This window comes from Ursus americanus, chromosome 16 (assembly GCF_024610735.1).
Source record: "Ursus americanus isolate L20-20 chromosome 16, mUrsAme1.1.p, whole genome shotgun sequence".
Lineage (NCBI taxonomy): Eukaryota > Metazoa > Chordata > Mammalia > Carnivora > Ursidae > Ursus > Ursus americanus.
In genome coordinates this window covers 53,843,366-54,131,723 of record NC_142142.1, presented here as the reverse complement: position 1 = coordinate 54,131,723, position 288,358 = coordinate 53,843,366, and the positions used below count along the sequence as shown (strand labels likewise).

The window sequence follows — 288,358 nt, the reverse complement described above, 5'->3', positions numbered from 1 at the left end:
GGTGGGTATGGAGCCTACTAAAAAAAAAAAAAAAAGAAGAAGAAAGAGAAAGAAAAAGAAAAGGGAAAAAAAGAAATATAGAGAAAACGCTAGAAAAGTTAAAAGGAGTCAAAGTGATTGCCTTGTCTGAGTACAGAAGCTGTTGATGGAAAGGACTAGGGAATTTCATAAACATATATTTTAAAATATAAGCCCCATAGAGTGTTAGCCATTTATGTTTATATATTTCTATGTATTCCCATGTGTTCCCGTAAAAAAAACACAAATGAAAGGGAAAAAGCAACACCATAAGTAGCTCCACTGAGCATCTCATAGACACCAACAAATGGATAAAACAACTGAATGAATGCCCAAGAATGGGGGCGCCTGGGTGGCTTTGTCGGTTGACCATCCAGCTCTTGATTTTGGCTTAGGTCATGACTTGGGGTCGTGGGGGTCAAGCCCGCATTCAGCTCTGCACTCAGCAGGGAGTCTGCTTGAGCTTCTCCCTCTCTCTGTGCCCCTCCTCCTGCTTGTGCTCACGCTGTCTCTCTCTCTCTCTCTCTCTCTCAAATAAATAAATAAATCTTTAAAAAAAAGAATCTTCAGGGCGCCTGGGTGGCTCAGTCGTTAGGCATCTGCCTTCGGCTCAGGGTGTGATCCCGGTGTTCTGGGATCAAGCCCCACATCAGGCTCCTCTGCTGGGAGCCTGCTTCTTCCTCTCCCACTCCCCCTGCTTGTCTCTCTCTCACTGGCTGTCTCTCTCACTGGCTGTCTCTGTGTCAAATAAATAAATAAAATCTTCAAAAAAAAAAAGAATCTTCAAGAATGTTCAAGTATTTGTAGCTTGGGATAGCTTTTGCAGTGACATTAGGACACATGGATACAAAAATTGTAGTATCTCAGCTTTCAGAAGGAGATAAAGATGATGTGCTCTGGAAAATTTGGATAAATGACTCAGAACATTATCTCTAATGATGGAGAAGAAAACCGTAATCTTGAAAATGCATGCGAAGGGTTTGAACGAAATGATTTCATAAAATAATGAGGGTGGAGGAAACTGCATTTCTAAATTAAGATTTTATATAATATGTGAGTTTAAACATGCATATGCAAGTGAACTAATTGATAAATTAAGTTTGAAAAATCCTAAATAAAAATATGCAGGAATATGAAGAAAAGCCTGGGCAAGAGCACAGCAGGCAAATATATCTCTGAATGGAAAGCAGGGCGAAGGTATTAAAACAAACCAATTTCTCTTACAGAAAGCGTACAAATTCATCATGAAGTTCTAACAGTCCCAGCTATCTGTGCGCTGATAATATAAAGTCAAAATTCATAAAATAAACACTAAAACTATGAAGGAGAAATGGAAATGCATCTGTATAATAATACTCCCTATCTGCAAGGGTGTGGGGGCAACAAGCCCTCGGATACAGTGCTGACGGAGACCACGTTCTATGAAGGGCCATTTGCAAAATGTATCAAATCACCAGGACACAGACATAACTTTGGCTCAGAAATTCTATTCCTATGAATTTACCCTATAGATAAAACTGCACACTGTGAGAGGCACCTACAAGAATAGCTACTGTAGCCTTACGGATAATGACAACATACTGAAAAATCATCTGAATCCTGTCTACTCAAAGGGTGGTCAACGGACCGGAAGCAGCAGCATTCCCCGGGGCGTTGTCAAAAACACAGTCTCAGGTCCCAGCCTGGAACTGCTGAGTCAGGATCTGCACAAGATCGCCAGACGGTTCATATGTACTTTAAAGTTTGAGAAACACTTGTCTGAATATCCATCAATAGGAAGCTGATGGAATAAATTATAGTGCATCCATAAAATGAAATTTTATATACAATCATTAGACAATAAGGAACATTTCTTACATGCTGATAAAGACCAGTCTACAAGATACACTGTTGAAATGGGGTGGGGGGTAGCATGGGGCAGAACCGCAGTGTAATATGAGACCACCTGTATGGGGAAAATTATTTTTAAAATGTATTATGCAGCTACAACCTAATTCATGACCTAATTGGTCACCAGGACTCTCCTCTTGCCCCAGTTCAGTTAGTATTCTTCCTCCTTCTCACTCCCTGGTGAGCATGGTCAGCAGTGACCATTCATTTTCGTCCTACTCAGCTCCTGGAGGAGACAGTTAAAGAAGGAACCGGAGGGGAGTATCTCCATCATCCCAAGACCCCACAGAAAAAAAAACAACACAACAAATTTAACAAAGAAACAGGGGCCCAAAGCAGAGCCCTGATCTCATTCATATTTCATACACTTGTCTGATACCCACGCAGGACTTAGAGGTGGGTTAGCCCCACAAGCCAGAGCCTTCCCCAAACTCATCCCCAACTCATTCTCTCTGTCTCTCTCCCTTTCTCCCTCTCTCTCACTTCTCCTTTCCTCTCTCTCTCCCTCTCTCCCTTCTTCTCTCCCTCCCTCTCTCCCCCTACACCCCCTGCCCACGCACTTTTGGGCATCCCCCCAACCAGTCCCAGACCGTTGTGCGCCAGCCCCTCCCTACACCCAGACACACCACAACCACACAGGAGGCCCAGTCAGAGCCCCTACCAGGGCCCCAGAGAGAGCTGCATGTCACAGTGGGTATTTGTCACTTGCAATTATCTGTTCCTGTGATCAATAGTCATTTTGTAAGTGACGCACTAACAGCCCCTAAGAACTGGCTCCGAGGCAGATATTGATTTGGCCTCAGGGTGCGGGGTCCTCCCAACGTGGCTCACGGCTGAGCTCTGAAACCTGCGAGCGGCCCCCTGCAGACGGAAGGAGGCTGGAAGGAGGGTAACGGGTGATTAATGGCACCATTCGCTTCCCCTTTTAGCCAAGTGATCGGGAGGCAGGAAAGGTAAAGTGGCCCGGCCCTCACATCCGGGCCTGGTAATCGATGCCCTGGACAAGCCAGTGCCTGCTCCCCAGCAGCCCACATCCTGCCTGACGACGGGTGACAAGAACTTGATCTTGGGGGACTGAGAAAGTGGGTTCCCATAAACTTTTGGTCTGGCACAATGTCCCAGTGATCTGTAGCTGCATAAAAAACCACTCCAAACTCAGCGGCATAAGACAAAAACTACTTCATTACGCTCACAGGTTCTGCGGGCGAGGAGCTTGGAGGGGGAACAGCAGGAATGGCTTATCTGTGCTCTATGATGTCTGGGGCCTTATCTGAGAAACTCAACCAGCTAGGGTTGGCATGAACAACCCTAGGGTGGGGACAGAACATTGGAGGCCTGTTCACTCTCGTGTCCGGTACCTGGGCTGGGGTGACTGGAAGGCTGCGCTCAGCTAGGGCTACCAGCCAGGTGCCTGCATGGGGCTTCTGCATGTGGCACAGGCTGCCCCCAGCAGGCTAGCTGGAATCCAGGAGGGAGCACCTCCAGAGGGAGTATCCAGAGACGGAATGTTCCAAAAGAACCAGGCAGAAGCTGTGTGCCCTCTTGTGACACAGTCTCAGAAGTCCCAGAGGACCTCTTCCTCTGTGTTCTATGGGCCAAAGCAGGCACAATCCCACACAGATTCAAGGGGAGGGGACAGAGGCACCATCATCGAGGGGAAGGTACAGAGACATCCCATGTACACTCTGCCCCTCACGTGCACAGTCTCCCCACTCTCAGCAGCCCCCACCAGAATGGTGCATCATGACCAAGGATGAAACTACACTAACATACCATAATCACCCAACGTCCACAGTTTCCCTTAGGGCTCACTCTTGGTCTTGCACATTCTATGGGTTTGGACAAGGGTGTCATGACACGTATCCACCATTATAGCCTCATACAGTGTTTTTCCTCTGTTCCACCTATTCATTCCAGCCCTGCCCCTATCCCCTGGCAACCACTGCTCTTTTCACTGCCTTTTCACAGCTGTCATACAGTTGCAATCACACAGTATCTGGCCTTCTCAGATTGGCTTCTTTTGTTTAGTAATATGCAGTTAGGGTTCCTTCGTATCCTTTCAATGGCTGGCTAGCTCATTTGTTTTTAGCATGGAATAATAAATATTTCATTGTCTGGATGGACCATGGTTTATTTATCCATTCACCTAACGAAGGTCATCACGGTTGCTTCCAAGTTTGGGCAATTATGAATAAAGCTGCTATAAATGTCCATATGCAGGTTTTTGCGTGGTTTTTTTCTTTTTTAACCACCTCACATGGGGTCTTCTAAAAGGGGCCCTTCTAGAACAGCTACATAAATTAGCTGATACTCTAAAAAATACAAGGCAGGGAACTAAAATATAAACTGAAGAGTTTAAAATGGTTGAGTTAGACTGAACCTTTCCTTGAAGCATTCAGATCTGGATGTAAGTTTCTTCATGGCTTCCAAGTCCACGGACTCAAGAAGACTCAGTTTACCCATCTGTAAAAGGGAAAATAGAATTTTCTCTTCCTACCTAGAAGTTGTTAAAATCACTGGGGGGAAATGCATTTGAAAGCATATTAACTAGAGAACACTGCCAGATGGGTGACAATTACTGTATGTTTCTTTTCATCAATCTCAGCAAAGGACTTGGTGTCAACAACATTTTAGCCAAGGGACTTCAAGAGGGTATTTGGTCTGGGTGGGCATGTGGGTCAGGGCCAAGGGCAGGCCAAGCCAGGAGGCAATGCATTGGACAGGCCTGTCATTAGGGCTCCTGGACTTTAATATCTGGAAGGCAAGAGCAACCCTTTTCTCTCTGAATTTCAGAATCTCAGAGGTCGATATGTTAGCTTCTGGTTTCCTGGTCCCAAGGGAAGAATCGGTCTTGGACCGTATTCCCTTATAAGAGGGTCAAGGCAAAGCAGGGATGAGGACAGAAATGGACCATTGGAGAACTTAGAGAGGAGGAGGAGATCAAATGGAGAGAGAGGATTCAAACTTTCAGGAAAACATTATTAGGATTTTGGAGCACCGAGGGGGCTAACTCTGGTTTTTGAGAGAGGAAACCAGCAAAGATTATCTCCAGAACCATCCTTTGTGTACTTGGGAGGCTCACAAGTTGCCACCAGGCTTTCTACTCCTTATCATCCTAGGTCCCTCTGCATACAGGTTTCCCATGTCCAACCCGCCTAGTGACCGTGCCCTCAGCTGGAGCTTGGGGTGGCAGAGCGGCCAGGACACATGAAGACTGAACCTTGACCTGGGTGAGTCACCTTGGCTCTTGGGACTGGGTTTCCTCATAATCAAGATCCTTTCAAGCTCTAAGGTTTGATGAAACCAAACAAGAGAAGACCTTCCCTCCACTTGACGAACTGTTATTGATCATATTCAGTGTGGACTGGGTGCTGGGGCTCGATAGCAAACCAGAGATGGTTCAGTTAGGGAGAAACATACCTCACCTCTCCCCACACTCCTGCCAGCTTATAAAGGAAAAGCTTACTCACACGTATACTGGTGTTGGTGTTCAATTACATAAGCGAGGCAGCCATTCAAGTGACGTGGCTTGAATGCCTTAGTGACTTACAGAAGCAAACCCAAGCCTAAGCCTAGGATGCCTCTGGGGTCAGGGGTGGAAATGTAAGGACCACCAATCATAAACAGCCAGCTGGGCCTTCCCAAATAATGCAACCGCTTACGCTCCGGCTGGTCAGTGTCCTTGCTTGGCTTCCCCGTCATCTTTATAAAAGTCTTGCCCCGCCCAGGTCAGCGGAGCACTCCTAACCACTTCCCATTTGGTGCCACCCAATTCCAATCAATTTTTGTTCATATCAACTCTTAAAATTTTTAATATGCCTCGGTTTCTCTTTTAACCCTGGGCGGAAGCAGTTGCTTCCTTTGCACTGGTTTGCAGAAGAAGCTGTGACTATCTATTGAGATTGGGCCAAGGGCCAAGTGCATATGTGACCACGTGTCCATCCTTATGGAGCTGCCTGCTGCAATTCAGGCACACGCTTCCTTCCTCCACTTGGTGAGGTCTCTATGGCCAGGGCCCTGCCCCTGAGGCCAGCAGTTGTCCTATTCTGCTTCAGCGACTGGGAGAAGGAAAGTGGAGAGGGCTCGTTTTGCCTTTGGGCCAAATCACTCTCTGCAATCCAGTTTTATTAGCAATCATGAAAAGCCTAATAATAATAAAGAGCCCATCTGACTCTTGTGCTTATTTTCCAACTCAAAACTCACAGCTAGAGGGCAGGAATCTTTGGCATCCCATTTCCCTTTCTCCCCCTCCCCCCTCCCTTGCCCAACGCCTTCATTCTCCTGGAATGCAGGCTGGGGGGAAAGCCAGACCAGCCAAGGGCGGCTGGAATCCAGCATAGCCAATGGGATATTAGGGACTGACCCGCACTGCTTGGGAATCCTCAAAAGGCTCTCCAAGCCCAGTCCTGCAGGCTGGAAAAGGCTTCCTGGAGGAAAAGATGCCCAAGAAACTGGAGGGGGAGTGGGGAGTTCAGCCGGTGACAAGGAGGTGCAGGGGACACAGGAAGGCTGTGTGGTGCCCGCTCACCGTAGGAAGGGTACCTGGAAAGAGCGGTGTGTGCTGCCTCTGGTTATAGGATGGAGCATGGATTTGATGAGGGCAATCTGGAGGCAGGGAGGCCAGTTAGGAGGCTGCCACCACCACCCAGGGGAGGCCAATGGCAGTGTGTACCTGGTTAGTGGCTGCAGGGACGGGAGGCCTGGGGAAGGATGTGAGGCACACTCGGGAGGATGTGACCCAGAGACTGATTTGGAGCGAATGGAGGTGGGACAACTGGTGGGTTTCCAACCCTGGGACATCTTCCAGGTGTGGCCAGAGCTTGGAAAATGAAGAGGACGGGCAGAGGTGAAGGAAGAGGGAGGCGGAGCAGCGCCCTGATGCTGCTAGCGCGTTCTTATCGCTTCGCCAATGCTCCCCTAATTAATACATGAGCCTGTGTCTGCCACTTCACCAGTGCACTCTGCTGATTTGCCCCTTGAGACAAAAGGAAATTGGAATTAAGAGGAGACAATGGAATTGCTGCAGGATTATTAGCTTCAATGAAATTAATGAAAGGAGTTGGGGAGGAGGGAGGAAATGAGGGGCCTCAGGGGGATGGTGACTCAGGCTGGCGCTGTGGCAGGACTGGCTGGGGAGGGCCATGGCTGGTAAAACTCTGTTCATCTGGGCTCTGGGGTCCTGGGGGTGCACCGAGGTCAGAGCTTCTGTGGGTGGCAGGATCCCATGGCAAGGGGACAGGAGTTGGGGTTGGGGGGAGGCTTGTCCCTGAGGAAAAGGAGCACAGCAGAGTGACAGAGGGGGTGCAAGCGTGGGTATGGGAGGGGTGCTTCCCCCCTGAGCCCAGGCAGAGGCGGTCCAGGCATTGAGCAGCCCCAAGCACCCTCAAGGCAGAGGCAAGATCCAGCTGTCTGTCCCTGTAGGGGTAGATATAGGGTTGTGTTTCTCCAAAGGGGACACAACTAAAACTACAACTGACCTAGCTCAGTGGTCTACCCCAGGTGCCTATCCACAGGGGTCAGATCCGGGGATTCAGCTCAGGTCCTTAAGGTCAGAGGCTATAACATGAATGGAGAAAGTGAAAATAATTATAGCCCAAGCCCACAGAAGAGAACAGGCATCCAGGTCAGGGCATGGTCTGCACAAATGCACACATGCACACTATAAGCCCATGAGGTCACCAACCCAGTGTGACATAGACCCAAACTGGAATGCACAGGTGCACCCATGTGCACTCACACTTGGACTCTCACCTGACCGCGGGAAGATCTAACGCTAATTTGGTAATAACTATGTCCTTTGCAAACCCATTCACGTGTCAGTTCCTCTTCCCAATGGCCTGGGACTGGGTTTGCATCCCCAAACATGGCTGAGGTCCATCCTTCCCTGCCTTCTGTATCACTGGGCCACCTGTATGGTCACTCCAGCAATGTTGCTAGGATGACCGGGCTCTGCTCTGAAGAGTGAAGCCCCGGTCTGCCCTCCTGCTGAAATAAGGAGACGAGGTGCTCACAGGACAAAAGCAGTTTCGTTTCCAGGGTGGGGTGTTTTTTTTTTTTCTTATATGCAGCTCATGAGTCACTAGATTAGCACCTTTCCAATTACTGGGAGGCAAAAAACCTATTATCATAGAAAACCTCCTGCAGAATGACGGCTCTATTCTTTTCGACGGCAGCAGCCAGTCCCACAGAGAGCTGCAGAGCTCAGCAAGCTGGGAGCCCAAGTTCCAGGCAACTTTTTGTCCTTGTTTCAAAAGTGAACTTTCAAGAACTCACATCACAGCCTCAGCAGCACCTCGCAGTCTGAGTGGAACATGCTGGGACAGCCCCACCACGGGCACTGAGGAAGTGTAAGCCAGTACGCCCCCAGAAGCTGCACCTGGGGCCCAGGGAGGCCTTGGATGCCTGTAGGGTCTGCAGCACGAAGGTTCTGCCAGAGCTCAGGAAGACTGCATGCCTCAGAGTTTGAGGTTCTGGAATATGCTCGGAAGAATTGCTGGAGATCCTTTCTCTGGAGACCTTTGGGACCAAGGCAGCCAGCATCACAGGGAGGTGGCCTGTCCAGATTGGGTCAGGTGAGCACCTGGAGACGTCAGACCTCAGTCAGGTTCAAGGGCCGCCGTACCATCTTAACGAGCCACACCAGTGTGGGCTGCGGGCTGAGCCGGAACCTGGATCTGAAATCATCATTTACTTGCTATGTGTCCTTACTAAGGGACCCGTTGGAGCCTTCATTTTCTCGACTGTAGAGTGAGGATACCAATAAATTCCCTTCCAGCTCTAATGTTCTTTTGTCTCAGTGAAGGTTGTATTCGGATCCATTAGGACTGCTAGCTCCATCTAGATGGCAGCTTCAGGTAGGGACACCCTCTTAACAGTTCAGGAGCCTGCTCCTTCCCCATTATCTTAATAAGCCACGTCCCCACCGTCCTTCTCCCCATGGTCCTCCCTGGACCCCCAGGATCCCTATGCAAGGTCCTGTGCAGATAGATTGAATGAGCAATAGCCGTGATCCGCTCCATGTGATGAACGCTTCTTCTGAGCTAGGCCCTGCATGTAGATTATCCTGTTTTCTCCTCCCATCACCCTGGAAGGAAAGGCTGGCTCTGTCTCAGACCCGAAGAAACTGAGCCTTAGGGAATTTAAGTCATTTGACCAGCAGGATTCAACCTCAGGTAGGGTTTGTATCAAACCTGTGCTCTTATCCAGAAGCTAGATCACCAATATACTCATTGCAGGTCACAGCCTCCAAAGATCCCAGACTGGTGGGCTGCCAATGACTGCAGCCTGCCATAGGCTTTCTTCTGCCCCTCTAGACGTACAGGTCATAGGGGTTTACTGGAGGTCAACTCCAGATCACGGCCCCCCTCCCGGGGATAAAGCGACTTCCTACATGGCAGGCTCCTGGAGCCCAGGGACACTCAGCCTCACCCACATGCGTCCTCTGTGGAGAGAGGAAGGCGGCACCTGACCAGGTGTCCACTCCCTTCCTTCTACCCACCTCTCAAAGCTTAAAAGATTTGCAAAGTCAGCTCAGAACATTAAAAAGATAACAAAAGGACAGCCTGAAGCAGAAGCACAACCAGGAGCCAGGAGAACTGGGAGGGTTAGGGGCTGGTGGGACAGGTGAGCCTCAGACCCTTAGGGGTTTCAGTGTACCCCACTTTCCCTAATTTACATGTTACAACCTTGGTACATGTTACTGTCCTTTCACTTTGGGCATCGTTGTATGCCCTTATTCTGTATACTTTAGATGGTAGGTTGCAGCTGGTTGTGTCTTCCTTTTTTTCCCTATTAATCCATAACCAAATTCTATGCTGGAATCAGGGACCCCTACTTGGTTCCACTGTCACCAGTGACTTTTATGCTCTGAGTTTCTTACAAATTCCAGACTAGTGCTCCTGTGTCCCTCTGCAGTTTGCTCCTCCCCAGCCCTGAGCCACCATCACTCTCAACACCAACATCAGAGCCATACGAGGGAACACTAAGCCATTCAACAAAGAGACCAACTATTAAAGTCTTATGCGGTGTCTTAGCAATGAAATTCCTCTTTCCAGAGACACAAACAAAACCTCCAGGATATACAATTGCAATAGCTTTCAGCACTTTCCAGAGCTAGCTTTCACTCAGACAAGGTCATTTACTATTATTGATATTCACTTACTTTTTACAAACGGTCCAGCTCTGTGAAGGAAATCAGAAACAGCATCAGCACCTAACCACATTAATTGTTGCGTTGTGGGTTTTGCTTTTTTTTTTCTTTCTGCAAGCTACATCTTCTGTAGCTCCGTGGATGTCAACTGCATAATTAGAATTGGCTGCATTAATTAATCAATTAGAACATTTAATATTCCTCCACCTGTTCCTTTGAAGTCATTTGAGCTTAAATGTAACTCTATTGAAGAATAAAAGATCTCCATAAATATTGCAGTAAAAAATATAATTACACTTCAACTGCTCTGTGAATTTATTTGCATTAGTTAGGAAGCTCTATGCTCGGCTTCTCAGCTCTTTCTTCAACCATTAATAAGCCAAATAACCTTCTGGCTACTTGACAGACCTCAAATTCTAGTTTCTTGGAAACCTTCAATGTCCAGGGAGACCGGCCAGGTCCGGAGAAGGAGCATTACCAGCCTGACCTGGTTGAATTGTACTATCTCCTCCTTCCACCATACCTGGTGTGAATGAACAGTAATCATAATATAAAATAACCATGTAATGAGGATTCACAACTTACCAGGAACTGTGCTGAGTGCTTTATATACATGAGCTAATCTATTTCTCGCATCAATTCTGGAAGGAATGTGTTATTATCCCAATTTTACTGGTGAGGAATCTGAGCACAGCAAGATTATATAAATTGCCCAAAGATACATCATGAGTAAATGGCAGAGGTGGGATTCCAACCCAGACTTGTCTCTCTCTAAAGTTTATTTATTCCACTTTGCCTTCCACTCTGTACCACTACATAGGCCTATAATGGACAACATAATGGACTGCACCATGGTCCTTCCTGAATGGTTTCAGGTCTCTGATGACCACCCCAATGGTTATTCTCTGGGGAAGGTGCTCTTGTGAAAGGTATTCTCTAAGTCAAATGCATGGAGGCTGCTTGTGGCCCCACCTGCCCCTCAACAGCCATGCTGATCTCTTCTGGTCCATGGACCACACAGCCTGGGAGTGTGAGAGCTGGGGGGGCCTTACACATTATGCAGTTAACATCCTCAGCTTGCACAGAAGGAAACGGAGGCTCAGAGAGATTTAGGCTATTTGTCCAAGATCACACAGCTAGTTAAGGCCAGAGCAGGATGGGGTACCTGGATCTGACCATTTTGTTGAATAAATGGGGCCCTTCCCCTGCCACTCCAATCAGACCTTTTTCCCTTCGACTGTATCACACTCCCGAACAATTCATATGACCTCTTATTAAGTCCAGAAGGTCTATCCAGGCCTGAGATTGTGGGGCTTTGACTGTTTTCCATCTGCACGAAAGCACAGTGACGAGTTTCACTTGTTTTGAGCCTGAGTGTAAAATAGCATTTTTTTCTGCTGTCCCTTCATTAAGTTTCAGAGGGGCGCCTTCCAGGCCCATGATCAATCTCTACCGTCTCAGACTCTGTTCAGACACAAGACCCTCCTCATCTCTGAATATCTTAGAGGCCTTCCTCCACCTCTTTTCTATCTCTGTGATGTCATTTTAGGATGTGGTGGCCTGAATTCCAAGCAGTCTCTCTGGGAGAGCTGGCCATTAATCTCACACATTCTCTCTGCCCTCAGGAGCCCTGAGCCCTAGAGCTAGTCCCTCCGTGGGTCAGCTCGGCAGACACGCTGAGAAACCGCAGGGATCCGCAGAGGCCGCTCCTACGGGGATCTTCAGGCACCACACTCCTCCGGAGGCCCCTCTGTCAGCAGCCAGGAGCCCATTGTCCAAAGTGGGGCCTGGCCCTCTCTGCACAGGCCCTCTGAGCCCCAAATGTCCTCATCTACACAGTGAAGACATGATTTCTAAGGTCCCTTCCACCAGCTGTGGCTTTGGACAAGTGACGCTCCCAGTCCAGTTTCTTCATCTGTATAATGGGTGTAACATAACTCAATAATATGTAACTCTAGGGTCTAACACATTGTCAGCTTCAGTAAATGTTAGCCATTGTGTTATAATTTTGTGATCTGGGAGCAAGTTTTGTTTGGAAAAGAGAAAACTGGGCACGAGGTTAGAGATAGGGCCTATGGGCAACACTGGGCCAGGTGCTCCCAGCCCAAGAACAATGCCTGCGGGACAGAGGGCCCACACTCACCAGCCCAACTTCACATTCCCTGAGTCCAGGGCCACAGTCTGGAGGCTGTGATCTCACTGAGGGCAGCAGGAGGTCCGGTGTAGGAACCCAGACCCCATCCACCCTACTGGGACTTTGTGCCTGTTATAGCCTAGTTGGTGTCCCTCCAAAATTCATATGTTGAAGCCCCGACCTCTGGTGCCTCAGAATGTGACTATATTTGGTGATAGGGCCTTTAAAGTGGTAAATAAGGTAAAATGGGGTCATTCACATCATTAGGCAGACCTTCATCCAACATGGATGGTGTCTTTATAAGAAGAGATTAGGACACAGAGAGTGACGTGGGACATGGGCCTGCACCAGGAGATGACCACGTGAGAAGGCGGCCACCCGCAGGCCCAGGAGGTAGGCCTCAGGAGAAACCAACACTGCCGACCACTTGATCTAGGACTTCCAGCCTCCAGAACTGTGAGAAGATAAACTTCTGTTGTTTAAGCCCCCAGCCTGGGGTCCTTTGTGATGGCAGCCCCAGTAGACAAGAACAGTGCCCTTCTGAGGAGAAGGACTTGCTGAAGGCTTGGTATGGTTGAGACACTAGCCAGGACCTCCACATACCCCTTGTGGCTGGGAATCCCCCTCCCCCTTTATTTATCTTGCCTTGCCCGTTAGGCGGAAAGCTGCAGGGCTCCTGGGGAAGTTGTGTGGGGGTGGAGAGAGGTCTGTGGAAAAAAGGACACAGAAGATCAGCATCCCACATGTAAGGGAGGTGCCGGGTCCGCTCCTAGGAGCTGAAGTGGTATTTGCAGCACACCGGTTGTCCATCCTGAGGCAGCAGACATTGACCAGGCCGATCAGGGAAGGGTGGCCTCCAGCCTGTCTTATCTTGCTCAGACCAGCTAAGTAGGCTCTGGGAGGAGAGGCCTCATTACTGCCTGCTCCCTCCTCTCCCAGGTCCCCATGCACCACAGAAGTGGAGAGACCAGAGCAGAAAGCTCCAACCTGGGAGACAGCTGATCTAAACGCTCATCTGGTCTCTTCTATCCGATACTGACCCAGTCCCTTGATCCTCTGTCTTTATCTACTAAATAAGGCGCTCACCCATGACTTCTTAGCTTGGTGTGCGGGTAAGCATGATCTTACCTCTGCAACTGCATTCAGAGAGCTTGCTCGAAAGGTCTCCTTGTCACTGAAGATTATTTACACCTGTGCTATCACTCTCGGCAGTAACATATGGTTGGAAAACCAGAAGAGCGCTAGCAAAACCAAGCAGCAGGCAGAGAAAGGACTCACGGACTTGTGGCCGAGAGAGACTTGGCAGGCATTAAATGAAGTTGAAGTTGGTTGTCAGGGCCCAGGGACTGACTCTGGGTGGGCAGAGGGGTGTGTAGAGCCAAGAGATTTTAAAGCCATCTGCTCCATCCAGCTCCCATTCCCAGAGAGCCCAGGGTTTCTGGAGAAGCTAGAGGTTTTATCTGGACTAGTCTCTGATGAAAATAACCACGATTCTGTTTTTAGGGAAAATGATCCTGAAGATGCTATGTTCTCGGTGATAGCCACCTTGGATGGGAGGCAGGTGATGGAGCAAAGTCAGGCTGGTCTACGGGCAGACTGGAGGAGTGGGTGATGGATGATTTATCGTCCCAAAGCCTGCATTCAAGACCAGCTGGGGATGCAGGCACCATGCAATTCTGTTCTCCATCCAAAGATCTACCACGGCCATCAGCCAAAAGCTTTGGAAGAGAGAAGGTACAAAGAGAACAGTAAATTAGGAAGAAGCTCACTTCTCTGCAGTCAGCCAAGGGGAAAACTTCAGGAAGAAACAGTGAAATTCAACAAAGACAGAGCTTTCCTCAAGCCCTTTCACCCCAAAGAAAAGTTATGTGCCTACCTCTCAGAAGCTTTTCTCCGGAAGGGGAGTGAGGGAGGGGAAAAGAGAGTCTAAGAGGACAACCGTCCCAGGCTAATCTTTCTTTTTAACAGCTTCATTGAGGTCCAATGGAAGCTCACACCCTGTACATACTTCAAGAGCGCAACTGGATACATTTTGACATATGTGTGCACCAGGTGAAACCATCACCGTACTCAAGACAGCAAACATTTCCGTCTCACCCAAAGGTTTCCCTGTGCCCCTATGCAATCCATCCTTCTCTCCACCGCCATCTTCAGGCAACCACTCACGTGCTTTCTGTCACTAGAGATTAGTTTGCTCTTCCTAAAATTTGGTACAAATGGAATTACACAGCCTATATCCCGCATCAGTCCTTTGTTCCTGTAATTGCTGAGTAGCATTCCATTGTATGGATAAACACTACAATGTGCTTATCCATTCCCCTATTCTTGTCCATGTGGGTTGTTGGGGGGCACCTGTGAAAATTGACATATAAAAGACACATAAAGCTGCTATGAACATCCACCAGATGTGCAAAAGCAAGCCAGTCTTTCACTGCTGTTTGGCCACGGAAGAGATGGTCTCTTTACCCATGACAACTCTGCTTTCTAAGGCTTCAAATTCCTTAAGGTCTTTCACTGGCATGACGTCATTAGATATTCAAAACAACTCCCTTGTGTGTTCGATAAATCTGTATCTACTCGATAAGATTCCATGCCACACCATGCTGGATGCATGTTTAAAAACCAGAAGCAAGGCCAGAGAAAAGGCCCTCCAGCACCCCACTTAGGCTCTCCGGCTTTCCACCTTCCCCTAGCTCTGCCCTTTCCGGTGTTTTCAAGATAATCCCTTAGGAAGAGGCCCTCCTGAAACTCTTGCCTGCTCAGAAGCTCGCAGGCAGTAACACGCCAATATGCCAAAGGGAAGTAGATTAATTCTATTTAACAGGAGAACTCCTTAGGCAAACCACAGGAAAGGCGTTGGCCACAGATCTTTGGAGACTTATCTAGGCTTGGGCAGAGGAAAGAGGCCTCCTTTTCAGGGTTTAAAAACAGCCTGGGGCATTACTTCTGCTGCTCCTTCGGCAGCACCACTTGGCCGGAGCTGTCTGGAAGGTTCCCGCCCACACCAGGCACCCCGCAACTGCAGTGGGACCCTCGTGTGCAGGGGGCAGAGGCGCTGGAGGGCACCGCATTTCCAGTCTCTGCTGTCATCAGAGCCAACTGAATCGCCACGGATGCCAAAACTGACTCCTGATTGAATTCAGAACTTTTATTTAATTATCATTATCTGAAAACTACCACTTTCCTCAGTCTCAGTGGTTAACTGTTTCCTCCCTTCTGAGACTCTTGGCTTCCCCAAGCCCTGAAACTAGGACAAAAGAGCAAGTCTCCTTCCAGGGAGACCCCTAGCTCAAGTTTCAAAGAGGACAAGGCAAAATGTCAAGGAGTCAAGAAAGTGAAAACGCAGTCCCACATGGGAGAAAATCTTTGCAAATGTGATAAGGGTCTAGTGTCCTGAATATATAAAGAACTCTTACAAGTCAACAATAAAAAAAAGTTAAAAATGAACAAAGAATGTGAACAGACATTAGTACCTGTTTTCTTTAAACAGTGTTTTTAAATTACTTTTATCTTTATAACAAGACTATCATCCTCTATCTAATCTTCTGAGATTTAAGTTTTTCACTTATATTGAGAAAGATTCATTCATATTAATGTATTGTTGGTAGTTAACATTATAATTCAATCCATAGGCATTGCTGTCCTAAAAATTGCTGGCAAATTTTTAACAGCCAGCTCTCCAGAAAACAAAATATGTGCATTAAGTAAGTTCTGTTCATTAATTCAGACACAAGGGGCACCCCCTCCACACACACACCTGGCAATTTCTCTGACCCCAGTGGGGCTCCCTACCATTCAACTCAATTCTGACATTATCTACCCAGAGATGGCATCAGTCCCCATACTTTAAGAGCTCAGTCCCACAAGTCTGCCCTCTGCGTCAGGTGATCAGCAAGCTATGGATCGGAGGTTCCAACAACCTCTTCTTTTGTTTACAGGTTAAGGGCTCAGTCCTACAAGACTGCCCCCCTGCCCCCACCACCACTACAGACACCACCTGCAAGTGTGGGCTGTCACCTGTGCTACTGGCCAACCGACTATTATCAGAGGTTCCCACGACTCCCTCCTAGGATTTGATTAATTTGCTAGAGTGGCTCACAGAACTCAGAGAAACACTTTACCTACTAGATTACCAGTTTATTATAAAAGGATAGAACTCACGAACAGCCAGGCAGAGGAGATGCCTAGGGCAAGGCATGGGGGAAGGGTGTGGAACTTCTATATCCTCTCTGAGCTCACCCCTGTCCCCAGATCTCCATGCGTTCACTACCCTGGAAGCTCTCTGAACCCCGTCCTTTTGAGTTTTATGGAGGCTCCAATACACAGGCATGGTTCATTAAATCGTTGGCCATTGGCAACTGAGTGAACCTCCAGTGGGTCTCCCCTTCCTGGAGGTCAGGGGATGGGGTTAAAAATTCCATTCCTCTAATCACATGGTTGGTTCTCCAGGCAACCAGCCGCCCCCCCACCCCACTCCACCACCCACTCCCCACACCCCTTGCCCTGCTTTAGATACCTTCCAAAAGTCACCTCATTAACATAACAAAGAGAACCGTGGGCTGTTAGACAGACTGAAGAGATATTTTTTTTTCTCTGTTTTTTGTCCTAACTTTGCTCACGGTGCCTTGGACATACTGAACTGTTGAATCTTCATGTATTTAAGTGGGCAACTTCTCTTCATGTTCGTTTTTGGTTTTGTATCTTTCATAGAAGAGCCCTTCCCTTTGCCAACATTTGATTTCTCCTATAGACTTTCTGCCTCTGGCTGGCTTCATGCAAGTCAGAGACAGTGAGAAGGCCTGCCGAGTAAAGCACTTAGCACCATGCCTGCATCTGGTCAGCCATCGACATTTTAGATATTACTCTTTGTTATTAAAATAATTGTAGAGGGTTTTTAAAAAATTCTTGTCTGTTTAATTGCTTGGGAATGATTTCTACATATGGCATTAGATAAAGGGTTGTGATAGTTTCTTTAGGCTACCTAACAAGTACCACAAACTGGGTGGCTTAAAAGAACAAAGATTTTATTCTCTTGCAGTTCTGGAGCCTAGAAGTCCAAAATCAAGGTGTCAGCAGAGCTGCGCTCCCTCTGAGACCCTGGGTAGAATCCTAACTTGCCTCTTCCAGCTTCTGGTGGTAGCCGGCCACCTGGGGTGTTGTTGGCCTGCAGCTGCCTCTCTCCAGCCTCTGCCTCTAACCATCTCAGGGTCTCGTCCCTGTATGTCTCTGTCTTTACAGGCTTCACAGGGAAACAGGCAGTTTTCCTCTTCTTATAAGGACACCAGGCATATAGGATTAGGGCCCACCTTAATGACTTCATCTTAACTTGGTTACATCTGCAAATACCCTATTTCCAAATATGATCACTGTATCCGTCAAGATTCTCCAGGGAAATAGAACCAGATAGATCCATGTACAACACTATATTTTATATAATGAAATAGAGAAATAGAGAGAGATTGATTGATTGATTTTTAAAAATTGGCTCAAGCAATTGTGGGGGCTGGCAAGTCCCAAAATCTGTAGGGCAGCAGTAGGCTGGCAGGTTGGAAATTCAGGTAAGACTTGATGTCACAGTCTCGAGTCCCAGATCCATAGGACAGGCCAGCTAGAAACTCAGGCAGGATCTCTATGTCCCCGTCTTGAGGCAGAAAGGGGGAGAGCAAGCCCAGGCTGTGTGTGCCTCTCATGGTCCAGCTCCCTTCTTAACCCAACTGAAGCAGCTCACACTGAGGCCTGGGTCTTGGTCTCCTCCCCCATCACAATTCAAGCCAAGTTTCTGATACTCCCAGGGGAAAAAGAACTCAGAGCCCAAATCCACCAGCCATCTGAGAAGCATCATTGTAAAAGAAAGATAAACTCTACAACCGATACAGGATAAAGTAGAACTATTGGAACAAACAGATTAATAATGTAAAATAAGTATCATAAACAAAGATGAGAAGGCGATGGTAAGATGAAGCAAGACAAAGCAGTTACCAAAAATAATCAAATAGAAACACTGGATTTGAAAAGTTTAATCATTGAAACAAAGCATTCAATAGATGACACAAATAATAGAAAATGGATTCCACTGAACATAGACAAGTGAGAGAGGTGATCAGATTGATGGATTCTCCAGGATGACACTGGGAAGGAAGAAAGATATAACAGAATTAGAAGCTAACAAACAGAAAAATAAGCTAATAAAAATACAGGTGTCATCATCTGTATAATAGGAAGTCTTAAAGAAAAGAAAGAAAGAAATCTTAAAAAGGGTTGTGTTGAATAAAAAAATAACCAAGGGTCTTCCAGGGTTAAAAAAAGGTGAAAAACATCAGACTGTACATGGGCTCATGGGGTGTCTAATGAGAAAGACATGAAAAAACTCATGCCTAGACACACTAGAAGAACATTTAAAAACACGAAGACAGAAGCAAAACTCCAAAGGCTGCCAAAGAAAAAGAGGTGATCCTTTTTGAAGGAATGAGAATCCGATAGACATCCTGTTTCAGTTCAACAGTTACAACAGAGGCCAAAAGACAGACACGTAATATTTTCAAAGTGTTAATGAACTTCAAACAAGGATCTACATTCAACAAAAACAGATTTAAATATGCCATAAAAATAATCTCAGGCATAAAAGGCCCAAAGTAGTTAACACGTGAAACTCTCTTTGAAACAAAATTCTCTCTTACAGAAAGTACTCCAGTTGGAAGAGATAAATCTATGAGACCACTGTGAGATAAAAATGAGAGTCGATAAATAACTTAGAAAAGTTAATTCTAGCATTAAAAAGGAGAGGAAGAAAGAGAGATAGAGACATTGAGAGAGAAAGAGAGAGAAAATATCAAAAATATTCATAATCACTTGGAAATAAACACTGGGCACACCAACATGACCAGCGAGCAGTGGATGAAAAATCGTTGTCGTAAAGGGAGTCCAGTGCAAAGTGAGAGCATACCTATTTGTTCTAGAGAAACATATAAATACTGACAGAGAACTGATAAGAAAAAATAAACATAAATATGATTTTAATACGTTTAATAAACCACCAAAAAGCATAAAAATAGAAGTCAAGATTTTCAAACCAGCAGAAGAAAATTGTATCCAATGAAAGACAAGGAAAGAAAAAAAGCAAAGAGAGAAAAGTAAAATATAGTAAGTATAAATTAGAAATAAGGAGTGAAATAAATACTAATATAAAATTAATTACATAATTTGTATTATGGATTGAATTGTGTCCCTCCCTCCCAAAAAGAGACACATTGAAGTTTTAAACACCAGTACCTCGGAATGTATCCTTATTTGGAAATCAGGTTGTTTCAGATGTAATCAGCTAAATGAAGATGAGGTCATACTGAGGTCGATGAAGATGAAGATTAGGGTGGGACCCTAATTCAATATAACTGGTGTCCTTATAAGAAGACAGCCATGAGAAGAAAGAGACGCAGGGAGAAGGCCATATGACAACAAAGGCAGAGACTGGAATCACCCACTCGCAAGCCAAAATGCCACAGATTGTTGGCAAACTACTAGAAGCTAGGAAGAGACAAGGAAGGATTCTCCCATAGTTTTCAGAGGCAGTGTGGGCCTGCTGACTCTGGGTACCAGAACCACAAGACAACACATCTCTGTTGTTTTAAGCACCAGTTTGTGGTGTTTTAACGGCAGCCCTAGGAAATTAATACAATTTGTAATGGATTAAACTCACCAATAGGAGGACAGAGACTCACAGACTGGGGTTTTTATATTGGATAAATAATATTCAGCAATATTTTCTAAAAATTCATAAATATTCATATAACCAAATATTCATAAAACAAACAGACCAAAATATTCATAAAACGAAAGGAGACAGGAAAGCTACAAATAAAAGGATAGAAAGGGAAATCAGGCAGTTTTGAACCAAATAAAACTGGGGAGTGAATTTAATATCAAACAACTGAATTCGAAGCAAAAAAAAGTCATAAAGAGGGATGTCTTTTAAAGAAAACAAAATCAGAAAGCTATAACAATTTTGAACATACATGTCCTTAAAGACACAGCTTCAAGATACAAAATGCAACCACATAAAGATATAAAATACAACCACATAACTATGGAAACACACAAAAATTATAATTAGAAACTTTTGTGCAATCATCTAAGAAACTGAGAGAATGATCAGACAGATAATAAGCAATGACAGAGGATATTCAAATGACTTGATTCACGCATTTGAAATAATAATTATATGGGAAGGGAGAAGAACTTCACAAAACTGACGAACAACTGGGAAAAACACATTTTTTGAAAGCATACACCGAACATTTAAACAATTCACCATTTACCAGATCAGAAAGAGAGCCTCAACACAGCTACCAAAAATCAACATTATACACAATATTATCTTAACACAGTGGATTAATGATGAATTATCAACGAAATAAATTTAAAGCCTCGTATACCTGGAAAGTAAATGGCATAATACTCAATAACCCCTGGACTAATAAGAAAGTATAGAGGAAATTGTAAAAATACTTGGAAATGAATGATAATAAAAAAAGTGCATGACAGAATTTGAGGCAGCTAAAATAGCCTTAAGAATAAAATGTATAGCTCTGAACACATTTATCAGAAAAAAACAACAATTAAAAACAAATGAGCTAAGGTTTTAACTCAAGAGTTTAGAGAATGAACAATAGAACAAATACAAAAAAGATAAGAAGAAAGGATAAAAAAAGATCAGGGCAGAATTAAATAAATAAGTAGACCAAAGCAGCAGCAAGTACAAAATAAAGAAGAACCAAGCCAGTAGTTGGACCTTCGAAAAGATTGCTAAGATAGACTAACTTCCACCAAAAGCTGGTAAAGGTGAAAAGAAACGCAGATCTACAAAATTCAGAATAAAAAAAGGAAAATACTTATAGACACCAAAGAGTTTAAAATAATCATTAAGGGCGCCTGGGTGGCGCAGTCGTTAAGGCGTCTGCCTTCAGCTCAGGGCGTGATCCCGGCATTCCCGGATCAAGTCCCACATCGGGCTCCTCCGCTGGGAGCCTGCTTCTTCCTCTCTCACTCGCCTGCTGTGTTCCCTCTCTAGCTGGCTGTCTCTCTCTCACATAAATAAATGAAATCTTTAAAAATAAAATAATCATCAAAGAGTGCTACAGATAGCTATTCAATAGTAAAATAAAAGTAAAGATAAAATATATTAAAAACATTAAAATGTTTAAAATTTTAGAAAAATAAAAAACTGGCCCAAGAAAAACTAGGAGCCTTGAACAAATCAGCAGCAAATAAAGAAACCGAAATGATTAACAACAACAGAAAAATCTACCCCTATCGCTGAGAGGAAGAAGGCCTTAGGCCAGTTGGTTTTACAGACAATAGTTTACAAAACAAGGTACAATTTGCTCCAGAAAGTAGAGAAAGAGTAAAAGCTACCCAACTTATTCTATTAGATTAGTATTAGATTAATTCCAAACACTGATAAAAATAGAAGAAATAACAGAACGGCTCTTTTGCAGTTAAGATCCCAAAATCTTAAATAAAATATAAGGCAACCAAATTCAACAAAATATAAAAAATAGATCAAAATTAAATAAGGTTTATCCCAGTAACGTAAAGATCATTTGACACCAGAAATCACTGGCTATCATCCACACACTAGACTGAAGGAGAAAAATCAAATGACTTCTCAATTAAAAAATTTGATTAGAATTCCACATATATTTATGATAGAAACTCTCAGAAAAAAATAAAAGGGAACTCCTGTAACTTAATAAAGGCTCTATACCCAAAATATACAGCAAATATCCTACTTAATGGAGAAGATTAGATTGGGCATGGTGTTCATTATCACAATTTCTGGGTATCCTGGCTAATGCTGCATAAGGCTTGTCATAATAATAATAACAGCACAACAATGACAAGTTGTAAGAATTGAATGGGAAGTGATAAAACTTCTATTATTTGCAAGTTATACGCTCATCTATGAGGAATGCCAAACTGTAAGATCTAATAAGAGTTCAACAAGGAGGCTGGATACAAAATCGATCTATGAAAATTAGTAGCATTTCTGCAGACCTATAATAACTATCTAGAAACAGGAAAAAAAAAGACATGATTCACAGCAGTAATGAAGTCTATAATGTAGCTAGGAAATAAGCTAATAAAGAATGCACATTCTTCTAAGGCATAAGTTTAAAATGCTATTAAATTTTTTTTAAAGCTCGTTTAAAAGCTATGAAGAAGATGACTCAATGGAGAGCTCTATTTTTTCCCAAATTAATCTATAAAATCAATGCAAGCCAATTAAAATGCACGCTTAATTTTTGGAGGAACTTAACAAATAATTCTACACTTTATTTGGGAAAATAAGGGTGACAGCTAGCAAAAATCAACTTAAAAATACAGTACTCCAAATCACTGGTCATTAGGGAAGAGCAAACAAAACCACAAAGAGATACCATGTGTCAGCCATTAGGATGGCTATCATTAAAAACACCAGAAAACACTAGTGTTGGCCGGGCTGTGGAGATCTTGGAGCCCTGATGCATTTCTGGTGGAAATGTAAAATGGTGTAGCTGCTGTGAAAAACATTTTGGAGTTCTTCAAAAAGTGAAATAGAGAATTACCATAAGATCCAACCATTCCACTTCTAGGTACATACCCAAAAGAACTGAAAGCCCAGATATTCATACACCCATGTTTACCGCAACATTATTTACAATGGTCAAAAGGTGGAAACAACCTAAATAAAATGTGATACACGCATACAGTGGAATATTACTCAGCCATAAAATGGAAGGAAATTCTCACACATGCTACAAGGTGGATGAACCTTGAAGACATCTTGCTAAGTGAAATAAGTCCATCAAAAAATGACAAATACTGTATGATTCCACTTAGAGGAGGTTCCTAAAATAGGCAAATTCCTAGAGACAGAAAGTAGACTAGAAGTTACCAGGGCCAGGGGAGAAGAGGGAATGGCGAGTTATTGTTTAATGGGTGCAGAGTTTCTGTTCGGGATGATGAAAAAGTTCTGAAAATAGACAGTGGTGATATAATTACAGAACACATATGGACTTCATGCCACTAAATCATACACTTAAAAATTGTTAAAATGGTAAATTTTATGTTATGCATATTTTACTACAATGAAAAATACAGTGAAAAAATAACCAATACACAACAGTAAAAGAAAATACAAAATCCCTAGGATTAAACAAATGAAAACTCAGCTGATGTACATGATGATAAGTGTAAAATATGCCTGGAAGATAGTAAAGACCTGAATGTTTTGAGAGATACACAGCAACATACCATTTTCCTAAAGTGGGAGCTCAATATTGCCAAGATGTCCATTTTTGCCAAGTAAATCTATAAATTCACTGAAATTCAGATTAAATCGTGCTGTTGCTGGAAACACGCTCACATATACCTGTACTTACACATTATGCGTACCTTTGTATCTAGGTGTGTACAGAAACTCTAGAGAACAAAAGGAAAAAGATTCCCCTTCTCAGTCTATCATCTTAATCCAATCTGTCAAAATCCTTTTCTAGTTCGGGGGAAGGGAATCAAAACAGAAACCAAAACCTGCCCAAGGCTGACTAGTTGAGCAGAATCCATTTCATCATGCATCTCTTTTCTGGAAAAAGAAGCCTCCTTCTATTGCCCAAAAGCAATGAACTCAAGATACCAAAGTGGGCAGATCCGTCTTTGGTTCCAAGGATACCCCGTGAGTCTGTGAACGGACAGACCTCTGCTCCTTCATCGTAGGATGCTGTAAGAACAGAGTGAAGTGGGGTGCCTGGGTGGCTCCCTTGGTTAAATGCCTGCCTTCACCTCAGGTCATAATCTCGGGGTCCTGGGATCGAGTCCTGGGTTGGGCTCCCTGCTCACCAGGGAGCCTGCTTCTCCCTCTCCCTCCCGCTCCCCCTTTTTGTTCTCTCTCTGTCAAATAAATAAATAAAATCTTTAAAAAAAAAAAGAAGAAGGAGGAGGAGGAGGAGGAGGACAACAGAGCGGAACAGAGACCCTGCTGAACTTAGTAGAAAGGCAGGAGGGACCTCTTTCCAAATGTCTTTGTGGTAGAGGGTCTATTCTCACACCTGGAGGGAGGGACCTAGACTCCCCTGCAGTCCTGGTAAACAGAATTTCAGGACAAGAGAAGCCCTGTACTGAGAGGAACCGCTCTGTGTTGAGTGACTGCTCCAGCCGGAGCAAAATCAGAAAGGGGAGGAAACTCAACTGCGCTCTATCTCCCACACGCCTTCTCCTTGCTCTTCTCCGTCCTTCCATGCTGTGTCCTTCCCTCACTCATCTGCCCACTCAGCAAATATTTATGGATCTCTTCCTGGGTGCCAGGCACTATGTTAAGCATCAGGGCTCTGAGGAAAGCAAGGATTTAGGCACCGACCCAAAGCACTGGACATGTAAACTGCGTCTTCTGCCAACTTCTTTCATGAGGATTTGTGTTTTAAGAGCCCTCAGAGAGAAGGCAATACTTGACCCAAAAGTTATCATTTCTCTAATACAGGATTTTAAGATATTGCTATCTACTGGGAAAGAGAAAATAGTTTGGCCAACAAAAACTTTTCCATTATTCCTCAAATCAACAGTAGCTAGCATTGCAACTCCAAACAATGTGTCCCAAGCACATGTCCTCATTCCACTCTGCAGTAGAATGCCCTAGGTAGCAGTGATTTCCACCATGGGGTGTGCCAGGAGATCTGTGAAGTACAAGAAAAGAATATGAAAACTTCTAACTCTTTAGAACTATCACAACCTATAAATTTCCTATCTTCTGTAAAAGTTCTGTAACATATATGTTAGTACAAATGTACATGTATAGAATTTATGAATGAGTACATAAGCAAAAACTGGAGTGTGTACTCAAAGATGTATTGCTGATCAGAAAGCATGATCAAAAATTGTGGATCCCTGATGTTATAAGCAGTCTGGTCTGTTATACCTAAAAACAGTCTTGGTAGGCACAGTCTTGGCAGGTGCCTGGGATGTTGAAGTGTGTGTCCCCAGACTAAGGTGCAGCTCAGTTAACTCTGGGTCATTTCATCCTAGTCCCACAGACAGAGGGAAATTTTGGTAGAACAATAAGGGAAATGAGGGAGTCAGAAACATAGACTGGAGGGAGAATTGGCTCTTCCAGGTCACTGGCTTGTTCATAGGCAACATCCCAGGATCTAAAAATAGAAGAATCATCTGCAGTTTGCCTCCTGGAGCTGGGACTTGGACGAGCCCCAGAATAGTCCCTCACAGACTGGTGGCCGCGATGACAGCACTGGCCTCTCAGGTGACCTCAGCAGATAATGGCCAGGAGCCAAAGCAAAGATGCTTCCAAAGCCAGGACCCTCACAGTAAAACTAGAGAACCAGGAGGAAGCAGGAACATTAGCTCTGTAACCAGAAAGCTGGCTCTTGGTCTGGATACTAGTAGCAGTGTAGGGAAGGGAAAGGAGAAACCTAGAGGAGAAGTTCAGAAGTCAGACGGAGTTTCCATTCTAAGGCTACGTACCATATGATTCCAACCATAAGACATTCTGGAAAGGACAAAAGTATGGAGATGGTAAAAATAAATAAATAAATAAATAAATAAATAAATAAATAAATAAATAAATAAATCAGTGGTTGCCAGTATTTGGGGTGGGTAGGGATGACTAGGCCAAGCACAGAGGACTCTTTAGGGCAGTGAAAATGTTCTACATGATACTATAATGATGGATGGATGTCATTATTGTACATTTGTCCAAACCCACAAAATGTACAACACCAATTGTGACATGTCAGTGTAGGTTTATCAAATTTCACAAAGGTACTCCCCGGTGAGGGATGTTGATAATGGAGGATGCTCTGCACAAGTGAGGGTACCTTCCCCTCAATTCTGCCGTGAACCTAAAACTGATCCAAAAAATAAAGTCTTAAAAAAAAATGAAGGCCCTTGTAGTCCTGAATTTGAATTGGAAGTATGAGTATTAACTAACGCTATGGGTTTTTAAAACAATATTTTCTAGCTTTGGCCACTGAAAAGACCTAAAAACAATAGCTAAGCCTATAGCAATGAGCACTCCTGGAACTAGATTATAATCTTTAAAGTCATTTCCCACTCAAATGAACAAGGGCTCTAAGGAGAAATGGTTGATTCTAGGTCTTAGAAAATTTACAAGATGAGCGTAGAATATCTAATCATACCAGAAATCTGTCAAAGACAACTGGGGCCATATCTAGAACACTTAGGAGCCAACCTGAAGAGGCTCTAGTGGGCCAAAGACAGAACAATGTGAGCATCAGTAAGAGTAACTATAATTATTAAAACACATTACATATATTTAAAGCCATGAGTTCATAATGCTACATTTAAAAAAACTCACTGGTTGGTTATCTTTGGAGAATGCTAAGAAACCCACCCATTATCTGAAAACCGGCAAATAACCAAAAAAAAGAAAAAAATCAAGAGCCATCTTGCCTTTTTTAATGAACTATTCTCAAGAAAAGCAAATAATTGATGAGGATAAGTTTCTTTTTTGGGTATATGTAGCTAATAAGTGAAGAAGTCATGCTAGAATTAGAATATCGTGAATTTGCACCCTTCAGGAAGAGAAGGATCCAGCCCATGGTAGCTCCGTCCAGTATGGGAGCCAGTAGCTATCTGTGGCCATTGAGCACTTGAAATGTGGCAAGTTTCAATTGAGATGTGCTTTAAGCATAAAATCCACACTGAATGTCAAGACCTTATATAAAAAAAGAATGTAAAATAATTCATTAGTAATGTTTATATTGATTTCATGTTGAAATGATAATATTTGAAATATATTGAATTAAATAAAATACATTATTAAGATTAATTTTACTTGTTCCTTTTTACTTTTTTAAATATAGCTACTAGAAAATTTAAAATTACTTATGTGGCTTGAATTATATTTTATATATTATATAAATATATATATATATAGAGAGAGAGAGAGAGAGAGAGAGACATATATTATATTGGTAAGACAGATTGAAGCAATACCCAGCAATACAATAAGCACAAGGAATACAAAATAGCAGCTAACCAGATGTTATATGCCTTCTGATAAAAGCATACAACATCACCTAGGATGTATCCTTACTTAAAAATATTGACCCTGGGGGTGCCTGACTGGCTTGGTCAGTAGGGCATAAGACTCTTGATCTCAGGGGTGTGGAGCCTACTTCAAAAAAAAAAAAAAAAAAGGTTGACTCTGAATCTGACGAAGACTTTATATTTAGCTACTAAATTCAGTAGATATAGGTGGCAGAAAGACAAGGTAAATGACACCATGAACATGCCATTAACAAAATCCTGAAAATAGGAAACTAACTCTACAAACAAATTGCCCTGTTTGGACAACAGATAAATTGCAAAGGAAGGGAAAAGAAGAAGAGGAAACCTAGCAATGAAAAGAGATTTAAAAATATATCAACTAATTGCAAGGTGTGGACCCTATTTGGATCTTGATTTGAAAGAATTGTAAAAATAAATAAATAAGGATACAATAGGACTGATTTGAACACTAACTGGATATCTGGTTATATGAAGGAATTATTCGTAATTTAGGTGATGGTATTAGTTATTTTTACAGATTGCTCATCGTTTCAAGATACAAACAGAATATTTATGAATAAAATGGTAGGATCTCTAGGATTTGCTTGAAACAATGTAGGGATGGAGCAATAGGAGTGGTGATGTCATGAAACAAGATTGGCTGTAAGTTCATTACTGGTAAAGCAGGATGATGGGTCCGTGGCTGTTTGCGATATTATTCTACTTTTGTATACGTTTGAAATTTCCCATAATAAAAAGATTTTTTTAATGCTAAATGTGATAGTACTCATTATTAAAAGTAGAAAATCAGAGGAAAAAAAATCACCAATGTTACCATTACCATAATCTAATATGAACAGGGTTAACGATTTATCATACTTCCTTCTAGTGTTTTTCCTACATAGTTTACATGTATGCCTTTTTTCATTCAGTTTGCTTAATATTTTATTCATTCATCAAATAGATGTATCTGGCAGTAAATATTTATTGAGTAAATGAATGAATAATATTTTTATGCTGCTACGTGGTCTGCGCATCTGTCTTTAACAGCTGCGTGATGCTTCATGAAACAGATTATCTCATTTACACAAGTTGACGATAGCAGTTCAGAACTCAGTCTGTGAAGCCTGACCTGGGTTCAGATCTCAACATGTAACTTAATAGCTATGTGACCTGGTGCAAGAAACTTCAACTCATTAAACTTAATTTTTCCACTTTCTAAAATCAGCATAACAATAGTATTTAACTCAAGAGCTTGCTGTAAGGAGGAAATTAACTAATAGATATAAAACACTTGGCCTGGAGCCTAATAGGTAGTAAGCACTCAGTCAATGCTGTTATTAATAAAAAATATTTCCTTTTTTCTCTCTTATTAATAACACCAAGATAAATATCTATATGAATATAATTTCCCCTAAGTTCTGGATTATTTCCTTAGGCTGGAATCCTGGAAAAGAAATGACTAGATCAAACAAAATAAATAAGAACTTGTATGGCACTTGTCACACTTGCCAAATCACCTTCCCAAAGGAGTGTCCCAATTTTCAATGCCATGTGTCTCATCATCCTTTGCTAACACTAGGTATCACTATTTTAATGCTAATTTAGTAGAAGTCATCTATATTTTAGGACTTTTTGAACACTTGTGCAATTCATAAGAACAGTTAATTTGCATACAGTCAATGTCACTGTATTTTGCAGGTTTTTGCTTCGATTTCCTTTTGGCATGGGTGATTGGGTGACCCAGCTGTGAGAACCAGAAGGAGGAATAGGTTTAGGAGGAAGCTTGTAATTTTAGATTTAGACAAGTTGAGTTTGGGGCACCTGTGAGATTTCTGGATGGAAATGTCCAGGAGAGACTTGGAATTACAATTCTAGAGCTCAAGAGAGAAATCTGGGCTCCAAATATAAATTCTGAAGGTATCACTGGTGGCAGTGGAAATTGCATGTCTACATGAGATTGCTTAGAAAGTACAGTTAGATTGAAGAGAAGCAAACGATAGAACAAATCTTTACATTTGTAACAAACACTTTTAAGCATTTGCAGAATTTCAGACTGCAAATAGTTATCTTAAAAATTGAAGAGGGAGAGAGAAAGAGAGAGGGGTCAAACTCATAACCGTGTTGCTTTAGGGGGACAGGGAACTGGAATGGAAAGAAGAGAGCCTTTTCAGTAATGTTCTTGCGTGTGTGTGTGTGTGTGTGTGTGTGTGTGTGTGTAAGGAAAATATATCTTTGTATGACTTTCAAAATAAAAAATGAATTTTTTAAGATTGGACAAGTGGATTATAAAACCCACAGGGTTTTATAGCATGTGGGTCTTACAAAGCAATAAGCTTATTTCATGTGGTCCCAGAAAGGGGGCCCCAGTGACTGTGCCCGGAGACATAGCAGTCAGTAAATACAGTGCATGAAAGATTAATGTGACTCCCAGGCTGAAAGAGACAAAGCCCAAAGGTTCTGGATGCTTCAGTCAAAATCTGTCCCAGAACTCAAAACAGAATGCTGGGTTCTGGTGATGGACAAAGTTGACTCAGTTGCCTTAGTCTGGAAGGACCAGGCAACACCCTGCTTAGGCACGTGATGGGTTTTATTTTTTTAATCTAGGGCCAGGATCAGAAATTCTTCTGCATGCCAGCCATGTGATAGCTTCACTGCTAGCAAACGTGAGGGGAAAGTAATAACCCCCTCTTGTTCGCTGCCAGCTCTTCTTCAGAGATTCAACCAAGACTTCCATTTAAATCTCACATCACTGGGTGTGGGTATTGTTCATGGCTCTTCATTGAGGAGCAATCAGAGACTTGGAGCATTCAATTACTCAAGTTCACAAAGCCAACAAATGACAGTGCCGGGATTCATACCCAAGTCTTGCTAACTCCAGACACTTATTTGTATACGTTAGGTTATGTTGTATCTCTGTTAGCATGCACACAAGTACTAACATTGAACATGACTCAAAATTGTATCAAGAGGGGCGCCCGGGTGGCTCAGTTGGTTAAGTGTCTGACTCTTGATTTCAGCTCAGGTCATGATCTCAGGGTCGTGGGGTCGAGCCCCACATCAGGCCCCATGCTGGGTGTGGAGCCTGCTTAAGATTCTCTCTCCCTCTGCCCCTCCCCACTTTCATGCACACATGCATCACATTTCTCAACTGGTAAATTAAAGTTCTGCATTACAATAGAGATGAAAATCATATCTAAAGTTAGAGAATTGCCAATGTAATACAAGTAATTATTTGCAAGGGTTGGGGGGAGGGTAGTAATATATTCAGTATTTAGACACTTTCAGAAACAGACAAAGATTCTTTTTTTCACAAATGCTGACTATATATTTGTCATTAGGATTAATGGCCCTATTTTATATACTTAACTGGGTACAATTGTGCTAAGTTAGAAATCTTATCTCAAGTGGAATATAAAGCAAAAAGCAACCATTTCTTGAAATAGCAAAGACTGCATATAAAAGGTACTTTTGCGACTTGGATATTGAAAATTACAAAAATCATAATTACATAGAAAGAAATTTATTTCCAAGAGAGGAAGCTAAATATATATTAGAAGTTGTTTGTGTTATATGAAATTAGATCAAGTGCTTCTGTCCAAATTCACTCTGATTTTTATCAGCACTGACATTATGTTGAAGGCAAACGTTAATGTTTCAGTAAGAGTCAAAATATTAAGTGGTTGTCAAAATTGTTTAGCTGTTTGCTTGTACAATAATTTCTAAGCAAAACAGGTTTGTTATCATTTGCTATTTTGTAATGCACCTGCAGGCTCAGTGGAGCCCCCTTCAGGAGGGCCCTCACTGAGCAGTTTGGGCTTGACACGGTTTTTAGGGCCAGGAATGACAGAAGACAAAAGTATTTTTGGAGGATAAATCTTTCATTGAGTGCAGGGTAAATGTATTGGAAAAGATTCTGTCCTTTCTTCCTAAGTAGGTAAAAACCCAGTCTTCCCTTCTGTGTGTCTCCTTCCCACCCACACAACTACCACACTCACAATTCTTCTGACACCAGATATGTGGGGTGGGGGTGGCAGCAGGGGGGTGGTGGTTCCCAACAGGCAATTCTCTGTACACCAGCTGAGTATCCTACAACTTCACTCAGTTCTGACACTATCTACCTGGAGACAGCTTCAGATCCCACAGGTTCAGGGCTCAGTCCTACAAGACTGCCCCTCGCCCTACTTCAGATGCCAATCACAAGTTTAGGCTGTCGTCTGTGCTTCCAATGGATCAGCTATAAATCAAAGGTTCCCAGATCCCCCTCCTCAGATTTGATTAAGTTGCTAGAGCAGCTCACAGAACTGAAAGAAACACTTCCTTATGCTTTAGCACTTTATTAAAAGATATGACAAAGGATTCAGATGAACAGCCAAATGAAGAGATACATAGGGGACCTGAGAGTAGGAGCTTCTGTCCCTGTGGAGTTGGGGCGCCTCACCCTCCCAGCACGTCGATGTGTTCACCAACTGGGAAGCTCCCTGAACCCCATATTATTGGGATTTTTACGGAGACTTCCTCATGTAGGCACGATCAACTGTTACCTCCATTTCTAGCCCCTCTCCCCTCCCTAGAGAAAGGGGGGGGCAGGGCTGAAAGTTCCAAGCTTCTATTCATGGCTTGGCCTTTCTGGTGACTAGCCCCCATCCAGGAGCCGTCCAGGAGCCCACCCAGAGTCACCTCATTAGAACGAAAGATGCTCCTACTGCTCTTATCACTTAGGAATTTAGAAGGGTTTCGGGGCTCTGTGTCAGGAACCAGGGGCAGAGATCAACATGTATATTTTCTATTATCTCACAGCAGATGGCATGAAGAAGAAACTGGAGGTATCACTAAGGCCAGTTTCAGAGATAAGCAAGGATTCAGAGAGCCTAAGGACTAGAACAATAGCAGTAGAATTGGAGTAAGGCAGAGGAAAGAAATACATTGGGGAAAAAACAGACAGGAAGTAATAGCTGGATAGAAGTAAAGAAGGACACAAAATATTAAAGTCTTAAACCTGGGTGCCAGGGAGAAAGACAAGCCTGACAGGGACGTTGGAAGGGGTTGTGGAATAGGAAGGAAGGTGGTGATGAGATGCTTTGTTCATAAAGGCTGGGACAGCAGGGAGGTCATTTTTGGTCAGAAACTATGTTCCCACTGGTGGAGAAGTGGGAACATGAGTGATGTGTCCATAAAACAAATGCCTAGGCCAGCCTGAGAGAGGCTTCCGGGAGACACCTGGAAAGTACTCGGGAAAGAGCCCAGCACCTGGCATCAGGCAGCTCCGCCTCTGAATCCTGGCTCAGCCCTTGTGAGCTGTGTGCACTTAGGCGATTTACTTAACCTTTCTGAACTTCAGCTTCCCCCTACCTAAAATGAGATAAACAGTAGGTCACCAAACAGAAGCTAGTCTTTTTTCTTGACCTATAAGACCACTTCCCAAACTCATTTCAGATAGAGGCATTCTATCTGAAATCATTTCTTAATCCCCTGTCCTTTGGCCCATCTGTAAAACAAGAATAAAAGTGTTTACACCTGTGGTTCTTGAATGTTATGTATGCATCAAAATCATCTATGGAATATTTTTAAAATACAGATTCCTGAACGTGCATCTAAGAACTGCTGACTCAGCACTTCTGGGAGAGGCTCCATCAGTATCTTTCTAGTCAAGAACCACTAATCCATGTTAAAAGCTACAGTGACGATTGAACAAAACAATGGTTAGCAACCCTGTACACAGCACAGTTCCTGGCATCCAGTGTTTGCTTATGACATGGCTCTGGTTGCAATGGTGAGATGGTGTCGTGGGCGGGAGTGGGATGGGCTGGGGTGGTGGTGGGTGATGGTGAAGGAGGGTGTGCCATGCCAGTGGAAGTGTGGAGTGTTGGTAGTGACTGGTGGGTGGGGGAAGCCAGGTCCTTGGAGGTCCCTGATTCAGCAAGAAGATTCAGACTACCTCTGGTAGAGCATGAGGAATGCTACCATTGTTCCATTGGGAACAAGCATTCCTTCTGGCCTCCATCAGGGATTTCTTCCTGGACTGAATCAAAGAAGCAGCAGCTCTTTGGAAATCACATTCTCCTCTCTTGAGAGGTAAGAAATAAAACTGAAACCACGAACTGTAAAATGTACTATGACTCGCAAAATAGATCAATTGTATAAAACCATGTCTTACAACATAAACCAAGATCAAAATATTTTAACACCAGCTCCTACAGACCCGTGGGCTCTATAAGATCATGAAAATGATTTAACAGTAATTCCATATGTACTCAAGTTCCAGAGACAAGACCACGGACAATTCACTTACTTGCAAATTCTGACCAATCCTTGCCCAGACCTCACTTACAAACTTCTCCCCTACAACCACCCTATCACAAGAGCCCTCTAACATCCCCCTTTTCAGTCATTACTGAGACTCTGTCAACATGATGCTCCCCCTCTCTCAGTGTGTTGAATAAACCCCATGTTGCAAAATCACTGTAATTCCCGCGGGGCTTTATAAGGGGGCTTCGACAAGGAAGGTAGAGACCATGGCCCTTTGCTCTTAGAATGTAAGCTCATTTCATTGAAACAGCCTGTCCAGCATCTGGACTCACTGAATATGGAAAATGGCTTATTGGGGAACAAACACTTTGAAGAATTCAGTGAGTTACTCACTTCCTGTCTGAATCAAACTTCCCGGATGTTGAAATAAATCCTTAAAGTTAAATGTATTTGAATCTTTTTATACTCAGTTTGAAAAGGGGTCAGAACCTGGAGGAACCATCAATAGGACACTTACCTCCCCACACTGGGAGCCCTCTGAGCACTTCTTGAAGAGAAAAAGGCCAGTGGAAAAGCAGGGGCAACTTGGTTATACCTGCAGAGGCCATTTTTCCAACTAAGGTCCAATTTACACGTTCCAGGGATTAGGGCACAGATATATTTTGGGGGCCATCATTCAACCCCCTATACCTTCTGACATACATACATTACAAAAGTAAGAGATGCCTGTCATCTGTATAAACCTAGGTCTAAATATATCCCTTGGAGCCCAGCTTAAGAAGTCGTTTTGTTCTTCCTGGCAATGTTCCTTAATTTTACCTACTTAAGGAAACTTTCCAAGTTACCACCAGCAAAAAGGTGTCCTTATCTTTTCTAGAAAAACCCAGAACTTCAGAAGCCCCGACGTTGATGGGAAGCAACCCATTTCCTCATCCTGAAAGCCCTGTTCCCTTCCGCCTGCCTGACCGATCTCCACCAAACCCTATGCTACAGTTTGAGGCTTCCTCGAAATCACCCCTCATCCACCCCATCGGCAACCCTGCAGAGATTCAATCAGCTTTCTGTTGCCTTCACTATGTACCTGTGTGACTTCCTGCTGCTCACTTCAACTCTGCCTCCCAGCCCCGTGTCCTCCTCAGTATGGAGGAGGGGAAAGGCAGACAGTTTGACCTTGAAGGTCCCTAAATTCTAGCCACAGAGTTGAACTTGTTGAGCCAGGAAACCACCGTCTCTCTTGCAAGATCCCCACTCGGCTTCACTTTCTTGTTCAGAGAAATCTCATCTTCCTACTCCCACCCGCTGAGTTCTCCCTTCCCCTCTGAAGAACTTAGAGCAGAATTCTTAACTCCTTTACCCAGCTCCTCTTTCCTCACCAATAATTAACTTTATGATTATGTAATGAAGACACACAGAGGACTCCAGAATTCTTAGCAAAGCACCACAAAAGCCTGATTCCAAATGTTATTATTTACCCATCACATTACCAGCCAGAAAGTGAGTATGATGAGAAAGAACTTTCTATGGGTCTTTGTGCCTTCCCTATTAGAGGTGGCAGATGGGTCTCAACCAAAAGTAAATACTTGGTCACACTTGATTAAAATGTGTGTGTGTGTGTGTGTGTGTATACACACACGCACAACGCGCACACCAAACCAAAAAGACAAGAGATGGAAGGCAAGTCAACGAGCATTACTACTACAGCTTATATTTTTGCATTCAAAGACACTGGTTCTTGTGCATTCAAATCACATCATGCCATAATAAAATCCATACCGAATTTGGAAAAAGAAAAGACAAACCTGTGTGCGGTATTTTTTTCCACCAGACATCAAGCTCAAACACTAGACTGTTCAGTTCAAAACCAAGCACACGGGAATCCTGCTGCCTGCAGGGGCCTGGGGCCAAAACCTAGCCGGTGTGATAGCCTCAAGAGCCTCAAGTCCAGGGGCAAGGCCAGCACTGCGGATTCCAGCGATCAGTTGCTTCAAATAAACTGTCATCCGACGACTACCTTTCCTACCTCCCTCATGGGCTGGCTTTGACATTTCTGTAGTGGCTGATCACCTTAGTCTTCACCAGAATAGCAACCGAGTTTTCTTTTCCAATCGTGCCCACTCCCCCCACTCCTGCAGGCCCGTGAGCTGCAGAGCCAGCCCCCAGTCGTCTGCCCTGCTCAAAGCCCCGCCGGCAGCCAACACTAGGGAGGCCACAGGGCCACTCTCCCCTAAGAGCTGGCAGCAGAATTCTATAGGTTTCATCGACTGTAGGAAGTAGAAAAATATCAAATGGGGGAAAAATAATCCAGTGAGTTGTTCTGTGATAAGCCTGCCCTGAGGAGTCTCTGGGAGCCACAATTAGAAAGCCTAGATGCAACGCCTTCCCCACGGCTGCCTTGCTCTCACAAATACTGAGAGGCCAAACAAAATTACTCAATTTGAGAGCTTCCAGGAACCCCTGAGGAGGCTAGGGTTCCCTCCAGCAGTACAATGGTTCTGTGTAGGAGGAGAGATCAGAGGCCAATGGCAGAGGCAAGGGACATGAACCCTAAGAACCATGCTATGGGAAGTACAGGTGTTAGTAGTCAGCACTGCTGGGCTCTCTCAAAAACCCAGATAGCTCCGGACTGGACAGGTTTTCTTTCATCCATCCATTCATTCATTCATTCATTCAGCACCTAATTTGTGTCAGGGGCTACAGCAGTCCTTGTCCTAGTAGAACTCTTTCACAGGAAGATAAAAATACTATTTGTGATCATCAAACGTCTGATCTATTTTCTCGGAGACACGCAAGTTGAGGTGTTGAGGTGCACAGAGAAGGAGAAAGGTCTAATGCCCGAGGCAGGAGGGGGTCCTAGAGGAAGTCATGTCTAACATGAGAACTGCAGGTAGAGAAGGACCTTAGGAGGAGGAGGGAGAGGCAGTGCATGGTGGACAGTGACAGTGACCATGGTCACATTCTGTGACACTGACAGAAGGCCTGTGGCTGGAGCAGAAAGAAAGGGGGGAGGCACAAGTGGGAGATGTGACTGGGTGGTGGATTATAGGTGCTTTAAGGAGTCTGGACATTCTCCCAAGAGTATCTGGATAATCTTAAGTGAGTGCGGAGGAGAGGAACAAAATGGAGATGGGGAGCAAATGATATAATTAGATCTGCACTTTAGAATCATTTCTCTTATAAGCAGCACCTTGACCTTGGGCTCTTCGTTATCTTTGACATGCTCAGCACCGGTGTCACGGCAATTGGTAAAAAAAAATAAAAGTTAAAAAAATAAAAAGCAGAAGACAGAACACAGAAGATGGGAGGAGTCATTATGGGAGCCAGCATGAGGCCTGCAAGGTCCAAGGCTCTCTAGAATCCACCTTTGAAGGGAATGCCCTCATTCCCCCAATGCCGGGAAGGAAAGGCCACCCGGCCTTCCTACACACAGATGGGCTCCCTCTTAAGCCTGCCCACAGGCTGGGGCTTGGTTAAGCATTCCATTGTTTTCCAGCCAACTGAACCCCATTGCAGTAGGTTGAGTCTGTGTTGATAAAAGATGCCCAGAGACCCTCTCCACACTGCTCCCCTACCATCAGTGTGATCCCAAGAGACCAGCCCCTCTCTCCTGCCCACAGTTAGCACACTTCCAGGGTGTGGCTGCTGGCGGTGCTCCAGGACATCCCTGGGTGCATGTGGCCTGAACACTGAGCTGCCATCAGCGCTGTTGACGCCTTTCCTGAGGGGCCTGCCTGCTGCCTGCTCTGCTGACAGGGACACTGTGAGTGGACACTGTGAGGAGGCCACTCCAGGCCAGGCCCCACTTCCGGCCTTCTGGGCAACCTTCCGCAGGTCTCAGTTCCAGCAGGGTTTCCCACTCCCATGGCAAGAACCTGGAATTGAGGGTTGGGGTCTTTAGCCTAAAGGAGAGATGGAAAAGTTTGGAGGTGCATACAGCAGTGAGAGAAAAGTAAGGAACGGATTAAAACTGTTCAAACAAAGGGAAATGGGCAACTCACTTAGAAACAACCTATTGTCAGGTGCCAACCAAAATCCAGAAACAACCGGAGATATGTGACCCCAACAGGGCAACAGTGTTTTCCTGTGCAAATAAGAGCTTCTAGAGGTTGGGCAGCTTTAAGAAATGCCTTATTTTAGGTGAAAATGGATGCTCAATAAGGCTCCAGAGACACAGGCGATGATAACTCACATTCGTATAGAGCTTTAGAGTTCGCAAAATTTTATCATCATCATATTGGGTCTTTTTCACAAATCAGATGAAGTAGAAAAGGAAGGTATTACCACTTGACAGATGAGGAGCTGGGAGGAGGTTAAACAAAACAGGAGTGGCACAAAGGATGTGAGATTTGGGTCTGAAAAATCAGCATTCGGGCCCTGCCTCTCCATCAACCAAATCTGTAATAATAATTGTGTTTGTATATTAATTCTTACAAAAATGGCTTTATTTCTCTTATTTCCAAGTTCCTGGGGAGGGGATGGGCTCCTCACTGCTGCCCTCAGGCATGGCCAACACAGGTCACCTTCTCTCCATGGCTCCCAACAGACTGTTGCTCTTTCAGTTAAGGAACGCAGAGTGTTCTGAGTAGAGCCTGGCCTGCAGCAAGCAGTACATGAATGTTAGCTGCTATTGCTCATCTCTCTGTCCCCAACACCCAGCACAGTGTCTGGCACACACTGAGCACTCAATAATCCTGAGGGCATGACCAGAGGGCCTTCACCATCCAGTGCAGGAGACAGACATATATACATATAACGGCAATGCACTGAGGTGAGTGCCCTGGAAGGTATGATAAGTGTGTGGTGGCAGGGAATGTGAGGGGAAGCTGCTGGTTGTGGGAGGAAGGGTGAGGGAAGGTGCCCTGAGGAGGTGACCCATGAGGTGGGGCTTAAAGAAAGAGGGAGAGGGCGTGCACTAGAGAGAGCAGAGCACGGACATCTTCGTGGGGAGGTAAGTATGCAGAAAAGTCCCTAGTTACGATACAGCAACATGTGCTCAGAGAAGAGCAAATAATTCAGTCTGACTGGAAGGTAGAGGGTGAGCGGAATCATGGTGGAAGAGGTTGGAGCCAGTGGCCGGGGTTGGACGTGAACAGCTTTGAATGTCAGGCTAAGGAATTTGGATCTTATTCTCTAGCAGTAATAGACAGCCAGTGAAGGCTTCTCTTTGAAGCCAATAAGTGAATAACTGTATTGTAGAAAAGCTGTTCGAGGGAGGGCAGAATGGATTTAAAAGGAGTGAGACCAGAAGCCGAGGGACCCGTCAAGAAACCACTTTCATAGTCCAGGTAAATATACAAGAAAAGTTTCAACTAAGGTTGGGTCCTAATATAGGATTAAATCCCTTGGATGTGTCAGGGGAAAACAAGAAGGAGGCAAAGATGGTGCTATGGTTTCAGATTTGAGTGACTGGGTAACTAGAGGTACCACTAACTGAATTAGAAAACATTGGGCTGAGAGCACACGAGGGTTTCCCGTCTAGACGCCCTGTGCTGGAGGGGCTAGCCTGGTGCGCACAGCGAGCTATGCAGCTGGTGGTCAAAACAGAAGAGTCTGTGAGGAGCCTTCGGGAGAGCCCACCCTGGAGCCGTAGGTTTGGGGTCGTCAAGGGACGGGCAATGGCTCGAGCCAGGTAAAAGGATGCAGTCAGGGAGAGAAGGTGATCTGGATTGGCCATGCATGGGAGCCATGGCCAGGTGCTCATTCTGCTCAAGGACTTAGAGATGAGGGAAATGCAGACAGTCTTCTAAGAATTAAATAGTAACAGATAGCAGGTGTGAGGACCTAAGTCTGGGAGTTAACCAAGATGTCTGTAGTCAAGCACCCCAAGAACTGAAAAGGCCTCAAACACTGATCAGAACAACCTGGTGTCACCTCCTTCCCTTGGACCTTGTCTATAGCTGTGAGGCCTGGGCCTGCTGCAGGATACCAGCCTAAAGACAAGTCAGTGTGCCAACAGCATCTCAGAGAAGCTGAGCAAGGGCAGCACGTTCCACCCCTAGCCTTTTTCAGTCACCTGATCAAATAAACCTCTTTTACTGCTTTAGGTTTATTTGAATTGGGTTTCCTGATACTTCAGTCAAAAGTATCCTAAACCGGTATCCTTGGTGAGCTTGGAAGCATGGCAAGAGCAGGTAACGAATGGGTGCCAAGAGGGACACAGCTGTCTGGGGACCAGGTGACTCAAGTCTAAGGGACAGACCGTGCTTCCCAGGCTCATTGCTTACATGGGGTCTAGATCTTTGACTTCCCATTTTCAGAATTCTGGACTCAGCAGGCATATAATTTCTGTGGCTCTTTCTTGAGAGTGAAGAAGCATCTTTCCAAGAAGACCCCAGTAAACTTGCCCCTGGGTCTCACCACACCAAGTGGATCACAGCCTTTCCTGAACAAATCCTGAGGCCAGGACTGATTCACATTGGCCTGGATTCCTAAAGCCGAGAGAATATAGTTCTTCTTAGGGCCAATAGGCCCAACTTTGGAGATGAGGGTAGGGGCAGCCTCCCTTCCAGCACATGGGGGTGGACAAGGGTTGGGGACCTGAACAAAACTGGGATAATTACCAAATGAAAGGAAAGTGGATGTCAGGGAGGCAACTAAGACTTCCACTAGATGAACCAAATTTATCAACTTTGAATACAAGCTGGTTTCCTAGTTAGACCTCCCTGAGGAGAAAATAAAAACACTGCCCATACAAATATCAGGGACTAAGTTTTATTTCTATTAGTAAGGTTGCTTTCGTTTTCAAGCAGCAGCTATAACAAATAAGCCCAGAAATCTCAATGGTTTAATACAGTCAAAGTTTTTCTTGCTCAAACTCTATAAACAGCAGCCAGAATGACAGGAGAGTTCTGCTCTAGAGATGGCAGGGTCCCTGCCTTCTTCAAAGTGACTCTGAAGGTCATCATCCTGAACGTCAGCATTCAGCCAGAAGATGGTGGAAGACAAAGTGGAGGATCGAGAGGGAAGTTCTACGGGCCACACCTCTGTCCACGGTTATGCCTGACACGACTGCAGGGAAGTCTGGGGAAGGTTCTCCAACAATGTGCCCCAGAGGGAGGGGAAATGGGTGTGTAAGCAGCGGCCAGTCTGTGCCCCAGAGGCTTCTTAGCATTCCCTGGCTACTTTCCCTGCTACCACCCAACCTTACCTCACCTGGTCCCTCCACCCCACTTCAATTGCCAAAGAGAGAAAAATGAACAGGAGGGAGGACAGAACACGAGAAAAATAACATGTAATCTGTGAGCCAAGTAGAAAAAGAAGCAATGAAGAAGATGGAGAAGGGAAAACCAAGAACTGAAGACAAAAACCAGGAATGTGGACACATAGAGTTTAAAGAAAGGAATCCCAAAAGGGAAACAAGAACACTTAAACTGTCTTCTGGCCGCGTCAGATGGTTCAGAGGATTGAATGAGCTGGGAAAGTGGAATTGTTTTCAAAGTGGCAAAATGCTGTAGTCGTGAATACATGACTTCTGATACCCTATGGGTTTCTTGTCACCGTCAAAAGCCCAGCCTGCTGGCAACATTCCCAGCCCCTGGAATTGCCATTCTCACCCTGCTTCCTCACTTTCAGCACTCCCAGCAGATCTCCAGCCAGAAAGTCCCTACGACCTGAAAAAAGTCCCCCATGATTCCACAACCTCAGGTAGAGCTTCCACCTAAACCCCCAAGAGTTTGTGGGGGCACGCCTTCCCAAGTTACAATATCCCTGGGGCCCTTGTTCACATTGGACTGGACTGGACTGCACTTGTATCGGAAGAGGAGAAAGAGACAGAGAATAAATAAAAGACATCTCTTGTACAGGCGGTGGGATGGGAGGGTAGGAGGAGTGTTTCAAAAGCTTTTCTAAATTTAATTATATGTCATTTTCTAATTGTACTTCATAATTGTGTAATTATCCCCAACTATTTTTCTTTAAGTAATAGAACTCATAATTACATGCTAATTGAAATGTGTAATCTCGTCATTAGGATATGTAAATACATAATAGTGTGAAGATAGGTAATTAAAATTCCAGGAATGACTCTGCCATAAAAACCTATAACATGTTCCCGCTTCTGTCCCAGGATTCTCTGCTCCGACAGGCTTTGAAATTCCACCTGGTTGGGAGAGATAAGCTCCAGGACCCAGGAAACATAGAATGAGACAGTGCATTTATCAACAAACACAGGCCATCAGGCAGTGAGATTGCCTGCCTCCCTCTGCACAATCCTAAATGCCCCAAATTCCTCTCTGGGATTTCACACTTTCACACTCTTCCCCAGTAGGAACCTTAGACTTTCAGAACAGCTAAATATGGGCTCTGTGATAACTCTACCCTACCTGAATGTAGAGCTCAGGCAGGGCTAGATTGGCCATGACACCAGACCCAAGTGATACACAAAAGGAAGAATATATATTCCCCCTCTATTAGTCAGGGTTCTCCAGAGAAATGGAACCAGAAGGATCTACATAGATATATTTGAGAGATTTATTCTAGGAAGTGGCTAATGTGGTTATGGAGGCCAAGAAGTCCCATGATCTGCTGTGTGCAACCTGGAGAAGTAGGAAACCCAGTGGCGTAACTCAGTGCAAATCTGAAGGCCTGTGCAGTGGGAGACAAAAGTAAAAGTCCTGGTTTGAGTCTGAACACCTGAGAACCAGGAGGGCTGATGTCCAAGGGCAGGTGAAGATGCATGTCTCAGTTCAAGTAGAGAGTGAATCTACCCTTCCTCCACCTTTCTGTTCTATTCAAGCCCTCAACAGATGGGATGATGCCCACCCATGTTGGTGAGGGTAATTTTCCTTACTCAGTCTACCAATTCAAATGCTAATCCCTTCTGTAGGCACCCTCACAGACACACCCAGAAAAAATGTTTTACCAGCTGTCTGGGCACCCCTGAGGCCAGTCCAGTTGACACATAAAATTAATCATCACACATCCCCTATCCTCTAACCTTCTAACTCCTGTGATACCCCAAACCAATCACAGATCAATATCTGAGATTTTCTCAATGGGTAGAAGCTGCCCCTTTAGGGCAGCCCACTAATCAGGATCACCCTGTCAGAGGTTTCAGCCAGCTGGACAGCCCCAAGAGGAAATCAGAGAACCAGGGACACAGACCATGAACAACCTGGTCAATGTGAAATGACACTCATGGCTTCCCCTATAGGGTGACAGGTGTCCTCATGGAGTAAATTCAAGAGCTAAGGAAGCACAGATAAGGAGAGGCATTTACTCAGACATGGACAATAGGGAGGATGTGAGGATAGGCTTCCTGGAGAAAATGATATCTCAACTCAAGCCTGAAGGGTGAGTGGAAGATGAACCTGGTAGAGGAGTCAAAGTAAAGAGGGTGTGAGGTAGGGATGACAACATGCACCACAGCTGGAAGGTGAGAATGTGGCCAGTTCAACTGGGATAGAGCATGAAGCAGAGGGTCAGGAGAGAAAGGCCAGAGAGGAGACGGGGCTGGGTTGAAGAGCCTTGTAAACTTCATAAAGTTTGGACTCTCCAAAGATAATGTTATTGACTAATTTGGAAAAAGTATAAGGCTGGAAGGATGGAAAGATGAACAGATTGATGGACGGATGGAGTGATAGCAGATGGGAAGGTCTTGGATATCACAGCCAGGCCTGAAGCAGAGCTACAAGCTGGCCTCCACGGAGGCTGTGGTGTTTGGTTCTCCTTCTGATAGCTTAGTCCCACGAGGCCAGCGGCAAAGAGGAGCCTAAACCCCTAGACCCAGTGCTCTCTCCAGTCTGTGAGCTCATCCTGAGGACATGGAGAGGTTCCCTTTGTCCATCCAACACCTCTTACCAGCTCTAGTCACTTCATAGGACACACACACTCCAAGTGCCCCCCACAAAACAGCACTAAAGGCCCTTGACTTCCAAGTCCCAGAGGAAAGACCTCTCCAAGCTAACATACTTAAAAAGAGAATGTCCTAACACCAAATACACAGATTGATATTTTTTCCCATCATCATATTAAAAGATGAGGATTTGGGGCACCTGGGTAGCTCAGTCTGTTAAGCGTCTGCCTTTAGCTCAGATCATGATCCCAAGGTCCTGGGATTTAATCCCACATTGGGCTCCCTGCATTGTGGGAAGTCAGCTTCTCCTGCCCCTCTCCCCTGCTTGTGCTCTCTCTCCCAGGTGCTCTCTCTCTCTCTCAAATAAATAAATAGGGGCGCCTGGGTGGCACAGCGGTTGGGCGTCTGCCCTCAGCTCAGGGCATGATCCCGGCGTTATGGGATCGAGCCCCACATCAGGCTCTTCCGCTATGGGCCTGCTTCTTCCTCTCCCACTCCCCCTGCTTGTGTTCCCTCTCTCGCTGGCTGTCTCTATCTCTGTCGAATAAATAAATAAAATCTAAAATAAATAAATAAATAAATAAATAAATAAAATATTTTTTTAAAAATGAGGATCTCAAACAAGCTACTGTGAGATTCAGTGTGTGACCCTCAGAAATCTCAGAGTACATGGGTCCACAGCCCAGAGGTGACAGGGCAGACACTTTCCTGGAAAGTGGGTCACACACTTGTCTCCTGAATGCAGGGCCTGTTGAAGTGTGGCTTGAGTGACAAAGAGGAGGAGGGAGGGTGGCTCTCTGCAGGGAACCCAGTGGAACCCCTTGGTGACAGCTTTGGTGTAGGAAGGAAGAGGAGGGGAGATTAATGTCAGAAATTGGAAAAAAGGTAAGTGGAGACCATACCTGTGTGTATTTTAAGCATTTTCTCTGTATACCAGTCAGATGAGGGTTGAATTGTGACTTGACTCAGTGTCCCCAGATGCCAGCAACCTGTTACAAGACCCCCTCTAATCCTTACACTGAGGAATACTTATAACAAGTCCTTTTTTCTTTCTTCTGAGATGTCGTTTGATTAACATGAAGAATTCAGCCCATGTGCACACAGAAATCCCCATGCCGATGTTGGCGGCCTTGTTCCACCATGATGTGCTGGAAGGCTGGAGATCAGGCATGAAAACAGAGGGATCCTCAGTAACCGTCCCTGTGCTACTCTTGAGAGGATAATGGGGACCTTCTTCCTGACATTTTCTTGGAAGCCTGGAATCTCAACTACAGTCACTGAGGCCTCAAATGCCAGTCTTGGGCAGATGGCTTAAACCCCATCCCATTTGTTCAAAAAAGTAACAGTTGCCTTGGCTTAGACATATTCTTTATGAAAGTTTCTATAATTGGCTGCCTCAGAGACACACACAACGGGGCTTACATTAGTAACAATACAGCAGCGTATTAAGTTAAATTACATTTCAAAAGCCATTATCTACCTCAGAAGTCTTTCCCAATAGGTCTGGAAGATGAGGCTGGATGGTTCCCAGCTGAGTCATTACCCAGGGCCTCTCTGGCGAAATCAGCGGGTGGGAAGGCAGGAGCAGATGGGACAGAGGGAGTCACCGGCGACCTGAAAATGGAGCCGAGATCCTTGGACATATCTTGTGGCCTGAGGCCCTGGCGTCTAGCTGTGGTCCTCTGTCTTGGGTTGTTCGTCTCAGCACCCCTATGCCAGAGGCGGTGGCTGTGACAGATGGGACATGGACTCCCAAGTCACACAGATGTGAATTCAAGTCCTGGCTTTGCTGCCATGAGTTGAGGGATGTAGAGAATTTTACTTTACCTCTCTCAACTTCACACAGGCCATCCATTCCCACCGTTCCTTGTGGTGAAGTCATCTGTGTCTATCACTTCCTTTGTTTGATGAAAAGTCCCTGGAGGGTAGAAACTGTATCTTGTATGTCTGCATTCCCTAGTTCTCAACACCGTCCTGCTCAAGGTGTCTCGCCTTTCTTCCCCTAGCTCATGGACTCCTATGCCTTCTTTAAGATCTAATCAAATGCTAACCGCTCTATCCATAGGGCTGGGCAATGTATACCTGGCTCCATACCCCACCTAGGGAGGCAATGCTATGGTTAGGAGCACCCACTTTCAAATCTGAGTTCAAACCCCAAAACTCTATCAACTCAAAAACTGTGTAACACGGAGAAATTTATTTAATCTCTCCAAGCCTGTTTCTTCAGGGCACCTTTTATAGCAAATGAGTTAATATATGTAAAGCATTTAGCACAGTGCTGGGCATATATATTCAATGCTGGATAAGTGTTAGCTTAATACTAATACTTCACTCTAAGCTCCCTAAAGATAGGACCTGAGTCTTGATCTCTGTTTCCCTGGTGCCTACACAATGCCCGGTATATAGTAGGTGTTCGGTATATGTTTGTGGGCTGCATGAATATGCATTTAATATTCAATAAATACTGAATTAATCTATAGATTGTTGGTTGGTTGTTGGTTGTTGGTTGGTTGGTCGGTTGGTTGATTGGATGGATGAATAGAGGCATAGGTAGTCCAATAGTAGGTACATTGTTGATGATTGGTTGCATGAATAAGTAAATCAGTAGCTATTCGATATATGTTGGCTGGTTAGTTCATTGCTTAAAACAAATGAATGAACAAGGAAATGAATGAATAATAGGTATTTAATAAGAAGGTTGGTTGTTTGCATGGTTGAATTAACAAACAGATTTTCCACAAATAGCAGATGTTCCATAAATGTTGGCTGGTTGAGTGAATGAACAAACATCCCTAAAACATAACAACAGCCTGGAGCCAAAGCCAGAGAGGCCACAGCTAGAGCACTGGAGGGGGAGAAGGGGGATAGAGACTGCCCCCCACCAACTGCCTCGGAAGTGGTTCCCTTCTGCCTGCCATTTCTGAAGCTCTCCCCCTCCCCCGCCCCCACAGTTGTTTCTGCATATGGCCTGGGGCTGCAATGTATAGGCTATGGGAACCTGGGGGTGCGAAGAGGACTGGAGATGGGCCACCCCAACCCACTTCTCCCTACTCAGCCAAGGACCAGTCTGCACAGGCCCCAGAGGCCCCCATGCTGGCCTCCCTGCCTCACCCCTGGGCAGGGGGGCTGCACCTCTGAGCCCAGTAGGAGTGAATTCGATATTACCTCAGCCCCCCAGGGGCAGGGAATGTCAGCTAATTGGCTCACACATCCTTGGCCCCATTCCTTGGCCCTGCTTTTCCCAAGGCAGCCCCAACAGTTCAAGTCTCTAGTTAATGAATTATTTTGCAACACGTCTGGAGATGCATGAACTAGAAATCTTACACATGTTGGAGGATTTTGCCATTTCCATTAAATATGCCATTCATTTGGTGGGTAATTAAATGTGCAATAATGGGCTCTAATTTCCGTCTTAAATGACTTCCCAGGAGCAGCAGAAAGGGAGATGCAGGGTGTAATTTTCTGGAAGAGCCTCCCCCCCAACCCTAAAGCTTTTTAGCATGTAGAAGAAGGGGAATTCAGTAAAATAAAGTGGTTTTGGTTCTGTTCCACCTGTGAGTCATCTGCAATTACCCCTGTTGGGGAAAGAGACAAAAGCCTACAACAGGATAACAACCCCCACCCCAAAGCCCCAGGGAAGCCTGGGGACAGCCTGGAGGGGGACGTGTCGAGCAGCAACAGTAGCTGGCCTGTGGTGAGGAGGGAGCATCTCTGCAGACCCTAGACCCTCCTCCTCTCCATACTTCCCACCCCGTCCAAGTGCGCTGTCTGTGAGCACACCCGGGCACGTGCGCGCACACAGCACGGGACTGACCTTCTAGCCCTAGAAGCAGGTCTGAGCCAGCCGCAGGGAGGCGGCCAAGAAGGGAAGCCATGGAGTGCACACAAGGAATGAAAAGAGCCAGGCGTGAAATGCCCCGTCCTAGCGAAGCAGCATGGGCTTTGAAGCCCCACCACTTGCTGAGAATACAGTTGAGTTACTTCACCTGTCTGAGCCCCAGATTCCTCCTCTGTAAGGTGGGAGTAGTTAAACCCAACCAAAAAGATAATTGTAATAATCAAAGGACAAACCAGGGATGAAGGCCTCCATAAATCACACTCCCTCCTGCCCTTCTCCCCCTCAGTTGGCATAGAGGGCCAGGCTTGCCTGGGTCAGCCTGCAATTCCAGGGCCCCAGGAGGCACTCACTGTCTGAGGCATGCCCTGATTCCTCCATGATCTACGGCGTCATCCCTCAGACCAGCTGGCACTGGTTCCATTCCTGCCCCTCCCTTGGTCCCATCTCCCAGACAGCCCCAGCATGTCCCGGGGAATGGGCCTTTCAGCCTCCCGGGGGGCAGGTCTGAAGTTGCAGAGAGGCTGAAGAGGTCAGAAGGAACTGGGCTCCTGATGCGAACACAAAGTTAGCACAAGGCACAAGGCAGGGCTAAAAAGGCCAAGACTGGGCCAGTGATTTTTCTAGCATGGTCTGTGGTGAGTTCACAGACTTCCTGGCCAGTCCCCAGAGGCATTCCTCCCTCAGTGACTCTTTAGAGGCTGATGCCTAGAGGCCTGGAGCCAGGCTGTCCTGAGTTTGGAGGGCCCAACAGAGGGGCTGTCCCTGACTGGGTCTCTCCTCAACTTGGCAGAGCCTGTGAGCGTGGAGGAGGGTGTGGGATGGGGCTGCGGGCACTAACTCAGGCTGTCTCCCTGCTCCTCTGGCTGGTCAGCACTCGGGGCATCTGGAAAGGAGACAAGTACATAACTCTGAGGACACAAGCCAGGTTGTCTCAAGATCTCAGTCCGGAGATGGACTGCATAATGGCCTGGCTGGAAATAGACTTGGGGTAGAGGTAGAGTGAAGACAAAATGGAAAAAAAAAAAAAAAAGGTCTGGTTGACTCAAAGCAGAGGCTCCACTCAAATCAAAAAGGAGATATGGATGAACGTGTCTAGGAGGGAGCGTGCAGTCATTTCTGAGGTGAGAGCAGAGACTAGAACCGAAAGGGACCCCGAAGACAGTTACCCAACTACAGGCCCCATTCAGTGAGGTGAAGGGGGAGGCTCGTATCTCCCTCAAGCCCCTCAGGGTCTGCCCCAAATTTCTTCCATTCACTTACTCTTCCCAGCTCTCACTCTTTGCTTACTCAATTACTCAACTAATCTTTCAGGACTGTCAACTTTACACAAAGCAGACTCTTCCTATGACAAACGTCACGGTTTCAGAGGCAGGCTGACCCGGGTTGAGTCCCTGTTCTGTCGTTAGTGGTTTTATGGCTTTGGTTCTGTTACATGAGGTCTCTGGAACAGGATTACCATGCAGACGAAAGGAGGAAGTACGGACAAAGCACTTACCATGACAGCAGGCCCGCAGTTCTCCGTGAACTAGAAGGTCAGTCATTGCTGTTACTAGGAACACAATACACTAAGACGTTGAGATGCTCAAAGCATGATTATCCCCTTGAAAATCAGTGCATAAGATACACCATATAAAATCGTGGCCCCAAGGAAAGGAGTGTTCTGTTCTTCCTGTTGCCTATAGCACGCATGATAAGGTTTTACACATAATAGGAATTCAGTAGCTATTTGATAAATGGAGTTAAATTCCTTAACGACCGAGGATAAACCATTTCGGTGGCAGTTGATAGAGATATGACCTTATACAAGGGAATTGGGCTGGAGAGGTGGCCATTTAAGTTTGGGAATTGACACAGACCCAAATTTAGACCAGCCATGAAGTCTACAACTGAACTGTCTCCAGAGCTTGTCTTTATAGTGTTTCATTTGAATTTTTCTTAAAGATATAGGACATAAAACATTACATGTAGGCTCCCAGGTACTAGCATTACAACATTCATCTCTTATCTTTTGTGCAATATTTAATCCTTCCTGGAGCAATGCTGATGTGCAAAGCAATACCAGCTTGTGAAGAGGAAGGGAGAGGTATTGAGGCGGAGCCAGGCAGAATTCATAAAATCATAGGGCATGACACAAATCTGGAGGCTCCTCCCATAATACGAGACCATGACAGCAAAAGGGACTTTAGAGATCACCTTCATCCTTCCTGCTCATCTGACAGATGAGAACACAAGCTCTGTGCCTTGGCCAAGGCTACTGGCTGGCTAGTGACAGGGCTGGGACAGAGTGCAGTCTTCTGACTCCACTTCGATGATCTTTCCACTACACCTGGCTGTCATGCTCCCTGAACATGAATTCATCAGAGACAAGCAGATGACTGCTTTCCTTCCTAAGCAGGCCAGAGGGACCCCAAGAGCATCACTTAGCAAGAGAGAGCCAAACACAGCTCCTTATGAGAAAGAAGGCATTGCGGTGGGGCATGACTATGTTCAGATCCCTGCTCTTTCTAACCCCCCAGCCAGCGCTCTCTCCACTGGCTTGCGAAGGGATGGATGTTGTTAAGCAACTTTACATCTGCAACTAAGCCAACTGCTCAGGGGACTTAATCCTAGACACAATTAGAACTGATACCCACTTTTAATAATGAAAACAATCTGAGGGATATTTAAGCGAGTCACAGTGTAGCTGACACATCTTAAAAAAAAAAAAAAGGAGGATGGGGCCTGGGAGATCACTCTTGGGGAGGGCTTATGGCCACCAGGGCCAGGCTTTCCAAAGGACCTCTTCCACAGGAAGCCAAACTCAGGAAAACCCACAGAGCCCCCATATGCCCTCTTTTCCCTGCCCCAGCCCGCCAGGAAGATGCAGGAGAGCAACATGCAGCAGCAGAAGTGGACATGCTGGGGTCCTTGCGGGCATAGAGGACATTGACAGGCCTGGCAGCTACGTGTGGACCCAGCTCCTGCCTGCCCACCCGTGCAGGGTCCCATTCCACACACAGTCCACTCCTTCACTCCGCCTTGTTCTTCCTGACAGCCGTTGCAAAGTCTCAAGTGAGGGTTAAGAGACCTCGTCCACCATGTGATATCCAGAGCCTGATACAGTCTAGTGTGTAGTGAGCATTTAATAAATACGTGTTAGGTAACTGATAACTTCCAAGCACTGGCATTCATTTCCCTGGCAACTTTATAGCTTAATTCTATCATATCCATTCTTTACAGGTATTTATGACCTTTCAGATGTGGATGGCTCGGAGCACCGTTTCCTAGACGGAAAACTGAAGTTGGAATCAGTGAGGAGGACTTGCCCTGGATTACCAGGTAGCCAGAAAAGCCAGGAATCCAGTAGGCCTTTTGCCCTGCACTATCTTCCACATCAGGTGCCTCTCTGCCCTGAGCTGTTCCACGAGAATAGCATTTAAAAGGGTGGGTGGCTCAGTGGGTTAAGTGTCAGACTCTTGATTTGGCTCAGGTCATGATCTCAGGGTCCTGAGATGGAGCCCCGCATCCGACTCTGTGCTAGGTGTGGAGTCCGCTTAAGATTCTCTCTCTCCTTCTCCCTCTGCCCCTCCCCCCAGCTGGCTCATGCAAGCTCTCTCTTAAAAAAACATAAAAATAAAAGGGAACTCCCTCCCACAGTCCAGAATCTACCTTGGGGCCATGCATATTGTAGGAGCTCATTAACCAAGACAAACCAATTTAGAGGTATTTGACCCTGGAAGCTATTCTCTCACAGGAGCCAGGGGATGTGGGGGGGGGGGCGTGATCTAAGCCTATTGGTAGAGGTAGGGGCTGCCACATGGGCAGTGGTGGTGGAAAACAGCAAGAAAACAGAATAAGGGGCACCTGGGTGGCTCAGTCGGTGAAGTGTCTGCCTTCAGCTCAGGTCTTGATCTCAGGGTCTTGGGATGCAGTCCGCGACAGGCTCCCTGCTCAGTGGGGAGTCTGCTTCTCCCTCTCGCTCTGCCCCTCCTCCCCATCCCGTTCTCTCTCTCAAATAAAAATAAAATATTTTTTAAATAAAATAAAAATAATAAAAAATAAAATAAAATAAAATCTTTTTTAAGAAAGGAAAAAAGTAAACAGAATAATAAGGCAACTTCAGATAGTAATAAGAGCTGCAAAGATTGTCACAAATAGGGAACTTTAGGGGAAAAATACAGGACAAAATGCATCAGTGAACTCAAGGACTGGGCTGTATGAGTCAGACTCTAAAGTGCTCAGAGACTCAGGGAAAGGAGAAACTAGGGCACACGATGTCTGGAAGTGGAGCCTTGCACTGGGCCTGGAAGAAAGGTGAGAATCTGGCTGAGTGAAGGGTGCAGGAGCTCGGTCTTCCCCACATGAAATCCAGAGCAAGGGAAATGGAAGCCAGATGGATTTATCAAGCAACTACTATGTGTCCAGCACCACGCCAGATGCTGTCACATCCATCACAGCTCATTCCACAGAAGAGAGAAGAAACACTGTGTGAGGGCACGGGGACAGGGGAGAGATCAGACCACAGCAGAGGGCCAGAGTAGGAGAGGAGTAGAATGAGAGGCAGGGACAGAGGAGCTCAGTTTACGGCAGACCTTGCATGCGGGGCTGGGAAACCACCCCTAACTTCCCATGTGCTCGCCGCAGCACTGTTTCGTGATTGCTCCATAACGTGAGCTAAGCCAGGAGCAACGTGAGAGCAGAGACTGTTTCCTACATCACTGCGGTGGGTCCCAGACTTCAGCGTGCCTCAGAGGCACCTGAGAGCTTATTCAAACACCGATGTAAAGCCCTGCTCCCAGAGTGTCTGATTCAGCAGGTCTTGGGTTAGGCCTGAGAATTTGCATTTCTAACAACCTCCCGGTCTCACAAATGGCCCTCGTGATGCTTGCTTCACAAGGGGGTTTCCTCCCACCTTGAACAGAGCTGGCTTGTGTGACCAATAGGATACTGTGGAAACGATGGTGTGTGACTTCCAGACGAGGTTACAAAAGACACTGCAGCTGGCTGCTTCTCTCTCAGACTGTTCCAGCCACCATGGTGTGAGGACGCTCAAGCAACCTTGAGGAGAGGTGCACAGGCATTGGAACCGAAGCCTCCCACCGGCAACCAATACTGATGTGCCAGCCAGGTGAATGGGCCACCTCAGAGGCAGGTCCACCGGTCCTGCTCAAGCCTCCTGCCTGCAGCCCCAGCAGCTTCATGATAGGCCCTAAGCCAGAAGCTACCGAAACAATGAGGGATCATAGATGGTTATTGTTGATTTAGGCCACTAAGTTCTGGGGCCATGTTTTAGGCAGTCATAGGTAACTAACGCACCAGATGGTATGGACGCAGCTGGCCCAGAGACTACGCTTCGAGAATGACTGCACCATTTTAACCATTGTACCTAGCATGCGCCTGGTATATGGAAGCACTCAATAAATGTATTTTTTAATTAATTAATGAGTCAGTGGATGGGTGACTGAATGTATGAAGGCGAGTGACTTACAGCTACAAGCATCAGGAGGACGTGGAGTTGGGGAACACTAGGACGTCAGAGATATTCAGGGATATTCGCTGAGAACGGTCTGTATAACTGCGGATTGCTGAGGGGCCTCCGCTGGCAAAATTGTTACCTTAGGGTGCCAGCGTGCACTCTAGTTTCCAGTGTCTCTGTCCAGGGACTTGGCAGGCAAGGGAGCCCAGGCCTGGGGACTGGTCTCTCCAGTTCTCCTTCCAGCCCACAGAAGACCTGCCAGGACATCCGCCCACCCGGGCCTTTTTATCCCCATCAGGGATCTTCCGTCCCTCTCCCTGCTCTCCTTTGACAGCCGCTCTGCTCCCACTCTGCCAGTCCCCTTTTCTACTCCTCCAACAGCTTCACCTCCCTCTACAAGTCTGCCGGGGAAATCACTCTGCGGCTGGCCCCATGGTGACTCTACCTCCTCCCAGCCTAGGATGTTTTCTCCCTTCCACTTAACTCTCATAAAGCAGTTCACAGCACAATGCCACAAATATTTACCAAGCACCAGCTGCCTGTGCCAGCCAGCACTAGACTGAGTATATAGAGACAAATAAGACCCATTTACATGTGAAAGATTTTCTAGTAAGACTTCAAAGTACTCAGGACCAGCTTCTCTGTTTCAGCTCAAATCCCTCTGTGCCAAACTCCATCTCCCCCACCCCCACCCCCATACACCATTGCCACCTCTTTGGGGCTGGTGTGGGGATGGGGGCTGTGACCACCAGCCCAAGCTAGGCACCACCTCACTCAGTGGCAGAAACATGCAGAAAAGTGTTAAACAAGAGCGCCACTATCAGAGGGGACCTCTCATCACAACCCTAGCCCGGGACAAATTCTCTGCTGCTCCAGATGTTTGATTACTGCATTTGCAACTAGCTTGGAGTCTCGGAAGACTGGATGTTTGGCCAGCTCTCTCTCTCTCGCTCTATCAGTTTCAGTCACTCTGCCAGGGCTTCGGACGTGTTTATCTTCCCTTGCATTTTGACTCCAGGTGTTTGTGCAGCAATACTCAGGATTCAGTTGGGATTTCTGAAAACACCGTATCTGCTATGCTACAGAAGGCTGGGGGTGTCTGGCTCACTTCTGAGCAGAGCTCAAGATGCTGAGCCGTTTATTTTTAGCATTGTTACGGTCAGAGTAAGTGAGACCATCCAAGCCCCCTTCTCTCCTTTGGGTCTCGGAGGTCACTTTCCAGGATGCCCAGAGCCTCCAAGAGAAGTGGAGTAAGCTTCAGGGGAGGGAGTTGAGCCCAGCCTCAACGGCCAGCCTCTCCCAAGCCTTCCCCATAGGAGCTCTGCAGTTATTTGATGGTACAAGTAAACTTCTAGAGAAACTCTCGGTCCGCATGAGGAAGCAGCCCACATGGTCCCACAAAGGATACAGACCACCCATGTCCACTCGGGCAGTGCCCACCCCAGGAACATTTCAGTCCTGCCTATTCAGACTCTCATCGTCTGACTTGCAGCCCCTTCCCTGCGGCTGCGTTCTGTCACGAAAGCCCCTCACACCCAGCTAGTCCAAAGCAGAACGCTTGGCCTTACCCTCTAGCTGCTCATGTTCACCGATATCACCACCAAGCAGAAAGTCTGTAAGTATCGGGAAGCTATCCAGCCTGCTGGGTACAAGCTTCCAAAACCCTAATGTTCACTTGAAACTTCAAATGCCATCATCGTCAACCCATCCGCTGTTTCCCTCAACTGGCAGGCTCGCTCTACGCATTTTTGTTAATGTCTCCAAAATATCAAATCTGGATGACTAGTTTTTCTGTCAATATATCTCCTAAATAAAATTACATTCTGTGAAAAAAGTTCAGCTCGCAACTCAGTCATACGAGTGCTTTTCTTAAACACACCCGCTGTCTCTCAGTGTGCAGCAAGCAGAAGGGCTATTCGGGTGCTCCACACAGACTTAAAAAAGACATACATGTCTTGTCTGAAAAGCCAAGATTTAATAAAATTAGTACTCTATTCCTTCATCAAAGATACTCTTTAGTGAAACGGGATTTTTTTTTTTTAATATAAGTTCGTGGTAGTGAAAAATATGGTGAGAAACCGCTAGAACAAAGGTTTGGTGGCATTGCCTTGATCTGTGCCAACGTGCCAGCAGTTTTATCCACCACTGTTTTTGGAGTATCAACATTACGAAAAGGGCAAATGAAATCTTAGTATTATCATGAAAAGAGTTTTAACCATACAGATCCCCTGAAGGAGTCTCAGACCCCAGGGGTCCTCAGACCATACTCTGAGTACTACTGGGCTAGAGCAAAAATGATTAGCTAGGACAAGCAGATTCCCTCCCTGAAATTGCTTAAACCAAGAAACACTTAACCAACAAGGTAGCCAGCAGGGAGAGTGAACTTGAGAACAGTAGTACCCTCAGATCAGAGCCAGCAGGGCCCCTGTCCTGGGTGGGCCTCACAGCTCAAGGCGGGTACTTCCTCTCTCATGCCTAAGACCTCTGGTGAGGGAGGCTAGTGGTATCATCTAGATAGAGCATCCCAAGCCTAGACTAGGACTTGCAAAGGCCCTGTTCTCTGTTTCTTCCCTTTGGACACCTCACAGAACCTCTACCTCATATGTGGGATTAAGCAGAATTCCCTGAGAGCCCCAGCCTCACATCAATGTGGTTGTCATAGCCCCTCATAGGTGGGTCCTGGTTCCAGGAGTGCAGGCTGGTGAGCGGATTGCTTCTGTTAGCCAATGCAGTATTTCTTTCATGGGATTACAGAAGGTTAGATGACCAGGATGGTATTGTCATATTTCTTTTTGGTGACACTCACTCCTGTCAGACACAAGATGAGTTCAGGACTTCAGGCTACCAAAGGTCCATCACCAATCCCTGGGCTCATGTATCAGCTCTCATCTACCTGTGCTCATCCATGGTACTCTCTTCAGTCTACAGCACCCAGGACAGCAGGGGCACCCATGCTCCTCCATCATTAGCACCTCTGCTTTCTGGAAGCTCCATACCACATGGCAGACCATCCTCTAGGGATGGTTGGACCATCTCCTCCAACAGCTTTAGAGATAATGGTTCCACCATGCCAACAGGCGCTTCTTATCAATGTCTTCTCTTGATTCTGATGGATGTGATGACATCATATTCTTTCAGGTTAGTCTTCAACCATCCAAGACAAGGGACTTTCCATCTTCCTCCACTTGTGTGTCTTTCATCTATTCTCCCTGCGGGTGGCAGTGTATAGAATACTGGAGTGGAATCAACACTGAAAGAGAGCATATTCTAAAGCACCTGAAGAAGTCAAAAGAAGACATGATTGGGAATGTCTTAAATTCACCTTCATTTTTAAAGGATACTTGTGCTGGATATAAACATCTTGGCTGACAATCTCTTTCAGAACTCTGAACATGTAATCCCACCGCCTTCTGACCTCCATGGGTTCTCATGAGAGGTCAGCTGTTAACCCCATGGAGGATCACTTATAAATGATAAATCACTTCTCTCTTGCTGCTTTCAAGATTCTCTGTCTTTGGCTTTTGATTGTTTGACTATAATGTGTCTAGGTGTGAATCTCTTGGAGATTGTCCTTCTTGGAGTTTGTCAGGCTTTTGTATGGATAGATTAATGTTTTTAATCAAATCTGTTTTTAGCCATTATTCCTTTAGATTTTCTCTCTCTTTTTCTCATTCCTCTCCTTCTGGGACTCCTAATATGTATACGTTGGTGGCTTGATGGTATCCCACAGGTCTGAGCTCTGAGTTGGGTCAAATAAAGATAAGCCTTGAGAATGGGAGCTTCCATATGACTCAGACAATAATACTTCTTTGGGCATAGGGTTTTTTGGAGAGTCCAAACGCATTCTGCCCTTTTCTGTGGCTACTAAGCTGTTCGTTTTCACAGAAAAGATAGTTGTGATGTTGCTGGTTTCCGAGGTTACTGTGGAGCTGGGGAGAGGGGAATGAGGATAAGGCAAGATAAAATACTACAAAAACATGGTGTTTTTGCTGATATGTGGCCATTTCTTGAGTAAATTGATCCTCAAATTGTTGTATATCTTGGTTAAATTCCAGAATTCTAGAAAAGTTGATTTTGACTATTTTTGCCAGTGTTCTCATTGCTTTTATGAAAAAGATTTCTGGAGCGCCCTCCCCCACCATTCTAGAAGTGCTTTAACCTGAACACCCTGGTAGTAGCCCTATCTGAAAGAATGTCCATGAGCTAGAACATGAGCCATGGCTCAAGCCAAAGTTATAAGGAAACAGAAACTGAATAAACTGAGGAAGAGCAAGCAGAAGCTATAAAGTGGGTGAAAAACATAGAACATTGGGGAAGCATGTTAGTTGGTAGAAAGCAGAATAAGGAGTATATACACAGAGTTGCTGACTCACTTAGTGGCCAAACATTAGAGGAAACACGCACAAATGTCTGATGTCCCTTCAGACACCTTGAAATCAGAACCACCCGCTTATTTCTGCTCTTCCTGAGATCTGTTCAGCCTCTCTTGGGATCTTTAAAATAAAGTCCCTATAAAGTGAAGTAATTCAAGTGAGTAGCTCTTCCTTCTAACCAAAAGAGGCTAATAAAACTGCCAGATGGAGAAAAGTGAAGGAAATCCCGGGCACAGAATTCAGCACATGCGATGGCACAGCCAAGTCAAAAAACAGCCTGGAATGTTTGAAAAGATAGAAAATGAGAGCCAGAAGGGGCGCCTGGGTGGCTCAGTCGTTAAGCATCTGCCTTCGGCTCAGGGTGTGATCCTGGCATTCTGGGTCGAGCCCCACATCAGGCTCCTCCACTGGGAGCCTGCTTCTTCCTCTCCCACTCCCTCTGCTTGTGTCCCCTCTCTCGCTGGGTGTCTCTCTCTCTGTCATATAAATAAATAAAATATTAAAAAAAGAAAAGAAAAGAAAATGAGAGCCAGAAAAGGGGAAAAGCTGAGAAGCAGGAGAAAGGAATAGTCAGAAGGACAAGGATTGCATTTTGTAGTGGTTAAAGTTGATGCTAAAGGAAGCTGGAAAATGTTTGCTCTGGTGATTTCTGTGAGGAGAGGGCAGTGCGCAGGAGATAATCCTGGATTTCTAGGGTTTAATTCTCCCTAAAGTGGATTAATCCCTAGAGAATCCAGACCGAAAGGACCTGTTCTTTAAAGCAGAAATTCTCAGAAGGTGCTGCCAGGACCAGCAGCATCAGCACCACCTGGGAATTTGTTAGACTATGGACTCTGGGAAACAAACTGGGGGGATTGGGATAGGCCGGTGATGGTTATTAAGGAGGGCACGTATTGCATGGAGCACTGGGTGTTATATACAAACAATGAATCATGGAACATTGCATCAAAAACTAAGGATGTACTGTATGGTGACTAACATAACATAATAAAAAATTTTTATTAAAAAAAAGAAATGCAAATTCTCAAGCCCCACCTCCCCAGTCCTACAGAATTGGAAACTGCATTTAAAAACCCCTCCAGGGGATTCTGATCCATGCTAAAGAACCACAGGTCTGCCAGCTGAGAGAGGTCTCTGCTTGGACCCAGCGGGGAAAAGTCCAGGTAGAATTAGAGAGACACACGTGCACAGAACTTGGCAAGGTGAGACATTCTCCCTCTATGAGCCCACCTGCATGTGGTCCAGACTTATCTTAGCATTATTGTAGGTTCCCACCTTAGTTTTCTAGCTGATGTGAGCTGCACTGTGCTGATCTCAACATAAACTCAAGATTATAGAAGCAGAAGAGTGAGCCGTCCTCCCCCAGGCTCTGTCCCTTATCCCCTTAACCTGGGACTAGAATGTTCAGGACTGACTTGATCAATTCTGAAACAGTTCCATCTCTACTCCTACCTCAATGGTACGCCGTGGTGCAAAACCAGCTCACTCCACAGCCTTCAGCACTTTTGATCACATAGTTTATTGATCCTCAACGTTAGAATCAATAAGGGAGCTTTCAAAAAAAGTTTGAAGTCTGAGCCCCAGCCCAGAGCAATTAAATCAGAATTTCTGAAATGGGCCTATCATTGGTGTTTTTAGGGTGATTGCCGTGGTGATTCTAACACACAGCTGCGGCTGAGAACCACTGAAGACTAATTCCCCTGCAAATCCCATCTTCCTGCCGTGAAGGGGGAGCTCCCTGTGGCAGGGGCACGGCAGCTGTGACAGAACACACCAAAAGCTGCAGGTGGCCGGGTACCGCAAAGCATTCAAGAGATGGAGGGAGGGAAGAGGGACTAGAGAAGTGGGAGGACCTGGATTTTGCTGGAGCGTGCATACCCAACTCAGGAGTTCTGACATTATCCTGAGGACACTGGAGACAGACCTGATTCAGGAAAAATCAGAAGATGGTGGAGGCGTAGCATGAAGATCAAGTGAAGGGAGCGGTACCGAACTGTGTAGTTCGTATGTCTGGCTCAGTGCCTGATACAAAGGAGGCGTCCGAAAAGCACTGGTTCCTTCCCTGCTCTTTTCAACTAGGAGCAGTGGTTTGGCCGCATGGAAAGAAACCACACACTCATTCTCAGAGCCGCGTTGGAACCAGCTCCTTGCTCACGGAGAGGCCTGAGCTCGGCGCGCGTTCTGGGAGTTCACTCCTGGAGGTGTGTGGGCTGTGAGTAGGGAAAGAGATCTCTGAACACGATGCTCAGACTAACCCGGGGATGGGTACAGCACACTGGAACCCGAGCAGGGCCCCTCGAGGGTCACGGGGCAGTCATGACTTGTGTTCACTTGGGCGCACAGTGTCAGCTGGAGTCCGGGGAGGCTGCTGAACTTCCCAGTGGCGATCCCACAAGGTCAAGCTGCTTCCCTGAACCTCTCGATTCCCCTCACTAGTCCTTTTGCTCTCCACGCTCCAAGAACTCATTAAATCTTTCCTTGATGTGATTTTCTTTCTCTGCTGTGAACACCAGAGATAATAAACTCTCCCAACACAAGATTCCTTTTGTTCAGCCTGAAATAAACTCTTTCCAAATTCAACTTTGAGACCCAGACAACAGGTCAGCTGCTACCCTGACCATGACCTGCTTCTAGTGTGTGCTGCTCCCACCAATGCACGCAGCCCCGACTGACGTGTCTTCATTTGTTCAGTCTGCTCAGCTCGGCATTTGTTCTCGAGAAAATCCAGCCTGGCCTCTTGGGACCTCGTCTTAATAGACTGGTTTTGCAGTGGCTGCCCCCATCCTGCTGTTTCCTATCAATTTAGCCGCGTTGCCAACGCACCTTCATTACAATCTCCTCTGAAGCTTCTCAACCTCCTACCTTTGGTGGAGGCTTAATGGGCTGTTTCTCTTTACTTGGAAGGACCGATGCCAGAAAAGGGTAGCTCTGAGGCGGACCTGGAAGCCAAGACCACCCCTCACCCAAAGTCTCAGCATCCCACCACCCTCTCTGTACTGGGTCTGTCCCACCCTCTTGGTATCTTGGATACTGCAATTAACAGAGAGACAGAGGCTGCCTGGCTCACAGACCCCTAGGACAGTTTCCTGACTCTGTGATATCCAATGCTTCATGATAGGGCCCAAGCCCATCTCCAAAGAATACATTCCAACAAAGTTCACACATATGTTAAGTCCCTTTCCCCACCTATACTGCAGATTGCACAATTTCTACTAGAAGCCCATCCTGAACATCAGACGAAGAACCATTGTTCGGGGCGCCTGAGTGGCTCAGTCGGTTAAGTGCCCGACTCTTGGCTTTGGCTCAGGGCATGATCTCAGGGTCATGAGATTGAGGCCTGTGTCAAACCCTGCATCTGGCTCCATGCTCAGCAGGGAGTCTGTTTGAGATTCTCTCTCTCCCTGTCCTTTTGCCCCTCCCCCCACTTGCACACATGTGTGCGCTCTCTCAAATAAATAAATAAATCATAAAAAAAAGAAGAAGAACCTACATTCTGTGACTAGCACTGAGGATATTCTTGGGAAAAATTAAGGGGTAAATGCAATGTTCATTCCAGTTAAAAGGTATTTGAGCTCAGGGGTCTAACGTAAACTCTCACCTTGAAGAGGACAAGACAGCACAGTGATCGGGTACGCAGGCTCTAGGGACAGACTATGGATTCAAAGCCCAGCTCTGCCACTTACTAGCTGTCTGCCCTTGGGCAAGACACTTCACTTCTTGTGCCTCAGTATCCTCATCTTTTAAATGCGGATGATGATAGCGATCATCTCATAGGAATGTTGCAAAGGTAAGAGTGTCAACACATACAAGGTGCACGAAACAGTGCACAGCACACAGCAGGTGTTCAGTAAAAGGAGCTGGGACCAGTTTCCTCTTGGGGAGCTTCTGTGCTTTGTGGAAGTTCCACACGTGTACGCGGGTAGAAGTTTCCAAACGTGAGGTCTCTCAGTAAACTGACATTTTGCGTGGTTTCTCCCAATGCCCACAAATCACAGATCAGACAAGTACCAAGATTATACAGATGCCATATGCTGTCCAAAGGAAAGACGAACCCAATGTACCCACCCCACCTTCCCGCTCCTGCCGGTTTCGAGAAAAGGGCCTGTCAACATCCAGCTGAAGAAGTGTGTATTGATGTAACCCTAACCGTTCAACTTCGGCTGTGGGAGGACCAGCTGCTGCCACCCGGTGAAGGACCAACACAAATAAGCCACTTAATACCCTTCACTCAGGGGAGGAATAATCTCGTAAGTCTTCAGTTTCCATATGTGGCTTGGGGTTTCTCAAATATTTGATTTAAACCTCATTTAAAACATAGTGTAGCCATCTAAACCATAAAGAAAATGTGTTATATGCCCAATTTTGGTACTTGGAAACCACCAGCCCATTAACCAAGGTTACAAAATCAACTCATTTTTATACAGGCCTCTGAATGCCGTTTTCCTCTTTTAATTGAAGCGTGTCCTGAGGCTGAGAGTCAGGCTGTGCAAAGCCCGTGGCTATTACCAACAACCTCACCGGGTCAGTCCGGATCCCTTGGTGCTATGCAGCCAACACCAAAATCTGGAAACAAACGGGATCCGGAAGTGAAGACGACTCTGTAATTTGATGCACAGTCCCTGCCTTCAACTCCTTATACTCATCAAAATGACATCACTGTTCACACTGATCGATGTCATACGAAGTAGCTATTGCCAATTTGGAATTATAAAATAAATGCATGCTAATAAGACACTGCTTTGTGCCACATATTTAAGGGCTCCAAATGAAGATCTTTATCTTTAAAAGCTGTTTGAAATCTTACACTAACGGTTAGTGCCCCCTCGAAGCCCACCTGCACGTCTCTTCCAGAACAATCTCTTCATTTTACACATATACTCTCCTTATATGTGACTGTGACTCTCCTGCTTCAGCAGTCTCAGAGGCTCCCTCCCCACTTCCCATGAGACAAAGTGAGGACTCCCTGGCTTGGCTGCCACATATTCACTGGGATCAGACCCTGTTCTGGGTCCACAATCATAGGACGACTAGCACAGAACCCCTTGCTTTTACCAGGAAATATCAGATATTTCTGTATTGCTGTTCCCTTGGTCCCAGAGGCTCTTGTTCTCTCTTCCCCTCCTAGCTGTAACCCTGCCCCGGGCCCAGCTCAGCGCTGACATTCATCAGTCAAGGCCCAGGCTCATGCCTTATTCACGCTCCCATAGCACCTCACATCTGGCCCTGTACTGAAATGGCTGGCGTACATCTCCGAGCTCCCTGCCTGACTAGGAGTTTCTACTGTAATAGTGAGATATTTATCTCTACATCGGGCACACAACACGCACGTAATAAAAACAAAGGAAAGGCGGGTGGGGAGATGGGAGAAGGGAGGCCGAAGGGAGGGAGGAGGGGATGGGCAGAGATCAGCAGGACAGATCGGGGAGGACCGGATCCTCCGTGGTGACCGTTCTGACAAGGTAGACACAAAACTGAACACGGCCTCTCGTGCCACACAGCCCACCTCCTAGGAGCATGCAAGATCTTCCAGATTAAGCTATGTTCTGGACTATTCTGTTACGTGCTCTTTCAAGATAATAAAGACAGACAATTTGGCAGGGCACTGTGGGGGCTGGGGAGCTTAGTCTTTTCTACTAAAAACATGACTCAACCAAGGCTCGCCTTCTTGTGAATCAGAGGCAGCATTTTGTTTTGGGCTTTCTAGTCTGCACAAATATGTTGGTATGGAAACCACACTTCTGAGGTTACGATCGAAACATCATTTGCCTCCACTGGCTTTCTTAAAACCTTACATGCTGATAGTAGGTGGGAAATTTCTGCATTTACCACATCAGTTCTTTCTGGCAACAAGCATCTATCTGTAAGTGGTTGTAAAGTAATTGTAGCAAACTCTTTCAAAATAGTTCATATTTGTTCTCTTTCAGCAAATAATAAATATAGCCAGTTTTTAGTGCTTGTCTGCAACCAGATCGTGAATCCCCTGAAGACAGTGCTATCTTATTCAGCTCTGAGTGCCCCAGGCTTACGATGGGGCGTAACACCAAGAAAATATCCAGTAAATGGGGTTTGATTTGGATAAACATGACAACTGGCAGATATGCCAACACGGATTCAAAGCCATAACCTTTTCCATTTGCCTAGCTCTACGCAATCTCCAAAGCCTTCTCCTTATTTAATTTGACTTGGTCTTCCCATCTACTCTGTGAGTTACGCAGGGCATATGTTATTAGTCCCATTACGTAGAGGAGAGAACAGGAACTCAGCAAAGTCCAGAGACAGCTGGGCTCAGGAACAAGCAACGAAGACCAGATCAGAACCGAGACTCCGGGGCTCCTGGGACCAGTACTCTTCTCACCCCGCCGACCTGGCCTCCCCTAAATGCCTCCCACACATAGTGCAATGGATACCCAAGCCACAGGCTCCACACTGGGCTACAACACCCCGAGCTTGCTCTTGTATTTATTCTCCTGTTTTATGAGTGTCTTCTATGGTGATTTAATTTGATATTAACCGGCAAGGGCTGCCATAACAGAATATCACAGACCGCGTGGCTTAAAGAACAGAAATCTATTTCTCACAGTTCTGAAGCCCGGAGTCCAAGACCAAGGTGCCGTCAAGGTCAGTTTCTGGTGAGAACTCTCCTCCTGGCTTGCAGATGACCACCTTCTCACTGCGTCCTCATATGGCCTCTTCTCTGTGCTTGGGAGGAAAGAGAGAGCGCTGGTGTCTCTTCCTTTTCTTATAAGGACACCAGTAAAGAGTCCATTTAACCTTACTTACTACCTCCCAAAGGCCCTGTCTCCCTATCCAGTCACACTGGGGGTTGGGGCTTCGACACATGCATTTGGGGAAGACAGTCTGTCCATACAAGCTTAATCCAGATCTCTCCAAAATGCATACAGATTGTATCCTGGCTCCTTTCCCACAGACCTTCCCTGACCCTACACATCCATTTTTCTCATTCGCTTTGACTCGCCTTCATTTTAATGAATACTGTTCTGTGAGAGAGTTCTGGGATACAATGCATTTGTACACCAGAGTTTTTCCCTGTGCTTATCTCAGTTAATTTCTGAGCAGCCACATGAGTGGGAACTACAATGAATCCTTTCATTTCTCTGCTGAGCATGAGTGTGGGGACTGCCAGAGCTGGGCTGACGTGAAGTGGAGGTCCCTGAAAGGCAGCCAGGTGTGCTTTATCGTACTTTACAGGAGCAGGGCACACAGGAGAGGGGGTCTACTTCTGCCATCTTACCTTGGTCTCACGTGATGGGATACAATAAATTGCAGCTGCCACTGAGACCAGAAAGAGAAGCCTGCCCTGCTCTGGGCTGCTCACTTTGTAAGGCCCTATCCTGTAGGGCCGGCACCAGGATGAGGCGGGAGCCAGCCCATCCTGTGTGAGCCTGAGAGCCATGCCTCACTTGCCTCACCCTAGGCCTGACCCTGCTCTCCTGGCCCTTGTTGACACACCCTCCCTGAAGGGAGAAGCTCACAGGGCCAAGGTAATGTGCCCACCCAGGGCCCATGTGCCCCCTTCTAGACCCTAGAATTCAAGTGGCCTTGAGGCTACACAAGGGAGCCCAACCAAGTTTGCTCTCAGCTGAAAGGTTCCAGGTCCCAGCCCCAGCTCCAGGCCCACCCAGACCCAGACCAGGCTAGGATGTGATAAAAGTCATTTCTCGGTTGTGCTCATTACCAGGGCCATGAATGACAGATGAGCCCAGCCTGGAGCCCTTTGTTTTGGGGTCCTCATTGGCGGCACACCCTGTCAGGCCCATCATGTGCCCCTGGGTTTAAAGATTCTTGGACCCAAGCTGCTTGCTACTGGTTAATGCAGGCAAGAAGATGGGAGAGGACACTCTGGCCCCTGGTGGTTGGAGAGTCGGCCTAGATAGCCCCTCGCAGCCTGGCCTGCAGCTCCACCCAGGGTCCTTGCAAAAAGACTGCCAAGAGTCTTTCTCCCTGAGTCCCAGCATCGCCCCCACCTGCTCCAGCCCCTCCTTGCCCGGATCCGCTGTGCAAATAGAGGGCCACTGCCAACCGTGGGAACAGTAAATCTTCCCTCACTCTTTTATTCATGCCCTCACTCTGCAGACAGTGTTGAGGAAAAACAAACCCCACAAAATCCCTGTGGGCTCCAGCAGTCTGGCAGTCTCTTCTTTGCTCCTCTCTGATCCCCTCCGGATGGCAGAGGCTACAGATGAGGCCCACCCGCCTCCCAGGGGATGACAGCATCCCCCTCCCCTCCTCCTGAGTGGGCTCCGTGAGCACCGCATGCTGAGCCCCATACCAGCTCTGGGGAGCAGAAATCAGTGAGACCTGGGGAAGCTGGGAGATCAATATTCATGGCTTCCGGGAGCAGCACTATATCTACCTCACCTTCCTAGCCTCTCCCAAACTGCAGAAGAGCTTCTGGGCCTGGGAGGGCCAGGCTGGTGGGGTGAGGTTCCGCTGCCCGGGCTGCCATCTGAGGAACCACCGCAGGAACGAGGGGCAGCTAGGGCAGCAAGGCACTCCTGCTCCAAGAACCTCAGGGCCAAGGCGGCATCTGAGAAACAGTCCAGACCTCGAGAACTCCCAGGAACCTTCTCTTCCTCCAACTCTTGGTCACCAACACAGGATTCTTTTAAGCCCAGTCAGACTGAGGGAAGACTGGAGGAGGCCGAGGGGTACTAGGTTTTACAGAATGCCTTTTATACAGAAGGGAGGCGGTGGACTTAGCGTGACCCACTGTCCTGGTTTGCCCAGGCAGCGGTTTCTGGGGACATGGGGCTTTCGGTGTCACAACCAGGACCATCCTAGACAAACCGGGAAGGTAGAGTCACCCTGAGAGGCTGTGGGAAAGGATTCTCCCTCCCTGGTAACATGGCCAGGAACAGAAGACTGCTTGGACCAAAGCTGCCTGTAGGTTAGGGTTCTGCTAACCAAAACCTTTCCTCACAACTCCCCCTCATGCATAGGGAGAGGCTGCAGGAAGAGGGGGTCCTGAGGCCAGCTTAGGAGCTGTCGAGAGAAAGAGGGCAGAAGGAAATTGTCTGTGGTCTTTGTGGGGGGGGAAGACATTTCCTCACTGTCTTTAGGAAGCTGGGGCCCATGAGGCCCTGCATGGAGCCTAGGGTGTCAGGAAGGAGATGGGGGGCACTTGAAACACTGCCAGGTCACAGGGATCTACCTGTCCTGGAACCCTTCACCCTGATACAGATGCTGGCCAGACGGACATGGGGAAAAACGGCTTTAAAATCGTTTGCCTGGTGTGGTTGCCACCCCCTCCAGGACGCAGAGGGCAAGCCTCAAGGGAGAGCAGCTATGAGCGATGTCCTCGTGTGGGCCTGGGGAGCCAGAACATGCTGGGTCCTTTACATCTGGCCCAGCACCACCCTATGGTACTCTCCACAGCAGCGCAGACATCTCCAGAGGTAACAGGTTTGAGTTAGAGCTGAGAGGGCACATCCAGCAGAGCCTACCTGGCCGAGACTCCCTGTTTGACAGGTGGGAGACAAAGTTCAACAGAGGCTGACTCACTAGCTCAGGAGAGCACGCTCTTAAGTGGCTGGCGGCCCAGATTGGGACTCTACCCATCAGATGCCACAGCCACAGAGGCCTTGGAAGGGAGGAGGCTCAGAAGGTAAGGCCAGGCCCGTGAAAGGCTCTGCTTTCCTGGAGCCCACACACTGCTCTGAGAGAGGCACATGAGCGGGAGATCAGCATCTTCTGGAGCCAGGACTGCCCTCTCCATTCTGAGTCCCCAGCTTGGTCTGCTCCAGCACCAACTCCAGGTGGAAACCTTCCAGTGGATTCCCCGGGACTGCTCTGCCCTTGGGGCCCCCGGAGCGCTATAAGTCTACAGAGGGTGCTTGCCTGCTCCACATTTCACTTTCCAGGTCTTGGAATATGTAAGGAAGATCAGCCTTGTCCTTGGCAGTAGGAAGCTACTCCCCATCTGGTACTAGGAACCCTACTAGAGGCGGTGGTATTTAAGACGTTTTAAACAGCCATTAACAACCTTGGGCTCCAATTGGTTAGCAGGAAGCAGAGTCCCAAGGGTGAGGCATAGCCAAAGAGTGCATTCTGATGTGTCTGGGGGTGGGGTGGGGGGTTCTGGACGAGGGATGCTGGGAGAGGCTGAAGAGTGGCAGCAGGTGTAGGTGGGCTCTCTCGAGTAGCCAGGAGGGTCCTAAGTGCATGGCCAGGAGAGGACAGAGCACAGAAAACAATGGAGAAACTGGGGAAAATCATCTCCCGGCAGCTCCTGCACCAGCTTTTAGCACTGATAGCATTTCCAGCTTTGTCCTATTATGGGTGAGCCCAGCACTTCCCAAAGTGAAGTGTAGGAAAGAGCCTGAGAAATGTTCCCGAGGAACGTCAGGGCTGCCCCCTCATTCACAGCAACCCTTCTAGGAAAAGCAGGACTCCACAGGAGGTCTAACAAGGAGACAGAGCTTGTACCCCTACTGTACCCTCCAGACCCCGAAAGTACAGAGAAGGAGTAGATGAGAGAAGGAGTAGACCCTGGGCATGGCAGCCAGGAGCAACCTGCTTGGGAAGTCCCAGGGGGCTCACCAGCTCTGCCCAGGCAGGTGTGACGCTGAATCCTTGGACAGGAGAGACAGGTTTCCTGCACAGAAATGCTCTGACTTATTCCACGATAGGCCCTCAGAGCTCCCTTAGCAATTACTGCCTCGCCATGTAGCTTTGTGCCCGGCTGGCCGCTATAATTTATTGCAAATAAGTCTCATCGCTCCAATAAGGTAGTCGGCTTCTCTACCTCCAAATTCCCTACAGAGCTTAATGCAGCTGGGCACCCATCTGGTCCCCATTAAAATCCTTCTGGACCTGAATCTTCCCACCTTTCTTGCCCCCCATCTCTATACCTGCACTGTGGCAGCTAGCCCCCCACCAGCACCCCTCCTCACTTTCCTAAGAGCTGGATCGTCAGGTGCTAACAAAGGAAGGGCAGGTGGGAGCCTGAGTCTGCAGATCCGACTGGCAAAAGATACTAGGAGATTCTGTAGGTAAACAGGGAACTGCTATTAGCAAATTTTCTAATTAGGGTTCTCTTTATCGTCCTCCTGTGGAAGATACTCATTTGTAAAGTTTAAGTCAGACCGTGAATCTCACGGAGAACTGGCAATCAGTAAGAATATTACCTAAGAAGGGTCTCTGGCAGGAGCCACTGAATTTCCCAGGTTTTGCTCCGCCTCACCTATTAAAAGCAGTGATGGCAATGCATTAGTGTAGGCGGATGACTCACCTAGGTGATAAAGCACCTTCCAAGTATACACTTCTGTGCAACACTGGACCATCTCGTTCATCCACGGGCAAAACAGTGGTGTGGATGCAGAGTGAAAAGTTTCCAGGGTTCACTGGAACTTACTCGTGGCAGGTCCTAGGGAATCCTTAATCTTTCTGAACTGATTTTCTTGCCTGTACAATGGGCACAGTAATAATACTATCTTCACTGCACAGATTTTATGAGATCTAAGTGAGATACACATGAACAATGTCGATAAACTGTAATATTCAAATATTACTGATTGTTAACCTACTATAATGACGGTGAAGAATAAAAACTTCCCTTTAAAGAAGCTAATGCTTCTGGGTGACGTGAGAAACACCAAGAATATCACAGTTGATGGATTTGCTGGTAACTCTTCCTTGCCCAGGGGGATCAGCTGTCCTGAACTGCCTCCTGGGATGGGGGCTTACCAGAGTCAGGGAGCAAATGCTCGAGCTCATGGAAGGGGCTGGAGGGCTACGAACACAGGGTGCGGCTATGTGCCACCCACCAGAGCCTCTCCCATGCTGTTCCTGCAGTTCGAGAGCAGCCTCCCAGCAACCTCCTCCCAGGTAACAGAGCAACAGTCAATGAGGCCCTTACATTCTAGTGCACTTCATGCAACGGGAGCAGACCCTCCAGGAATGAATATGCATTTGTACTACCCCTCCAAAAAAAAATGCTGATAAAGTCACGAAAAAGTTGTGTTATTGCTAAACACTAATTGCATTTCCTTGGGTGAGCACCATAAAAAATTCATTGCAGTTTTTAGAAACAAGATGCCAAGTGCATTTTAATTGCTAGAGAGAAGAGAGTCGGGGAAAAGCTGAACCAGGAAAATGCTAACTGGGTGTAAACTCAGAAAGAAATCTCCCCAAGATGGAAAGCCCAGTGCTGAGACAGGAGCTAAGGCGACAGGTCTTGGGAAGTCAGGCCCTCCTAAGAGAGCACTGACTTAATGGTTCTCAGGCCCAATGCAGCAGCCCACAGACAGCTGGGGCTTTTTGCTGCAGATCGTGACGTGTAGATTTAAGAGATGTAAAGAATTAAATAAGTGCCAATATTCTAAAGAGATGAGCAGGAGTCTATTCCAGAGCTTTAAGAAACATGTATGGGAGGAAATGTACAATTTTATCCCTTAGTGTATGTGTGTGTGTGAGAGAGAGACAGAGAGACAGAGAGACTGAGAATGAGAGGCAGACCGAGACCATACATCACTTCACTTTAATAACAGCACTTCTTGGACCAGTTGACAGAACTGTCATTTTGAACCAATGCCCTATCACAGCACCAACCAGAGCACTCTCACAGTGCCCCCGCCCCAGCAGGGCCAGCCAGAGCCAGGAGGGAACAGGCAGTTGGCAAGAAGGACAGCGGAGTGCGGAGGCTCCTTGATTCCATGGACTTGGCCCTACCTTGATCCAGGGGCTCCTCTAGGGAGGCACCTGCCCTGCCTGAGAGCACAGGGAGAGTAGTCACAGGGCATCCCTAAGCAGCCTCCCAAAAGATGCGCACAAGGGTTTGGGGGCGGTGGGGGAGGAGGAAGGGCAGGCACCGAGCTGCTGCCAGCAGCCTCTTCCTCTCTCACACCTTCCCCACGCACCCCAGCCCCCAATCTTCCCAGCAACCCCCCGCCCCCGCTGTCCTGTTATTGAGGCTCTCTGGTGAGAAAGAGGGACTCAAAATCAGGGCCTGAGGGGAGGGGCCTTCCCTGGAGGCCGGCCCGCGGGGTGTGACTGCCTTGTGTGGGAGGAGGTCCGTGCCTTCTGCATCTGAGGCTGCCGCTTCTCCTCCATCTAGCGGACCTGCCAGAGACCCAGGAAGCATGAGGCTGCATGCAGGACTAGGGGAGGGAGCCCTGGGCCAAAAGAGGAAGGAGCCAAACCCACAGCATGGCCCCGCCACCCACCGGCCCAGTACTGTTCATTTTAGTAAATCACGTCACCATTCGGAACCTTGATTTCTACTTCCAGCAAATGCAGCTAAAAATATCTGCTTCTCGAGTTTTTCTGTAAGGCTTGAATGAGAAGGTGGGTGCATATGTCCCCTGGAATCTCTAAAATTTATTACCTACCACCTGTGCCTGTGCCCAACCCTGCAGAAAGATGCTTTTCTTCATCACGCCCTGCATTTGTAAAGTTCTTTATACATATAACCTGTTTTCATACACATTATCTTACTCGGCCCTCCCACTGAACAGATGAAGTTGAGAGCCTTGCCCAGTGTCCCACAAGAATTAATCCCTTGCTGAATGCAAACTGCTAAATGCCGAGCTCTCTCCAAAGTCAAGGAATGCAGGCACTCCGAACTGCCTTGTCATCAGGAGTAAACACGCATAAGAATAACACGCGGACCCTCGCTGCAAGCCTAGCACTGTGCAGCTCACTACTCGTAGTCTTACCTCATTCACTCATCACAGGAGCATTCAAGGTAGCCGTGGTGCTACTACCAGGAAACGGAAGCTTGCCAAGGTTAGGAATTTGCCAAAGCTCACACAGTAAATGGCAGATCTGGGCTACATACCCAGGTCTACTCTTACCTAATTAACACTTAAATCCATGGAAATCCAATGGATTCAATGTTACAAGCATCACTTCCTCCTCCTGCTCTGGGGACCATTCTCCAGCCCCAAGCAGGGCCCAGACCTAAGAGGTGAGGGTCATAGTTTCCAAGGGTTGGGTCCTTTACAAACCCGCTCATCCCATCCCTGACCCCACACTCACCCTCACGGTGTCATGGATCCAGTCCAGCAACTCAGCAACCTTGGTGTAGACACCGGGGTGATTGGGCTCTGCGCAGCCACGGCCCCAGCTGACCACCCCTACCAAGTGCCAGGTGCCCCCATCCAGGCACACCAGGGGGCCCCCACTATCACCCTGAGGGCATAGAGACACAGAGAGAGAGGCAGTTAGTCCTTCCTAGTGGAGGGAGCAGAGCCTCTGTTTCCAGCCTCTACTGCTTCCAGCATGGAATCCCCACTTGCCTCACCCCTCCGTAAATCCTTAGCACATTACTCGACTTGCCTAGGCACCCCTCCCTCTAGCAGGGGCCAAGCCACAGCAGGTCCCCCTGTTCCCACCCTCCACCACGGTCCCCCTCCATGCTGTACCTGGCACGCATCAGCCCTCCCATCCACATAGCCCGCACACAGCATGCGGGGGGTGAGTGCCCCACTATACACGCAAGAGCTGTTGCAGAGCTGGGTGCTGAGAAGGGGCACCACGGTGTCCTGGAGCGTGTCTGAGCTATGGGCTGTAGGAGGTCCACATGGAGATAGAAGGACACAGAGTCAGGCCACAGGGCACAAAGCAAGGCCAGGAAGACACAACAGCAAGAGGGAAGGTGGTTAGAGGCCCCAGAGACAAAAGACCCAAAGAGGGGAGCCCAAGGCGGGAGCTGTGGACCCTGGGAAGGAGGCACGGGTCCATCAGACATAAGAAGGAAGAGGAGTAGAACTCACATATGCCCCCCAAATGCTGAGGCCACAGCACTCCTGGATGGAGGGCGGGGGTGGGAAACACCTGGCTTCAGGGGAAACTCAGGGAATGTTCTCCCAGAAAGACCCAGGCTGGGGAGACCAGGGCTCCTAGCTTTGGTCAATGGTGATGCCAGAAAAAAAGGGGGCTGGAGCCACCATTTGGCTGGGGGAGGTGGAGGTGGGAGATAGAGGTGCCTCACCTGGGGTAGAATGTCCCCCAGCCCCCCACCCCTATTTTACCCAGGGCCCCAGGAGCTGACTCACTGTGGCTGGGGTTGGTGTGGCCCCAGCCAGACACCCAGCACTGAGAGCCCCTCGGAAAATCTTGCTTCTCGGCTGGCAGGCACACAGGACCCACGGTGTCTGTGGAGAAGCAGGTGGTCCTGGGCCCCTGCTTCACTCAGGCTCAGCTGCTCTTCCCCACCACCCCACCGTCAGCCTGGGGGAAGAACCAGGCTGGCAGGCCCTCCTCACTCCCTCTCAAATGGTCCTGGCTCCCGGCTTCCACGAGCCAGGCCTCCTATAAGGCTGTGCCAGTCATGCCCTGTACCACGCTGGCAGGGAGGTCACCACTGACACAGAGGACGGTATATAAACTGCTGTGCGCATGGAGTCTTCTAGGGTGGGCATGGACACACTGCATACCCCTGACCTGGGGACTGAGGGAGAATGGGGATTCCTTCTGGGCCTTTGTGCCCACCTTCTCCTAATGAGGACTCACTTTGGATTTTCCTTAGGATGTTTGATCCCTCTTGGGGCATTGTTTTCAAAAGTGTGTGGCAGTCCAACAGGGTCAGGCCCTAACGTGTTCTAAAGTAGCATATAGACATGCCATTAAATAAACACTGATTCACATGGGGAGAAAGGATTCCCTTCTCAGGGCTCTTTCAGTCCCTCTGAGTGTATCAGGGAGAAAGATTCCATCCAGGGCCACTCCGTGGTTCTCCCAGCGTCTGCCAACCTCCCCCTAAACACTGCGAGCGGCCCCGGGCGCAGCGGAGGGCAGCTGGATGGAACTTGAACGCTGTCTTGTTTTCACTCAGTATTTTTACGGTTGTTACGTATTTGCTACAAGTAATATGGGTTCCACAGTTACGTGGTCACTTAAAGTTCCCCTTTCAACTGTACTTAAGTCAACTTAGAAATATTAACTGCTGAGCCACAGTTCGGAGAATACATATAGGCGGTAAAATTGTGAAGGGCATGTAGCAACTACCGTGCTTTAGGAAACCCAAGGCTACACGTGGTGACGGGAGGGAGGAGTGCAGAGCGTGTGTGGGTGTGTGCATGTGCGCGAGTGTGGGTGTGTGCGTGTGTGTACTTGTGTGAAGACTGCATGAGCGAGTGTATGCACATGTGAGCGTGCGTGTGTGTGTCGGTGAGGATGCAGGCACATGTGCACGCCGGGCTGGGGGGGTGCTTTCGAGAGCAGCTGCTGTGGAGAAGCCGGACCCGGAGTCAGGACACCAGGCTCAGAGCTGCTTGCTGCGTGGTCTTGCAGAGTCACCTTCCTCACTAATGTCATGTCCTTCCCTGTTTATACCTGCCTCATCTACCTGTCAGGGGTCCTACGAGGACTGAAGGAAAGACATTTGGGAAAATAGAGCTTCTTCACTGTAACATGTCACGTGGTGGCTGGGACCTGGGGCCAGCCTGGGGCCGGGGGCGGAGCAGCCCGGTGGTAGATGGAGCACCAAGGAGGCTCTGCCGGGGACTTTGAGGCAAGTCCCACTTGCAGCCCACTTCTGCAAAGGGCCAGGACCTTTGTCCCCAAAAGAGCCCGCACAAGAGTCGGTGCAAGCGTAGGTCCAGGCGCTGCCAGTTCACTGTGGTCACCAAATGAACTGAGTGTGTTAAGGGTTACGGCACTGGGAGGGAACCTCAGAAATAAGCTGGCTCCTCAGCCCCCACCCTCGGCCCCAGGGCAGGCCTCGCTCACCACAGCCCGCAGCTTGCTCGCCCCTGGCCAGTGCCTCACCTGAGAAGTTGAGCGGCGTCTGGAGCCGCAGGAGGGCGATGTCGTAGTCGTGATTCTGGGTGCTGTAGAGAGGGTGAGGGATGATCCTCTCCACCACGGCCCCCTGGTGGGGCCTGACGGCACTGTGGCTGACCAGCCCCGCATGGACCCGCCAGCTGGACAGGCGGGATAGCCTAAAACTGCACACATGAGCTGCGCTGAGCCCAGGGAAGGACAGGGCAGAAGAGGCTGACCTAAGTGAGGTGGCAGATGTGGAAAGGTGGCTGGAGAAGCCATTAGTGGATATCCCCCATCACCAGGCTGGCAGCTCCCAGAACTCAGCCCTGTGCCTCCTAGCATCCCTGCAGCAGCTGGCAAGATACTGGGCATGCAGAAGGTGCTTAATAAATGCTCTAGACTGGCCCTAGAAGTAAGACACTGTGGATGATCTGCAACTCCCATCCCCTCTATCCTGAATAACCCTCCTCCACATTTTATAACAAACATCAAAGGGGCTTGTGTGGTATCCTAACTGTGAGTCAGACAAACTATGAGTCCTGTCTCTCCACCTACCACCTGCGACCATGGGGAAGTCGCCTCACCTCTCCCAGCCTCAGTCTCCTCATTGTAAAATGAGGAGTACGCTATCTGCCCTGCCCGCCGCCAAAAGGAGAGGTCCAAAGGGCTTATTCACTCATCACTCATTCCTACGCTGCTCTAACCACACCTACTGCATGCCAGGACTGTTCTAGGCCAGGGGGACATGGCAGTGGGAAAATCAGCAAAGAGACTCGGTGGTAAACAAGACTGAGAGTCTCGGTTCCCATGGAGCTTCCAGTCTAAAGGGGAAGAAAGACATTAAACAAATAATTACACGGAAGGTGATTTAATTACAGTTGTGATAAACATTAAGCAGCACGGAGTGCTGTGAATGGGAAAGCCTTTGAAAAACTTCAAAACTGAGCAAATATAAAGAACCAATCTTTGTGTTGTTGCTGCTATTCGTGCAGAGCTGTTCTGGGCACAGAACGGGGAGAACTTCGCAATCCATGCCTCTCAGAATGGACGCAGGGAGACAGTCCGACGTGGACATGTGATACGGGACATACCAACTGCCAAACAGAAAAGGCCGCTGAAGCGCTCTCCTCAAGAGCGGCCCCTGAGACTTGCCTGCGCATGCAGTGAGCGGCAGTCACCACCCAGTGCGGCGCCAGCACAGAGCCCCCGCACGTGTGCCGGGAGCCCAGGGCCACACTGGCCTGCCAGGGCCAGCGCCCAGGAGCTGCGGCCTGCCCGCCGACTATCCGGGAGGCCAGGGGCCTCACCCCACACTCTGCAAACAGAGAAGCACAGGGAAGATGGTGAGTTAGAAGACAGGTGGGTGTCAGCATGGTCCTAATCCTCGGGGATGTGGCCCAGTGTGGACAGCTCTCATTTATTACTTTATTTGGGGGACGGGATGGTTGAAGTGTCAATTATACACCTGTGTGCCCCCTCAGGCTGCGAGCTCACTGACAGACACGACCATGCCTACATTGTCTGTGGAACCCCAACACTTCACAAAAAGCCTGTCCCACAGAAGGGGTCAAAATGTTGGGGTGTGGACGGATACATGGAAGAGGAGAGAGGAAGAGATGCATAGATGATTGGGGGGGGTCAGACGAAAGGAGCTCACAGACTGTCTCCCATGTGGCCCCTAGTTTGCACCCTTCCTTGGTCTCCTGAAGGTGCTAACCAGTTAGCAGCCAACAGTAATCCTTTTGGGGCTTTCCAGATGAAAGGGGGAGGGAGCTTTGGAAGTCCTGGCAGGCAGTGAAGCAAGGAGATCATCCACCCAGATCAGTGGCTGGTGGGGGACAGAACAGAGATTTGGACAGGGCCCTGTTGGGGCAGAACTGTGTTTGCAAGAAGGGGACCAGCAGGCAGAGGGGCAGGTGGGCTAGGAACTCCACCCCAGACCCAGTTGAGCCTCTCTGTGGGGCTCTCCACACTTAGGACGGGAGACTCCCTCCACCCACTGCCACCTTCCTGGATATGTCTGGATATGACTCACCAGAGCATCTGAGGGAAACGATCTGGCCGGAAGCACAACTGTTCCTACAAAACAGAGGTGGCAGTAAGAGGCTGGGCAGGGGCCCACCCGAAACCAGGCATGGAGACCAGGGGCAGTTGTCAGGTGGAGACGGAGGAGGCCTCTGGTGCAGTCCCCCATCTGCACCTGCCTGCATCCAAGACCCTAGGCCCCTCCTCGTTAACAGGTCTCCAGGACAGCAGTGCTACTCTGCCCCATCACCCCAGGGCACCAGCAGGAGGCTGTGGCCCTTGAGGGTTGTCTCGGACAGGGCCCAAAGTTACAAATCCAGTGTTTGTAGACGGAAAGTCCAGCTGTGCCCACTAAGGGCCTCTGAATAAACATGTGTTTGGTGGATGGATAAGAGAGTGAAGGAAGAAAGCACACTTCACCCCACGCCCCTCCTGAGCTTACTCTATTCTCTCTCTCTCTCCAGCCCCTTCCTTGCTCTCCTTTCTCCCTCCTCCTTCCTAGCAAAACCTCAATTCCTGCTGGACCAAAGCTCTCTTCTCTCTTCTACTCATCTTTGGCCGCATGGCCCAATGCCTTGATCCCTCTCATGTCCCAAACCCACAGGGCTCTGGCTCTCCTGGCAGAGTCAGTACCCACTCACGTGAACTGAGTTTGTGATTTCTGACTGGGAAATGCTCCTCTGTGTCCTATCTCACATGGCCAATGTCCTCACCACCAGGCTCCCATGACAGGAAGATTTTTGCTGAACTGTTCACCAGAAGTAAGGGACCTCACTCAACCTCCTCAGAAGTCCTACCTGGACTGCCACACCTCCTCCAGGAGGCCTTCCAGTCTGGGAGGGAGCTGAGCAAACCCCTGGGAGCTGTTGAGCTTGATGTCAGACAGGTTCACTCCCTTGTGGTGAGTGAGTCTTGGCGGAAGAGGGGAACAGAACAGGAGGGAACTGGTTTACACTGCAGCATGGGAAACGGTACATAATCATGACCAAGACATGCATGAGATACTATCCCCCCAGTGGCACAGTCACAGAGCAAGACTTTGACAGTGACCTCTTCCTGGATTCATATTTGTTAAAAAGCAGGGATGCTCAAAGGAGAGAAAAAAGCTGGGTCCCCATCATGCCCAGAGGCCAGGAGATGGCCAAAAGGACCTCTTGCCAGTCCCTGAGCACTTTGATGGGGACAGGCAGATAAAGGTGTCCAACTCTTCTTTCCCCACCACCACCAGCCCTCCACCTACTCCAGGCCCCAAGCCTGGCCCCAGTTACCTGAGACGCCCAAGGCTCTGGCAGATCCGAACCCCCAGCACAGCGCTCCAGCCCTCATGGCAGACCAGGAGCCAGTCTGGCCGCGCCCTCACCTGTACTTTCAGCAAGAAGTCCTCAGTGTTTATCCTGAAAGATACTGAAGGCACGGCATGGAAGTCACATCGTCCCTGCTGCAGGGTGGAGGGGCAAGGTGGGCAGGGGGGCTGGACCTGGCCATGCTGGGACCTGAAGAGGCCTCAAGACAGCATCTGGGTCACCTAGTGTCAGGCTCCCTGTCCCCCAGGGCGTCAGGCTGGTTCTGAGAACAACATAACCCTTATTTATAGTGCTGCATTCCAGTTTGGTGTCTAACCGAGTGCTTTTAACTGTGCTCTGTCTCTCGTTGTCAAGGCAACCCTGTGGGGTGCGTATGACCATCCTCCCATGTTGCAGAGGGAAAACTAAGGCATGGAGGTTAACTGACCTGCCCCAGATCACAGAGTCTGCACGTGATGGATCCAGGACTTAAGTCCGGTCTCCCTGTTTCAAATCTTGTGGTACTACTACTGATGGGTACCATTGAGCACCTGCTTTCTCCAGGCTCTGTGCTAGGCTCTTTTATATATTAGCTCGTATTATTCTCATAATTCATGTAGTAAATGGTTGTATCTCCATTTTGTAGAGAAGGAAATGGAAGTTCCAAGAAGCAATGTGCCGAAAGCCGCACAGCTGGCAAACGGCAGGCTCCACGCGGACCGTAACTTCTATAACTGATTCCAGCCCCTGCCTGGGCACCTAATCTTCTGATCCCCAATTCGTGCTTGGCAGGGAGGGGACAATGTGAAGGCAGCGGGGTCGGGGGTGTGCAATGTGGAGTAGGTGAGGACCCCTGCCGGCTACACGCTGGCTCCCCACATGCACCTGTTCCCCCTGCCCCATCCTGCTGGCTCACTCTGCCCCAAATGGCAAGTTGCCATCCCTCCTCCCAGCCTGGGCTCCTGGCCCAGCCCAAGCCAGGGATCAAGATAGTCCCCAGGGAGTGCTGAGAGCTCCAAATCAGAGATGGACTTTTCAAGGCTGGACTATGTCGCTCCCTTCCCACCAGAGGAGGAGACCCAGATGCTGGCAGTGACGTCACGGCCCTTCATTCTGGTCTGCTTGCCCCTGGCCGGAAGTGGGGATCCCAGAGCTGTGAAGGGGCTCAGGGCGGGGGGGGGGCAGTCTGTAGCCTTGGGGGTGTGGCCCACCTGCTCTGGGAAGCACAGGGAGCAGGGCTTCCTCACCGCTGGCCTCGGAGCAGCTCAAAGGTATCTCATCATCCTGCAAGGTTCCGGGAGCGGGCTGAGAGGGCGCTGGCCACAGATACAGCACTTCAGAGGACAAGGACAGGGACAGGGTCACAGAGAAGAGGCTAGGAGGAGGGAGGGATTCCCACATGAGAGGGCCAAGGGGCAGAATAAGACCCCTGCAACACAGGGAGACAAAAGCAGCTGCCTGGAGACTCCCCCTCGACCACCCAGCCTCGGGCGGGTCCCCACCTAACACAGCGAGGAGAGGCACAGCACACACCCTCTCCCTGTCCCTGCCTCTGTCTCTCTCAACTGGGAAAGATGTCTAGAGAAAGGTGGACTTGGGCCGCCCTGGGTTATCCATTCAAGTACCTTCCACTTCCCACGTTGGGACTAAAGCGTTCTGGACGCAGAGCCTAAATCCCTCCTGTTGCTGTCCCATCCCTTCTCCCCTGCTGTCAGTTCAGAGTAGGTGAGAAAGATGGGTCCTGGCTGCCCTTTACATCCGCTTGTCTCTTCCCGCAAGGATCCCCAGACCCTGTTCTTTGGCCCTCCCCGAGCACTGACGGGTCCCAGCACTGACCGAGAAGCCAGGAGCCGATGCTTGCACCAGCCAGCAGCGCCAGGGCTCCCAGCCCGGCACAGCAGCGTCGCCCTGAGCACCAGCGCCCTGCCCACGAGCCTGCAGGAGAGGGCAGAGGAGTCTGCGTGCCCTGCTCCTGCCTGCCAGCCTCACTCTGCCCGAGGCCCCACCATGGGGCTAGGCAGCCACGGGGCTGGGGCAGGAGTCTGCCCCACTGCACCCGCCCGCCTCCCCTTACCCCCTCCCCACTGAGGCCCACAGAGCCCACTCAACCCCCAAACTGGAAACAGAGCAAAAGCAGGTCTGGGATAAACAGTGAGGCAGCCTCTGGCCATCAGCCCCTGGGGGCTCTCTCAAGAAGGATCTAGGGAATGTAGGAAGATTACCCATTCGCTGTCCCCACCCTGTCATTCCCCTATAGCCCAGTCTGGCCTACTGGGTTGCTGCCGGGCCTCGGGCCTCTGCAGTGGCTCTCTTGGCTTGGCTTTGAAGATCCCAGGTCCTGGGCCCTCCTCTGCGTCCTGATCCTCCATGTGGGCTTGGCCATCCAGCATCAGGCTCTGGGGAAATAACTGTGGGTCACTCAGGATCCCCACACCAAGCGGAGAAGCTCAGCCCACGACAAGACTCCATTCTCTAATCTCAGCTGTGCACTCACTGCCTTTTTTTCATCTTGGAGACTGTGTATTCCCACTGATGCCCCTCCAGGCCCTCTCTGCTCTCCTGGAGCCCCTACCCCATCCAACTTATTCTCACACAGCCAGTTAAGCATCAGAGCAGGTATTCAAACCCAGACAGGGGGTGGGGGGGTACGGACTCCGAAGCCCACACTCCTCACCACTCCCTCCCCTGGCCTCCCACCACCATCAAGAGCATCCGCTGAATCTCTTAACATCTGTCCTCAGGCCTCAAGATGCCAGCCTTCTTCATTCCCTCCTGTCTCAGAGGAAGAAGTTCCCCTGCCCAATGCACCATCCATTCATTTATCCAGTAAATAAGATTTAGCCCGAGAGGGTGGGCCACAGTGCGGGACATTGTAGGGAGTTCAAAATAAATCAACATGGAACACCCTCCAGCTACCCCAGAGAATTTTCAGTCGAGTCCTGACATATTAAAAAAAGGCAGAACATGTTAAGTGACAGAAGAAAGGAGAGGTTACTTCTCACCGGGGGACTGAAAAAGGCTTCCTAGAAAAGGCAGCCTGAGACGGTCGCTCATAGATGAAGAGGGCTTGAACAGACATATATGGGCATTGGGTATTCCAGGCAGTTGAAGAGGCAAAGGCACGGGGGCGGGAAAGCATAGAGCATAGTAAGTTATATGTTTGCCTGACATTCATGTGCCATGAAGAAGAGTAATGGAAAATAAGATCTTGGAAGAAATATCAGACCAGCAGTTTAAAGCTAGGTCTGCAGCCTACTGTGTGAACTTAACTCAACACCTCTCCAAACTTCAATTTTCTCATTTGGAAAATAAGAGAGATAACCACTACTACCCAACAAGTAATCTCCCTCCTCTAGTATCTTATCTCCACCCACTGTCCAAGCCAGAGCAATACTCCTATAATTCAAACATCTTTAAAGCACCCAATGAATCTTCCTGCACTCTAAGAAAAATCCAAAGTCCTACGGTACAGCCCACAAAATCCTCTGTGCTTTCACCCTTCCTCACCTCTCCATCCCCACCTGCCAGCATGACTCCCTCCACAGTGGAACTCAGGGTCATGGTAACACACACGCCAGTCCTCTGGGCCTTCACGTGCTCTTGTACCACAGAGACTTTGCATCTGCCATCCTTTTCCCAACGTAGCTGACTCCCAAGACCCAGCTTAGATGTCACTTCTCCAAGAAGCTTTCTTCAATCTATAAGGCACCTGTTGTGGCCCTATATTGCGCTCATTTACTTCTCTTTCTCTCTGCCCTTCCTCATTGGTCTAGGCTCCCAGATTTCACCCTGGAAATCATTCTGTTGGACCCGTGAACACACTTGCCAGTTCACCTCACAAGTAGGGCAGCAGCCCAAACTTCCATATGAAGCAAGACATCACCCCTACTTCCCATCCCCTACACCAGTTACAGCCCAGGATCTGTAGGGCTGGTCCTCCCACCAACAATAGGGCTTGTTTCTCCACAAGAAACATGGGGTCTTGGCTTGCCCCTTACCATATACACTCCTTCCTGGGTCTAGAGATGAGGCTCAAGGGCACAAACAATGAGACTTGGCTTTTAGTTCAGCTTCCGACTAACTGGCCTCACCCGAGGAGTTGCTCTACCTCCAAACCCACGTGTTTGAGCTCGCGCAGTTGCCTGCAACAATGGTCTGCAATGGCGCAGGATCTCCCGCTCCTCCTTTTGAGTAGGAGTTCAATGTAATAATGATTTGTTAGCACTGTCTATGTGCAGAGCACTTGGACAGGCCTATGGGGGATAGAGGGGAGAAGAAAAGTCAGTCCCTGGGGAAAAAAATAGGAGATGGGCCACACAGGGCCCCCTCTAGGCTCTAGCCCCTGTGCCGGAGCTGCCAGAGGGGGCTCTTTCCACCTGCCTAGAAACCCAACGTGGGGGCGGGGAGAGAGAAAGAGAGAGAGGCCAGGTCAGGGGTGGCACAGATGTATGCACGGCCTTACCATTTGGGTCAGCGGAAACCCTCGGGGACTCTAGGCAGGATTCTGCTCCTGTTCTTGGACCAGCATTGATTGAATAGCCCAGTCAGCTTGGTCAGAGGGTGAGGTCTCCCTAGTTCACATATGGCCCCTCCCTTTATCCTCCCCCCTACACACACACACACACACACACACACACACACACACACACACACAGAGACATGTGCCAGAGAGACAATAAATCTGCTCAGAAACCATGAATAGACCCCTTGTTGCAGGAAAGGGGGCCAAAGGCTGGGCTGGGCAGCCTCAGCCCCTCCCATCTGCTAACTAGAAGCTTAGAAACAGAGAAAAAGGTTACAGGGAGGAGGGGAGGCCAACTACTGTTGCTTAGCAACCAGGTCCCTTGTGCCAAACAGTGTGCCCCATGCATGCTAGCACAATTCCCCCTTCCTGCTGACAGGGCTGTACTGGAAGGACTGATATTAGTATTTGTGGAAATGTTTCTGAGCCCTCTGGATTACATCTCATCTCTGTGTGGGTTGGCTTTCCCAGCACTCTGGGGCTGTCACCATGTTGGAATTGGGATGATAATGAGGAATCTTTGCCGCCTCTCTCCTCAGGGCTACACCTGTCACCCCAATGCTGGGGAAATGGGGCCTCTCCACCCAGCTTTCCTGGGGGCCAGTTACTATCGGAGCCCTCAGCGCTATCTTGCTTCAGAGCAGAAGGCGGCCCAGCTGAGCCCAGAGTGGGCTGAACACACCTGGGAACCACATCTCTTCCAGGATGCAGAACAGGTGCCAGGGAAAGAAAAAGGCTTGTGTGGTCTCCCCTCGTCCAAATGCTTCTCCCGGATCCCTCAGATGGAACAGTTAAGAATATGGGCTTTAGAAGTCAGGACTTCATCTAACCCCACTTCTGCCACTTCCCTTACTTAGCCTCACGTGTAAAATGAGGATAACAGTACCCACCTCATAGGATTGATGCTGGAAATGAATGAGATTTGAATATAAAGCTTCTAGCCTGGTATCTAGCATAGCATCTACTCAGTAAACATTGGCTGCTATCATTATTATTACTGTAAAACCTCATCCACACAGGCTTTATTTTTCCCCTCTACTTCCCTCATACACTCAGTCAACTCAGAGCTTACAGTAATCACACAGAGCTCCCCACACTTCTAATACAATGAAGACACCGAGGGCAGATATGAATCACAGGAGCAGGAGGAGAGAACTGGTAGCTGGAGCTGAGAATCCCCTGGCTAGGCTCTGAGTTCTCCTAAAACAAATACCCCTCAACCTACAAATATGCATACTTACTGTGTGTCCAGAACTAGTCTGGGCATGGAGAATGGCTAAGTCACCAGCTAGGAAACTGCAGGCTGACAGAAGACACAGGAACAGATATCAATAACTGTTACTTGTAAAAAGTGAAATAATAGGGGCATAAACACAGAGGTATAGGAAGATAAAAAAAAAGCTGACTCCTTTGCCCAGAGGACACAGAAAAAGCTTCACAGGAGAGGAGACATTTGAGCTGTGTTTTGAGAAATGAGAAGGCGATCACGTAGAAGGGCATTCCAAATATACTACAGGTGATGGCAGTGAAAATGACAGAGTAAAGACCTCCGCAAATTCTCTTCTCCATTAAAGCAAGGAGAAAACTGACAAAAATTTATCAGAATCAACTTTTTTAAAGCCTGGAAATTAACCAGAGGCTTACAGCAATATGGAAAGTGTTTATTCAAGAAAAACGACACAATCTTGGTAAGAACAGTGAGCTTTGTGGCATTTTAATTTGTTGTAATTCTATCACCCTCTCTTCAGTTCTGAAGTCGTCTTAGAAACCAACATCCCACAATCACAAGGAAAACCAGCAGCCTGGCAGCCACAGGTAGAACAGAGTTGGAGTTCCTTCAAAGCCTCATTTCCAGAGAGCTGTCATTATTTGAACTCTCTGGAAGATCCCTTTTGTGGGACTTTTTCTTTAAGGAGGTTTGTTGAAAACAATTAAAGACAGTTGTTGGACTTTATGGCAGCCTAAGGCAATGGGTAACAGTTGGGACAAACAATCAGCTAATCAAAAACCTTAAAATAAAAAGCTGGGGAATGAGGTATCCACAGGGGCTTTGAAAGGCTCTGAAATATTCCAGAGAATCTAGAAAGCAGGCATGTGCTTAGGAATGTGAACATACACAGGGCTGTGTACATACTTAGAAAAGACTTCAGGAAGGTCCTAAGCTTTCATCTCTGGCTAACCTTGATGCTCTGAAAAAGCAAGAAGTGAAGGCTAGGGCAGAGTTGTAAACTTCCTGGCTGAGTGTTGAAGGCATGCTCCAACATGCCCCTAGAGCCCCCCTGCAAAGACTGAGAGACTTATTGGTTCTAGGCATCAAAGGCAAATCTCTGTCCAATCTTTAGCTGACCACTAACTGAGCAGAGACGTCGGTGGCCACACGTGACAAAGAATATAGACATCACAGAATAAACAAACAGCAACAACAATAAACACCAGGGAATGGGGAAAATCTGATTTCCAGAGTTGATGTATTATATTATTTAAAACCCCACAATAAGAAATTGTGAGGCACACACAAAAAATAAGAAGGGGGAAAAAGAAATCAATAAAGCGTTCTGGTTCAAGATGATGACATACAAGGCTCCTGAATTCAATTCTTTCCACAGACACACCAAATCTACAGTTACACACAGAGCAATTCTCTCTGAAAGGAATCTAGAAACTAGCTGAGTGACTCCTACAATAGGCCAAACAAGGAAATATCCACATCAAAACTGGCAGGAAAGTTTGAGACACACTCTTGCCATAAACTCCACCCCTGGCACAGCAACATATAATCAGAAGGAAACTCACAATTCTCAAATTCTCCCTGAGGAGGGAAGTGTTTGGAACCCACATCTAGCACTCCAACTTTTCAGACTTCCACCTGAAGGACAGGCTCCCCAAACACCTAGTTCTGAAAGTGAATGGAGCATGCATGCATGATAACCACTATAAGGCTAAACACGTTATTCATCCTATAATTCATAGAAGTTATAACATGGTGACTATAGTTTATAACACTGCAAAGCAAAACTAAAATCTGCTAAGAGTATTTAACTTAAATGTTCTCACCAAAAAGTAAGTAAATAAATATGTGGGGTAATAGATGTGTTAATGAACTAGATGAGAAGAGCCCTTTCACAACACACGTAAAGATCAAATCATTAAGATGTACACTTTAATTTTACAATCACAATTTTGTCTGAAAAAAAAAAAGAGTGTGTTTTAGATTAAACTGGGACTGGCCTCTTTCTGACCATCCTTCTCTGCTTTGCTACCTAAGAATGCTCCCTTCTCTTTCTCTCTCTACTGCTTCCATTCCAGGTGAGCTATTCTGAGTACCCTGGCCTTTTCCCTGGTTGGAAGAGAATACCCACCTCCAGGGTAAGGCAGCAGGGGCCTATAGTGCAAACTTGAAGGAGGCAATCACTAGCAAGTGGAGTGTCAGTACCTGGATACCCGAAGAGTGATGCCTCCTTAACTTCTGTGCCGTAGGGGGCACTATCTGACACCAGCTGAAGCATGACCCCTCTGCATGAAGGCCCTGGGATCTCTATTTTTACCATGGTGATTTATATGTAGCCTCATCCTAGTCTTGGCCCTATTCCCCTACTTTCTTCCACCTGACAACTCCCTGACTCCCAGGACCAAGTCTACAGATAAGCCCCAACTCATGAACCTCGAAATTTTGCTTTCTCTCCTCCTTTAGTCACTATTCTCAAAAACAACAAGGGCCTTTCTCACACTGTTGTATTTCTCCTCTATCCAAATGGAAATACCTGAGTTCAAATTATACAGAATTCTCAGACTTATAAAGTTTGTTGAAAGAATCTACCATTTATGCCGCAGGAATTGGAGGCCATCCAAACCCAGGTCTCCCAACATCTAGTCCGGAGATGTCTCCCACTCCTACCACACATACACACCCCACAAGTCATGTATTCACAGAACATGCAGGCTCAGAGAGGAGAAGTTCCACCTATGGACCACTGCTCTAGTCAGTGCCTATGGAGCTCCGTCCTGCTCATGATGCCCCCTACCTGTCTGCCAGTAGATGACAGCTTCAGCTCTTCTTTGTGGATTTAAGCCTGCCCATGATCTTCCCTTCCTGACTGCCTGCCCTACAGATTTCAGACTTGCTTAGATAGCCCCCATAATCACTCACTCTTTCTCTCCCAGAGAAAGGGAGTTTGGTGTTCTCGGTGAAGGTCGTGAAAGCATGCGTGGGATGAGACGCAGGATCGAGATTCTGAACAGCTCTGTACATCCCCTCAGTGCCATCCAGTCCCCTCTTTAGCTTCATTTCTACCAAGAACGCATCTCTCGCTCTCACCTAGCCTCTATCTGTTGCATAGTCCTTCTGTATGTATCATATCACCAGGTCCCCTCAAACAAGTCCCAGCCCTTCCCGCAGTTGAGTTTGGATCAGACCGCTGGGGTTAATTCAAGCCACCAGACCCTCTAATGCCATCCCACAGCCTAATGAGGCCCAACCACATACCTCCTTCTATCCAGCTCTCTGGAGAGTGGTTTTCTCAATGAAGAAATTAATGATTCCTAAGTCTAATAAAAGAGAAGCTTTAATGAGTGAAAATTGGGAAAATGTGAGATCCAGTTAACTTATTCCAGACCATTACTGAGCCGTTATAGGCAGTGTAGAATCCCTGACCGTCTGTTGCCATTTTGCTTGCTTGGAATACAAAGAAATGGATAAAAGTGTATTTAGAAGGAAAAGAATGGCTGTGTGGTCTCATATGGTAATCAGTTGCTTATTCATTAGCATACTGTTTTCTGAGTACTCTCTTCTGTCTTATTCTGACCAAAATCTAAAATAGGGGATGCCTTAGCAGGTGTGGAGGGCAGCCTCCTCAGAAGGGTCCTGAAGGGCCTGGAGATGGTCCCCACTCCATCTTCTCCCCTCACTCCCCCTTCCTCTCCCCAACAAGACCCCACTGGCAAGAAGTTTGACTCTTCCTTGGCAAATAGAAATCTTGAGTATCTTGGGGTCATCTTTGCCTGCTCCCAACTCCTGACCTTCCATCCAGTCATTCTAATTGGACAGCTCTCAAGTCTACCCCTTCTTCCAGCTCCACAGCTACCACCCTAAGCATCCACCAGCATCTTCCCCAGAATTACTGTAACTGGTGCCCAAATGATCTCCTGCCTCTAGTCTATTCCATTCTAATCAGTCTGTGTACTTTCACTCCTTTTGAGCAAATCCAGATGCTCAACTATAAAAATCGACCCTCCTCTCTTCTACCCTGCTGCCAAAGTAACATTTTCTAGAGCAAAACTAAAAATATTTTAAAAACCTCCATAGCTCACCATAGCTCCCATGATAAAAGCATTATTGATTCATTTGCTCATTCATTCATTCAGCAAGTGTTTTGTAGGTTCCTACCAAATTCTAGGCACTTTCCTAGATTCTGGCGTTACATCAATGAGTAAGTCAGGCATAGCCTCTGCCCTCGAGGAGCTCATAGGCTTGTTCTGTCGAGCCAACAATTAGAATGCAATCTCTGATGGGGGAAGAACAGGGTGTAATGGGTGCACCCAACTTGCACCCACGGTGTCCTTAGCATGGTACAGGTTTTTTCCCAAGTTTACGCAACATACTTTTTTAGCCTCATTGTTTTTCCTCCCCTTTAACCTCCTTCCCATAAGCCAGACACTAGTTGTTTCTGGAAAAGCCCCAGAATAGGCCATTGCACCTTTGTTCATGCTGCTTCCCATTCCTGAAATGCCCTTCCTCCTTTAACTAATTAATTATTTTAGTCCATTAGTTAGCCAATATGCATTCTTTGAGAAAGTACTATGTGCCAGGCACTGTGCAAATACTGAAGATAACAATGCTGAGCAAAACCAGACACAACTCCTGTCCTAAAGAGCTTACCATTTAGTGGGAGGAGACACATATGTACCAAAGAACCATAAAACTTGCACACTTACAGCTCTGACAAAGTGCTATAAGAGAGAGGTACAAGGTACTAATGAAAGCATGTAACAGAGACGCGACTGATTCTGAAGACTCAGGAAAGACATCTCCAAGGAAGACATGATTCAGATGGGATCTGGGAGAGGTGCGAGTGCTCCAGGCAAAGACAACAGGCAAATCCCTGTGACAGGAGACAGTCTGCTGACACCAAGGGTCTAAAAGAAATGGAAGCCAGACAGCAGAAAGGAGATGATATAAGTAGAAGCTGGGGCAGTGCGTGGACCAGATTAGGCAGAGCCTTTAGAGCTAAGGTAAAGGTCCGTCCTTATCCCCAGAACCATTACAACCATTTTTAAAGATTTTACTTATTTATTTGAGAGAGAGAGCACGAGCCAGGGGGTGGAGGAGCGCAGAGGGAGAGGGAGAAGCAGACTCCCCACTGAACAGGAAGCCCAGCACAGGGCTGATCCCAAGATCCAGAGATCATGACCTGAGCCGAAGGCAGACACTTAACTGACTGAGCCACCCAGGCGCCCCATGACAACCATTTTTAAAAAGCAGCCCAGGGACATAATCAGCTTGCCACCATCCTATAAGACCCAAGTTAAATGTTCCTCTAACTCCCCCAACAGCCCCCACACTAGTAGCTTATGAATCACATGCATGTGGGACATGGTTGAGGGCTAAGACCAGGGACACGGTCTCTTCATCTTTGTCCTTTCAGCTGCACACAGTGTCTGGCACGTGGTAAGTTCTCAGTAAAGTTTTGCTGAAGCAACCAACCAACACATGCAGTTGCCAGTCTGTTTTATTACCTCTCCTCCACCATCCTGTCCAGCCAGGAAAGTTTTACCCGCCACTCCCCACTCCCTGCCTTAGTTCAGACTCCTTTCATCTCTTGCTTTCTTAACAATCTCCCTGCCTTCCTTCTCAACCCCACACAACGCATCCTTCATGTGGCTACCAGGGTTCCTCCCTAAACAAAGGTCAAGCCAGGCCACTCTGCTCCTTATATATATAAGCCTTCACTGACTCCCCATTCTCCTCAGGGTTAAATTCAAATTCTTTAGTGTAATTATTCAATGCACTTCATGATCTAATCTCAAACTAATCTTTTTGGCCTCGTGTTGTATTGCATCCTTTCTCCTCCTGTACCCTATATTCCAACTACAAAGTCCTAGAATATTCCTCAAGTAGACTCCCACTTCCACTCCCACTCTTCACTTAGACTGAGATCGCACGTAGAATGTCCTTCACTCAGTTTTCATAAGGAGAAAACTGTAGGTGTTTCAAGATAGAGCCCAACTGCCAACCCATCACCAAACTTCTTGCCTAATCCCCCAAATCCAGAATTAGTGGCTTCTTTTCATACAGGCGTGCCTTGGAGATATTGCTGGTTCAGGTCTAGGCCACAGCAATAAAGCTGTGATAAAGCATATCACAATAAAGTTAGTCAAATGAATTTTTTGGGTTCCCGGTGCACATAAAAGTTATGTTCACACTATAGTGTAGTCCATTAAGTGTGCGATGATAGCATTTTGTCTAAAAAAACAATGCACAAACCTTAATTAAAAAATATTGCTAAAAAATGCTATCAACTGAGCTTTCAGCAAGCTGTAATCACTGATCACAGATCACCCTAACAAATATAATAATAATGAAGTAGTTTGAAATATTGCAAGCATTACCAAAATGTGACACCGAAACACTAAGTGAGCGAACGCCATTGGAAAAATGGCATCATAGACTTGCTTGATGCGGGATCACCGCAAACCTTTAATTTGTAAAAAAACAAACCACGCTATCTGCAAATCACAATAAAGCAAAGTGCAATAAAACAAGGTACGCCTGTATAGAGTTATTCCTAGCACTTTACCTAGTAACCAGCATGGCATAGTCCTCAAATTAAAAAAAATAAATAAATTAGCCCCCTTCTGTCCCGCACTGCATTCCCCCTGCATCAGCCACTGTGGCAGCCGTAAGAAAGTGGGAAGGACAGAAAAAGTGGCTCTCTCCTCCCCACGCAGGAGCATGCATTCCCAAGAGGCTAGAGAAACAAGGCCTTCCTTGTTCAAATATTCAGACACAAAATTACCCAAGTTGTATTCCAGGAAATGATTTCTAAGCCTACAAAGATCCACCCATTGTTTCTGGATGATTGCTCAAGCTCGGAGATCAAACAGGAAGTTTGTAATTTACATACTATAAATAAAAGTACCTCCTCCCAACTTGCTTATTTTGTTAAGCAACCACTTTTTTTAAAGCTTTGTTTAAAAGCCATTTACTTTGGGAGCCCTTCATATTTCTATCAGAAGACTTAGACTTGTGGAATACTCAGCCGGATCTGGACCGTGAGAAGAATTCCCCACACGGTGAGTCAGTGGTGTCACTACTGAACACAAAGGGCATTTTTCATCTGCTTTAATTGAGACAAAAAGGAGTAGCGAAAAATATCAATCATGGGGTTGATTAAAAATAACTTCCCAAACATCTGCTCTAGTTCAGCAATTGCCATCTGACACTTTAAATCAATGTTTAACAAGTGATCAGACTGTAAAACCTTCGTGACTCAGAGAAAATAAGTCCCTCTCTCCGTCTGCAACCTTCTCGGACACCCACTTTGTCACCCACTGGTCTTTCCTTTCTTCTCCAGGACTGGCCTTCATCAATCATCCGAAGCCCATTCCTGCCTGACTGCACAACGTGCAGGGTGGGGCACGCGCAGAGTTTGCTATCTTGGCATTCAGTCCAGCTCAGATACAACACATGCAGAACACAGAGGCCACATCAAGACCTCGGAAATACGTGGTGCAGTCAATACAACATAAGCAAAGTGAGAGTCTTCTTGGTTTTTCACATTGGCTTGTGTAGGGGCAGTTCCTTTGAAGTTCATTCCCTCTTTGCGACCATTCTGGAAGGTGGGCAAGACAGGGACTTCTATCTCCATTTGGTAAGCGACCACACTTAGAGAGCAGAGGAGTTAAATGGTTTGCCCAAGTTCACACTACTGGGCCAAGTGCTGGGAGCAAGAAGAAAATCGTGTCTTCTGATTTTACGTCCAGAGTTCTCTACCTGTCTCCAGGGCTGCCCCACCCCTACCCCCCAAGGATCTGGGAAGGCCAGTGAGAGACTGACAAGGTCAGGGCCCCTTGGAGCAAGAGGCAAGCCTAAGGCTGGGGTTGAGGTGGGGAGACAGGGAGAGGTTTGAGGAATCATGTCAGCTTGGATGGGGGGAGAAGGATGGAAGCAACTGACAAATCCAGCATCAGTCCGTGAAGGTTCTACAGTGAAGGAGATTTTCAGAAAGCCTTTAAATTATGGGAAAACTGACTTGCTATGTAGCAAGATGAGGAAAGAGGGGAATGAAACTGCAGGGTTTCCCCTTTTTATTCTGGCTCCCATTTAGTTTTAAAAGATCTAGGGGAGAGATGCCCAAATGCCCCTTCAGCATCCCTCTCTTTTCCTGCCAGAACAGGAACAAAGTTCCTAGGGCCCGGGGCTGCATCGGGGATGCCTGGAATCAACAGTGAGCTCTGCCAGTCTTGTCTCTGTCCTCTGCCAGTCTGTGAACCAGGGTCACAAAGCAGCTGTCACAGTAACTTGACTAATTAAATTAGAGCCCACTGAATGCCTTATTGACCTGAAACTCACTCCAGTGAGCAGGCCCACTGAAAAGGTGACTATGTTCGTGGATGTTAGTTAACAGATTAAATAAAACAGACACAGACAGTGATGGGCAATAGGAAAAGTCCTGTTACTGTAAACAAAGTGTGAGAAGCACAGCTGCCAGAGTGTGTGACCTGTAGATGAGTCTCATGCTAGGGGATGAACTGTGGGTCCCCCTTACCCAAATACATATGTTGAAGTCTTAACTCAGAATGTGACCTTATTTAGACATGGGGTCTTTACAGAGGTAATCAAGTTAAAAAAAGGTCACTAAGATGGGCCCTATTCCAATATGACTGGTGTCCTTAAAAACGGGGGACATTTGGACACAGACACATAGAGGGAAGACGATACAAAGAGACACAGACAGAAGATGGCCATCTACAAATTAAGGAGAGAGGGCTGTGATAGATCCGGCCCTCACAGCCCTCAGTAGCTACCAGCCGGCCAACACCTTGATTTTAGATTTCTAGCCTCCAGAACTGAGATAATACATTTCTGCTGTTTAAGCCACCCAGTTTCTGGTATCTGTTATAGCAGCTCTGGCCAACTAACACATCTGGAGACATCTGGGAGGCAGGAAAACCCCTGGGTAAGAAGGACTTTATATGAGAACACTAAAAAGAACACCAGCTCTTGACTCAAACAAACCTGGGCTGGGACCCTGACTTTGTGTTACCCACTGTATGTCCTTAGGCAAGACACTCAACCTCTCTGTGCCTTGATTCCTCGTCTGTAAAATAGGGATAATACTATCTTCCTCAAACGAGCGTTTTTAGGATGAAATGTGAAAACACAGTCTTTGGCTTATACAGACCCAGGTTGCACACAGCCCCTGAGCAATTAGGCACAGTTGCCAACGTAAATTCTGACCACCCAGCAAATACTGATGGTAACGATCACGAGTCACTTTTGTAAAATAACTACAAAGTGCACATGACCCTGATTATTATCACGCCCCCTACAGGATTCTGTGAACGTTATGATGAATGCTTCTCATCTCAGTTCCTTCTGCCCCACTGAATTTATCTCACACTTGCTCTTTCTCTCTGTCCCTATGACTAAAGACTTCAGCTTTCTACTCTTTAGTCCCCCTCTTTCATTTCTCCTGCCAGACTTGGAACAGAAGGGAAGTTTGCTCGGCAGCCTCCAAAGCCTCTCTCCCTCAGCACCTCCCTCTCATGTTCATTTCTGGAGACAGCCAAATAGACTTCGAAAAAAAATTTTTGTTGTTGTTGCCTGGTTTAAAAAACAAAACAAAACAAACAGAAACCAAAACCTTGTTACTTAAATCCTCCCGCCTCCACTCAAAGATAATCATCATTGTAATAAAACCAAATGGAAAACCACTTCCAGTAGTAGTAATAATAATAAGCTCATATAATAAAGCCCTATTTGTCCAGAATAGTTGGCAAACTGAGTCTTTGGGTTAACTGCCTATTCTATTTAAAAGTTGTCCAATCACAGCTGAAGACCAACTTTCAAAGAACTGGAATGTAAATCACACATGCTAAACTCCAAGTGCACTAGGATGCTTTGATCTTCGCCAGTCCGGAAGCGTTGCAGAATTCGGCCATGCTTCAGGGACCCTGTCAGGGCTTCAGTTAGTGCTGAGGACTCCTGATAACAAGAACTGAAGGAATCTGTGTCTCTAGGTGGTATAAATTCTAAACAACCTGGTTTTTAAATCTGTACGTGAATACGAATACCCACACACAGCCTAGGGAAGAAGCCCCCCTGGGAGCCCAAAATCAACCTTTCGCATGTTCGAGGCCTCGCGGGTTACTTAGGAGGACACTCCAGCTCACGTGGCAAAGGTGCCCCCTTCTCTCTTATGAGGGCTGCCATATCACACATTGTGTGGGGCTGGCGTCAAAGCACTCCATGATTATCCATTCAGCTTCCTCTGCCTGGCTCCCTATCAAGAAAGGCCTTAGACCCCATTCCTCCCCTCAGAGGAGTTCCAGTTTAGTCGGGGAACTGCCTACACAATTAAACTGTAACTCGTGTGTGAGCTCAAGCACCGAACACTGGCATGAATGGGTCTGTGATCCCTGCGCTGTGGGGGACATAGATTATCTCATCCAATCTTCTTAGCGAGCCCATGAGCTCAGTCACTTTATTATCCCCTTTAAAATGAAGACTCTGAGTCAGAGAGAATCAACAGGTTGTGCAAGGTCATAGAGCTAAGGAAATGAAGAATGGGGTTTAACCAGGTCAGTGTGACCCCACAGCCACCCTCCCACCGTGCCTCTTCTGCCCTTCCTTCCTCCCCAGTCTAGCCGGACCAGCTGGCCACTGAGAAGATCTGCCAAAGGACCAGAACGAAGGCCCTTTCAGTCTTTTCTTCCCTTCTCTTTTATCCCCGTGTACCCACCCACAGTTCTCCTAATCTTCCCCAAGGTAAGATGAAACAAAAAACCAGAAAACTAAGACTAGAGGCTTTCTCGGGAGCTCCTTTCTTCTACTCTAAAGCAAACTCCAAGGCAAAATATACTTCAGTGCAAATTTAAAACGGTGTTTACTGTCTTCGCTTCATGGAAGAATAATATTGCTTTCTTAATGAGACTGCAAGTTTGCCTTTATGAAAAGAAAACTGTCATATAGGTCTGCTTCTCCTCTAACCGAACCACTCTTTCCCTCTTACTGCTTTGCCAGCAGTAATTACTAAGAGACAAACAAAAGACAGAAAGTTAAGATTCTGTGGAGTTCTCAGGACCTCGAGTGAAATGATCATAGGTTGATAAAGTGAATGTGAAGCAACCAGGCACAGGAGGTAAAAGGAAACAGAAAAAATATTAGAAGTATGGAGTGCCTGGGTGGCTCAGTCGGTTAAGCATCTGCCTTTGGCTCAGGTCATGATCCCAGGGTCCTGGAATCGAGCCCCGAGTCGAGCTCCCTGCTGGGCGGAGAGCTTGCTTCTCTGCCTGCCGCTCCGCCTGCTTCTGCTGGCTCTTCGTCAAATAAATAAAATCTTTAAAAAAGAAGAGAATACCACCGTGTGCGTGTGCTACAGCGCTCCCAGCGAGGTGGACGAGGCAGCTGGTATTTTTCTAAAATGAAGAAGCTGATACAGGGCTGGAAGGGATTTCAACCCTCCGTAAGCCCGCTGGAAGTCCCACTCTGCCAAAAACCTGACTGTCCCATGTGTTCTTTAACTAGTAGCCTTGCTAATAATTGCTTTCAGAAAGTCAAAGAAGCAAACAGGGGAACATTTTATCCAAAACATCCGTTAGAGGACAATTGTGAATTTCACAACAGGCAAGGAAGAAATGGTGTGGCCTAGACACAGGCCCTGGCTTTAGGAAAGCATATTTTAAAGACCACAGAAGCATATTTCATGGCCGTAGACTTGAAAAGAAAGACATCACACTATGAATGAAGGGGGGGACTCAAAACTGAAAATCTGACACTGTAATAAAATACGATGATCTAAAACTATGCTGCTATCATACAAAAACAGCAGTGCGGCTGCAGATGAACACCAGTGATTCTACAAAACAACAACAAAAACAACACAAACCAAACGTGTCCTTCATGTGCAAAAATAGCAGAATGGCCTGGACAGAGGAAAATAGTACCAGCAAGTTCAAAGCCCAGAATGTGCTGCAAGTTCATGAAAAATATTATTTCAAGGAATTTGGGGGGTGGGGCGTAGAGAGGGAGTATAGTCAGTGAAAGGAAAGCAGCAGAAAGAGCTCGGCTCTGCTGGGAGCCGACAGGGTGATGTTAAAAACCAACAGAAAGCAAGCTGAACAGCTCCAACACCATTGTGCTTCGAGATTCCCGAGCAAGGAGAATTCTCTTTGGCCTGGAAAGGATAGAATAAAAACATAGTCAGGAGGAAAATGAAGCCCGAGGTAGGTGAAAAGATAGAAAAAGAAACACCGGGCTTGAAATCAGCTCACAAGTCTAGCCTCAGATGAATTCTGTCCCACAGGACTTGATAATCAGAAACCGCATGCGCCATCACAAACCATGCTATCTGTGAGCGTGAGCAGGTGCCCCGACTTTGGAAAAGGGGCAAAAGATCTATTGGGGCTTCAGACCAGTGCAATCGAAGTTAATTTCACAAAAGATGCTAGGACACGTTAGGTGATAGTGGGTGAACAAGAAGTCCTAATTTTTTAGTTTTCACTAATAATAACGTAGATACAGACACGCAAACTACCTAGACTTTGCATTTAGGAACAGAGCTGGGTATTGAAATGCGATGAAATTGGTAACAGGGTTAATCTGACATACCTAATGTTATGCATCATTTTTATCATACTGCATGTTAATCAAGCATAAATGGAGCCCTTCATGCAAACGAAAACAATTATTATTTTTTTAAAGCAGCATTTCTAAAGTCAGAGAAATGGGAATGGGAGACAGAAGCCAGGTAGTGGCTGCTTCACACACCATACCACTCCCCCCAGACAGGAAAGGGGGCTGCCAGGCCTTAAACTAAGCCAGTCCCAGACTCCTTGGACCCACCAGCTGGAGCTGAGTCACCATGTGTACTGGGTTCTCTGTGAAAGAAACCCAGGAAAACCTGGTTTTAAGAGGGCAGAGGATATCCTCTGATGAAATGATCAGCAAGAAGAAAGTCTTTACTGGGCACCTTCAGAACACCCAGAAACTATGGGATTGGTTTAGATGGAGCAAGCGACTGGGGCAGAGAGGAGTCGAAGGGGAAGCGGTGGCATGAGTCCAACTGTCAAGTGTGGTTCTGTGTTTGTTAGCCCACACCCGGTGTTCAGGGAACAGGAGTTGAGTAGAACAGGATGAGCCTGCGTGAAGAAATAAGGATGGGGAAACGGAGGGAGGCAGGCAGCTAGAGGACACTCCTGCCAGCAGAGAGAAGGGGAATGATGAGAGCTGAAAGAAGGATGCAAACAGACAAAGCTTCAAAGGAAACAAAATTCAGACTTTACACAGGAATGAACCCTGGGTTTGAAATGATATGCTGTCTGGCATTTGCTTCAACATCCAGTGTGTTTGTGGGAGCAAGGAGGATGGGGGGCGGGGGTGTGTGTGTAACAGATGATCATAGCTGTTATATTGCCTGTATGATCATAATTGTTGAAGATGGGTGTTGGGTACCTAGGGGTTCACCATACTATTTTCTATACTTTTATTCACGCTTCCCCCTACCCTTTCTTTTGAAGCTACTAAAACTTTCCCATTTACTCAGAGTTAAAAAGAAACAAAACAAAATCCTTATAATGGCCTACAGGGTCATACCTTCTCCTATTACTTCGCTAACCTCCCTTCCTCCTACTCTCTCCCTCACTCTCTGCTATTCCTTGAGTTCACCAGGCACACTCCCCCCACCCTAGGGCTTTGCAAGTCCTGGTCTCTCTGCTCAGAATTATCGGCACCCAGGTAGCCACACAGCTTGCTCACCTTCTCAAGGAGATATACTCTGACGGTCCTATTTAGAATGACAGCTCCCTCCCCTTTTCCCCTTTCTCCGGAACTCTGGTGGAGTTCACATTTATCACTCTACATTTATTTTTCCCATAGTGAAGTTTAAAATCTTCAAATATACTAATTTACTTACTTTATGTTTATTACCTGTCATTGTCACTAGAATTTAAATCACCAGAGGGACAGGAAATTTTTGTTCTGGTTGGGGAGAAGTGTTCAACGTCTAGGGCAAGGCTCGGCACCCAATAAATCTAAGCGGGATGAATGCAGGAAGTTTTAGAACTGCATGGAAGGCTGAGATAAGGCAGGGGGTAGGTGTCTGTGGTCTTGGTACCGGTTTTCTCCCACCCCAGTCTTTCACACTAAACAAGAAATCTAGGGCACCTGATTTCTGAGGAGGAGTGAAGAACTTATACATAGCTCGTCAGAATCACTGCCCTCCTCCCAACCTCTAGGCAGAGATTTCATAACTTGGTTTTGAGACATCTAAGGCTATCCCCAGTTATGTCATGTGACATCACAAAATTCTTAAACCAAACTCCTTGTGACAAAGGGAGGAATTCTGTCTAAACCATATGATAACTGAAAAACTCAAAAATGGGGGCCTTGCTGCTTTCAGGAAATGTTAGGTTTTAGCACAATGCATATTTTTAGGAAGAAGTCATCACAAAACAAACGTTCAAAATCAAGTCTATGATTAGGACGAATGTAGGCACCAAAACCCTATTTTAAAAGACTACTTTGTGCCAAGACTTTTTGTATGTGAGGCAATTTCCAACAGCTTTATCCCTTCCGGCATTTATAGTTACCTCCCTTCGCCAAGAAATTACTCCTATACACAGCTTCATTTATCCATGCTACAAACTAGCTGTGGAACTTGGGCAAACTTCTTTGGGCCAGTTTTCTTATAACAAAACTATCGTGTGTGTGTGTGTGTGTGTGTGTGTGTGTGTGTGTGTGTGTGTGTACACGTACCACTCAGAACTTTCAGAAGATAGACAAAATCTTGAGAAATCAAATAAACAATAGAACAAAACCCCACAAAAGGCCAGGAATCATTGCCTTAAGTGATAGCATAAGTATTTGCAAGCATGGGAAACAGACTATCCACATTTTCTTTAACAATGTTATTCATCAAAGTAAGTATCGTTTGATCTATTCACAAGTGATCGGCTACGTTTCGCAGGTTACAGTTAGTAAGGATGCTGTTCAGAGTCTGAACGATGTTCGTGGGCTGACCCAGGCCAGCATATACACTCGGCAAAATTTCCACAGACCAGACCTACATGCCTTGTGATGCTCCCAGGCCTGAGGTAAGAGTGCCATCTGGAGGATCTCCATTTTAGAGAGAAATCCTCGTGCAAAACTGACCATGGAAAATCAAGAGGAAAATCACCAACAATCCAGGATCCACATAGTGCCAGAAGTCACTATCAAGTAGATTCAAGTTGTTTGTCCTAAAACCTTGAGGAACCTTCTTGAATTTCGTTCTTAGAGTCATTTGTATAGTTCTGGTTATTTGGAAAGAGGTTTCTTCTAGTTGGCCCACAAAGCCACTAAATGAGTCCTCTGAAAGTTCCCTTCCTCCCATAATCTGCATGCTCTCTCTAAAAGCAGGTTCCCCTCCCATTCGAACTCAGGTTCCCAATCACAACAGGTACCTTCAAGGTCCCTGTAAGAGCCTCCAGACAAACCCAAGTCCCACGTGCTCAATCGGATGGCTCATCTCTGACCGGAATGAACATCCACTTGCTCATCAGCTATCCACTGCCCTGGCCAGGGAAGCAGACGCAGCGTGCCTGCTCCATGCGCCACGGTGTTCAAACTGTTCATTAGGGGAAACAGTCCTGAGAGACAGAGTCGACACAGCCTCAGAAGGACTGTAATGCAATGTTCTGTGCTACTGAGGGGAGGGAAAGAATGCAAAGTGTGCTTTTCAGTTACAAGAGATCCCACCCCCAAATTGCTGTACCTGTCAAGCAACAGGAATAGCTTCTACGAACAAAAGAAATGTGCTATTCGGTGTAATAGTCCTGTGATGCACTTATTTCAGGTCTCTCCTTAGTTCCCCATTCTCTCAATTGCTGAGAGAAGAATGCTACCTGAAATTGTGCGAATTTTCAAAAACAGATGTTTTCTTCACCCATGAAAATGGCTCCTTCCTCTCTCAGGAGAGACAACTCCTTTGTTCTCAAAAAACTTAAGTTGGTTCAGGCAGTTCTTTTTTCTGTGAGTTCTCACGTACGACATGCTCAGTATAGACAAACGGCTTATCGTTAACCACGGCTGAGTTCTGTTATTAAAAACAAAAATGGCCTTTTCCCCTATTCGTTTTTTTACGACCCCTGTAGTAGGTAAAAGAAACACTAAGCAACCGAAATGAGTAGGGGCTGAACCCGAACTGAGGGGGAAGGCAGAACGCTTGAAGACAGGAGGAAAAATAATTGTTCTTGTGTGCCAGGACTCAAGGAGGTAAGCCTAGGGAAGCATGCCCGCTGTACTGAAAACTCTTCCTAGGCCACGTCTGCCTGGACAGCACCTAAAAATCACACCCTTTGCCCTCTTCTCATGAGAGGAAACTGTATTTCAGTATGAAGAGTCCTACAGAGGTCCAGGATAACCTAGACATAATGCATACCCCTGATGGTTGGAAAGAGTTAAAAACAGATTAAGTTGAGCTGAAGAACTACCCGTGTCCAGCAAATAAAGGATTAGGCTACAGAGCCCAGAGTTAGCATCTCAGGGCACATACACATGCTGAAGGAACAAGATCAATTCAAAACCCTTGCCGTTTAATAAGGTACAGAAACAGTGGAACTTAAGAAGATGAAAAAAAATTCCAACCAAGAAAACAGAATTTAGTTGAAATTGCACCAAGTGCCAAAAATGTACACTGAAAGGAAGTCCTAGGACTCCTAGAAATTATCAGGTAGTTACGAAAAAAGAAGATGATGAGTGAGTCCTCTGTCAGGATCATAAATGTCAATAAGGAGAATGGCAGAGAAGACAAGAAAACTCATTGGTGTCTTTTGTCAAAGCTCCCCTGTTATTAAAGACACTCACCCTTAACTCTGAAAAGCATTATTTATTGGAAAGAAATATTAAAGGAAGTCTTAATTCCGGCAAGGACAAATTCGGTTCCCTTATCCCCCAAAATATATCTTCCATTTGCTCACAAATTCTTCACCCTGACTCTTGGAATCCCCTGGATTCCTTAATCCAAGGCCAGGGCCTACATCTACAACGGATACAGTTCCCAGAAGGCCCAGAAGCGACATGAAATAATGCTACCCTACAGTTTATCAAGGGAGGATGGCTAGAAAGTCAACAAATTGAGGTGCTTCACTTGACAGCTTATCTCAACATCCAGTTCTTCAACAAAGCCTCATACAAGCCAGAAGGTAAGGCGTTCTTAGGTGAAATCAAGCTTCCATGATATCCTGGTTCACCGAAACTAATGGATGATTCCAAGAAGTCTTTAAAGCAGTAATTATGCCAAGAGAGGAATCCACACAGTCAAGACATGGCTTTCTTAGGAAGACACAGCTATTTAATCTTAGCAAGGGCAGCTGCTCTTCTTTCTGTGTTCTGGAACAAGGCACGAATTAAAGCTTTTACTTCACTGGAAGAGAATGCAGCTGCCAAGGGCCCTTTTCCATCTGCCCACCTGCAAAATAAAAAATAAAATTCTATTTCCTCTTATGTCTCTGTATAAGCAAGATTTTAAAACTGCTTATTTGTTCCCAAATGCTTATTTGTCTTAAATGGAAGTAAAACAAATCCTGGCATCCTTCCCCCTCTTGTTGGCTCTACCACTCAATCTCTTTAACTTCTACTTCTCTGAGGCATTTTGGTTATCAGCAGTCAGATGAATAGACCAGGTTAGGAAGATAAGACTGTTCCCCCTTATTCTATACTCACTACGTCCTGTTTGAACTTGAGAATTATGGCCACATTCTCATATGGTTATATGGAGCTTGGGATTGGTAACTATTTTTAAAAAATGAGCCACAGGCAACAAACATTAACCAACAAAAGACTGGTATAAAAAATACACAGTGAACTCCTATGAATCAATAATGAAATCACAAACAACCCCATAGAATAAAGGGCAAAAACCATGAACAGGCATTTCATAATAGAAGAAAAATAAATGATCAATAAAAAGATTCTCAACAGCATTAGAACTTAGGGAAATATAAACTACAATGACAATGAACTACCGTTTCATACTAACTAGCAAAAATTTTAGAGTCGGATACTACCAAATACCACTGAACTATGAAGCAACAGGATAAACAATGAAATATTTGTACAACAAAAGATGATACAGCACTGAAAACAAAGTACAGCTCTGCATACTATCATGAGTGAATTTCAAAAATAGAATATTGAACACAAGAAGCAAATTATAGAAGACTCCATTTATAGAAAGTTCAAACACAAGCAAGTCTAAACTATATTGTTCAGGGATATGTGCAAATGTGGCAAAACTATAAAGAAAGGAAATCAATAACACAAAATTCAAGATAGTGGCTGCCTGTGATGACAAACATCTGGAGATGTTCACAGTACTGGTAATATTTTTCTTAAATTAGGTAATAAGTACATAAATATTTTACTTGTTTTCTTTAAATTATAAATATGTCATATTTATATATATATGCATAGATATAGATATATAGATATATACACACACACACACACACACACACACACACACACTGGATTCCTTCATATGTGTATTTTATAATGTTAAAACATTTAAACTACATGACTAGAGGTAGTTTCTTCAGTAAAAAAATTCCCAATTAGTTACCATCCTTAGGTTTACTGAAATCTCTAGGAGAAAAATTCTTCCTAGGCAGAAAACAAGAAACTAAGCTACACCAGTACTGTTAATTGTTCTCACAACAAAGAATTAGTGATTATTAGGCTGCAGCAGCGTCCTTTAATAGCAGAAAGAAAATTTCTTATCTGCTGCCCTCTGGAGTCTTACCTAAAGACATCTTATCACACACTAAGGACTTGTAAATAACAAATAAATCAAATTTTGTACTAATGTAGTTGGAAGTATTTTGATGTGATTTTTTTCAAACAGCAATCACATTTCCATTGTTTTCGGATGGACAATATATGCTGAGAACACCTCAGACACATCCGGGATGGCTGGCTAATACACTGGAGTATCTGTGATCAACCAATAAGCCAAGCTAAACCAGGCAGACAAGTAGCTATAAGGATGGAGATGGACCCTAAGGCCTACTCAGGGAGTTCCCCATGCAAAGCATGCATACTCATCGATAACTTACCAAGACAATAATAAAAGCATCCACGAATATGTAACTAACCCGTATCTATTCTCTTTTGTGCAGCATCACTGACCTCTGCACACTAAGTATGATCCAATAAAGCATACATGCACTGCACACGGCAACGTTAACTGATGGCCTCTGGTGTCGGGGAAAAACATCAACCACTTTATTTAAGAAAAGATGAATCCTCTCTATGTGTATGATGCTTAATCTCTAAAGCCACTGTACTCCCTGCAGAAGAATTGCTGTTCGATCAAACAGTGGTTTGATGCTGAATATTCCATAAAATAAAAGTCACTTCTCTGTTAACAAATCAAAGCCAATCTTAAAATGTATCCACTGTTGGTTAAAACTGGCAACACTTTCCATCCAGCTGTCAGAAGGTTGTACTTCTTACAAATGTAAGATCATTGGCACAGACTGCCAGAACGACATGTTCGAGATCAAATTAATATGAAAACAAGAAGTCTTTAAGTTATCAAATAGGAGAAAGTGGTAATGAGATCTACACTATGACAGAACATGCAAAGGCCCCAACTACTGCAACTCAATATGGGACTCTTTCCTGAGCAAAATTAAGAAACTGAGAAAAGCCTTGCTATCAATGGCACTAACAGTTTCTAGCTATCTTTGGAAAGACAGAGAGAGGGAGAGATAACCCTCTATAAAATGGTTATACCCACCGATCCCCAATTTCCTGCAGGCTGGCTTGTAACATCATCATCAATTCCTTGAATGGCATCCACTTTGGCACATAGACTGGAACCTCTTCTTGGTATTTCTTGTTCTTGCTTTCTTCAGACAGAGGTGCAAATACTTGGGGTCCTTCGTCCATCACTGTTTTGCATAAGGAATACAATCTGTCACCATCTTCAGTAGAAATGTCCTGGTTTTGCAGAGAGGGAACACAAAAGAACAGAAATGGGCCAGCTTAGCAGTCAGGAAATTCAGATCTTCGGTGCATGCTGTCCAAGGGGTCAGCTACAGCAACGTTTTCCAACCAACTTAGCACACCTTAACAGACATGAGGTATCATCAGCTCTCTGACAATACTCCTCAAGCTAGAATGACACAAAATATATTTCAACAGATTGTCTATAATTTAGTTTGCCTGCGTGAAAGAGCCCATTTCTCCAGTAGAATGCTGCACTGCTTGCTGCAAAGCGGGGGATATTTTTATAAACAAGGATTTAGCCAATCTATACTTTAGAGACATCAGCGGGCAGAGTCCAGGCAACCTGCATATAGGCTCACATATACAATCCCAACTGCAACAGAGTGCTGGAAAAGTGGTTCCTGCACCAGGCTGCATTTTACTGTACCAAATTATTTAGTTCACTTGCAAATTAAATAAATATATGACTTCATACTCTACAATACATCTAAGGACTACCCAGTTTTCAGCCTTCTCATTCATAATTCACATGGATGCTAAAGGGAGAAGCAATATAATCCCTAGTTTCTTATATAAGTATAAAAGATAGAAATTAGCAAGTCTCCAGCAAAACAGAATTAAGACGGAACTGAAAAAAATAACAGTATAATGAGTTAGACATAAAACATGAGCAATTTCTTCTACCATCTGTGTTGACTAGAAATGAGATTTCAACATCATTTTCTTAGTAAAGCGACAATCTGAGACAAGAACTGCCATCTCAAGTCTGGTGAGGCATCTAATGGCTCTTACCTCTAGAGCAGTGATTCTGCCAATGATCTCAGAAATTGCTGTATTGAGTAAAGTCCCCATAGCCTTGCAATATATATTCACTGGCAGGACATCCTGCCACACAATTCCAAGTCTCTTCAGCTGGTGTAGTACCTGTCAGGAGAATACAGCTGCTGATGTGAAAGGGAGACTGTTGCCAACTCTGATTTTGCACATTCACATTTATCACATGGGTTTGGGGAAAGAGGCATTACAGGAAGGTGAGGTAAAGTCATCAAACATATGAGCTTCTTGAGTGTGTCACCCCGTGATCCCCCTGCTAGATGAAAAGCAGACTTATCCCGAGGATGGGAAAACCACTGCAAGAAGATAAATCACGAGCACTGAGAACTATAGAATTGTGGACTTACTATGTTGTACACCTGAAACCAATATAATAAATACTGCATATTAGTTTTCACTTCAATAAAAAAATAAATAAATAAAAACCATGTGCTCATTAAAAAAAAAAAAGACAACAAATAATGTCGGAGAAAGAGGGACACTGAGGTAAAAGCTAATATTCCAGATTTCCCAAACTCAAGTTCATAAATCAAAAACTTGCTATGACAGACACATTAATAACTAGTCGCATTATTGGGTGGATAGAAAGAAAGATAGCTTCCTGTTGGCTTGGTGAGATAAGGAAAGGGAAAGGTTGTAAACGTGTAAAAGGTACCCATATTTTCCAATGGGGGTTGTAGAGAATCAACTGAGCTACCTGCTACATATTCTTTGCTACTTAAAATACAAGGGGGAATTATCTAGAGGAAGAGTATGAATTCCAGAGCTAACAGCAGCTGCCCACCTGCCGGACTGCTTTACTTGCTGCAGAGTAATTCTCTTCATCGTCCACGCTGGAAAAGTTTCTAGCACTTGATAATCTTTCCAGAAGTTCTCCTTTCTGTGCCCTCATTTGGGCCAAAAAACACTCTGTCCCTATGGTGGGAAAACAGAATAAAGAATTCTGAAAGTTGTTCAACTGCACACTGCAACTCCAGGGTAGAGGAAGAGAGACAAGCATGAATCATACATTGTTCTGCTTATTTGAAAACAACTGCTTGCCAGATGACATCGTAAAGCTGCTGTAAGGTTACTAGAAATAATTTCTAATACATTAGCCAGTCCCTCCAAACCCACTCTCAGGATAAGTCTTTCCCACTAGTCTGTCCAGGGTCACATAAGAAACATTACTTATTCAGCAGCAGCAGGTACTTATTTTTCTGATGTATCTATAGCACCTAAGGGAAAAGTCAGGAAGTAAAAAGCTAAGTGAATCATATAGGTGCTCTGCTTTTCTTAGGATATCACTGTAGTAAACATATTGATTTATCCTACATTTCATTTCTTTTGATTTTTAATAATTCCAAGTAGAGCTAGGTAGGAGAGCAGAAAGCTATCTTGAGGTTTTGCAAAAGAACAAGCAGTGACATTAGTAAGCTCTTACCGACAATGCTAACAGAATCATCACAATACAAATCTCATTATGTGTCATTCTACCGACATGACTCTGATTTGGTGACTTCACTGCACACCAGCCATGCAGCTTGGATCTCTAATGTACCATGAAATCATGTCATGAAAAAGTAATACTTCCACAAAGACTGCATTCACTTTATAAAATCAAATAACTGGGAACAGTTGCAAACTAAATGCTCTCCCACTTTCCAATATAGCTCAAGACCACCACCTTAATTTCTAGCTGCCTCATTCACAAGTTACAAAGATGCTAGGCTGAGAAGCTGCGTAATTCACACGCTTTCCTAAATTTAAGGTATCCGTTACCAAGTCTCCTGAAGCCAGGTACGAGATCCACAAAAGTTGTGGTGCCATCACAAAGAATGGGGGCAAGACGCAGTCTGAACTGGTGTCCAAGCGTCAGCAGGTGGTGAGCAATATACATACAGTTGTTGTGGTGAATGGCAGCCAGCTGGGGCAGCTTTTGAAGATTCTCCCTAGGCCAGGAAGAGGGGCAGAAAGAGAAAGAAATCACAAGCGAGTGAAGCTGAAGTGGATGAACAGTTACTTCTTTTTTGATGTACTTCTAGGCTTTAAGAACAGTCTCCTGTACAAATACATAACACGATCCGGTCTCATCACTCCCACCCCAGTCAATCAGAGTGAGACTATTCTGCCTGATCCTGTAATCCTATCCCAGGGCTTAACAGAAAAGAAAGAGCAAGGGAACCCAGATGTTGACCTGCGTCAACTCTCTGCACATAAACCTAGCAGAGCTGTACCCACTCATCCCCTTCAAACCTAACCCTGACCAGTCTGTGTGAGTAGGGACTTTCTTGTCCTTCTTCTTTAAATTCCTTTCTCACTTAGACAATGAAGCACTGGACTCTTCCAATTCACTAGTTTCCAAGTTGGCTACAGATCAGAGTCACCTGGGAAATTTTAAATTATATAGATGTTTAGACTTGAATAAATAACCAATATTCTTTCAGCATGTTTTTTTTAAATGGTTTATTGCATTTCATTGTGAATTTTAGTAACCAAAATATTTTTGGTGGGAATATAAAATTACTGGTTTTAACCCAACTTACACTTTAGATATAGAGTATCATAGAGAAATCAGACACAGTGGCACTTACTTGTGATATGTTGGCACGACATCATGGAACAAATGGAAGATATTCCTCACTGAGTAGAAAAGTTGAACAGCACTGAAGAAGAAAAAGTTTCAACAGAAATGCATAAGGATACTGGCAATGAGAAAAAAGGTCAAACTAAGTGCACATTAGTCGTCAACTAAAACTACAGTTCGAGAGAACACCTGCCTTGGTCACTGTTGAAAACACCCTACATCTAGATGGAAATATATTCTCAACCAGTATTTACAAACTAGATTGCAGTTCTAAAAACCTGGATCTATTAATATTTTAAGAATAGCAGCATTAACCCAAAGCCTCTTTCCCATGATCAATTTGTGTTCTGCCAGTACCCAGAGTATCCCTTCAGTAACAAATGGAGCTAAGCCTCAAGCAAATGTCACCTACTCACTGGCGCACTCTGCAAAGGGCAAGGTATCAATAAAGGCATTCATTTGGTTCTTTTAGAATCAGTCTGACTTTCAGCTTTCACCTTTTCTCCTCCTTACCCTGATGCAAGGAGATGAATCAACATTTCTAGGATAGAATCTAACCTCAAAATTTTTTGCCCTTTAAATCTGGCCTTAGAACACCTGAAGATTATTATTAAAATACACTCAGAGCAAATATAAGGTTTGTACAGCTTACTTCCACATAAGAATATCTTAAACTATGTACCTTGAATAAGTTACAGGAATTCCACAAATATTTAGAAAAACAAGTCATGGTTACTATATCCCAAAACACTGTTACTACTTGATTACTAGGATACCTGATGAAATTATTTCATTTTATTCTTGCTGCACGTGTTTCTATTCAAGGTTTGGTAATGGGGAAGTGAGTCATAACGTAGTTGTGTTTCTGTTTGCCCTGTTTAAAACTATTGCTTTCAGAGGAAAGAACGCGTATAGATATGCAGCATACAAAACTACTGTTTAGTGTTCTGTGTTATCAAAAAATTAAGGAAATACTGCCTTGCATCTCTAACTTCTGGTCGAGTATATTTCAGGTGAAATAACAGCTACTTCTAAATTTATTTTCCAAAGGAGTATATACTTTTTACATGTATTTTTCTTCTTACTTATATTTAAAACTGATGGACTTGTGAACACAACAATTCACTGCAGTCATGGAAATATCCTGGTAAACATGTTCTTTCTAGAGCAGAATAAAATAAAGGAGTTTGTTTGCATGTGGAGATAAGAACAAAAACTCTGGAAGCCCACCTGTGAGGCAATGTGGTTGAGTCAGGCCCTAACTGGGACTGTTCTGTCCTCTGGGGATGAGAAGTAAAGAACCTCCATCCACAGATTCAAACTGTTTATGTCAGTCCGTTCTACAGCTTGGGCTCCAGCCTGCAATCTTCCCCTTAATTTTGTCCAGGAGTAGGAGAGGAGATCATGAAGCAAAGAGTGATTCAGAATTGGATGTGGACTAGAGTTGGAGGTACCCTGAATACAGTGTAGATTTAGAGAAATCATCTTGAAAGGATAAAATCAGATCTTCAGAAATTCCATGCTTTTCCTTCTACCTTTGGCCTTCCAACCAACTATTATTGCATTAAAAACAAAAATGAAATTAATTATATTAGGGACTGGATTTCAAAAGGTAAAATGAATGTTAAGCTAAAAGGCCAGGGCAGGCTGGAGCAGATGGTATAACGACCACTATTACCATGGCCACCAGTAATAATAAAATAAACATCTGAGTACTGAGCATTTTCCAGGTAGTATTCTAAGTTCTTTACATGTGCTTTCTCATATAACATATGAGAAAATATATATAAATTATATAAAAATTATATAAAAAATAGAAATTAAACAAAAATTAAAAGAGCTTCTTGTAAAAAAGTGATTAACGACTTTAATGTCAAAGAAACTCCATTCATTCACCCATACACATGCTTCCATTTCTAATACACCCTGCAAGAAGTACATGTTATTGAAAATAAAAGTGAATTACTGATATATATCTGTGTGCTGCACTGTTTTTCTAGGGAAAAAAAAGTACTAACTAATGGGATAAGAAAACCCAAAGACTTCCAGCTAATTTTCTCAATAAATGCTTAGATACACATGTAACCACATCACTGCCATTTTCAGAACTCTTACCACTGATCACTGCTGGTTGTTGCCTCTAGCAAAGTCTGATAGGCAAGTTCCATTAACTGCTTCACAGATTCACTGATGCGGCACGTGGGCAAAGAAAAGGAATGTTGGTCCAATGTATTTTCAGGCTCTAAATTCACCACCTCGTTGTACTGAGTTGTGCACATTTTCTGTACTTCTAGCTTTTCATCCTTCTCAGGATGGGCTAAGTCCGGCACACTTATCTTAGAATCAGGAGTAATCTAAGATTCAAACATAAAACAGAATATGTATTGTCCTCAGAATAATTCAAATGCAAGCACACAGACAGCAGTAAGATACTGGTGGACTCCATGATGATCAAGTTGTGGCTCTGAGAGTGATCAAAAGATCTGAGTAAATATGGAAATTATTTTAATGACTGCTCAATCTGGGGTGAGAGCATGTCATAAGAAATAAAGAACCCCCTTTACTGTGCCATTCTTCCATTTCTTCTGTGTACTCTTCATATTGATGGAAAGAGCAAAGCTGTGAAACTGGCCCAAGATTTCAGGTAAATGAAAGGACCTTCAAAATCATCTTTCTCAGACTAGACCACTAAATTATTCCAGACCAGTATAATTTTGTGTTCTGTTGTCATTAATCAAATTATTTCCCACAAGCAACATGTGTTGGCTTGGCCTAAGAAATAACCCATTCAGCTAGCAAATCCTCCACTCAACAAAACAAAACTTCAAACCAAAACCAAAAAGCTTCCCTAACACTTATACAGAATGAAAATTCCAGGGCTCCTGGGTGGCTCAGTCGGTTAAGCATCTGCCTTCAGCTCAGGTCATGATCCCAGAGTCCTGGGATTGAGCCCCACATTGGGCTCTTTGCTCAGTCAGGAGCCTGCTTCTCCCTTTGCCTGCTGCTCCCCCTGCTTATGTGTGCTCTCTCTCTCTCTGTCAAATAAATAAAATCTTTAAAAAAAAAAAAAAAAAAGGCAAAGCAAAGCAAATTCTTGGGTATCAAAACCAACTGAAAGAACACTAGGCTGTTAGTCTGGAAACATCAGTGATATTTTTTATGCTGACTTTTAACAAAGTCATTTAACCTCTCTGGACCTCAATTTTCTCATTGTAAAATGAAGAAATTGTACTACAATCATGGTCTTCAAACCTTGTTTTCCAGAGATGAAGCAGGTGGGAGCAGCGGGCTCCAGGGCAAGAGCAGCAGTCCTGCTCTGCACATGCCGGACTTCTCTACAAAGTCTCTAACGGAAAAAGCTCCAAGTCTAATAAAAATGTGTACGTCATCAAATCTGCTTTCCTGATCGACAAAATGGTATAATAATATCTATTTCAAAGGGCTATTAAGAAGTTTAAATGAGAATACAAATGTCTGGGAGCCAGCAGTCAAATTTATGGCAAAGATAGAGAGTAGAACAAAAAATATAATTATAGAGATGATTAAAAAATGCTAATGTTTGTCTGAAAAACAGTGGGCCCAAAATATACATGACCCAATCAAGTGACTTCTTGAGGAAGGTGGGGGAACCCATGATGGAAGAATATAAGATCTAGTCTGGCGTCTGTGAGGTTAAAATGCCAAAAGAAAACCACCACCAACAAAAAGTAGCTTTAGATCTTTATGGAAAATAGTGGGTACATATAGAGAATTGTTTAGAGAGAATTTAGATGAAAACCATTAAAGGCAATTAAGTTGAAAATGGCTTTTAGAAAAAGGAAGAGGATCTTTTCAAAGTTGAGCAGTTTAGAAGATCTAATCTCAGGGCCTAAATGCAAAGAGAAAGAACCAGGATCAAATCTAGACCAGTGGGACTCTGTAGATTCTCAACTAGGGATAATTTTGCCCTCTGGAGGACATGTGGCAATGTCTGCAGACATTTTTGGTTGTCACAACTGGGAGAGGTGCTACTGGCATCTAGTGGGTAAAGGTTAGGAGATATGATAAGCATCCTACAAAAGAGCCCCCAACAGCAAAGAATTACCTGGTCCCAAATGTCAACAGTGCCACTACGGAGAAACCCTGACCTAGAGAAAGCTACTATTAGGGTTTGAGTCCTGAGGAAAATGTAGTCTTATAGAATGTCAGAACGAGCTGAGTAGGGAGCTCAGAGATTATCTAGTTCAATTCTGTCACATTACAGGGGCGCCTGGGTGGCACAGCGGTTGGACGTCTGCCTTCGGCTCAGGGCGTGATCCCGGCATTACGGGATCGAGCCCCACATCGGGCTCCTCCGCTATGAGCCTGCTTCTTCCTCTCCCACTCCCCCTGCTTGTGTTCCCTCTCTCGCTGGCTGTCTCTATCCTGTCGAATAAATAAATAAAATCTTTAAAAAAAAAAAAAAATTCTGTCACATTACAGAAGAAGAAAATGAGGTCCAACAAGGTTAAAAGATTTAGCCCAGGGTCACAGAGCAATCCAGTAACAATCCTATTTACATCAAGGAGTTACGGGACAGGAAAGTGGGACATATATTAACTCTTTACCAAATATTTACTGAGCACTAAATACACAGTACTGTGTACCAATATTTTCTTGGTGCTACAGATACAACAGTAGACAAAAGGGTGGCGAAGAGAAAAAAAAAAAGCCCACATGGAGCTTATTTTCTAGAGAGAAAGGAACAATAAATAATTTATATGGTATGTTTGTTGCTAATAAGAGATACGAAGAAAAATAAAGCAGGGAGAAAAGGGTGCAGGAATAGGAGGAGGTCCCAATTTTAAAAGAGTTGCCAGGAAAGGAAACAAGTCAGCTGTGGTAAAAACATTCCAAGCAAAGGGAACAAGAGACTCAAAGGTTCTGCAACCAAGTGGGCCTAGCAAATCCAGGGAACGGCATGAGTCCAGCGTGTCTGCAGCAAAGTAACCGAAGAAGAATGCGACAGGAGATGGGGTCAGAGAGGCAATGGCGGGACAAATCCTACAAGGCCTTATGGGCTACTGTCAGGCTACTGGGTCTTTTTCTAAATGAGACGGGAAGCCACTAGATTTTGTACAGGAGAATTACATAATCGAGTAATATTTATGTAAAAATAAATAAAACTCCACAGCACAGCTGCTGGTACTGAGTGGATTACAGCTCCGTAACAATCCAAAATACCTCAAAATGTGTTAAAATCTGTGCACCTCAAAGGGCTAATGAACTATTTTGCTGAGTGGACACAGTTACAAGGTACCCCCAAGGAAGAGGGAAGAGAGCAAAAGACGGGACAGAGGGAAGAAGAGTCTAGTCCCTATCACTGTGACAGGAGAAAAATGGCTGAGGAATTACCTTAGTAAGGGACTAACTTAGTCTATGTTTTACTTTAATCTAAGTATACCTTACATTTACCAAATATTATATTATATATGTAAAATGTGAAAAAAAAACAGAAAAGAAAATATACAAGCTTATCTAAGGTCAAAGGAGTAAATTACTCTTCACGCAAATTAAAGAGCCCACTGACTTCGCAGATAATTGTAGATACCCTACAAAGATTACATCTTTTTTGTTTATGACTTTGGCTTCAAAATTAGCGCCTCTGTTAGCCTAAGACATGAAGTCAACATTTTCACAACAGACTATAATCTCTGGACATAACAAAGCCCAACATACATCTGTCACAAAATTGAGTACTAAAAAACTCAAGTAATGAAGTTGAGAAAAATCTACATAGGTTGATATACGGTCTAATTCCAACAACAGGATATTTACATGGGCTTTTCAAGGTACACAACACTTTCATGTGCCCTATCTCATCCGGGCCTCCCAGTATCCTAGGAAAGACGCAGAAATCAGGACCACCTGAAAGATGAGAGAACTAACCATTGGAAGATGAGCAACTTCTCTCAGTGAGCTCAGCAACTGTTATGCTCTCTTCCACTCTACCATATTTGTCTCAAAAATGCACATCGCTTCCTAAATACAACATAATACATGATAACCCCCAATACCTTCACAGTGTTATGAATTTCAGAGGTCATTAGGTTTCTAGCTGCCACAATCACATCCTGACATTTCTTGTTAGCAAAATGAGAATTGATGTTACGGGCATATTTCAGCAAATCGGTAGTATCTCCTTTTAAAAACCTCATCTCCTTGAGGGCATTTTCAAATTCTTCAGTGGACTGTATGATCTGAGAAAGAAAGACAAAGGGAAAAAAAAAGAATTATATACACATAGTCCCTTCCAGTATTGAACTTTCATATCCAAGGTACAAAAAATAACAAGGACCAACTGTGTCATTTCAGTCTTACAACAGACCAGCAGTTAGCAGGTATACATGTATTAGACATTCTTCCAGCCCTAAGTTCATTAGGAATAGTACCTTCAATATAAACTTCTGATTCTCAGCAAAAGTGCGAAGATCTCTAAAATAATTACACTTATTTCAATGTTCAAGGAAATGCTAAAAAGAAGTAAAAAAGTAAAATGTCACATAGTAGCTACTATAGTTGATACGAGTATAAAAGAACAATTGTTTTTCAAAGTTGTCTCACTAACGAAAATATACTTAAAAAGAAAACATACTTTCCAATCAAAAGGTAGAAAGCAAGGAGAGAAATGAAGTAATAGGGAATTTGCTTCCACTCCCTATTAATAATTTCCTTAAAGATGTCACTAAAGAGCAAAAGGTCTCCAAGGAAAAACAAAAGACACCAAGAGGCACCTACAGTTTCTCACAGCCTTCTGTGGTATCTCTGCACTCACCTCTTCATACTGCTGTAATTTGCTGCTATTAGTTGGGATAGAATAAACCAAACAGTTTTTAATGAGGCACTCAGACAAGTCCTCCCAGATCATGTCACCAAGCATCTCAGCCAATACGATCTTAGATGTTTTTTCATTTTCTAGGTCAGTATCAAGAGGTAAATCTGAATCAAAAGAAAAAGTTTTAAACAAGAAGCCATTCACAGTTCAGATTATGTTCAAGTTCCCTAGTTTTCTAAAATTCTTTAATTTTAGGATGGGGAAGAAAACAGCACGGATAATTCCACAGCTATCTCAAGTGCCTGCGTGGGACAAAGTATGACATACAATTATTACTTTATTTTCATTGCTCAACTGAAGAGTCTGCACTGTATTACTGCCTGTACTTTACAACAATAAAGTCTTAAGCCATCTACATTATACAGTAATCACCTGCTAATCTACTGATCCAATTATGTGACAAGCATTCAGAAATTCTGAATACCAAGTTGAAACTCATTTAGAACAAAATCCCAGTTTTTTAATAATGAATAAACATTCTCTGTCATCTCTGCCTAGGATCTGCGTGTTTATCCTAAGTAAAATATCAATAAACACCTTACATGAGAGCATAATACCTAATCTAGCAAACAGAATACTTCAATGCCTCTCTATAGGATATCGTATGGTGGTTTTTTACCCCAACACATTTTAATGGAGTTGTTTAAAATACAATATTAATTAATAAATAATAGTTAAGAATCAGTGACCAATGTAAAGGGAAACGGAACCATAAAAGAGATAAGCTATTTTTAACCTAGTCCTGATTGACCAAGGAGGACCTTTAAGAACCTTAAAACAAAGTGAAGCATATTATCTCAGAGCCTTGAGAACCTTACAATGTCTAAAGTCTAGACCTGCATAGCCGCCAGCCACATTTTGCTGCTGAGCACTTGAAATGTGGTTAGTGTAACTGAGGAACTGAATTTTTAAAATTTTTAATCAATTTCAATTTAAAAATGGAAACGGGGGGCGGGGGGGCACCTGAGTGGCTCAGTCGGTTAAGCATCAACTTTTGATTTCCACTCAGGTCACGATCTCAGGGTTGTGAGATGGAGCTCTGCATCTCTCTCCCTCTCCCTCTGCCCCCTCTGCCACGCTCTCTCTCTAAACAAACAAACAAATAAACAAAATCTTTTAAAAAATGGAAGCAAGGCTGTGTGATTATAAAGAGGTAGCACAGAGCAGCTTGTGGTACTAGAATAGTTCCATATCTTAAGGTGGTGCTACATGGATCTACTATAAAACTACACAGAACTACACACACACACACACACACACACACACACACACACACACACACGACTGCAGGTAAAACCAGTGAAATCTGAGTAAGCTCTGTGAATTGGACTATCGTCAGTTTGCTGGGTTTGATATTGCACTATGGGTACACGAGATGTTAACACTGAGGAAAACAGCGGAAGGGTACATGGGACCACTGCATATTTTTTGAATAAAAAAATTTTTTTTAAGATTTTATTTATTTACCCGAGAGAGCACACAGAGGGAGGAGGAAAGGGAGAAACGGGCTCCCCTTGAGCAGGGAACCCAATGCAAGACTCGATCCCAGGACCCTGGGATCATGACCCGAGCCGAAAGCAGACACTTAACCAACTGAGCCACCCAGGCACCCACTGAATAAAAATTTTTAAGTAAAAGAAAAAAAGGGAAGTAGGGTAAAGTAGTCTTCTGTTAAGCACAACAACTTTGTTGTTTCAAAAAGACTTCAATGTCACTTGAACCACTGTACCGCGTAAGCAATTATGCTGTCTGTACTGCTCATATGTCAGGCACACCTATCATTTCCAGTACGTCCCACGAATACATCACCAATCCTGTGAGTGTAAACAGATTCATTCCATTCGAATTATTTGTTTTCTATGCATCAATATAACACTGTAATGCATTTACTTGAATATTTATGCATACAGCACAAGCTACAATGGTACCTATATAAACTGTAAACGGCAATTAAATTGAAATACCTTAATTACGATATAATTATTTTTCTAAGTTTAAGAAAAATAACTATGGACAAGGTACACTACTGATGCAGAATTAAGTGAAGATGCAAAAGCAAGGAGAATCATGGGGACAGTAAAGGAATAAAAGAGAGACCAGAAGAAAATATGTCACAAATTTCACAATAAATGGCAGCTGCCATTTACTAACACAGAGCAAAACAAAAAAACCTGTTTTTTAAAAGATAATAAAGTAAACAATACTAAGAGACATTTTCAGCTAATACCATAAACCTTTCACCATACTATTAAAAAGTACTCTATTCTTATTTTAGTTTTCTATTAAGAAAGGGTACTGAATTTTGTCAATGTTTTCCATATCTAATGATGTAACCCCTTTTAATATACTGACATAATAAACTGGTTGATAGCTTTCTTATGCTAAACACCTCTGTACTCCTAGAATAAACAATGTCTCCTTTTTAAAGGTACCGTTGGATTTAAATTACTATATTTTGTAAATGTTAGCATTTATAAGCCAAAGGTAAAATTGTTCTACAGTATTTTCTCTGTCTGTAAGCTATCATTATTACATTTTGGTATTAAGTTTATCCTGGTTTTTATTTTTATTTTTTTTTAAGATTTTATTTATTTGAGAGAGAGTGTGTGAGAGAGAGCATAAGCGGGAGAGGGTGGGCAGAGGGAGAGGGAGAAGCAGGCTCCCAGGGAGCCTGACAAGGGGCTGGATCCCAGGACCCTGAGATCGTGACCTGAGCCAAACGCAGACACTTAACTGACTGAGCCACCCAGGTGCCCCTATGTTGGTTTTTAAAAACTTAAGTAGGACATGTTCATCTTTGTTTCTACTGACCCAAAGAGTCTGATTAACACTGGGATTATCTATAATTTGAAGTATACACAGAATTTAACTATAAACTTTCTGTGCCTGATGGTGACCTTTTTAGTGGTAAGTCTTTAACAACTTTTCAAATTTCTTTTACAATCATTTGTATGTTCAGAGTTTCTGCTCCTTGATAAAAATCTGTAATTGATATTTCCTAGAAAATCATTCATGGCAAAAGCAAAACTTGCTTGTTATGACAAGTCCCAAACCACTAAGATTTGTAAAGAAATAAACAAAAAGCCAAAAATTTCCCTCTCCATACCCACAAGCTTCTCTCTCCATGCCCAAGTGACCAATGCAATGAGTTTGGTTTGTATTCTTCTTCCTTTACATTCATACTACACACACACACACACACACACACACACACACACACACACACACAGAGGCTATACATATATATATATATATATACATGAATTGCCAAATACACACCTACTTGATCTGGACTGAATTGTATACTCTCCCCCATAATTTATACGTTGAAGCCTTAACCCCCAATGTGACTGGGTTTGGAGATAGTGCCTGGCCTTTAAAGAGGTAATTAAGGGGGGGGGGGGGGCGCCTGGGTGGCTCAGTCGTTAAGCATCTGCCTTCAGCTCCAGCTCAGGTCATGATCCCAGGGTCCTGAGATGGAGCCCCACATTGGGCTCCCTGCTCAGCGGGGAGTCTGCTTCTTCCCTTCCCCCTGCTCATGCTCTCTCTCTCACTCTTTCAAATAAATAAATAAAATCTTTTAAAAAAGGAGGTAATAAAGGTTAAACGAGGTCACTAGGGAGGGGTCCTAATCCAATATGACTAGTGTCCTTATAAGAAGAAGAAGAAACACCAGGAATACACTCTTACAGAGGACAGACCAGTGAGAAGGCTGTCCACAAGGCAATGAGAGGGCTCAGGAGAAAACAAATCTGCTAATACCTTGATCTGGGACTCCCAGCCGCCAAAACTGTGAGAAAATACATTTCTGTTAAGTCACACAGCCTATGGCATTTTGTTAAGGTGGCCCCAGCAAACCAATACAATACTCATATAAGGGACAGCTTTCTTTTTTATAAAAACGGGTTCATGCCATATATTTTACATTGAACTTTTTTTTATCACTTAAAAACAGATCATGGCCATCTCTTAAGTCAATATATCCAGCTCTACTTCATTTCTTTTCCAGAGCTGCAAAATGTACCACAGTATGGCTCAAGCATAAGTTTTATAACCATTCCTCAAATGGTGCACAGTCCAGTGTGCAAGGATACAACACTACTCACACACACATATAACCTACTGGTATCACTTCAGTAAAGGATTAAAAAGTGGAATCCCTAGGTCAAAGGGATGCACATTTTAGATTTTACTCTACATACACTATAGAACTCCATATTATTTTCTACAAAGCACTCACAAAAAGCAATGAAGAAGACTACCTTTCCACTTTCTTACCAGAAGTGTCTCACACAGATCTTTTAATGTTAGCCCTAAGGATGAAAGTTCACCGCGATGGTGTGATTTCCATTCCCCTACTAGAGAGGTTAAGCAACACATTTTTATGTTATTAACAAATTGCACTTTCTCTCCATGTATTGCCTGTTCAAATTTTTTCCTATTTTTCTATTATTAATGTTCTCTTTTCCTTTGGAAAAAAAGTCCTTATAATAACGTCTTGTTTGTCAAACATCTTACAAGACTTTTCTCCCAGTTCCCTATCTTTTGACTTTGTTTACAGTATTGCTTGCCACGCAGAACTTAACATTTATACGTAGTCAAATTTGTCAGTCCTTCCCTTTATGCATTCTGAGCTTCCTCAGACTATTCACATCTCCTAAATTTTCTTCTAACATTTTTGTTGTTGTCATTGTTCCACACAGAGGGCTGTAATTCATCTCGAATTTACTTCGGTATGAAGTATGAAACAGGAATCTAGCTTTGTTTTATCGCACAGACAGCCAATTTCGCTAGCACCATTACTAAACGAACTATCTGTCCCACTAAACTGAAATGTGACTTTGATCAAACATCAAGTTCTCATTTATCCTGGCTCTACTTCTGCTCCACTCTTTCTCATTCCACTGATTTTCTTGTACCAAGATCATAGCTTTAATTTTTAAATTGTCCCATATCTTAAATCTTTATTGGCAATTCTCCAAATCTATTTTTGATGTAAGCTTTAGAGTAATTTATTGAGTTTGAACATATACAATGGGTATTTGATTGGAAATGTATTAAATTTATACACTGATTTGGAATGAACTGACAATTTTATGACACTGTCTTCTAATCCACAAAAGCTTCCTTTTATTCAAGTTTTACTTTACATGCTTCAAGGTTTTGTGGTTTTCTTCACATGTGTCCTCCCCTCTTCTTTCTTATTAAACTTATCTTTAAGAATTTTATAGATTGTTAGCATAATAAATATCTTTATATTTTAATATATTATTACTGCACAAAGATGTTACTGATTTTTATATCTTCATACTGTATCTAAACAATTAAATTTTTATATGATAAATTTACATTAAATATAAATATAAAATATAATTTAAATTAAATTATAAATTTAATATGATTTATAATAGTATAAATTATAAAAGCTGTAGTAGAGTCTTTTGGTTTCCTAGGTATGCAATTATATCATTTATATATAAAGATAATTTCTTCTCTTTATTTTAATATTCCTACTTATTTTATTTTCTCTTCTTTGCATTAGCACAACCCCTAAAACAATACCAAAGAATATTAATGGTAGCATGCATTCCCAACTTATAACTGATTTTAATAGAAATAGTTTTTAATCCTTTAATAGAATGCTCGTTGTTGGCTTTTTGGAAGCAATTAGTTTTAAAACCAATCATTACTTTTTAAAAATTCAATACAATAAAGTATAACATAATTACGCAAAGTGATCTATTACATAGCTATATAATTTACTTAATTCCCTATTCTTCAAAATTTCATTACTTTCCAGTATTTCAGTATTATAAGTAACATTATGATGAACATCGTTATACATAGTTTTCTGTAGGGCAGACTCCTATAAGTTGAAATCTTGGTTCAAAGGATCTGAACTTACTATCAAGGCTTTTTATATATTTTGCCAAATTCTTTCCAAACGAATTTTCTTTTTCCTCTTTTAAAAATTCCTTTGTTAGGGGTGCCTGGGTGGCTCAGTTGATTAAGCGTCTGCCTTCAGCTCAGGTCACGATCCCAGGGTCCTGGGATCAAGCCCTGCACTGGGCTTCTTGCTCAGCCAGGAGCCTGCTTCTCCCTCTCCTTCTGCCCCTCCCCCTGCTCATGAGCACACACTCTCTCTCTCTGTCAAATAAATAAATAAAAGCTTTTTAAAAAAATAGATTAAATAAAAGCTCCTTTGTGTACACCTGAAACTAATATAACATTGTAGGTTAACTATACTGGAATTAAAATGAAACTAAATAAATAAAATATAAAAAAATAAAAGCTCCTTTGTTGTTGGTATAACAATGCTTTCTAATAAAGAAAATTTTGAGGAAAAATACAGATTTAAAAGGTGAAAAGAAGAGCATATAACCAAAGGCAAACATAAAAGGAAGGGCAAAAGCCCTTAGGAAGTTTCAGAATAACTAAAATCCAAAGAAAATAGAGGATTCCAAAAAGAACTAAGGACTCAAAATATGATTTCAGGTTATATTTAGATCAAGAAGATGAAGGAACGGAATGAATGCACACTGACAGATATCAAAGAGAACACAAAATTCCTGAACTCGTTCTGTTATCCTCTTCTTTGTCAAAGACAGTGATCTCTAAACCAGAAGGAAAAGAATAAATGGTAAAAGAGAAACTAGAGCCTAAAATGCATAAAGAGATGAGCTGTCTTCTGCTCTGAATATCCTAGATATAAGATAACTTATAAATAGATCAACAAGTATAGTACTGATTAATTTAATGGAGCAAAGTAAAACTGTAAAGAGGTCTGTCTGTACCAGAACTCCCCAGAGCACCCTCTGACTGTAACCCTATCCCAGACAACAATATCATCACTGACTCAGATTAAACTACATGAAAGCATGGGTATCAATTATGCATGCGACATGAAGGGGAGAGGACAGTAAACACTGCAAAATGTTATCAAGTAAAATTTAACAAAGATTAGTGTTAATTCCAAAAAGTCAAGTATAAGATGGGAGAGCAGCAGTTTGCATTGCATTAAGTGTGACATAGGATTTTCATTTAGATTAAGCTCAGTGAGTTAACTGTGTAATAAATAAAAAGGCTTTGGCTATACTCACAGAAGCATGGAACTGAGAATGAGGGCATGAGTGCTCCCAAACTACTCTGAATTAGTTCACACTATACCTATAATACTTTGTTCTGTTTTGAATACCATACTTTAATAAAACTATAGAAGAAATAGGGTGCCTGGGTGACTCAGGTGGTTAAGCGTCTGCCTTCGGCTCAGGTCATGATCTCAGGGTCCTGGGATAGAGCCCCATATGGGGCTCCGTGCTCAGCAGGGAGTCTGCTTTTCCCTCTCCCTGCCCCCCCCCCACTCGTATTCTCACTCTCTCTCTCAAATAAATAAAATCTTAAAAAAAAAAAAAAGACTATAGAAGAAATGGAATATATTCACAGAAAAGCAATGAAAATAAGAACTTAAACTACATCATTCAAAAAAATCTAAGGACGTTTATATTGGTGGTAAGATACAGAGGAAGTAACAGCTATTGTAAAGAATTTGAAAGTCCATAATGTGTAAAAGGAATTAGACATGTTCTATATACTACACACAGTAGAAATAGCATCAATAAAACAGGCATTACAGAGCAATGTATTTCGAACAAATTTTTTAAACTACCTTGAAGATTTAATTTGCAAAATGGAGGTTTTGCTAGTAGTATTTACTATAGATAAAGGAGACATGATTTTTAAAAAACAAGCAAACAAACAAAAACTCTGTAAAACTCAGAGTTGCCCAGAGGCAGGACAGAATGCATCAAAAGGAAGTTACCTCCCCCTCACTAACAATGCTCAGGCTGATTATGTGACCCATGGATGGGAGTGTTAGAGAGGAGACTCAAGCATCAGAGATCTCTGGTTCTTTCCAATCCTTGGATACTTTGTTTATACCTATGTATTATTTCCCTAAGTGAAGGAACAAGAAAACTACCTTGGATTTCTGCAGTTTATATAAGTCTGAAGACTTTTTTTCTTCTCTGCTACTGTTAAAACTAGAACCAATTCCTTCCTTTACACAGAAATTATTTTATATAAATAAACTAAATGACTGCCAGGAAGGCATACAAACAACACCAGCAGTTTTTTATTTTTTCTACATCAAGAACGTTCGACTATTCAGTAAGACAACTGAAAAGTATAAAGAAGGTAAGTCAAAATAAGCCAATAAAAAAAATTTTTTTTTAAAGTCAAATAACAAAAGAACAGTATTAAAACCCCAGAAAAACTTTATTTTTAATAGTATGACAACCAAAAAAATTATTCAAGCAATACAGAAACTGGCTATTTCAATCATGAATATATAAAGATCTAAACAATAGGCTAAGAATGTAATTTATTTCTTATGCTAAATCTAGTTTGTTTCTATCAGATTAATGGAGAAATATGTAGACCTTGGTTCAGGGCGCCTGGGAGGGGCTCAGCCGGTTAAGCGTCCAACTCTTGATTTTGGCTCAGGTCATGATCCCAGGGTTATAAGATTGAGCCCTGTGCTCGGGGTGGAGCATGCTTAAGATTCCCTCTCTCTCTCTCTCTCTCTCTCTGCCCCTCTCCCCACCTCTCTGTCTCGCTCTCTAAAAAAAATAAAAAAGAGTACTTAAATTCATCTCTGCTTCTCCCATAATTAAAGCAAGAATCCCAAAATGTGATGTTACTAGAAGTCCAGTGAGAGAAGTATATCCTAGAATTCAACTAAATATTACAAATACAGAATCTGGGGTAGCACTGGTGACCCTATTTTCAGTATAGGAGAACAAATATAAAGCAGAGCAGGAAACAAGCAGGTGATAACTTTACTCCTACGGCATAATTTACTCACTTCCAATTCTCTATACATTCAGATTGGGGGCATTTTTATCTACTTTAAAATAACATTTACTTTTAAAAACAATATTGACTTTTCCTAAATACAAAAATATAAAAGCACTCCATTGGGGATACAGACCTAGAAGTTGTTTCTGGAGCACTTCCAGTACCAGTCTGATCTTTGCGAAAACTTCAGACGGTGACGGATGTTCCAAGTCAGTCATTACAGACTCAAAACGAATAATAATGATGTTAGGCTGGCTTTCTATAATAGCATAAAGCGATGGGCAAGATGCCAGAGGCCTAAGGATATACTTCAGCAGCATCTGACCTGAAAAATTATATGAACATTCATCAGAAATCACTGGAACAAACTTTAAAAAAGCAAGCATGCCCCCCACCACCACCAAAAAAGATCTTTGAACCTAACAATAAAAATACATATCCTGTGACATCACACACCACTCATTATGCACTGCAGGTTTTCCCACTGAAGTTCCCCAGACTGTCTACAGATTTTTATTTAAATCACTCAAGTCAAATCAAATAAATAGCAGCAGCTGGTTTAAAAAAAGGAAAAAAGAAAAGTCAAGGAAGGATCCAAGACCTTAATAAAAAGGGTAGTATTTATGAGAATTCCATTTGATGACTCATAAGGCCAAAGCCTAGGATCCATCATCAATATTATCTAGAGAATATTTTATAAACTTCTCTGTCACTCCTTTAACACCATTCTGAGATTTCATGAAAATGAAACAAAGTAGTATGCCTTACCGAACGATTTCAGCTTCATTTGTAGCTCCCCAAGAATAGAAAATGCCAAGAGGACAGAACTGATTGGTGGCACAGGGGTCTTCTCTTCTTTCTGAGACTGTTCAATGCATAAATGAAGTTCTGTTTGCAGGCAAGATTCCAAGTTGCTGGTATCTAAGAAAAAGGGGGAAAACATCAGCTGTCTCAGCAATACAAGATATTCCCACTTCTATTCCCCAGAGCTCATTTTCTACTGAGATTCCGAAATTTGGGTTTTATTACAATATACTTCTAATGTAACCAAATTTTAATTATGACATATGTGTCCTTGGCATCACTTTAAAACAGGAAATGACTGTTTTTGGTATATTCAAAGAATCAAACTAAATGCAAAAGCAAGATGATATGCCTAATAAATGCTTATTAAATGTGTATTGAGAGAAGGTAAGGAATGACAAGTGGGGTCCTAGTTTTACTTAAGATCTCTTTAATGTTCTTTCTTACTGAGTATAGAGACTAGCCTGCCTAGTAAGTTTAACAAGAAGGGTGTATAATAATAACAAAGAATTAACATGCCTGTTAGCTTCTCTTAATTTTAGTCTGCCTGCAAATATAGCCCAAAATTTTCTAGGTTACTTCCTTCAAAATATCTGAAATACATACACGTGCGTGTCTATATACACACATACATATTTAGTGAATTCGGAGGCCCAAGTGGATATGGGAAAGGGGTTGGGGGACACTGAAACAAATTAAATTTCAAGATTCAATACTAGAAAATATACAAGGTGTAATGGCATGTCCTTTACATATATTTTCAGAGGTTTTACTGTAAACAAGACATCAAAGAAGGCTTGCACCTACAAGTGAGCAGAGAGCCTGAGAGCCAAGCAGCATAAAGCAAAGCCAGGGCCAAAGTAATCCTATTTCTTCATCTTGCAAAGCACCCCCTACCTCATGATTTTGCCACGACTTTTTCCCCGAGGACTGAAAAAAACGGAGCCAAAGCCCTGTCCCACTGACCCCCCCTGTCTTCTTTCCTCACCAAGAAAGAAAATTGTTGAACAGCTTTTCAAAGCTTTCTAGCCAAGGTAAACTGTTGGGATAAGGGCTGTTGGGAATGGGTGTACCTACAACGCAGTGGAGACTCTGTGCGGTCTTAACTGCCTCCTCCGCTGCACCCTGATCACGTGAACCCACCCACCCAGTCACCGTCCCCCACTGTGCTCCTTCCTCGTGAAGAGGACAGAGAGATGCAAGGGAAGTAAAGTGAGGAGCTGGTCCTAACATGCATTCTGCATAAGAGAACTCAGTGCAGTGGAGACTGATAAACAAAACCTCCTTATCCACCAGTAAAAAATATTTAGAATAGATTCAGAGGCCACACTGGTTCAGGCAGATGAAGCAAAGCAGTCCACCTGAGGTCAGCAGCACCTTTTGATGGTGGGCACTTCCACACAATCAGCTTCTGCCACTCTTCTCCAAGGTGATAGAGGATGTTTTGTTTCTGTATCGTGAGCTCCATGCTGAGAGATTTCAACATTTTTAAATCAAAGCATTTTCTGGATTTCAGTAACTTCAAGCATTTCTGTGCCTAGAAGTGAAATGTAATCACCATTAGACATTCCATCTGGACTCAGAGCAATGAGAATATACTGGTATAATGATAAGGAATACATGGAACACAAAATTTACTAAAAATAAAAACAGTACTAATTGCTTATATTGTGGAGAAAGTGTTTAGTACCTCTTCCAGACACTGAGCAGCAGTGACATACTTCTTCTCCGTTAATGCACAATTATATTCTTCAATAGCAGTAGAAAACTAAAACAATAAGCATAGTTATTAAGTATTTTGTTTTATACATCCTATTATTTCAAGTCTGTCTGCTTGTTTTTAACATACGAAAAAATACCTTAGAGTCAGGGGGATACACATTTAATAATAAGACCAAATGGAAAAAAATGACTTTCTCACCAGCAAAACACTAAAGTTTGAGTTGAGTTTACTGACCTGCTGCAGCTGCTTAAGCAAACTTAGGACTACTGAGTCTCTTTCCAACTGTTGCTTCAAGTCTGTAAATTCAGCAGTTGATACATGAAGATCCCGGCGAACCTAATCCACACATCAAAGGTAAGTACTTTTAAGCTATACTACATCTAAGAAATAAAACATTTATAACTAATCAGTAAGATTTATTAGGTGAACATAATTCATGCTGAAATTTAAATGCTGGTTAAGATTGGAATAACAACAACAAAAAATCACAGAATGTATTAGAAGAGATCTTCAGCAGTTCACTTAGCCCAAACCATTACCCTATGCAGCAGTACCCACTGCCACCAACATAACTGGCCCATGTCACCACCCAGCTTTAATTTAAGCAGTATTTTTCATCAGAGAGCTCATCCACCTAGATGACTACAGGGGCATCCCCACTGCCATGTGACAACTCATTCTACAGCTGATAGCTCTAACTACTAGAAAGATTTTATGCTGAGTCAGAATCCACCTCCCATTCTGTCCCGCCTTTTCAAGGACTTTGCACTATCCATTCTTCTTTTCCATATCTTTACCTCTTCCTAATTCATTCTTCATTCATGAAATATATACTGATTGAATACCCACTAGAGTATCCCCCATCTTTGAAAAAAAATTCCCTCCACCTCAGCAACCCCTATTTCTCAGTGGCTACCTTATTTCTCTCCTCCCTCTCACAAACAAGCTTCTTGCAAGAGTGATCCATGCTCACTGTCTTTACTTTCTTCCTCCTCATTCATTCTACAACTCACTGAGATCTGGTTTCTACCCCCACCATTCCATCAAAACTATTCCAAAACAGTGCCCCAAACACCAATCAACTCCTTGTTGCTAAATCCAAAGCAAACATCATCAGCATTTAACTGTTTATTAGTACAGTTACTTTCCTTCCCTTAGTTCCCAGAAATTATTCTCCACTGATTTTCCTCCTAGCTCTCTGGCCATTCATTTTCTTTGGGGAACTTCATCTTCCCTCTGACCACTTCATACAGATTGACAGTCCTCTCTCCCTGGCCCTTTTCCTACTCTGAACCAGTGGTTCTCAAAAAACAATAGTATTTTCCACCCAATTGCATCTAGGGACATCTGGCAGTGTCTGGAGACTAGTCGTCACAACTGAGGGAGTTCTATTGGCATCTAGTGAGTAGAGGCCAGAGATACTGCTGAATATCCCACAATGCACAGGATAGCCCACCACACCAAAGAACTATCCAGCCCCAAAAATCAACAGTGCCGAGGTTGAGAAACCCTGCTCTATACAGTCTCTTTGGATAATCAAGGCTCGTGGCTTCCATTTCTGAAGACTCCTATCCACATCACTTTCCTAAGCTCCAAACACGTATATGGATGGGTGATGTGTAAACTGTCAACTAAAAGCCATTTTTCTGTTGCCCCACAGTAACAGCACACGGTTACCTGACTGTAGCCTCTCTCAGTGGAGTGTGACCATGTGTCTAAGATCTCACCAATGAAATACAAGCAGAAGTGATGTGCACCATTTCCAAGTCTGAGTCAAGAAAACAGATGTGCCTCCTCCACGCCCTCTCTTTGCTCTTAACCTCTGTACAAAATGCTCAGTCTGCCCACTGCTGTAATAAATTGTCCTTCATCTCCCACCCAAGGAGTTTCACGTCTCCTAGTAGCATCCATGAAATTGTGGCAGGCTAACTAGCTAACTTGCAAGTAGATTAAAATCTCAGATCCCCTCACATTCTTGACTGTGTAGAATCAGCCTGGCAGCCTGGACTACTACAGTCAAAATGCCATTTGAGCCACTGCATTTCAGGTCTGTCTCACCCCCCGCCCTCTTTTCATTTCTTTTTGAAGTCTGGCCTTCATCTTAATACACTCCAATTGTGCAGCTCCATTTGCATATCCCACAGGCACCCCACAAAAACCTACTCCTTCTCTGGATTCTCTTTTCAGTGAATGGCACATCAGTGGCCTCATTCTCCATGATCCTTGACTCCTCCATCTTTCACTCCCCACATCAAGTCCCAAAGATCCCATCTCTTAAATGTCACTAGGATTCATCCTCATCCTCTACTCCACCCTCAGTGCCACTGACTTTGGAGCAGGCCCCCATCCTTTCTTCCCTGATTCGTTTAACCGCCTCGTTTAACAGTTTAACTGCAGCTCATTTCCCTGTCTCATTCTCCTCAAGTCTTTTCTTCAAACTGCAAGCAGAATGGGATTCCTAAAATTCAAACCTGATGCCATCGAGATACTGTCCGCACTGCTTAACCTGATAGACAAGGTCCCTGTTCACCTTTCTAGTCTCATCTTGTGTCCCTTACCACATGCTCTCTAAACATGAGTCACGTGGAATTTCTGCAGCTCTCCGAAAGTGACATCTCTCCATTCCATCTATGTCTCTGCAATGCTGTCCCCAGTGTCCACCTAAAACACCCTTCCTCTTTGCCTAACTACCTATCACTTCAGGTTTTGGTCTGATACTATTCCATACAGGAAGCCAAGCTTAGCTATATTTTCCCTCTATTTCAATTATTCCTATTTAATGTGTATCATATTATTTAGTCATCTACATTTGGCATGAGATTCATATATTGAAATAAAAAACTGTCATGTTCAGTAACTAACACAGTATTCAGCACCTTGTAGACGCTCAATAAGTATACCAAATGACTGAGTAAATCTCTTCACAATATCTATCTACTAAATCTCATGCTCCTTCCCCAGCCATAGTTTGAATCTTACTAGGGCTAATCATCCTCAGTTTCTTTCACTGTTCTTCCAATGACACAGTGTTCAGGTATGGACCTTCTCATTTAGACCAGACCTTTCAAAACACACCAACCAGAATTGAATAAATTTCACCAACCGTAATCTGGTCAGCTAAAGGTACAGACAGCCCATGATTCTCTTATTCCAGACACTGCATTTCTAATAGTACAGTCTAAGATTGCACTATTGCCTCACAGATTAAACAATCAACTAATGACAAATACACCTTGAAAATATTATTTGAACTGTGCCAGAATTGTAGAGTAACAGATTTATTTTTATTAAAGCCTCTAATCAGAATGATTGATGAACTGGCTGTTAAATAGATTTTCCAGGTAACTAGAAATCCCCATCTGTGATTGAAGTTTTGTAACAAACTTCTGAAAAACACAACTGCTCACTTTCTTTCTTTAGTGACTATCACATAGAGAAAAGACTTGGGCATCTTTCCTTGAGGACTTTGAAAACATTTCACCATCCTGATCTGGGATGTCAATGAGCCCTGCCCAGTAATTTAGCAATAGGTACAGAAGGCCTCTAAGATTACACTTGTTTAAACCTTTAGTATCAGCTTTCCTTGCTTCAAATGACTATGTTTCCTAAAAGTAAAATACAGGAAAAAATCCTGGTGAAATAATATATGTGAAAAATGTTTTTAAAATTATAAAGTGGTTATTTTTGTTTCCAGACTGGCTTACTTCTTTTTGTGATGACTGCACTCCGGCAAACATCTTAAGTATTTCTAAACCCCACCAGACCTTCTATAAGAAGCACAGCAAGCACTGACCCAACACAGTGACCTGTCACCAGACAGGCAAGGATTCTTTGTGTGTCCAGATAAAGTGGCTTTATGACAGGAAGCAGAGTGGTTGTAATTGGCAAATCAAGCCAATTTTTCAGGAGAAGGCCAAATGACCAAGATTATGCTGAGGCTGGAATGTGTGGAGGCCATAACAGAATGCTGGTCATTAAGAGATGCAAGCATTTTAAACTAAGAGACGAGGAAAGGCCAAATGATCCAGCTTTATTTTGAAGACAATAAAATTCTGAGATTATTTTTTTAATTTATAAAGTGTTATTCAAATGCAAGACATTATTATTATTATAGCTTTAAAAATTTACTATGAAAATTGTTTATAGTTTTGGAAAATATTTCTATTTTAAAATTGGAAGTTAGTCTAAAATTATCTAATGCAACTTCCATTGACCAATAAGGAAAGTGAGGTCTTGAAAACTTTTACACAACATTGAATTGTCTGAGGAATCAGGCCTCTGAACTACTACCCTACAAACCTAACCAAAAGAATGAACCATTTTTACCTCACTCTCTATCCTGGATTTCAGCAGGTCAATGTCCTCAGATAGCTTATCCACTTGGGTAACGAGGTCCTGTGCGCTTTGCATGCTAGGCAGGAATTCACTATACTTCTTGCTGATCATAGTGCACACCTCACCCTATAAAATAAGACAGAAGAATTACAGTGGGATGAGTACAAAACTCTATTAAAAATATACAGCTCGTCTTCCATAAGGAATCCTCCACATTGGAGCCTTCTTGCCGGTTACCCACACCCCATCACTTTTCCTCCAAGTCAATGGGTTTCTTTGAAAAACACGTTCTTTCCACCCTTAAGGATCCTATAACATTATTAGGATGCAAGAAGAAAATAGTCACCAAATTCCAGGATTGCCCAAAAGTTGTACAAATCCTGCAAAAGAAAAGGGGGAGCCAGAAGTTCTCATATTAAACTAGATTAGCTCAGACTACAGCCACCAACTTTAATCATATACCTACTAGAAAAAGCAAGTGGATAAATTAAATCCACAATCTGCATACTTCAATCTATGAAATTCTATCCTCTTGCTTATAAAATTTTAAGGCCTAATCTTAAAATTTTAACTTAACTTGAGCTTCATCAATAAACAAATTATTGAATACTCTGCACGGAATGCTTTGGAAAATACCAGAAAAAAATTATGTCTGCCCACAAATAAGTTATTTTTAAGTAGGAAAAATACTATACACTTAAGTAACCAGAATATAAAAATGTAATATAGGAAAAGAGTTAATGTCTTCCAGAAACACAAACACCTCTGCTTGGAGATACTTTTCATGCATGAAACTAGATTGGAGATTGGACATGAAAAGTGGGTAGAAATACTATAGGTAAAGATGAAAAAATGGCCACATAAGCAAAATTTGGGAACCAGGAAAAATACTGAGTCTGCTTGGAGCATGGAAAGTAATAGTCAGTTGGCTGAAGTTCCAAGTTGGTGAAGGAAACCCAGTGAAAGGAAAGTTAGGTCTGGAACAGTAGAAGCCTTGAGTGCCATGCTAAGGTAGCTTAATAGTCTTTCCCCCACATAAAAAGTGGTGAAAAACCCTAAAGCTGTGTTGAGGAAGAGATGGCCTCCGTAACATGAATACTTACAAGTCGAGAATCGATTTTTGTGAAATCAAGGGCTGTGAGGAAGACCTACTTCTTGTGCCTTTATGATAGGGTGCCAAACTTGCTCCCTGAAATCCAGACTTAATGCGGGTGCACACAACTTTAAATGAAAGCAAAAAAGATGTGGGCAAATATTCGCAAGGTAAAGATACAAATACAGAGTGAAACTGTGAATGGCGATATGCTTTTTGGGTTTCTATCAATATCAAGACAGCAGGGTCCACTGAAGCATTCTTTATATGTTTTACAACACTCAGACCAGCCTCAAAGGACTTAGGGATGAAGACCAGAGTTCCATTAACAGGTTGACAGACTGGAACAACAAAAATTTCAGAGAGGAGAATAGTACAATTCTCCCAAAGCTATTTTATTCATCAGCAAATGGCATAAGAAGGAATGGGCAGAGGAGATAAACACAAATCAGGGAGGTGGTCCTGTCCTCATTTCTCACATGCTCCCTCCCTAGACACCTCGGGGCTTCCAGACCCACCTCTCCAGCTGGTCCCCTCAGTCTTCCTCCAAAGCTCCCGACCCCTCCGTTCCCCACCCTAACTCCGCGGCCCGGCACTACCCGGCCACCGCCTCCTCCTCCCCCTACGCGCCAGGCCTTCGCATCTCCTCACTCCCCAACCCCTGTCTGGGCTCCCCTCCGGGCCGCTCCTCAATGTACACACTTCTCAGCCCTCCCACTTCGCATTCCTCCCACTCAGCCCCTACACCTGACTGCTTATACCCCGTCTCTCTGCCCTTAGCCCCCACTCCTTTCCCTGTCCCTCCACAAACGACCCGGCGTCCCTTTTCAGTCAGCCCCCGGCTGCAGGGCCTTCACCTTGATCTCCTCCACCCGCCGGGTCAGGCGGCTGATCCGAGTGCCCAGATCCTCCTTCTCCAGCCTCCCCGAGTGTGCCAGAACCTCCGTCACGAACGAAGCCATCGCCACGACTGGAACCAACACGAACAGGGTCACTCTCCTGCGGCCAGCGCGGCAGCCCCAGTCCCGCCGGCGGGGTTGGAGCGCGGCCTGCCGGGAAACTGAGTCTCGCGGGGTCCAGACAGTGGCTCTGAAGGCGAGGCCGCACTACAACTCCCAGCAGGCACCGCGACTGTCCTAGGGTGGAATTTCCACGGTGTCCGGTAGCTGGCAAACTGGGGAAGACGCGTTTCCCTCCCTGGCTGTTTTCAAATAGCTTGTTTCCTCCCGCCTGTTTTTCGCTAGAAGAAATGAAATCTTTGTACTTAAAAACCAGTTCCTAAACGAAACTTTCTCAACTTCAAAAGGCTTAACTGTGAAATTTATCGAGCTGGAATACCCGAGGAACCCACCTTGATCTTTTTTCGTTAAATATTCACCCTCACGGGCTGCAGTGGCCATCAGAGTCTATATGAATAGTGCCCTCTGGAGTTGTGCAAACGAAGTGGCCCACCTCATAAAAAAATCTGACTAAATTGCACTCCTTTATGTTGCATGGTTTACAATGTAATCTATGTACATACATTACATACCTATGTGCATATATTACATATAGACTACATCTGTGCAACAAATGCACATGTATTCCTTCTATGTAGCACATTACATGTTTATATTTTTTTAAGATTTTATTTATTTATTTATTTATTATTTAATTATTATTTAATTATGAGGGAGAGAGAGAGCGTGCATACGTGAGCCCAGAGGGAGAGGAGAAGCAGACTCCTTGCTGAGCACAGAGCCTGACTTGGGGCTCAACCCCAGGACCCTGAGATCATGACCTGAGCTGAAGGCAAACGCTTAACCAACTGAGCCACCCAGGTGCCCCCATTACATATTTATATTGTTTATATTATTTATATTACCTAAGCATAAATAACATTAGTACTGTGTAGAGTAGAACAAGATACTTAAGACTTTCTATCAGAGGTTACAAATCAAGTTTACCAAAAGTTTTAAAAAATTGTTTCATTATTTACATATATTATATACTGAAAGATGTTCACAATATACTATGTACACGATGATTGTTTTTTTAAAATAAATAGATACAGATACATATATGGAGGTAAAGGATGTACACCAAATTATCTGAGTGGCAGACTTAAGGTATTTTTTTTCTCTTTTTTGTCCTGTTTTCCTATTTTTCTGTCATAAACGTGTATTGCTTTGATTAAAATGTCATCTTTAATTTTTAAAAAGGTGTCTGGTGAGGGTTGACCCCAGGTAGATGCTGCCGCTAAAGTCCTTGTCAATTTAAAGTGTCTGTAGGACTATCTGCTTATCCCAGCGAGGCAAGGTCAGCTTTCTGTGACATGAGCAAAGGAAATGAAACTGGGGTGAGCCAGGAAGCACAAAGAATGGCCATAACCGTGCTGGGAAAGCGTCTCTCCCTAAAAACCAAATCAACTTCTGTTCAGTAGACTTATCAACCTCACTTTGAGTTCTAAATGCTACTAATTCTAAATGCCCAGTGAGAAAGAAGGACCTGCAGGGGACATTCCTGAAAACTCATATATTTATTGAGCAACTGCTGTAAGACAGACACTGGGCTAGGCTGGAAATCCAAAATGTATGAATAAATAATCCCAGGAAATATGATCATTGCCATCTTGAAGGTAAACGAGAGATCAATCCAGATTTTGTGGGGCCTAAATCTTATCCAGTTGCTGGGAATGGGAGGACTCTTTAAGGAAAAGAATAGAAAATACAAAATTAGGTGCAGGCCTAAGAAGGGGCCTGTACAAGTATCGGGCCCTGAAGCTAAATCCACCTGTGAGGAAGATAAAAAGGGCAGAGGAAATAATGGAGGAGGAGCACCCAGTCTCTGATTGAACCAGAAAAGTCTCACAGTAAGAAGGAATCTGAGCTGAGGATGGAAGGAGGCGCCACTTTGAGGTTGAGGTTCTGGAATCTTCTGCAGGAAACCAATCCATGAGTCAGACCCACAGATGCAACTGCAGAGCTCTGCCTCTCCCTGGGCAGAGAGGCCACTGGATAAGCTGCAGACTGCCCCTCAAGTTTGCAGGGAAAGGCCGGGAAGAGCCAGAGTTAGACTGAGGAAGGAGAACAAAGAAGGAATGGAGTGGGATTGCTATACACAGACAGTACATGCAGGCCTGAATGAATATTTGAATAGATAAAAAGAAATTAATAAAATGAATGGGTTCCGTTTTCCCTCACTAACCTGACCTCCTTCGTAGTTCACACTTCCCATGGTTTACATGTCTCCCAACTCACAGATTTTCACAAATCGTCAAGAAAAGACTCTGAAAGGGGCGATGCATAGTATTCTGCCATTGTGTTGATTAGAACATGCGGTTGTTACAAAAGCAGCAGAAGGAGCCTACAGTTTGAGAGAGCACCCCATTTGCTTCAGAACAGTGTGAAGGGCGGGATGCGGATGGTGGATGTGGGCACACGTGAAACGAGATCGGTATGAGTGGATAACTTCTGAAGCTGGGTGGTAGGACATGAAATTTCTTTTTCCATTTGCTCTACTTGTGTATGTATTTGAAACTTCCTATATTAAAACATAAAAGAAAAAGAGGGCCTTTGAGATGATTCTGATCACCTCCCTGCACCCACACACCACTGATAATCTGATCAGACTGTATTGAGGCATCATTCAGATAAAGTCAAGGTACTGTTTTCTTAGATCCTTCCTCCCTGCTTCCCCTTCCTAGTGCACCACAGGACAATCAGTAGCTTAAAATATGAATAGGGGAATACTTTGGGCAACATGTATGTCTTCATTATAAGAAATCCCCATTTTCTTCAGTGTTTTGCAGTAAAGATGAACCGCGCCCACGTGCAGTGTCAGCGCAGTGTAGGGGGGGTCACTGTGGCGGCCTGGAGACAGGGACATGAAGTGACACGGCCTGAAAACGCCTTGCTCAGGAGGTAGATCTGTTGCTTACCAGCTGGGGGACCCTGGCACGTTCCCTAACATGCATCTCACAGTGGTGGTATGAAAATTCAATAAGGATGAAGTATCTGGTCAGAAGTCTGGCGTTTAGCCATACTCAATAAATGCAAATTATTTCCTCTGCTGTCAAAACCTGCCTCTAGGAGCAGCAACACATAGGAATGACAGCTAGCATGAGCACCGCCTCTTACAGCTACCGTCCTACGGCGGCAGGAGCTTGGGCAGGCAGCCCTTCCCTCCTGGCGGGTTCAGGGTCTGGATAGCTTCCTTGGATGGGATATTTCCCATTTTCTTCCTGCTTACCAAAATATTAACTGATACACTTATACAATGTATAAAATACTTAGATAATCACAAATAAGGAAATAAAAACTATTCATAATCCTTCCACTAAAATAACCATGGTTAACATTTTGTGGTATATAATATGTACACATGTAGATATAGATAATACACTCTTTTTTAAAAGTGAGCTTGTACTCCCCATGCTCTATACACTGACTGGCCGCTGGCCTGTCTCACTTAACGGTGAATCAAAAATATTGTTCATGTCATTGAAATTTCTTCTACAACACTTTACAATGGCTGTCCAGTACTAACCAATATTTCAATGGATATTTTCATAATCTCTGTATATATTCACAATAAAGTAGGGTAAGTTCCTGGAGGTAAGGTGCTGGGTCAAAGTAAGCGCATATTTAAAAGTATGAAATGTAAGGGATACCTGGGTGGCTCACTGGGTTAAGCATCCAACTCTTGGTTTCGGCAGGTCATGATCTCAGGGCCCGTGTCAGGCTCCGTGCTCAGTGGGGAGTCTGCTTGAGGATTTCTTTCCCTCTCCCTCTGCCCCTCCTCTCTCTCTTTCTTTCTCTCTTTCTCAGATAAATAAATAAATATTTAAAAAAAAATCTTAAAAAAAAGTATGAAATATGAAGTCATGTTGCCCTCCAGAAAGATTACATCATTGTATATTCCCAGAACATCATTATCATCTTGGAACTGGGGAGTGATTTTACCTCCAATTTATGAATTTACTCACCCAGTAGATACCGATGGTTTACTGTCTGGCTTTTTTTTTTTTTTTTTGCCTCTCATGAGGCCCTCCCTCAGAACCCACGCCCACATCCGATCTCGGGCACACCCCCTAAACCCAACGTTGCCAAGTTCCCGGCACCTGCTTCAGGTGCTGCCTAAAAACTGAAACGAGAGCCCTCCCCAAAAGTGAAAGACCTTCCACTGGGCCTCCCCAAAAGTACTCCCCGCTGACCAGTCACCGAGCCACCTGTCCTTTGCTTTCTGCCTCTGTAGTGGGAAGAGCATGGCCTGGAGTTTCCGCGGGAAAGCCCAGCTTGGAGGACTGCTCCTCTCCCTCCTCGGCTGGGTCTGCTCCTGTGTCACCACCATCCTGCCCCAGTGGAAGACTCTCAATCTGGAACTGAATGAAATGGAGACCTGGATCATGGGACTTTGGGAGGTCTGCGTGAATCAGGAGGACGTTGCCGTGTGCAAGGCCTTTGAGTCCTTCTTGTCTCTGCCCCAGGAGCTCCAGGTATCACGCATCCTCATGGTAGCCTCCCATGGGCTGGGGCTACTGGGACTTCTGCTCTCTGGCTTTGGGTCTGAATGCTTCCAGTTTCGCAGAATCAGATGGGTATTTAAGAGGCGGCTTTGCCTTCTGGGAGGGACTTTGGAAGCATCAGCTTCAGCCACTACCCTCTTTCCAGTCTCTTGGGTGGCCTATGCCACAATCCAAGACTTCTGGGATAACAGCATCCCTGAGATCGTGCCTCGCTGGGAATTTGGAGATGCCCTCTACCTGGGCTGGGCTGCTGGGATTTTCTTGGCCCTCGGCGGGTTATTCCTCATCTTCTCAGCTTGCTTGGGAAAAGAAGATGTGCCCTCTCTCCAGATGGCTGGCCCTACAGCCCCACCATTCTATGCCCCAGCAGACGAGTCCAATGACTCCTTCTATCTAACACCAAGACCTAAGAACCTATTCATCTAGGAACTGCTACTGCCAAGGAATCTCTGGAATAAAGAAATGTCAGTAGAATCCTTTCTCTTCCTTATCCTTCAATACTCTATATTTATTTGCCTATATGGGGGTGGTAGTCACTGTCCCATTTGTTAAGGATTTGACTATCTTGGTGATCCAGTATTTCAGAATGAAAAATCAAGGCAGAATTTCTAACAAACATGTTTTTCTGATTTAGATTTTACTTGTTTAAAATGGTTTTAAACTCATTAATTATATACCTGATTCATTACTAAATATATTGCAAAAGTACATCTTTCATAGAAAATCTAGTGTGAATAGTCACTGTAGATAAAAATAGAAATGCTGTGGGGGTGCCTGGGTGGCTCACTGGGTTAAGCATCTACCTTCTGCTCAGGTCATGATCTCAGGGTCCTGGGATCGAGCCTGTGTCAGGCTCCCTCTCCTTCTGCCCCTCCCACACGCCCTGCTCGTGTGCGGGCTCTCTCTCTCTCAATAAATAAAATGTTAAAAAAAAATGCTGGAGAATATGCCTTGCAAATGCAACTGAATTATCGGCCCCGTATAGAACCTTAACGTAGGAAGCTTCCTCGTGTTCGTTCTCCTTCTCAGGTACGCAATTCGAAGGGGAGCTTCACAAGACCTGTGTGGTTCTGTGGATTCGTAATAGCCCAGAGGGAAGACATGTTCTTGTTTCTGCTATATTGTGAGGCTGTAAGTGGTTGGCTCTGTCTTTCCAGCGTGAAGTTAAGAAATAGTGTGAATGAGTCGTAGGGTGAGCAACCGTCCTGGTTTGCCCAGTACTGGGCACTTTCGGTGCTAGTGCTAGGAGAGTCCCAGGCACACTGGCACAAAGTGATCACCACAGAGTGCCTGTGCCAGGAACTGCCCGGTGTGGGTGGGCATGGATGTAGGGAGAATTCGCAGCTTCTCAGAACTGTCTTCTGCCACAGGCAGAATCACGTTATAAATCCTTTAAAATGGAACCCCAGTGTCAGCAGATCTATCCAGGTTGTGGCTATAAATAAGGTCCCCTTCACAACAATGACCCCGGTTCCTTCGCTTGTCCCACCTGCCCTGGCGGGCCCGCGGCCTGACTACCCTGCTTCCAGGTCTTCCTCAGGCATCTGTGCGAGCCCTCAACGAGGAGCCTCATTACTCACAGACGTGTGTCAGCTGAAATCACCACGCGTTACCCACCCCATTCCTCTCACTGCCAACTGTCCCCCACTCCCTTAATCAGTCGACAGAGTCGACAATTCCTGCAGGAGAATAAAGGTGCTGGCTCCCAATGTCCCCAGGCGGGTCACTTGCCAAGCTCAGAGGCAGGCCCGATGGCTTGCAGAACTGAGGAGTCATCCCTCCCCCCCCCGCACACTCCCCTAAACCACCGCTGGTGCTGCGCTTTGCCTGCTGAGCTCCAAGGCCTCACCTGCTCGTGCTCCCTTGCCTTGAGCTCCTCCATCAAGTGGCCCTGGCATCTGCAGACAGCCGCTGCTCAAGCAGGAGTGCACACCTCAACACGAGTATAAACAAGTCTGCCAGCGTAGCCCAGGCCAATTCCCTCCTTAGAGAAATAACATGGGTTTTGTGTTTGTTTTCCTGAGGAAACGAGTCTGCCCAGGGGCAACTTCATCTCCAGCAACGTTTACCTTCTTACCCAGAGTGGGCTTCTCTCTGGGAGCCATGCTTTCTCCAGAAAGCACCTTTCCCATGTATGCATGTCCTTTGCGTATGTCCCCTCTATGTCCACAAAACCAAATGACCTTAGGCAAGTAAAGTTCTGAGCATAAAAGAACAGTTTGCACCAAGGTCATATTCTGGCTTTCTATGGTTCAATTTCGTCAACTCCTTCTCAGGAATGAGGCTCAGATATCCATGAGTTATCCCTGGATCCCACAGGATCTCCCAGATGGACCCATCTCATCATTCATCCATCTGGTCATTTATTCATTCATTTAACAAATACGCACTGAGCACCTGCCATACGCCCGGCACTGCGCTGGGAACCGGGAATGACATGGTAAAAGACACAATTTATCCCTGCCCCTCATAGAGGCAGATAGGGGAGAGAAATAGTAATGTGAAATCCTTAGATAAAGGGAAATTGTAACCATGACAAACTTGACAGATTCAGAAAGGTATATGCTTCTACAAGATCCCGTGATAGGAGAAATTGTAACCTGACAAGGACATCCCACCGCTCCTTCCTTAACGCTAGTCCCTGACCTACAGGTCTCGGCCTGAACTCAGGTGAGAGGAGAGGCGAAACAGGGAGTCGTGGACGGATACCCTAAGGAAGTGATAACTGGCTAAAAACTGAAGGCTGGAGAGCTGTTCTGGATGAAGAGAGAAAAGTGTAGAAGGTAAGGCCAGTGAGGCAGGAAGAAGCCGGATCTTGCAGAGCCTCTCTGTCCCCTTATGGAGCACTGGCTCTGTCTTCAGGACCACAGGAGGCTGAGCATGTGGCCAGGAGTAGGAACTCAGCCCCCAGGTGACCACAGCCATACCTGCTCCCCCTCCTCTCACACCTCATCCCCACTGACACAGTTGTGCAGGGTTTCAGTTTACAAAACACCTCCACAAATTTTGGTACTTTTACTTAACACATCTTGAGAGGGTTTTTTTTTTGAGGTTGGGAGAGCTGATATTCTTTGTTTTGCTAATGAGGAACTTGAGATTCAGAAGCTTTGGGCAACATGCCCACGGTGAGTCATTAGCCGCTTGGGACTAGAATCTGGGCCTGCAATGCCAGGGCAATCTTCCTTCACCCCATCCTGTCGCTTCATGAAGACAGGGTGCTGAGCCAATCTACCAAAGGAAAAACCGGCACAGAAGCAGAAGAAAAAATCAAAGACCTGAAAAGAAAAATCTTGTCCTTTGTGCTTTTGTTGATGCTTCAACAGGGTTTTGTTGCCAGGTGGCTCACCTGTTCCTGCTGGTGGCTCACAGCGCTCATCCTAATCCCATGTTTGCAGGTGCTAATGGCATATTTATCATCAGCATGTGATCGTGGCTTCCACTGCCAAAAAAAAAGAAAAGAAAAGAAAAGAAAAGAAAAGAAAAGAAAAGAAAAAGAACACAAACTACAAAACTAAAGATTTGTTAAGAAAATATTTTGTCTTCCTAATTCTTTTTATAAAGGACACAAAAGCACTTTTTTAAAAAATGGGGATGGGATGGGGATCGTTGATTGATTCCCAAGTAATCAACAGCATGTCACTCCCAGAAGGGAATGTGAATCCACGTTTAGAGAAAGAGTCTGAGGAAGAAGATGTGTTTCACTTAAAACCACCACTGTTTTCATCTACCTGCTTTGTAGGGAAAATAATGAGAAATAAAAATAGAGCTAATTAAATCTTAGCTTCAACTCAGCCTTTTCTCCTAAAGACTTGCAGCAAATCATCCTAACATTAGGAACATTTCTTTATTGCGGTTGCCCATGGAGAGCTGTGTGTTGTCATGTGTATTAGAAACAGCAAAGGATACCAGTCAATCAGAATTCCAAGTCAAAAGCTTTTATTATGTGCAAAGCATTGTGAGAAAATAACTCAGGGACTCACCAAATTTGATGTCGTTGGAATTGGATGTGCCTCAGTGCCGTCTTCTCCAACAGCCTGCCTTGGGTCTGAAACCTTCACCAGTAGCAGCTAAGGCATTCCAGAAGGCCCATATTAAAATACTCATCTGTTACCCTTGTGAGCCTTTGAGACTAGATCTAGAGAAACGGTCCTAAGGGAAGCCAATGTGGGTTAGACACATTTTGGGATGGGAGAGAAGTCAGAAATAGTTTCATGAGCTTCTGGACAAGAGATGTGTCTTAGCAGCCAGGAGTAAGACAATAAGACAGAGTTAGAAAAATGTTTGTAGTTACTGGCCTCGAACATAGAACGGAAGACCTCGGAGGTCACTTTCCACTCCGATTGGATTTATTTTTTAAGTCATTCTTCTTGCTATTTCATCCAGTTTATAGAATGGACTTCTCTGTTGCTCAGAATTTTCCATAAAATCTCAAAGCTAAGGCCCATGGGAGCAATGTGCCCCCTATTCTAAAGAGAGAGGCTCAACACACAGCTTCTAAGAAGGGGCCAAGCTGGCCAACCCCATATCCAACAGCCTACATCCGAGAAGCACACAGATTCATTAGGGAGGATTCTTGGAAGGGAATTCATAGCAGTTGGTGGGTATGGTGATGTTCCCTACCCTTCCATGTGAGGAATAGGGTGCAGATGGACCTCAAGAGAACCACGCAGAGATGGGAGTTCTTTCTAAGAGGGAAGATGGTATCTGAAACACACCCATAGCACACCTGCTGAGCTCCAGAAACTCTGTGTGTGGGCCCGTGGCTGCTGCCCGCAGGATGGTGCCCAAGAAAGTCTTTGAGAAAACCTGATCTGAGCTGTGGAGGCAGAGAGAAGGGTGCCTGATGCCCACCAAGGCGGTCTGCGGCAGGAGGCTGGCCGGAGCGGGGGCATGCTGGCAGCAGCTGCCCTGGGCCTTGTGGGGCTTTGCACAGCCCGAGTGGATGCAGTCTGGGTGACACTGTCCCAGAGCACTGCTGGAGGGGTGAATGACTTAACTAGGAGCTTAGAAGGTCTGGAAGAGGTCAGCCAGGAAGTCCAAAAGCCACATCAAAGGACAGTGCAGAGGTTTTCTACGGGGTTCTCTGGAGAACCCATAAAATATCCCACACAAGAGCTAATAACCGCATTCCTGACATAAAAAAGGACATTTGAGAACCAAGAAGGTATTACTGTTTTTACTTAAAAACTAGACAACATCCTTTGCCTTCTCTTACAAAGCCTCCTCCCCCAGGCTCTAGAGGAGGCAGGAGTTGGGGGTGAGGAGGGGCACGGAGCTGGGCGAGTGGGAGGACATCCCACCGCTCCTTCCTTAACGCTAGTCCCTGACCTACAGGTCTCGGCCTGAACTCAGGTGAGAGGAGAGGCGAAACGAATGAGTAAACTTTTGATCTAGATTGGTCTGGTTCTGCAATACAGGAAAATCATTGTTTTAATACTCCCACATGACAAGAAAGCTATGCTGTCTTCCTGAGATGCTGTCAGGGGCAGGGAAGAAGAAGACCCACAGGATCATATTGGAAAGTGGCAGTGGAAACAAAAAGAAAGTTATTGACTTGCTGTACCTTCTTGAGTTCAAGCCTTTCAATAACATAAAGAAAAAAATGTATCTAAAACAGGAGGAGAAGCAGATAGAAGATTCCATGGTTCTTCTATCCAGCATAAGCTCTGATCCCTTCAACGTTTCTCTCTCCCAGTCAGACTGGCCAATACAAACACTTCAATTTGCCAGAGGCCCATAACCCTCTAGATATCAGGTATTTAGAACCCACCTGTGGGCCCTGCACAGGTCAGGCCAACCCTTAAAATTCTCACCCTGTGACAAATTTCCCCATAAGAACTGCATCCCTAGCTCTACTCACACTGAGTCATTGCTACTTCTCTTTTTTCCTTGACTCTTAAAATATAACTACGAGGTACGTGTTTTCCTGTTTTATAGACCAGGAAAACAGGTTCAGCCAGCAACTGAACTCAGACGTGTTGGATTCTGATGTCAATATTCTTTCCATGGAACACTTTTTTTTTTTTAAATTTAAATTCTATTAGCCAACATACAGTACATCACGTTTCAGATGTAGTCTTTGCAGGACTAGCCTTCAGCTGTGACTGTACATCAAAATCACCTGGGAGGCCCTCTACGCATGAACAACAGGGGTCCAGCCCAAATCTAACAAGTCGGTATCTGCAGGGTTGAAGCCCAGCTGCTGGGTTTTTTTTTTTTTTCCCTTTCTTTAAGTGACACAGCTGACTCTGGATTGGCAGTCGAGGTTAAGAAACACTGCCTGAGAGCTTTGGGTTAAAAAAGCAGGAAAAGAAACCCACAAAATCTTACAAAAGAGAAACACAAACAAAAGCAAAATATAGTTCTTTGAAAAGACTAATAAACCCCTAATAATACTAACCAGAAAAAAGATACATGTCACCCAGTATCAGTAATGAAAAGAGACATCACTAGGACATCATAGATACTAAGGTCATTAAAAAAAGAAAGAAAAATCACGAGGTATTATGAACTGTCTGCTAGTAAAATTTAAATTTTAGATGAAATGGACAAATTTCTAATAATTTCCAAAATTCACATAAGTAACCCTCCAAATATGAAAATGCTGTATGTATGAAAGAAACTGCATCCATAATGAAAAGCATGCCTGCAAAACACACAATTCTAAGCTCAGGCAATTTCAAAAATGAATTCTTCCAGACATTAAGGAAGAAATAATCCTATCTTCTCCAAACTCTTTCAGAGCACAGAAAATTAGAGAATATTTTCCAATTCATTCATTAAGGCCAGAATAACCTTAACACCAAAACCCTGACAAGGACATTATAAGAAAAGGCCACATGTATCATAAATATACATGCAAAAATCCTAAACAAAATATGAAAAATTCCAGGTACACATAAAAATATCATGAACAGTGTATATTGGCAACACATGGTTGGTTTAACATTTAGAATTAATAAATGTAATTCACACATGAACAGAAAAAAGGGAAGACCCATATAATCATTCTAATAGGTTTAGAAAAATCATTTGATAAATTTCAACATCCATTCATAATTTTTTAAAAACTCTTGGCAGGATAGCAATAGAAGGAATCTTTATTTATATAATCAATGGAATTTACAAAAAGCCTACAGCATACTTATTGGTGAGATATTGAAAACTTTCCCCCAATATTAGGGGACAAAGATGCCCATTATCACCACTTCTATTCAGCATTGTACCAGAGGCCCTCGAGTAGGTGTGATCAGGCAAGAAAAAAAAATGTTGTAAGGGCTTGCAATAAAGAAATAAAAGTCATCATTCACAGGTAACATAATTATGCACAGAGAAAATCTTAAAAAAACTACTGATCAACTATTAGAATTAGTAAGTGAATTTATCAATGTCATTGGATACAGAGTTGATATAAAAACATCAATTTCTGTCTCAAATTTGGGCTCATCCTTGCAAAGGGGTCATGATAATCTTCTCTGTATTGTTCCAATTTTAGTATATGTGCTGCCGAAGTGAGCACAAAAACATCACTTTGTATCTAGATACCAGCAACAAACAATTAAAAATGTAGTTCCCAAAATGACAACATTTACAATAGCTTGAAAAACCTCAAAAATCTAGGAATCAATATATGAAAGATGTGGAAGAACTAACGGGTATTAAGGGGGGGGCATGTGTTGGGATGAGCGCTGGGTATTACGCGTGACTGATGAATCATGGAACACTACATCAAAAACTAATATACTGCACAGAGGCTAACTGAACATAATAAAAAGGAAGGAATTAGAGAAAACCTACATAAACAGGATATATTGTATTCATAGATTAGAAGATGTCAAGTCCCTCCAAATTATCTATAGTCACTGGAAACCTAATCAAAATCCCTGGAAATCTGTGTGGGAAACTGACAAACTGATTCCAAAATTTATATGCAATACAAAAAATTAAGAATAGACAAGATGATCTTGAGGACGTTCACAACTGGACGATTTATTGTACTGGAAATCAAGACTGATAAGCTACGCAAATTAAGACAATGTGATTTTGGTACGAGCAAACATACTAATGGAACAAACAAAAGAGCCCAGAAGTAGACCCCTACATAGACACTTGATTTATGCCAAAGGCATAGCACTGGGAAAAAGGCAGTAAATGGTGCTGGGTCCATCAGCTAAACAGGAAGGGTCAAAAAGCAAAACTTCCGGGAGATAACACAGAATGTCTTTATGACCTTGGATAATGATTTCCTCAACAGGGCACAACAAGCACTACCCGTGAAGGAGAAGAATGGGTAAATTGGGCTACATTAATATTAAACAGCTGTTTTCATCAAGCCATCGGGAGCAGAAAGCCAGAGTGTGAGAAGATCTATGCAATGCATATAACCAAAAATATTTTCATAACTGGCTATTTTTTAAAACTCCTACAAATCAATATGTAGCAAGACAGTAAATCCAACAAAAAAAGTTGGCAAAAGACTTAACTAGGTATTTCACGAAAGAGAATAGCCCAAGCCAATAAGCATATAAAGAGATGCTCAACATTGTTAGCGTGCAAGTCCAAATTAAAACAATATCACGCACCAGCTATAATGGCTAAAATCAAAAATACTGACAAAACTAAATTTTATCAAGGATATGGGGCAACTGGAGCTCGTAAACTGCGGGGAGAGGGGTTTTCAGTTGGTACAACTGCTTTGGGAAACTTAAGCAGTACCTAGTAAAGACACGGCCCTCTGTCCCTGTGACCCATATACCCTATGACCCAGGAGTTCTGCTCACAGTTCCACGCCAACGGAAATGCATTCATATGGGCATTGAAACACATGCACATGAATGCTCCCAGCAGCATTATGGGTAGTAGCCAAAAACTGGAAACAATTCAAATGACAATTAGCAGAATAAATTGTAAGATATAGTTATACAAAGAAAGAACAGTAAACCAAGCAATGAAAATGGCTAAACTATGCTACAGTGAATTGCCCCTTCTATCCAAGCTCTGCTTCGTTGGGCCCTGCCTCCTGTTCATTCATTATTTAAACTGTTGCGTCTACTTCACACTTCTTTCTTTAAGCAAGTAGGGTAAAAAAGAGTTTAAACGGCTTAGAGTTCTTAAAGGAGCTAACAAACCCTAACAGAAGCAGGTTGTGATTCAGGCGAACCACAGAAAGTCCAAACCAGTGTCAAGGGAATTTATGCTGAGGTCAAGTGCCCTGAGCAAACCCTTGAAACACTTTAGGTTAAGAGTCACGTAGGTTTCTTCCCCCAGCTGCCTCACCCCAGCCCTCATCCTTCTTTTTCACAATCTTTGAAACACGTAAAAAACATGCTTAGCCTGAGTTTGTGGACCCCTTAAGAAACCAGGCTGTATCTAAAACAGCCAGCAAACGCGAGGAAAAAGAAATGACTTCTCAGCACTCCACCTGGTGGTCTGAGTGGATCCAAAGGACAGAAAGTACCCAACACCACACATACAAATGTCCATCTGCTCCATTCTTGGTCAACTGTAGATTCCCAACAGCTGACCAGGAAGTAACGAATGCGGAAAGGCACGAAGCGAAAGATTTTGCAAGACTACCAAGGGCAGTTGAGCAGTTGTTAAAAGGCTATGAAGGGAGACTACCCCAAGAGTTAGCATCCTGGCTTCACTACTTAAAACATCTAGGACCTTGGACAAACCAGTCCCCACCATCATCCCTGGGCTGTTACAATAAGGGAAATATTATAGCTGTGCCTAGTACTCAATAATGACAGAGATTAAAAAGGAAACAGCAAAGGGTGGTACTCAGAAGCTTACGCAGTAAAGCAAATCAACGGTAAGAAAATGGATCAGTTTCCCATGAAACAATTATCTCTGCAGTGAGCTTTGAAACACAAAAGCACTTTGGAAATTCTGGAAAAGATGGCCTACTGCTCATTCAGTCAAAATGTACGAAAGTCCGTTTTAAGAGAAAAGTTTTTTCCCTTCTAAATTCTACAAATCACAGGGGCGCTTCCGTGGCTGTCGGTGAAGCGTCTGGCTTCGGCTCAGGTCATGATCCCAAGGTCCTGGGATAGAGTCTGGCATTGGGCTCTCTGCTCAGCGGGGAGCCTGCTAATCCTTCTCCCTCTGCCTGTCACTCCTCCTGCCTGTGTTGTGTCAAATAAATAAATAAAATCTTAAAAAAAAAAAAGATTCTACAAATTGCACCATAGATACTTACATGCAATGCAACTAGCAAACAGCATGGAGACACCAGGCACCACCAGGGGCTGCTCGAGAGTCACTTCTCCCCCATCAAGATTCTCAGCGCTTCCAACCGCTTTTTTCTTTTAAGGGAGAAAAACCGAGACATGACAAATGCTTATGGAGCCCACCCATTTCCGGAAAATATGTGTTTAAATGAAGGCCATACCACACACCAAAGGTACAACAAATACTTTTATTGCACATTTATAAAATCTGCATAGTTGTATCAAGTGTTCATCCCACCCACTATTCCCTCATTCATGTTAAAATTTGGTTAAAACACAATATCCAATCTGGGGCCTTTTAAAAATGGTCAACAGGGGATATTTCTCTCTCTACATATACATATATATATAGATAGATAGATAGACTTTTTTTTTCTTTTTACAAACCCACAGCCCTTATCTTTCCGAAGCAAAAAAAAAAGTGGGGGGGGGGGGGAGAGCCATCCAAATGTTCTTTCGGGCCAGCAGCAGCCTTAGACATCTGTTGTGGACAATTTTTGGATGCTAGAAGATTTTACTGAAATGGTGACCAGCTCTCACGTTATCCTGTCTCGATCACGCTTCATGACACTGTTCTCTCTACAGGCCTTAGTGCTTTGCTTTCTTTCACTCGGGACCGAGTGTGAGGTTTTCTGGTTTATTTAAAAATATAAAATCAGAGAGAGAGAGAAGAGAGGAAAGGCAGCTTTCTGTTGACCTTGCAGCATCTTGCTGCCACGTGCCCTTGTACTTCTACCCACATGTAAAAGGGCGCAGTTCATCAGCAACCCACTGTCATCTCCTGTCAAGACACAGGCAGGGCTTTAGACTTCTCATCTCTTGCAGTTGAGAACTTCTAAATGTCACCTGTATTTGATAAAATAACAGTAGCTGCTCCTCCGGTTCAGGCTTTGATGGATCACCCTTCTATTCCACTGTCAAAAATATTTATGCCTGAAGGATAATTTTAAAAGTGGCAAGAGGCTCACCGAAGCCCAAGCACTCTTGCAGGTACAAGAGGCATTTCAGGTCTTCTGACATAATTCAATACCTTAATATGCAATGGTTCTTGTCTTTTTTAGTGAAATTGCTTGTCTGATTCTGTACCTAAAAAGTGCAATTTTATTTTCATCCTTCTTTACACGCAGAGCATGGTTGGGGTCTGGATCTGAATCTTACTTTCCCACCTAATCCCGTCCCCAGGGGAAACACTGTGACAACAACTTCTGTGCAACAGGCAGGCAGCCGCAGACCAAACTGGACCTTGACCATGTGGGGGCTTATTTCACTGTCACAGTTGAAACCCCTTGAATTGACTCCATGACAGCTGCAAATCGGCTACAAAGGTCATAGGGAGAATTGGGTCGAATGGTCGGAGGCTCCTTCAAGACAATGATTTCTGCAGAAGGATCCAGAAGCCTGGGTAGAAACTCCCCTAAGCACAGCTGTAGATTTTCTGTGGAGGGAAAATGGATGGTTACAGATACAACTAACCAAGTATCTGAGTAAAAACCAGTTAAGCCTGCAACTATATTGGGAAGGCCTTCCATAGAGCCCATTCATTCCCCAACCTCAAAGGCCAAAGCATCGTGCCGGCCAGCTAACAACAAATGATGATTCTTTAGTCCCAACCAGGAGCAAAAACTATCTGCCAAATGTACCAAAGCGTTAGGTCACAGCTTTAAACCGTGTGACGTGTGGCAGGATAACACTAAATCTTCATTTCACTGACAGGCCTTCTAATCTATCATCCTTTTAAAACTTGAGAAAGTGGATAAGATACTCTACGCCATAAATATAATGGTGCTATTTCCTTTCAGTGATTAAAACATGTGAGTGTGTACTCATGGCATTATAAGTAAAGCTGTATGTCACATGCAGTCTCAAGGAAAACTGAAGACATTAAAAGGAAATTCATAACCACTAATTACAGAATTTTCCAGTAAATATTATAAACATGAATACTTGCTAGCAAGTCAGTATAATATCTTTACATCGGTGAGAAACTAACAAAGAGGCTTCATATTAGAACATATGCCAACTTTCTAAGGCTACCAGAATTCATCTAAAAAGGACTAGTTTCAGGTTCCCTCTCCAAAATGCTTTGAACAAGCTAGCCAATTCCATCTACCATTTTATGAATCTTGAGGGCATCCTAGGTAATAACAGGGGCTCTGTCTTGCAACTATGAGTCATGGGAAAATTTAGTTATGGCACTACCACGTAATCAAGCTACATAAGCAGATTCCGACAGATGAAAAAGTACTACAAGGGTGACATTCCCGGAGAGGAGTAATTTTCTCAAACAGGGCTTGCAGGCCGTCTGTGGAGGTGCTTATCAACCACAGAGGAGGTAAGGGGAGGCTGAGGGACAGAGGTCTAGGATCCTACCCTTTGTCTCAGTAGAGCAGATCCACCTTTAACTCACCCACCCACTGCAATAAGCCTTTACAAAGGTCTGATGACCAGTGCTGAGAGTGAAAACATTGCCATTTCTAAAAGTCTAAAGAGCCGTAGAAATTATTGCAAGCACCGACAACAACATACCAGCAATATCTTGCCCAAGATAAGAGCACCAATGGTTTCTCATGATCTCGATGGCATGTAGGTCATCCTTGGAGATGTCATTATTAATGATAAGGTGAATGCAGGGAATGATCAACTCATTCATCACATTAATGCCCTCGGTTACAGAGTGGTCATCGTTTGTTTCAAAGAGAGAAGCTGCTTTGGCATTCAGCTCCTACAGGTAAAAGACAGAGTGGGCGGAAAGAAAACAGTCTGAAAAAGATAAATACCTATTTTAGAAGAGCCTAAACAAGTGATTCCCCAAATTTACTGCATATTGCCTGGCCGTCTTTACAAACCACCCCAGATATGCTGTTTCCATTGGTGTGCCGGTGACCGGGGCACTGGGATTTTTTTTAAAAGCTCCCAAGGTGATTCTACTGCAGCAAAGTCTGTGACCCACTTACTAACCTTACAAGTCAAGGTCCTGCCTACCACTTGCTCTCACTCTCCACTGAGCATCGGAATCACCTGCAGAAGACATGCTGATGCCCAGGCCCCTCCCCAGAGCCTCTGGTCTGACAGTCTGGGGAGGAGTTGCCGCAGTGTGAACGCTCCCTATGTGACTCTAACACACACTGGGGTTGCGAGCCAGTGATGGGGAAGAACCCGAATCACTATTACCACCGACCGGTGGAAGCTGAGCCGGACATTCAAAATGTCATCTGTACCTGGTGATTTAAGGCACAATAAAATTCAGATCCACCAACTCTACAAGGCCCTCTTTTCAGCTTCAAAATGCCCTGCCACACCCTACAACTGATACAGAAATCAGAGTATACATCAGAAAATGAAGCTCTTGAGACGAATATATGCCATGACTTAAACTCCTCCATTTGGTATTAACAAGGCAGTGACAGAAATGCTGGCTGGACTCCTCCCAGGATGGGCAATCCTGCTGGGAGGCAGGGAGGACCCGAGCGGGCTCACAGTCTGAGAGCAAGGCAGCTCTCTGTAGTTCTCCGAAGGACAAGCACCTGTGTAAACCCTCGGCTGGGCCGAGGGGATATGGGTATGCCCTTCCCTGTGACTGCCAAATGCAAAAGAGGCCAAGCTAGACTTTAGTGCTGCACGACAGTGATATTAACAGAACAAGAGGACCAATTCCTATGGTTTATACCATTAAAAAAACACCTGGAGTCGCTCAGAAGTTGCTAAAATTCTCATCTACTAGCTTAGCACAGAACACAGAAAAAACACTGCATTCCTTCAACACATATCTGTTGCGTGCTTACGACGTGCCAGGCACAGAGGAAAGAGCGGAAGAAGGAAAGGGTCTGTGCTCAAGGAACTCACGATCCAGCAGAGAAGCAATGTGGTGACAGACACGGTGACGCAGGTATACATAAAGGGCGCAGAAAAGGGGGTAACTGCTTCTCATCCTAACTTCCACCAGGGGTCGAAGAAGAATGATATTCATTTAAGTAACTTAAAATCATCTGTTTCAGTGTACAACTACTCTTAAGAGTTTAGAAAAATCTAAAACCTATGGAAAATCATTCTGTTTCCTAAGCTGTATTTCTTTGCGGCTTCAAGGAACAGAGGTGAAGACAATAAACTAATAGGAATCGTAAGGCTCTACAAACAGTACGCACCAGAAGGCATTTTCTTCGGTATAAAGCGATGACCGACTCCTTCACCCCGCGGCGGGGCCCCTTCATCAGCAGAGCGGCATTGCTCTGGTAGGCATAGACCAGGTAGGAGAGTGCCTCTTGGTACCTGAGAAAATGGTAGATCAATGGAGGGCTTTGACCTCTCTGTCCCCCAGTACAAACGTTCATAAGGCTGCAATTATGGAAAGGTCCTGCGGACAGAGGCAGCGTGGCGTGCTGGGAAAAGCCTGAGGGCCAAAGACAGTGGCCACTCTCAGCCCTGCTGCAAACTGGTCAAGAAACCCAAAGTGAATCATGAAACTTCCCTGTGCTTCCGTTTTCCTCGACTCTACACCAAAGAAGGGGACTGCATGCTTACTAAGGTCCACCCCAACTCCAAAATTCATTTTCTGAGTTCATCTTCATTTATCACAAGGAAAATCTGGCCATTACAGATCTTTACCACCATATCTATTACCACGTGAAGGATGAAAAAGCACGTGTGATGCTTCATGAAACAGTGGGAAAAGCAGAGGTGCCCTGGTGCGTGGGGCGGGGAGAGGATGCAGGGCTATGGTTCTCGGCACTCCCGGCTGGGCATCAGTAGTTAACAGTGCCTTGACCAATAATCGGAGAGAAATAAAAGGCCCACATACTTTCCTTTTTGGTAGAGTTCCAGGCCTGTGAGGAGATACACAGACACCTTCCGGAACAAACTATAATCTTCGTGCCACTTCTGAAAAGGAATGGATGCCATTAGTGATTATGGTCACCATAAACTATTTCTACACTTCCTGCCACGGTCAGTTTTACACTCTATACAGATGTTTATCGAGCACGAAAACCACAAACACAAAAGCTTTTCAATAATGCTGTATTCACCATTCGCAATAAAAGTCCATGACTGACCTTAATTTTCAGTGACCTGTTACTTCCACTGAGAAACAGAAATATTTATTTCACGGGAGCTTTAGAATGTATTATCTTAATTTCTAACACCCTGTCAAAGTCATGTGGCTCTGGTTTAAACAGATGCCTGTCAAGGTCTCACAAGAATGTGCACGTGCAGGGAACACGGAAGGACAACGCTGTTCCAACCGCCCAGCTCAGCACTCAGCTCAGCTGGTGTTGCGGGCACACCTAGGTGTCACAGAACACTGTGTTACTTCTAACGCAATGCTTTTTTGGGAAATTTGTAGTTGTATATGCATTTTAATGCACGGAAATTTCACTTCAAATATAGAATTATTCACAAATGGTATTATTTTAAAACAAACCAAAACCATGAATCAAGAATTTGATTGCCTAGATACAAGGCTAAAGTGGGTATTAAAAGGAAATAAAGTGTTAATTTATTCTAATAGAAGAATGGAACAAAAAACTGGTTATTCTGAGGGCCAGAAAAGATCACTTCTCTCTTCTCACCCAGCTGTTTATTTGGGGGGTGGGGGTCGGGGCAAGTCAGTCTGTGGTAATGCAAAATTTTCAGTTTGACTTAAGAATTAATGTTTTTGTTTTGTAGACTTAAAGAAAAGACTTCACCTTGTACTCTTCCATGTTCATGTCATCTGGACCAATCTCCTTCAGTTTAGCTCGAGCCACCTTCATGATGCTGATGGATCTGTGTGGGACAAGGGTCAGAAGCAGTGAGAGGGGCAGGGCACCACTTTCCCGTCAGAGGAGGTCACTCCTCTGGGTCACTGGGCCTGACCCAGAAGTCACCCAGGGTGACGCGCCTGAGCATTCTCATCTCACCTTTCATCATAGCTAAGATTTTTATCCGCAAACTGTTCCAGGAGCGTCCGTTCTACGACTCTTTTGGGTGCTTCGTTTTGGAAAAAGTAGACCAGCACGTGCTGGAGCCGAGGGTCGCTGTGAGAAGTGGGCGTCTCTTTGGCAAGCTGGTAGAGCCTGGAGTACTCTTCATGGAATGCCTATTAAGGACAAAGCTGTAGTCAGAAGAGGGCGCACTGGGGTTTCTGCTCACAGAACCTGTTGTCTCCGGGCTAGAGAGGTTCTCGTAACTCCAAGGAGACTTCTAAGAAATTCGTATTGGGGAATTACAGAGGCAACCACGGAATCTGTGAGTTGTTTGCATTTCATAAGGGACAGAACTCTTATGGCACCAAACATGTCCTGCACTTGGGAGAAACTCGTTTTTCTCATAAGGGTTTAAGAAAAACAAATATTTAGTTTTAATTAGTCTCCTTGAGTCCCGAGGACCTGAATTTTTAAAATGCACATAAATGCAATTTATTCAAGTACCTTAAATTGTACTCAGGTACCTTAAAATGCATGGTCTACTTTCTTGTACTATGGCTCCCAAACCATAAAGGCAATGTCTCCTCCCCAGCTTTATTGATAGATATTTCCTGAGGACCACAGCAAGCCTTCCGGGCCAGGCCTAACATAGTTTGGCATAGCGTGCCAACGCTGCATTAGCACCAAGGGGAGGCGTTGTCAGTATCCTGTCCCTCAGTTTGAACAGAAACAGAGTTTTAGTTGTTACTTTAAGGAAAAACATTCTTCGTCCCATTTTTTTTTTTAACCACCTAATACAATTATGGCCCCGTTACTATGATACCTGTGGTATAAGGATTAGATTTTTAAAAAGAGATACCTTAATAAGCCCTGCTTCAGACCCATCTCGGTCAAAGGTCTGACGGGCTTTAGCTATGGCCAGGATGACCCCTTGCATGGCGGGGCTCAGCATCACCTACCACAAGAAGGCACAAAACACAGAGAGAAAAGGAGAGAAGGAAAGTTCAAAAGAAGAGTGGAAGACAGGCGAGCGTGCTGCTGAGGGGAGAGTGGCTGCGTGCCCGTGGCCGGCATCTGCCGCCAGCCCAGATTTGCACGCCTGCCCCCACGCACACCCACAGCCCCGTCCCTGTGCACCATGGCCAGACCTCGCCCAAGAAGAGCTGTTCCTACATACTCTAATTCAGCAGGTAAACAAAGAGGGACATCTGAGAATATTCACAAACGGCACTGCTAAAGGATCGAGTTAAATGATGGCTCCCCCAGGGGAGGTGTCCGTGCTGAGAATTCCAGTGGAGTTCTGTAATTTGGTTGTCTATCCTAGGACACAAATATTTTAGAGTTTTACTAAAATGATTAGTACATTTAAAATAGTCTGGAAATTAGGCAGTATACAAATATGACTTTATAAAGTCAAAACCTTTCAATGATTTGAAAAAAAAAAAAAAATTCCCCAGGAAGAAACAGAACCCTGAGGGACAGGATTCATGACTGCTATGTGCAGTGCCAACTGTAAAGGGGACCGACCATAAGTGACTTGGGATCCCACAGCTCCTTCTGAGAGCTTTAGAATTAAAAACAACTTCAATTCACATTTGTTTTGCTTACTAGACAACTGAAAATTTTAGATCTGGGGGAAAAACAATGGACTAATATTACCAAAGACAAAGACTCCTAATTTAAAAGGCTTTTTGTTTTTTTTTTTCTCATAATACCAAGAAGAGAGCTAACTACCTCTCTGAGCCACCTAGACTCTGGTGCCTCCATCAGTATACGCCTGGGTAGATATATACCGGGGGCTTACACACTGGGGTGGGAACGAGGCGATCTTTTACAAAATGGTAACTAAGGTCAAAACCAGACAGGCCCTCCTGTTCATTCTTTGTTCCAATATTAACTATTGCCAGACACCTTTGACAAGCACACTGGGTCACGTGGGAAGGAAAGAGAAGACTGGAGACAGGCAGCTGAACCCTGCACTCCTCTGTATACCTCCTCATCATATCCATCTGCATCAGATCTAACCAGAATCCTTCCCACACTGGGAATCTCGACTTCAGAGGCCTCAGAATTAGGCGGGGCGGCAGACTCTGCGTCCTTCGCCTTTGGGGGCTGCTCTGACTGCTCTGCAAGGGTTGTTTCCGGGGACATGGGCTTCTCGGGTTCAGCTTCCTTAAGCTGTGGCAGCAGAACGGAGAGAAAGAGTGAGAAAAAACAGGAGAGAAAGAGGGACTGGTTAAATACAGCAGAGACACAGAATAACAGGAATGCAAGAAACTGGCGGTCACTGCTGCAAGCCCGCCCCTCCTGCGTGTGGGCTTCTGAGTCTCTGTCACCTCACTCAGCGCCGCCTCCACGCCGCTCCTCTCATACGCGTGCGCCGTGTTTGCGATGGCCTGTGCCGTCTGCTCCTTGACAATCACAGCGTGCTCCGACGCCAAGCAGCGGACCCCGTGCGAGGAGGCTGCTGAGGGCTCTGATAAGGAATGGTACAAAGGCATTAGCATCTGACGATAAATAACGTCTAGAACATGCTGTAAAAGGCAAGCAAGACACACCCTAAGTTTCATCTACAACCCTTCCAAAAAGCTTTTAAAACAAAAGCTATGCAAACGTCCTCTAGAAATCAGTGACTTAGACACATCTACTTCAGCAACAACCCACTGATGGTTCCGGAAAATTTAACGTGCTCCCAACTTTGTCCTGTTTCTTTATGTCAGTGAAGGCTTCCTACAACCGGCCTTCTGTTAGGAAGATTGTCTTTGGAGAATAGTTTTTATCGGCCTTCTGTTAGGAAGATAGTCTTTGGAGAATAGTTTTCATAGCCTCTCCCACAACCCCAAAAACCGTGGAAACTAACCGACAGAAAGTACAGGGAGCTGGTCTTGCTGATATCACTTCTGCTCACCAGAAAAGACATCCTAAAGCCACAAGCTATTCTGCCGGGTTGCAAAACACCACCACACCTGAACTATACACACTGTGCACACTGTGGCTGCCCTCACTCAGCTCAAGCCCCAGAGCTGGCTGAGGAGGGCAGGGTGGACGCTGCCAGACCATAGGCACGCAGGCCCCCCAGGTACCTGGGGATGGAGAAAAGTCCTGTGATGCTGAGCTGGTGGAGGATTCCATTTGAGGGATTTTGCAAGACTGCTCTTCTTCCCACTCCTCGACTTCCTGCTCAAACCTCCAGTTATCTTCCTGAATGTAATGCTTCAGTTCAACAGACAGGGTGTCCACTTCTCCTAACATCTGATCTGATTCACTTGGGGCTGCCTCTGAGACAAGAACAAAGACAGAGTTAAAATGCGGCACCATCCGTAAAAGGTCACAAAGAATCAGAAGGCCCTTTCTAGAAAGAAGGAAATAAGACACTCTGTCCTTCTTCTTACTCCGTGTGAAAAATATGTATATACATAATCCATCAGAAGTAGTGACAATTTAAAGCCAACAGTGATAGGACACCAATAACAGTGCCTGGCTGATTAGTAGGTAGGCACGCATGGAATATCTATTGAATGAATGAATGAATGAATGAATGATTACCAGAAAGCAGGAATTTGGAATAGAGACCAATCACTGGCAAAACAGCAAGACTGAGCAAATATCTGGAAATCCAGAAAATCATTAGATCCAACGGAAATTTCAAGTTGAACAGTTTTGTCAATGTAACCACTACAACTATTAGTGATAAGAACATCCACCTCAAGATGGTTAGAGATGAATTCCAAGACAGCTGTATTGCCTCAAGCTCAACACAAGAGAGTGCTATCCGAAAGCAATGTGATATAACAGTTAGACGGTAAATAACACCCAGGGGATAATTAAAGGCCTGGATGAAAAATGGCAAGGATATCAAGGACATATGAAATCTCATTTTTTTTTTAAGATTTTATTTTTAAGTTATCTCTACACTGAACATGGGGCTCGAACTCACAACCTGAAATCAAGAGTCGCATGCTCTTCCGACTGAGCCAGCCGGGAGCCCCTAAATTTCATTTCTAATCCTGTGACCAAATCAAAACAAGAAGCCTACGGTAGAACAACACATCCACTTCCTGGGTGCCTTTAATTAGTCTTTCATTAAGCAAATGACAGTTTCCATTGATCTGTTTCTATGGTATAAAAATGAAGCATATGTGTATTAACAAGGCTCCTGTATGCTCCCAACAACAGTCCAGTCATTCGTACAACTCCCACAGGCAGCTGCCCTATCTGGTGCTGCACGGGTGCATTTACGAGGATCAGCTACTGCTAAGTGGTCATTCCGTCTATCCCCGGTCCCAGCCACACCAGCACATCAGAAAGCCAACGCACTGCCCGGACAAAACGCCTTCTGTGTTTCCTTACTCATGCAACCCAGTACAGTTCGAATAGGAAAAGAAAAAGCCTTCCATGATCTTAGATGAGAAATGCTGGTCACCAGACCTCTCCCAGAAAATGTGAAAGGAAGAGAGAGAGAATGATGTAAATGGACCACAGCATAGAGTCTGGAGTCAGAACTGGATCTGAATCTTGGGTCTGCCATTTATTCACAGGCTGCATGAGTCTGGACGAGTGGAGTACCTCAGCTGGCACACGTAGGTAATAAAAATTCCTACCCTGTCTTTTAGAGTTATAAGTTATTAGAGAAATAAAGCTTGAAAGCCTGTACTAAGTAGGAGTAAAGTTCCAATATAAATGATAATGATGATTGCTCTCAGAATTAGTACTATTATGAGAAGGATGAAATTGTTCAGGCAAAGCCACTCATAAAATTTAGCCATTCTCAAAGGGTACAAAAACATGTGTACAAGGATGTCACTAAAAAAGAAAAAAACAAAACAAAACTAGAGACAACATAAAAGTCTTATCAATGGGAGGCTGGCTTAATAAATTATATACATATTCCATGCAATGGAATTAAAAAGTTGTTAAAAAAGAATGAGTTCATTCTGTTTATAAAACTATAGAGATCACTAATACACATGAGTGATGAAAAAGATGCAGGACAGAATGGGAAAAAATGGGGCAGGGACAGATATCGATAAATGAAATCTAGCATCCGCCCAGAACACTTCCTGAACGCTCAAGAAACCTAAGAATGAATACATGCCAGGCTCCAGGATGGGAGCGGGAAAGCAAACTTATTTGTTTTTTTAATTCTCTTTTATACTGTATTTTTAAAATACATTATTATTTTATAATAAATTCTAGTTTAAATTTTTTTTTTTTTTAAAGCTACAAGACCATTCCCTTCTGTGAGCAGTCAAGATTTTCCCCATCTCTGGCTTCCGCTGGGCTATTTTTACCTGCGTTGAAGTGCGGTAGCTGGTCATTAATGTACATCAGACAGTAAGCACTAACATTTCTCAGGCCCCCATAAGAATCTCTTTCAAGTTCTTCCCAGGAAGATTCAGTAACGGAGATGTCATTGTACTTGAGCCAGACTTGTCGGGGTTGATTATAGATGTAGGCCCAGTAGTGTCCGGCGTTGGCTTGCCCTTCATGAACAAGAACAGCGTGCAAGCGATAAGGCACCTGCAGAGCAGAAGACAGATTCCTGAGTCAGATGAAGCAAAGTAAACGAGACATTTCGGGTTGTTAGAACCCAAACTTACAGCCAACTAGTAGACATACGAAAATTGACTATTTACACATGTGCTTGATATGGGGTTAACAGTAAACACCTTGATGATTCAATATGAACTAACAAAAACACAGTCCTGGAATCTATCAATTGTGTTTCAATTCTTGAATCTTTAAAACCACACATCTGAACGAGATGACCTCTTCAATGACTCTTTAACTTCCTAAAATCACAGATCTAAAGTCAAAGATAACGCAGACCTACTTATCCCCCCAATTCCAAACTCAGTTTATCTAAAAATAGAAATCACCTTCACCACTCATGTTGAGAAATGTGTACTGCATTTGGGACCTACAGAGGCTCTCTTGGTCTAAGCCAATATTATCTGGTACCAAATTTCAAGTTAGCACATTTCATCACCAGTCATATGGTCCCTACATTTCTTCTGCCAAGTGACCCATCCATCCATCTGGGGTGAGGACCCTTTTAACTCCATACTTGTTTGTTTCAGGGTTTGAAAAACATTTGTTTTTTCAATAGGGAGAAAACAGAGCAATGCTTTAGGTGCCAAGTAGGCACTGATGATAAGAAGGAAAATCGGCCAGAGAATCAAGTTAAACCTGCAGTCTATCAGTACCTTGACAGGTTTTTCTGGTGGGGACATTTTTGAAATAACAAAGAAGAGCAGATGAAGAAAATCCAAGATTTATAGGGCACGTTCCTGCTGTGCCTCCATGAGACCTGGCAGCCGAAAGGGCTCTCCTCCACCAGCCGTGCGCACAGAAGCCACTGGGCGCTCATGCCCCTCACCGTGGCATCTTTCCCCCTCCATGCCCACGAAGTTATTCCCAACAAAAATTTATGTGGACAATAAGAATTTCTTCCTTTACTACATTCCCTTGTGGAGTTTTCAGGGAAATAAAGCTTGAAAGCATGCTGCTAAGCAAAGTATCACCAAGCATGATGATACTTTGGAAAGGGTGGGTAACTAGTCCCTGGCTGGGCTTTTCCCCACCGCACGACTTAAATGACCACTTGATGAGAAATTTTTAACACTTGACAGCAAACCTTTCTAGTGCATGAAAAAATACCATGTGGCAGAATCAAAACAAATATGTTTTAAATTTTATTGTTAGTAGAAGATACATTCCTCATTTTGGCCTAAAAATAAACAGAAAAACACCTATTTCTGTCCTAAGTTTACTCTTTTAACTCGGGGGGGGTTCCCATTCAGTCTCAAAGAAATCTATCAGATTGTTTTTGCACCACATTAGCACGCGAGGACGGGCACGCCTTGACTATTCCCCATCAATCTGCATCCTACCTGACGAAGGAGAGGGTCACGATACATCTGCTCAATAGTCTGGGTGGTGCTTGCAATACAATTCTTTAAATCTGTTAAAAAAAAAAAAAGAAAAGAAAAGAAACAAACTGAGTTAAAATGATGTCCTTCCAAAAAAAAAAAAAAAAAACGATGTCCTTCCAAGCCACACAGGGTGCTGCAGCCAAGCAAAGAGCGCTGCTCCTCTAGGTTCTGCCGATTTCAGCTTTACTCTAGGAATCACAAAGGAATGGAGGCTTTCAAGGCAGCTAGTGCTCTAGGTCATGAAGGCTTTTAGTTTAACCTAATTCCATTAAGGGTTTAAAAAATTATCTCTTATAATCGGCCCCAAAATTTCCCCCAAAAGAAAGTCTCTAGAAAAAGACTTCCATGGGTCACTTTGGATGTAAAATGGATGTCCCTACACAGGGCCAGACAGGAGAAAGCAGAGCAAAAGGCAGGGCAAATTTCTGTGATAAGAACTTGGGAGGAATCTGGATTTGACGATTTGATTTGATCTGACTGATATGATTTGATTGCTGTGTTTATTTTATTTATTTATTTAGCTCACTAGACAAAAGGAGCAAGGAACGGAAGGAGGGAAAGTCTGAGCAACATGACAATGAAGCCAAAGGACCTGTAAAAACAGAAGGCCGAATAACTCCATTTCACATTGTGTGCAGTGCTCGACCACTCTCTGCCTCGTTAGCCTTCAGTAAAACATGCTTCATACGAACAAGACTCATAAAAGCGGAACTCCACGAGAGCTCAATTTTAAGTCTGGGTCAACTAAAGCCAGAGTTCATTCACATCAGCTACAGGAACAGAAATCAGCGGATGCAGAAAAATCTCAGCTGAAGGTCATCACGAGCATCTAGGAGTCCCAAGAGACCCCAGAAATTTTGAGAAGCGTTTCTAGGAGGGATCTTTCCAAAGTTGTATGATGGGAGGGACTAAAAGTACAACAGGAGTCCCAATCGCCGTGTGCCCGAATCGTGCCTCATCATCTATGCCTCACTTCCAGCGGAAAGGGAAAGAGCCATTGTCCAACAAGTTTTAAAAGAGCCAACCTTGTATATCTTGTTCAATCTCACTCCTCCACCTCTGAAGACAGGTCTTAACAAAGTTCATCTCCTCATCTGTGACGGTGCGAGGAGCTGGCTGTGCAGGCATTTCCATGGAAGACCGGGAAGATGGAAGTGGCTTATTCATTGCCTTAGACTTGGGTAGAGAATCTTCAGGAGAAGAAAAGGTACCTTCAACATCCTGAGAAGAGCTTTCTTTACTTGTACTGAAGAAAGATAAAAATCATGTTCACATGGTAATTTCCAAAGTATGCCTCGGTCTCAATTAATGTGCTTTGTGATGCTAACTGTTATATGGAAAAGTTCTGCTATAATTTAGTGAGTGTTTGCTCTATGAAGGTACTGAGCCAAATTATATGCTTCACCTCATGTAATATGAGACAGATACTATTACCATCCCTAGTTCACCAATTACAAACCTAAGGTTTAGGTAAGTTAAACAACTTACCCAAGCTCACCCAGCTAGTAGATTATGGGATTTAAACCCAGATCTGTCTGAGTCTATGATTCATGCTCTCTAACCACTTTAAGAAGGGACATGAAAGAAGAGTTCAAAGAAGAGAAGACTACACTGGAAGAATCAAGGAATCACTACAGAGTTTCCACAATGCAGATGACTAAATAAAATATACAAAAGCAACAAATATAGACTTTTCCCTAATCGGTTCTAGTGATTGTATTAGCCAGGACACACACAGCAAATCGGATCTGAGCTGGAAGAGAATCGGAGGGCTCGTTGACTTGGCCTCCTGGTTCCTTCACAAGAAAGCCCCTCCTGGCTGTCATCTTCAATGTCTAGCCAGTTCTTGCACATGTTTTAATTGTCTACTCATGACTAAATCTTCCCCTGAGGCTGACTGGGTTGAGCATCCTTCTCAGCAGGTGTGAGAATGAGAGGTTCTGGAACATCAGGGACTGAGTGGCAGCTAGCTTACAGCTAGTTCAAAACAAGGCAGCCTTGGTGGGGCACGAACACAGTGCAGATCGTTCAAAAAGCCTCTGAAATAACCCCACCCATCCCGTGGGCAACACAAGTGAGTGCCCTGGTGGGAGGCAAACCCTTCCCTGAAGATTCGTAGCTGTTGCCCTCTAATGGGCTGAGTGTTTATCAGGTGGGAAGATGGTGCACAGTTCAAATTACACAAAAAACCCCAACGTGTACTATCTTTTTTTTTTTTTAAGAGTTTAATTTAAAGTAATCTCCACACCCAACATGGGGCTCGAATTCACAACCCTGAGATCAAGAGCAGCATGCCCCACCGAATGAGCCAGCCAGGCACCCTGCCCCCCAATGTGTCCTATTTTAAACATTTGTTTTCATTACCTTTCCTTGGATGCCAGGTCGGAAACTGGACAGTGCGCTGAAGAAAGCGGTAAGGTCACGCGAGCGTCGCTTTGAGACGTGGAGCTTTCTGAGGCAGGTTTTGTACTAGCAAATTCAATAACGTATTTTAGCATGTCCGGGAGTGGAAACCGCGCTGGGCCTGAGCCGTACTTCACGTACCTAAGAGGCAAAGACAAGGGTGCTCTACTGGCCCAGTCTGTCCAGTACTTTGTGGCTTGCTGACAGAACATCTGTTACCATGTAGAGTCCACAGAAAGGCTTCTTCCTAAAGGCTATGCAGTATTCCATGTGTCACTCAAACAATGCATAAGATGAGAATTCTCTACAAAAGTAAAAACTGGTAAGTCTACGTGTTTACACCTGGCAGAAAACATCTCAAATGGGCTAATTGAAGTCATGTCTGTTACACTTTTTCTTGATATCGTATCACATCTAGGCTCTGGTCAGAAAAGTTAATTCTAGGGGCGCCTGGGTGGCTCAGTCGTTAAGCGTCTGCCTTTGGCTCAGGGCATGATCCTGGCGTTATGGGATCGAGCCCCACATCAGGCTCCTCCGCTGGAAGCCTGCTTCTTCCTCTCCCACTCCCCCTGCTTGTGTTCCCTCTCTCGCTGGCTATCTCTGTCTCTGTCAAACAAATAAATAAAAATCTTAAAAAAAAAAGAAAAGTAAATTCTACTTCTCAAAAGAACACAGATATATTAACAGTACTCAAATCTGAAAATCATGCTGGTGTACCCAAGGGTTTATTCTTTGCTACCCTTAAGACCCCTACGTGGAAATTAAGAACAATGAGAGAAAGCTGGAAATGAAAAGCAGGTGTTAATTAAGGCCAGAGTTTAAGAAAACTGGCAAATCTTTCTTCTGCAGGGTCCTCAGTACCCTATTATTCATGCACTCATTCAACGGCATAGGCCAGCCAAAAATTATTGAAGATTTCTTTGGGATTAGTAAATAATAAATATCTTTAATATGTAACCAAAATAATTAACAAATTATTTTAATACTATCCAATATTCTGCTTACCAGCACACATAAGACTCAGTAAAAACACAAACTTTAATGAACTCTGTAATTCACTAGAGCGGACAGCATTTAAATAGTACTGGTTGACTGGCTGGTACAGGTGAACCCTATTATTATGAGGTTCCATTTACAAAGGGATAGAGAGGCACTTGGAAAGAAAGAAACAGGTACAGAACTAGGAAGAAAGAAAATTGTGTCCATTTCAAAAAGGACACTATGAAATGAGAATACCAGTGGGAAATAAAGTATAATGCAGTTCAAAGTCAACCACAGGTTAGAGGGTAGGTAGCAAAGACACTTCATCCTCACTAATTTGAAGGAGAAGTAGAATTAGCGGCTGGCTGCCATGGAGTGTGGCGGCTTTCACTGAAAAGGATGTCAAATATGTCAACATGGAGGAGGTACCTTAGAAAACTGTACTATTCCTTAGATGTATTTTCTTGCCTCACTTCACCTACTCTCAGCTTATCTAACTAAACCGTACCTACCTTTCAAGATCTAGTTCCTCCATGAAGTCTTCCTCTATATACTACCCCGCCCTCTGCCCCGCCGTCTCCCTGCTCTGAACTTCTACGGGACAGGACCTGAACCTCATGTCTATACCACAGACGTGGCTAATAGGTCTTCAGAAGCACAGAGCGTTTGTTGAAAGAACTAATTTGCACATGAATGGCCTGGGCCTAAGGAATCATTTTCTTACTCGAAATGCAGCACAGATAAAATATGTCATAGGATCTCCAGTCATCATCTTACAACCAGCACTTGAATACGATACTGATACACAACTTCAGGAAAAATTTTCCTCTAAGAAACTTAGCTTCAGTTTTCTGACACAATCATTGTCCTGTTGTACTCAATTAATTCCTTTAGACCCACTGCTTCATACAATGCTGCACCTGTATTCAGTTAGTAGAACCCAAGCAAAAGTAGTTCCAGGAAAGAGGTCTACGTTATGCAAGAAATCTTATTTTTAATATTATATTGAGGTATCTTAGAGAAGAAGTGGTGAACTTTTTGTTTCATGATGAAACTAATGCACGTGCCTGGTAAGAAAGCTCAAATGCGAAAAAGTGTAAAACAAATCATCAAAGTCATCTGCTCCCATTGTGGTTCTACTACCCTCTTGTATCCACTAACAGTTCCTGTACATTTTCCCGGGAGCAGGTCACACTTAGACAAGTGATTTTTTTTTTAATTACCCAAATAAAATTACCCGAGATTTTAGAAGTTATTTTACTTATTTATTTTTAAAGATTTTATTTTTAAGTAATCTCTACACCCAACGTGGGGTTTGAACCTACAACCCCGAGATCAAGAGTCACATGCTCTACTGACTGACCCAGCCAGGTGCCCCTTAAAAGTCATTTTATTTATTTTTTAAAGTAGCATCATACTACAGAAAATGCTCCTATACTCTACCTTAAAATCTAAAGTCAGAATGCCCTGTTGGTTCCTGGCAAATTGAGTTTTTCTAAGTTATAATACATCAGATATATTTGGTTCTATAAAAACAATTAAATTTTTCCAATCTTACAAAGCCATCACTAAAACCTTAAAAGTAAAACAGAGCCACAAGTAGAGTCCTACAAATCACTTCCAGGTCGGTATTTGAAGAATCAATCCTCAGCTTAAGTCTATATGAGACAACTAGAGAATTGATCACCTATAACCCTGGATAAGTTCTTCCCAAGTGAGAGAGGAAGCTGGAGATGGGGACCTATGGGTGCAGGGTCTATCCTGGGCTGGTATGGAAAGTGCTGCCTCTCAGGGAAATGAACAACCTCGCAATGGAGTGGGCAGAGGTGGGGTGGTGGTCACAGCAAAACTGTGTAGTAGAGAAAGGGGGGAAAAGCCATTGACACTACATGGGATTTTCTTCTTAAATGCTAAATCAATGGGATCGATTTTTACTAGAAAGAAATTACACTGACTCCTCCTTTGGAAGTCATGGGGTGATTCCAAAAAAACAGTCAGTGGGAAACAAATCAACAGAAAGGGAAAGATTCCTCCATAAGAGAGAGGACTTGTTCTGTGTCATGGCCATTAGCCCTCTGAGTCATTAAGGACCTGCTCCAGAAAATGCTTTCCCCAGAATAGCGGGACTGGAGCACAGTGACAGTTACCTCTCCTGTGTTTGTGAAGAAGATGACGAGGGGAGTAGAAAAAGTAAAGGGCTACGAATTCAGAGGCGGAGCTCCCTTTGTGCACCGCCAGGGACTGACGGTGTGGCTCTGAGTCCCGCCAGACCTCGGGACTACTAATCGCCCACGGATATCCCAGCTCCTCTTACAGACTGCTCCATGCTTAGAGAATTCTCCCCAGCTATTTTATAAAACACACTAGTTAATACTTAAAATCCAAATTAATTCTTAAATTTAAGCAAATTATCTGGTTTTAATGTTCTACTCTTTAACATTTCTAGGCACAAAGGGGTCACGCACGACTCACCTTTCCAGTTTTTGTTGCAGAACTTTTATTTCCTCCTTCAACTTTCGAATACACTCTCTCTTACTTCGAATAAGCTCTTTGCTCTTGTACATGTACCTAAGCAAATGATAACACCACAAACACAATTTTATTTAAAAGCATTAATGGCACACAATGAGAGTAAGCCAGGGATACGAGGGAACTTCCTCAACCAGACAAAGGGCATCTATGAAAACATACAGCTAAGATCATACTTCATGGTGAAAGACTGAAAGCTTTCCCCCTCAGATCAGAAACAATGCAAGGGTGTCCACTCTTGTCTCTTCTACTAAATGTTTTGCTGGAGGTATGGTCCGTGCAAGGAAGGAAGGAAGGAAGGACGGACAAGGGAGGGACGGAGGGAGGGAGGTAGGAAAGGCATACAAATAGCAAAGGAAAAAGTAAAACTGCCTTTCATTGCAGAGATAATTTTTTATGCAGACATAATTGTCTACACAGAAAGTACCAAAGAATTTACAAAAATGCATCAGAACTAGTGAGTTTAGTAAAGTCAAAAGATATAAAGTTAATTAACAAAGGGTGGCGGGAATCTGCAACTCCGTATACTTGTGAAGAACAAACGGAAAGCAGAATAATTTAGAAACCATTAGAACTTCATTTTTTTTTTTTTTTTTTAATTAATAATGATTTTTTATTATATTATGTTAGTCACCATACAGTACATCCCCGGTTTTCGATGTAAGGCTCGATGATTCATTAGTTGTGTATAACACCCAGTGCACCATGCAATATGTGCCCTCCTTACTACCCATCACCGGTCTATCCCATTCCCCCACCCCTCTCCCCTCTGTAGCCCTCAGTTTGTTTCTCATAGTCCATAGTCTTTCATGTTTCATTCCCCCTAGAAACCATTAGAACTTCAAAAGCATGAACTATTTCGGTATAAATTTACTCAGATATATGAAAGACCTGCACACTAAAAATTACAAAACAATGTTGAGAGAAATTAACAATTTAAATAAATGGAACTACACCAGTTCATGGATTAAAGGACTCAAAACAGTTTCCTCAAACTGATCTAGAGATTCCACATAATGCTAATCAAAATCCCAATAGTTACTAGGTAGTAACTGACAAGCTAATTCTAACACTTACCTAGAAATACAAAGGACCAAAACAGCCAAAACAATTTTGAAAAAAAAAAAAAAAAAAAAAAACAAAGTTGGAGGATTTACCTGATCTGATGCCAAGATTTACAATAAAGCCACAGTAATCAAGACAATGTGTCACTGGCTTAAGATTAGACGATAGATAAAACAGGGACTCCAGAAATAGACCCACACTACATGCTCAATTAATTTCTGACAAAAGCACCAAGGTAATTCAATGGGGGGAAAGGATAACTAGACATCCACGTGCCTCCTTTTCCTCCCCTGCAAAAAACAAAAAAACAAAAGCCCTTATCTCATACTATGTATAAAAATAAACCTTAATGGGTCATAGACATGAATAAAATAATTAAAATTATGTAATTTCTAGGAAAGCAATAGAAGAAAATCTTTGTGACCATGGGTTGGCAAAGATCTCTTAGTTAGAACACAAAAACACAAACTGTAAAAGAGAAACTGATACATTAGACTTCATCAAAACTAAAAACTCATTGTCTCCTAAAGATACTGGTAAGAGAATGGAAGAGACAGCACAGATGGGAACTAGGTGGTTCTGTATCCGAAATACATGAAAGAACTCATTCTTACAACTCAGGATGAACACAATCAACCCAATTAAAAAATGGACAAAAGATCTGAAAAGACACTTCACCCAAGAAAATATACAAATGACCATTAATTGAGCACATGAAAAGAAGCTCAATATCGATGGTGATCAGGGAGATATGTCAAAAGAAAAATATGATATTCCTACAAACCCACGAGAATGGCTAAAATTTAAAAGACACAATTCTAATTATGGGCAGATTTGGAGCAAATGGAATTCTCATACAATACTGGTGGGAATGCAAAATCATACAGCCACTTTAGAAAGCAGTGTGGAAATTTCTTATACAATTAAAGATACACTTTTCATACAACCCAGCAATCTTACTCCTAGGTGTTTTACACAGAAGCACTAATAACCACATCAAGACTTTGGGGTGAATGTTCACAGTAGCTTTATTCATAATAGCCTAAAACTGGATACATACGAAATGTCTGTCGACTGGTGAATGGAAAAAATACTGGACTATTCCTACAATGGGATACCACTCAATATGGATGAATCCCCAAAACCTTATCCCCAGTGTAAGAAAACAGCCACAACAGAGTGTATTTTGAATACTAACGTCACTATTGTGACATTCTAGAAATGACAAAACTATAGGACCAGAAAACAAGTCAAGTGGTTGCTGGGGCCTGGGGGTGGGGAAAAGAGACCGACTGCAAGGGGCAAGAGGGAACCTTCTGGGGGATGGAAATATGCTATATCTAACTGTGCTGGTTACCCGACTACAGACATTTGTCAAAACTCTTTGGCTCTACACCTAAAGAATGGTAATATTGTTTTGTGTGTAAACTATAAATCAGTAAACCAGGCTTTAAAAAGAGTAAAATCCTATAATAGGAGTCTGTCTAGGAATTTTTTTTTCTTCAGGAATATACACAGTGTTGAGACTGGATAGAAATACACTGCGGCACATAACTGCTCTTCACCCTAGAATGAGCGGGGCTTTCATCCGGAGCTGAGCTACTCAGGTTGTGGTCCCGAGATCAAATGCATCATCAGCGTCTGCCTGAGAGCTTCTCAGAAATGCCAACTCTAGGCCCCAACCTAGATCCAATGAATCCGGTGACCCCACTTTTGCATATTATCAAGACCCGCAGGTGACTCCTATGCGCAATACACTTAGTAAATGCTCCCCTTCTCCTTCTGTAATCCACCAACAGGACACAGAACTCACCTGTCCATATAAATGATCTGAGGAAATTCCAGCTTATTGTGAATTTTCTCTGGCTGACCAAGGGACTGATTGAACTCAAACCTTGAGAGTTCAAAGGTCAACACCGGAGGTAGCTTTGTAAACCAACGCTATGTCAGAGCAGAAATACGAAAGAAAGAAGTTAATTTCAGGAAATAGTAAAAGCCAGATTTAAAACATCCCTCATCAAACTTTCTTCTTCTGGTATAGAATTTATATTCAAATTAAAGTCACCCTAGAGGTTTTTTTATCCCAAATACTAAAATGATCACTTAGCATCGTGCCCTCTCAGAGAATGTGGTTACTCCTCAGGACTCCAAATTTATGAGCCAGTCAACAACATTTTACTCGACTATTATCCTCAGAAATACCCACCCTTAAGCAGGTGAACTGCACCAAAAATCCTCACCACTTACTAAGTCATCAGTAGTCAAGAGAGGGTAAAAACCTGTAGAGAACAGCTAACCTAACCAAAGAATCAGAAATTATGACCTAAGCAGCATATAATTAAGGAGTCAATTCTCTCCATGAATCAGCTCAGAAGACTAATATGTGTACATATATACTGTTTATTTATAGTCTATTACCCACAGTTTGAATCCCCTTTATTTCTAAAATAAGAAACTTGAAAGAGCCTCATGAGTGCTCAAGTTTCTGAGAAAATCTCTGAATTCTAAGACTTTACAGATGTCTCCTAAAGGACCCACTCAATCAACCCAGGATGTTCTCTTGAGCTTCAAGACAAGAAAGCACTGACTTATAAAAAAAGATCTCAACTGTTCCTGATCACAGATAAGGAAGAGCTAAACCAGAAGAGGCATTTCTGTTCAATTCACCTGTATGCCAGAGGTCTGCAAGAACAGCTCTAAGACGTTCCCTTCACCAAAGGTGCAAAGGGCTAAGTTCCCTTTCCCTTGTTGGCATGAGGTGAATCCAGACAGCCTATCTGACTACCTCAGGGTAAATCTAAATAAGCATAAGGATTTTTTTTCTTTTTTTTTTTTAAATAGCGTTCCCATTCTTGAATAAAGGTCTCCAGAGGTCTAAGTAGCTGGTGAGCATCCCATCTCCTTTGTAAGAGCATGCATCACTGTGCACAGATGGGACAGATGCGGTGCCTCCCAGCCAGGACTCACAACTGTCCTCGGAAAGCGAGGGAGGCGGCAGCTCTCTAACAGGGCCCATGCTGCCCTACAGCTCACGCACTTCGACACGGCTCATGTCAGGCTCCTGATCTTAATCCAAAAAAGTTCTGCCTCCTCCTATAGTATGTGCTGAGCTGGACTCACATAAGTCCACAGTTTTGTTTCAAAATGTACGATGAAAGGACAACAAGCCAAGCTGTGTGGTATTGACGGTTATGCTCCAAAATCACTAATTCTTAACCCAACTGGAATTCTGAGGCATTAACTACCCTTGCTCTCCTGCTAACTTCCCCCTTTCTTTCCAACCCACAAAAGTAAATGAACGTTAAATTTGAAAATTTTTTAAAGCAAAGGCAGAATTTACTATGAAGAACAGTAAATATTATAATAGGGAAAATATTCTAAATGGCATACCATAGGAGTTAATCACTGTACTTTTACCCTCTGAAACTATGGAGGCAGTGGGTTCTCCCTACTGGTACAGGTAGGCTTCAACAGAAAAAGAGAAACTTGATCATACTTAAAACATCAGAAGCAGCATACAACCTTTTATATGATTAACTCAAATTCATACTTTCAGCAAAGAATTTATTTATCAAACACTAAGACTGACTAACGCGTATCAACTCATGAGAGACCTTCAGACTAGTTCAACATCTGTTAAGTGTAAAGTTATTTAATATCTGATGGGAAGACAGTTTGCCAAAACGCTCAGTGCTACTTAACTGGCTTTGTCACTGGCACGGCAAATAAAAATATCCAACTTACCTCTTGCCCATACTTCACCGAATGAGCGGAAGGAAGCAGCTCAATGTCACCCTCCACCATGGCCCCTTCCAAACATTCGTCTAAGTTGCGATAACCATTTACCTGAAGGGGATACTGGCCGAAGGTCTCATTGTTACAAAAGGGCTTTCCTAGGCAAAGAAACAGATTGCTTTTTTAAAGACATCACTAGTATTATCTGAGGCTTTTTTTCTGGCACCACAGATGGCATCCTCTTAATTCAGCAACTTGCTGGGAACCATTAGAAGCGTACTTAAGCCTGTATGGCAACTTCCAACGAACCGGTGGATCCAGGCACTGATCGTGAGTGACCGCCACCGTCATGGAAAGAAAGACAAGCAGACATTACGTGCCTCCTGATCAAAGACGACCCCACCTCTTGTGAATTAGTCTTGCCAAGAAAAGCCGTACCTGAATCTGGTCAAACTCTAGATCCAACTACCAATTTACAAAAAGAGGAGTAGAGAGGAACGTGTGAAACTGTATCATGGATACGCAAGCAGCGAGATTTCAGACCGTGGGGCATCTCAGAGAACAAACCACCTGGTTTCTTAAAAAACACATTTCAAGGAAAAAAGAGATTGGGGGAATAGTGTACAGACTTTGATATGAGACTTAAAAGATGTATCAACTAAGTATAAATGACCCACATTTAGATCCTGATTACAACAAACTGTAAAAATAAACACATCACCCACCCTCTCATATATAAAATTATAAAACAACTTGGAAATCTGAACACTGACTAGATGTTTGATATTAAATACTACTTTTTTGGAGTGAATATGGTACTGGATTGTTTTACAGAGAATATCGGAAGGGTAGGAGAAAAAAGGAGTTTGGGACTGTCTGGCCGTGAACTAGTGGTTGCTGAGTTCATGGGGGTTTTTAGACTGCTGTATCTGGATGATAAAAATCCTCCATGGCGAACAAATAATTAAAATTACACATCCAACATGCAGCTTAGATAAGCCTCCCAAGTGGAGAACCATTTCTGGCAGTCTAACTCAACCAAACCCTTTACGATTAGATATTACATCAGATAAAAACAACACAGAGAAACTTGAGTAGCATCACTGTGTCTGACATTAATACTAGATTTGGGCTGTGCAAATATTATACAATTAAATCTGACCGTTTTGAGGTAAACACTGTGCCCATTTTACAGATGAAGAGACTGAGGATCTAGGCACTCCCACGGTTTGCCCGTGAACCAATATTCAGACCTGGAAATGCCTGACTCGAAAGCCTTTTCGACTATTAATACAGATACGGTCACAAGTCTAGAACTAACAGTAAGAGCAGAGAGCTTACCTTCACGAACCCCTTCAGTGAGGAAAGTACCGTAGAAAAGCTGCACCATTGGATTTTCAGATTTGTTCCTGGGATTGCTGCTTTAAAAAAAAAAAAGGAAACAATTCTCTATCATTTGGATCAGATAAATACCACACTAAACCTAACCGTCATTCAAAAACAAAAATAGTACATTTCCATTGACCTTCAAAGAGCCAGTCGTGGTCCAAAATTAGTAACAGATTGGCTCAGTTTACATACTCATTGGACAAATATACAGGCATGATCCCTGGCTGTGAGGAGCCGGGGGGGGGGGGGTCCCTACATGCAGGAAAACACATGTATCTGCATTCATTCAATACATACATCTATAGCCAGTGACAAATGTATGCAAATTCTAGAAGAGGACAGAAGCAAGAATCAACCGTCTTGTGCAGTTTTGCAAATAAACACAAAAGTTCTTCCTAGTGGCACAACAGAAACGGACAAGCCCACCTTAAATAAAGTGTTAACTATGTAAGGTGCTACTTGCAAAGCTGTCTTATATGTACTTCTTTTACTTAGAGTTAAAACAATTTAGAAAATTTCTCAGCATCTATATTCGAAAGACGATACTTATATTCTTTGCCCTGAATTTCACTTCTGAAATTCATTTCAGCGACTGCAATAATTAAATTTGATTTACCATGTTCACATCTAGGATTGATTTGACCTTTTAACACGTTGTGTGGCGCAGGCTATGACTTTAAATAAAGTTCAGAGTTAATGGCCTTTTAGTGAAAGGTGGCAGGTGGAGATGATTATCTACATCTTCAGACAGAAAACCCAAAGGCAAGGAGGATACAAAATGACAAGTATCTGAGGGGTTACCCCATGAAGTTTGGCAAAAACCAGCACTTTCTACTTGAGAAGAGTACTTTCCCCCCATCACGGTTCTCGCTGGACCACTGTGAGTAGGAAGGCGGGACAAACAAATCCTCAACACTCACTTCACATTCACAGCTAGCTGGAATGCGTCCTCTAGCCAATCCAGGAGCTTGTGTGTGAATTCACTCACATCTTGCTACAAGAGAGGCACAAATTGCATAAGAGTTAGATCCACACTATACTTAGGGAAATGAAAATCTGCCTTTATCCTGCCAAAGATTAAGACTGTAGGACTACGGAAGGATTTCCTTATGAAGGACCAATAGCAGGAAGAGACAAGGAAGCCTGGAACCCAGCCGCTGCAGGGACAGAAGGCAGCCGCTGACTAGCTTGTGGCTAGGAGGGAACTGGAATGCCATCATGTCCAGCCACATCTGTGTGTAACAAACCAACAAACAAAATCTTCTAGGAAGCCCTTAAAAAGAAAAAAAAGGTCCACAGAACAGACTGTAGTCCTCTAGAACAGTATGAGATCTGAATGGAGAAAAGAAACTTTTATGAAATGTTTTGAGAATTTTGTAGAACTGTAGGACCTTTAGAGAAAGAAAGGGAAAATTTGATTTTATGAGGCAGGGGCTCCTCTACTGGTGACAGATTTGTTTTTTAACGGAAGGTAGGGAAAGGAAAGTACTAATGTCTAGAAGAGAAAGATTGTTCAGAAATGCTGATCAACTTAGGTTTAGATAATACTAAAAATAAGATGTTTATCTGGGCCATCTCAAGGCAAAGGTGCAGACAAAGGGCTTTACTTTTGTCAGTGACCCTTTGCTATGATGCACTGAGGTATTTTCAACCTCCTCTCGATCCCACAGCCCCTGTCTACGTCTAGTCCCGCGCAGTCATGTTCAGAACTTACTACACAGCTGACCTGAAGCCACGTCACAGCAGCAGCAACAAGGCATGGCTTAAAACTTCACAGAATTGGAGGGAAAACAGGAGAAAAACAGGCTTCTCATACCTGCTGCTCCTCAGGTGACCGGAATGCTCCCTTTAAGAGATCCAGGGCTGCTGAAGGGTCTACAAATTTGCGATTTGATCCCATCATCAGAGCAAACAAATACTGAAGCTCTTGCATAAACACGATATTTCTCTTTTCCTGTAGAGACAGCAAAGTGTCAGCAGCACACAACGAGACAGCAACCTACATCTACATCAGTGAGGGCCTCTGATAAGGTCCGTGAAGGGGATTACCCGCAACTGAAGACTGTCTATGTGGAAACCAGGAAGGGAATATTGAAGGAAAGGCAAAAATGCTTATTTTCTGAAGCTGCTGCCCTCGCTCCTGTTAGGAAAATGCACTCCCAAGGTGAAATCCTGGCAAAGGTTAGATCGCTGGCAGGCGGCCACGTCCTTGGGCAAGAGCCGACCACAGAACCTTCGAGAAAGGCCAGGCCTCCAGCATCAGGTCACCCATTCTGCATCACTCGGCCTGATCAGCAGCACAGGACACCATACATACTTTCTGTGATTCAGAATTTCTCAATCTCTCGCCCAAAGGGAGAAAAGCTGAGGCTGTCAGGATGACTCGCCACTTTCTTGAAACTATTTTTCTAATTTTACTCCTACTTAACTTCACATTTTTGCAAACCCCTGTTTCGCGGCACAAAGGAAAAAGCCATTTGGAAATGAAAACAAATACTAGCGCAAGCCAAAGGACATCACAGCTATCAGCTTTGGCCAGAATTTAAAAGGCTTTGGGATGAAAGGAACCAAACGAGAGTGAGGACCTCTCCACACCAACTTACCGTGTGACTGGGACAGTTTTCAAGCACGTTCTGCGGTAGACTATAGCTGAGGACGAGTCTTCGAAATTCAGGCAGTTGAAAGAGAGACTGAAAGAAAGAAAGATTCCTAGCCTTTCTTTCAAAATAACTGCAGCAGAAAGATATTTCTTTACTTGAAAGTACGTGGGACTGTCACCTGCTATTTCTACCCCTATCCTGTCTGAGAGAATGAGGGCTACGGTACAAATTAAGCTGACGGAATATTAATTCTTCTAGGAAAAAACCAGAAAGAACGTCATGACTGATGAGAGGGATGGATTAAAGAAGTATGGTACGTGTATGCGACAGATCGTTATGTAGTCATTAAAAGAACACTGTAGAAAGAAAACGTTTTCGTAAAAAGGACAAGTACACAGCAGTGAAAGTGAATGCCTGAGAGCTACAGGATCAACATGGAGAAATCCCAGAGCTATCTTCTGTGTGGAAGAATGTTCCAGAAAAACAGAGTATTAAAGTGTTTATAGTGAGTTTAATTACGTACAGAACAACATGGCATTTGGTCTAGGGATACGTGCAAGTGCGGTTGTATCTGTGGGGACAGGAGGCTGTGACTGGGATGGACGTAGCAGGGACTGGGTGGCCCAGGGAGCTGTACCATTTCTTTCTAAAGCCGGGCAGTGAGTACAGCAATGTGGGCTACTCTCCACTCTGTCACAAGAATTGCATTTTTTAAAAAAATTTAACAGCAGGAATTTCTGGCTTACTTGTAAATCATATGCAATCCTACTACGAATATCTTTTGAAGGTTAATGTTTTTAAAAATTCCTTGTATGACTATAGCTCCTCATCCCAACACACTCCTCAGAGGAAAACCCCTCAGGAAAGACCCTGATGAAAAACTCTGGAAGCAACATCCTAGGTAGACAACAGGCCTCACTCCCTCACCTCGCACGTATCTCGCACCCGCTCATGCCCTGGGCAAGGAAGCCTAACTTACCATAGTTCATACCGCGTCCTGCTCCTGCAGCAAATTATGATTTGCCTTACCCTGCTCTTGTTTCTATCACACCGATCACAACCCAACATGTTACATAAATTTAGCTATTTAACTACTTTTGCAGTTTACTGTCTTGCCTCACAAAAATCTAAGTTCCATGAGGGCAAGGCCCGTCTTGGTTCTATTCATTCCCTTATCTCAAGGGCCTAGAACAGGGGTAGACATATATATAGCGGGTGTTCCACTAACGTTTGCTGAGGGAACACAAGCACACCCACCCAGCCCAGGGAGCCCTTGGCTTTGTGTGCATCTTATCTCTAGCGATGCATTCCTCCATTCCATCTCTACACCCACATCTGAGGTCACACCCAGGATATGTCAATTCCTGAGACACGGCCAATTCTCAGGCCACAAATTCAGAAAATCCTGCTCTTGATCCATAACCTGTCTTCTGGTGTTCTTGATCCAAGTGCCCCTCAGGACATCTGTTCTTTGACTTCACCAAGGACCCAAGCAAGCAGACGCTTCCTGTTCTCCCCTAACCACCGGTTCCTTCCTGTCTTCATTTCTCCCGCTCTCTAGCTTTGATTTCATGGTCTTTAACAAACCTTCACTAAATCTTCAAACTTTCATCGAACCCAGCAAAGCCTCCAACCTAAATAAATTTCATTTTCTACTTAAGAGTCTCAGAGTGCTGCTAAGAAAAAACCCTGATAAAAACAGGCCATACTGACATCACTATGCATTAAGGTCAACACCCTTAAGTAGACTTTCCAATATGTAGAAATTCTAATATTGTATCCTAATGCCAACTGGTTCCCACTGTCTGCAGTGACTCCCCCTTTAATATCCGATGGCATCCCTTCTCCACAGCCTCCGAAAATGGCTGCTCACATCACAGAGATGATGATTGGAAATTACCTCAGCTGCAATTTGCAGCCATCACATCTTCCTTGCCCTCTCCCCTACTACTCTCCTGCCCTTTTCCTACTCAGGACCAACCTCTCCCTCCCTGTCTTCTCAGGCTTCCTCAGGAACCTTGCTCAGTGATGCCCTCTGCTCCTTCCAACATCCCCACAGGTGTGAAGGCTGTGAATGCAGCCAGGGTTCTCAACCTCGCTTCCTCTCTCTCTCTGAAAGGACTGACTGATGTCCCTAATTCCACATTCCTTCCCACATACTATTTGCAACACAGATGCCTGCCATCTTCTTAAAACAGAAGTAGGATCATCTCACTTCTCTGCTCTAATCCTTCCAATACTTTCCCACCTCAGAGACAATCCCTAAGTTCTCATCATGATCCCCAGCTCCCCCTCCTCACCTCCACTACCCTTCTGACCTCATCACGGTCTGTTCCCCACCCTAGAATTCTGCCCTCTTCCTATTTCTCAACACATTAAGCAAGCTCCTGAACCTGGGTCTTTTTCCTGGCTCTTCCCTGGCTGCGGTGCCCTTTCTGTAACTACAGGGCGCATTCCCTCACCTCCCTCAAGCCTTTGCTCAAACGCCCACCTTATCAGAGAGGGCTCCTTCGCCGTCCAGCTCCTCCTGCCCTCACTCATGTTTATGGCACTTCGCACCACCTGATATATATTTTACTGTCTGTCCCACTCTTTTCCAAGGAAACTCTACGAGAGTAACGGCTTTGATGTATTCACTGTTGTTTCCCCGGTGTGAACACCATGCCAGGCACACAGTAAGCAGAATGAATCTGGATCCTACGTGTGGAAAGGGAGGTCTCCATTTCTGGCTGAGCAGCCAGGCAGATGTCAAGTACCACGAAGGGGAACACTGGAGGGGCAGGACCAAGTGCTCCACTGTGGCCGGGCCAGGTGTAAGATGTGTGCGAGGTACTTCTAGAAAGCCAACACTCTCTTAGGAGAAATCTATCCACTCCCTCGGCTTTATCACCGTCTATATGCTACTGACTCCCTGAGCTACATCTGTAGCCCGGATCTTTTTACCAAACTATAGATTCATGTTTCTTCATGTGGCACCTTAAACTCAGCATGGGTAAAACTGAACTGAGATCCCACTTTCACACACACCCAAACATTCTTCCAGCATCAAATGACACTGTCATCCACCTGGTTCCTCAAGCTAGGAACCTTGGAATCTTTCTCAACTCTCAACTCTATATCCAACTGCTCGACCAAATCCTGTCGATCTGATCTCCTGCCCGGCTCTAGAATGCTTGCACTTCTCTCCTTCCAAAGCTTATGCAGTTTCTCTATTCCAGGCCGCCATCATTCCCAGCCTGGATATCTCCCAACAAATGCTTTCTCCTTATTAACTCTGGCTCTGCTCCAACATGTGATTCAGGAAATGCAGATCCAAAACACCTATTCAACATCTTTACAACCATATTTGCAACCACAGGATATTTTGTTTTTAGTATTGCCCAATTTGGACACCTACATCCAAACACGGGAAAGCAAAACACAATAACGCCATGGGGAAAATAAAACACCCCAGTCTTATATATCTGTTTCCATTTTTAAGCTATGTTCCTCACATTTCAGTTTAATAAACTGCAAAGTTTCCAGAAGACACAGTTGTCTCTTAAAAATATCAGACCCAAGGGGCACCTGAGTGGCTCAGTCAGTTAAGCGTCTGACTTCGGCTCAGGTCATGATGGTCCTGGGACTAAGCCCCAAGAAGGGCTCCCTAGTCCCCGTGAGGAGTCTGCTTCTCCCTCTGCCTGCCACTCCTCCTGCTTGTGATCTGTTACTCTCTTTCAAATAAATAAATAAAATCTTAAAAAAAAAATATCATACCTGAATAACGGCACTAAACCAACATGTATTGCCAACATTCTTCAGCCCAACCGGCCACCCATCGACTCTTCTCCAGTCATTAGGATTGGGATTTTCTCCCCAGACTTCACAGCGTTTTCTCTTGGAGCGTTTAGTTTCTGCGGAGGCTGCCTCGTGCATCCTGTTTGGTGCCAAGACACCATGTATCCAGAAAGGAAAAAGTTAAGGAACAATGTATTCTACATGGAGAATGCTGGTAATCGTTCAGAGATAATCCAAAGTGCCAGATAAACTGTTTACTAGGTCATCGCAGGCTATACAGTAATTATAAAACTATAATGCAAGTGAAAAGTAAGATTTAGACATAGACGTTAGTCCTTCCATCAGAGATGATTACTTACAAGGTTCATGATGGAACCAAGCTGATGTTCAAGACTATTTATGGCTACTGTATTACAAGTTTTAGATTTCAACAACAAAGCCCTATCTCAGACCTTGCATTGAAAAAGGCAAGAGAGACACTCTTGCTAATGATAAGAGCCTTTCAACAGCCTAGCACACAAAATCTGGCCCTATGTTTCCCTGAAAGAAACAACTCAACGGTGTGAGGAAATAAACGTGTCCGGAAAGGGACCGGCCACCACTGGAACTGGATGTTTACGAGCAATACCAGACAATCACCAAATTAGCACCAATTCAAGAAAGATATCCCTGGTCACTCCTGAGATGGGGTAGTTGAGTGATAACTTTCATTTTCAAAGAGGTGACAACACAACCGTCGAAGTTTATAAAGGCACCAGGTTGATAAAGGGAATATGTACTGCCAGATGCTTGCAGAAGGATGGGGTGTCTCCCCCCAGCAACTGTAAACTACAAAAGCCTGCAGGCTTCTACTCAAAGACCACAGCTACTGGAAGACCCTTATCATATCTGGCTTTGTCAAAAAGTAAATCAGAGTAAGTAAGCTAATGTGAATTTAAATTTTCTCCTAAAAAAATTTTTCATTTGGATGCAATTAAAGAGCTTGGCAGAACGGTCCCTCAGTGGTATCCAAGCTATTACTGCCTTCGACCTACACACGAGTGTGGGGAGCGAAGAGGACAAATTACATCAGTACCTGTTCAGATCTCTTCCATCAGCTTGAATTTTGGGGGATTCCAGGAGACTCAAAGCAATGGCAGCTTGAAGATCATCTTTGTTATCGTGGGTAAGGTCTATCACTTCTGTAAGATAAATAGAGATTTAATAAGTCCACATGTAGGAAACAATGCCCTTCTGGCTGTATGGTAGGAAAAAAGGCAAAAGCATTCACAAAACTCGATATGCTCCCTAGCTCTCACTACAATGGCTCATCTGTGGGACAACTTTATTACTCTGTGCCAGAGCCACATGAGTAATTCACAACAGTATGGTAACCTTAAGATGAGCCAATGAGCCACGTAAGTGCAATGAATTCCCGCTTCTGCAGTCTTATTCCACAGAGTAAAAAATACATCCCGTCTCTGCGGGTCAAGTTGTCTCTTTACCTGTCATGAAACAACAGCTAAATATCGAACACTCAAGGTATAGATATTTTCAATCTCACACAAACTCTTCTGGAGAACAGAGGACATACTCCCCAATTCCTTTTACGGAGCCAGCATAACAGCTAGGTATAGCCCAAACCAGCTAAGAATAGTAAGAAAGGAAAAACAACAAACACATACAGTCACAGATGTAAAAAAAAGAAACAAGGTATTAGCAAATGAAATCCAAAAATGTACCCCCCAAAATCAAATATTAGGACCAAGTGGAGTTAACTGCAGAATGAAATACTGAGTTAACATGAGAAAATAGACCAGCGGAATACACTTGAAGGAATCATCATCTCAGTAGATACAGAAAAAGTATTAAATAACAACATTCAACCACTATTCAGGAATAAAAACCCCAAGCCAACTGAGAAGAAAAGAGAATATTCTTAGGCTGAGAAAGAGTAGCCATGAAAAGCCCACAGCAAACTTTATACTTAATTGTGAAATGTAAAACACATTTATTTTAAAATCAAGACTAAGACAAAAATGTCTACCATCAGGACTTCTATTCACCATGGTTCTGAATGTTCTGGCCAGTTTAAAGAAAATAAAAGAAACTAGGGGCACCTGGGTAACTCAGTCGGTTGAGCAGCCAATTCTTGGTATTGGTTCAGGTCGTGCTCTCGGGGTCGTGGGATCAAGCCCCACATTGGACTCCATGCTCAGTGGGGAGTATGCCTGAGATTCTCTCTCTCCCTCTCCCTCTGCCCCTCCCCTCACTCTCTCTCTCTGAAATAAATAAATAACATTAAAAAAAGAAAGAAACAATATAAGGACTGGAAAATAAGAAACACAGCTGTCACAATTCATAGATAATAATCACCTATGAGGGAAACCCAAAATAATCTACAGAAAATAGTTATAATTAAAAAGGTGATTAGATAAGAGATCAATGTACTAAAGTTAAGTGAATTTCTACATATGAGCAATGAAGGACATTTAATTTAAAAAGAAAAAAAAAACCCACAAAGAACACAAAACTATAGTAATCAAGGGTGTATGCTACTGGCAATAGAAAAGGCATACAGATCAATGGAAAAAAAGAATTGAGAGACCAGAAATAAAAGCTCCCATTTATGGTCAATTAATTTTTTTTTTTTTTAATGTAGACTCCCAGCCCAGCATGGAGCCCAATGTGGAGCTTGAACTCATGACCCTGAGATTGAGACTGGAGCTGAGATCAAGAGTCAGACACTCAACCGACTGAGCCACATGGGCGCCCCAACAGTCAATTTATTTTTTGACACAAGTGGCAAGACAATTCAACAGGGAAAAAATATCTCCTCAACTAATGGTACTGGGACAACTGGATACCCACATGCAGAACAGTGACTTTTATCTCCTACCTCACACCCTTTACAAAAATGAACTCAAAGTGGATCAGGCCCTCAAGATCAATTCTTAGAAGAAAACACAGGCATACATTTTCATGACCTTGGATTAGGCAATGGTGTCTTAGAGATGATGATGACACCCAAAGCATACGCAACCAAAGAAAAAGCAGATACATTTGATATCATCAAAATGAAAAACCTTTAGGCTCCAAAGGACACCATCGAGAAAGTGAAAAGACAACTCACAGAATGGGAGAACGTTTTCACAAATCACGTATCTGCTAAGACACCTATATATATGGAATATATTTAAAAAACTCCTGCAACAATATAATAAAAAAACAAATAGCCCAATATTAAAAACAGGCAAAGAATCTGTAGAGACGTTTCTCCACAGAAGATACACAGATGGCCAATAAGTACATGTAAAGACACTCAACCTCATTAGCCATTAAGGAAATGCAAATTAAAACTACAATGAGGTATCACCTCAAACTCATCAGGATGAGTATTAAAAAAAAACCAAAAACCCACAAAGAATAATAAGTGTTGGTGAAGATGTGGTGAGACTTCTGGAACGCTTGTGCACCGTTGGTGAGATGTAAAATGGTGCAGCAACTGCTAACTGACGAACAGAAGTTCATCAAAGAAATAAAAATAGAGCTACCACATGAGCCAGCAATCTCACTTCCGGGTATGCATCCAAAAGAACCGAAAGCAGGGTCTCGAAGAGATATTTGTACATCCATGTCCACAGAAGCACCATTCACAACAGCCAAGCAGTGAAAGCAACCCGAATACCCGCCGACGAGTAAATGGGTAAACAAAATGCAGTCTCCAGATACAACAGAGAGTGACTCGGCCCTAAACAGGGAGGAAATTCTGACACGGGCCACAACATGAACCTTGAGGACATTATGCTGTGTGAAGTACGCTAGTCACCAAAGGACAAATACTGTGGGATTCCACTTCAAGAGGTACTCAAAGCAGTCAAAACCGTAGAAAGTAGGATGGTGGCTGCCAGGAGCTGAAGGGAGGGGGAATGGAGAATTATTGTTGAATGGATACAGACTTCTGTTTTGCAAGATGAAAAAGTTCCAGAGATCTGTTTCACGACAAAATGAACATATGTAACACTACTGAACTGTACATTTAAAAATGGTTAAGATGACAAATTTTACGTTATGTGTTTCTAACAACTAAAAAAAAAAAAAAAAAAAGAATCCCAACTAATAAATTACGAAATCTCCAATAAAATAAAAGAATCGCAGCAACAATCACCAGGGGCTGCAGAAAACACTAGGTGGGGGATTTTATAATAAATGAATCAGGCTGAGAATATCCTGAACACACTAACAATCTTAATAACACAAAAAGGGCAATGGGACATGAGCTGCTTCTTCGATATGACAAAACAGAAGATACACTATACACACGACACTACCTATGACACAGTCATGCCAATTAAGCATCTAAGTCTCTAGGAAAGACAGGGGACAGAAAAACCCTTTGAAAGGTACCACAGAAATGAAATCAGCAAACTTCAGAACATATGAAATCTGAGAGAAGAAAGGACTTGATTTCTTTGGACCTTCAAGTACAAGAAAAAAAGAGAGGGGGACATAAAGTGTCTTGAAAGACATTCAAACATACTTAACGTTTAAATGTCATCTGGATCATTATTTGCAGAAACCAACTGCAAATATATTGCTAATGAGTCGATCAGGGAGACTTCTACAATGGTATTTGAGTGAAATTAAGGAATTACTAATTTTTAAAATGTGGTAATGTTGCAGCTATGAAAACAGTCCTCTTTTAGAAATATTAAAACAAGAAGGTTAGAGGCACCTGGGTGGCTCAGTCAGTTAAGCATCTGCCTTCAGCTTAGGTCATGATCTCAGGGTCCTGGGATTGAGCCCCCACATCAGGCTCTGCACTCAGAGGGCAGTCTGCTTCCCCTTCTTCCTCTGCCCCTCCCCCCCTCTCTCTCTCAAATAAATAAAATCTTAAAAAAAAAAAGTTAAACACAGGATTGTTACATCACCCAGTAATTCCATTCATGGGTATATATTCTAAAGAATTAAAAACAGATACTTAGTAAAATAGAATGGGAAACATGAAAATCCAATTTAACACAGAGCTGATACTGCAGATCAGTGAGTAAGTAAAGACTTTTTAATAAAAGTATCCTTTAATACCAGGATAACTGCGTAGCCGTATGGGGCCGGAGAGTGGCGAGGAACCGAACTGTATCCTTACCTTATGCCCCTTCCCCCAAAATCCACTTCAGATGAATTAAAGAATGTGAAAAGCAAAACATCGCAATTTTAATACACTATGACTTTAGGGCATAGAAGGCGTTGTTAAACAAAAAACACAAATCACAGAAAAAGACCAATAAATGCAACTATAATAAAATTTAGCTATTTACTTCATCACCACAGTGTGAAAACAAGTCACCAATAGAGAAAAAAATGTCTGCAACACACAAATCTAAAACGGTGGGTTAATATCAAACATATGTAAGGTCAGTATCAAGAAATGTATCATGAATAAGCTTATTATCAGTAAGATAATATAAATACATCAGAAAAAGACAAACAGAAAAATTGAGGCAGAAGACACAAAGAAATTTCACTTATAAGGAAACATGAATGGTCAAAAGGAAAAAGAGGTTTAGTCTCATTACTGATGTAAAAAAAATTCTCACTGAAAACAACATATTTTGATATTTTTTGTCAAAAATATGGGCAACAATTTTATAATCTAACAACTTTGAGAAGAAGAGTTATCCCCAAATCCTGTGAGTGGGAATTTAATAAATAGTTAAAAAATCATTTTGGAAAATAGTGCCTATAAAATTGAAGACTAGTGTATTTTACTACCCACCAATTACACTCATATATATATATATATATACACTAAAGAAACTCTTACACCCATTTAATAGAAACACAAATCAAATAACTCACAGCAGCCTTGTTTATAATAGCAAAAAAAAAAAAAAAAGGAAACAACCAAGTCAGTAAACAAATACATAAACTGTGGTATATTCAGACCACAAAATACTACACATCAGTGAAAGTAAAGGAACTATTTATAACCTTCAATAAGAATAAGTTTTAAAAAGAAAAATTTGGGGGCACCTGAGTGACACAGTTGGTTAAGCGTCTAACTCTTGATTTCGGCTCAGGTCATAACCTCAGGGTTGTGAGATCGAGCCCCATGTTGGGCTCCACGCTCAGCGTGGAGTCTGCTTGGGATTCTCTCTCTCTCTCCCCCTGCCCCTCCCCCCAGCACTCACACTCTCTCTCTTGCTCTCTAAAATAAGTCTTCAAAAAAACAAAAACATTGACTGAAAAGAGTCATTATTTGCACTGAAAGATATATACAAGGATATTCATAAGGGTATTACTCAGAATAGCTCAAAACTGCAAAAAGTCCAAATATCCATTAACTCCATCTGCCCTAGTTGATGGTTCCCTCCTCCAGGAAGCCTCCTTAGCTTCCAGAGTCCCATCCTCCCAGTTCTCCTGATCTTCCTCCAACATCCCTGGAAACTACTCACCCGCCCCAGCCTCTGAGCACTGGGAGTGTCCACCGCTAAGTCACTGAACCCGTTCCCTTCTGTGCACCCCAACCCCTTGGAAAGCTCACCTGGTCCCCTAACTTCACATCCCATTCACAGGTTTACAAGTCCAAGTTTTCTCTCTCTACAGCCGGATCTCTCCCCTGAGCCGCACGCTTGGACCCTCACTGCCTTTGCGACATTCCACCTGACGTCTAGCAGGTGCCTGAAACTCAGCACTTTCTTCATCTGCCACCCAGATCTGCTCTAGAGGCAGTCATTCCCAGGGCGCTTAGTGCAACTCCAGCATTTTTGCGGCTTGGGAAAAAAACCTGGAACTACCTTTAAGTCCTCTCTCTTTTACACCCCTTATCTCTGCTCTCAGCAAATCCCACTCAGCAGGTGCTCCTCACCCTCCCTCTACTACCCGCTGGCCCATGCCACCAGAACCTGGGGCTCCCTGCTCTGACCCATGCTCACTACCTCCCCCTGCAATTCTGTTCTCAACAGAGCCGTCAGAATGACCTTTAGGAAATGGAAACCAGTGGACGTCATTCCTCTGCTCCAAGCTCTCCACTGGCTAGCCTCTAGCTAGAGAAAAAGCCAAGCACGCAGGAAGTCTCTGCAGGACCTGCCTCCTGGTCCCTCCACGGCCTCACCTCTCACCCACTAAAGCCTTAGCTCCAGCCTCCCTGCTGTCCTTGAGCAGATGGTGTACATCCCCATCTTAAGACCTCATTGACTCCCTCACCTCCCTTTCACCTTCTCCACCTAGTAAAAATCCAATCCCCAGTGCTCCTTTTCTCATTTCTTTCATTCCATCCTTTACTTTTCTCTACAGTACTTACCTTTCTAATATGCTATATAATTTACTCACCAACTTGTTGACCTCCCCCACAAGAAAGTAAGCTACATGAAGGCAAGGATTCTTATTCTTCTGTTTATTTCCAGTGCTTAAAAGAGTGCTTGGCACACAGTAGGTGCTCATTAAGTAAATGCAGAATGAATGAGTGAATGAGTGAATGAATAAATCCATGTAATTGCTTAGAATTAGGCCTGGCACATAGTGATGGTTCAATAATTAGCTATTATTAGTACTATTCCAAAAGGGTTGATGTGACTGATAGGAAACTCACCTATTTTCTGCTAGTTCACAGCAGGACCAAGACAGCACGTACTTACTTGCTAATACTTCTTTGCTGGCCGCGCTGCCCTCTACTTCAGATGGTTCTGTAGCAGCAGGGTCTTGACTGGGCTCTTTAACTCTTTCCTCAGTGAGAAGGCTGACTGCCTGGGTGATGTCACCATTACTGGCCTGAAGAAAGGAAAAAAAACCCAGAGATTTTAAAAGTAACGCATCATAGCATTTAAAATAAATAGTGAGTTAGTTTTTTGGTTTAACGCCTTACTACATTCTGAGTGACATTCTGAGTAAGCCAGGGCATAATTCTAGGGTAGAAAGGAGAAGAAAGACAGTATGGTGGAAGATAGTGAGTATACCATGCTCAAAGCATCTCACAAACTCTTGGTTACAGGAGGGGAGCCGCCGTGTTCTGATTTCCCACCACACGCAAACAAGAATGAAATCTTGCTGAGATCTCTTCTCACTGCTCTGGATGCTACTATGCCCGATTTCACAGACTAGCTAAGGCATGATGTGTCAAAAGGGGGCTGGCAATGAAAACAGAGATTCTAAATGAAGTCAGCCTCTACAATAAACATGCCAAGCAGTTACCATATACTATAGTGGTGACCATATTTCTGTTTGTTTTTAACTTTTTATTAGGAAAACTTTCTAACTTAGACAGTGGTAGAGGCAGAGGGAATGTATAGCTGAACCCCAGGACCCATCACTCAGCTTCAACAATTATCAAGTCATGCTCCATCGTACCTAACCTGCCTAACCTCTTTCAGACATTTTGAAGCAAATCCTAAGCAACTTATCAGTACATCAGAACGTATCTTTTCAAAAATATAACCTACAATGCTATTACCACACCTTAATAGTAACAAATGTTTTAATATCAAATCACCAGTTCAAACCTGCCTAACTCAAAGAATTTTTTAGTGTGTGTGAACCAGGATCCACATAAAAGCTACACAATGCAATTGGCTGATGCATTTCTTAAATCTCTTTTGCCCTAGAGGGTCCCCCCCAGTTGAGTCTCCCCCATCCCCAACTTCTCCCCCACTTTATAATTTACATATTGAAGACACTGGGTCATCTGACCTGTAGAACTCCTGTCCCTATATGCACTTTCATTTTGGCATAAAAATAGCTTGACCTGACATAACTATGATATGGACAACTGTTTTAAAGCCTGTTGACTAACAGCAGCCTTGAAACTAACCTTCAGAGCTTCATGAAGAAAGGAAGGGTCCTGAATGCCTGTGATTTCTCTTAGTTGGTTTAACAGCATTTGGCAGCTCTATATTTGAGAAACAAAAAAACCACAGACAGGTCAGTCACAAAGTAAAGCTGGAGACATTTAAAGAATTTAAGAACAAGCAACCCGGATAATCAGGTTTGAGATGTGTGTATTTTACTTTAAGAAACCAAAAAGCTCCAAACAAGAAGGTACTGACTGTCGGACACATTCTGAAATGCCAAATCTTGGGACACCTGAGTGGCTCAGTTGGTTGAGACTCTCTGGCTCTTGGTTTCAGCTTGGGTCATGATCTCAGGGTTGTGGGATCGAGCCCCATGTCGGGCTCCACACTCAGCACAGAGTCTGCTCGGGATTCTCTCTCCCTCTCCCCCTCACCCCCCACCTGCGGTTATGTGTTCTTTCAAATAAACAAATAAATAAAATCTTTGAAAATAAATATATAAACAAACAAAATAACAATGCCAAATCTATTACTCTTTTAAAAGCTTAATCATGAAAAATGCTTTTGGCACGTGTGGAAAAATTATGAGTAAACAATGAAACTATTAAGTATATAAAACATGTCAATGTAATATCTAGCTCTCATAGTAGCTAAAAGTGCCTGAGGTTTTTCTTTCTGTGAGTAATACATAACTAGGTCATATACGGAGTCCAGGGAATTTGCATGGACGTGAAGATGTGCTATTTTAAGCCTCACTGCACATGCCATTTTTGTGTGTCATTTTTCACTGACAATAAATTTCCAATCACATAATTAAATGATACCACCAACATCATACTTAAAACTACAGGTTTGATTGCTTAAAAAGAAGTATAGATGAAACTAAGATTTTCTGAATTATACATAAAATCCCAGAGAGAATAAACTACGGAATGCTTTCCCTTCATTAATCTGAATCATGGAAAAACCTATCTTGTTAACTTTCAGCTACCACAGGATTAGTTTATAATCCCTTTGCAGCTTTCAAGTCTTCACCGGAACATTTTACCCTGTTTTGCACAAAGACAAAAGTTAACACAAAACACCTAATTTTTACAAGCAAGCTCAATATAAAGAACTGGTTGGCCCAATTCTTTTAGATGATTATTGAAAGCGAAATATTTCAGGGGCACCTGGGTGGCTCAGTCACTTAAGGGTCTGCCTTCAGCTCAGGTCATGATCTCGGGGTCCTAGGATGGAGCCCCGAGTCGGGCTCCCTGATCAGTGGAGCCTGCTTCTCCCCCTCCCTCTGCTCTTTCCCCTGCTTATGCTCTCAAATAAATAAATAAAATCTTAAAAAAAAAAAAAAGAAAAAGAAACAGTTCAAATTTAATTCAGTGAGAAGAAATCATTCCTAAGGTTATTCTAGAATTAAGCCCCAATTCAATACTTGATGATTCCCATCAACTATCTTTCAGTTCGTAATAGGTCTCCAAGAGACCGTCTATGTTCACTGTCAGCTGTAACAGAAATAGGATCCTATGTTTTTCAACAGCTGAGGGACCAACGCAACACTTAAATATCACACAACTAGAAATAACTAATTGAAACAGCCCTGCACAGTGCTCAGAAAAGCATCAACAGCCTTTCTGCTCTAGTCAGGGGCCACGGTCATAGGCTAGAAATGGAACCCGACCCTGCTGAGACCAGCAGTCTTGGAGGGTATGAGTCTTGTCAAAGGCAGTCATTGCCTGTATACTGGGAGAGTGCTGTCAGACTAAATGGTGTCCAGATTTAGCCTTGGCAAATGCTGGAAACACAAGCATGGGATTTTTAGAAGAATAATGTACTAAAAAGGGTTTTTTCGGGGCACATGGGTGGTTCAGTCAGTTAAGCCTCCGACTCTTTTTTTTTTTTTTTTTAAAGATTTTATTTATTTATTTGACAGAGATAGAGACAGCCAGCGAGAGAGGGAACACAAGCAGGGGGAGTGGGAGAGGAAGAAGCAGGCTCATAGCGGAGGAGCCTGATGTGGGGCTCGATCCCGGAACGCCAGGATCACGCCCTGAGCCGAAGGCAGGCGCTTAACCGCTGTGCCACCCAGGCGCCCCTAAGCCTCCGACTCTTGATTTCAGCTCAGGTCATTATCTCAGTGTCGTGACAGCGAGCCTCAAGTCATGTTTCGCGCTCAGCACAGAGTCTGCCTAAGACTCTCCCTCTCCCTCTGCCCCTCCCCCTGTGTGTGCTCTCTCTAGAAAGAATAAATAAAAAAAAAACTTTAAAAAATAAAAAATAGGGGGGCGCCTGGGTGGCACAGCGGTTAAGCGTCTGCCTTCTGCTCAGGGCGTGATCCCAGCGTTATGGGATCGAGCCCCACATCAGGCTCCTCTGCTATGAGCCTGCTTCTTCCTTTCCCACTCCCCCTGCTTGTGTTCCCTCTCTTGCTGGCTGTCTCTATCTCTGTCGAATAAATAAATAAAATCTTAAAAAAATAAAAAATAAAAAATAGGGGCGCCTGGGTGGCACAGTAAACGTCTGCCTTCGGCTCGGGGCGTGATCCCGGCATTGTGGGATCGAGCCCCACATCAGGCTCCTCCACTATGAGCCTGCTTCTTCCTCTCCCACTCCCCCTGCTTGTGTTCCCTCTCTCGCTGGCTGTCTCTATCTCTGTCAAATAAATAAATAAAAAATCTTAAAAAATAAAATAAAAAGGTTTTTCTTCCCCAAACTAATTCTAAATCCATTTTATTTTACTGTGTAAAAGTGTGTGAATCCTTATATCTCAATCATACAAAATTTTCTAAAAAATAAAAATCAATATGCCCCAGAAAGGGTGGGATAATGCAGACCTTCCTCAACTTATGGTGGGGTCGCATGCCAGTAAATCCATTGTAAGTTGAAAATATCATTAAGTGGAAAATGCACGGAATACACCTAACCTACCAAACAGCATAGCTCACCCAGCTGCCCTTAGATGTGCTTGGAACACTTACGTTAGGCTACGGTGGGAGAAAGGCATCTAACACAAAGCATACTTTATAACAAAGCATTGAATATCTCATGCAATGTATCGAATACTGTTCTCAAAGTGAAAACCAGAATGGCTGAAAGGGTGCAGAAGGGTTGTAAGTGTCTTGGTTGCTGACCCCCAAGATGGCGTGGCTGATTGGCACTGCCCAGCGTCACCAGAGAGAAGCAAGTCACATAGTGCTAGCCTGGGGAAAGATCGAAATTTTAAATGCAGGGTATGGTGTCTACTGAACGCCTATCACTTCCACACCACTGTAAAGTCGAACTATCCTAAGTCGGGGACCATCTGTAATTGAGAAGAGGAAGTGGGCAGTGTTATCAGCCCTAAACTGGAGCCAACAAGGTAGCAACGGGATTGACAATCACACCTTCACCTCAAACTACCCTGTGTACCAACTGACACTTAGGGTTCACAGAAAATAATACCAGTCAAAAATAGCAGCTAACACACACTGCTTACTTTCAGCCAGGTGTTGTTATAAACACTTCATTTGTATTAACTAATTTAACGAATTTTGCCTTCGTAGCAAAGCTGGGAGAGGTGCTAGGCCCGTGTGACAGAGAGCAGGCCTGGGGAGGCCACGGTTACTGCTAGTGAAGGGCTGCCTGCCTCCAGTCTGCCCTCTATGCCGGTCGCACCTGCGAAGACAAGGAAAACGGGCAAGCATACCTATTTCATGCAAAGCCAGGCAATTATTCTATTCTTGTATCTTGACCGTGGTGTCTGCATCTTCCCAAGATCCCTGTGATCACAATCACGACTGTGATCACGTCGTGGTACAGTCAGTTCCAAAGCCGCTACCATCAGGAAAGGCCTGTAGCTGAGGTAAGCACTATTTCTGACTGAATCTGAGGTGCCATTAGTTATCAAGAGCACACTTACTTTATGCGCCACTAAGGAGAGAAACGGTTGCCCACTCAAACTAGGACAGGATGCCTTCGTGATGGTCCTAGGAGCCACACCAGCTTCCCGCAGCTCTAACATTTCTTCTGTCTGTTGCGAACTGCAGCCCTTTCCCCTGCGTCCAGGCGCACGGCCTGGCCCGTGACAAGCAGTTCTTTTGCATGTTGCTCAGTAACAGAACCTAATATACCTGGGCTATCTTCCTTCCTCAGGTCCCATAAAACATGTGATTGTAGCTTTGCAAGAAAATTTGAAACTGCGCTCATTCCTCCAGCGACAGATATTTTGCCTCACATAAAATCAAATTTACACCCTGCTGTTCTGTTTCTATGCCTCTCTTCATCCAGTTTTTTTTTTTCCCACTTAAATGTTGAATCACAGTGTGATCTTTTAAAGTGAAAAGTAAACTAGCTATGTGGTACCAACAGCCCATATAACTCAACTGGCACGACGGCAGGAACAGCTACGAGCAAGCCCCCACACGTGCAGACAATGATTAAGCACATCACCTCTGCTACTTGGAGGTAGTAAATGGAAGGAGCATCTCAATTTCAGAGACCTCGGAACGCCAGATAAAGACGAATCAATGAAATACGGTATTCAAATACTAAACAATTCACCAGTCATTATATTTGACCATGGATCCAAGCTCTACTCCCCTTTCTCCACTTTGGAATAGATAAGCAGGCAAACATTAATACATCTAGAATAATACAGGGAAAGAAAATAAACTCTTAGTTTCCCTTTTTTAAAAGCTCATGGGCGAAGATGACAACTACATAAAATCATTTGGTACAACTCCAAGAATAATACTCTACATGTTAATTCAAATCCAAATTCCTTTTTTTTAAAAAAAGATTTTATTTATTTATTTGGCAGAGAGAGACAGCCAGCGAGAGAGGAAACACAAGCAAGGGGAGTGGGAGAGGAAGAAGCAGGCTCCCAGCAGAGGAGCCTGATGTGGGGCTCGATCCCAGAACGTTGGGATCACACCCTGAGCCGAAGGCAGACGCCCAATGACTGTGCCACCCAGGCGCCCCTCAAATCCAAATTCCTGATCTTGCTATTCAAAGACTATTATCTGATTCTATGCTTAACCTGCTCAACCTTTTCTCCTACTGGTTCCCGACCTCACACATACATCCTCTCTCAGGCCTTCAAGTGTTACTTTTATTACCTCCAGGAATGCCTCCTACATTCTGGCAACCTAGAGTCAAGGGCTATATTCATGTTACCTCCTCCTTAAAGTCGTCCCCAAGAACTCTGGTCCACACTGTTCTCTCCCTTTCTAATCTCCCATATTGAGGGAATGAATGAGCTTGTGAATGAAAGGGACTTCCCCGTCTTTACCTGGCATTTCTCAACATGTGGTTCTCTAATAGTTTCAAATGTGAAATTCTTGCCCACGTAAAGGCAAGAATCATACAACATACTACCTAATTTGAAGGACAATGCTGGCAACAGTTGGGACAAACATACAAACACCTTCTTTGTAACAGGAACCTTCGTTGCCCCCGCATACTTGTAATCTTTGGAACAACCCTAAAAGGTAGAATCATCAACTTCATCGTGCAGATCAGGAAACTAGAGCTTACAAAACCTGTCTTGTCATCAAATGTCTTGAATTAGAAGACAAATCAGGGAACACCTGGGTGGCTCAGCCCTTTAAGTGTCGACTCTTGATTTGGCTTGGGTCATGATCTCGGGGTCGTGAGACGGAGCCCTCCACTGGGCTCTGCACTCAGCTTGGAGTCTGCTTGGAGTTCTCTCTCCCTCTGCTTCTGAGAGCGCGCACTCTCTCTCTCTCCCCACCCTTCCCCCTCTCAAGTAAATAAATAAATAAAATATTTTTTCAAAAAGACAAATCAAAGATAACTATTATGAGCCTGAATACATTTCACAAGGATTAAGCCATGCTACAGACACATACAAATAATTGCTACGATGAGACTCACTCTCATGAATGTTTAGCCAAACCCATGTTCTCTGTAGTACCCTCAACCCAAATCCTAAAAAGTGCCCTATATTAAGTATTAATTCTACTGTAAAAGACATATTAAGCTTATTAGAGGCCTACTGTATTACTAACTCAGTTTTTCTGGGTACTTCACAAGAGCTGATTTAAATATTAACTTCACCATAACTACGAGGCTACATATTCATAGTACACACCCAACATGAGACAAGACAAAGCCTGTGCTCCAGGCATAATGAAGTCAAATAACTGGCAAGAGCCAACAGGTTTGCATTTCCTTGGCTAAATTCACATTGTTTTCATAAAACAAAAAGGACTCTCTTTTCTTGCCCAGAGGCAGTGAAGAAAGACAGGTACACATAAATCTCTAGAAAGAAGAAACTCAAGCTTTCTGACCTCAGCAACCCGGTGATTTTCATCCAATCCAGTCCACTTCTCTTAAAGCAAAGACATTCATCTCACAATAAGCCATGAACAGGACTATTCACATAACAAAAACATTAAGGTATTAAGTTTTTATAATAAACACTAACTGGTCGAATCCTACTGCAACTAAAATCAAACCCTCTTTGATCAGATGAGGCCAATTTGTGAGATTACTAATTAAGAGTTTTATCTTTAAAACACCCAGTTTAGCATCACGGTGAGGAGCTTTCTAGACTATTCCATTACTTCAAACAGGGATGCTATTATAATTCTGACACACACATTTCCTGATCTCAACTGTCTACTCTTCCAAAGACATTTCTAAATTTGAAACTAAGTGAATAGTGGATAAATGTTCTTCTACTCCAAAGAAGTACCAAAGTCCTTCGTAAGTGTGCCCAATAGAATTCCCACCAAAATTAAAGATTGGCTTTTCCAATTTTAAAATGAACTTAAGTACCCAAGGAAAGCAAAAGAAGAGCTTTAGGAATCAAAGAAAATATATAGCAGCAACTCCAGAAATCCAGTCTGGACATCAGGGTCTTAAACGCATTCAGAGACTGCCACAGACCCTCCCACTTCCCACAAAACAAAGACCTGGCCACGGAAGTCCCTCGTGCTTTCTTGGTTTTCCTTCTAGGAAAAATCCACGTCTATTATAACAACTCCAATTTACTCACAACATGCCATAAGGATTGGACTCCCTAAAAATGACAGACAGCAGTTTTTGGTGGGTAAAACTAAACCAGCTGAAATAGGGCTACTTGATAACTTACTGCAATGATGCGAAAAGTAGGTAACATGGTGAAAAGGATTGTTTCAGTTCACCAACTGGCCCAAAGTTTTGTTTTGTTAAAGATTTTATTTATTTATTTGACAGAGAGAGAGCACACACAAGCAGGGACAGCAGCAGGCAGAGAGAGAGGGAGTAGCAGGGCCCCCCACCCCCACCCCGGCCAGGCAGGGAAGCCTGATATGGGACTTGATCCCAGGACCTGAGCAGAAGGCAGACACTTAAGCAACTGAGCCACCCAGGCGCCCATGGCCCAAAGTTTTTGAAAGGCATTAAAAGCTTTTAAGATGCAGCCACTCTTACACAGCGTAGAAGAGACTGAAACTGGAATTAAAAGCCAGGAATAAAAAAGAATTAATCATTGTTTCTCATTTCTTTTTTTTTTTTTTTCCAAATGCACGAAGCAATTCCAATAGCACAAAAGGATACAGAGCAAAAAGGAATTTCTCTCTTCTGTCCAACCCAGTCCCACTTCCCAGGAGTAACCACTATTAATAGTTTCTGATATATCTTTCCAGAAGTGGCCTATGCACATGAATATATCTTTTCATACTGAACATTGTGTCCCGCAACTTGCTTTTTTCATACTGTTGAACACATTAAGACAATACTTTCTCATTTCTTTGAAGACATGCCCCAGCTAAATACAAGAAAGGAGGCTGGGAAGCTTTTACAACAAGGACATATGGAAGGCATCTTCACAAATTAGAGAAAATGCCATTTTTAGCAATATATTGCGAAGGTTGAAAAACCAGGAAAATAAGAGCAAGGATATAGGAAATCAAATTTACGTGCTTACAGTGTGACAGACCTCACAGTAAAATTAAAAGTTATTATTAGGAGGGACTCAGTGTGCAGTTTCTAATTGTGATAAATAAGCAGGACGTGAGAGGTGGTGTGGGACTGGATTAGGAAAGGTTCTAAATGTCAGCATGAGTTTGGACTTGATCTGATGAACAATGGAAAATCATCACAGGTCCCTCAGCAGGACATAAATATGAGGGAAAATAAGGGTGCTTTAAGGGGATTAATCTAGCACATGTGAACACCTAGCTCAAAAGAAGATAAGCCTAGGGAAAGAAAGCTTAACCATGATTTAGAAGAGTACCGAATACACAGGTGTGATGAGACAGGGAGGGTGCCGAGAAAGAGAAATGAAAAGGTAGGACACACAGTGATGCTTTGTCAAATATTTGAAACCGGATGCCTGAGAGAATGCTGCTGGCAAGGACATAAAAGGACACCAGCAAGAAAACCAACCAATATAATACACCACACTACCAGAATGAAGGGTAAAAATACCTGATCACCTTGACTGATGTAGGAAAAGCACTTGACAAAATTCAACACCTTTTCATGATGAAAACAATCAGAAAACTAGAAACAGAAGAGAATTTCCTCTACATGATAAAGCACCTTTACTAAAAAACAAACAAACAAAAAACAGCAAAACACAAAAACGAAAGCTCACAGCAAGCATCACACTCAACGGTGAAAGACCAAAAGCCATCCCCCTAAAATGAGGATCAAGCCAAGGATGCCCACCTTCAGCAATGCTATTCACCGGTGTACTGGAAGTCCTGGCCAGAGCAATTAGGCAAGTAAAATAAAAGGCATCCGAACTGGAAACAAAAAAGTAAAACTATCTCTATTCACAGGTGACAGGATATATAAAACCCCAAAGAATCTACAAGAGTTACTAGAGCTGATAAACACATTCAGCAAAGTTGATATAAGATCAACACTCGAACCATGAGAGACTGTGGACTCTGGGAAACAAACTGAGGGCTTCAGAGGGGAGGGGGGTGGGGGATAGGGATAGGCCGGTGATGGGTAGTAAGGAGGGCACGTATTGCATGGTGCACTGGGTGTTATACGCAAATAATGAATCATGGAACATTGCATCAAAAACTGGGGATGTACTGTATGGTGACTAATATAACAAAATAAAAATTATAAATAAAAAAAAGATCAACACTCAAAAATCAGCTGTTTCTATACAACAGCAATGTACGCTCTGAAGAGAAAATAAAAAAACACACTTCCATTTATAATAGTATCCGGAAAAATAAAATACCTAGGAATAAATTTAACCAAGACTTGAACTCTGAAAAGTGTGAAACACTGAGAAAAAAGCTAAAGGAAACCTAAATAAATGGAAAGATATTCAGGTTGATGGATTGGAAGACTGGATTAGTTGAGGTTCTCCAGTGAAAAGAACAGGGAGTGTGTGTGTGTGTGTGTGTGTGTGTGTGTGTGTGTGTAAATGAACCCTGTAGTCCTAGTTTCCTGTCGGGGTGGCAGGGGAGAAGTTGTTATAAGTAATTGACTCTTGCAATTATGGAGGCTGTAAGACCTCGCATCTTCAGTTGGCAAGTTGCAAACCCAGAAGAGCTGGACATGTAGTTTCAGTCTGATGGCAGGAGAAGACCAATGGCCCAGCTGAACAGTCAGGTAGGTGACATTCCCTCTTACTCAGCCTTTTTGTTCTATCCAGGTTTTCAATTGAGTGGATGAGGTCCACAGACATTAGGGAGGGCAATCTGCTTTACTCAGTCTACAATTCAAATGTTAAGCTTATTCAAAAGCACCCTTATAGACACATCTAGAATAAATCTTAACCAAATATCTGAGCGCCTCGGAGCCCAATGAGATTGACACACAAAATTAACCATCACAAAAGACTTAACACTGTTATACCCAAAGTGACCTACAGATTCAACGCAATCTCTGTCAAAATTCCAACAGCCATTTTTGCAGAAATGGAAAAGCTGATCCTCAAATTCATAAGGAATTTCATTGGGCCCTGACTAGCCAAAACAAGATCGAAAAAGAACAAAGTTGGAGGACTCACACCTCTGGATTTCAAAAGTTATTAAAAAGCTACAGTAATCATCCCAGTGTAATACCGCACAAGGACAGACATAGAGACCAATGAATTAGAATTGAGAGTTTAGAAAAACCCATAATCTATGGTCAATTAATCTTCGACAAGGGTGCCAAGACCATTTGATGGGGAAAAAATAGTCTCTTCAAAAAATGATGCTGGGATGAGTAAACATTCACACGCAAAAGAATCAAGTTGCACCCCTACCTCTACAATACACAGAAACTAACCCAAAATGGACCAGTAACCTAAATATGCAAGCTAAAATGACAAAACTCATAAAAGAAAACATAGAGGCAAATCTTCATATCTTGGATTTGGCAATGGATTCTTAGATATGGCACCAAAAGCATGAGCAACAGAAAGAAATAGGTAAGCAGGACTGCACCACAATTAAAAACTTTTGTGTATCAAAAAACATTGTCAAGAAAATGAAATGTCAACCTACAGGACGGGAGAAAATATTTCCAAATCATAAATCTGATAAAGGCCTAGTATCCAGATTATATTACAACTCTTACAATTCAAACGATCAAAGACAAACACAATTCAAAAATGGGCAAAGGACTTGATCAGACATTTCTCCAAAGAAGATGCCAATAAGCATATGAAAAGATGCTCAACATGAGCCATTTGGAAAATGCAAATCAAAATTATAATGAGATACCCCTCACACACATGAGGATAGCTGTTATAAAACAAAACAGGAAAATAACAAGTGTCTGGACAGGATGGAGGTGGAGAAATTAAAACCCTTGTGCATTGCTGGTGGGAATGTAAAATGGTGCACCTGCTGTGGAAAACAATTTGGCAGTTCCCCAAAAAGTTAAAGACAGAATTACCATATGACCCAGCAATTCTACTTCTAAGAATATACCCAAAAGAGCTGGAAACAGGTACTCAAATGTTCGTACACGAATGTTCACAGCAGCACTATACCTAACAGCCAAAAGGTGGATACAACTCAGATGTCCACCAAAGGAAAAATGGATAAAATACACAAAGTGCAATATTACTCAGGCATTAAAAGGAATGAAGTACTGATAGATGCTACGACTTGGATGAAACCTTAAAGCATACTAAGTAAAAGAAGCCAGACATAAAAGGTCGCATATTGGATGATTTCACTTATATGGAATATCTAGAATAAGTGAATGGACAGACAGCAGATCAGTGTTGCCAGACACTGGGCGAAGGAAGGAATAGGGAGTAACTGCTTCGTAGATATGGGTTTTCTTTTGGGGTTTTGAAAATGTTTTTAGAACTACAGAGAGGTCACAATATTGTGAATATATATACTAAATGTCACTGCTCAGGACACTGTAAAATAGTTAATTTGGGGGCACCTGGGTGGTTCGGTCAGTTAAATGTCTGACTCTTGGTTTCTGCTCAGGTCATGATCTCAGGGTCATAAGATCGAGCCCCGTGCTGGGCTCCACGCTGAGTGTGGAGCCTGCTTAAGATTCTCTCTTTCCTAAGGCGCCTGGGTGGCTCAGTCATTTAAGTGACCGACCCTTGGTTTTGGCTCAGGTCATGATATCAGGGTTATAAGATCAAGTCCTGTGTCGGGCTTCATGCTCAATGCAGTCTGCTAGAGATTCTCTCTCTCCCTCCCTCCTATGCTTTCTCTCTCTCTCAAATAAATAAATAAATCTTAAAAAAAAAAAAAAAAAGATTCTTTCCTTCTGCCTCTGCCCCCCTCGGCTTGTGCTCTCTCTTTAAAAAAAAAGAAAAGAAAAAAAATCAAAACTAAATGGTTAATTCTGTATTATGTGAATTTCACTTCAATAGAATGAAATCAAGAGAGATTTGTGCTTGCACATGACACACATACACCAAAAAAGAAAAAGAACAGCAGGGAAGTACTAACTTGGACAAGAGTTTAAGAGAAAAAATATTTGTTTGGGATAACTCAAGTTTAAACTGACCACCAGCGATCATGCAGCATGCTGCCAGCACCGACTCATACAGATCTTTTTTTTTTTTTAAGATTTACTTATTTATTTGAGAGAGAGTGTGCAAGAGCAGAGGGAGCGGCAGAAGAAAAGGGAAAGAGAGAATCCTCAAGCAGACTCCCCACTGAGCACGGAGTCCCAGGTGGGGCTTGATCCCAGGACACCTGAGCCAAAAGCAAGAGTTGGACACTTAACCCACTGAGCCACTCAGGCGTCCTACTCATGCAGATCTTTAATTTGGCTTTGTCTGTCTGGTATTTTGATCTCCCTTTTTATGTAGGAAGCTGGGATGGTGGGAATAGTGCTACGTAGTGCAGATCGCACCGCACGTTAGCCTCTGGGTAAATCTCAACTTTCCAGGGCTTCAATTTCCACATCTGGAAAATAAAATAAACCACAAGCTTTGATGGCACTGGTACGACCATCAAATGAAGTAATGCATACAGGATTTGTTAGTGAAATGAAAAAAATATAGAAATGTCAAATATTGTGACTTGCCTGTCCAACAAAACTTGCCTAGAGATTGGGAGAAAACTACCTGCGCTATGGTTTTGCTGTGATCACTCACCAGCTGTACCGCTTCGCAACTTCTCCTTCTCCTCACACTAAATTTTACTTTACAAGGTGGCTCTGTGGGCTCAGTGAGAATATATGTTAAAGCACGTCATACGTCATCAAGTGGCAGTTGAGAAGTTTGTTTTTATTTATTTTTTAAAAATATTTTATTTATTTATTTAAGAGAGAGCAAGCAAGCGAACATGAGTGGGGTGGGGGAGCTGGGGGAGGAGCAGAGGGAGAGGGAGAAGCAGGGCTCATCCCAAGACCCGGGGATCATACCCGAGCTGAAGGCAGATGCTTAACCGAATGAGCCACCCAGGCCCCTGAAAAGTCTGGTTTCAGAAAGGCATGGTTTCCAGGTAGAAAGTGGAGTGGCTCAAAGTCCCAGCTTGAGTAAGCCACATTTCCCATCTGCAACATGGAGGCCAATAGACTTCGCTTTCAAATCTCCTATTAGGCCCCTGTAAGCTATATTAAGAGCTGAGTCTGAGCGCCCTCATCAGCTGTAAGACATAATAATTCATGCCTTTCAGAGTTTTTGTAAATATACAGAATGCATAGAAAAGTGCTTTGGGCTGTGACTGGCACATGGCAGATACTGTCATTACAGGTAAGATATTCCCAGGCCTGCGGCAAAAGTCGCCATGCAGCACATGGTTAGAGCCAAGGACGCAGTTATGCAAGTACAACAGTTTAACCAGCATTTGCAAATAGAGGAGGAGAAGTCATTTGCAAGTCAGGACTCCAGATGCAGATTTGGAAAAAGTAAAAGGAACATAACAAACAAGGAAGCTAACAGGTTAGCCCCAAAATGAGAAGAAAGGTGGGAGAACCAGAATAATATAGGTTCCAAATGTCCAAGGGAGAGAGTTCGAGAAGTAAGGCAGCTGTAGCACTGAGGTTACTAACAGGGCACTGTTGAAGAACTCCTTCTATACCCTGAAGCCATAGGATATTAAAATTGTAAGATGAAGAAGATAACTCAAACATCTTTTCCAGGGCTAATTTTCCTAAGAAAGTTGTAAAATGACCTAGGTGATTCAGAAGTGAGGGCCAACTACAGTACTTTTGTCACTGAGAAGACTGTGGCAAATGATTTGTTTTTAGGAAAGTTTTTAGAAAGTTTTTTTGTTTTCTTTTTCGGCACGTGTGTTTTTTGTTTTTGTTTTTTTTAGTATTTAAGAAAAAGCAGAACAATTGATAGTAAGTAGGAATAAGGTCAAGTGCCAAAATAAACATCAAACAGCGGCAATGAAGAATCATAATATACAAAAGCATGAGAATAGGGCTTGAGTTGGTACTTGAACATCCAAGGCCTTACTTCTGTAAGGCCACAGATTTCACAAGGTGGTTAGTCACTGGTCACCTCTGAGAGATCTATTTCATGCCCAAGAGTCAAATACTAAAAGCCTCCTATTGGCAAGGCTCTTGCTGGGTGGCCTAGGGGATGCTGATCACATACAGTCACTGCCCTACAATCTACCCTTCTGCTGCCTGGTCAGCCTCTCTGCATGCCTCTGGGCAATCAGCCCTCTTCTCCTGGGAGCCTAGACTGGTCCCCCACAGCCATCTCCTAACTGGATTCTTGCCCTGAGGCTGCTGCCACCACCAAAAGCGCTCCGGTGCAATCTGGAAAGCAATTTGCCTCGGTCTGGGGGCCGTGCCTCCTATCAGCCAAGAGCTAATCTTGCAAGGGTCTGTGTTTTCCAAGGTTTCCACAGTGAGTTGAAATTGAAGTATAATTGAGAAAACGTTTTTAAGAAAAGAAACAGGTGGATTTAGAAACTCTGGTCAAAAAGTAAACAAAATAAAAGGAAGGTACTGGACGAGATCAACGGCTGGACAGGGCAGAAGTCGATGTTGTTGCTATTTTGTTGGAGGATTGGGGACACATGTGCACAGCTGAATGGAAAAGTGGGGATTCTGCACAACCGGACAGAGCTTCTCAAAGTCATCACCCAGGGATGTTATCCAAAGGCAGGCTGCGATTCAATAGGTCTAGGGTGGAGGCCCAAACCGTGGTGCGTTGATTTGTGGAGCCTGTCTAGTTCCTTGGTATAAATACTCCCACCATGATGGTTTCAAGCTACCAACATGTGGCCACTGGACACAGAGCTGGGAAGAGATGCACATATTCAGCTGGAAAGGCAGCACAAGCTGGCTCGGGCACACTCAAATCTCTACATTTCCAACAAACTCCTGACTGATGCAGATGCTGCTGGTCCACAGACCATATTTTGAGTCTCAAGAGAATAGAAGACAATCAAGGTGTCTGGGGCTTAGGCCAGAATAAAGGAAATGTGAGATAATTCAGAGGAGCGAGGAGAGACATCACCTAGAGCAGGGTTTCTCAAGCTCAGCATTACTGACATTTCGGGCCAGATAACCCACTGAGGCCAGTACATCCTTACATCCCCCTCCAGCAACCACAATCAAAAAGCTCTCCAGACACCACGGATCTAGACTCCTCTCTAAGAAAGGAAGGAAGAAGGGAAGATAGTACCTCTTACACCAAGAGAAAAGAGATCATGAAGAGGAAAAACAAAAAGCAAAAAACATAAGACATCTCCTTACAAAAACAAAAACAAACCCTCCCCCCTCATCTCTTTTGATAGCAGCAGGCTCAGCCAAGTAGAAAAGAAGCTATATATTTAGAAAGAATCCAGGGAAGATTGAAAGTTTAAAACATCAGGAGAGTTCTGGAGGGTAAAAGAAAGGTTCTGACCTAAGACAATGAGTCCATTTACTAAGAAGTAGGATCAAGGCCATCTTGGGCTCTTAGAATTGCTTGGGTTCAATCCTGGCTGTACCATTTACCAGGCAGGTGATCTTGAGCAAACTGTTTAACAAATATAAGCCTTCCTATATGAAAACTTCACAGAGTTGTTGTTAAGTGCTGAGATAATATGTGTTAAGTTCTGAGCACAGGATCTGGCATATACTACATGCTCAATTAATGTTAGCTCCTACTACCACTGGCATCATTATTTTCCTTAAAAAAACATCTGCTTCACTTGGCTACTGCTTACATTTTTTCGATGAAATATAAGACATGAAAAGATCCTGCCTACTGAGCCGTTACTTGTCACTGCTTTCTACAAATATTGTACTCATTGTGTGAGCAGAACTGTAGCTGAAGAGGCATTAAAGTTGTGAGAGCCAACCAAGCACCGACTGACTGATGTTCCGAGAATTACAACTAATGAGACAAGATAAACGCGAATGAAAAGCCAGTAAGTCAAGAGAAAGAGAAAAGGACATTAAGTTTTCACTGAAACTGGCAGGTTTTCATAGGGCTCCAGTTAGCATCAGGAACATGTGATGAATCCTCGTGCAGCTGCCAAGGATGACAGGTTATAGGAACCAACCTGACTTCAAGCTGTTTATCCTACAGTAACAGAAAATGTTGCTGCTGGTTTTTATCTAAGTCGAGAACTGATTAAAACACAGAAACCTGTGTGTAAGAAATCTCTGTAGATGTTCCAATTATCAGTCTGCAGTCTGGGGTATTCAGCGATATCACAAAGTATCCTCTTTCAGACTCCAGTATATACTGAGAACATATTCCAAGGGTGCTGCATTTTTCTCACTAAAATTCTTGGGAGGCTATAAAGGGTTCTATCTGTCCCGTGTACAACTGACCAATAAGGGGAAGGGCAGCATTCTAGGTTTTAAATAGCTTCTGAGAGTCAGGGGAGGATAGCTCTTCTCAACTAGAACAATTAAAGACCCTTTAAGGGAAATGCAGAGTGCTTCAGAGAATCCAAAACAGAGTCCATTCTAACACGAAACTCATCAAGATGAGGAAGTTATTAAACTCTTTCCTCTGAGATGTGAAAGGTACTTTCCCTAGATAAGATTCCTTCAACCCAGCCTGCTAATTTCAAGCATTTTCATTAGCAAAAACAAAAGGGGCAAACATTACCAAGCATTCCAAGCTTATCGGCTGTCTGTGTGGGGCGAATCACTGGGAAGAACAGTGAATGTCATCACTCTGCAGGTGGCCAGGAGTCAGGGTACTCCAGCCAGCCACAGCCAACCCTGAGTTCCAGGTTTTCCCAAAATAGCTATGACTTACATGCAAGTGCTCACCAAACACCTCACATACAAGCGCTCAGAGCGCTGAGAGAGTGGCCACTACTCAGACTGCGGCAGAGGTAAACGAAGATGCCGTCGATGAACAGGCACGTGGTCCCCGAACAAATTTAAATATGACCTACCCTTCCTTAAAATAGCCTCTTCTCTAAATCAACACAACTATCTCAAAACTCAGATTTTTTTTTTCCCACCTGTTTTGAAGTCACTGTCCTAAAAACAAATAGAAATGATCTGTGAAACCAGAGAAAATCCTGACTCGGATTCCAATAGGTATTTGTGAACACCTAACAATAGCATCTCCATTAGAAATCGGCAGCACGTGAAGTAACATCCATGTTACTTTCATTTTGGAGCCCAGGACCTGGAGGAGATTAAAAAGGAAATGTGTTCACTATACACCACGGGTCTCCTGTGCACACGAAAAGAATAAACAGGCACAAAAGGTTTCCCACGTGGAAGTATCTGACAGCCTTGCATTGTAAATATTTTTATGAGATTCCTCATTTCCAGAATCTCCCTGGAATACTTGGCACAGGTCTCCCATTCGGTCTCGAAAAAACACAGCAGTTGAGGGGCGAGGAGGTGGTGTTAAGTTATAACTTTTCAAAGTAACATTAGAAGACATTCTCAAATTGCCCACTTACCAAGTTTCTACACGCGGCATTATCAGCCTTTTGATTTTCTCCCAAACCAGTGTTCCACTCTCACCAACTTAGCCCAGAAATCCTTGTATTGATTTCAATCTTCTCGGATAATAGGTACAGGAAGGCATTTATGAGAATACCTTCTATTCATCGCGCTGTTCCTCCTCCCTCCTTAAAAATCTACTGATGAATGCACCAGGCAGGCTGCTCTCAGTTTATTTAAGAAAGAAAGAAAGAAAGAAAGAAAGAAAGAAAGAAAGAAAGAAAGAAAGAAAGAAAAGAAAAGAAAAGAAAAAAGAAGCGGGGGTGCTGGGGTAAGGTAAGATAGGGAGTGGTAACCAGGACCCCTGGTCTTTCACAAGGTGTCGATCAATCCCGGCTTTAAGGCAGATAAGTTCTGCTTTAGACACTTTAAAAGAGTACTGCCATAAAAGGGACCTAAAACTAAAAACCACAAAACCCACCTAAGCTGCCTTCTTCGAAGTTTCTCAGCCAGGTCAGGGCCCAGGAGCGTTCCCCCTAAAGATCCCTGATGCACACACACAACCCCACGTCCTGCCCTTTAGAGCTGGTTCTCCAAAGTACCTACTCCCCCCCCACCCCGAACTTCAGCTCGCCTTGCAAAGACCTCAGCCCGCTCCCTGGCGCACCGCCCTCGCCCCCGCCCCCGCCCAGCCGGCCCCGACGCCCCCCGCAGCCCCCTCCCGACCCGCGCCCCGCAGCCCCGCAGGCCCGCCCGGGCCCCGCGCCGCTCCGGCCCGCGCCCCGCAGCCCCCTTCCCTCCCGGGACCCCGAGCCACCCCCGGCCCCCCGCTCGCCGCCGCGGGGCCCACCGAGCCGTGTCGGTCGGCTGCTCCGGCCGCGTCGTCCTGCTGCAGCTCCGCAGTCATGGCCGAGGCGCCCCTCCGCGGGTCATCCGGCTCCCGCGCCGCCGCCAGCCCAGCCTCGCAGGAGGAGGAGGTGGAGGCGGAGGAGGAGAAAAAGGAGGAGGAGGAGGAGGAGGCCCCTCCTCGCCCTCCGCCCAGTTCGGGCCCCGCCTCCGCCCCAGAGCGCGCCGGAGGCTCGGCCCACACGCCCCGCCCCCGGCCTGCGCGCGCACGCAAGGCGCGCGGCCGAGGGCCGAGCAGCTGTGCGTGCTCCCGCGCACGCCGGGCTCTGACCCGGCGCGGGTCACGTGACCCACGGGCCCGCCCGCGGCTAACGGTCAGCGGCGCCGCCCGGGGGCGTTTGCGTTCCGAGCTGTTGACGCCCAGGAAATGGTCCTGGGAAGCGGGAACGCTGCGCTCCCAAGTCTGTTTCTCGGCGCTCTGCCTCAGAACCCACTTCTCTGTAGGACTCGCTGCCGCCTCAAGCCTGCGCGCAGGAGAGCTAAAGCTGCTCTCCGCCTGGGAACCTGTCTGGGGACCCCGCGAACTGGACGGTTTCCCACCTGGCCGCTCAGCCGCTTCGAAGTCGAAGAGCGGGGACAAGAAGGACTACTGTCGTCTTCAAGGGCAGGCGGAGGCTGAGCGCTGCGGTCCTTAACCAGACGGACCAGACCTTCTAAGCACGGATGCCCAGCGTGGTACCCGAACACCCCTGGACACGCGGAGCAACAATTGCCGAGTTGTCCCATTTCCGGTTTTCTGCAGTTCCAACCACAATTTTGTCCTATTTCGTTAAGTTTGAGCCAGATGCTATGACGGCATATTAAGAGCTAAGATGCCCCTCCCACCACACCTGAAATTGTATTTTCAACAATTTGGTGGAAATTTGAACTACTAACCATGTTTCACATTTATTCACATGTATCACGACAATCCAGTTGGCACCCTTTTGGCTGTCCCCAATGTATTTGGAGGCCGGTGTGGAAGAGCCTCTTTTAGGGGTAAGGTTATACCATTTTCCTGGTCCAGGCCCCTGGCAGCATCTTGGGTGTGAATTTGATATGGAGGGTGGCCTTTCCTGTGCTCCTGGCATTGTTGTCCATGTGATTGTGATGTTTCACCTGCAGGGCTTTCTAGTCTGCATGTGAGCACAGCTTGTGGCATGAGGAAACAGGTACAGCGCAGGTGCAGCTCCCCTGGGAGGAGACCTGGCTACTCTCGGGATCCTGGACCATGACTGCTGCTGCTCCTTTCCTGGAGACACAGAGGTGCCCCTTTCCCTGGCAGGTAAACACGCTGAGTGATCAGAATCTTCCACATTCAACAGGCTGACAGTGTGTTTGTCTGGTGGTTGCAGGATTTTTATGTTTGTCTTTGCTTTTTTTTTTCTTTTTTTGTGAGTACTCAAAAGCTGTGCTCATGGCTTCAACTCAGGGGTCATTGCAAAACAAGTTGATTTCTCAGTATGGCTTATTTACAGCATTGCATACTTCTAAATTATTAGAAAGTTCTATTTCTGTGTGTCTTTACCATGTCTCTGGGGTAAGTCTTGTTTGTCTTTGCACGTTCATTTTAGGAAATTGCTTATTTAATGTGAGTAAATGGGGTGGAAACCTGTAACTTATTCATGAAAATTTCCTTAAAAGACCACCAGAGACCACCTATACCCATATTTCTGAAACAGTTATATACAGGCCATTTGATAAATATAGGCCCCTGAATTTTGATTAATCATTTCTGCTATGTGGTTCTTTTTTTTTTTTTTAAGATTTTATTCATTTATTTGACAGAGATAGAGACAGCCAACGAGAGAGGGAACACAAGCAGGGGGAGTGGGAGAGGAAGAAGCAGGCTCATAGCAGAGGAGCCTGATGTGGGGCTCGATCCCAGAACACCGGATCACGCCCTGAGCCGAAGGCAGACGCTTAACCGCTGTGCCACCCAGGCGCCCCTCTGCTATGTGGTTCTAAACAGAACTCCAGATCTAATAAATTTGTTATAATCAATTTGAGGACTCTAGATCTGATAAATTCTCTCAGACTCCTTGGGTTTAACTACCACCTGATCTTGGACATGGTAATCAGCTAGAGACACCCTGTCCAACCAGAGTATTTCATGAACAATCTACGTCAGTGCTTGGCCATCAGTTGGCAAGTTTCATGGTGATCAAATATCAAAAGTGGACATCATGGAACATGTGCTGTCACCACAGAAAATCCCTTCTTATTCCTCCTTTAAACCCATACGTGAAGGTTCCAGAATAATTATTAGTTGATAATCATTTCAAGAGTGTTCAGGAAAATAAATAATATTAATAAGGAGCAATAGCAAGTAATTGGCATATTTAAAAAGGGAATAGTTTTCAGAATATTTTCCTGACAAATTGATTTTTTTTTCTTTTTCTGGAAACTTTTTGCCCCCATGCCAAGTTACTTTTCCTGAGTCAATGAATTTATATTTCTACTTCTGATTTACCTCACACCCAAAATATAGTTTGTATTATAGTAAAATGATCCCATTTCAGTGTTATTGAATACTTGTGTGGAGCTGGTGTGGGTAAATGACAACAAAGAGAAAATGTTAGGAGGAGAATAAAGGGCAAAGAAGAATATGTATATTTCTTTTCTCTGCCTCACTCTGTAAATAGTTCTTGCCACTGGCTTTGGAGCAACTGGATCTGAAAGCTGAAGGCTGAGGCTGATGGACAGGTAGGACTGTTTTTGAGCTATGGATTCCTCTCCGGGAATGATGGAGTCAGAAATGTCCTTACCTAAGGGTCAGCTTCTTAGCAGTAGGAAAATGGCCTTTCTCACTATTTGGGAAAGAATATGGATCTTTCTGTTATAACCCCTAGATTAAAGAATTAGATGATATACAAGGTTAAGTTATAGGCGTTAAGGAAGTGTTTCAGAAAAGGTTCCCTTTGGCTACTTGAAAAGTAAACGCATTTCTAGCCTTCCTGAAATGTGTACTGCAGGAAATCAAAACAACTTTCAGTAAAGTGATTGAGTTCATTTCCGTTTTAGAGGTATTTGCCCTTGGTATTCAAAATAACAACCTCCCCTCCCCTTCTTTTTGTTTCTCTAGAAAATATAAACAAATACTAAAAAAACAAACAACAAAAAAAAAACCCTCTTAAAATCTGTTTTCTTCAGAATTCGTGAAAACCTTTAACTCATGGGATTCAATTTTCCTTTTATAAGAAGGTGAAAATAACTTTAGTCTCCAGATTGAAAGGTGATAATAAAATAGAGAACCAGAAATAAGCCCATTTCTTCAAACTTGATATTTGACAGCATTGTAGACCAGTGGGTATAGGACAGATTTTTAACAAATGGTGCTCAGACAGCTAGTTTTCCATATAAAAAATTAATTTTGGACTCTTACATCATAAATAGAAATCAGTTTTAAGTGGATTAAAGACTTGAATGTAAAAAAAGCAAAATTAAAAAATTTTGAAACACTCAATTGGAGAATATATTTTGAGGACAGGGGAACTTTCTTAAATCAGGTGCAAAAACTACAGTCCATAGAAGAAAAGATCGATAACTTCAATTACATTAAAATTAAGAATTTCTCTTCATCAAAAGGTACCATGAAAAAAAAATGAAAATATCCACAAACTGGGAGAAAATATTTGCAACACATATATGTAACTGATAACATTTTAGTTTCTAGAACAAAACTTCCAAACCTTGGCCCTGTACCTTATTGGGGCAGATCCTTCCTTGTTTGGGGGGCTGTCCTGTGCATTGTATGGTTAGCATCATCTCTAGCTTCTCCCTACTAGATGCCAGGAGCTCTCTGCTACCCACCTGTAACCATCAAAAATGTCTCTAGACATTGCTAAATGTTTCTTAAATAGCAAATTCTCCTCCAGTTGAGAACCACCGATCTAAACTAGGTGAAAAACCCTTATGAAAGAGACAGTGCAATTGCAGAAGAAGCCAAAGGCTTACGTAGGTACTTCACAGATAAGGAAACCCAAGTATATGAAAAGATGCTAAACTCACGGATAATCAGGAACACAGGAATGAAAACCACAAAGACACCATATCACGCATACAATTGACAAAAGTTTTAAAATACCACAATAACAAGTGCTGGCAAGAATGTGGAGCAATGGGAGAACACCTATACACTGTTCGGTAGTATAAATTAGCACAATCACTTTGGAAAACAGTTTGACATCAAGTACTAAAATTTGAAGTCGTGCATGCCTTACTGCCAGCACTTCCTAAATAATATCCTGGAAAAATTCTTAAACATTGTTACCAGGATATATGTAAATGTTCATAACACTTTTAATAGCAGATGAAATGGAAATCAACCTAAATGTATCAACAGTAAAACTGATCAATATTTGTGTAGCCATTCAATGGAAATTTATACAGCAGTTAAAATGAATGAATTACAGCTATGCAATATCATGGATGAATCTCAGGAACATAGTGTTGTAGGATAAAGAGCAAATCACAGAAGATGGTATACAGTATGATTCCATTTGTATAAATTACAAAAATTGTCAAATAATATATTGTCTAGGGAGAAAAACACATGGTTAAACTCTAATAAGAGCCTGAATGTTATAAACACAAAATTTGGACTAGAAGCTCTGAGGGAAGGGAAGGAGAGGAGAAGGGAGGGGAGGAGAAGGGACATATAGGGAAATTTACAGATATCGGTAATGCTCTATCTTCATAAATCAAATGGTAGATATATGAAGGTTCATATTTTACATACATTTTATTAACTACTTAATAAAACATTAAAACAACATTATTCTAAAATTAAGATCAAAAGCATACCATCTTCACTCTAATTATGTCTCTGTGCCCTCCAAAAATACAGAAAAACACAAGTCTCCATAGTTTACAGAGGTGATGCATGAGGCAGAGAATTAACATTCTGTCCTAATAAGTAGAAATTATAATTTAACTATCTTCAAGATAAATGAAAAATGCTATCATTCCATTTTATGCAAAGTGTACCAAAAATCCAGATTTTAGGTGATGCCCAATGAGTTAGAAAGTCATTTTATAAAACATTTTCCCTTGTAGCTTCTAGATTTGGGGAAAGACTTTGTTGTCAAAGTTGGGGCCTCCTACAGAAATCAGAAATATGCTTTAAGATAAAAGCCAGAAAGTTATCCAGGAAAAGCAAATAGAAACTTGTATAATGCAGCAAGTACTGGAGCATAAATTGGAACTTAAGGTGACTTAATTTTTCACCCAGGACACCACTGAAACGAAAAATCTTTCTCCTCAAAGTATCAGAATCTGAAAAAATAGATGAGGCAAGAGTAACAAATACAAACGTGCCTTCAGAAATGCAAATGTTTTTACTGATCTCTGGAAGAAAAGAGAATATTTTTAGAGGAAGTAATAGCTTTACTGAGCATTTATAGGCTAGGTGATGTTCTGAGAGCTTTGCATTTATGAACTCATCCTCACGGTACCCTATGAAGTAAGTGCTATTATTATTAATACCTCGTTTACAAATGAGGAAACCACTACAGAAAGGTTAAATACTTTGCCCAAGATTTTTTCACTACTGAAGACCGAGTCATGATTCTAAGCTAAGCTGTCTAGCTTTCTTTCTGCAGGGTGAGGTAAAAAATACGATTCTGGGTGAATAACTAGAAGAAACAGCCCATATAGATTTCTCTGAGGAGGTGCCATCTGAATGGAGTTGACAAAGACAGAGAAAGCTAAGTAAGACAATGGGAGCCTTGGCACTTTATCAAAGACTAGTTACAGTAACACAGGTCCCAGTTTGCCTGGGACAATTACGGTTTACCCTTGTTTTCCCAGCATGTTTATTAGTAGCCTCTCCTTTCTCAAACTTCTAGGTTTGGATGATAAATTGTATAGTCATCTTACTTATGGAGTTTATCTTGAAGGTAAGCAATTCCTAGGGAATCTCACCAGAGTACATCCCAAAGTCTTTGAGGTATAGCTAAAATGCAAATCTCTAGCCAAGTCTGAAAAGTATGCCTCATTGACAAGAATTGGTTACTCTGTTTCTAAAGAACATAGCCAGGGGGAATAGAAGGCACCCCATTGAAAGTGCGTGGGGTCACTGCCTTGAGTCCCATGCCCTTAAAGGACTGTAGCCTTTTCAGTTTTGTAAGCCAACTTCTATGGCATTTAATGCCTAGAGGTGCCTGAGAGTCATCCCTGGAGAGTTAGAGACCATGTAGAGTTAAAAGGAGGGGAAGTCTTTGATGGTTTGTGCCAGAGGGGCAGAAGGTTTTCTGTCCCCACAGGAGAAGTGAGTTTAGAATTTTGGATCTGGGATGTTGAAGGTAAGGACTTTAAAATTCTGAAGCAGTTGTTTGTTACAGTATTTATTGTCTCCTCTACTTCTTCAGAGTAACAAGAAACTTAAAACCAAAGGAACAGGGTTCTGAATAGACCATCTGGACTCTTCAGCCATTTTTGTGAGGAGCTGCAACCCTATAGAGGGGGTTTCATTTGCTTTAAGGCGTACAGGTAAGAACTGCGTTCCCCGAGCAGGCACTTCAGAGAGTTGGTCTGTGCAAATCAAAGTGCTCTAGTACCAAGGAGTAAAAGAGATTTAGAAAAGTACTTAGCTTAAAGTTATTAGTCATGTTATTTGAAGTAGAGGATTCTTAACTTTTATTCCCACTTCATGAAAGATAAGCAGTTATCCCAACAATTATTGTTGTATGCTGAATCTCATCGTTTCATTGGCGAGACAAAGAGGATGGGACAATGACAAAGCCAACACTGATTCGATCATGCTGAGTAGGCCCATGATCTGATTATAAGCTCATTGGGAGAACATGATGAAAGGATTTTCAACATTATGAAGTGACACTTAAATAAGTTTTGATTTTTACAAAAACTAAATCTGCATTGCTGCAACTGGATAGGATAAAGAGCCCCTTTTCTATCATTCTGCGATATTACCAAGAAGCCTACACTTTCAGAACAGATTCTCAAGATTCTTGGGAGGAAGCTTCTTGAAACAACACATTTTTGTTTCTTTTTTGGCTAGGAATTCATTCTCAGTGTTTAACCATACTAGAGAAGCTATGACATATCTTTTGGCTTTCTCACCCATGTACATACATTAGTTAGGAATCTCTGTGTTGGCTATCATAAAAAATAAAAATCTGAGGGCACCTGGGTGGCTCGGTCAGTTAAAGTGTCTGACTCTTGATCTCAGCTCAGGTCTTGATCTTGGGGTTGTGGACTCGGGCCTTGCATTGGGCTCCATGCTGGGTGTGGAGCCTACTTAAAAAAACAAAACAAAGCACTAAGGGCGCCTGGGTGGCTCAGCTGGTTGAGTGTCTGACTCTTGATTTCAGCTCAGGTCATGATCTCAGGGTCTTGAAATCAAGCCCAGTGTTGGGCTCCTCACTCAGAAGGGGGTCTGCTGAAGAGTCTCTCTCTCTTCCTCTCCCTCGGCTCCTCCCACCCCCAGCTCACTCATGCACACACTCTCTCTCTGATGTAAATAAATCTTAGAAAAGAAAGAAAATTGGAGTCAGAACACAGAAGAAAGGTCTGACAAGGGTTTGTGCCCCAGTTTTGCAGCTTTACTCAGGCAACAGGCCATAGTCATAGCACGACATGAGGTGGCTAAAGTGCTGATAGAAACCAACCGGGCTTCTGGCCTGAGGAACCACAAACTAGAGGTTAGGACAAATACACTCACCCAAAAGTGAGGAGGGAATGGTGAAAAGGAGAAAGAGTAAAGGATCCCTAGGTTTTTGTGCAGACTCTACCCAAGTCTCAGGCTGACCCTTCTACCATAGACAGAAAGCACCTCAAAAGGGACAAAAGAAATCAGATGAGCTCTGAGCTGTTGCCTACAGTCAAAAGAGACAGTTTGCAGTTTGACTCTCACCAAATTAATCCACTTCTAGAGCACAAAACATCAACATTCACTGGAGGAAGATTTTACACACACACACACACACACACACACACACACACACACACACACATCCTTTCTACCCTTTAGACATAACAGAATTCAGAGTCTCAGTAAAGCATATTATGCAGGATAAAATCCAAAATATATAAAGAAATCCAAAATATATAAAGAACCAGGAAAATATGACCCATTATTAAGGAAGAGACAGAGGCCAGATCAAGATGTTAGAATTCATCAGACAAGAACATTGAAGTATCTATAGTAACTATACTTTGTGGAGTAAAGGAAAACATACTTGTAATAAATGAAAAAAACAGAAAACCTCAACAGATAATTATTAAATATAAACAAGAACAAAATGAAAAAATTTCTAACTTAAGCGTTCAGTATCTGAAATTAAAGAGTCATTGAATTGGCTTTATAATAGGGTACACATCGAGTACGGGAAAAACTATAACATTGTCTTGTGGTGTGTGTCTATTTAGATGTAATGCATGTGACAACTGGAGCATAAATGATGGCAGGGCTAGTAAATGGAGCCAAATGATTGCAGGATTACTACATTTTATGGGAAAGTATGGCACTAACTCTAAAAGTATACTATGAGAAGTTAAGAATGTTTAATTCCTAGTGTAACCACTAAGTAAATTGTGTAAAAAGTATATCTAAAATGCTAATAGGTAATCTTTCATGAAATTAAAAATCAAAAAATCCAAAAGTAGGCCGAAAAGGAGGAATAAAACAGTAGAATATAGAAAACAAACAATAAAATGGGAGATTTAAATCCAACCATATCAATAACTACTTTAAATATTAGTGGATCAAATATTCCAACTAAAAAGTAGAAATTAAAAAAACAAAATTAAAAGGAAGATGCAAATATACTATATGCCAGAGATGCACTATAAATATAAAGACACGTGTAGGCTGAAGGAGAAGATATACCATGTGCCATGGACTGAATGTTTCTGTCCCCCCAAATTCATATATTGAAATCTTAACTCCCAATGTGATGGTATTAGGAGGTGAGGCCTTCTGGGGGTGATTAGGTCATGAAGGTGGAGCCCTCATGATGGAATTAGTGCCCTGTAAGAGACCCCAGAGGACTCCCTAGTCCTCTTTTCATTATGTGAAGGCACAAGAAGTCAGCAGTCTGCAACCCAAAAGAGATCGCTCACCAGAACTTGACGATGCCGGCACCCTGATGTTAGACTTCCAGCCTCTAGAACTGTGAGAAATAAGTTTCTGTTGTTTATAAGCCACCCAGTCTATGTATTCTGTTATAGCAGTTCAGATGAACTAAGACACCATGTAAACAGTTTAGCACAAAAGGCTGGAGTGGTTATTAGTATCGGACAAAATAGACCCATGACAAAGAGTACTATCAGAAACAAAGAGGGTCATTTTATAATGGCAAAAGCATTGATTCATCAAGAAGACATAATAGTCATAAATGTGTATGTGCCTAATAACAGAGCTTAAAAAATAAATGAAGCAAAAATTGAAAGAATAAAAAGAAGAAACAGACAATTCCACAATAGTAGTAGGAGATTTTAACACCCCACAGGAAATGGTCCAACAAGGGACAGAAAAAATAATGAAAATATAATCTGAACAACACTATCGACCACCTTGATCTAATGGATATTCACAGAACGTTACAACTAACAATAGCAGAACACACATTCCTTTCGGGTATACGTGGTGCTTTTGCAATGAATCATATGCCAACCCATGAAACACCTCTCAGTCAAGATCATTGAAATCGTAGAATGTGTTCCTTGACCACAACAAAATTAAACTAAAAACCAAGAAAAATACATATGTTCCCCAACTTTTGATGATTCAACTTATGATTTTTCAACCTTATGATGTTGTGAAAGTGATACACATTCCTTAAAAACTATAGTTTGGATTTTGATCTTTTCCTGGGCTGGTGCTATGCAGTATGATCCTCTCTCTCGATGCTGGGCAGCAGCCGTGAGCCGCAGCTCCCAGTCCCAGCACAAGGGTCAACAACTGATCCACTTATAATCACTTTGTACCCATACAGCCATTCTGGTTTTCACTTTCAGTATAGTATTCAATAAATTGCATGAGATCTTAAACACTTTATTATAAACCAGGCTTTGTGTTAGATGATTTTCTCCCACCGTAGGCTAATGTAAGTGTTCCGAGCACATCTAAGGGCAGCTGGGTGAGCTATGCTGTTTGGGAGGTCACGTGTATTCTATGCATTTACCACTTAATGGTATTTTCAACTTATGATGGGTTTATGCGAATGTAGCCCCATCATAAGTCGAGGAAGATCTATACAGTATCTAGAAAAGCATCCCACATTTTAAAATAAACGACTTCTAAATAATCTATGAGGCAAGAAAAATCACAAGAGAAATTAGAAAACATTTAAAACAGAAAAGTAATGAATATACAACATATCAAAATTTGTGCAATGCCACTAATCCAGTGCTTAGAGGAAATACATGGTTTTATTTTATTTTTTTATCTGAGTGTAGTTGACACACAATGTTACATTAGCTTCGCATGTACAGCATAGTGATGCAAGAAATTTATACATTGTGCTACGTTCACCACAAGTTTGGCTATCATCTGTCCCAATACCTCACTATTACAACATCATTAACTATATTCCTTATACCGTGACCTGTTCATTCCCCATAACTGGAGGTCTGTAACTCCCACTCCCCATCACCTTCTTTGCCCAGCCCTCCACCCACGCCCCTCTGGCACCCATCCATTTGTTCTCTGTATTTATAGGTCTGGTTCTGAAAAGCTACATACTGTTGTGGTTCTACCTATGTGATATTCTAGAAAAGGCAGAACTTTCTAAAATTCTATATGGTTTTTAGTAATACTGTTTATGACTTTTCAGAAGTGGAAGACCAAGGCTTTACTTATTTCCACTCTTAGGAAGAAAGTAGGGAAGTTACCCCTTAAAAAGACACTGAGTCACGGAAATTTGGGCGCTCCTAGGGACCAAGAGTTTGGAGAAGCAAAAGTAAGGAAGTAAGCAGGGAGGAATTTGCTGACAGTTGCAAGCAGAGTAGAAATAGATCAGATGGGGTGATGTCGGGGATCCCGAAGAGGAATGTTTAGGGCAAAGAAGGAAGGCTAGTGAATAAAGGTGTGGCATGACTCTGAGGTGGTAGAAACGTGCACAGTAGAGTAAAGCGGGCAGGAGGTTGGCTAGGGTTCTCTGGGGCTGCAGGTGCAGTGGCTGCCACAAGGTGGTGCTCTGACGACATCCACTTTGGTTTCCATGGTGCTTTTCATTCTCCCACTCCTCTCTCAGTCTTTAAGGGCTCTAACTAGAGGTCTGTCACACTACAGCCATAGTCAGCGAGCCTATTATTAGTGCCAAGCCTTCTGCCTGGAGCAGTGACAGTGTAAATTTCAGCAATGGCAGAAAGGGGACAAATACAGCTGTTGTGCATTTTAGAATAATTGCTACAGGCCATTTGGAGACAGCTTTATAGTAATGGCACTTATACAGACTTATACAATATTTCCCTTTTCTGTTTTATTTCCCCCCTCAACACTTTGCAACATGAGTTTGTTAATCCACTCATCTCATGAATCTAGAATTATCTTCTCCCTAATTTTATTTGATTTTTATTTATTTATTTTTTAAAGCAACAGGCATTTATTTGAGCAATTAGAATTGCAAGTAAGAAGACAACAGATTCAGGTAGAAACCTGGGTTCTGTCGGCCCCCCAGTTTTACAAAGGAAGGTACCATCCAGCCTTTTCATACCCTGTTCCTTCTGCTAGGAGCTCCGCTCTCTCTGCCCTTACCTAATTGACTGTCTTTTCCCCACACAAATGCCATTTGTGAAAAAACTCTCCTCACCCCACCCCAAGTCTGGCTCATGTTTTTGCCTCCATTGAACCCCATTCACTCACCAGCTAGCTACTGTTAATCTCATTGCATTCTTATCTATCACCTCTGTTCTAAGTTCTTTGAGCTTTCTTTTTTTTTAAGTTTTTAATTTTATTTTAAAGATTTTATTTATTTATTTATTTGACAGAGAGAGACAGCCAGCGAGAGAGGGAACACAAGCAGGGAGAGTGGGAGAGGAAGAAACAGGCTCCCAGGAGAGCAGGGAGCCCGATGCGGGGTTCGATTCTAGGACTCTGGGATCACTCCCTGAGCTGAAGGCAGACGCTTAACGACTGAGCGACCCAGGCGCCCCTCTTTGAGCTTTCTTATCTTATATTCCCCAGTGTCAGCCACAGTTCCCCACATAGTGAGCAGATGAATGGATAAATAAATAAAACAAGCTCTAACAGATCAAAGTCCTTGCCCCATCTTAAGTACATAGCAGGTTGGAAATATCCAGAAATTTAGACCCAAACCAGAATATCTTCCTGGCTGCTGTGGTTGACCGTGGACTCTACACAGAAAAGTTAAATGGGCCTACATGGAGAGGTCCTGGGTCCTGCTGTGAGCCACAGATCAGGGAAGATTCCCAGAGCCGACACAGCAAGACTTCAAGGCCCATCATCTGTGTGGAAGGCCTGGAAGACATGGACCCCTAAGTCAGACTACCTGCCTTCCATTGCAGTTGAAGCTGTGTCCTGGAGCTGATGTCGTCAGAGGCTTGAAAAGAAGCAGCAAACCTGTGATTCCACGTTCCTCTAGTTTGGGAGGCACATCTCACGCCAGGTAACCTCGAGACCCCTGAATTTGAGGCACCCTCTGAGAGAACCAAAGAGGCATGAACTACCTGTGTTTGTGTCCCATGTTTGTCCTTTGCACTGCTTGCTAGCTGGTTCTGGAGCAAACCAAATAAAAGCAGTCTTGCTCTGAAGATCCCACCCATCCTTTGTGAGTTGGTGGTGAAAGAACAGCATATTGGATTTGGTTGTGAAAAAGCTTGTCCTTTTTGGTGTCCTCTTTCTTGCATAAACCAAACTTCTTTTCTGCCCACTTGTTAATTCTTCCCTCCCTTTCTTTCTTCCATCCTTCTCACATATTTAACGAGTGCTAACTAAGTGCCAAGCTCTGTGCTGGAGATACAAAGATGAATAAGGCACAGTGTTCTACCCTCAGGGAATTCACAGGATTCTGGAAGAAATAGGGAAGTAAACAAATAGTCTTAATTAAAAAAAACACAAATAGTCATAATATCCTTGAATAAATTCTGTAACACAGGAGCTCTCTATGAGGCCCTGGAGGTTCAGGGAGTGGCCAAGCACACTAGCAGATGTTCAGGAGCCAGCTGGTGGGAGGAGCCCTAACTGATAGCGGTTGCTGATTTCTAAGTGCAGCAGACCTTCCCATCATGGCTGATTTCAAGCTACTAACGTGATGTCACTGAACACAGAGTTGGGAAGGGATGTACACAGTTGGCTCTTTCGCTGCAGTAAGAGCCAGCTCCAGTATACCAGCATGATTTCACTTTCTAAGACGCTGAGCAGAGAATCCATTCAAGCTGTGCCTGGGTTTCTGACCTACAGAACCATGAGCTCATCAGTGAGTTTTGTTTTCAGCTGCCAAGTGTGTGGTAATTTGTTATGTTGCCATAGAAAACTAAACAGAGCCTATTATACAGATGTGAAAATTAAAGCTTAGAAATGGTAAGCGATTTGACCAAGGCCATAAGCATCTAGGAAGTGATGGAGCTGGGAGGGAAAATGAGATGTGTCAGACTTGAAAGCCTGGAAACTTACTCCCGTGTTCTATGACTTCCCATAGAAAACCATGTCACATAGCCATGAAGGGCCAGAGTTATGGGGGATACTATTCCTCTGTTTGCCTGTTCATTCATTCATTCATTCATTCATTCATTCACTCATTTTTAAGGACCAGAAAAAACCTGTGCATTATTATTAAAAATGAAATTCTGAGCCAGAAGAAAATCAAATGTTGAGTGTGGTTTTGGACTTGAAGTGGTGCCCCAGTGGTTACTTTGATATTTATTTCAGAGGATAATGCTATGGAGTAACAGAAATTTCATATGGGACTCTACTCATTGAATATTTGATTTTGGCTAGAGTATCCATTTCTACTTTTCTCCTCCAGCCTGACCAGACGTGCTCAGAAAATTTGGTTTCCCCCGAATATGTACATCTGTCAAAATTCCTGTCAATTTTAGCACAACTGCCAAGGGAGTGAACAAAGAGAGTTCGCTATTAACTTCAAAGAACTTTGTTGGAGAGGAATAAAGATATTTAAGGTCTATTTTGTGAACTAATTGCATTTGCATATTTATGGGATTTACTGATATAGCAGTAATTAAAAACTATTTAGTAGTCTTAAAGGACACATAACTCAGTTGCTGTTTGCATAATAAACACTTTCTTATTATGTTTGCATAATAAACCCTCTCTCCTGCCTTCTTCTAAAAGACAATGGTCCAGCTAAGAGGTGTCATATCTTACTTGGAAATAATGGCGAAACATAGTGCAAGGGCTCATGGGAATGTGGAAAGGGGGGCTACCGAAAGAAATAAATCTCTAGGGCATCTCTTAATGGTAGGCCAGGCCTAACCCTTGTTCAGGAAACAGCAGATTCAAACCTCAGATTAAGTCTTTCTTTTCCCAGCTGATACTTAAGAAGCCTGAATGCTTAGCTCCTGACAATTCCAATTTTTTATTTTAATACACTGATCTGCTTGAAGGACTGCATGAGGTTCATCTCACATTCATCCTTCCTAAAGAGCTGTTTAAGGGTGGGGTGGTGGTAGTGAGATCCTTGAGTGATGGATTAAAGAAACAATGTGAGTAAAAAGTACTGTATTAAGGAAGACGTAGTGAAGAGAAGGGCCATATGCACCCCAATGTTCATAGCAGCAATGTCCACAATAGCTAAATCGTGGAAGGAGCCGAGATGCCCTGCAACAGATGACTGGATTAAGAAGTTGTGGTCCATATATACAATGGAATATTACTCAGCAATCAGAAAGAATGAGTTCTCAACATTTGCTACAACATGGACGGCACTGGAGGAGATAATGCTTAGTGAAATAAGTCAAGCAGAGAAAGACAACTATCATATGATTTCTCTCATCTATGGAACATAAGAACTAGAATGATCAGTAGGGGAAGAAAGGGATAAAGAAAGGGGGGGTAATCAGAAGGGGGAATGAAACATGAGAGACTATGGACTATGAGAAACAAACTGAGGGCTACAGAGGGGAGGTGGGTGGGGGAATGGGATAGACCGGTGATGGGTAGTAAGGAGGGCACATATTGCATGGTGCACTGGGTGTTATACACAACTAATGAATCATCGAGCCTTACATCGAAAACCGGGGATGTACTGTATGGTGACTAAAATAATATAATAAAAAATCATTATTAAAAAAAAAGTACTGTATTAAGGAGAAGAGACGGTTTTCATGAAAAATTAAAGGTTGAACAGGGAATAGATATCAAATCTAAAGGTACTGAGTAAGCAAACTATATCCAGACAGGACAGTAAGGCCGGAAAAAGAAATATCTGGGCCATCTGGTGATCAAGGGAAGATCAGGAAGCATCTGTATATAAACTATTTTGAAGACAAGTCACTCACACAAAACCTTTCCCATCTTGGCAGAATTCATCAGCCAATAAAGCGCTGTAATGGGCAGGATCACCAGACTGTTGTTAAATTAGCTAATGAAGGTTGTAATGTACCTGAATTACACATCATTAGCAATGGCCTTCCAGTAACAGATGGGCATATGAGGAAGTAAGAAGAAAAGGGAGGGGAGGCATGTCCCAGAAGGTTTGACTTGGAGCCACGGCTTACTAAAATGCGTGGCAAGAATATAATGTTGATCGTCATCTCGATTAAACCTTTGCATAAAGGCAGGCTTCCATGTTGCCTTCCCATGAAAAGTACTGTGTACATGGATAAGCTGCCTGTAGCTTGCCTTTCTCCCGATGGTCAGTGCTGGGACCTTGATGGCCGGATCAGTCCTTGGTGATCTTCTCCGTTGCTAAAGCCCATTTATCTGGCCATCCTCTCTAAAGGGTATTTCTCAAACTTTCCATAAATTTGTATCAAATTTCTTCTACCAGATTACATTCCTTTTCTTTTCTGAAATATTTTCCAATACACAGCAAGACTGGAAGAATAGTAGAATGAACCCCCCCAACCATTTGAGAATCAACTGCCAACATGACGCTCTGTCACCTGTGAGTACTTAGTGTGTGATTCTTATAAACAAGAATGTCATGTGGTCTCAATTCCCTCAAAATCAGGGAATTAGCATTGCTACATCATTACCATCTAATCTAGAGGCCCCAGTTTGAGTTTTACGAATTCTCCCCAAGATGTTCTTTGTAACAACAGGATCCAAGCCAGAATCACACATTGCACTGAGTTGTCATGTCTCTCTAATCTACTTTTGTGCAATAACAGTTTCTCGGTCTTTCCTTAACTTTCATAACCTTGACACTCTTGAAAATTATATGCCTGTTTTGTAGAATGTCCCACAACATGGGGTTATCTGGTGTTTCCTCCTGGATAGATTCAAGTTTTGAATTTTTTGCAGGATGATAACAACTGCAGCTGTGTCTTCTGAATTCCTCTTATCTCGTGGCACACAACTCCCATGATTGGTAATGTTAATTTTCATTGTTTGATTAAGGTGTTGTCTGCCAGATTTCTCCATGGAAAGTTTTGTTGTGTTTTTTTTTAAATCATTGTGATTAATAAGTATCTTGTGTAAGTGTCCTGTTTTTCATCAAACTTCCACCAACTAGTTTTTATCAGATATTGATGTTTCTTGAGTGAATAATTACTATGAAGATTTTAGCATTCCTTCTACATTTATTAGTTGGCATTCTAACTTAAGGAAAAGCCTTTTCTTCTTTCCATTCATTTAGTTAAATCAGCATGGACTTGTGGATTAGTATTTTATTTAGTGGGTTATAATTCTTCACTGTCATTATTGATTTTGATGTTCAGATTGTCCCAGATTTGGCAGTGGGAGACCCTTCAAGCTGATTATGTCCTTTTGTCTATGTTTCTATTATTCTTTTTAGCACTTCTTTACTTTGTGATGTAACGAGATGTTCTAGGCTCTTCTTACACTTCTCCTGTCCAGCACTGAAATTGGTCATTTCTCCATTTCTTCCTTTTAGGTAGGTATGTTATTTAGAAACAAAGCTCTGCATGTTGGGTGTACTCATTGTTACTGGGTTGTCTCTCCCTCCAAATCCACTGATGGATAGAGCTCGGGATGTATGTTTGTAAGGACATGTGTACACATATATTTACATCTGTGTTTACTTCCATTTTTAGCTAAACATGTATTGAAAACCATGAGTTCATACTCATACCTCCAAAACCAACTCAACACCACAGGGTTTGTTCTAGTTTTCTCTGTATATTTGTAACTCCTGTCACCAACAGTAGGACACCAAACAGGTTACATTTTATTGGTAGATGAAAATTAAGATGAGAGTTCATAGATTCTAAGCAAAAGGACCGAATAATTAGGAGGACAGGGATCAGGTAGGTACTTTTCCCCTCAATTTGCTCTGTGAAACTCATCTCAATCCTGTGCCTTTACAATCCCATTATAGTAAAAAGCAGACAGATGTTGGAAATGGTATGAAATTTAGTTTTTGTTTCTAGAGTATGTAGGGGTCTACCAATGGCAGATAGGGTTATATAGAACCATGCCTCTTTTTCCTTAATAATGAAGAATGGATGGGTACTTAATCAAAAAGTGAAAGAATAGTTTTATCGAATGATGTTAAACTTTAGTAGTTCTCATTTTCAATAAGCCTGGAAGCATCCTCTCATACGTAGTTACTTTCTGAATTGTATGCAGTGACAATTGAAGAAGCACTCCCATTTATCAAAAATCAATGTTTCTTTTAATTAAAGGGGCTTAGGAAAAACAAAAAGCACTTTTCCCACCGTATTTGTTAGCCGTTGTCTTCATTAGACAATACCAGGTTTCCATTAGCTTTGTGTAATTCTAGAGCTCAATAACCACTGTCAGATGCTGAAGATGTAGCTGCATAAGTCTGATTTAGAACAGCTATTTAGATCTCAATTATTAATGAAATTAGTGTCCTGAATGTCAGCAAGAGCACTGCCTTAGGTAAAGGCTGTAAAGGAAATCATATTAGTGTGGAATTTCCTCTCCTTAGGGGCTCCTCTTAGATTACATTATTCACTTAGTGATCTCCTGTCAGGGAAATTGAAATGTTGGCCATGATCTGATCCTGGGGCAGAACCAAATGGAGAAGTTAAGGGGTATGGCAGTGGCATCGATTCCAAAACATTTGTGTGGTGCTGGCATTGCCTTTGGTTCTGTTTAATGTTTACAAAATAGCGCCAGCAAGGACAGCACACACTGGCCAACAGAGAAGAACAGCGTGAAGAGGAGACCCTTTAGGAAAAACTGAGTGGTGGTCCATCCGATAGGCAAGTTTGCATTTCTTCTCTTTGTGCCAAGCCCGGGGACACTGGCAGGTGCCATGGCTCCTCTGTGGCCCTTCATCCTGGTGGCTGCCTCAGGTGGGTCCTTCTAATGATTTCATTTTAGGCATTGAATGTTAACTCTTAGAAGCTAGAGCCAATATTTTTCTACCTTGTGCTGTATAACTCCTTATAAGTGTTTGTTTTTATTTACCAGCTGATTGATATATATATATATATATATATATATATATATATATATATATACATATGTATATATAAACAGTCACACAGTGGGGCTTTTTACGCACAGCTGAAAATATGCTGGAAATGTTATCATTGTTTCATAAATCTCTGCTTCTCTAGAAATCAAGCTCTCTTTGTGGCAATTTACACTGATAGTTCGGGGCATTCTTTTTCAGATTTGCGTTTATGTCTGAATAATAGATTTTTATTATCCAAAATAGTCTTGACTTCGTTATATGCTTTCAGTAGCCCAGAGAAAGAGTCTCTTAGATGCAGCGTGGCTATAGACACCTGGATATCATTTTGGTATCAGGGGTTTCACCCAGCCATACAAAGTCTGTAAAGATAATGAATAGATCTCTAGAAACAAGTACTAGAAACTTGCATGTTTTGAGTGTACAATTCCCCTTAAAATACTTTAAAAATTAAAATATTTTTCTGAATTTCTAGAACTAAACTTTTGTGATGCAAGTATTAACTCCACTGAATTGGGCCATTTGTGTTAAGATCCAATTGATTCTTAAAATAACACACATAGATCAAGAATATATGTTTATGCTGGTGTTCCCTCAAATCCCCAATTTCTTGAGGGGGTCTCCTAGAGCTCATATCTAGGAGTTTCCATGTTTTAAAATATAACTGGAAGTGGAATGAGTCAATTATGGAGATGAGGAAGGAATTTGGTAGCCCAGCAGCTGGAAATTATTTTTTATTGGGTGGAGAAGAAAAATAGCCACTTATCATTAAAGCAGGAAAATCCTGAATGTTGAACTTAAAGGATAAAAGCATATCTTAATTATAAAAATGAAAACAGGAAATTTCATTAGATGCCAAATGGGTTTCTTAGCAGAAAATAATTGTGAACATTAAGCTTAGTAAGATAAAATAGAAAAATAAAGGTAAGGAAAAGGAAGGAATTCTTCTTAATGATGTGTCTTTTTAATGTTTTGTATTATGGTTGATTTTTGTTCTAAATGTGACAGAAAGTGTGTTTTAATGGTGTCTAGTAATCAGTGCTTGACCATAAATTATACTGGGGACATGTGTTGCCGAAAAATCTGTCCTTTGGAATTTTTGCTGGGTTAATATCAAGATGATTTGTAAATACAAGAGCACTAAACGAACCACCGATTCAAGGCCGCTGCTTGAAGGTAGTGTTCTGGGCAAGAGGCCTAGATTAGGAGACCTGTTTAGTTCCTACTGCACTACTCACCAGCCATGTGACCCTGAACAAGCCAATTAATCTCTTAGAATTTCAGTTTTCCTGTTAGTTAAATGTTTATTTTGTATATCGTGAAGATCGAATAAGATAGCATTGTGAAATTATAAGGTGCAAAGCAAATATAAGATATTTTTGACCTGAAAACACACATACACAGAAAATAACAATAGGCTGTTTCAGCCCAGTGATGTAGACCATGCAACACGTGAGTCTTCCTTTTGAAGGGCTGCTCACTGCTGTCCCTAGTATTCTCAGGGGGCCGGATCGGTATCGTGTCATGATCAAGAGCTTGGGCTTTGGATCCAGATCAGTCATGTTTAAATTCCAGCCTCTTCATTTGCAAGCTGTAGGACTTTGCGTGGCACTAACCTCACTAAGCCTGTTGTCCCTCACCTGGAGTGAAGTGACCCCTCTGAGGGCTGGAGAGTACCCGTCTCATAAGGCTGTTGTAAAAGCCAAATGAGATAATTCATGTAAAATGCTCTTAGCCCAGTGCCTGGCACACAGCACGTATTCAGCCAGATTTGGTAATTCAATAGACCACACACCTTAATCTCAATCTCCTTGTAACTTCTCAGATATATGTGTAACTCTTTTTTAATCCTGAAGATGACATACTCACTAAAGCGAGAACAGCTCTTTTCATCAGAGTGCCCAGAACTCTTTGCCATAGAATTCGTTAAAACAAGGAAAACAAAGGAATAATTCTATTGTATTCTTATTTTAAAAAAAATCTCTCTTCAGCTGAAAGTGCTTCATAGCTCAGTCCCTGACACATTCTACTTCCCAGAAATCTTACAAGTGAATTATTTGGAGCCAATTATTAGCATCCATAGAGGCAGTGCTAACGAGGAATCTTTCCTGGGTCTGTGGATAGCTTCCATCAGTGTCTGTTGAAACATCACTGAACTGTGAGTCATTTAGTGCTTGTGTGAATGTCACATTAGCCTTCAAGGGGCATAATTTACTGTTAATTAATGGTCACTTAAATCCTTAATCTCTCTCCTGTAATTGATCTTTCTCCTCAGGCAAATTCGCATTCATAGTAGAAATGTAATTTATTATTTCTTCCCATTTTAAACAAAGAACTCTTTACCCTTATAGTTTATTTAAGCATACTTTCATTTCCTTCTTATTTTTCCTCCTACCATTGCTTGTTTCTCTGTTGTTCCTTGTTCTAGATTCCAGAACTTTCTCTTTTTACCCAAAGACTTTGACATGTTCTGGAAAATATGTTTATCCATAGGGGACATACGGATTGTTTCCTAGAAAAGATAGCAGAAGGGAATTTGAGTCTTTATGAGCAGAGGGTATAGAGAAAACATTCATTTCGCAGAATTATGTTTTAACTCTGACTCAGATAGTTTCCTGTATCAAAACATGCACATTTCAGTGTTTCCCCAACTGGGACTTAAATTGGGAGCTTCCAAGCGAGGTGAAAGTGAAGTTGCCCAGAGCGAAGTTCACAGGAAAAGCACCAGACCAGCCTTGCTTTGTGCTCCTGACTTCTCTCCCCTGGGGTACACCAGCAAGAAGTGGTCTCAGGTGGAGATTCACAGCACATTTTTTGACAATCACAGTTCACAAAAACCCTAAAAATGATGCCTGATGCAAGCCACCTACCTTAGTCCTGCATGCCTGAATAAGCGGATGCCATTTTAGACATCTTCTTGGGTGAATAGTTAGGGAGTTAAAATGCTCATTAGCTTCACAGTTCTGGTGGTAATGAAAGTGATTATTCCACTGCCCACGATGAGTCTGCAATTGCACCTCCAGTGTCGTTGTTAGCATTTTGGTCACACTGACATTGATAAATCATAGAAATTGCTGCCTGTGGCGGCAGGTGACACGACATCATTCATAAAGAAATGGGTATAAACAGGACTGTCGCACAGGGAAAAGATATCTCATTTACAGTTTCGTGCTGGATCCCACATACCTTCAGCAGCTCATCAAAATAGCCATCAAACCCGCAGAGAGGTGAGGTGAATTCACGCACAGGACACTACAGATAGATTTCACTCACGCACTGTGGCGGGAGGTGTGCAGTTTGCTTCAGTCCAATGACTTAGCGAAGCTTTGAATCCCCCAGGAGCTGGCAAAGCTTGTGAGCAAAATATCTTTTTGCAATTCAGAGGAAACCCTCACAAATTTGTCGCTTCCAATTGTTGGTGCTCATTTCTCTTGCTTCTTTTCTCCTACCTCCCCTGCCTCAACACTGATCACTGCTCCTCTACAAATCAGGATTCCCAGGCCATAAAAAATGGTTGTTCTCTGGAACCAGAAAGAATTTTCCCAAAACGAAGATCTCATTTTCTGACAAGTGTGTTTTATTTAAAGACAGCTGAGTGAGAAAAGAGATTTTTTTTTTGAGAAGGAAAGTATGAATTGGAATCTAATTAATCCCATTATTTAGGAATCCACACAGATCTTTGGGTTCACTGGTTTGTCCGTGTTTCTGCTTGGATTTCCTATTTAACTGTTGAATTACAAATGGAAAAATCCAAGGAGGAGATCACTTTTGACTAAGCGTATAGGAAGGTTTTTTCTGTGTAACGGAGGGGCGTGATACAGGAATAAAAGATTCTGTCTCCAAGATGCATGATTGCTGTGAAAACAGAATTGTAGGTGCAGTTAGGATCCTTGGAGAGCGGGTTGGTTTATTTATCTTTACAATGAGCTGTCCCTATTGGGCAGTGAGGTCATCAGCTTACTTTAAATAAGTCTGCCAAAAGGCCCACCAGCTGGCTGTGAACTTCAGAGTGGGGTAGCTGAAAACCGTGTTCTGCTAGGAGCCACCAAGTCCTGAACAGTCTGAGATCTCCTCAAGATGCGAAGCTCCTCTTATTATCGTCCTCACAATGACAAGTATTGTTTTTCAGAAATCCTAGCCATAGATACGCCTCGTCCCAGGAATCCTGCTCTGTATCGTCTCACCAAGCAGCTATTACGGAAATATCACAAGGCAGTGAGGCCAGTTCACCACTGGACTGAGGCCACCATGGTGTATCTGGATGTGTTTGTCCACGCCGTACTGGATGTGGTAAGGACCATCTTACCCTTTCCGATTCCTGTTACCCTTTTTTGTAAAACTACCTGCTGTTTGTGCAGGAGCCTAGCTGAGCTGGTGGGGAAGTTGTACTAGACTCATGTTAGCAGTGAGCATGAGGTAAAACGTTTGTTAGGCAAATCATGCTTTCTAGTCCCCGACTTGCGATGTGAGAGGCAGATCATCTAGAAATAGGAGTTTCATGGAATTAAGAGGCTTTAAAAATTGTGGTCATAGATCACTGTACATATTTTATGAGTTTGCTGAAACCAAAAAATGGTCACAGGTATTTTTTCCCATGGCTCACATTTCTCAGCGATAGTAGATTTAAGAAAAACATCTACCACTTATTGTCTGAAATTGAGAAAAAGAAAAAAAAGTGTCCTGGTGTTTGAATTTATACCCAAGGTGTTTGCTAGGGGTGGTGAGGGAAGATTTGTTTATAAAGCTCTCTTCTATATCTAGAAAGTGGGTTGCTGTGGGAATTAAGTGAGAAAATTCATGGAAGGCAGTTAGCAGAGGTCTGAATATTCTGTCTGCAAAGGATGGCTTATCCTTGCTTCCTCTTTCTCCTTTTTTCTTAATCACAAAGTCTTCAGTATCAATAGGTCCCAGATTTATTTTGATTTTTTTAAGAGCAGACTTCACTGAACTTGTTAGTGTAGTTCAATATTTTTTTCAATTTACTTTTCAAAACTTTTCTAATTGAGGTATAACATACATATGTTGAAATACACCGATCTTGAGTATACAGTCTGATGAGTTTTGATAACTGGGTACACCCATGGAATCCACACCCCTATCAATATAACAAATATTTCCATCACCTCAGGAAGGCCCCGCATTGACTTTTTAGCCAATCCCCATCTCTCCATCCACAGAGACAATCTCTGTTCCGATTGCTTTCATCATAGATTATTTTTCCCATTTCTAGAATTTCATATGAATGAAATTTTATTGTGTGCCCTCTATTGTGTCTGGATTTTTCATTCAGCCTCATGTTTTTGGGTTCACTTATGTTGTGTTTATCAGTAGTTTTTCTTTTTTATTGATGTTATTTATTTTATTTGGTTATGGTTATACCATGATTTGTTTATCCATTCTTTGTTTTTTTAGGGAGAGAGCACAAGAGCAAGCAGGGGTTTGGGGGCAGGTGGAGAGGCAGAGGGAGAGGGAGATAGAGAATCTTAAGCAGGCTCTATGCTCAGCGCAGAGCCCAACACGGGGCTGAGTCTCACAACCCTGAAATCATGACCTAAGCCAAAATTAGGAGTTGGACACTTAACCCACTGAGCCACTCAGGTGTCCCTGTTTATCCATTCTTATGTTGATAGGCGTTTGGGTTGTTTCCAGTGTTGGGATATTATTAATAAAGCTGCTATGAACATTCCTATACAAATCTTTTTATGTAAGTGTTTTTATTTCTCTTGGGTAAAATCTAGAAGTGGACTAACTGGCTCAGACAGGTGTATCCTTATGGAGAAACTGCCAGACTGATTTTCAAAGTGGTTGTATATTTTACACTTCCACGAGTCAACTATGAGAGTTCCCATCACTCCACATTCTCATCAATATTTGGTGTTATCAGCCTTAATTTCAGCCATTCTGTTGAGGCTGTAATGGTATTTCATTGAGGTTTTACTTTAATTTCACTGATGGCTAGTGCCCAGGAATTCTTTTTCATGTGCTTATTGGCTACCTACATACCTTTCTTTGTGAAGTACCTTTTTAAGTCTTTTTTTTTATTGGGTTGTTGGTCTTTTTATTATAGACTTATAGGCATTGTTTATATATTGTCATATTTATACATTGCAAATATTTATTACCAATCTCTGGCTTGTCTACTAATTCTCTTAATGAATCTTATGATGAACAGAGATTTTAAAATTTAATGAAGTCCATTGTATATCAATTCTTTAGTTGTGGTTAGTGTTTTCTGTATACTAAGACACCTTTGATACTCCGAAGTTCACAGAAGTATTTTCCTGTATTTTCTGTCAGAAGATTTATAGTTTATAGCTCCCTAGATTTAGTCCTATGATCTACTAAGAATTAATCTTTATGATGTTGTGAGGTATGGGTCAAAGTTTTTGTTGTCTTTGTGTTTTATTTTGGTTTGGTTTTTTGCATTCAGACAGAAGTTGAAAAGTCTTTCCTTTCACCCCTTGAATTGCTTGGTGCCTTGGTTGAAAATTAAGTCGACTGATAAGTGTTGGGCTATTTCTCTTGAAATCAGGCAGTGTAAGTCCTTTGCATTTCTACATAAATTTTATAATCAGCTTGTCAGTTTCTATTTTTTAAAAAAACTGCTGGGAGTTTGTTTAGAATGGTATGGGATCTGCAGAGTAATTTAGGGGAGAATTGACATTTAATAATATTGAATATTCCCGTTCTTGAATATGTTATGTCTCTCCATTTATTTAGGTCTTCAGCAGTGTTTTATAATTTTCAATGTAGAAGCTTTATGCACATTTCTATTAAATGTATCCCAAAGTATTTTTGACGCTGCTATAAATATTACTTGAAATTTTTTATTTTCTACTTATTATTATAGAGAAATATTAATTTTGCATGTTTACTTTGTGTACTGTGGTCTTGCTAAATTCACTTCTTAATTTTAGCAGTTTTTTTGTAGATGAATATTGTCTACTTATGCAATCATGTCACCTGCAGATAGTTTTACTTCTTCCTTTCTAATCTATTTATACTCTTTATTTTTTCATTGTCATGTTGTATTGCCTAGGACTCCTTCTACAATTTAACAGAAATAGTGAGAGCAGACATCCTTGTTTAGTTCCATTCTTAGGGGAAAAATTTTCACCCTTAGGTATGATGTTAGCTGTAGCTTTTTTATCAATGTTCTTTATGAGGTTGAGGAAGTTCCTTCCTATTTCTTGTACACTAAGAGTTTTGTTTTTTTTAAATCATGAATGTATATGGAATTACATCTAATGTTTTTTCTCCATCTATTTGGATGATCAGATAATTTTTCTGTTTTATGTAGTTAATAGGGTAAATTATTTTGATTGATTTTCAAATTTTAAAACGTTCTTGCATTCCTAGGATAAACCCCATTTAATCTTAATATACAATCCTTTTTATATATTTCTTTATTTAAATACCTACTTAATACAGATTGCATCTATGTTAATGAAGAGTATTGGGCAATAGCTTTTATTTCTTGTAATGTACATGTCTCATTTTGGTATCAGGATTATGTTGACCTTAAAAAACTGTTAAAATGTCTTCCCTCTTCAGTTTCCTGAAGGAGTTGTGTAATATGGATATTTTTCTTTCTTAATATTTGATAGAATTCACCAATAAAGCCATCAAGGATTGGAGTTTTCTGGGTGAGAAGATACTCAAATGTGAATTCAATTTCATTAACATGTATAAGGATGTTCAAATTTTCTATTTCTTCTTGTGTTGCTTTTAATAATTTGTGTTTTTCAAGAAATTTATCTATTCATCTAATTTGTCAAATTTGTTTATAATATTGCCTTTTTCATCCTCATGTGGGTAAATTGTGTTCTCTCTTATTTTCCCTTGACCAATACTGTGAAAGTTTTATCAATTTTACTTATTTTTTTCAAAGAACCAAATACTCATTTTGAATTTTATCTGTTGTTTATTTCACTGGTATCTGCTTTTATCTTTATTTAATTTCTTTCTTTTAATTTGTTTTTCTTTACCTACTTTCTTAAAGTGAAAGCTAAGATCATTGATTTTAAACATTTTTCTTTCTAATTTCAGCATTTATACTGTAAATTTCCCTCTAAGCGCTGCTTTAACTGTATCCTACAAAATTTTGAAGCATTTAAAATTGAGACATAAATTACATCAAATGAAACATCTTTTTAAAGCTTCCCCCTCTCCCCAACACTTGGCCACCAGTGATCTTATCTTTCTCACTATAGTTTTATATGGCTTTCGAGAAAGGCATATAAATAGAATCCTATGGTATTTTACCCTGTTTTGGCTTCTTGCGTGTAGTAAAATGCCTTGGAGATCACGCATGTTTTGCTCTAGAGTCAGTAGCATTCCATTGTGCAGGTGTGTGTACTGCAATTGGTTTATCTGTTTACCAGGTGTTGGACAAGTGGGTTATTTCCAGTGTGGTGAAATCATGAGTAAAGCCACTATACACAATTGCATATGTTTTCACTTCTCTTGGATAAATTAGATGTGGGATTGCTGAGTTGTATGATAAGCCTGTGTTTAACTTTATAAGATACTGCCAAACTGTTTCCTATAGTGGTTGTGTCATTTTGCATTCCACCACAATGCATGAGAGTTTCAGTTCCTCCACATGATTGTCAGCACTTGATATTGTCAGTCTTTCTAAATTTTAACCATTCTGGTAGATTTGTGGTGATAGCGCACTGTAGTTTTTAACTTTCGTTTCACCAAAGACTGATGACATTGTCTATCTTTTTGTGTGGTAATTTGCCAATTGATGTCTTTTTTGGTAAAGTGCTCAAATCTTTTACCCATTTTAAAAACAGTGTTGTTTATTATCTTACTGAGTTGCAGGAGTTCTTTATATATTTTGGATCTATTTCTGGGCTCTATTCTATCCAATTAATGTTTCTCCTGACACAGCACACTGTCTCAATTACTGCAACATTACAGAAGTCTTGAAATTAGAGTATGTCTTCCAACCTTATTGTTCTGTTTCAAAATCATTTTGACCCTTCTAGGTCCTTTGCATTTCCATATAAACTTTAGAATCAATTTCTATTTTAAAAAAGTGCTGGAATTTTTATCGGGATTACATTGAATCTATAGATCAATTTGAGAAGAATCAACATTTTAATAATAGTCTTGCAATCCATGAGCACATTTTATCTATCCATTTATTTAGTTCTTTAATTTCTCCGAGTAATATTTTGTAGTTGTCAGTGTTTTACACATATTTGGTTAAATGTGTCCCTAAGTATTTCACATTTTTGGGACTATTATAAATGGTATTTTAAAATGAATCTGTTTGCGGCTAGCATACAAAAATACAGTTGATTTGTATGTACTGACCTTGGATCCTGTGACCTTACCATCTCTTATTAGTTTTATAGGACTTTTTGTAGATTCTTTCAGATGTTCTATGCAGAAGATCATGTTGTCTGTGAATAAAGACAGTTTGCTTCTTTATCTCTATTCTTTATACCTGTATTTCCTTTTATTGTCTGTTGGACTGGCTTGAACCTCCAGTACAATGTTAAATAGAAGGGTGTACTATTCCATAAATATAAATTTGATAAATGTGTTTGATAGTATAATTAAAATCTTCTCTAACTTTTAAAATTTTTGTTGTTCTATTAATTTCATAGTGAGGAGTGTTAAAATCCCCAACTATAACTGTGCTTTGTCTATTTCTCTGCTCTGTTATTAGGTGAGTATACATTTAGAATTACATGTCTTCTTGAAACAGATCCTTTTATCATTATGAAATACCCCTCCTCGTGTCTGGTAATATCCTTTTCTTAAAGTTTTTCTCTTGCTTCTTGCATGGTGTATGTTTTGCCATCCTTTTATTTTCAGTTTTTCTGTGTGACATTGTATTCAAGGTCATTTCCTGGAGGCAGCATATAGTTGGGTCTTGCTTTTATTTAACTTTTATTTTGAAATAATTATAAATTTACAGGAATTTGCAAATAAATTGACAAGGAAGTTCTGTGCACCCTTTACCCAGTGTCTAAGATGTTAATCTTAGGCAAATATAGCATAGTTCCAGTACTAGAACATTGACATTGGTTGAATCCACAGAACTTACTCGGATTTCTCCAGTTTTACATATATTTGTGTGTGTGTGTGTGTGTGTGTGTGTGTGTGTGTAACTTTGTCACATCTGTAGCTTTGTTACCACTGCTACCACACATCAAGCTGCCTGGTTCTGCCCTTTTATAGCCAAACCCATGTTCCTGCCACCTATCCCTAACTACTGGCAACCAATAAATCTCTCCTCCATCTTTGTAATTGTGTTATTTTGAGAATGTCGTATACATGCAAGCATACAGTATGTAACCTTTGAGAAGGCTTTTTCATTCAATATAATTCCTTTCAGGTTTACCCATGTTGTGCATATCACCCACGTTTTTATTGCTGAGTAGTATTCCGGGGCATTGCTTCTTTTAACCTGTTGATTTATGCATTTTAATTGAAGCATCTCGTCCATTTACTAAAACCATCTTGCTATTTGTTTTCCAGTTATCCCATCTTTGTTGTTGTTGTTGTTCTCCTTCTTTTCCTTTTATCCTGCCTTACTTTAAATAAATTAAACTTTTTTTTTAGATATTTTACTTCAGTTCTTCTGTTGGCTTTTTAGCTTCCTTCTGTATTATTTCTTAGATGTTATTTTAGGGATTTCCATATCCATCATTCACTTAACACAGTGTACTTAGAATTAATGTTATTATCTTTCACATAAACTGTACAAATCTTACAACAGTAAAATTCCATTTCCCTGCTCTACTGTCCTTTGTACTACTTTTGTCTTCAATTTTACATTTACATACATAATCTACCCCATGATATGTTATTATTTTAATGTATTTTGTTAAAATAACTTAATAATTTCTCTTTATTTATTTAAACGGAGATATTTTTCTATGTAATATCCTAATGCTGTGCAGTGAATCATAGATTCTGGTTTTTTGACTGAGAATTAGGCATTGTAACTGATTAAAAAAATAATTTGAAACTAAAAGTATAATTGATATAACAGGGTTTAAATTATTATTATTTTTTGTCTGATGCAAGTTATTTTAAAGACTTATTTATTCATTTGAGAGAGAGAGAGCGAGCGTGTGTTTGCAAACAGGGGGAGGGGCAGGAAGAGAAGATGAGAGAGAATCCTCAAGTAGACTGCCTGCTGAGCTCGGAGCCCGACATAGGGCTCCACCCCGAGATCATGACCCGAGGCGAAATCAAGAGCCAGTGGCTAAACCAACTGAGCCACCCAGGCGCCCCACAAATTATTTTAACAGCACTTTCCTCCAGCTCAGATAAATCCCTAATGATTTTCTTTTCTAAACAGGAACATTTAAATGATACACAAAAAAATCTCAGTTTTCGCAGAAGGACTAGATCTAAGATCCTAGAAAATATTTAAATAAATGCCAGGAAATATCCACCCCTACTCCAAAGGCCTGGTCTTACATAAAGCTTCAACAGAAAACTCCCTTAAATTTCCTCTGTAATTGGATATTGAACTAAAATTTTTGAGGGTTAATTTCCTGGGGCAATATCTTCACATTCTTAAGGAATATTAGTCCTTGCTAGTTGTCAGTGGGTTATCATGACTGCATTGTTTATCAGACATTGTACAATGGGAATAGCATGATTTGGATAAAGACACATGATATGAGCCACGTCATGCAAAACCTCAGGACACGCGTATAATCACCTTTGAGTAAGGAAATCACACTGCCTTCAGGCCTATCCTCATCCTCCCGCATTGTCCTTCATATTGATTAAGATAAAGTAGAATTGCTCAGGCTTTCCTTCAGAGGATTATGGAGATAAATATAGAAAAGGAGTAAAGTTTCTATGTTAATATTTTTCCCTTTGAGCAACTATATCAAATTGAAATTTTTTATCTGTTTCTTTCTATCCTGATGAAAGAAAATAAAACCAGATTCCTTATGGTAGTTAAGGAGAACACCATTATTATTTCAAAGACACGTTTTCTTCACTGGTGTGGAATATACACATTTTTTACTAGAATACGTTAGACAGTAATACTGTCATACTGGATTTGGCAGACTTTCCTTCAGAAATCTGGAAAAATCTCCAATTCCATCCCTCTAGTTTTATCCCTGTCTACTTCCTTAGCCTTATCCCCTCAATACTACAATGAAACCAATCCCTCTTTGTCTCCTGCCTGTATGCTGTTTCCTCCACTGAATGTCTGTCTTCATTCTCTATCTGCAAATATTACAGTCCTTCAACTCTCAGCTCCCGAAAGAGAATTCCCTCAAATCTGCAAGCTGACAGCAATGTCTCCTTCCTTTAAATCCACTGACGTCTATATATTTCTTAACACACAGAGTTGTTTGTTAAAATGTCACCTACCCTAATTTATTAATAAGCTGCTTGAGGGAAGGGCTTGCTTACTCATGTTCATATTTCCCACAATATGCAGCGCAGCGCATCCTCAAAGATACTGCCTAGATGTCTGTCAAGCAATTAGTTAAGATAGTCTGATTTGCTTTGCAAACGTCTCTAGTACATTCAGCAGGGCTAAGCCTAAAGTTCATTGTGGAGGCAGGGCCAGCTTTGAAGGACTTGATGAAATCGGGCACAGAATCGGACAAGGACACCCCCCGCATGAATAGATAACTTGTTGGGTGCATCTGCCAGCCGCTGAGCTGTTGGCAACTTTTGTCTGGAGTGAGGAGCTTTTGGCCCACCACGGCACCTTGCTTCCATTATAATGTTTTGCCTCCTGTTTTGTTTATATGAAAGACTACAGTCTTGTCTTAGAATTTCTGGGTATTATGAGTACCTTGGGGAAATCTGATTATAGAGATAGTCTACTCAACAGTGAAGAGTTTCAATTTGTTTCTATTGAGTTTTGTCAATTCCGAATCCCAGATACCTTTGTATTCCAGTCCATTGACTAGAGCCTCCCAGCCAGACGTTGAGGCATCTGTTTCTATAGTCTTCGGAACTGGGAAAGATAAATAAGAATGTGCGGGAATTATCTGTATATTTGCTAACCACCAATTTAGATCTAAATAGACTCCCTCTGTTAGGAAGACTAATGAATTCCAATTCTGTGAAATATCCTTTGCTTTTAACAAGCAAGATGGAAGGTATCTAAAGAAAAAAGAGAGAGAGAGAGAGAGAGAGAGAGAGATACACAGAGGGAAAAGCTGTGAATAATGCCACCAGAGAACCAATTATGTTCACCAGCTGGCATTGAGAAACTTGTTTCCTTTGACAAAAAAAAAAAAAAAAAAAAAAGGATTTCAGTTTTAGCCTCAAACTCCTTTTTGACATTGTGTTCTTAAGGGCTGAATGACAAATGCTCCCAGACACCCCCTAGTATATTAGGAAAAAATTCTTAACACTTGTTACATGTAACATGACAAAGCAATGGGCAGGAAGAGAGAAACGAGCTAAGGCATCAACATGGCAGTTAATAAGAATCAACTGGGTAAAATAATAGTCTCCCCAGCCACATGACTGAGTCAGTGATGTATTCACGACTTGGCGTGACAGAGACAAAAAAAACCCAGAACTGATCAGGACATTTCATAGATGTAAAAGTATATTTGTTGTGATAGAATAGTTAAAAGCTGTATTTTCCAGTAATACAAACTGCATTTTGAACCTGCCCCCCCATTTGTGGGGAACCCTCACTGATGGCAGCTAAGCCTAGAACCGAGCCCTTTGTGCTTTAGTTGGGGAGACAGACACCACATCTTACAGTGTCAGTAAATCAAAGCTCAGCTCCACTCATGACAGTTCAGAGGAAGCAAATCAAATCTAGCTAAATAATGCTGATTTTGAAAACATTATCTATTTCAGAATCTCTCAGCTGGTAAAACTTGGAAGGAAGTGGTGTCACCTCAAGGTTCATTCATGTTGTAGCATGTGTTAGAATTTCTTTCCCTTTTAAGGCTGAATAATATTATGTTGTATGTAGAGACCACATTTTGCTTATGTATTCATCTTTGATGGACACTTGGGTTGCTTCCACCCCTTGGCTATTGTGAATAATGGTGCTGTGAACATGGGTGTACAAATAACTGAGTCTCTGCTTTCAGTTCTTTTGGATTTATACCAGAGAATGGAATTGCTAGACCATATGGTAATTCTATTTTTAATTTTTTAGGAACTGCCACTGTTTTCCATAGCAGCTGTACCATTTTATATTCCCACCAATAGTGCACAAGGATTTCAATTTCTTTACATCTTCACCAACACTTATTTTCTGTTTTTGTTTGGTTTTAGTAGCCATCTTAATGAGAGTGAAGCAGTATTTCACTGTGATTTTGATTTGCATTTCCCTGATGATTAGTGATTGTATTAGCCAGCTTGGACTGCCATAACAAATACCACAGCCTCTATTTCTCACAGTTCTAGAGGCTGGGAAGTCCAAGATCAAAGTTCTAGCCAATTAGATTCCTGGTGAGAGCCCTCTTCCTGACGTGGAGATGGCTGCCTTCTTCCTGTATGCCCACATGGAGGAGAGAGATCATTCTCTCTTTTTCTCCTCCTCCTTCTTCTTCTTCAAGTTTATTTATTTATCTGACAGAGACATAGCGAGAGAGGAAACACAAGCAGGGGTAGGAGCAGAGGGAAAGGGAGAAGCAGGCTTCCTGATGAGCGGGGAGCCCAAGGCAGGGCTCGATCCCAGGACTCTGAGATCATGACCTGAGCTGAAGGCAGATGCTTAACGACTGAGCCACCCAGGGGCCCCTCTCTTTTCTTCTAAGGCCACCGATCCTAGTGGATGGTGCCCTTTTTTAACCTTAGTTACCCCTTCAGTCCTGTGTTCAAATTTAGTCACATATGAATTTTGAAAGGGCATAATTTGGTCCACAGCAGGATGTTGAGCATCTTTTCATGTGCCTGTTATCCATATCCACTTGTATATCCACTTTGGAGAAATATCCATTTTGAAATAAGGTCATTGTTTTGTTTTAATTTGTAGAAATTCTTTATATATTCTGGATATTAACTCTCTTTTGATGAAGTCCCATTTACTTTTTCTTTGGTTGCAGGTGTTTATGGTGTCATATCTAAGAGACAACTGCCTAATTCAAAGTCATGAAGATGTACTCCTTTGTTTTCTTTCTTTAAAGAAAAAAGATTTATTTATTTGAAACAGACAGAGTGTGTGTACACTCGAGTGGGGGAGGGGCAGAGGGAGAGGGAGAGAATCTCAAGCAGACTCCCCACTGAGAGCCTGACACGGGGCTCTGTCCCAGGACCCCAAGATCATGACCTAAGCCGAAACCAAGAGTCAGCTGCCCAACTGACTGAGCCACCCAGGCACCCCTCCTATGTTTTCTTCTAAGAGTTCTACAGTTTTAGCTCTTACATTTAGGTTTATGGTCCATTTTGAGTTAATGAATTCATGTTTGTACACAGTGTGAGATATTTTAATTCCTAAGAACATAGTAGTTTTAGAATGCTCTTTACCAGAGTAGATATGAAAAAATTAGTAAGGAGGGTTTCTTTTTTTGATTGTTATGCTTAGGGGTCTTTTCAAAAAATTACTCACTCATCGCAGGCATGGGGAAATCACATCTATTTATATCATCAAAAATATGCTTAATTTACATTAAGCTCATTCCGTCTGTTTGATAACCAGAGAAATCCAAACATAAGGTAACTTAACAGGAATGGCTGCCAAGAGCAGTTGAGATAACACTCATTGAAATATTATGAATAATATCTTGATTACAAATAAAAGCTTGGTCTCATCTTTTTAGCCCAGAATTGGCTAAGGCTACATGTCATTTTTTAGTTTGATTAATGGCAGAGTAACTAATTAGGGTAGGAAAGGGATTAGCAAATCATTCAAGATGTCAGGTGTAGGGGCACCTGGGTGGCTCAGTCATTAAGCATCTGCCTTCGGCTCAGGCCATGATCCCGGGGTCCTGGGATCAAGCCCCACATCAGGTTTCCTGCTCAGTAGGGAGCCTGCTTCTCCCTCCCCCATTCCCCCTGCTTGTGTTCCCTCTCTCACTGTCTCTCTCTATCAAATAAATAAATAAAATCTTAAAAAAAATAGTTTGAAAGATGTCAGGTGTAGTCTTAGTGCCATTTTGTCATAGATACTATAGTAAACTTCATAGTGACAGGTGTGTGTAATAAATAGGAACCGAGAATACTCAGACTTGAAGAGTCAAGGCAATGCTTTTAAAATCAGCATTTTTAGTTAGATTTGATTTTTCTCTGAATTTCTCTGAATATGGACTTTGATTTATTGACATTCTACGATTTGGTACAGATTTTCTTTTTGCTTTGCAGGATGCACAGAACCAAAAATTAAAGACAAGTATATGGTACCATGAGGTAAATGATGTTTCCTTCTGTGCATGCTAGACTCTTAACCTTAACCTGTTGCAAAATATAATTATTCTAAGGAATAGACATTTTCTTTGCATTTGCAATTTAGTTTCTTAGATCTGCAGCAGACCTAACTTATTAGAATCTGTGTAAGATATACGGCCGTGGTTTCTGGTTGGGGGACCATCTCTAGGAACTGGGAGGAAAGTCCTCTCACTTAACAGTGCCAACAAGCAGATCAGTTGGTTTATTCATCCAAATCCCTCTTCAGTTCTTTGGTGAGATTGACATTGCCCCCTTTTGATAAATCTCTTTTCTGGCTACTCCTAACAGGTTTGGGATGATGAATTTTTATCCTGGAACCCCAGCATGTTTGATGAGATTAGAGAGATCTCTCTACCTCTAAGTGACATCTGGGCCCCTGACATCATCATTAATGAGTTGTAAGTGTGCTGGGGTATATTTCCATGGGATTTAAAACTGCTTGGACTATTCAGGCCAGTTGCTGTTACTTTCAGTCATTGCTGCTATTTTTTGTTTCTCAACTTGAGGGAGGATCACAGTGTTGGTAATATTCAAGTTATAAGTACCATGATTCGATGTCATTTAAGATACAGATTTGATTACAAATGCTTGGGGTTACTCGTGGATTATGTCTGCGTTTCAAGAGTAGCAAGTGAATTAACTTTTAAGACTGTGATTACTGAGTCCATCTTTGCCAGGGTGAATTATGTCGTGAGAAATGTGATTCTGTATTTGCACTTCTAGGCGAGTCCTGGGTATCATGGTCACTACCATCTCATAATCAGTTCTGTTTGTGGATTGAAATGATGAAGGCCCTCTCTGTAACAGCGAGGTCTCTTGTGTTTCACATAGTGTGGACATCGAAGGATCACCCGACCTTCCGTATGTCTATGTGAACTCATCTGGGACCATTAAGAACTCTAAGCCTATCCAGGTGGTCTCTACATGTGGTTTAGAGACCTACGCATTTCCATTTGACACCCACAACTGCAGCCTGACCTTCAGTAGCGTGCTGCATACAGGTAAATGGCAAGAGGCCCAGTCTGCTAGCAGGAGACACACTGCTGGCTTGGCACACATAGGTGAGATTCTGTTGTGCCATCCGTGAGGTGTACTTTATTCTTGCACGTAATTAACTCTTTACAAATCTAAATCTCTTCTTATAGTTATTTGGCTTCTGTTGTAATTCAGACTAAGTACAGTGTTGTGCCCAGCTCATTGCTGCTGCTGGTTTGGAAATACAATATTTGACCACTGCTGCCAGTGAGAGGGTTATAGAAGCCATAGGACCAAGGCCAGCATTCTATGGATAACGGAATACAAACCGTAAATTCACAGCTGGGTTTTGGTTTTGTTTTGGTTTTGTTTTGCTGCTAGAAATATTTTATTCTACATCTCTATCCCTAATTCAAAATGGTCATATTGAACCCTATCTCAGTGAGATTGTACATGTAGGGGCAGGAGTAAAGGGAAGAATTTGAATTGGGAGCTGGAAAAGTGGGTTGTTATTGAGGCCTCTCTGGGGAAGTCACTTGTTTCTGTTGTTTTCAGTGCAAGATGTCGACCTGGCCTTCCTGAGGAGCAAAGAAGACATGAAGCATGACAAGCAGGAATTTTTGAATGACAGTGAGTGGGAGCTTCTTTCCGTGTCCTCAACGTACAACATCCTGCAGAGCAGCGCTGGAGATTTTGCCCAGATTCGGTTTAATGTAGGTCCTTCTCCTCCCTGTCCCTGCTGCCCACTTCTCTGCAGTCTTGGGCCTTCTGTGTTGGGCTGAGGAGTCTCTGGTCTGTGGCATATTCTCACTCGTTATCATCCGAGAACATGCGACTCCGGTGGCTCTGGGCATCCCCTTGCATGATGGCATTTCACAGGCCAGAGATTCAGTCACAGATCCTGGACTCCTGCTGTCGATATCCCATACGTGGGTATAAAAAGAACGGTTTTCAGGCACCTGAACCATCCATCATAACAGGCATCCTCGCGCCTTCTGGTGAGGTGATACTAATCCTCATTCCTAATTGCTATGCAGGGGGACCGAAAGAAAACCCCCATACACAACAACAAATGGAGAGAAGAGTGTCTCTTCAACATTATTATCCTGTTTTTAACTGAGTCAATTATTAATTCCAGATACAAATGTATAAAATTATCATTATTAACTTGACTATCTTGAGCAAGTAGCTAATGAATCACCGGCAGGATCCTCGGAGCCCGCTGATGGTTTCTGGATCAGAGAGAACAATTGGTCTAAAACGACTCAGTGAGAACCCAGACTTCTCCGATGCACCACCAGGGATGCTCTTGGCTGCACTGGCAGGGGGAAATTTGTTCCACAGGAGCTTGGGAGGAGGGTGCAGGACAGTGAAGCCTGCTGGTTTACACTCCAGAGGCAGCCATTCTCCCTTCCCTGGCCCTTCTGGCAAATTGTCCCGATAAGTGGTTTTCAGCAAGTTCATGCAACCGGTAGACCCGTGATTCGTATTCATTTCTGCTTTTCTGCACCAAGTCAGCTGCTGGTGGTGGTAGTTGGGTGGGGAGGAGTCCTTCGTGCCAGATAATGTTTCTGTTTGAAAAATAGAGACTACAGACAGGTCAGGATTATACACAAGATGAATTCTCCTGGAAACAACCCTTTTCAATAAGAAGGAAAATTCAGACTAGACTAGGTACTACGGTTATGCTGGATAATTATATGCTAAGAGAGGGTGGTACTGAAATAAGCTATTATTGAGGCCACAGACGCCCCTCCATTGTTAATAGGTGTTCTACATAGCTTTCTAGCAAAGCTCTGGTTAAATCAGGGGCTCCTAGAAATAGCTATGGTTTGAACCTGACTCATGTATTACTAACCAATCGCAAGTCATACCTTCCTAGTGGTAGGGTTTGGGTGTTTCCCTGTTCTGCTCGGTTTTTAGCAAAGCTAGCGTTGTGGCTTGTTTGTCCACCTTTTTTTAAGCAAGAGAAAAGGAGGGGAAGAAAAGAAAGCTTTTTTAATTTCAACGAGTTTCTTGGCTAAGAGTAAACACCTCATTAATTTTAAAGATATCAGCCCACAAACATTATTAATGCAGCCCGAATAATGGAGAGCATTAAAGGGAAATGTGAGGGAGTAGCACGTGCAAGGTGGAACATAGTCACCTACCAAGCACTCCGGAGAACGCTGCACACACCATTACCTACACTGCACGAAGGAGACAAACAAAGGCAAGAGACAGGGCAGATAAACAGGGTGCGCGCGCGCACACACACTTTCCATAAAGCAGCCATTATTTGTGGTTACATGTTACCCTTTACCCTGAATATTAATTGGTCTCAATAGTGGCAAAAGGTTTTCTATGTAGTAGCTCCATTTTAAATATGATGAACAGAGACGTAAAAGATCATTTAAGGAAAGGAGAAGCTTCCCTGCATCTCAGGAGCAATGATCCCACTCCTCTGCTCTGTTCACTCCCGTGCTTCATCACCATTTACAGTGTGTACATGGAGGCAGGCTAGAGGTGGGCATCGATAGGATTTCATGCTTTTGGAGTTTTTCCCTGGGTCCCTTTGCCCAGGGGGGCTGAAGTGGGTTATCTGGCAGGGCTGGCTTCCACCCTGGCCCTCTGGAACAGAGGAGGGAGAGAACCCTGAGTAGAGTCACAGATCGTGTTTCATAGGGCGGGGAGCCAGACTCAGCAGTGATTCCACAGCTCTGAACAGACTTAAAATAGATTCGGTGACTATCCCAGTCCTCTGTCTCCCTCAACCTGTCTCAGCCTCCATGCCTCCCCACACCTGCTATGTGTACCGTCGCTAGGCTTATGTTCTCGTACAGTCATCCTACTCTTAAGTTAGGAACTGAGGTGTCCCAGTGTCCTTCAGTAGCCCTCGGGCAATGATGTGAAATTCAGAGCCCGGGTCCATGCCAACATTGGGTCTGCTAGGGTCCTGACAGCAAAGGGCCATCTCCATCTTAATCTAATCATGTGCTGTAGCCCTGTCCAGGCTGCCCAGCAGGGGGTTGGAGACAAGTCGGGGCAGGCAGGAGGAAAAATGATCTATTCTAAACATGTTGTCACTCTGGGCCTGATGTGCACTGCAGCCGTTGACGCTAGATCAAATGCTCAGAATGCCTTGGTGGTTCCGGCGAATGGGCAATCCGAGCTGCCGGCTCCAGGACACGTACTGTTTATCAGAGAGCACTGCTCGCACTTTGGAGTCAGGCTGCATTCCACAGGGGGCGCAGAGCACAGGCACTTCTGCCTACAGGGATGCCTGTGTGCAGCCTGGCTCCCGATCCAGCAGCCTTAGGAGGGGAGGTTACCTCCAATACATTATCGGAGGTGCTGGTTCCCAGAAACAGCAGGGTGAGCATTTCATTTCTGTATGGCAGCTTTTTGTTTTTTGTTTTAAGAATGAGGGTTGAAGTGGGAGGAGGTAGGAATAAAATGTGAGAATTCATTTTGGAGGAAGAGGGTGGACAGCTGTGGGAACTAAAGTGAGCCCAACACTCAGTTATCCTCACACTGAGTGAAATATCCATGCAGGCAGGGGGTGGGGGGCCATCCAGCGGACTGCTAGAAAAATGCAGAGGGGCATTTGAGAAAGAAAGGTGCCTCATCTATCCTCTTTCTCTGACATAGTTTTTCTTTCTAGATTAAGGTAGAGTAGTTTTGTTGAGAAATCCATTGAATACAGCTCATAAACTTGATAGAAGATCTTTGTGAGCTCCACCAGATAGAGAGCAAGAGAGAGAGAAGAAAGAGAATTTAGAGTCCTAGAAATCTTTCCAGGGTCACTCAAGTATCCCTGAAATCATGGACTTTCTGCTCATCCAGCCTGACCCACGGTCCAGACCCAAGAAACTCTCACTCCTGTGTAAGAAGCTTACTTAGATGGCAACAACTTTCCCGTTCTTTCTGAATTGGGAATGTGGGGAGGGGCTTGGGAGAGGAGGAAGATGGGCTTCTGTATGAAGCGTGAGTCTGGGCGTCAAAAATTCCAACTATGTCATGAAGACGGTCATGCAAAATTGAGTACTGGTGGGGTCTACCATCAAGGAAGCAATTAGAAGCTAACCTTGGGGCCTATTCCATCTCCAAGGAGCTCTCCACACACACATTCTGAATTAGATTGATCTCTTTCATTAACACCAATAGGCTCCAAATACCTTTGTGTACTTATTATTACCTGGCTTTAATGGATAATGAAATTGTGGCATAATATTGCTAACACCTGAAGGGTGTCTAATGGAGAACACGGACTGAAACTAAAGTGCTTTTTCTTCCCTTTCTGTGGAATTTAAAGGCACCAGCTCCTTTAGTCCATTAGAAATGATGGGCTCTAGATAGGGGCAGTTCCACAGAGAGCGGTATCTCACTGAGCTGGTGACATACCTTCCTCCCCCGCATCAGCAGTCAGTTACTGTCTCTGGCATGACCTGCAGAGAGGTGGCCCTCAGAGGACTGACCTCACTAGGAGAGCCCCAGTTTGTGCTAACTCCAAACTCCCACCTTATTGGAACTAAAAATAGCATTACTCATAGACTCCAGTACAACTCAGCGAACATCTTTTGAGCTCTTATCATGTGCCAGTCTCAGTGGCCCCACTGAGGACACAAGCAGGAGTAAAACAGGGCTCCTGGTATCCATTATGGGCTGCAAATAGGGCCCAAGGTGACATTGTAACAATAACCCCCAAACTGAGTATTTACTCGACACCAGGCACCATTTTAAGAGTTTGTACGTGTAATCCTCACATAACTATTCAATTGGTGTTCTAAGTACAAATCCTACAAGTAGATGAATTGGGGGTATGGAGAAGTTAATTTCCCCAAGTCTAAGTAGCTTGCCCAAGGGGACAGGGTGACTATGGAGCCTGGACTTGAACCCAGACAGTCTGATTCCAGAAACTATGTGCTAATCCTCTATGTAGCTCACAACTGCTGCACAACTCAACATAATGCAGTGTATTCCAGTGCATTCTCTGGCATTTATCCACTGTGTGTCACTGGGCAAGTCACCAGTATTTGTTTCTGAGGGCTTCCATAACGAAGGACCACAAACTGGTGGCTTAAAACAACAGGAATAAATTTATTCTCTCACAGTCCTGGAGGCTAGAAATCAGGGTGTCAGCATGATTCGTTCCTTCTGGAACTCTGAGGGAGAATCTGTTCCATGCCCCGCTCCTGGCTTTTGGTGGCTGCCAGCAATCCTTGGCTTGTAGAGAATCACTCCAATCTCTCCCTCCATCCTCACGTGGCATTCTCCTTTATGTATCTCTTCTCTTCTTCTCATAAGGACACCAGTTATATTGGGATAGGGGCCCCCTTACTGAAGTAAGACTTCATCTAAACCAATTAATTGCATCTGCGGTGATCCCATTTCCAAATAACGTCACATTCTTAGCTTCCAGGAAGGACGTTAATTCTTGGGCCATTATTCAGCCCATTACAGTCCACTGTGCTCTGACCCTCTGGCTCCCCAAAATTCATGTCCATCTCATGTGTAAAACGCACTCACCCTATCCCAACATCCCTAAATGTCTTAACCCATTTCAGCACCAACTCTGAGGCCGAAATACAATCTAAATATAAACTCAGAAGGTCCCACATCTCATCATCTAAATGGGTATGATCCGTTATGGGGCAAACTTCCTTCCCATCTGCAGACTCTAAAACATCCAACCACCAGAGTCTGATGGCTGATTTCATGGGCTGGAGAAGGGTAGAAACCTATCCTATGAACGTTCTAATTCCAGTATTTTAAAAAGTGCCATTTTAAGAGTTTGTTCTGTTCATGCTCAGTTAAAGTTCCTTGAACAAGAGACTAAAGGGATTTGAGGATCAAACGGGATATGAAAACAAACCATTTCTGAAAGCTATGTGATAAATTTGAGAATTTCTTTAGGCTGCACTGGGCTTGTAGAGAAAATTAGTCTAGTCCATAAGTAATATTGCTCCTAAATCAACCTAAATAAAAAGGAAGGTCCTTTGTTCTTGAAGAAAACCAGAGAGGGCTTATCTACTTTATAATTGTATAAGCCAAACATAGGCAGGGAAGATTTCTGCTTTATGTTACAGCATAGCTAATCGTCTACCTTTTTAGCTACGTGTTCTGCTTCTACTTTCAGCTACTGTTGATTTCCGGGGACAGATATCCTCCTGACAGGACTGGCTACATGGTTGGTAGGGCCCGGTACAAAGTGAAAATGTGGAGCTTCCTGTTCAAAAATTACGAGTTTCAAAATGGCACAGACAGAGCACGAAACCAAGAGCCAGGCCCTTCTAAGTGCCAGGCCCTGCGTAACTTCCCAAGCTGTATGCCCACGAAGCCAGCCTGCCTCCCAGCCTCTGGGCTCTTGCCACACCTCCCCCGTCACCTTGGGGGGCACACGGTCTGATAAGACTGGGGAGCGGTCTTTGGTTCTGGCCCAGGTTTATGTTCACTCTCTACACCAGACTCCAGGTAGAAAGGACCCACCAAGCATGTGTAGGCACACAGGAGTGTTATTTAGAGCACCGTAGCCCATCCCAATCATTGCTAAGATGCTCAGCAACCAAAAGTCAGGTGCTTTTTAATTTTTAAAAAAAATTATAAAAAGGTTTATTTGTTTATTTTGGAGGGAGAGAGAGAGGAGGGGCCGAGGGAGAGGAAGAGAGAGAGAATCCCCAGCAGATCCCACGCCCAGAGCAGAGCCCGACGTGGGGCCTGATCCTGCGACACTGAGATCAAGACCTGAGCCAAAACCAAGAGTTAGACACTCAACCGACTACACCATCCAGGCTCCCCAGTAAAGTGCTTTTTTGAAAAAGGAAAATTAAGCCATGCAGCCGGGATCACTTAAACTAGCACACATGAGCACTTAGAATTGAGGGGCCCTGGAGCTCAAGTCCCTTGACTCTAAGTCTGGCCATTTCTGCTTAACAACCCTGCCTACTTGGACTTGCTTTAGGGTGGTGTTCTTACACTTCTCATCCTCTTCGTGTTGTATCTGCCGTAAAGTCTCTAGGGGAGTTTTCCCACTTCTAGACTCTAGAGACAGCAGGCTGGATCGCCCCCCACCACCCGACGTAGCCCGGGCCGGGTACACTGCACAAGACCCTGTGGACTCTGACCATTTGGCCGCCTTCTTCCCACCCCCAGCTAACCAACGCCATCTCTGTCATTGCATGACAAAGACAGCCTGAGAGGCACAGGTCGATGACAGTTCATTTGGTTGTTGTTTTCCTTGTTGACTGCGCTTTGGTAGAAATGTGTTTTAACCAAATTATTACAAAGCATGAGTGTTGCTCTCGTTTAGATATTTGCAGGCAATTATGCTTAATGTGAAAGACAATAGCCAGACTACAATCCTCTAGATGGCTCTGGCCTGCCAAGCTCCACTGAGTTGGGATATGCTCCCAGACCCAACGGCTGGGGGCCCCCGTTCTCTTCTGCAAGGTGGTAGATGTCTGGTCTTGCCCAGCCACGCTCTTCCCCACCACCTTCTCCTCCCTGCCTGGCCTCTGCCTGGGCTCCTTCTATGTGCATGCCTTGCAGAGCGGGAGACAGAGCCGAGGGAGAAGAACCTTGAACTCAGCTCAGCTGTCTGCTCAGACCAAGAGTTGTAGCTACGCTGTGGCAGAAGAGAACACTGGGCTTGGAATCAGATGTGGGGCACAGCCCAGCTCTGCCACTTACTCAACTTACTTGAGGAGCCGAGCTTTGTTTTTAAGAATCTAGAGTGGGGGTGTTCTATTACCTGCCAACAAACTCACAGTGACAATTAAATAAACCACGTCATATGTGCAAAAGCATCTCGCACATTATCTGACAAATAGAAAGCATTAAGTCATTTGGTAGATCAGAGAAATGGGACACTTCAGACATTCTTTTGTTTCCAGATCCAACAGCAAAGGGTTCAGAACATTCATTTTTTTTAGTAAACATTACTGAATACCCACTATAAGATAGGTATTTTTGGCCCCATGAGGAATTTTTTTAATCGTTGGTGCTCTTGCCCTCAAAGTGTCAGGGGAAAGCAGTCCTGTCATTCCCTGATGAAAATAGTTCGTGTTGATTAAAGACACTTCCTATCACCATCCCAGAGAAGAGAGGTGTACAAAAATGGCAATAACACAGCAACTTTTTGAGTCTCCTGTTCCCAGCTACAAAAGCCGCTCAGCAGCTCTGTTTGCCCAGCCATCCTTCAGGGCGTCTTCAGCTGTCCCCCCACTTAGATCCACTTCGCCCCTTCTCCTCCTGTTCTGTGCTCCTGGAGGTGAGCCATGGCCTCACCCATGGGAAGAGGGGATGGAATGGCAGCAGGTTGAAGAGAGGGAGAGTGAGTAGGGTGCGTATCTCTCCATTTTTCTCCGTGTGGAGTCACCACCAGGCTGGCTGTGCCCCGAAGAGGGAGGAGGAGCCACAGCTCTGTGAGGTGGCCTCCTCCACCCGGTTTCCTCTCCTCAGATTCTAGTCACATTCTCAGCCCTGGGCCCCTTCAGGACTCAAGCTAGGGACAGCTCACCCAGTCCTCCCAAATATCTAGGGCACTGCCCTCTGCCTGCCCATAGCTTGTCCGAGGTCTCTTTGCCAAGTGCTCCTCAGATTTCCCAGGGGTGCCATTTGTTCCTGCCCAGACTCTGACAGACACACAGGTGCTGAGACGCTCGCATTCCCCAGAGGAAGACAGGCTCAGCCAAACACAGTACAATATGTTGTATAAGTGGCATAAGAAGAAAGATTTTAGAGTAAGACCTGGATTCAAAACAGTTTCTCACTTGCCAGCTGTGTGAGTTTGAATAAGCAGTTTAATCTCTGTGAACCTCTGTTTCTTTGTCTGTAGAATGGAGATAATAATGACCAGCCCTTCGAATGGGTGTGAGGATTGAACAGGACAGGGCACAGAAGACACGTAGGCTATTGCCTGGCATACAGCAAGCGCCAAATAAATAGACACTTCTTACCATAATTAGTAATGTGAGTTCCACATAAAAGCCTAAAGGTGTGGGGTTTTTTTCTATTTTCTAAACCACAAAATAATCTTTTTCTAAACTGCGTAGTCTTTTCACATTATGCAAAAACGTTGGGACATCAGGAAGTGTTCTTGGCCATGGGTTCTAGTCCCTCAGCGCAGACCCTCCTTTCAGTGGATGCCTTGTCCCCGGCCAGGTGGTGATTCGCAGGCGCCCGCTGGTCTACGTCGTGAGCCTGCTGATTCCCAGCCTCTTCCTGATGCTTGTGGACCTGGGGAGCTTCTACCTACCACCCACCTGCCGTGCCAGGATTGTGTTCAAGACCAGCGTGCTGGTGGGCTACACCGTCTTCAGGGTCAACATGTCTGATGAGATGCCAAGGAGTGCACTAAGCACCCCTCTGATTGGTAAGTAGCCTTGGGGACAGCAGACATCCATCTTCAGTGGCTCCTGTCACAGAGCTGATGTTGCATTTCAGATCCTGGGGCGGGGGGAGGCCCCAGACACAGTCGCTGATTACACCTGCTCTGGTTCCTTCCCTCAGGAGTCTTCTTCACGGTGTGCATGGCCTTGCTGGTTATCAGCTTATTTACGTCCATCCTGTTGGTCAGACTCCTCCATGATGAGTGGAGCATCGGGCAGGAGCGACCCCTCTTGTGCCTTCAAGGGGACACTGATGCTGATGGGCCTAGAGTAGATCCCAGAGCCCAGCTTGCTGGGCTAGCAGGTTCGTGAGAAGCCTCGAGGTCCCTACCCTGTCTTGTTTGATCACTCACTCTCCACACTGATTCCTGTTGGTGGAGCACCAAGCCATGTGTCCCACTGTGTGAAAAATTTCCAGCACTTGCTTCTGAGCCTCTGTGCTGCATTTGACACTACCTCTCTGGAGACCTGCTGACTTTCCAGAAAGCCTCACTTTTGTTTAGAGCTCAGGCCCTCAGTTGACTTTGCTTGTTTTTGTTTGTGTTTTCCAGTTTTAGCCAGTTAGCTGAAGTGACTAAGGATTGGCTCTGGATAATAGAGTACCCATGTGTGTGCACATGCTTGTATATATTTGGGTTCCTGTTGCCTAATGTGAACAAGTGTATGAATCCTCCCAGCGCTCACTTTGGCAGCACCGACACTAAAACTGAACGCAGAAGTTAGCATGGCCCCTGCACAAGGATGGGAGGCAAACTTGTGAAGCATTCTGTATTTTTACTGTGTACATGAAAGTTGCCAAAGAGAGTGTATCCTAGAAGTTCTCATCACAAGAAAATGTGTGTTGGTGGAGGTTAACCAGACTTAACTCTGGTGATCATTTCTATATATGTGTGTGTGTGTGTGTGTGTGTGTGTATGATACATTATGCTGTATACCTGAAACATATACATAAATTATATCACAACTAAACAAAAATAATCATCCCAGTGCCTATAGCTCCAATGGAGTCAGTGGGGCTGGCCCCCAGCTCAGAGGATCTCCTGGGTGGATCGAGCCTAGACAGCCCTCCTGCACGACCCAGCTCTGCCACGCTCTGCACAGCATCCTTGAGTACAGCCCTGCCTCCTCCCAAGCCCAACCCAATCCACTGCCCCCTTTTGCCTACAAACCTTCCTTGTAGGCTGAGGCCATCGGCTCCAGTGGGAAGTCCAGGGGGCCTCAGGAACCCCCCACTCACCTAGGATGTTTTCCTCTCTGACGCAGAGCCCTCCATCTGTCAAGAGCACCAGGTCCAGCCAGGGACCCTGCAGGAAGTCTGGCTGGAGCTTAAGTCCATCGGCACCTACTTCCAGACTTGGGAGCAGGCAGACCAGCAGGAGGTTAAGTGGCTGGCCCTCCTGGAACGTTTTGACCGACTGCTCTTTCAAGCCTACACCATCGTGCTGGGACTCTATACCATCACCCTGAGCTCCCTCTGGGCACTGTGGGGCAGCTCGTGAACAGCGGTGGCTGCTGCTCTCCTACACTTGGGGCAGGCTGGCGGGTCTTGTTGGGGCTGGAGAGGGGGGCACGGTGGGTTAAAAAGCTCCTCACCTTTTATTGCTCTTGTCCTTCAGTGCAGGTGCTCACACTTGAGGAAGTACTGAGTGACCCAGGATTAGACATTCATAATGAAAATGTCCGGACATGTCAAGGTATACAGTGAAAAGGAAGCCTGCCTTCTTGTTCCAGCTCACTCCCCCAAAGTGACCGCCATTAGCAATCTCCTTCAGAACATTTCTAGGTACATCACATACCTGTATGTTGAGAGGTGGTGGTGTTTTTTTCTTCTTTTTAAGTGTGAGATCACTTCAACCCCCAGTTCGATCTTGGTCATTCAGTCAACCATTCACAATGTTTACTGAGTGTCAGTTAAGTCCTAGGTGTTATGTGAGGCATAGCAGAGAATACAAAATACGTCGGTCACAGACGATTCTTCCCTTGACTTGATTCGCAAGGTCAACCTTGCACAAAGCAGAATGCAAGATTTGCACCACATGTGTGTCCTGAAGCTCTTGTTCTCACTGTTGCCCATGAGCGCCTCTTCCCCTGCTCCGCATCACTGCTGGAGGGCAGCCGGGTACCGACCTCTCAGACCCAATCAACACAACATTTAGTCAGCACATACCATGTGTAGGGCACCGAGCTATGGGATAGGCTTCATGCATGGCCCTTGGGTTTAAGGAGATTATAATCCACTATCCTTGCTTTAGTCAACTATGGCTTCCATAACAAAACACTACAGACTCCAAGGCTTAAACAGAAATGTCTTTTCTCACTGCTCTGGAGGCTGGAAGTCTGAGATCAACGTGTCAGCAGCATTGGTTTCTTCTGAGGCCTCTGTCCTTGGCCCACAGATGGTTGCCTTGTCCCAGAGTCCTTTCATGGCCTTCCCTCTGCTCATGTTCATATCTCTGTCTGAATTCCTCTTCTCAGGACACCAACTCTATTGGATTAGGGCCCACATTAACAACCTTATTTAACCTGAATCTCCTCTTTAAAGGCCCTACTCCGGATATGCATTCTGAGACACTGGAGGTTAGGATTTCAACATGAATTTGGGGGCGGGTAACACGATTCAGCCCATACTACTCACTACTCACTACTCACATGACTGGACACTTGGCCAGTCCAAAATCTACAGGTAGGCTGGGACCCAGGGAATAGTTACAGTTTGAGTCGAAAGCAGAGGCGGAGGTGTCTGCGGGCAGAATTCCCGCTTATTCTAGGAAGCCATTGCTTTCCTATGGAGGCTTTCAACTGATTGGATGAGGCCCATCCACATTCTGGAGGGAAATCTGTTTTACTGAAGTCCACTGATTTAAATGCTAATCTCGTATAAAAAAATACCTTCACAGAAACATCTAGAATAATGTTTGACCAAATATCTGGGTCCTGTGGCCCAGCCAAGTTCACACACAGAACTAACCATCACAGTCCCAGTGGCCCTGTAGTTTCCTGTCTATGTCCACAGTTACTTGTTAAGACAGAAGAGCCCTGATCACTGGGCACTTGGGTAACTCATCAACTTCTGGCTCTTACTCTCCAGTAGCCAAATCTGTACTGACTGGCTTACCTTACCATAGTTCCCATGGCCCCATAACCTGAATTCTAAGGTTAGAGTTCAAGTCTTCCACAAATTTTCCTTCCTCTTATCTTGACTTTCTTCATTTCGTATTGCTGCTTTTCATGGAGGCTTCATCTAGCCAAGTTCACCTGCTTGCCATTCTGTCCAAGCCTCCCCAGCTAGCTGACATATTCTTTTGTTTCACCAAATCTGTGTGCCACTCCGTCTAAGAACCCTGCTCAAAACAGCCTTCCCCCACCTTCTTCACCCGATCATCGCGTGACTCTGTTCCCTTTTCTCTATCTTTAGTTTCACCTATTCTAGATCCTTCCTGCTTTGAACGTCTTATGGCTTCCTCTGTGTGTGTGGGGCAGGGGTATGTACATAGGGGTGTGTGTGATGTGAGGTGCGTGTGTACACGTGTGGTGTGTGTACACGTGTGTGTATGTAGGTGTGTGTTGTGGGGTGCGTACGTGTGTATGTACAACACTTGTCACACAGACCACATGCTCCTAGAGGAGCCACCCTGTTTTCTGCTTCCAGTTTCCCCGCCATCTCTGCCCCGCTCCACACAGTATTGCTCGCGGCCGCCCTGCTGTAGTTACTGCCGAGCAGCTCGTCCCAGCTCACTGCTGCTGTTGGACACATCTCTAGTGTGTCTTCCCGGGTCTGAGTGGAGAGTCTTCCCAAGTTCAGACTCCCGGTCTTTGGCATCGCTCTGCCCGCCGCCGGGGTAGCCCTCAGGAGCTTGCTGTGTAGACCACGGTAGGCTGAGCGCAAATCAGCACTCCTAATGCTACCGGCAGAGGACACAAAAGTCCAAAGCTGTTTGCTAGGAACTTTTTGCAGCACTAAAATTGCCTTTAAAAAACCCTGCCCCCCATCCCCCTAAAGAAAAAGAATTTAAATTCAAACAGCCTTTACCTGCATCCTCCCTCTCTCATTACCTCCCAGTTAGTGCTCAACGCCAATTGTCCATGAAATTCCACTGCTGCTGTTAATGAAATGAGGAACATAAGAAGTTTGTGAACAGGAAGTGTCCATGCAAACCTCCACCTGTTTCCCTCCTTACTGCCTCCATTCTACTCCTGGCCTCCTCTGTCTCTGTCCGCTCAGTTAGCCTCTAGATCTCTCTTCACTTCCTCGGTTATTAGAGGGGAAAAGGCCTGCCGTGAACTCCCCACTACAGAGTCTCCTTCCTTTCCAGCTGTCCTTGGAGAAAGCACCTGGTTTGGGTCCTGGCTCCATCACTAGCCAGGGACCCTGAGCTTAACTTCTCAGAGCTTCAGTTACTCTCTTTGGCATTGGGGTTGCTCATAATTTACCAAATCACAGAACTTTGAGGATCAGAATGAAGCAATGTATTTAACAGCACTTTGAAAAGTAGATAATACATCACAAAATAAAAATAAGACCTGCCTGCTGTCAACAGATGGATTCTAGTCTGAAGTCTTTGGTGTGAGGTCCTTCTTCCACTACCTCTATCAGTATCCACTTATGGGCTCTGGTTCTCCCCACAAGTGCCTTCATTCCAGAGTCCACAGGCCAAGGACTGAAGCTATCCTGTGCCTTCTTGTAGGGGACTTGGGTGGGGCCCAAGGGCCTTCCCGTTCCACTTTTCACGTAGCCCACTTTCACTTCCTCCCTAGAGATAATCTCTAAGGGGCAGCCCTTCAGGAGTGAAGCCTGGCTGATGGGCCCCAGTGTGGACCACCGAGTGCCCCTGATCAACGTGGCGGCCAGGGATTCATTCGAAGCCCCAGGGTCAGCTCTGCATCCTGCGGCAATGCCGTCATTAACCAACGGCACTGGAACAGGCCCCCCCACCACACTCTGGTGTCCCTGTGCAGTGGGAGGAAGAGAGGGTGCCAGCAGCCCTTATTTACAGAGCAGCTTTAGCTCAGCTCCTCCAAGTGTTTGTAACTTTCACGATTCCTGTTTCATAGAGGAAGGAAACTGAGGAACAGAGCAAAAATGGGATTCTCCCAGCTGTGAATGCTCCGACCATCTGCTGTTTCCCAGAATCTAAGGTAGTTTCAGAACTCACCAAGAAATCACAGCTCCAATTCTGGGGACTTCACTGACGTCTAAAATACAGACTTAGCAAAGCACAGCCCCGGGCTAGACAGGCAGCCCTCCATTTTATATGTCATTATATCTCAGAATAACTTGCAAGCACTGCTGTCGTGGTCCCCGTAGCCTGTGGGGCCCTGTGTGCGGCCTCATGTACGGCCCGTGACGAGGTGGTGGAGGGTCTCCCTCCCCTCTTGAGACCTCCCGTTCTCCCTCCCTGCCTGTCCTAGAGGGGAGGAGTTGTTGTGGTTAAGGAAGCTAAACCCCTCACCCTTACCTCTCAAGGACCCAGCCAGCTTCTGGGGTCCAGCTTTGAGCCTGGACAGGTCAGACTGGGAAGCAAACCAAAGTAATCACAGCTCCAACCCTGGGGACGGGCTCCAGGGTGGGGGGGAGGCACTCACTTGTCAAGTATCTAAGTACACATAGAAAGGCAAGGTGAGCAAAAAGAGATGGAACTGATACAGTGTGGCTCTGAGGCTTCTAGAAAACTTCAGATCTTGTGTTTAAGGTAGGGAATTCCTCCACCAAGTCCTGGATGTAGGATGACCATCCCCGGGCAGAGAGAGCCCAGTTCCCCTGTTCTCTCCGGGATGGCTGTGCGTCCCTCCCTGCAACCCCTTCTCTGCCCTGGGGCTCATCCCACACATCTCTCTGTCCTGCTCCCTGGCTCACACTCCATCTCAGCAGCCTGAACCTTTCAGTCCTGAGTTATTTACCTGCTGAGACAGTAAGAGCTTCATAATTAGCTGAGCAACAGCATGGAGGCTTTTATGAGCAGCCAGGCCCCCCGCCACACTCTGGTGTCCATAATTGAAATGACCCACACCAGTGATTAGATTAGGGGGCTGAAGCAGCCCAGTGTGCTACCCCCAACCCCCTCCCCTGTCCTGTCGGGGGGGTGATGTAGTTAAGTTTGTGCTTCATTTGGCAGAGGCCGTAAAACAGGCATTGCAGCAAGGCTTTCTGCAGGGGTGGGAAGGCACTGCTGGGCAGTGGGTGGGCTCCATGGCAGGCAACAGATTCCACATCCCTGGAGGTGGGGTGGCTTGCTTGCCCTTTGCCCTGCCCCCTCAACCTTTCCCCCAGCCTAGCGCCAGCCTCCGAAGACCTGGGCTTCGCAGGATTGTCAGCCATACTCAGTTGCCCCAGGGACCAGGGCCTCATGTGCACGGCCAGACCCTGATCAGACCCTGTTCCCAGTCGCCCCGCTCATCCTCTTTGGAGAGCTCCAGTGTAAGAGCAAGAGGGTGGAGGTGCTGTTGGCGTTTCTTTTTCTCCCCACCTCCCTGACTAATCTCAGCTCCTCAGCTCTTCCCATTACAAGCCTTCCCCACCCCTGTCCGCTAACCTTGCTGCCTCCTCCCAGGTGGAGGACTCCACGGGCTTTGGGGTCCGGAGCATCCATCTGTTCCCCTAGAGCAGGGCTGCTCAGGCTGACATGGATTTGCTGCCCATGCAAACGGGAGGGAGTGCTGTCTTGTGACTGCTTTAGGGCCCTCAGTGGGCTCCGTGGGAAAGAAGGCTGTGATCGATTGGTGATGTCTGTCCCGGGAGGGAGAGGGATAAGAGGACAAGCAGAGCTAATGTTTATTTTTTATTTTTTTTTAAAGATTTTATTTATTTATTTGACAGAGATAGAGACAGCCAGCGAGAGACAGAACACAAGCAGGGGGAGTGGGAGAGGAAGAAGCAGGCTTCCCAGCGGAGGAGCCCGATGTGGGGCTCGATCCTAGAACGCTGGGATCACGCCCTGAGCCGAAGGCAGGCGCTTAACGACCGAGCCACCCAGGCGCCCCAGAGCTAATGTTTATTGAGGCTTTTGTCATGTGCCGAGCTCTGTGCTGTGTGCTTAGGTGATGTAGTATTCCAGGACCCTAAGAACGTCAGCCCCGGGAGAGCAGGGAGTTTACCGTGTTCACTGTTATGCTTCTAGTCCCTATGACAGTGCCTGACACATAGTAAACAATCCATGTGGCAATGTGTGTTGAGTGAACCACACCAGGTTCAAATTCCCCTCCACCACTTATTAGCTATGTGATTTGGACAAGTCATTTGAATTCTGTGCCTCAGTTTCCTCATCTATAAGTATGATTAATATTAAACGTAGCTTATAGGGTTCTTAGAAGAATTGAATGAGTGACTATATGTAAAATGCTTAGAAAGGTGTCCAGCACATGCTAAGCACTTGGTTAAGTAACAGTTTTTATCGTGAGTATCAATATCCCCATTTCACAAGTGATCAACACCACATCTACTCCAGACACTTTCTAACTGATCTCTATAAGTAATCTCATTAGATAGATGATGATAGATAGATAGATAGATAGATAGATAGATAGATAGATAGATAGATAGGTAATATGAGGGTTATTATGAAGATCATAGATTTTATGAGATATGTATGTCTAATGAGACCTCCTGGTGTATATAATCCTCACAATAACCCTCGTATTATCATTGCTACTTCACAGTTGAAGAGACTAAAGCCCAGGGAGGTTCAGTATGTTGTCTAAGATCACTAAGCTAGCAAGTGACAAAGCTAGGGTTCAAATCTAAGCAGTCTGGCTCCAGACTCCGTGCTCTCGGGGAAGTCTGCCAGAGCCAGGCACACCCAGACTCCAGCGCTTTTACCCTTGACCGTGACTTCTTAAAAGACTCATCTTTGCTAACTTTATATTTGGCTAGAGGAGGGGACTGCCATAGAAGATAGGAGCTTGGATTCTAATTCTACCACTCATTAAGTTCGTGACCTCGGGCAAGTAACTGAGTCAGCTCAGAATGTCAGGTGTGATTCTGAAAAAGAGCTCTTTCACCGAGGTGTCGTGAGGATTGAACGAGGTAAGATTTATGAAGTGCTGATCACGCACCTCGCATTAGAGGCATTGAGAGTGATAGCAATTCTGAGTATTATTCCCCACCTTTCCACAGGGCTGTTACCGGAGCCCAGAAAGATTGAGATTTACATATATGTATATGGATATATATAAAAGAGCTATGTCAACTCTAAAGATTTCCTCCATGTAGAGTCTCTGGATCAGCATGGGAACTGTTAGAAATGCAGAATCTTGGGTCCTCTCAGACCTACTGAATCTGGATCTGAATTCTCACCTGACCCCAGAGGATTTGTCTGCACAGTGCAGTTACCAAAGCCTGGATCTAAAGAACGATGGTAAAGAGAGACAGTGGGAGTTCCTGGAGGGAGCCTCATGGCAGGTCCGGGAGCTGGGGTTCAGGGGCAGCACAGCATCATGTGGAACCCGACTCCGCTCCCCGGGCAGCTGGGCCCGCAGGGCACCCGCCAATCACCCCACTCACTCAGTAATCTGCCCTCCCCACAATCAGAGCAGTCAAGCACTCAGTGCAGCTGGGCAGCTGAATTATAGGCTGCGGGCAGATGGCGGAGATGGCTCTGTGTGTGCCATCCGAGGGGAGAAGGGAGTGAAGGGAAAGGAAGGCCCCTTCCATTGCCCTCCTTCCCCTGACAGCAGACACCCTCCTTTCTGGAGAGTCAGGCTGCTGGCACCAGCGATCAGGCGACCCCTTTCCCCCAGAACCCACTCGCTGTGCGGGGCAAACCGCTGAGCTCTCCTGCCTGCTGGGTCATAGCCACTGTATCTCAAGGGACCTCAGTTGTCGAATCCCTCTTCTCAGGGAGGAGCCCCCTCTAACAAACTAGCCTCTGACCCAAAGCCTTGCCTCTCCCCAGAGCTTGACATATCAGCAGAGGTGGACCTGAGACTGCAGGGACCACACCGCAGTCATCCTAACTGCATCCGGTCAAGCCTGGCACAGAGCGTGGGAATGCAGTGCCAGGCGAAGGGACATGCACACCAGCTTCCCGGAGAGCCAAGCTACAGTGGGTGAGGGCTTTGGTGCCTTCTCATATCAAAGCACTGGGTGTGGGGGTGGGGAGGGGAAGAACCCCAGGTCACAGGGTAAGCCATGCTGCTGTCCCTGCTCCTCCCCGCCTCCACTCAAGTGGAGCCTACGCTCTGTCTTCCCACCCAGGTCCCCGAGGCTCCCAGTGGCCTGCTCACTCAGCCACCATGTCTCAGCCCTGGTTCCTGGGAGGGAGGAGAGCTCTCTCTGTCTCCCAGACCTCCGCTTACTGGTGACACTTCAAACATCCATTATGTTTTATGGAGCACTTCTTCCAGGCCTACGGGAGACGGCTCTGGGGCTGCACTCAAAGCTTGAGGTCTCCCTACGGCCTGCAGTTCCTTCTGGCCACTTAGCCCATCCCCCCCCCCCGCCCTCTCGCCTTTCAGCCACCGTGGCACTCTCCCTGCCACCTGAACTTGACACTGAGGGTGCCCAGGCTTGTCATGTGGCTTTGTAGGCTTGGGGCCCCTTGCTCTGCCTCTTTGGGCAGACTGTGTGTATGTGTGTGTGTGTGTGTGTGTGTGTGTGTGTGTGTGTGCATGCATGTGCCTGTATGTACGTGCACGTGTGCATGTGTGTTTGTGGTGGTCACTCAAAGTTGGAGGGGAACTAGACCAGCTCGTTCAAAGCTCTCATTTTGCAGATGAGTCTGGGACAGGATAACACTGAAGCCTAGATAATGATAAGGATGATGGTAATGATGCTGATTACAGATAGCCACTAGCTATGGGACACTCACTGTGTGTCACACTACCAGTGAGGACTTCTCATACTGTATCTCCTTTTGTTCTTACGGTAGGATAAAGGAATAAATGCAGACTGAGGCCCAGAGAGCTTTGTGACTTGCCAATTATCACACAATGCGTAGGTGACAGAGTAGAATTTGAACTCAGGATTATCTCACGGAGTATCCAGAGGCTTTAGTATCGGGGTGCACTTAGTATCTCATGTCTGGAGAGACAGTGGCAGGAGCAGATGGCCTCCCTGTCACAGGAGCTGTGGCCCAGGAGTTAAGTGAGCTCCTGGGGCTGGAAGCTGCAAAGGTAAGGGACTATTATTCTCAGTGCAGAGCCCGGAGGAGAGCTCGGGTCTCCTGTTTCCCCATGCAGTGAGCTTCCCTTGAGGTCTTATCCTGCCGGGCAGGAAGCCCTTCCCCAGTGCCTTTGGGTTAGAACACACGCTGTTTTGGGCTAGAATCCTAAGAATCCCACGTGCTCCCTGCCCAGGCAAAGAGAAGCAGGTGAAGAGCAGGGGAGGGGTCCAAAATGAGGCTGAGCTGCTGCAGGTCAAGTCAAGATGGACAAGGTCCAGGTTTGAGGAGGAGGCTGGAGAAGGCTGGCATTTTGGAGCCCTTGACAAGCCGTGCTGACGTGGGAAAGTGATGGGGCTGGCTTCAGGGTGCAGTGGAGGAGGTGGGGCATAAGGGGGAATTGTGTGCCCAGCACTGGGGGAATTCTTTCTTTTTTAAGTTTGTATTTTAATTCCAGTTAGTTAACATAGTGTTATATTAGTTTCAGGTGTACAATATAGTGATTCCACACTTCCATATGTCACGCGGTGCTCGTCAGGACAAGTGCCCGCCTTCATCCCCGTCACTGTTTCACTCATGCCGCCCCCCCCCCCCCCCACCACACCTGCCCTCTGGTCACCATCAGTTTGCTCTCTATGTTAAAAGTCTGTTTCTTGGTTTGTCTCTCTCTCCCTCTTTTTTTCCCTTTACTTGTTTATTTTGTTTCTTAAATTCCGTATATGAATGAAATCATATTGTATTTGTCTTTCTCTGACTGACTTATTTCACTTAGCATAGCATTCTCTACCTCCATCCATGTTGTTGCAAACGGCAAGATTTCATTCTTTTTATGGCTGAGTAATATTATACCGTGTATATATATACACACACCACATCTTTATCCATTCATCAATCGATGGACACTTGGGCTGCTTCCATAACTGAGCTATTATAGATAATGCTCCTATAAACATCGGCGCACATGTATCACTTTGAATTATTATTTTTGAATTCTTTGGGGTAAATACCTAGTAGTGCAATTGCTGGATCATAGGGTAGCTCTATTTTTAACTTTTTGAGGTACCTCCACACTCGTTTCCAGAGTGGCTGCACCAGTTTGCATTCCCACCAACAGAGCAAGAGGGTGGGGGAATTCTCTTTCAAGGAAGATAAAGAAGATGATGGGGACAGAGTCACCCAAGCATAGATTCAAATCCGGGCTCCATCACTTAATGGCTTCATGATGCTGGACAACTTAAATAATTCTCAGAACCTCAGTTTACTCATCTGTAAAATAGGGATTATAATGTCCAACTTTTAGAATGAAGACTCTGCGAGTATATAAGACATATAATAGTTGCTCAAAAGTATGGTTCCTTCCCCTTCCCACACTCTACCAACAATTCCTAACTAGGGGACTCTGGTCAATTTACTTAATTTCCTTTATAATAGTAACAGTAGTAACAATAGTGACTACAACTTCCATTTACTGAGCACTTACTAACATGACAGACAGAATGCTAAGCATCTGACTCATATTATCTCATTAACTCCTCCCCAGAATTCTATGCTAGATTCCATCCATCCATGCAGCCAAGCCCTAGAGAAGCTGACGGTCTCATTCAAGGCCACGGAGCTAGAAAATAACAGAGCTGACATTTGAACTGGGTTGGTCAGGAGAGGCTAGGTTATGCTATGGTGACACATGACCCCCAAATCTCAGTGGCTTCCGGCACACTGTGTGCACACTGCAGGCCAGCGCCAGTTCTGGGCCGTGTCCTCCCTCTGAGATGAAGGCTGGTGGAGCAGCCTCTGTCTGAGACATTGTAGTCACCTTGGTGGAGGGAAAGAGACCTCACAAGAGTCTTGCCAGCCCTGGAAGACATACCTGTCTCTTCTGCTCACAACCTAACTCATTGCCCATTGTCTTCATCATGCAACCCATTCAAGTCCCATGTTGCCAGGAGGGGCAATCTTTCCAGGTACCCAGAAAAGGGGACAGCCAGAATATTTGGAGCATAACACTAATGACCACCATACCATTTCTAAATCCTGTGCTCGATGTGTTCCCACAGTAGAGTGGGAAGGAAGGAATAATAATTCTACCTTTCAGGATGGTCACACTGATGACAGGACATAGTACACAAGAAGCCCAAACCTGGAAACACTGAATCATGGTGATTGTGTGTGGGCTTCATGAATACTCTGGACTGGTCAGCTCAACCGTTACTCGGTGGAATGGCAAATCCCACGATAGAATTCAGAAGTTCTTGTGAGACAAGGGGACATGCTTTGAAAAGCGCTGTTGCTCTCAGTGATTGTGAAACCACCTTCAGGGGAGCCAGAAGGGAAGGAACATTTCCAGCATGACGATCAGAGGCAACAGCAAATGTGATTATGTCAGCAAATGTGCGAAAGTGCCGTATGCTTTTGGAGGACCCTTCATTTAGGACTAATTAAATACTTGGAAGGAGGAAGATTGAAAGTGTCCTCTCTGGGAAGCTACTCCAGGCCAGCAAGACACTTCAGGGTCTATTTCCAGCATTTGGAGAGCTCCAGAGGAGGAGGAGGTGGGTGGCTGTCCTCGGAACAACACTCTGGAGGTAGAACAGAAGCTATCAGGGCTGAAATCAATCAGGTCGTTGCGGCGTCCCCCCACCCCAGCCTTGGTCTCCCAGGGTCTGAGTTTTGGGTGATATGAAAAAACAGACCTAGGGTTTATGCTAGTGGTCATGAAGGGGGGAGTTGCCTGTAGAATGGTGTGTATTCGTTTCCTGGGGCTACCATAACTTATCACCACAAACTTAGGGCTTAAAACAACACAAATTTGTTTTCTTACAGTCCTGGAGTTCAGAAGTCCAAAATCAGTGTCACTGGGTAAAAGTCAAGGTTTTAGCAGGACTGATTCTTCCTGGAGGCTGTAAGGGGAGAATCCATTTCCTTGCCTCTTTCAGCTTCTAGGGGCCGCCTACACATGTTGGCTCATTCCTTCCTCCAACCTCCAAGCTCATCTCTGGTTTCTGCTTCTGCCTCCACATGGCTTTCTCCTCTTCTGTCATCAAACCCCCTCTGCCCTCCTCTTGGAAGGACACTCGTGATTCCATGTAGGGCCAACCAGGGTAATTCCAAATAATACCTCCATCTCAAGAGCCTTAACACAATCACATCGGCAAACGCCCCTTTGCCATATAAGGTAACATTCACAGGTTCCAGGGATTAGGACCTGAGTATCTTCAGGGCCATTACTCAGTGTACCACATGGGGCATCCAAGATGGGTTGGAAGGCAGAAAGGGCAACCGTGAGCCAGCTGCACTCCACAGATCTCCCACGGGGCCTGAGATAGGGGGCATCCTCTAGGCCACAGCCATGGTAGGACCTCTGTAGCAACCCCAGGAGAGCCTGTGACACCTCTCTCCCTTCGGCCATACAGGCAGCACTGGATACACAGTGCTACAGAGCAGCAAAGGCTCATCATATAATCAGTTAATCCATATATGTATTCAGCACCTACTGTGTCCCATGGGAGGTGATTCAGACCTGGGGCCCTGCCGGGTTCTCCAAGTAGGAGATTCATGAGCCCCTGCTAAGTGTCAGGCACTGTTCTGGGTACTTGGAATATATCAGAAGACAAAACCCCCAATGTTCCCTGCCCTCGCGACGCTGACATTTTTTCAGTGGAGACAGACAATAAGGAGTCATCATAAGTCAATCACATAGAATGTTAGGAGGTGATAGGGCTATGGAACAACAAAAACAACAAAATACGGCCGGGTAAGAGGGGTCAGGTGTGCCCAGGTGGGACCAGGCAGGTGAGGGTAGTAAGTGGATTAGTCAGCCTAGGCCTCATTGAACAGGTGAGGTTTAGGCAAAGAGCTGAAGTAGGTGAGGGGGAATTAGCCAAGTGGACATCTGGGAGGAAGGAGCTCTGGGGAGGGGAAAGAGCTAGAACAAAGGTTCTAGGTGGAGTGGACAGGATGATGGGAGGGTCACAGCAGGGGAGCACAGAGAGGGAACAGGAGCCAGGTGGGCTACTTCTGTAGAGCTAACTCAGGCCAGACCTGAAAGAGAAAAGACACGGTAAAACACAGTCTCCAAACACTCCGGTATGGAACTCTGGAAAGTCCTCCGAACTGGGAGCTTGTCTTGGGGTTGGGAATTGCCTGGCCTTGCTGAGGTCACTCAGCCTCCCTGAGATTCACTTTCCTCACTTACAGATTGAGAAGCTTGCACTGACTCGCTCACTCCAACAAGCTCGACCGAGGCCCCCGGCAGATGGTACGTACTGCAGACCCCAAGGTGAGTCATGCATGGCCTCTGTTCTCCCTGTCCAGGTCCTTCCTGCTCTCCTCTCTGCTGACACAAGTGAGGGGCTGGGCCTGTACACAAAGAAGGCATGATGGTGGAAGGACTTGGTATCGTATTGATGAAGAATTAGACTTCTGAATATCCCAAAGGAGAGCACTGGGTGGGTGGAAGCTTTAGAGAAACACATTGGGGAACAATATAAGAAAAGTTCTCTGCAAAAATGTAAAGGATGTTCATGAAAGATTTCCTCATCACTGGAGGTCTGCTAGCAAAAGCTGAGAGATTGTTGGCTGGGGATGTCCTAGAGATTTGGGTGTCAGAGGGAGGCTGGACTAGATGGTTTTTAAGGCCAAAGGGTGCCCTCTCCGATGTCTCCAACTCTGGAGGACATTGATGTAAAAGCAGGTTGTGTCTGCTGGGATGTGTTGAAGACCTTGCTTTAGGCTGATTCCTCTCCCATAAATGTCAAGGGGCATGAGACTGTGGCCCCTGAAGCAGGAGGGCCATGTGATTTCTTTACTGGATCCTGCCTCTCTACTGGGCGGTGTGGGACACTCCATACCCTAGTCCTCCTGTCAGGTCTCATGCCTCTCTCTTGTTAGGAGTGAGGCTGGAATCTCTCCCATGCCTGCCCTCTCCCCCTTGTCCCATCTCTCTGTCTAGCCACACAGTACTACAGGCTCTGTTTCACAGAGTATTTCCTCTCTCTAGTTAGTGGCAGCTCAGGGAGCCCAAGCATTCCCCATTCCAAGAATGCATTCCTTTACAAGCCACCCAGTGGCCAGCGGAGCCGCCCTGTGTCACTGCTCAAGAGGGCAACAGACCAGAGCTATGACGGCAGTGGGACCATGACCATCTGCTCAATTTATCCCCAGACTCAGAGGAGGCAGCCAAGGATCCCAGCACCAGGGTTGGCAGCATCCTTACTACCTCAGTTGACAGCAACCCGTACCTTCCCCCAACCAACACCGCCCAAGGAGGTCAGGTGTATTTTGCTAAATAGCCCCATTTTTCTTCCCTTCTGCTAATGCCACTCATTTGTTTACATGACAAATATTTATTGAGCATCTACTCTGTGACAGGCACTCTTCTAGGTTCTGGGAATTCAACAACCAACAAAACAAATAAATATCTCTACTCCTAAAGGACAGTCTCTTCAGTAAATGGTATTAGGAAAACTAGATATCCATATGCAAAACTGGACCCCCATCCTACATCACTCTCAAGAGTTAACTTGAGATGGATTAAGGACTTAAATGTAAGACCTGAAGCCATAAAACTCCTTGAAGAAAACAGGGTAAAAGCTCCTTGACATTGGTTTTGGCAATGATTTTCTGGATATAACACCAAAAGCACAATCAACAAAAGCAACACTAAACAAGTAGGGGTACATCAAACCAAAAATCTTCTGCACAGAAAAGGAAATCATCAACAAAATGGATGGCAATCAACGAAATGGAAGAAAATACCTGCAAACCATCTCTCTAATAAGGTTTTCATGTACAAAATATATAATGAACTCATACAACTCAATAGCAAAAAATAATAATCCAATTTAAAAATGGGCAAAGGACCTGAATAGACATTTTCCCAAAAAAGATATTCAAATGGCCAAGAGGTACATGAAAATGTTTTCCACATCACTCATCATCAGAGCAATGCAAGTCTAAACCACGATGAGGTATCACTCCACGCCTGTTAGAATGGCTGTTGTCAAAAAGAAAAAAGTAAATATTTGTGAGAATGTGAACGAGCCCTCGTGCACTGTGGATGGGAATGTGAATCGGTGCAGCCATTGTGGAGAACAGTATGGAGGTTTCTCAAAAATTAAAAATAGGGCTGCCTGATGATCCAGCAATCCCACTTCTGGGTAGAATATCTGAAGGAAGTGAAATCACTCCTTGAAGAGATACCAGCAGCCCCACGTTCTTTGCAGCATTATTCACAGTAACCAAGATTGGAAACAACCTAGGTGTCCACCAGTGGATGAATGGGTAAAGAAAATATGGTCTACGTATAGAACGAAGTATTTATTATTCAGTCACTAAAAGAGGAAATCCTGCCATTTACAATGTGATGCACCTGGCGGGGGTTATGTTAAGTGAAATAAGCCAGGCAGGACAGACAGATACTGTATCCTACACTATTTGAGGGATCAAAAAAAAAAAAAAACAAGAAGTTGAACTCATGAAGCAGAGAGTAGCTGGATGGCAACTGCTAAGGGCTGGGGGTTTGGGGGGAAGGGGGAAGGTCGGTCAGGGGTCCAAACTTGCAGTTATCAGATGAGTAAGTTCTGATTATCTAATGTAGAGCGTGGTGGTTACGGGTGACAATACCGTATTGTCTACCTGACATTGGCTAAGAGAGTAGAGCTTAAGCATTCTCACACGCACAAAAAGATAACGGCGTGAGGAGGTGAATACGCTCATCAGCTTGATTGCGGCAATCACTTCACAACGCATACGTATATGCAGTCACCACTTTGCACGTGTATACAATTCTAATTCTCAGCTACTCCTCAGTAAAGCGAAGAGGGGAAATTCCCTGCCTCTGTGGAGCTCACATTTCAGTAGAGCAAACAGATAAAAAAACAAAATAGGCAAACCGGGCATGTAGAGTGTGAGATGATGACGGACACTGTGCAGAGGAACCTAGGGCGTGTGTGAGGGGGTCACGTTGGATAGGGTGGTCAGAGAAGGTCTCGCCGAGCAGGTGACATTGCAGGCAGGTGATGGCAGCTGGCCTCGCAGACACGCTACTGCTTTCCAATCCCCTCCCCTCTTCCCAGCCTGCACCCTGAGGCCATGGGGCAAACTGCTCCCAACCCCCCCCTTTCAGGCTCTGTGGCTGTGCTTAACTCTTTTAGAGTGTTCCCAAGCCATTGCTTCATTCAGTTATTCATTCTATCAATCCCTTTTGTTTGCAACGGGAAGGAAACTAATAGCTCCTAAGTCTATGTTCTCATAGACTCAGCTCACCTCCCTCAGCCCATCAAAGCCTCACACCCCCTGGGGGGACATGTGTCCTTATGCCCATTTTAGATTTGGGGAAATTGAGGTTAGCTGCTTTAAGTGTCTTGACCAGGGTCGTATAACTGGGAAGCTGAGCAACAGAGATTTGAGGTCAAGTCTGACTCCAGAGTCTGTGCATTTTTCATGACCCATGAATTACGAATTTTGTAATTGTGTGGTGGGGAAAAGGGAGCGGGTCTCAGAATATCTGGGGGGGGGGGCGTGCATTAATTTGAACCAGGGGAAGCTGACATTGCCTTCCCTATTCCAGATTCGTGATTACTGAACTGTATGGTTCTCAGAAAGAGTCCGTGACCTTGGTAGCCAGGTGACTTTGGTAGGCAGAGCGGTTATTCCTTTATTCCCACCTGGGAGGTGATAGAGCTGAGGCACGCAGCTGGGCTGGTTCAGCCGCGGCCGCACGGGGAGTTTACAACGGAAGCAGGACTGGAGCCGGCTGTATTCCCTTCTTCCCCTTGCTTTCTTTTAAAAACCCAACTCGTGTTTTTTTTAAGAGATGATATATTTCCATGGTACAGAATGTAAAGGCATAACAGGGTAGACAGAGAAAATATCTCCCTCCCCACCCTGTCCCCAGTTCCACATCTCACAGCCACTGAGGCAAAAACCACTACAGTCTCTTGGCTCCTTCCCCCAGTGGAAAATCTAGAAGAGAGAATCACATCTTCATGTGTGCTGCCCTCGCTTGGCTTAGGGTTTGAAACCAGGCTCGGCCACCTGTTAGCTGAGTCACCTTGGGCAGGTTGCTACATGTCTCAGAGTGGGGGTTCTTCGGCTACAAAACGGGGACAACATCACCTACCTCAGGGTGCTCTCGTGAGCATCAAAGTGAAAGAGAGAACGTGCAGGAAAATGCATGGCAAAGCACGCAGAGCCATACGAAGGTTGCTAAGTGTTTTATTCTCTGCGGCTGGAAGAGCCCAGAAATGATCACGATGTTCTCACCACCTCTCAGAGACAATGGAGAGAATGGGTAGGAGATGGAACTCATTTCTACAGGATGAAAGGAAATGATTTAAATTGTACCAAGTGCAATTAAAGTTTAATATTAGAGGAGACTTTGCTTTGGAATCCCAAAGGGGCTTGTGAGTTTCTTTCTTTGAAAAATTTTTGGAAAATACTAATAACAATATATTAAGACACTAAACTTCCCAGAAGCAAGGGAATGGATAAAAAGGCCTCTCCAATCCCTTCCTCTCTAGAAATTAGAAGTCAAATAAAGGAGAAATTTAAGCCAAACAACCCTCTGTCCCCAGGTCCAGCTGTCGCGTGACCATTGGGCTAATGACTCATCATCACCAGCCACTCTAAGGCCTCGCTTCTGCTACCAGCTTGCTAATTCTAGATGCACCTTCCAGAGTGACTTTCTACCCCAGAGACCACCCTGGAGTTGGCTCTGTTGTCTGTGGCCAACAAACAAAATTTGATGTAGATTTGGGGAATGAAGTAGGGGGGAAGCTTCATCATGTAGGAAGGAGACGTTCTCCAGAAGCTGGAGCATCTGGGTCTTGGATACTTGTAAGGACCTGGAGCGAGACTGCCACCCTCCTGTGCCAGGAAGGAGGGGAGGGGAAGGAGAGACAGGCTTGCCTCTCTGCTATTTCTCACACCCACGATTCCCTCACAGCCTGTGTGAAGGATTGTCACCTCCCCTGTGAAAACAAGTCCCCGAATCTCTAGAGTTTCGCAGCAGGAATGTCTCTAGTCAGGTGGGGCAGTGGGGCCAAGCAGCCCATCACGGTGCCCTTGGGTTTCACTTTGCTGCGGTGCTTTTCTCTCCCACACCACTGCTGTTGTGGCCACACTGGCCTAATCAGGAACAAAGTCCCCTTCCTTCTCCCCCCTTAGTGTGGTGGATCAAGGCTGGGAATTCCCACATGAACACATATTAAGGGAAGAGACAAGGGAAGGAAGCAAAGGAGTCTTTACAGACTGAAACACTTGGTCTTGTATGGCTCAGGGTGCTCTGTTATCCCAGACCTGTCAAATCCCTTCTCATGTCCCCACCATGCTTTAGAGGGTCCCAAAGGAGCAGCACAACTTCACAGGCTCCTTGCTTGGGTTTCTTCATTTCTACTCCTTGTCAGTCTGCATGTGGAAGGTAGTAATATAAGCACCTTAGAACAAACTCGGCCATCTTGACCTTTGGGGTCAATTTTGAGGGAAAAAAGTCCCACTGTGCCACTTCCTTCAGGAATCCCATCCTGTCTGCTTGGAGGACTAGAAAAGGCCTCTTCTCCAAGTGACAGGTGACAAGAAAACCCCATTCCTTCTAAGGAAGGCCCACCCCATGCACTCAGACTCAACAGAATACTATTTTCTCCCAAAATTCTAGCATTACTCCCATACCATGAGGAGGGGCTGTGGGGGTTCCTAGTCCCAAATTTACTGTGAAGCCCCATAACCTAGCATTGCAGAAACTGGCTATACTAAATTGGGACCAGGATGGTCAAGGGCAGTACTGCTGAATCCACTCAGTCTTGGGGGAAACAATAAACAGAATGGTCCATAAAGTTATCATGTATTCTTACTTAAGACTACTCTCTAATAAAAATATCTTTAATTCGCAGGCTTAGGTAGAGCCAGCCCAATGAGCCTGCCCTTTCAATCAGAGCAATCCAGGCAGGCGTGGGGACCCCCATCCATACTCGGGATTGGATCCAGAGTCCAGTCAGCCTGGGTCTCAAGCCTACAGAATGTTCTGGGGCTCAGTGTTATCAGATGGTTATGGGCCCAAGCTTTGGAGTCTGTAGGACGTAACACCACACCCTCCACTTATCTGCCGTGTAGTTCCACACAGGTTGCTTAACTTCCCTATTCTTAATTTTCATCTGCAATATAGGAGTCATAAGATCTTCTTCATAGGAAATAGGCATGAACTACGATAAAGTGTTTAGCTCCGTGCCTGGCACAAAGCGAGCTTGAGAAAGGGCACGGACATTTGGTGGAGTGGTGCAGAACCAGGCCATTCTTGGGCCAGGGCCTAGATAGAGAAAAAGTCATGATGGGACGTTATGGGACACCACGGAAAGCAAGGCCAGGAGGGAAGCGACTGCTCCTCCTCTCTCCTCTGTATAAAGGCGACTGCTGCCTCTTTAGGCAGGGAAACTGGGATATCTGAGCGGGGCGTCTTCCCAGTGTGCTGGCTTCCACCATCCCCATGGGGAGACAGCCCCTAAACCTTTCAGCCTCCATGCCAGGATGTGTCAGGTCCCTGGAACTGGCTGGAGGAAAGGCTCACCTGCCTGCTCCCTATGCCATCCCCAGAACAGAGAGGCAGAGCCCGTGGGGTCCCCCTGAACAAGAGCCAGGTGTGGGGGTGCAGCCGGTAGGGCTCTGTGGACCCCTTTCCTCAAGCGGACAGGGAGGGTGAAGATGCCTCTCCCATTCGCGACCGTGATGACAAACCACAAGCCTTCTCAGCCTTTCCCTAGCAGGCGGGCGTCTAGTGGAGCCAGATGTGGCTCCAGGTTGCAGAAGTTTTCTAAGTTTATAGGTTTTAAAAGGTCAGGCTCTTTGGTGTTAACGTTTTAGAGACCAGTAAAATTTATAGGAGAAGATGCAAGACACGGCTATCACCAAAAGGCTGGAGCCAGGAGTCTAAATAAAGGATCTGCACTCCATCCATAACTGGCTGTGGGAACCGAGGCAGGTCGTGGAGAATGGGAGCAAGCCACGTGGTAAGGGGCAGGGCAGGTGCGCCAGCCTGAGCCTGGGCTTGTAACCACCTGATGGCTCTGAATTCCAGAGCTCTTTCTAGGATTTAGACCCAGGCTGATTGAATTCTGGAAAGCCCCAAGCACATCTGCGAGCCCAGTCCTCCTCACCATGGTGTTGGGAGCAGCTGGACACAACGGGAAGGCCCCGGACTACAGGTCCTGCATTCTCGGGGCTTTTCATTACCCCGCTGGATCGCTGCCATCTGCGTGTCTGCCTCCACTCCCTGGGAGGAGCCTGGCGGTCTGCAGGCAGAGCTTGGTAATCAAATTAGCCAGGCCTCTGCTTTTCCCTCGTCCCCACCGGCCAAGGAGAGTTCATCAAGGCCTCACACTAATTTTTATCTTGTTTAAAAGGGACAAAAGTGACTCCACAGTTTCATTGGAGACAATTTACACCCCGCCACTGGCCACAGCTCCAGCTACCCCCTGTCTGTTGTGCCATCAAATCCATTAATAGGAAATTTCTTCAGGGGAAACTTGATTGCTGCTCCATCAGAGACGCGCACAGGCAATACATCTCCATTCGAGGCCGCGGCCTGTCCGGCTCGCTATAATCCTATTATCTAAGAAGCTAATTCTCTAATGCACACACTGTACCGAGACATCCTCTCCCTCCCCGCCCCCCCCCCCCCCCAGCACAGTTGGGCAGTCCCAGAGGATTCCAGGAGCTCAGGGCAGAAACGAAGGCTCGGGGCTCAGAGGACAGGCACTCCAAGCTTTCTAGCTGCCCCTGCCGGGGTCTTGGCACAGGCCACCCCACAGGTTGGAGGGTCAGCAACATTCAGGCCACACACACACACACACACACACACACAGACACCCTGGCGGCTTCCCAGCTCAGCCTCTCCTGCAGCCCTCTCTTCTCTTCCTCCCTGTGTGTCCCTCTTTGTGTCTCCTTTTCTCCTTGTCTTCTACTCCTAGCTTCCTTTTCTTTCTCAGTTTCCTGCAAATTTTCTCTTTTCTCGTCTTCCTTTTATTTTTTCACTTCTCTCCCTTCTCTGTCTGCAGATCCCTCTTTTCCTGTAGTCTTACCTTCTGTTTCTTCACACCCTGCCTGGACTCTGCGCCTCACTCAACAGGTTCAGTGTCGATGCTCTTTCCTGCTGTCTGCCTCCAGGTGGCTTGGCTCTGCGGCAGGAGTGGGCTCCAGGCTACACTGGCCTCAGCTTGGAGCTAGAGAGGAGGGAGGGCCTCGTGGGTGCATGCAGGGAGCCCAGGGAGGACAAAATGGGGCATTTAGGGGCAGTGGGTAGGGCGTGTGGAGGGGGGCAGCTAAGTGTTGTTTGTTCTCGAATGACGAAGTAACTGTAATAGAAACCCCAAGTGGGTTACAGCTAAGCACCAAACCTGGTAATGCCCACATGAAGGGACCCCATCAGTGAATGGTATAATGCTATATGCAGATTTTATAATGCACATCAACAAGAGGAAAAGCCCTTCTAGAAATCTGCAGATTTCTAAGTGACAGTGGCCAAAAATGGAGGTGAGCATGAGCCTAAGAATCTTTTTTTTTTTTTTTTGGATTTTATTTATTTGAGAGAGAGAGTAAGAGAGAGAGATCATGAGCAGGGGACAAGGGTAGAAGGAGAAGCAGACTCCCCACTGAGCAGGGAGCCCAATGCAGGACTCGATCCCAGGACCCTGGGATCATGACCCAAGCCGAAGGCAGACACTTAACCTACTGAGCCACCCAGGTGCCCGAGCCTAAGAATCTTTGCACATCACTGCAGATGCTGGGCTCGAGGATGCATTTAGGGATCCACAAGCGCCCCCCTAAGTTTGAGCCCCTTCAAGACCTCAGCCTGGAGACTGGGGGCAGCCTGGTTCTCCTTGCCTTGCCTTGTCCTGTTGTCCAGCTTGGAGTCTGTATGCATTCATTCTGGGATGGGGGTGTCTAGCTCTCCAAATTCCCTAGAAGCTGGGGGGTGCCTATTTTCCCCTACTCTACCACTTGTCCCCATCTCCACTCCTCCAAAAGGAAATCGTGAAAATGATTTTCCTTGTTTTTCTGGATTGTGCAGTGTGGAAGCACATGACTTAAGAGAAGCGTAGCCCAACCTCCTTGAGCTTGACTGAACATTCCAGGACCAGACTCTGGCTCATAGCCATATGGAGGGACTCCATCAGTGAAAGGTATAATGCTAAATGCAGATTTCATCATGCGCATGAACAAGGGGAAAAATCCAGACAAAACCAAAAAGGACTGATCCCTGCCCAGGGTGATTTTTTTTAAACTTAATTACAATTCAGAAAATTCTTCCTTCCTACAGTGTTCCCAGCCTATACCACACCGAAATTCAACTGGAAAAGGAACTGAAAGGAATAAAAATGTTTTGTGACTGAGGCTTGCCATGGTTTGATACAGGGGCATCTTGCTTTGAGCACACTGGAGGTGGAAAAGTCTACTTCTACTCCAAATGGTGAAGTGGGAGTGGGATTCACTCCAACAAATTCACAGCAATACTCTCCTCAGACAATTTTGTTGGTGCACAGTTGGTATCTGAGGGATAGATCCTTTCCTATTCAATTTACAAAGGAAAAGGAAACACTTCTTTCAAGAAAACATTTAACAGGAAGGTGTTGAGAATGTTCATGAATTGATATTAAGCAAAGAAAGGAATGGGATGCAAAGTTAAATGCATGGTATCTTTACTTCACTGTATACATATCATAGAGGAAAATTACAGAGGAATACACACCAAAATATTAACAGCGGCTGTCTCTGGGTAGTAAGTAAACCCACAGATGATTTTAATTTTTCTTCATATTTTTCTATAACAAGCATGTATTACTATTATATTTTATAGCACATATTTATTATGTGTATTAAAAATATATAAATATATCAGTATAGTATAAACTATAGATACTTATATGCATTGCTACTGAAATATTTAAATTTACATATTTAGATGAGAAAAATAGATAAATATTTAGATGAGGACAAAAGAGCGGACATGTGGTGACCCCGGGTCCCCTTCCTCCGTCCGCAGAGATGACTGGTCACCTGCTTAGCTAGGGGCACGTGTCACCCTGAGGTGTAAAAGAATGGCCTTCCTTGGGGCGCCTGGGTGGCACAGCGGTTGGGCGTCTGCCTTCGGCTCAGGGCGTGATCCCGGCGTTATGGGATCGAGCCCCACATCAGGCTCTTCTGCTATGAGCCTGCTTCTTCCTCTCCCACTCCCCCTGCTTGTGTTCCCTCTCTCGCTGGCTGTCTCTATCTCTGTCGAATAAATAAATAAAATCTTAAAAAAAAAAAAAAAAAAAGAATGGCCTTCCTGCTCCCACAGCCTCACCCCTCCCTGCCCCAGCCCCCTGCTACCAAACCATACTTGACAGAAACGAAGGCAGCAGCCCAGAGCACCTCCCAGCAGAGAGGCCGAACCCTCGCTCCAGGGGCTCCGCTGCCCCTGCCCCTGAGTTACTCCTGGGGGAATTTGGCCAGGCCACCTGGCTGAGTGGGTGGACCAAGTCCTGCCGCATGACATCAGCTGGGCGGGCTCCTCTCTCACTGGCTCTCTCTCCTTCCCTCCCGCCCTGAAACCTGATTCCACTGAAGGACTGACTGCAGGAAAACTTGGCGGTGCCCAACCCCAGTGGCCCGGGCTGTGTGAGGCTGCAGCCTCAGAAGGTGTGGAAAGCAGACCCAGAGGCAGGCTGGCTGGGACATGAGGCTGGCGGCGTGTGGGCAGGCTGCTCCTCGGCACGACTCACCCTGAGGCCACGCTGAGGTGTCCCGCGCCCGGGAAAGCTCACCATGCTGCTGTGGGTGCCCCAGGCGCTGCTGGCCTTGCTTCTACCCATGCTCCTGGCACAGGGAGAAGGTAAGGCGACCGTGGGCAAGTGCATGGGATTTGCCTGGCCACCTGTAGACCCAGGCAGGGGAGGCTTGACTCCCCCAAGCGTTGAGGGAAGGAGGGTTGTGGAGTGGGTGCTGCTGCAGGAGAGTCAGGGATCTTGGCACATGTGAGCATGAGAGAATATTAAGGCACTGTGGTCCACCTCCAGGGTTGGGCCGGTGGAGTACCGGGTGGGGGCAGGGCTTGCTGAGAGGGGCCCGGCAGCAGCCTGGTACATTGGGAGTGTGTACATGGGCTCCTCTCTTCTTTGTCCCGCCTCCAAACTCATAGAATGGCAGCTGCAAGGTACCTTAGAGCTCACTTGGTCTACCCCTTCTTGTTGTAAGTGGGAATGCTACGGTCCAGAGAGGGGGAGTAATTCACTCAAGGTCACACAGCACCTTCGCAACAGAGTGGAGACCAGAGCTAACCTAGCCATCTTTCCTCAGCTTCCCTAGTCTTGTTGCACAGGTACCCTGGGCCTCCTTTCCTAAAGTTCCCTTCCAGGGCTAAACTCCAGTGACATCACACTTCTCCGCATTCCCCCATCCACCCTTTCCTGCCTTCCTGGGATACAAGGTGTTGGGGTCACAAAAGCATCTGTTGCCTTTTGCTACAAACAATATTGACTCCCCACTCCGGTAAGTTTTCTCCCCATCCAGAGCTAGGTTGGAGTTGGGGCTGAAGCACAGGTAGGATCCCGTCCCAGGGCTGGACGGGTAGGAAGAGCCGGTGCACACGATGGTTTTCCTTCCCTGAGCTGTCGCTGGGGAAGCTCAGTGGGACAACAGACCCAGGCTGCACGTTAAGACTCTGGTCTGGGGCTTCCCCGGCTGAAGAGAAGTCCTATCCCTCCCAGCAATGGCCTTTTGCCCTGAGGCCTGCGGGGGCCCAATCTGGTCAGATTCCCAGCAATGGGATCAGGGCTGCTGCTGGTGTAGTGAAGACATACAGAGATTTGGATCTGAATCTCATTTCCTCCACTTGCAGGGCATAGGACCCACCCTTCTGAGCCTTGGGGACTCTCATCTGTAAAAGATGCTGTCATGACAGCCACCCCAGGGTCTCCACAGGAGACGCTCAATAAATGGTCTCTTGTCTCCCACCTCTCCCTGCTCTTCTCTGTCGTTCTGAGGGAAACGGAAAGTTTATCGGGGATGGGTGGGTGGGGAGAGGCAGGGGGATCTGTAGGGAAATTGGCTGTGTGGGTTGCACACATTATATAGACAAGATGAGAGAAGAGACACCTGGTGTGTGAAGGACCCAGGTGGCGCCCTGCCCGCCCTCTCACATCCTTGCCCTGGTCCTCCAGGGCATTCCCCTTCCCTCTCCCGTGCCTTTCACCTTCATACTTCTTGGAATCTCTCAGGAAGCGCTTCTACTATTTCCCAGAGGGAAAACAGGTACAGTTGAAATCCCCGTAGAGTAGCGGTTGGGTTTTCTCATCTCTCTTTGGTCCTTGTAGGCCTTCAGCTCTGGGGACAACTTGGTTTCTTCTCGCCTCCTGTACACCCCACACCTGACCCCCTTCCTAATTCACCAAATCTGCCCACAGAGCAACCCTCTGAAGGAGCCCTGGCCAACCCACCTCCAGGAGTTTGTGTGTGCACACAGCTGAGGGGGCGGATTCTGCAAGAAGGGAAAGGAACGTCTGTGTTCACTGGATGGCTTCCTTCTTTCTCCGTCAATAGCAGGCTGGGGTCAAGGAGCCAACGGGGATCCAGGCAAACCCTCAGGCAGACCTTGGGGCTTAGAGATCGTGCACTTGGGGCCACCTTTCTTTGCAGCCCCCTTTCCTTCCAGTACCACGTCCCAGGGCCACTCCTCCTTGGCTCCCCAGTGCCCCTCATCCGCCCCCCACAGGCCCACCTCCTCTGTGCAGGTACCTGCCCTCAACCTTTCTCAGCCCTTGGCCCACTTAGAGCTCACCTGTCTTGCAGCACCCACCTTACAGCCCAGCCAGCACCCTCCCTCACATAAACGTATATATCGGTTATGCTTAGGAGACAATAGCTTGGATCTGGGCAGGACTCTCTGCAGACAAAATGTTCCAGTGATGGGAATTTCAGCCGGTGGGGGGATCTGGGGATCTGAGGTGGAAATAGTGGAGACAGTTTCCTTTTAACAGCTTCCAAACCAGGGCAAGAGAACTGGGGGCAGCCTCAGGCTCTGACGCTTGCTTTGAACCGTTCTTCCTAGCCAGGCGCTGGAGGCCCCTCCAGGCCCAGAACGCCTCCAGGCCAGCTCTGCGGCGGCTGTCAGACTACCTCATGGCCAACTACGAGAAGGGCGTGCGGCCCGTGCGGGACTGGAGGAAGCCCACCACCGTGGCCATCGATGTCATTATCTATGCTATCCTCAGCGTGGTGAGCGCTTGGCCCCACCTGCCCCACTCAGAGGGGGCCTTTTGGGGTGGGAGACTGCGGAAGGCCAAGTCACCCCCTGGGCAGTACAGTGGACATTCAAGGACCCAGGGTACCTGTGATCCGGCACAGACCTGCATCAAGACATTCGACATCTGCCCAAACCAGAAAACGGGGTCACCTGTGTGGCTGCCTCTCCCAACACTTACAGCCAGAAAATCACTTTCCACATGTGGTTCTTCGCTCAGTGTATATCACAGTAACCACGTCTCCATGTGAGTTGTGTGAGGCTTCACACTGTCCTGTTCCTCTCTAGGCCCTTGGTGTCTTACACAGGCCCTGATACATGGCGGGTGTTGCTAAAGGATGGTTGCAGAATTATTCCTAAACCAGTGATGACTCTGTCTCTCGATGCGGTTTGGCACCTCTTGCCTGCACACTAGGGCAGGAGGGAGAGACAGATCCAGATATACAGGCATACAAATCTGCAAAAGTATATAGACAGAAAGATGGTATTTTCTATGTCTCCTCTTATCTCTATGTTAATGTATTTTATATATAAAATATATATAACATAAGAGGTATAATATATATAATTTATATAACATAATAGAAAATACTAGAATATATATATTCTATACATGAAAATAGTAGACTATATATATATTTTAAAAAATTGGTTGTATTTCTTTCTAGGAATGTCTAGTGAAAGACCCACTCTTCCTGGTTGGCCCCTTTTTCCCTTTTCTACACTCTCATTTCCCAAAGGAATAGGGACACAAAGCAGCAGCTCCTTTTATGGTGTGTGTGCAAGGTGGACACCCGCCCGCAGGGCCGCCGAAGCTGAACTCCCTTTCCCTTCACAGGATGAGAAGAACCAGGTTCTGACCACCTACATCTGGTACCGGCAGGTGAGCGACCAGCCCTGTGCCCTCCCTCATGTCCTGGGATCTGGGCCTCCCCTTCCAGGAGGGATTCCTCCATCTCAAAGGAATCAGGAATCTCAGAGGCCTGGGCGAGAGAAGGGGAAGGGAGAGGCTCAGAGGCAGACTCATGAGACCCAGGAGTCTGGGCTTCTCTTATCTCAGAACTGGTGATGGAAGGAAGAGTAATGCTCGTGGAGGAGAAATCCTCTGGTTTCTGAGGGTTTTCATGGCATCTCAAACAACAACTTGTGCAGCCTCTGTTGATGGGATACCTCCAGCGACCAGGAGCTCGGTGGGCAGCAACTGCACTTTCAGACAACTTTAATAGCTAGAAAGTTCTTCCTTCTATTGGGCCAGATGTGATGACAACCAAATTTGGCAATTGACACAAGGCGATTCCATCCACCGAGTCCTCACCCCCTCCGTCACCTCCCCACTCTTTCAGCTTCTGACCTGTGTCTCTCCGGCACTGGTGAGAAGTCTCTGAGGCCTTTGCAGCACGTCTGGTGAGGAGCTGGCGGGGAGCCGGCGGGGAGGGCAGGCAAGCCATGCAGGCTGCTTTCCACAAGCTGGGCTGCTCTGGCAGCCCCAGAGCTGCGGGGCAGATTTGAGAGCCAGAGGGAACCACAGTGGCTAGAGAGAGTGGGCAGGACAACGGGGCCAGTTCATAGAGGTCAAACCTGAGAGAGGCTCTGTCTACGGACACGCCTGGTATATGTGGGTCTCAATTAAATCCCTCCCTCTCCTCATGAGCACACTCCACTCATGGGGCAGAGAGTGGGGTAGAGGAAGACGCCAGAATGCTGATTCCTGCCAGACGGCTCTCTTCTGCCTCACAGAGATCTCTCAGTACGGAGCACACCCTGCATCAAGGGGAGGGGCCCAACAAGAATAGGCAGCCTGGAGCTCCTTTCCAGGGACATCTGGCTTAGGTCCCATCCCTGGACCTCAGGGTCACTTGTCTGCCCGGCAGTGAGGGGAGGCCAACCTACCGTGTTCCAGCGACTATGCTAAGGGGCCAGAATCAGAGACACAAACTAGACTCGGTCTGTGAGGCTTCAGTGAGCTAGTCGTCTAGTGGGGGCCACAGACACAGGGACAGGCAAATGCAGCAAGACAAGTACTCCAATGCAGCAGGAACCCGGGGCAGGCACATAAACCCCCAGCCTGGGAAGTGGGGTCACGGAAGGTTCCTGGCAAAGGGAGCAGACAGATGCTTTGCTTAAGTCTGGAGGGACGAGTAAGACCTCCGTCAGGGGAGAAGACCGGGATTGCAGTGTGGGGGTGCGCGGGTATGCAGAGCTGTGGGTTTTCACTGCACGTGGCTGGAGGCTAGAAGCCACAGAGAGGCAGCATTAGTGAGGCTAGAGAGAATGCTGGAGGTCAGACGATGCAGGCCTTTGCTGGCCGTGAAGTCTAACTCTATCCCAAGGGCAAGGGACGCCACTGGAGTTTTAAGTGAGGGAGTGACATGATTAAGTTGACATATTAGATCAGTCATTCTGATAGGGTGGTGAACAATGGGGTGATCAAAACTTAACAATAACCATCTCTACCCTGTGAAGTGCATGTTATTATCTCAATTTACATGTGAGCAGACCAAGACCCAAGAAGCCATCTGTCCAAGATCCCGCAGTTTGATGGGATATTCAAACAGGAGAAATGGCCGCATGCCTTCCCCGGGCAAGGCTTAATTTCCCTGGGTCATATTTGCATGCCGGGAGTGGGGGTGTGTGAGCATAGAGGTGGGAGGACTCTCAGATACTGCTGAGTGATTTGGGGGCCACCGATACCCAGATTCCCCCAGAGCAGTGAAGTCATCGGAGTTACTGACACCCACCGCCCGAGACGGAGGGGGCTGCCTATGACCATCCCCACTCCTCCCCCAGTACTGGACTGACGAGTTTCTCCAGTGGAACCCCGAGGACTTTGACAACATCACCAAGCTGTCCATCCCCACCGAGAGCATCTGGGTCCCGGACATTCTCATCAATGAGTTGTGAGTGCTGTCATCCAATGCTGGGAGGATGGATGTCTCCCTGGTGACTCCCGGGCTGGGGAGGAACAGGGCACGGGGACAAGACTCTGTTGTTGCATGAGAGGTCCCACCCAGGCTTGCAGAACTGTAGGTAACGAGGAATTGGCTTGGGCTCCAATTCTCCCCTCCTCTTTTTTCCCCCTCTTTTCTTTCTCTTTTCTTTTTAAAACTCCTCTTTCTCTATGCCTGATTTGAAACCTTGCTCTTCTTGGTCTGAGGGCCCCCTTCCTGGGGAAGGGAAGCTGGTGAATGAATCCCCACTGCTATAATAGCCAAAGGAGGGACAGCTGCATTTTTAAAGGTGGCAGTCAGATTACCTAAAGGGATGAAGTCCCCCAGTGGTCACTGCCTCTAGTCACAGGGGCGATTTGGAGCTGGGAGATGCTCAGACCTCTCCAGTCACACAAGTGCCTGGCTGGCTCCACCTCGCGCCCCCGAGGAGAAGTGGGTACCACCATCCTTTATTACCAGCAGGTGAACACTATCTCATTGGGCCCTGGCTAACATCCCTTCCCCCCATCCCTCAGGCTCCTTCAGACTCCACTGCCTGGGCTTCTGAATGCTTGGGCATGGAAGATGGCTGGGGGAGACGGATGGAAGGAGGAGGTGGCCCAGGGACAGTAGCCTCTCACCCAAGTAGGCCAGGGGTGCCACTCACACTGTTTTTCAGGGGATGCAGCTGACCTAGAGCCCCATGATCTGCATAGCTCAGACTGGAGGGATCCCAGTTCCTGCTGGATCTCCAGTTAAACTGTGAAGTAGCCTGAATCTTGGTTTCTCATCTCTCAGCCTGGTTCCACAGGAGGCTGCAGGCTCAGGACGCCCAGCTCAGATCATTCCGTGCCACGGTGGTCACTTGGGAGAGCCTAGGGTTTGAGGATCTTGCGGAACTTTCCCACCTTGCCTCACTTCTTCTCAATGATTTCTCTAGTTCCTTCTCCTCCAGGCAAGATTATTCTCATGTCAACAGGACTTCTAGGGATGGGGAGCAAAGAGAAGCCCAAGTCAGGATGGAACCCAAGGTCCTGCTTTCCCACCCAGCCTGCCCATTGCCACTGAGCCGCTACTCCTGGGAGCTGAGCTCTGCCCAGCTGGGTGGGTGGTGGCTACAGGGACAGCTGGGCATGCATGTTAGAGCCGGTGGCTGTGAGGTACATGGATTCCCTGCCTGCCTTTTGTGGTTAGGTTGCCAGGGGAATAAAGGAGAAATGCCCTTTCCTGCTTGGAAAGTAACCCTGACAATGCAGGTAAGAAAGCCTACCATAGATTAGAAGGACACTGTGCGGGTTGTCCTGCTGCCCAGACCCCTCCTGAATTTCTACCCTGCCTGGTGGGTCAGAGACCTTCAGACTCCCAGAGCTTGACCTGCTTCTTGAGCCCCCAAACTGACGCTCTTCCCTGGCCAGTGTGGACGTGGGGAAGTCTCCAAGTATCCCGTACGTGTACGTTGGGCACCACGGCGAGGTCCAGAACTACAAGCCCCTTCAGGTGATGACGGCCTGTAGCCTCGACATCTACAACTTCCCCTTCGACGTGCAGAACTGCTCCCTGACCTTCACCAGCTGGCTGCACACAAGTGAGTACTGCACGTGGGCTCCGGGAGGGGGCGGGGCGCGGCGGGGGGGGGGGGTGTCCCCGGAGCACCTGCAGGAGGAGCACCCTCTAGGAGGCTCTCTCCTTTATCCACATCACTTCCTGCTTATTAATGCCGCTGAGCCTGCGTCTCATCCTCTGGACGGGCCTCCGTGCTTGCCCTTGCTGCCTCCCTCCGTTGCCTGGAGGGTCCAGTGAGACAGTGTGAACTGGCAGCAGGACATTCAGTAAGGCTGGGATGTGGCCCTAAGTGTCCCTCACTTGTCTTCTCCACTGACACATCCCTCCCTCCTCTCTCCCCCAGTCTTCAGCAGTACCCTCCTAGCTGATCCCCTTCCAATTCTTGCTCTTCATAGCATGTCACTCTCTGCTTAAAAGCCTCAGTGACTTCCCGGCACTCCTGAGACAGAATCCAGATCCTTCACCTGGCCCAAAGGGCCTGCCCTCGGCTCTCCATTCCAGCCTTAACCCCATGCATGCTCCCCTGAGCTCAACTCCAGCCCCGCTGCCTTCCTTTCCAGGCCCCGAAGCCCCTGTTCTCTCCCTTGATCCCAGGCTGCTTCCTCTCTTGGGTCACCCTGCCCCCTCCTCCTCCCTCTCCTGCTCCCCTTCCCGCCCCACTCCTGCCCCGAACCCCTCCTAGTGCAGCCAAGCCCCCCGCTCACCTAATCCCAGCATTGGCTCAGTGCCTCAGGGAAAGCTGCCTCACCCCCAGACTAGGCCTCCCCGTTGCCCCGCTGTATAGCACCCTGTTCTCCCCACTTCCATTGCACACGTACGTTCTTGTTCAATGTCTGCTTCTCTAGCAGAGATAAACCCAGAGAGGGCAGGACCATGATTTCTGACCCACCGGTAGGTCCCCAGGGCAGTGTCTGGGACAAAAGAAGTGCTCGGCAACTTCTATTTAGTGGCTGAATGCCAGGTGCTCACTGAAGCCTAGTGCGGTGAGCATCAGGCTCCTGCAGAAAGGCCTCCTCCACTCGGTCTGATTTTATCAATTAACTGTACAGTGCAAAGATGACACATAGCTTCCTTGGACAAAAACCAGAATTACAAATACTCTTGGACTTTCGACCTCTACCCTCAATCCCAAACTCTTCACCAGCAACTCCCCACAGCAGACTTCACAGCTTTTATCAGTATAAGCTTCATATGGCATATTCTTCCAGATCCTTCTCTATCCTTTGCATATACACATGCATACACATCTACGGAAAGCCCATGAAAATTATTTCATATGTTTTTATTTTACCAAATGTATCATTTAGGCTACTGCTACCTGATTCTTTTCACTCAGTGAGAGGTCTTGGACATTTTTCCAAGTTAGTGCATATTTAGATCTTTCTCGTAAATGTTGCCTGCTGTAGGATGGCTTGGGGTTTGGATGCATCATAGTTTAGTAAGCTTTTCCTGATTGGTGGATATATAGATCTTTCCCTATATTTTGCTGTACTAGATACTCCTGGCCTTCTAGTATGTATCTATTTCTCTAGTACAGATGCAGAGAAGTGAAACTGTTGCTAAGTGAAGATTTCACTTATTTCCCTAGTTAACCTTCTTCTTTCTCTCTTTCTTTCTTTCTCTGTTTCTTTTTCTTTCTTTCTTTCTTTCTTTCTTTCTTTCTTTCTTTCTTTCTTTCTTTCATCTTTCTTTCTTCTCTAGAGAGAAAGTGCACATGCATAAGCAGGGATGGGGGGTCAAGGGAAAGGAAGAGTGAGAATTTTAAGCAGTCTCCATGCCCAGCATGGAGGCTGATGTGGGGCTCGATCTCAGGACCCTGAGATCATGACCCGAGGTGAAATCAAGAGCTGGACGCTTAACTGACGGAGATCTTAGATCACCTTTAAGGGCAGGCAGCCCTATCAGGGGAAAGGTGAAGAATGTTGACTTCTGTTCATTTCATAAAGGAGTAACCCTAGTGGAAACATAGAAGAATGTTTGGAAGGGATATGTGTGGGCCGGGTTGGGGGGAGACAGAGACAGAGAGAAGGAGAGAGGGGGCTTGCTAATAAGTCATTAGTCTGGTTCTGGTTCTTTGCATTTTGCTGTGTGTTTTCATCCAGGCCGTCACTCCCCTCGCTACAGCTGCCCCCATGGGTACCGTGTGAACTGTTACCTCATTTTGTAGCTGAGGAGACTGGGGCTGCAGGCCCAGAGCCAAGTGCGCTAAGCCCCATCCCAGGGTCTGCCCACTCCTGGCGCTACCCTCCAGAGCCGGCTTGGTTTCTTCCCTCTCAGTCCAGGACATCAACATCTCCCTGTGGCGCTTGCCGGAAAAGGTGAAGCTCGACAAGACCCTCTTCATGAACCAGGGCGAGTGGGAGCTTCTGGGGGTGCTGACCCAGTTCCGGGAGTTCAGTTTGGAAGACAGCAGCCATTACGCAGAAATGAAGTTCTACGTGAGTGGGACTGCGGGGGGCATCGGGGGACGACCACCGGAGCTGAGCAGCCGGCAGACCCACGGGGGCTCCAGGAGGCATGGGGGGGAGGGGAGAACCTCTGCAGCCCTTTTCCCAGCTCCAGGGTCACACTCGTGCCTTGGAACTTCAGGGGAGTAGGTGGGGACACTCAGTGGACTTGCCCCTTACTCCAACTTGGCAGCCACAGGCCTCGATCTAGATGCGGAACGTGAGGTCGGTCCAGTTTCCTCCCTCGGCAGCCCGGGCGCAAGCTCCACGAAGCAAGGGGGTCTGGGATGGGCGGCTGTTCCGGGGCGCAGAGCCTGTCTGGCCCAGCTTTCCCCCATGGCTCCCGTCCTGGTCTTAGGTGGTCATCCGCCGGCGGCCCCTGTTCTATGCGGTCAGCCTGCTGCTTCCCAGTATCTTCCTCATGCTCATGGACATCGTGGGCTTCTACCTGCCTCCAGACAGCGGCGAGAGGGTCTCCTTCAAGATCACGCTCCTCCTGGGCTACTCCGTCTTCCTGATCATCGTGTCAGACACGCTGCCGGCCACCGCCATTGGCACTCCCCTTATTGGTAAGGCCCACCCCGGGGGAAGCGCACAGTGTGGCCGAGGAACTGAGAAACCGGCCCCCTCCCGCCTGCGGTGTGTGTCCCCCAACCCCGCCCCGTGTGCACAGGGGTCTACTTTGTCGTGTGCATGGCGCTGCTGGTGATGAGCTTGGCTGAGACCATTTTCATCGTGCGGCTGGTACACAAGCAGGACTTGCAGCAGCCCGTGCCCGCCTGGCTCCGGCGCCTGGTTCTGGAGCGAGGGGCCCTGCTCCTTTGCCTAGGGGAGCAGCCGGCTTCTCGAAGACCTCCAGCCACCTCCCCAGCCACCAAGACCGATGACTGCTCAGGTGAGAAAGGGAGAGGATGAGTCCCTCACAGAGGGCCTGAGGGATGTGGCGGAGAGTCTCTGGCTGGAGCGACCTGACTTGCCAGGGTCTGGGTGGGAGTTGGGTGCTGTCCTGCACACGACACCCCATGCCCGGCCTTGCAGGGAGGCAGCAGAGTTCAGCCAAAGGCATCGACCCCTTCTGTGCCTTCCCCTTCTCTCATCAGCCCGGAGACGGATAGAGAGAAGGAAGGAGTTCCAGAAGCTGAGCATGTCAACAGCTGAGACTTCTGGGCTGAGAGTAGCCTTTCTCTGAGTTGGGCCCCAACGGGGAGCAAATGGATGGCCCTCAGGCAGTGATGGGACTTCTTACCCAACGTGGCTAGGTCTGCAGCCAGGGTTTCCAAACCCTTGCATTCGGTCAGCTCAGAGACCAGGTCCCTGTGAATTTCGGACACCTATGAGACAGAGAGATGGGGCTGCTGGGGACACGGAATGTGGTGCTTGTTTTCCCTGAGACATTGTTACAGCCACCATCTGGTGTGGCGCGGGGGTTGTCGTGGCTCGTTGATGTATTTATCGAGCGCTTTGGGCCAGGCACATGCATTTTCTGTGCATTATCACAGGTCATCCTGAGGCCCCCTCATAGCATTCCCATCCTCGTTTGTCAAATGAGGAAACGGAGGCATAAGGCCAAATAGCTTGCCTTAAGTCACAGAGCCAGGAACCGGTGAGGCTGGAACCCAGTCTGCTGCTAAGCTATATTTCTAACCACTCCACCCGCTTTCGTCCTCCCTTTTGGCAAGAGGGAGGCCTTTTACCGAAAGTGTACGGTTAACCTAAGACCATGTCATCGTGAACAGATGAGGTAGTCCACCAGCCTCACGCCCAGTTTCCCCGCTCACCTGCGAGGTAGCCGTAGCTGCAGGTGTATTTCCTGGTGCAGAAGGACTTGGGTTGGAGTCACGGGGAAGAGGGCAGCAAGGCCTAAGGGGGCGAGCAGTGGATTCGCAGCCCAGATACCTTAAGCCTTAGTGGCCTCACATGTACAGGACACTCCAGGTGTGACCACAGGCTCATCACTTAAGCTCTCTGAGCTTCAGCAGCTCCGTATAAAATGTGCAAGTAATAATCACTCCTACGTGGCCTCTCTCGTGGGCTGTTGTGAGGCACATATGAAATAACAGATATCAAATTCCTGGAAGAAGCCCACGCATTAAAAAAAAATGCATGGAAAGAAAAAACACCAAATTCATGATCTCGGTGACCTGGGGAGTGGATGGAGGATGTGACTAAGGAGGGGTATACAGGAGTCTCCAACTGCATTGCTCTCTTTATTTGCTTAAGTCACATGGTGGGTACTCTTTATGTCTGAAATTATTCATAATCACGATTTCTGCAAGCCACCGCAGAAACAGAAGGGATGGTGTTCGTGCCATTCTGCTGGGCCTCTCTCCTTTCCCAACGCGCTGCCCTTTTTCCAGACATGGGAAACCACTGCAGCCATTCGGGAGGCCCCCGAGACCTGGAGAAGACCCCGAGGGGCCGAGGCAGCCCCCCACCACCACCGCGGGAGGCCTCGCTGGCAATGCGCGGGCTGTTGCAGGAGCTGGCCTCCATCAGGCGCTTCCTGGAGAAGAGGGACGAGAGCCGAGAGGTGGCCCGGGAGTGGCTGCGAGTGGGCTCCGTGCTGGACAGGCTGCTCTTCCGCATCTACCTGGTGGCAATGCTGGCCTACAGCGTCACCCTCGTCACTCTGTGGTCCATCTGGCAGTATTCTTGAGTGGGCACAGCCCAGCAGGGGCGTGGGGGGGTGTCAGGCACTGGTTAGAATGGGGATGGGAGAATTTCAGGGCCCAGCTGATGCCACGGACGTTTTCAAGACCCTGTCCAAGGCCAGTGTGTCTCAGCAACTCTGAACCAGGGCTGTGACTCTTCCCCAGAAAGCTTGGTGTTCAAGACCCTTACATCCCCCACCCCCCCAGCTTACCGTGGCTTTAAAATGTGCTGTCTGAGATCAGGACAAACCCAGGCATTCCGTAACTTCATTCTATCATTCTGTGCATCAAGTCTTGGTTTCTCCCTTGTCACTTTCCTGCAGAACTTCTGCTCATCTCCCTCAACCTTGGCTTTTCCAACCCTAATGTCTCCTTCTTCATCTCACCTGTGGCTGCTTCCCTGAACACTCATGTTCCATCAGATGATGGAGGTGGGCAGGTGAAGGCAATAAAATACGTGAAGCCCTAGACTCTCTTCTTAACCATTTGTCAGCAGCTGGGTGGGTGGAAGAAGGAGTTTAAAGTTGCTGGTGGAAATGAGGTAGGGGTATTATCTGTGGTTTCAGTTGCTTGGTGCTTCCTGCCCCAGAGAATCAGGAGGTGACCAAACAGTGGCTGTTAAGAAGACACAATAGGAGGTAGAATCCAAGGTGGGAGGGTAAGGACCACCAACACTTAGCAATGGAGAGGTGAGGAGCGGGAAGCTCAATTCTGTTAACCCCTAGGAAGATGCTGGAAGTGTCCACACAGTCCTGTTACCATTCTGGGCTCCTGGTGAAGCTGGCAGCAAGCTCTCTCCCTGCAAGAGGATCCCACAGCGGAAGCAAGGACATCAGCACCACGGCCAGCACTCGTTGGTTTGGTGTTTGGAAGACGGAGGAAAGCCACAGCTTGAATTTAACTATCTCCTTTGGGAACTCTCGACAGCCAGTTCCTGGCACATTCACCCAAGAGCAGGACCGTGGGACAGGCAGAGTTGAGGGCATGGTCTTTGATGTTACTTCTCATATTCTGGCCCCCTCTCCCAAACACCAGGGTTTATAAGACATGCCGAGGAGTGCCCCAACTCTATCACTCCCTCAGTCCATCCATCTAACAAGTGTTCAGAGGAAAGGAATGCCAGAACCCACCAAGAGTGACCTTAGGGTCACAATGTTTGCTTGAGGCTTTCTCTGGCTCACCCTTTCTCATTCCAGCCCTCGGGCTGCCTGTCAAGAGGAAGGCATGGTGGAGATGGACTGAACTCTGCCTGTCTAAAGGGAAAAGACCCAAAAGGAATACCTGGGATGAATTGTTCTGGGCTGGCCAATCATAAGGGTTTCAGTATGCAACACCTGAAGTTATACCTTCTCCTGATCCCAAACTGCAGTTCGAGTGTGTAGACCATCCTGGGAGGCTGGGTAGACAACAGACCTTGGGCCCTTGGGAGCTTCAAGACTGGGAAAGCCTACAGACTGTGGAAGAGGGCTTACATGTTTTAGCTTCTCTCAGCTTCTTCACCTGTTCCCCAACATGCAAAGTGAACTTATTAAATATTATCTAACTGGCTGCTGGTTCCTGAGGTGAATTGGGACTGAAGTTTCTTTCACCTGCTACTTCCACCCCAGACATATGTGCTTTTGCCATTAATTAGGGATTTTATATTTATCTGTGTTTTGTTGTTGGGTGGATATCAGGGTCCTCCAGCAAAAAGCAGGAGACTGTGGGGCTGGGGATTGGCTGCATTCACAGTTGTTGCCTCCCACTGAGCAGAGATTCGGCTAAAGGTGGGCATTGTTCATCCAAACTCTTTTGGGATGGTTCTGGAAGCTCATGCTTTGAAGCTTGGTCTTGGGACCCACAGCTGCCCCATTCCACTAGGATTTGCTGGGGCTGGTCATGCCACCAGCTGATTCTCATGCCTCAGGCCAGAGAGAGAGAAAGGTGGACAGTCCGGTACTGTCAATGCACCACTGGCCAGTAAGTGGGTGGCTATTGACAAAGTGTCCGACCAGAGAGCTAGTAAGACACTAATCAACCTATTGATTCCTCATCTCCCCCTCCCCACCCTTCGCCCACAATCAATGGGGCAACAGAGCCCAGCACTGAGGCAGCCAATTAACCACCTTGAGAATGAGCCGCCACGTGTAACATCTTCCGCTCCACTAGCCACAGCCAATCAGCTCATCGATCCGGCCTCCAGACTGTGCTGCCCAGGGACAGGAAACTGAGGCCCAGGGCCAGAGAACCCCCAGTGTTCTACCTCTTGCCCATCAGTACTGATCTTGATCTTCTCCCAAGGAGACCTTCACCCTGTCTGGGATATGAGAACGCCCAGAATTTCCTTCCCACCTGTTCTGTCTCCCAGAGCCTGCTCCCTTCCTTCCTCCTGCTGCTTCAGCTCATTGCCTTTCATGAGAAAGCCAGAGGGAGAAAACCAGAAACCACCTATGTCTCTGTAAGTGTTTCCGAGAATCTTGCTGGTTATCTGTCTTCT

The 288,358-nt window shown here is 44.5% G+C and overlaps 6 protein-coding genes, 1 non-coding gene and 1 pseudogene across 11 annotated transcripts; 4 read left to right on the top strand and 4 right to left on the bottom strand.

The window, feature by feature from the left end:
• Positions 1 to 57,481: 57,481 nt before the first annotated feature.
• TMPRSS5 (transmembrane serine protease 5) lies at positions 57,482 to 79,379 on the bottom strand. Its single transcript, XM_045797605.2, has 12 exons — positions 79,256 to 79,379; positions 78,820 to 78,918; positions 78,195 to 78,317; positions 76,969 to 77,104; positions 76,498 to 76,611; positions 75,711 to 75,754; positions 74,828 to 74,990; positions 73,679 to 73,857; positions 71,965 to 72,063; positions 71,332 to 71,474; positions 70,946 to 71,098; positions 57,482 to 63,646 (listed from the first exon to the last, which is right to left on the bottom strand). The coding sequence occupies exons 1-12, from the start codon at positions 79,371 to 79,373 to the stop codon at positions 63,626 to 63,628; spliced, it is 1,392 nt and encodes a 463-aa protein (XP_045653561.2). The 5' UTR covers positions 79,374 to 79,379; the 3' UTR covers positions 57,482 to 63,625.
• Positions 79,380 to 99,568: 20,189 nt separating this feature from the next.
• ZW10 (zw10 kinetochore protein) lies at positions 99,569 to 130,849 on the bottom strand. The gene is made up of 16 exons (XM_045797808.2): positions 130,635 to 130,849; positions 128,676 to 128,810; positions 124,584 to 124,685; positions 124,317 to 124,394; positions 124,004 to 124,163; positions 122,591 to 122,743; positions 121,956 to 122,147; positions 112,907 to 113,070; positions 112,149 to 112,331; positions 108,229 to 108,467; positions 106,121 to 106,192; positions 105,309 to 105,478; positions 104,332 to 104,462; positions 103,506 to 103,637; positions 102,502 to 102,704; positions 99,569 to 100,170 (listed from the first exon to the last, which is right to left on the bottom strand). Exons 1-16 carry the CDS (start codon positions 130,737 to 130,739, stop codon positions 100,050 to 100,052), a joined length of 2,340 nt encoding a protein of 779 aa, XP_045653764.1. The 5' UTR covers positions 130,740 to 130,849; the 3' UTR covers positions 99,569 to 100,049.
• Positions 130,850 to 135,022: 4,173 nt separating this feature from the next.
• Positions 135,023 to 135,709, top strand: CLDN25 (claudin 25). The gene has a single exon (XM_045797524.1). It carries the CDS (start codon positions 135,023 to 135,025, stop codon positions 135,707 to 135,709), a length of 687 nt encoding a protein of 228 aa, XP_045653480.1.
• A 6,985-nt stretch (positions 135,710 to 142,694) lies between these two features.
• LOC123792735 (U6 spliceosomal RNA) lies at positions 142,695 to 142,802 on the bottom strand. The gene has a single exon (XR_006779778.1). It is a non-coding gene; the product is annotated as a U6 spliceosomal RNA (small nuclear RNA).
• Positions 142,803 to 145,684: 2,882 nt separating this feature from the next.
• On the bottom strand, positions 145,685 to 203,835 carry USP28 (ubiquitin specific peptidase 28). 5 transcript variants are annotated; one of them, XM_045797809.2, is made up of 26 exons: positions 203,677 to 203,835; positions 185,615 to 185,692; positions 184,446 to 184,578; positions 177,905 to 178,010; positions 176,809 to 176,968; positions 173,056 to 173,142; positions 172,269 to 172,406; positions 171,373 to 171,446; positions 170,405 to 170,484; positions 169,073 to 169,221; positions 167,142 to 167,269; positions 164,207 to 164,302; positions 160,715 to 160,894; positions 159,376 to 159,596; positions 158,309 to 158,379; positions 156,707 to 156,935; positions 154,499 to 154,693; positions 153,752 to 153,891; positions 153,408 to 153,593; positions 152,275 to 152,370; positions 151,410 to 151,588; positions 151,197 to 151,275; positions 150,311 to 150,390; positions 149,658 to 149,781; positions 148,042 to 148,237; positions 145,685 to 146,950 (listed from the first exon to the last, which is right to left on the bottom strand). In XM_045797809.2, exons 1-26 carry the CDS (start codon positions 203,731 to 203,733, stop codon positions 146,775 to 146,777), a joined length of 3,438 nt encoding a protein of 1,145 aa, XP_045653765.1. In that variant the 5' UTR covers positions 203,734 to 203,835; the 3' UTR covers positions 145,685 to 146,774. The 5 variants fall into 5 exon arrangements, with proteins under 5 accessions (XP_045653765.1, XP_045653766.1, XP_045653768.1 ...); XM_045797810.2 differs by having other exon boundaries at positions 170,405 to 170,481; XM_045797812.2 differs by lacking the exon at positions 185,615 to 185,692 and having other exon boundaries at positions 203,677 to 203,828.
• Positions 203,836 to 204,046: 211 nt separating this feature from the next.
• Positions 204,047 to 250,502, top strand: HTR3B (5-hydroxytryptamine receptor 3B). Its single transcript, XM_045797606.2, has 15 exons — positions 204,047 to 204,710; positions 204,837 to 204,996; positions 206,357 to 206,417; positions 210,083 to 210,203; positions 216,204 to 216,304; positions 220,123 to 220,189; positions 220,616 to 220,714; positions 226,356 to 226,516; positions 238,508 to 238,552; positions 238,880 to 238,989; positions 239,423 to 239,592; positions 240,122 to 240,279; positions 248,708 to 248,918; positions 249,056 to 249,238; positions 250,198 to 250,502. The coding sequence occupies exons 8-15, from the start codon at positions 226,475 to 226,477 to the stop codon at positions 250,431 to 250,433; spliced, it is 1,155 nt and encodes a 384-aa protein (XP_045653562.2). The 5' UTR covers positions 204,047 to 204,710; positions 204,837 to 204,996; positions 206,357 to 206,417; positions 210,083 to 210,203; positions 216,204 to 216,304; positions 220,123 to 220,189; positions 220,616 to 220,714; positions 226,356 to 226,474; the 3' UTR covers positions 250,434 to 250,502.
• On the top strand, positions 249,611 to 249,710 carry LOC123792741 (U6 spliceosomal RNA; annotated as a pseudogene).
• A 23,125-nt stretch (positions 250,503 to 273,627) lies between the features above and the next one.
• On the top strand, positions 273,628 to 287,416 carry HTR3A (5-hydroxytryptamine receptor 3A). Its single transcript, XM_045797526.2, has 9 exons — positions 273,628 to 273,888; positions 276,103 to 276,269; positions 277,133 to 277,177; positions 279,082 to 279,191; positions 280,637 to 280,806; positions 283,062 to 283,222; positions 283,590 to 283,800; positions 283,905 to 284,126; positions 285,589 to 287,416. Exons 1-9 carry the CDS (start codon positions 273,822 to 273,824, stop codon positions 285,885 to 285,887), a joined length of 1,452 nt encoding a protein of 483 aa, XP_045653482.2. The 5' UTR covers positions 273,628 to 273,821; the 3' UTR covers positions 285,888 to 287,416.
• The last annotated feature ends 942 nt before the right edge of the window (positions 287,417 to 288,358 follow it).

What these genes read in the sequence shown, in the direction of transcription:
- USP28 (XM_045797809.2), bottom strand. Translation starts at nt 203,733, where the DNA reads ATGACTGCGGAGCTGCAGCAGGACGACGCGGCCGGAGCAGCCGACCGA. An exon ending in CAGCAAAGAAGTATTAGCAA is followed by an intron (nt 178,011 to 184,445) that starts GTAAGTACGTGC and finishes TTTATCTTACAG; the next exon opens with AAGTGATAGACCTTACCCAC. An exon ending in GGACTTTTCTCCATCCCCAG is followed by an intron (nt 153,892 to 154,498) that starts GTACCTGGGGGG and finishes ATTCCTTATCAG; the next exon opens with AGCCCTCAGCAGCCTCCTCG.
- TMPRSS5 (XM_045797605.2), bottom strand. Translation starts at nt 79,373, where the DNA reads ATGCTGGATGGCCAAGCCCACATGGAGGATCAGGACGCAGAGGAGGGC. An exon ending in CCCTGTGCTTCCCAGAGCAG is followed by an intron (nt 77,105 to 78,194) that starts GTGGGCCACACC and finishes CCGTGCCTTCAG; the next exon opens with TATCTTTCAGGATAAACACT. An exon ending in GGATCCATGACACCGTGAGG is followed by an intron (nt 63,647 to 70,945) that starts GTGAGTGTGGGG and finishes TTTCCTCCCAAG; the next exon opens with CACAGAGAAGAGGCCATATG.
- HTR3A (XM_045797526.2), top strand. Translation starts at nt 273,822, where the DNA reads ATGCTGCTGTGGGTGCCCCAGGCGCTGCTGGCCTTGCTTCTACCCATG. An exon ending in CATTGGCACTCCCCTTATTG is followed by an intron (nt 283,801 to 283,904) that starts GTAAGGCCCACC and finishes CCGTGTGCACAG; the next exon opens with GGGTCTACTTTGTCGTGTGC. An exon ending in CAAGACCGATGACTGCTCAG is followed by an intron (nt 284,127 to 285,588) that starts GTGAGAAAGGGA and finishes CCCTTTTTCCAG; the next exon opens with ACATGGGAAACCACTGCAGC.
- HTR3B (XM_045797606.2), top strand. Translation starts at nt 226,475, where the DNA reads ATGGTGTATCTGGATGTGTTTGTCCACGCCGTACTGGATGTG. An exon ending in CAAGTATATGGTACCATGAG is followed by an intron (nt 238,553 to 238,879) that starts GTAAATGATGTT and finishes TACTCCTAACAG; the next exon opens with GTTTGGGATGATGAATTTTT. An exon ending in TTGCCCAGATTCGGTTTAAT is followed by an intron (nt 240,280 to 248,707) that starts GTAGGTCCTTCT and finishes GTCCCCGGCCAG; the next exon opens with GTGGTGATTCGCAGGCGCCC.
- CLDN25 (XM_045797524.1), top strand. Translation starts at nt 135,023, where the DNA reads ATGGCCTGGAGTTTCCGCGGGAAAGCCCAGCTTGGAGGACTGCTCCTC.
- ZW10 (XM_045797808.2), bottom strand. Translation starts at nt 130,739, where the DNA reads ATGGCTTCGTTCGTGACGGAGGTTCTGGCACACTCGGGGAGGCTGGAG. An exon ending in GAAGTGCCCACCATCAAAAG is followed by an intron (nt 122,744 to 124,003) that starts GTGCTGCTGACC and finishes CCTTTTTCTTAG; the next exon opens with ATACCAGCAACTTGGAATCT. An exon ending in AATGAAGCTGAAATCGTTCG is followed by an intron (nt 122,148 to 122,590) that starts GTAAGGCATACT and finishes ATAATTTTTCAG; the next exon opens with GTCAGATGCTGCTGAAGTAT.